General features: G+C 38.5%; 3 protein-coding genes and 4 pseudogenes across 9 annotated transcripts; 1 reads left to right on the plus strand and 6 right to left on the minus strand.

Moving 5' to 3' along the window:
• The first annotated feature begins 37450 nt into the window (after positions 1-37450).
• On the plus strand, positions 37451-144061 carry DCBLD2 (discoidin, CUB and LCCL domain containing 2). Its single transcript, XM_090276100.1, has 16 exons — positions 37451-38008; positions 60986-61213; positions 93783-93920; positions 108956-109007; positions 112032-112104; positions 112378-112511; positions 114170-114210; positions 115248-115463; positions 116237-116361; positions 120538-120688; positions 121466-121552; positions 121699-121824; positions 132380-132473; positions 136160-136209; positions 141554-141691; positions 142359-144061. The coding sequence occupies exons 1-16, from the start codon at positions 37801-37803 to the stop codon at positions 142826-142828; spliced, it is 2331 nt and encodes a 776-aa protein (XP_090132226.1). The 5' UTR covers positions 37451-37800; the 3' UTR covers positions 142829-144061.
• Positions 105606-106655, minus strand: LOC150021409 (E3 ubiquitin-protein ligase KCMF1 pseudogene; annotated as a pseudogene).
• A 451-nt stretch (positions 144062-144512) lies between the features above and the next one.
• On the minus strand, positions 144513-220372 carry ST3GAL6 (ST3 beta-galactoside alpha-2,3-sialyltransferase 6). 7 transcript variants are annotated; one of them, XM_090276126.1, is made up of 13 exons: positions 220055-220372; positions 200036-200179; positions 199771-199926; positions 194052-194263; positions 181594-181693; positions 174558-174635; positions 171410-171513; positions 170358-170421; positions 155600-155695; positions 152536-152722; positions 152294-152431; positions 149322-149474; positions 144513-148014 (listed from the first exon to the last, which is right to left on the minus strand). In XM_090276126.1, exons 4-13 carry the CDS (start codon positions 194110-194112, stop codon positions 147928-147930), a joined length of 1068 nt encoding a protein of 355 aa, XP_090132252.1. In that variant the 5' UTR covers positions 194113-194263; positions 199771-199926; positions 200036-200179; positions 220055-220372; the 3' UTR covers positions 144513-147927. The 7 variants fall into 7 exon arrangements, with proteins under 7 accessions (XP_090132252.1, XP_090132243.1, XP_090132235.1 ...); XM_090276117.1 differs by having other exon boundaries at positions 200036-200222; XM_090276109.1 differs by lacking the exon at positions 200036-200179 and adding an exon at positions 201439-201506.
• Positions 179353-180440, minus strand: LOC150021411 (PRELI domain containing protein 3B pseudogene; annotated as a pseudogene).
• Positions 220373-248811: 28439 nt separating the features above from the next.
• Positions 248812-250055, minus strand: LOC150021412 (rRNA-processing protein FCF1 homolog; annotated as a pseudogene).
• Positions 250056-277131: 27076 nt separating this feature from the next.
• LOC150021413 (ferritin, heavy subunit-like) lies at positions 277132-280564 on the minus strand. The gene is made up of 4 exons (XM_090286715.1): positions 280463-280564; positions 279696-279839; positions 278626-278751; positions 277132-277272 (listed from the first exon to the last, which is right to left on the minus strand). The coding sequence occupies exons 1-4, from the start codon at positions 280562-280564 to the stop codon at positions 277132-277134; spliced, it is 513 nt and encodes a 170-aa protein (XP_090142841.1).
• A 5722-nt stretch (positions 280565-286286) lies between these two features.
• On the minus strand, positions 286287-286839 carry LOC150021414 (large ribosomal subunit protein eL19 pseudogene; annotated as a pseudogene).
• Between the last annotated feature and the right edge of the window lie 1519 nt (positions 286840-288358).

Here is a 288358-nt window from a genome sequence, read left to right on the forward strand (position 1 = left end):
ATGGGCAAAGAACCTGAATAGACACTTCTCCAGGAAGGACACAAAAAGAGCACATGGACACCTGAAAGGTTGTTCAACATCACTAGCCATCAGAAAGATTCAAATTAAAAGCACAATTGTGGGGTACTGCTCCTTGTGGTTTCGGGATTTGTAGCCCAGGCCGTGAGCCCCTCAGCCCCTTAACCTCGGGAAGCCTTTAAATCTCAGCAAAAAACTGAAAGGCTTTGTGGCAGACAGGACCTAAGGCCACTCAGAGGGTTTCCATAGGAATTGGATTGAAAGAATGCTTATTATGTTTTGGAGCTTGCTCTGCTTTTCTTATCTCTTAGTTAACTATAAACAATCTCTACAAGTCATGTATGAAACCTTGCACCTAATGCCAGTGTGGCATCAAGATGTTTGATAGACCCTGTAACAGACTAGTCGCTGTGCCCTCTATATTGATATCTGTAATCTGTAACTGTCAACTGTAACCCAGGCGCCTAAAAGCTAACTGAAGATTTATGAATTCTGACCTTGTATCTCCCATGCATACCCTTCGCAATAAAAAGTATGAGAAATGGAGGTCTTGCACTTTCTCCACTAGAGGGAATAGCCACCTTCCATGCCCCCCAGACAAAGTACAGTGTCTGGATAACTTTGTTCTGCCGTGGTCCTGAAACCTCTGCTGGACAGAGAAGTTTCCAACTGAGCCAGGGCATTGGAAGCGGCTCAGCCTCATCTGGTGCTCAACGTGGGACACTCAAGAGAAGTGATGCCTGGAATGGCTGCGGGGCCAAGAGTCTGACCATGGAAAACCACACTGCACAGATGGGAATTTTGGCAGCTTTGTCCATGGTAAGAGACTGTAGCCCCCAGGCTCTTTCTGGAAAAGGCTGCCTATGTGGTTAAGATAGGGGAGGGAAGGTTTTACTTCTTTCTGCCACACTCTCTAGCAAGGGGTTTGGTTTCGCCTTTGCCTCCTCTCACTCATGAAAGGACCATTTTGGCTTTTCTCATTCAATAAATCATGGGACAAGCACTTAATAAGCTGATAGGGCGTTTGCCGTTTGTAAGACTCCCATGAAAGGAAAAGCTTGTTCATGGACCAGGTTAGAGCACTAGGCTTCTGTCAGCTGCAAGTCAAAGTCCATGCAACGTTAGGAACATAGTTACAAGCACTCACTGCCCAACCCCTGTGGTGTCTCCCTCCTGATAAGATTTTGTGAGAGCAAGAAAAGCTTTAAGCCAGGAATAGGATTTATATGAGGGCTCTGGCAATGACCGAGCTCTGAAGATAAAGGGCACTTCCTCCCTCTGGCCCGAATTCTTGTGTGTCCCTACATTAGTTGGGACCTAGCAGAGGTGTCTGGGGTCAATCCCTGAGATGTGCAGGGGCCTCATAGGAAACTACACTCATGGTAATATAATTCTTGGCTCATCTGGGGACTTGCAAAATTAAGAATTGGTCATTCAGCACTCCAAGCCCTTCCGGTTGTTTTAGATGACTAAGAGAGAAATGGAGGCATGTAAGAGAGGTAGGGATGACCAAGGGGTGACACCCTTTGGAGCCCTCCTCACAAGCACCACACTTCGACCCACTGCACCAATTAATCCTTAGTTTAGAATAAGGAAAATTTTAACTTTAAACGAGAGGTGGGGAAAAAGGGTGAAACCAAACTAATAAAAAGGGACCCACAACCCATAAAAGAACGGGATCAGGGTTGTCCAAAGAACAAAAGCTTTACTTTAGATTACTCCAGCAACTAATAAAAGGAACTGGATGCCAAATTAAGGAAAGGCATCTAATTAATTTACTGCATACTGCTGTGGCTCAAAGCCCTGTGGTCTCAGAAAAACAAAGAGAAAGTAAAGAAAATAACTCAGGCTTAAAAGGTGCCACAGCTGCAATAGAAATAGGAAAGGGTGAGGGAGAGGAAAATATGCAGAATGCTGCCAAATGATTGGCTCTACAAACCCCTCCTCCCCAACCCTCCAGCCCCCCACCCCCCAATCAGAATGGCTCTCACTAACAAATCAACAAACAAGTGCTGGCAAGGATGTGGAGAAAAGGGAACCCTAGTGCACTGTTGGTGGGAATGCAGGCTGGTGCAGCCACTGTGCAAAACATTATGGAATTTCCTCAAAAAACTAAAAATGGAACTGCCTTTTGATCCAGTGATCCCATTGCTGGGACTATGCCCTAAGAATCCTGAAACACCAATTCAAGAGAACATATGTACCCCTATGTTCATAGCAACATTATTTGTAATAGCTAAGTGCTGGAAACAACCTAAGTGCCCATCAGTAAATCAGTGGATCAAAAAACTTTGGTACATTTACACAATGGAGAACTACCCAACAAAAGAAAAAGGAACCCCTATCTTTTGCAACAGCATGAATGAAACTGGAGAGTGTTATGCTAAATAAAATAAGCCAGGCAGTGAAAGACAAATATAAACTCACCTATAAGAGGAACCTAATGAACAAAACAAATGAGCAAAACAGAACCAGAGGCATGGAAACAAGGAACAGAGTGACAGCAACTAGAGGGGTGGAGAGAGGGGGATAAGAGTGGAAGGAAGGGAAGAGACTAATTGAGGAACATGTATGAATGACCCATGGACATGGACAACAGTGTGGCGATTGACTGTGGGAACAGAGGTTGGCCTGGGAGGAGGTGAGCAAAGGGGAAAAATTGGGACAACTGTAATAGAACAACAATAAAATATTTAATTAAAGTTTTTAAATAAATAAATAATTCTACAAAAGATATGTTTGCTCTCAATAAAAAAGAGGTTATATTGCTCCAATTTCTATAACACTGCATGTATGTACATGTTTTGAAGCTAGGCAAATACAGATACAAGTCATTGCTATGTAACTTTAGGCAAGTTGTTTAGACATTTATGCACCTACTTCAGAGTGTCATTGTAAGCATTAAATGAGAAACATTTAGAACAGAGCCTGCTACATAGCACTTAAAACACTTAGCACAGTGTCTGGCACATAGATAACATTTTATAAATGATGTGTAATATTAACTTTTTAAGTTAATATATTAACTTTTTAAGTTAATATATGAAAACTACATGCTATGTCTTTTTCCAGAAGATCATTGCTTTCTAATCTTTCATTTGGGAATTCTAATAATGAAACCATGACTTCATGTGGGACTATTTTACTAAACTATTTCCACTGCAGAATAAATTATTTATATAATACTCTGTAGATTCATTTAAGGGATCGCTCATTCTTCTAGGTTTGCTCCTGGTCACTGCTTAGTTTTCAAAGTATTTGTTAACCCTTTCATTTAAAAAAAAACACAATTATATTTTCTTCTGAGCAATCTCCATCTAGCATTAAATCAAAAATAGAATTTCCACAAACTCCAAACTTCTTCCAGATAGACATTAAAGATAGTCAATACAGTGTAAGATTTGTAGAACATTTATAGATTATTATTAGAAAAATAATCATTAAAGTGCCATTCATTCAGATTGTACAGAACTGTTCCAAATTTTTCTTTCCTCTTCTTCTGTGCATTTAACTTGGAGGTGTTTGTGTTTCAGGCACCATTTTTTCTCATCTCAGTCATTACAATCAGACGGATGCACCCAAGTTAAGGATTCACTAATGGGAGAGTGTGAACACTGTCGATGTCAATTAATTCAGTCCACTTTGTTGGAGATTAGGAAATAATTTAGTTCCAGGTTTACTATATTTTCCTCATAGAGGTTTGACTTATGTTGGACATAACAAGTGACTCCCCTTTCACTAATCTTAATAATTTGCAGAGGTGAGAAGAATAAATATTTCAGTGTGCCCCTCATTCATCAGAAGATACCTCCATTGCATATCTCTTTTTCACCACTAGTTTTTAGCCTCAGTCATTTTTTCTCATTCTTACAAAACCAAATGATCCATAGACATTTTCTATTAGAATTCATCTTGACTAATTATTGCATGTAACTGAGTCTTCAGTAGTCGAACACAAGCCTGGGTATGTGGCTGAATTATTTAATAAATGAGAATTTCTAGTGAGAAAACCTTTCAATAGCCACATGCACACACACACACACACACACACACACACACACACACACACACTGCAATCTGCATCTCTCACTCTAACCAGCAAGGCTCAAATGTTGCCATTCATCCCATGTAAATCAGCCTTGAATATTTGCAAGACAAGAGGGACAGGCTGCATTGCACTCTTGTAGAAATGATTCATATACTTTGGTCATCTTGAGTAAGCATGTTACTCATCTGTTCCTCTTGGAGCCATTTCCCTAAATTATCTAATTCATCAAGACAGACATGTCTAGATAAAGATTTTTAATTTTTTTAAGAAAATTTCTTACATTAGCTTTACACCTTACTAACTAGTTGGTCAGTAATGTCAGCACAATTTAAATGTGTCATTCTGTTTGCACACTGAGCAGATGATACATAAACTTACTTCCACATTTTTATTACAAACAAACAATCCTACTATAAATCTACAATATATGAGGGGTTATATTAAAAAGTAATGCACATTTGAAATGACCCAACAGTACCTAAAAAAGGAAACAAAGAATGACTTAATAGCATTGCAGTTGTAGTTGGCTACCTCCAAAGGAACCACAAGAATCACATTTTAAAATAAGGAATGACATTTACTGCCATGTGCTCCAAAGCTGTTTAGTATGACGACAGGGTACACTGGCATGTAACATTCTTTTCACAGTTCATTATTTGACTTAAAGTATAATAAGAACAAGATGGGATGTACAGTTATTTTGTGAGCAGAAAATTTATTCTTCAAGGAAAACAAATTAGTGAGAATATGTTGATACTGTTTTAGTCTTTTTCATGTAGGAAAAAAATATTTTATTTCAGATTATGTCTCTGCGATTGATTCTGTAATATGGTTTTAAGGATATTCCTCATGCTCAAGCCGATGAGAAAAAACAGGGAGGCAAATGAGTCAGGAGATACTCAACTGGCTGAATAAAAGTCTGTTATAAATTAATCAAAGTTATACCTCTCTCAATTAAAATAATACTAGGAGAATGAGATTATAATTTTATTAATTTATAAACAAATGTTACATATATGCAAACTAAAAATAATATTCAATAAGTTTATTTGGTCTTGGTGTTAGTGTCAATTCCTCTTTAGTGAGCTGATAAAAAGCTTAGCCAGGTGTAGCTGAATAAAACATATCTTGATCCTTCATGAATCTCTCTCCTGTCACTTACTTTTTAAAGTATATTTTATTGATTATGCCGTTACAGTTGTCCCAATTTTTTTCTCTTTGCTCCCCTCCTCCTGGTACCCAGCTTCCCTCCAGCAATCCCTCACCCCTTAATTCATATCCATGGATATTGCACTTTAAGTTCTTTGGCTTCACTCTTTTCTGTACTGTTCTTAACATCCCCCTGTCTATTTTATACCTACCAATTATTCTTCATGATCCCTGCACCATTTACCTCTTTCTCTCTTTCCCCTTCCTATCTGTTAACCCTCCAAATGATCTCCATACCTATGATTCTGTTACTGTTTGCTAAGTTTGTTTTGTTTTTACTTTTAGATTCAGTTGTTGATAGTTGTGAGTTTGTTGTCATTTTAATGTTCATAGTTTTGATCTTCTTTTTCTCAAATAAGTCTCTTTAACATTTCATATAATAATGACTTGGTGATGATAAATTCCTTTAGCTTTACCTTGTCTGGGAAGCTCTACCAGCCCTTCCATTCTAAATGATAGCCCTGCTAGATAGAATAATCTTGGTTGTAGGTCCTTATTTTTCATCCCTTTGAATACTTCTTGCCAGTTCCTTCTTGCCTACAAAGTTTCTTTTGAGAAATCAGCTGACAGTCTTATGGGAACCCCTTTGTAGGTAACTCTCTGCTTTTCTTTTGTTGCTTTCAAGATTCTCTCTTTATCTTTAACCATTGGCATTTTAATTATGATATATCTTGGTGTAGACCTCTTTGCATTCAACATTTTTGGGACTCTCTGTGCTTCCTGAACTTGTATTTCTATTTCCTTTGCCAAATTAGGAAAGTTTTGTTTCATTATTTTTTCAAATAAGTTTCAATTTCTTGCTGTTCCTCTTCTTCTAGCACCCCTGTGATTCAGATGTTGGTATGTTTACAATTGTCCCAGAGGTTCCTAAGCCTCTCCTCATTTTTTCCATTCTTGTTTCTTCTTTCTGTTCCAGGTGAATGTTTTTTTGTTTTTTTTTTCTTTTGTTCCAAATTGTTGATTTGAATCCTGGCTTCCTTCCCACCACTGTTTGTTCCCTGTATATTTTTCTTTATTTCACTTTGTATAGCCTTCACTTCTTCCTTTATTTTGTGGCTGTACTCAATCATTTCTCTGAGCACCTTGATCACTAGTGTTTTGAACTCTGCATCTTAATAGATTGTCTCTGTTTCACTGAGTTCTAATTTTTAAGATTTTAAGGGGTTTTGTTCTGTTCTTTCATTTGGGCCTTCCTTTTTTTTTTTTTTTTTTTTTTTGCCTCCTCAATTTGGCCGCCTCCCCGTGTTTGCTTCTATGTATTAGGTAGAGGTGCTTCGACTCTGTGTCTTGGTAGTATGGCCTAATGTAGTAGGTGTCTTATAGCATCCAGTGGCACAGCCTCCCCTATCACCCAAGTGGAGTACTCAAGGTGAGGCCTTCATGTGGACTGAGTACAGCCTCCTCTTGTAGTTGGGCCTTGGTTGCTCTTGGCAGATCAATGGGAGAGATTTACCCAGGCCATTCAGCTGTGAGGATTGTCTGTGACCACCGACCACCAACCTCTGCCTTCTGTGGAGGATCAGCTATGTATGGGCAGGGTGTTGGTGCTCCAATATGGTCTATAGCTGTCCACTGTAGCTGTGCACTGGCCCTAAGGTTTTCTGGGTCATGTAGGCCAAGGTCATCCCCCACCTGTGTTTTTCCCTAGGCCTAAGCTATAAAGCAGTCTTAGATGGCTGCTACATGTTCTGGGATTGAAGATTCCTAAGCAAGGCCGAGCTGTGAACCTAAGCTATCCGCTGGTGGTGCTGGGCCTGGAGTTCACTGAGACTAGCTCTTGCTTGTTTGATAGGATTTAGAAAGTTGTGAAGCATGAGCCAAACCCAGCCATTCATATGGAAAAGCAACCTGGTGGGCCCATAAATTGGGTGGGGCATCTCTGGGGATCTCCAAGGTGGACCAGACAGAGTTAACCAGGTTGATGGAGTCTCAGAAATGGCACCAGCTTGCTGACAATATTGGGGGAAGGTTTAGAAGGAACAATGGCCTCTGCTTGCCTTGATGCCAGATACTTCAGTATCTCCCTGTATGCCACTGGTACCACTCAAACTGCTACCCCCGTGCTAGAGCTCAGAGGAAGTGAATCTGTGTAGGTGAGTCTGCGTGTGGGATCTTTAAGAGGAACTGCTTGGAGTTCTAGCAGTTTTTCCACTGACTCAATCCCTGCTGGTTTTTGCAGCCAGAAGTGGGGACTTATCTTCCTTGCACTGGAACCCTGCCCTGGGGGGCCTGGTGTGGGAGTGGGACTCCTCCCTCCTGAGATATCCCTCCTGAATTTTGTCCACCACATGTGGGTGACAGACCAGCCCATTCTGCATCTGCACCCTGCTACCGATCTTGATGAATATGGTTTCTTTAATTCTGTTGTTGTCAGACTTCCATTCACCTTGATTTTTGATGGTTCTGGCTGATGGTTGTTCTATATTTTAGTTGTAATTTTTATGTTTTTGTGTGAAGAGGAGCATCACATCTGCCTACACTGACATCTTGACAGGATCTCTCGCCTTAATTTTTATGTTTTTTTTTCCTCATGCTAAACTGAAAACCTAGTAGCAGAATATTCTTGTTCTTCTCTGCACATAGTCAATGTTCAGATAAGAAGTAAAAAAATATATTTTTCTATGCCTTCTGAAAATGTCTCCCAGCTGGTGCAGACATCACTGGCTTTATGTGACTTCCTGTAACATTGTCAGCTATTTTCCCTAGCCACCACAGATGAGATTTTACTCTTTACATTTCTCACGCCTACTTACATGTGGAGTACAACTGTAGAAAGTATCATTGCTAGGCTATAAATTTCCTATTGGAGTTCTCAAGGACATCATTTAAAACAACATTTCATGTTTTTTGGCAAGAGCTCTAGATACTTTTTAAAATACTTTCATCCAAATCTAAAGGGCCCAATTAATTGTGTTCCTTAATAAATGTGATCACAGCATAAGTTTTATAATAAAGCGCATGATAAGTTATTCTTATAAACTTCAATGTTTTTCTGAAAGTCCAGTCTATTGTTTAAAAAAAAATAGGGAAGGATTTAAATATAATAGAATATATAGAAATTTTCTTGAAGATATAAAAACACTTTTAAGATAATAGGTAAGCCCTGACTGTCATGGCTCGTAGTTTGGGTGTCTTGCCACAAAGTGAAAGGTCACCAATTCAATTCCTGGCCAGGCCATGTGCTTGGATTGCAGGTTTGGTCCCCAGTCAAGGCACGTACATGAGGCAGCCGATCAACATTTCTCTCCCTCTCTATCTTTGTCCCTTCTCCTCCCTCCAAAAATAGATAAATAAATATTTTCAAAAGATAATAATGAATTTTGATTTTTGAGAATTCAGCTTAGCCCTTAGAGGGGGAACTACAAAGAATTTCTAAAGTCCTTTTTTGATCTAAAATTATATGATTCTAATTTTAGGTTTTATTTCATTTTTTTTTAAAATATTCATTCAGCTTTGCAAGTTTCTTTAATTCTTTCTCATCTTGCAATCTTCTTCAAGTTTCAAAGTTTGGGTCATGAAAAAAATTGTTCATTCACATTTTGTCACTTCAGAGAAAAGTAAATTCCCAAGAAAACCCCTAAAACTGATTAATCTAGGTTTACTAAGGTCCTCAAAACTGTGGCTTGTTAGGGCCCAACAAGACTACCACCAACTGCGATGATCATCTGCCCATCCTCTGCTTAAAATGACTAACTAATAGACATGGAATGGGCACCCCTTTAAAGGAGCTTTAGAGAATCTAGTCATTTCTATAAAAAGACTATAGCCCTCATCACAGTCTTCTCACTTTGCCTTTGTACTATCTCCTCACCTTCTGGTTAGGTCTGGTCTTTACCCAGCTCTTTAAAACGTTATCTGTAGTTCTCAGTCTCATACTTCCCTATATACTCTGAAAATAGATTTAGTTTCTTGAATTTTGAGTTCTGAAACTCATCTCTTCTGATACTGTTTGTTTTTGCTCTATCTTATTTTACTATCCTAGGGAATAGCACTGACATCAGTTAGCTTGACTGACATCCTGTTTTACATCTACTCCATATTAGGAATTGTGCTTCAGCCTCTTAACCATTCTCCTACATTTAGGATGTCTCTTTTCAATCCATTCTTTATATCTTTGCTATTATTATCCCAAAACACGTCAACACATTTTCAAAGTCTGTCATAATTCTGTGTTGCCATAAGAGACAGTCTAAACTCCTAAGTCTAAAGGTACCTCACTACCCACCTAACTGTTCTCTACACTCCTTTTTCCCAGGCACAGCTGTCTCCTCACTGTCTCCAAAACATACCAAACTGCTTCCATTTGTGTGTCTGCTCCATCCCACATTTAGGTCCTAGCTCAAGCTTACCTCATTTATGAAACTTCTCATAAATGGTCCACATTTTTCTACCCCTGCTTTAATACATCTGGCAGAGAGATTAAAAGGGTATGTGACTGTAGTATTCACTGTGATACTTAACTAAATAGAATTTTCCTGTGTTGTTAAATCTGGTTATCTAATGTGTAATGTGAATGACCAGTTTACCTAAGAGAGGTTCCATTAAGGTAAGAACTACATCTTAAAATTATTTAAACCATTCATTATACTAACAAGTATATACTGGTTATTAAAAAATAAAAGAAAAAAAAACAGAAACTCAAGTGACTCTCAAGATATTATTCTCGTTATCCTTGGTTTAAGACAAAGAATGGATCAGATTATTTTATAAACTGTTTCCTCTTCCTGTATTTCTCAGATACTAGACTCTCAGGTTTCTGTTTATGGAAGCTACAATTACAATTCTTAATTGCAAGCAACCAGATGGACTAATATCTCAATGTATCTGCTAAATTTGTCTACCACCTATAAGTTGCATATCTTAACCAAGTACCTTGAACTTGCTCTGCTTTTATCTTCATCTGTAAAATAAAAATAATAATAAGTTGAACTACCTTACTAAGTGGTGTTAAGGATTAAGTGACATATACCTTAAGCAGCAATTAAATATAGTAAACACAAAATACATGTTTGATCTTATTGTTATTAATCATTTCACTATAAGATAAGAATTAAACATGGAGGCAACACACCTTGATGTAATTCTTTTTCTGGAACAGACGGCTGCTATCCACATTTTTCATAGTCTGATATAATTGAAAATTTTGGAGAAGACTAAAGATAGCCTGATTTTTCCCTCAGTCACTGAAAAGGAAAGAAGTGAATTCCTCTTATCCACATGGTTCCAAAGTACAGAGACAAGGGACAAAGCCAACAGACAGGGTGAGAGCAGAGAGTATGGTTTTCTGGCATTTGGCAGGGGGAGTTAAGGGGGGTGGGGTGGAGTGCTCTTCCCAGAGATGTGTTGAAGCCTACATGGTAAAGCATTGAGTAACTAAACCATCAATAGTTTGTACTTCAGCCATCATCTGATTTCACTAGGCTTTATTTAACTAAACTGGCATGTTGGTTAGCTAAATTTAATGAACTTAGCACAACTGATTGGTTACTTTTGCCTTGAGTTCAATCAACCATATATCAGTATAGCCACAGAACTTTTCAAGATGAAAACTGGTCATGTAAAGCCAAATTTCATCAAAATTTCTTTTGTTTTAGCAACCTGATTATTCTCTATAACTCATCTCAGAAATAAGAATCAATATTTGAATGTCTTTGAAATTGCATTAATTATACTCAGTTAAAATAATATTAATTTGCCATGAAAATATATTGTCATCGGTGCTAGTATTTCTCCATCTGTGTCTTAAACTGCAGTAGAAACAATGTAGATGAAGAAAATACAATTCTCCACAATAAATGTTGATGTTGAGATACTGAAATTGTTAAATGTTGAGAAAATTATTAAAGAAAAAGTTTATTCTGAGCACATTCCAACTGGGCATTTACTTCCCTTATGGCTTCTTTTTAGCATCTTCATACCTTCTCCATGGTTCTCCTGGTACCACTTACTTATAGATCCTCATAAGTCAGTAGGAATACATCATTAATAATGAGTTTTATTTGGTTTAAATCAAACATTTTAATAAACTCTTGAAATGGCATAAGAATCTAAATATTTCAATACCCTAAAATCTATCTGAATTGTAAGGATTTTAAAAGCCTCATCAAATAGATATAAAAGAATTACAATAATTTAAACATCCTTTGAAATGCTAGGATTCAGTTCACTTCATATAATGTTAAATTTATGAAACACAAGAGGCTCATTTCTAGAACTGGCTCAGTCATTAGCCTGGTTGTGTGAACTTGCACAAATAAGACTTAATTTCTGTGGATCTCAGATGTGTTTTATTTTTTAATCTGTAAAACAAAATGGCTAACTCAAATAGTTTTTAAACTGCCTTCTAAGTTTATTTCCCTATCTTTTAATAGGATATATAAGATTTCCAATTTATATAATAAAATACATCACATCTGTAAATTGCAATTGTGTCTTATCTATACTTTTGGTGTTTCCCTTACTGTAGAATTTGAGGTGGGAGGTTAAAGACTTTCCACTCAGATACCTTTTTATTTGATAAAAATTTACTTACTTGAAATGACAATCAGTATAACAACTTGATAATTTCAAATAAAATGCTCAGAATGGATAAGCATAAAGTTAGATATTAACAATATGCCGTGCCTTCTTTAAAGGCAACTGAATTGTAATGAAACCTCATCTATAAATGTATCCTTAACTGAACATGTATTTTCAACTATGTACATTCTAATTAAGAGTTAATGTTGAATACAGTAAAGGGGAAAAGATTGATGGAGTCAGGAATAGAAGTTAGAGCAATTCTTATGTAGCTGAAATATAGCAAAGAAAAATACCTATAATAATGGTTACGTGTTCTCCAGGAACACTGACATCAATTCAGTTACATCATTTAATCTGAAAAGGGATTAGAGGAGGGCACGTGGCTTTGCTCTCTAATGCTGAAAGAATTCTCTGGATACATAGAAGTAGAAACTGGATCTTACACGATGCTTCTACCATGTGAATAAGTAAAAGTTTAAATTTGACAGAAATCAGTCTGTTTGGTGAAAATCACTCCAAGGGCCTAAAGAAAACTAAGCAGTGAGCTTGAAGAAGTGCAATGAACTGCTTTTTGCCATTCCATCCAAAATGCTGACTCGATACCTGAAACAACGAGACTGTTGTACAGCAGAATTGTTCATTCTGCCATTCTGTCTGTCCACAGAGAGTGTGCTCAGTCAAACTTGGAGGAATGGAGCCCAGAAATCTGTGTGTGTGTGTGTGTGTGTGTGTGTGTATTTTTTGTAAAAATGTTCATGTGATTGTGATGTATGCTCAGGTTTGAAAACCCCAACATAAAGGTTTTAGTTTCTTCTTGCTTCACCCGACCTCCACCCCAGAAGAGTAATAAGGCTAAAGTGATTAGAGATATTAGATCTAATTTCTCATTTCAGTTGCTTCTATTTTATTAAAAGAATCACACACAGAAAAGATATGACACTTGGTTTTTAAATCATTATTAAAACTCTAAAATATCACTATTAAAATCTAAGCATTCTTTCCAATCAATTGAATATTTCGATAACTGTTGATTTTAGCAACTTTATCTTCCAGACAACTTTTCAATGAAAGGTAGAGTTAATGATAATGAATTTATTCTTTCCTGTTGAGAAGAACCCTAGCAATATGCCATCCCAGATGTGAAATGAGTAATTTAAAAAAAAAACCTCCATGTATTCTCTCCTTTGCTTATTGCTCATAGCAATAATTCTCCAGACATTTTAGCTTCTAGACAGTAGACAAAAGAGCTATGTATACAGAAATAATACATTTTCTCCTCTATAGTAAGGACTAAAAGGAATGATGAATCAGTAAAAATAAATTCCCCTGCAGGTAGATTAAATAAATTAGAAATGTATTTGCCTCCCATGTAACAGTGTGGATGCAGGCAGTCTAGATTTCATAGTGCACTGCCCTTTCTATCTTGTTGCTTCCCTACATGTGGCTTTCAGACTGTGGAAATAATGGTTCAAAATAGCCACTGATCATCTGTCATATCTACATTCTGAGCAGCAGGTAGGAAGACATTCCAGAAATTGCACATACCATTACTTTTAGAGCCAATTGTTTTTATATGTACCATTATTTTTAGATCCAATTTTTAGAACTTATTTATATTGCCACACCTAGCTGTGTCCAGCTAAAAATGAGATGCAGAGGAACTGTCTATTGAGACTGAACTACAAATAATAACTAGTACTGGTCAAGGTGTCAGGAAATAGGTTTTTTTTTTCTTGCATTGCTGGTAGGAGTGTAAATTGGTACACTGTTTCTATGAACAATTTGGCAATATGAGTCAGACACTTTAAACATGATCCCAACACTTTAAGGAAGTTGTTATAAAATATATATATTTATTACTATGATATTTACTATAGTGGTTTTTTTCAGTTGTAAAATGCACAAATACTTACCACCTTACCCATTTTATGTGGGCCGTTTAGTACTGTTAATAATTTCCAGTTGTTCTGCAACCAATCTCCAAAATGCTTTTCATTTTGCAAAACTAAAACTCTATAGCTATCAAAAAACTACTCATTCCCTGCCTCCACCTCCCCTCCATCTCCAGTCCCTGGCAACCATCATTCTACTTTCTGTGTCTATGAATTTAATTACTCTAGGTACCTCATTTGGGTTGAATCATAGAATATTTGTCCTTTTGTGTTTGGCTTATTTTACCTAGCATAATGTTCTTAAGGTTCATAAAATAGAATATTATTCCATTGTATGTGATATACCACATTTTGTTTATCTGTCCATCTGTTGATGATGACTTGGGTTGTGTCTACCTTTGGGCTCCATTTTTAATTGGATTTTTTGTCTTATTGCTTAGGTTTGAGAATTCTTATATATTTTCAGTGCTGGATATGTCATTTGCAAATATTTTTGCCAAGACTAGCTTGTTTTTTCATTCTCTTAACAGTGACTTTCACAAGTCAAAAAGGTTTTAATTTTTTGAAGTTTAATTTATCAATATTTTCTTTTAGGGATCATGCTTTTTTGTGTCATATCTAAACATTCTTGACCTAACCCAAGGTCATGAAGATTTTTCTCTAGTGTTTTCTTTGGAAGGTTTTAGGAGTATTTTTTAATTGTATATTTAAATATATGATCACTTTTGAGTTAATTCTTGCATTAAGTAATAAGACTTAGGTCAAAGTTCAATTCTTTGCCTATAGCTATCCAATTACTGCAACACCAATTCTTGAAAAGATTATGTTTACTCCATTGAATTACTTCTGTACCTTTATTAAAAATCAACCAGCCATATATGTGTGGGTCAATTTCTGGACTCTCTATGTCAATGTGTCTATCCCTTTGCTAATATCGCACTATCTTTATTACTATAATATAAATTTATTATGTCTTAAAATTAGATAGTGTGTCTTCCACTTTATTTTTTGAAAATGTTTGAGATACTATACCTTCTTTGCCTTTTTATATAAATCTTAAAATCAGCTTTTTGAGCTGATTTTTTAGCACAAAAATTGTGCTAAATTTGAAGGTTAATTTGGGGAGTATGAATGTCTTAAATATATTGAGTGGTCCAATCTACAAACACAATGTATTTCTATTTACTTAGTTTTTTTAAAATCATCATTTTATAGTTTTCAGTATATAGATACTGCATATCTTTTTAGGTTTATACACAAGCAGTTCTTTTTTAAATAGGGCTCTCATATATGATGTTGCATTTTAATGTTATTCCAATTATTCATAGCTAGTATATAAAAATACGGTTGATATCTGTATGTCTTTTTAACCTTAACTTGCTAAAGTTTCTTATTATATTCCAAGACCTTTTTATATTTGGTAATTTTCTTGGAATTTTCTACATAGATAATTATGTCATCTATAAACAGGGTGATTTTTACATCTTTATTTCCAATTTGTATGCTTTTTATTTCTTTACTTGTCTTATGGCACTCCAACAACTTTTAGTACACTGTTGAATAGAAGAGTTGAGAGTAAACATTCTTACCTTATTTTTGAAACATTTAGTCTTTCACCATTAATTATTAAGTTAGCTGTGGCATTTGTATAGATGCCTTTTATCTGGTGGGTAAGGAAGTTACTTTCTATTCTGAGTTTGATGAGTTTTATAATAAATTAATGTTCAATTTTCAAATGCTTTTTTTGTGTCAATTGATATGATCATGTGATTTTCCTATTTTAGTCTGTGAATATAATGGAATTCATTGATTGATTTTCAAGAATTGAACCAACATTGCATACATATTATTAGACACTTGATTGTTGTTTATTACTCTCTTTTGAATATTGCTGGATTTGCTAATGTTTTATTAAGTATTTTTGTGTATATGTTCATGAAAGCTATTACTCATTTGTTTTTTTTTTGTTTTTTTTTAAACTTGTAATGTCTTCACTGGGTTTTGGTTTCAAGTTAGTACTGATCACATAAAATGATTGAAAGTACTTGCTCTTCTCTTTTTTTCTGGAAAAGATTGTGTAGAATTGACAATCACTCTTCTTCAACTTTTTGGAAAAATTTAGCAATGAAGTTATATGGACCTGGAAATTTGGGAGGCTGGGGAAAGAGAGGAATTTAAATTATGAATTCAATTTCTTTGACAGTTATAAGATTATTATAGGATTGTTCAAGTATCTACTTCATACTTGGCTGTTTCTGCTTTTTGAAGAATTGGTCACTTTTAACTAAGCTGTTAAATTTATGCATGTAGATTTGTTTGTAGTATTTACTTATTATCCTTTGATGTCTGTTGGGTCTGTAGTGACATCTCCTGTTTCATTCCCAATATGTATGTTATTTGCCTTTTCTTTCCCATTTTAATTCTGCTAGTTGTATTGGAGGTTTATCAATTTTATTGATCTTTTCAGGGAACAAGTTCTTTGTTTCACTGACTTTATTGTTTTTCTGTTTTCAAATTTATAATGTCTGTTCTCATCTTATTATTTACTTCCTCTGCTTTTTTGGATCATCTTGCTATTTTTTTTTCTACTTTAAGATAGGAAGTTAGATTTTGATTTGAAACTTTTCTTCTCTACTAAGTATTTAGTGCTACAAATTTACTCTCAGCTCTGCTTTAGCTGCATATTACAAATTTACATCTGCTGTAATTTTATTTTCATGGAGCTCAATGAAATTTTTAGTTTCTTTTGAGATTTAGCAGCTTCCAGGGCTGCTTGGTTTATAGTGATTAATGCAAGAAATAAAGTTATATAAAGCATACTGACAATTATTTCTTGGTAATAAGATTATGTTTTCTTTAAAATGTAATGTTCTTCTGTAATTACTTCCATATAAATTATGAAAATAAAAATGGGGATTATATAACATATGGTGCTGGTCCATATTAAATTCCAGTATCTGGCTTATTTAAATTACAGAAACATTAGTTTAATATGGTTCAACCTAATAATTCTTATAATGGGATGCATATACTTCTTCTTTAATAATTGACTGTCAATATCACACTTCAGGATTTAAGATAACAAAAAAGAAAAAAATATGTGGTGCAGATAAGAGCCAGCAATATGACTCAGGACCAGATGAGGTCATAGGTCCCCTAAGTCTCTCAAAGAAGAGAATAAACTTTTGAGAGTGAGCGAAAAGAAAAAAATGAAACCTTGACTGGCTAATTCTAGTTTTCTAAAGTGTTCAGAGGGTCATGGTGTCAGCAGTAACTAGAAGACAATGTCAAACATGACGCCTCAGGTAAAGGCTACTTACTCCATTTCCAGTTACAGATAAATCCATTTCTGTGGTTTACAGTATAACATTATGCAAGTTTTAAAAAATCTGTCTGTAAAGTAAGGACAATAATGCCTAACCTGTAATGTTGTTGCAGAGATCTAAGTAGACAACATATGTTGAGTTTCTGGCATAATTAGAGAACCAGTATATTTTAGCTCCTTCCTCTGTCTCTAAAGAAGTCACTGCTTTGGAAAACCCTAGAGTTAGAGGAGAAGTATATGTCTCTGGTTCAAGCATGAACTTTGGAATCACAGTGCCTGTGTTCAAACCCCATTAACTACTGGGAGTGTTGGCAAATTACATAACCCCTCCATGAGACAGTTTTCTTTCTATTAAAGGCTATAACAGTACTGTGTACATTCTAGAGTTGTTGAGAAAATTAAATGAGCTAATATATGTAATGCGCTTAGAACACTGTCTGGTACTACCTGAGTGGTATTTTATTACTACTTGGAGAAAATGAATTGGGATTGAAGAAAATTTTATTTTGAAGGAAAATACAAGTTGCAGGGGTGCAGGAGAAAGGGAAAAGAGAAAGAAGGGGAAGCAGGAGGGGAGGGGGAAGAGGAAGGACGAGGAGAGAAAGCAAGAAGAGGGGAGGGAGAAAAACGGAAGGGAAGGGAGGGGAGGGGAGAAAAGAGGAATGTGAAAGAGAAAAATATTTTAAGACATTCTTTTCTTTTTCTAAAAAGTTGGGAGAGTAGTACTAACACTGTACCAGACAGGATGCTTGCTACATGACATGTCTCTGGTAATGAAATCTTAGAGTATTTTTATTGTTTGTTTTTGAAGGAAAAAAAGCAGGTAATGAGGAAAGCCCAGAGAAAAAGGCTTTCACAATGAATGAGTGAGAATGTAGGAAAGTTGAGAGCAAAGGGAGAGGGGAAAGCTGCTGCGCAGCAATGTCACAGCTATTGGGGATTCTGTTTCAGAGAAGTGAAATCATGAGTGACAGATAATCACTTCATTTACCTCTTAGGTCTCTGGGGATAGCGCTTGATGCAAGAGTATCTTTGAGGAGCTCCTTCGTGATTTTTCCCCTTAATGGATTGATGTATTCATAGCACACATTGTGAAGACTGGTTTTGCTTTGCCTCCCAAATGTACAACCTTTTGCTTTTCTTTTTAATAAGTGTTGGCAACTAGCTCCGCATGAGAGCAGTGAACACAAATACCACTGATGATGATGAATGGATGGAGGAATGTGGGATGCATTGCACTGAAAGGGTAACACATTATGTCTATGTAATTGCTTCATCTCCCTTAGGACAGACACAGTTCAAAGAAATGTGAACATAGATGACTCACAGACATGTTCTTTGGAGCTTCCCAGAATTCATTTCTCTAATTATATTAACCTTTTCTCCCTTCCTCACTCATCACATGTGCACTCGCTATACAGGGCATCTTGACCGAGTGTTCAGTAATTTAACTTTCACACTTTTATTTATTGCGACATCTTCCTGAAGACAAACCACTTAAAAATACTAAAGTGGCTAGAAACTATTCATTGTAAATTGGATTTCCACAGTTCTGCAAACACATGATAGGCAGTTTAGAAATCTTATTTTAAGTAGTTTCTTTCAAATTTCATGTTAATATTGCATGTTAATATGAGTTTTGAGAAGCCTATACTAACTTGACATTTTCTGCTTAACAATTGTGTGGGAAACTGTTTTGGCTAAAAATTACATTTGAAAAGCCAGATTCCTAAAACAGCTTTTTTGGAATGGTATTTCAATGATTATTTCCAAACAAATGAGACATTCAACAAATGGTCATTCAGAAACTTCCTGAAATTTCTATTGCCTGGAGCTCAATGCTTAATAAAGCAGCCCTGACCATTACAGAGGATTTAAACTTTTAGATGGTTCTTCTTGGTCTTGAGCTGATATATTAACCCGATAATCTCATAGGTCATACCTCTTCTTTAGAATATCTGTAAACTGCCATTACATTACCCTTTTTGACAAGCTTCTGTTTCATTTCACAAGAAGTGGTCACTGAACTGAACATCATTTTGGCTAATATCCTAGACATCTTAAGTCTGATAATGTTGCTCATGAACTCTGACACCAGACTTAGATGAAATACTCCAGCATAATCTAGTGGTCAGAGTAGTTAAGAGTTCAGTGGAACATTTACCTCCTCTCCACTGAATCATATTTTTCTTTGTCAGAAGTCTGAGGTTGTGTTAACCTTCTTAGAACAGCTTGTTCCTGTTCAAATCCAGATTATGACCAACTAAAAACTTTTGTTGTACAGACTACTATAAAGCCAGAGGTGCATTTAACGGCAGGTGCTTCGGGCGTGTGCCCTGGGTCCCAGCTTTTGAAGGACCCTGCAAAACACCAACTTTACACTTTTTTTCTAATGACACCAAGTTTGGTTTCATATGTGCAATTTTAATTACGTACAAGTTTACAGTCGGCCGTAAAACCTGATAGTATGTTTATATTCGCTTATTTTCATTACTTCATTACTACGCTGCATACTATACACATACTACACTGCATAGGCCCCACACAGCTGCACTACTGTCCATTGGAGCAATAGAATCATATTTGCTTTGTACTTAGAAAGGTTCTCCTGCAGTGCAGACTTACGAATACGATATAGGAAAATACACAGAAATGTAAATTGGTTTGTGGATATGTACTGGTTTCATTTATGGTTTTAAAAATAGTTTTCCGTGCATATAAACAAGTATTCAGCTAAGTTGAAATTATATTAAAATAAAATTAATTCCTATTGTTGAAATTATATTAAGATAAAATTAATACCTGTTGTGACATCAGCAAGAAAAAGAAATTATTTAAATATTTTCACATTTGTAATTTTAATTTCAAGTGAAATTCTATGATTTTTTTGTTCAAATTTCTGATTGTTACTCCTATTATATGTATACTATCATTAATTATAATTATACTTTTACATATGTTCAACTATTAGTTCAAAACTTTGTGATTATTATTATGCTATCATTAATTCTATTATACATATATTCAAATTTTATCGGAAATAAAACATTAATAGTACATAATATTTTTTATTTATTTAAAAATATGGTTAACATGTATTTTTATTTTCCCTGTTTTTCTTTTTTTAATATGCTTTATTGATTATGCTGTTAGAGTTGTCCCAATTTCTTTTCCTTCTGATCCCCTCCACCGAGTGACCCCCCCTCAAAATACCTCCCTTAGTCCATGCCCATTGGTTGTGCACATAGTTCTTCTCAACATCTCCTATCTACTCCACTTCCTCCTACTATGCTTCTTAATTCCTATACCATCTCTTTCCTTTTCCCCCCTCCTCCCTCCCAGCTTACCTCCCCCCAATATGTTCCCCATACCTATAATTCTTTTCCCACTCTTGTTGCCTACTTAATTTGTTTTGGTTGCCTTTGTTTTGGTTCCCTAGCTTCTGTTGTTGGTTGTTGTGATACAGTTTTCATTTTAATGTTCTAGTTTTAATCCTCTTTTTCCTAAAGACATTCCTTTAACATTTCATATAACAATGGTTTGGATCTGATGAACTCCTTCAGTTTTACTTTGTCCTGGAAGCACTTTCTCTGCCCTTCCATTCTGAATGACAGCTTCACTGGATAGAGTAATCATGGTTGTAGGTTTTTGCTTTTCATTCCTTTGAATATTTCTTGCCAGTCCCTTCTTGCCTGCAGAGTTTCTTTGGAGAAATCTGCTGAGAGTTTTATTGGGACCCCTTTGTATGTAATTCTCTTCTTCTCTCTTGCTGCTTTTAAGATTCTCTCTTTATCCTTAATTTTTGACATTTTGATTATAATGTGTGTTGGTGTGGTTATCCCTGGGTCCAGTTTTTTTGGAACTCTCTGTGCTTCCTGGACCTGTAATTCCATTTCCTTCCCCAAGTTAAGGAAGTTCTGCTTCATTATTTTTTCACATAATTTTTCAATTTCTAGTTCTTCTTCTTTACCTTCTGGCAACTCTATGATTTGGATGTTGGCCTGCTTATAGCTGTCCCATAGGTTTCTGAGCCTCTCCTCATTTTCCTCACTTCTTGTTTCCTCTTTATGCACTGGTTGACTGTTTGTTCCTTCCCTATGTTCCGATTATTGATTTGATCCCTGATTTTCTTTCCCTCACCACTTGTTTCGTATCTGTTTTTGTTCATTTCAGCAGGACTAGCCTTAATTCCTTCTCCGTATTGTTTAAGATCTGATGTCAGGTCTGTAAGCATTCTTACAACCAAAGCTCTGAACTGTGCCTCAGAAAGCTTTCCTATCTGCTGATCGGTTAGATCAGATATTTGCTGTCTGGTCAGCTGCATGACTGGGATCTCTATCATGATCTGTGCCATCCTGACAGTTTTGTGTTTACCTTTGCTTCCTGGGTGGGGGTGTCACACCTCCTATGCAATAGGGGGTGGAGCCCTGTGTACTCATCACTACCACCATGCTGTGGCATTTTGTGTGTAGGGGCTGGAGTCCAAGAAAGCTTCTTGCTGTTTACTCTCTGCTGAGAGACCGGAAGCTTCTTCCTATGTCCCCACCCCCTCCGGTCCTCACAGTGCAAGGCAATGGGGGTCTGCCTTCCCTGGTATTGGAATTGTGAGCTGATGGGTCTGGTCTGCAGCCAGGGGTGCTCCCCAGGTGTTTCTTGCCTCTATTTAAATATGGGTGTCTATGCTTACTGCTGTCCCATCGCCATTGCCGCAGCTGCCTCCATCAGCACAAGCACAGCTTGACCTCTCCACCCCAGCTTCACCCCTCCTACCTGTCCGGATGAGCACCAGTTGTTTATCACTTCATATGTTGGACTTCCATGTAGCTTTATTTTCTGGAACTTCTAGTTATTTCTGGTTTTGCGATAGATGTATTTTTTCTTAGTTGTGGAGGGAGACAGAGTGTGTCAGTTTAGGCTTCCATCTTGGCCAGAAGTCTCTCTATTTTTTAAGGGCCCAATATTTTCTTCTGCACCTGTGTCCTCAGCTGACCTTAATCTGCCTCTGTATAAAGCCAGTCTTTTCTCTAGCTGCTGCTTTCTGCCCCTTATTTTAGCAAATCTAAAGAATCTCTTCTAGCCCTGGCTGGTGTGGTTCAGTTGGTTGCAGCATCAATCCATAAACCAAAGGGTCATAGGTTTGATCCCTGGTCAGGCACAGGCCTGGGTACGGGTTCAGTTCCCAATCAGGGTGCTTACAAGGGGCAACCCATCCTATTTCTCTCTCATATCAATGTTTCTCTCCCTCTCTCTCTCCTTTCTTTCCCCTCTCTCTGAAATCAAAAAGCATGTCCTTAAGTGAGGATTAAAAAAAAAGAATCCATTCTGTTGGCTTAACTATTATACCATGCTGAAGGCATCAAAACATGTACTTAAGATCCAGTCTACTTGAGTTTAAACCTTAACTTGCTTAACTTGCTGTGGGTCTGAGAAAGTGACTTGATGTCCCTATGCTCCAGGTTCCCCATCTATGAACTAAGGATTAAATTAGCCAATATATGTAAAGTACATAGAAAATGCATATAGTAATAACTAGGTAAATGTTTGTAGCTATTATGTTCAGCCATTTCTCTCAGCATTGGGTCATCTGCAGACTAGAATGCCATGATTTCTATCCATTACCCAATTCATTGATAAAAATGTAAAAAGAAATTCTGGCTGGGTAGCTCATTTGGTTAGAGAATCATCCCAATACACAAAGGTTGTGGTTTCAATCCCCAGTCAGGGCACATACAAGAATCAACCAACGAATGTATAACTAAGTGGAAGAACAAATCAATGTTTCTCTCTCCCTTTGTCTCTCCCTTTCTCTCTAAAATCAATAAATAAAAGTTTTTTTTAAGAAAGGCAAAGAGGATACTAATAAAGACAAAACCAAAAAATTTTCCTCAGATTTCACTTTTAGTTTCATCTCCAAGGGTAGAGTAGATATTTGCCTAGCTTTCTGTCTGGAATTTTGGGAGAAGCAGTTTCACAAATTAATGTCCAGGACTATAGAGATAGCACCATAGCAGATCTTGCCACGAGAGGGCCATAGATTTCCCTCCTCACCCTCCCAAATCTTCCATGACTTAAAGTGATATAGAGAGCCTTTGAAAATTCCTCTGTGCTCTGAGCAAAATGTGGGGTTTGTATGATAGTACTCTGGAGAGAAAATAAGATGGTGTGCTTATCCAGAATTCTGAAGTCTAGGTAAGGGGGTTGCATAACAGAATTATGCAGGGTGGATAGTCCACCACTAAAGTCAGGAGTAGAATGTAGCTGTGTCTGAAGATTGCAAAGGCAGGGGCAGAGCTCAAGCTGATTTGATGCCTGCAGACCATCCAATTGTCAGTGAAGTGAGAGTACTATAATCACCCATGCCAAGCACCAAACCAGAAGAGTTACCTCTGGAGCAAAAGGCTACCAAGGACACCTTAGATCAAAACCTAAAAGCAGTCAGCTCCCTCCCAATTCTCAATTACATTTCTTGTACACCTGAATTTTTTCTGAACTATTGTGATTCCATAAAATTAATACACTGCAAATAAAGTATTGGAGAAGGAAAGATGGTGGCGGAGTAGGGGCAGTGTTCTCTGATCACTCCTGTTATGGAGGGACTTCAGGAGCAAATGCAGAGAGAAGTGACTGAAATACAACAAGGACACGAGCCTGTTAAACCAAGTACGCCGTGGTCTGGGGACAGCCAGCTGACCTGGAGTCTGCACCCTCCTTCCCCATGTGGGAAGGCCACCCTCCCCTCCACACCTCCACTCTTATTAGGGATTTCTGGACCCAAGGATAGGTAGGACGATGACCATGCCCAGCTTGAAGCAGCTAGAAGAGCAGGAGACCATCGCCCACTCTCCTCTATAAGATTACAAAGGGTCTAAAGTCTGAGGGGGGGTGGGGATATTACTTTTTTTATTGTTATAAAAAAAATCAATCAATGAAGTAATTCTAAAATAATGGTAACATAGGAAAGGGAGAAACTGGAGAGATTGCATGCAGGAACCATGGACATGGACTGGGGAAGGGAGGGATTGCTGGGGGAGGGGGGTGCTGGGCGGGGGGAACAAAGGGGAAAAAAATGGAACTATTGCGACAATATAATCTATAAAATGTAATAAAAAAATAAAATGAAAAAAATTAATACACTGCATGATTAAAGACCTCACACACACACACACACACACACACACATGCTCCTTACCCATCACCTCTTTATATGACAGTGTTCAAGGGCACTCCTACAATTGTATCAGAGTGAAAACACAAATTATTTGACCTCTGTTGATAAGAAAAGGTACAAAAATATATTGTTACCCAGTTATACTGAAATAACCTTAAAGCATTAAACAGTTCATTTAAGTATTGCCTATGATTCATCTCCTTTTAATGAGTCAGTATAAGACACTGGCTCTCAAATTTTGGAGGATCACTATATGTGTTCAGAGATGACTGGTTAAAAATAACAGAAAAATCTATTGAAGCTGCTTTAAATGAAAACATTTATTAGTTATAAGAGAGGAAGTCCAAATGTAGGCCAAGCTTCAGGATGTTTTTGAACTAGTGGGTCAACAATGTCATGAGGACTCTAGTTCTTTCCATCTCTCTACTCTTCCTTCAGTAGTGTCAAATTCATCCCCTTGTGGTTATAGGCTGTTTTCCAGGCTGGGTCACATGCTTCCTCGGAGGTTCATTTAGAGAAAGAGCAACCTTTTTTTCTCTCAGGAGTCAGAAAAAAGCTGAGTGATGAGTCCATCAGGTATATTTTTCTATTCTTTCTAATTTTAAACCAATTATTACAAAAGGGTATGGAGTTTTCTTAAATCAGGCAGACTTCTCTAGAACTGATATTAATTCCCAAAACTGTATTGCTGCTACACAAGGAGGGAGCCATAGAATGAATATTTGATAGTTAACTACCAGGGCACTCTGTTCAATCTGAAAAAAACAATGAAGCCTATGCTCAGAAAATACAAATATACCAGATTTTTCACCCAATTTCAGGGGGTTCACAGGGCCTCCTGAAGCCATACTTAGAGCTTCCCTAGGAATTCATGAACCTCAAAGCTATAAACTTCTCTTCTAAACACCGGCCCATGGGATGCAGTTGATCTAACAGTCTGCCTTTCATCTTCTCACTCTAGAGCCAGAAATTGCTACAAGCCTCTTTTTGATCTCCAGAGAAACAAGGGCTTCATGTATACGCCAGGAAGCTCTTTGGTCTTAACCTACTATATGAAATTAACTCCTCTCAGAGTGACCAGCTTTATTCTGTCTCCTTCCTTCTTCCTCCCAGCTCTCCACACACTTCATAGAACCCCACACCTGGAGACACAGCCATTTGTTATGTCACATTGACCCTTCCCTTCTTTCTTAAAAATTAATTACTAGTTCCTATACTCTGCATAAAAATATCCCAGATTCTACAATACAAATTTGTTAAGCATTTACTGTGAAGTAGGCATACTGGTAGGCATTTTGTATACATAAAATTTTTTAATCTTCACAACAACTTCAGAGGGAAAGTATTATTTGCCTTGTTCTAACATGGCAAAGTCACTGTACAGAGAGGTTAGTTATCAATGGGGCAGAGTTGGGATTTGAACCCAGGTTTTCATTTGACTCTAGATCATATGCTCTTTCCACAGCCCCACCACATCCCTAGACTTGCTTCCTTTATGCTTTTCTGGGCATGACAAGTCAAAACACAATCACCTTGGCCAGGTAGAGCATAATCTCAGCACTCCAAAGTTGCAGGTTTGATCCTTGGTCAGGGCACATATAAGAATTAACCAATGAACTTACTAATAGTCAAGTAACAAATCCTTCTCCCTCTCTCTCTCACTTTCTCTCCCAGCTCTTCCCCTGTCTCTCCCTTCCTCTCTCTCTCAATCAAAAATTTAAAAATTTAAATAAAAAAAAGACACAAGCTTCCCAGAGAAGTCCTTGTTAAATACTTCTTGGCATTTTAACTATTTCAGATCCCACATTTATATAAAGTCATGAAAATATCAGCTCTTGATCCAGAGCTCACAGTAGAAGACAGATGAATTTCATCCTAGTTTAGTATTTGATGGTATTTTTAAAAAGAGATATTTTTTGCCCCCATCAAACACAAAATTTTAATTCTTTTTTTTTTTTCTTCTTCTTTTACAGCTTCTGGAAAGGTCTTAATTTGGCACAGTAACCTGAACTATTTGGCATGTGATTTTTAAAGCAAAAGATACAATAGTTTTCTTATCCCCTTTTTAGTGATAACTCTCTTTGAAATTCTCCTTTAGTTTTCCTTTTCTTATTCATGTGGACCAGTCATCTCCCCCACATTCCTGTCAGGGGAGTGGATTCACAGACAGAAACAATCTTTCTACAATGCTGTGATTATGAAGAGAGACAGAGCTCTTCTTTCCAAGCTGTCGCTTGAAGTAATCATAATTACACCGTAGTTCTCTGATGATGATAACAAAACCAAATACCTTCCTCTCCTTGAAGCAGGAAAATATTTTGCTATTTATGATGTATATCAATAACATCTACAAAATTGAATATGACACACATTACATGGGGATGAAATAGAATACTGGAACTTGAGTATCTTCACAGTCCTGGACTAGACTCATAGAATGACAAAGGAAGGGAAAGGGGACTTTGTGTTGAATAGGAAAAGTATTTAGCAACTGGTATGGCACAAGCCTCTATCAGAGCAGAGCCCTAGAGGGCTCTAGAGTTTCCACTTTAGATGGTGGAGAATAGGGAGGTTTGTAGAGTCCTGGGGGCAGTGCCATGATGGTGAAGACACATTCAGGAGCATTAGGACAATGGCTACTTATTTACTAAATTAAAATGTAAATGAAGGATCTCAATGACCTAAATGGCTCCTATCCTTAAAAGCCTGAACCTGCTGAATATCACCTTGGAGAAAGTAAAGAGTAGGTGACCAGACACCCCAGGGTGCCCAGGACAGTCCAAGTTTATACCTGTAACTCCAGTGTCATTATCAATAGCTTCTTCTTAGTTAGTCATGTTAGGTCTTTGTGCCCTTCTATTAGGATGACTATATAATACATCTTAAAGTGCCCCTGATTGAACAATATATGATACAATCACCCTTATAAGAGGACACAAAGACAAAATATAATTCCATTTGCAGCAAAGTCATAGGCAGGGGAAGACGTTAGCATCAGGAAGGAAAAAAAAATGGTAACACAGAGAAAACATCTCCATTAGTTGCCCAGTGAAGACTGTGAGTATGTCAATGCCAGTCTCTAGGGTGATCTAGGGAGTCAAGGTCATAGCCAAAGTCAGCCCAGGATAACAGAGCTGCCAAGAGATCCCACTGCCAAGGCTCCAGGAAACATTGAAGCTGGAGGAAAGGTAGAATACAAAGGGACATTTGGCAAGGGAGACCCCTTCAGCCACAGTTAGCAAGACAAAGGACAATCCAAAGAATAGCCAACGCTGCCTTGTATGGCCTTGGAGGTTGTGCACCTCCCAGCTACATGGCTGCCATTCCCTGGACTATAAATGTGAATGCCACTCTCTAGGCTGGAACAATGCACAGTCTACTTGTGGCTGTCTCAAAAGTAGCATTATTCCAGCTTCTCTGTGCCCACACACTGGCCTAATTTTTGATATACACACATTTTTATTAATTAAATTTCTTTTCTGAAACCCTTAGACTCTGCTCAGTCATTTGAATGATAACTGCAGGTTATGTGCAAACAATTCCATGGTAATAAGTACATGGCAGCCTTGAGGAAGGGTCATTTCTCCATCCCACCATTAAGGAATAATTTCATAGACTGCATTTAAAAAATATGGAGAGAAAGTAGCAAACAAAGATTCATTAGGGATTCTCCCACACTGTGGAACAATTCACAAAGTGCACACTCTTATCAATTCACAGGCTCTATCATTTCCTTTTCATAATATTCTTTTCTTGACAAGGAGTGCAGTTAAAGAGCATCACATATGATATAGTGGGCAAGGATAGTCAAGGAGGTTGTGCTTATTATAATCCTGATATTATTAAAATAGGCATCTTTCAAATATCATCATGGAGAATAAAGATGTACTTATATATTCCAAACTTGTCCATAGATTGTGGGTACAGGTAAGGAATTCATTTATATTAACACCATCAACTTGCAATGTCTTCAAGTCCTTACTTTCATTGCTAGAACTAAGTGGAGAAATAAAATGTTTCTATGACAAAAGGGTCAGAGGTAGCTGAATTAAAATGGAAATGAAAAACCTCAAGGATCTAAATGACATTTTAATGGTTGTCGGCAGCTGAAAAAATAGAATAGTTTATATGGTAGTTAGTAACTCTGAAGATCACTTCTTGCATGTCCCCACCTTCATGCCTTTGTCTGTACCATTCTCTTCTTTGATAGTGTCCTAACCTTTCAACCTACTGACATCCTGTCTATTCTTTAAAGCCTCTCTATGAAGATTTCCAGATTCCTCCAACAAAATGCAATATATCTGTTTGTTACATCTATACCTATTTCATGGTATGTATGCATGGTATGCACTGGACTTCACTCTGTATCATATATATGTGTGTGCTTATCCAGTCATCCTAACAAGCTTCTTGAGTTTATTAGAAAGCTATTCTTAATTCATATTTATATCTAAGGTATAGAGGACAATGTGTTCAATGTATTAGAAATTAATATTTATTTAATCAGATTAGGGAAAAGGGAATAGCAGTCTCACTATATAACTGTATATTCAGCATTCATGAAAAAGACTGTTATACCAATTTATAAGAAAGTCTTTTTAACACAAAGTCCCCTTAGAATTTGTTGAATGTGAATATGCCTTATATTTTATTTCAGCAGGATTGTGGTACCTCCCTCCTTCATAAGTACATGTTAGGATTTCATTTGGCTTCAAATAACAGAAACCTAAGTATATAGGCATAACTAAACAGAGGTTTATTTCTTATTTTTGGCCTTAAACATAAGCCAGTGGTAATACCTGGACTCTAAACAATAAGATAGTCTAAACAATAAGATAATTTTTCTGCATCCCAAAGACTCACAATTCTTTTATCCATATATTATTCACTCACCAAACCTTTATTGTAAACCTACTATGTTGCTACCTACTGTCAAGAGACACTAAAATTACTTAAAATAGTCCGTGGCATCTAACCAGTAAATAATTTAGTTACTTAGGATGTGAGCATGTATGTGAATAACATCCACAGTTAAGATGAGCTTGGATTTTAAGATCCCCCTGATCTTAAAGAAATGGTCTATGAATCACTTCACAATATTTTTAAAAAATCATCAAGCTCTTTGAAGTGATTCTCTAAAGCCTTACACATATGCTAAGACAATCCAACAGTTTAAAGGGATAGTTATGACTTCTAGTAACTCTTCATAGTTTCTACCATGCCAGTCACTCATGCTATGAAGTATAAGTAGTCGTCATGAAGTTGGGTGTAGCAAACTATGTTGAAAGCATGGAGGAGGAGCTACGGCAAAATAGAGACACAACTATGACTTTTGACAGAGAAACTGTCCCTTTGGGGGTTTTGGTAGTAAAGGGTTATTCCAAGATCCACTAATGATTGAGAAAATATGCCATCAGAACTCCATTAATTTTGTCACAAAATTCTTATATGCTTCATTAGAAAATTTCATGTTTTTATGTTACCAAACCAGCTCAGTAGAAATCTCAGGTTAGCTTGTTACCAAGTTAACACATGCTCTTGCCCACCTAGTAAGTAACTGTTAAAATGCAAATAGGACACAGGAGACTTCCAGCCAAGATGGAGGCCTAGACTGACATGTTTCATCTCCCTCCACAACTGAGAAGGAGTACAACTACCACAAAACCAGAGATGACCAGAAGTTCCGGGGAATAAATGGAGATCCAATGTATGAAGTTGTAGGGAAGTGGTGCTTGTCAGGACGGGTGGGAGGGGCGAGGCTGGGGCGGAGAGGTAGGGCTGTGTTGGTGGTGGCATCCTCCCTACCCTGGCTCCGCCCCTCCTACCTATCTGGATGAGTATTTCTTCTTTGTATCTTTGTTTGCTGGACTTCCATGCAGTTTGATTTTCTGAAACTTTTGGTTGTTTCTAGTTTTGAGGTAGTTGTATTTTTTCTTAGTTGTGGAGGGAGGCACAGCATGTCTGTCTACACCTCCATCTTGGCTGGAAGTCACCCATTTATTTTTTTTAGATACACATTTTAACCTGGTCTTTGGAATTTTGAATGCTGAATGGTAAAAAAGTTCAGTATATAGGCATTCAGTTATTTGCACCTCTGAAATCCATTTTCAGCTCTGATTCTTAAATTCCAGCCCTTCTGCCTTAATTTGTAAAACTCTAGCCCTTGTCCTTATTGGTACATACGTTCTTAATTCTAATGTCATTTTAATATCATTTTCAGAATGGCAGGAGGGAATAAACATTTGTGGTCAATCCACATATTTTTAAGTGGAAATTAATGTCTCAGATTCTTCAAGCCTTTGTGAGACTACATTAGGCAAAGATTAGGAATGTCAATACATTCTCTGTATGCTGTATTCAATCCTGTATAACTCCAAGACCTGGGCCTGTGCACCTGTCAAAATATTCAAGGCTTGAATTTTTTGATGATATTTCAAAAAATGCAAGAGATAAAATGGATATTTACTAGCACAGTTTTCAAAATAGCCATTTGTACCAAATAAAACTTTTATGACCAAAAAATGCACTTTTATTAGGCACTAGTTACCTGCTGGTTGCAGGCTTTGGAAAGAATCCAGATCACTGAGTAACATAAACAAAATTCCTAAAATCACATTGAGGCAGTGTGGTCAAGTGGAAAAAGCATGCTCTCATGTTAGACAGGCCTGGAGTCTTCACCCAGCTGGGTCCTGACCTAATCAGTGAACCAGTGTGCGCATGTGTGAATAACTATACTAACCTCACTGAGATGTCATAAGACATTAATATGACATGTGTAAAATGCCCAGCAGAGGTAGATGCTCACTAAACATGAATTCTCTGCCCTTTTTCTTCTGTCCAGGGTCCTTGAACAAGGGAGTTGACCCAGTACTAGAGCCCATGATTCTTTAGTTGTTCTAGGAGAGTACCCCATGCTGGTCACAAACAGCCTTCTGAGGAATCTTGGTGACAGGAAATTATGTGCAACTAATTCCTACAATGAGAAAGCTGTACCCTCTGTGACAGGCGATCTGCTTGCAGAAGACAGAGGGGCCCATTAAGCAAGCACCATATCTGACCTGTTGCTGGGATTTAGACACTATCTGTAGTCTGGCTTGCTGCCCACTGCTCCTTGTGGCTGTGAATCAACATTGTGAGAGAGGGGGCACTGGGTCAACTGCATTCCATTAATATATCAAAGTGTTTCATTTAGACTCTTGCAGCAAAAGAGAAGGAATACAGAAGATATACAGCTTAGAATGGGCCTAAGCTTGGCAGAAAAAGACACATAAGGATTTTAAAATATAAATCTGAAAAAGCCAAAGACACTAATGAACTCACACAATCTGGTCATGAGAATTAAATCTTCTCACTCAGTGGTTCTCTATATTTCTTCCCCCGCTCCTGAAAGGAGGTCACAGATTTCCATAAGGGACTCTCGGAACTTGTAAGTCCCCATCAGGAGATTTGCTCATTTTATTCCATAGTCCATAAAATTATGTGTCATAATTTTTATGGCGCTTGTTTTTAAATCAATTTGGAAAGCTGAAAGAGAAAAATTAGCATGCGTGTAGATTTCTAAGCTTCCTTGCATTTTCTTTCCAAGGACATTTTACATTCTTAAGCTATTTGCAGTAACAATTCATAATGCCTTTTCCTAAATATAGTTTTCTTATCATTTATTAGCTACATTAAGTCCATGGAGACAATTTTTAAAGAAAGTTCTTTAGATGCTATCTCCCTTTCATACATGTTAGGTACCTCATATTCATTTGGGTTGAGAAAATTAAAATCAATATGAGAATAATAGCAAATGACAAAAAGACTAAAATTAATCCTGAATTACCTTATATCTGGCAATTGATTTTGGGGAAATAAAATCACTTTTACTGTTTCAAATGAAACAGCTAAACAAATAGTTATGTTTTGTCACTAGAAGGGGCTATTAATAGCTGGGTGTCTTCAAAATGACTCCTGAATAAATAGAAAATCCATGAATTTTTTCACTTAATAATTTATGTCTTCTATCAAGATCTGTTCTCATCCTCCATTTTAGTCAAGCCAACAGCATCAAATATATTCACCAAATATGAATGGACATATCTTCAGATCTACAAATGAGAACTAAGCATTGATTTATAGAGATCACCAGTAAATAATGCCAGATATGTGGTGAGAAAATCATCTTATTTATTCAAAATTCTATGAGCACTAGGCATTATTATGTACAGTCAGTCCTTCAAGACTGAAAAGAAATAGATAGGTCAGAGAAATTATATTCTCCTTTGTTTTTCTTTTTTCTCCTAGGAGTTATCTTGGTCTGCAATCAATCCTTCAGAAAAATCTCTCAGTATGTTAATATGAACAAAATGATAAGAGTATGTCAGTCAAATGTAAAGTATTATTTATATTGACATCAAAACCTGATTATTAATGCAGAAGCTCGTGGAAGGTCAAATTAATCTGAACAACATATTATTTCCTTTTGGTCTACAATCTGTCATTTTGCAAACTATGGTAAATATAATGCCAAAAATAAAAAGATCTATTTAAATGAAAATGTATAATATATTTTGCATCTCATTTATATCTTATTGTGTTAAAAGGCAGGCTAGCATTAGCTGTTCTGTGAAAGTAATACAAAGGAGAGGATGTTCTTTTTTGTTTTAAAAAATGTAGGTATTCCTTTCAAACACTTAATTTTCAAAGGCTTGCTATTATTTAAAATATTAATTATTATATTGACTTATTAAATTTAAAGGCTCTAAATAAACATTTTATTAAAGGACTGAAAAGAAATCATTGAAAGACGTAATCTGAACATTTAAAAAATCCCAATTTCTATTCTCTTGTTTCTTAGAAAATTAAAAGTAGATCTATTGTTTGCTTGTCTTAGTGTAATAAATGGCAGCTGCCCATATGATTCTAAATCTGGGGATGGAAACCTAGTTTCTTGTCAGGAGGATGGGGAATGACAAAGCAGTTTACACTTGTCAAAACCTCTGGTTCAGGTATCTGCTGCTTTCTCTAAATTTTTTAATCTCCACTGCTTTCATTTCACTTCTTGAGGAGGATGCCCTTTCCATGTAGAATCAAGAAGCTGAATACCAACCTGATTGTCCCTCCCCCACTGCATACACCTTCTTTCCCGAAGTTTCACTGGATCAATGCTGTGACTAAGGTAAACTTAATGGAGAGTTTGGAAGGAAGATGGGGGGAGGTTACAATATAGCATATACAGCAAACAGCTAGAATTTATTTATTAGCTATGTTTATCTATCAAAGCATCTTTGCATTCCAGCCATTGGGAAATTTTCACTGTTTCTCACTTCTCCTCTCCTCAGCTTCCAGCCACAGTGCTGGCCAGCTTTATCTCCTCTGACCTCCCCATGTCCTTCCGGATAAGGTTACCCTTCTGCTCTAAGGCACTGTTTGCTTCTTTCACAGATCATACTGGGCCTCTTCATCTAGCTTCCGTTCATCAAGGCAATGCTGGGTGGGGTTAGGGATGTGAAGCACACTCTTTAAGGCGCACTCCTGTTCAGTACAGACAATGCACTCCCAGAGAAGAGTTCTGTGGTCATCAGTTTTTGTGTCCTCTCCCTCCATGAGGTAGCAATTTAGGAATTAAGGACTTAGAATTTATCTGTGAGATGAAAGAGAGCAGTGAATATTGAGAATTTGGAAGAATTGTCAAACTCAAAGCCTATAACAAGATCTGACCATCCTCTGTTGTAGACAAAGAAACTGAGGCCTCGAGAGATTAGGAGGATTACTCAGAGGTGGATTTAACGGTGAGCACCCCTGGCCCCGACTTCTGAAGGGCCCTACAAAACCCCAACTTTACACTTTTTTCTAATGACATCAAGTTTGGTTTCATTACTATGCTGCAGAAAATATGGTTAACATGTACTTTTATTTTCCCTGTCTCTTTCTTTTTTTTTAAGGGACCCAATATTTTCTTCTGTGCCTGGGGCCTCTACCAACCTCAATCTGCCTCTGGGCTTACTGTAGGATATACAGCACTTTCAAGTGGATGTTGCATACAAGAGCCTGGTCCAGGGATGTTTCCATGATCTCATGAAACAACTCAATTTCTTAGAAGTCAAAAAGTATTTCTACATATTTAATTCTTGACTACATTGCCAGCATAAGTCCCACAGGAGAGAATACAGGTGCATAGCAGGAGAGGCACCAGCCACTGTACACCTAAATCATATTATCTTAGATGCTCTGGTATGTTCGCTTTTCATGTATAATTAATTTTCTAATTTCTAGACATGATATTGGTGTTATGGAGGGCAGTTTTCATGTTTTCACTACAATCTTTTGCAGCCACCATCAGAGATAAAAATATCAAGCTGAAGCTTTCTTGTTCTGACCCACAAGAGAATGAATTAGTTAAATTTATTTTATATTTCTAGAAAAACCAAGGGGAGGGAGGAGCAGTAGAAAAAGAAAAGGAAAGATGGTTGTATAAGGCAAATGGAAAATTATCAAAGTCAGTCATGTTGCTGAAATATGCCAAGAAAATATATGTAATGTCATTAACCACTAGTAGAAATGAAATATCTTCTAAAATATATTAGGTTCGTAATATTTGTCTTGAATATGCTAGAACTGACACCTAAAGAAATAGTTTATATACCTGAGAGCTAGATTTGACTGAAATGACTAACTGAAAGAAGTTCACAAGATAAAGAGAAAAATGTATCCAAAACAGTTCTGTTCACAGAAGGAAAGAAAGTCTTCTAAGCAGAATTAAGACATTTAGCAACAAACTTGGCTGTAAACATTTGTCCAAACATCAACAGGACAAAGAAAATGCTCCTAGGAGAACAGTAACCAGATCTTAGGGTCTTAGACTTTGAACTTTGAAATATTTCCCCAGAAATGCCACATTCTTCTTTTCTACCTCCCCACTGGAATATCACCAAAAAAAAAAAAAAAAAAAAAAAAAAAAAAAAAACTCATTTGTTCTCTCTTTTTGTTATCCTGCCAAAAATATACACTCACTGATAAAGCCCACCATGATTCATTACATACCGTCATCCCAAGGTTTCCAGTATAAATGCCATATTAAATGAGCTTCTTCTGTTTTATTAATGCTTAACAGACATTTAACAGTGATGATGGTGCCAAAGATTTGTACCATATCATACGAGTAAAACTCAGACATTTCCGTATGAAGTGAAGGCACCAGCCCCCAGGTTTTTCTCCTTTATTCTCATTTCCTTAGCAATGACTAAGCTGAGATACATTTGGAAGCAGAAATAGTGGGATGTAACAACTCTTGATATTTCTCCTTTTCTCTACAGATCAATACCATTTTCTCTATTGTTACACTCTTTATTGATGAAGAAGGAAGAAAGAAAATGAGAAAAAAGGAAGAGCAAGAACAGTGAAAGGGGAGAAAGTTCTGGTGAATTTAAATTTAGATTGAGAATCTATATTTATGTTTAACATGGAGTAAACAAACAAATACATTAAAATAATATACAGTGTATATATTTCATATATAACTATCCCATGTGTTCCTTTCCTGAAGCCCTAGTCTTTCCCAGAGCCTTCATCCAAAACATTAATTAATTTACCAGTCAAAGAATGGACTCAACTATGGCTGCTACAAGTCCTAGCACATGCAGCTCATTCAACACCATTCACCTGTAACCTGGCCTCCTTGGCCTCTAGCCTGAGATCACTTTCCTTACTTTATTGTCTTATTCAAGACAGCTGGAGTTTCATTCTTGCCATATGGGTTCCTTAAAATCCTTCCAATGTGGTATTGTGGCATCAGTCCATACTTACAACATGCCAATAGATTTATTTACATGGTTGCCTCCTCTGATTAAACTTTGCATGCCCACTGACTACATCAGGCCTAAAGCATAGTAGGGTTTAATAGGCATTCAATAAATGCTTATTAAATACATTTGGTAGAAGGGTTTAATGCATGAAGGGGTCTGCAGGGGAGTTGAAAACATGACCCCCAAAGTCCTTTACAATTTTCACATTGTCATTTGAGGATACCAGTCTCCTCCATAGTTTTGAATATTACATCTATTCATGACCCCCCCCCCAACTTCAAGGCACCCCTCATCCCAAGCTCTAGAGCAAAATGTCCACCTGTCTGTTATATAGCTTCACATATTAGCAGAGTGGACTTTTGAAATGCCATGTCCCAAATTCACTCACTTCCCTACACATCCTGCTCCACCTTTCCAGCTTCCTGAATTTATTAATGAAACCATCCTCCTTAGGAGCCCATGTGGAAGACATCCAGGATGGCACCTATCTCCCCTCTAAAACCTGTCCTCTAGTCCTGTGGATTCTGCTTTCCCAAAGACCAGTTCTGTTTGTCACTCTCCCTCCTGACAATCTCCATCAAATTGTTTATAACTCTAATTAGCATATTTTAGTCTGACTTTTATGATTTATTTCCCTCTCTGTCCTAACATTAGATTCTAGATCTGTGTATTATAGCTGCAACTCCTACACCTCCTAACACAGGGTTTGCAGGTGCTCAACAACTCTAGAATGGCTAAATGGATTTAAATTACTTTGGGGGCATAGATCTTGTTATATTAATTTTTTTGTCCCCACTCTCTGTTTAATAAATGTAGTAAAAGGCATTGGAAATAGGAAATGCATATATACTTTTAATTGAACACCGATCTGTTGCCACTCGGAGTGGCTGAAATAATTGTCAGTAGCTTTTATTTAAGGGGAAAAAAAATCACTGCTATTTTTTTAAAAAGAAAGGAAGAAATAAACAAAAAAAAGTCCTTTAGACTCAGCTCCCAGCTAAAACCATCCAGGATCCAGGTTTCCCACCCCTTCCAGTAGCCTGATGTGCGGCGGAGGAGGAGCAATAAGCAAGGACAGCCTGAGGAGCAGGGAGAGCGGGATGCGGGGAGTCCCGGAAGTCATTGACCAAAGCAAGAGGCCTGCCTCAGCGGGATCAGTTGCGGCTGAGGTCCCAACAATAACAAATCTCGGGGCTGGTGGGGGCCGCCAGGGGCCCGAGCTTGGGGGAGGAACCCAGATTGGGGGAGGCGGGTGGGATGCTTCCCAAAGCCTCAGGGGATTGGAGGAGAGAGATGAGAGGCGGTGGAGCTCGAGGAGGGGGCAGCGGAGCTAACTGGTCAACCGAGGAGAGAGCGTGTTGATTGGATGGCGCGGGAGGGAGACGGACCGGAGCCGACCGAAGATTGGTGGAGGCGACCGAGGAGGTGTGGCCAGAGCGCGTTAGAGGGAGCGCGAGAGAGCGGGCGGCCGGCCTGCCTGCCTGCCAGCTAGTCTGAGCAGCGGGAGAGCGAAGCGAGGAGGAGTCGGGTTGAGGGACGTGGTGCGGGAGGCTAGTTCTTCATCTTCGCAGCAGCCATCCTTACTGCCTCGGGCACCACGGTTCCTCCACCCTACAGTCCGGCCTGGGGTGTCGGGCCGGGAGCCCAGGGAAGGGACCAAGGAGGAGGAGAAAGTGGAGTGAGGGGCAGAGGGGGTCCCGGCGCGGGGCGAGGCGCGCGCTGCCTCTCGCTCTCTCGACTCAGCCGCCGCCTCTTTTCCCGGAGCTGCGGCCCCGGGGCGTGCGGGACCCCCGGGGTGCCCGCACTATGCAGGCGGACTGCCGGCCGCCGCGATGGAGAGCCGAATAGTGGTGAGAGCAGGGCGCAGCCTGCACAGTCCCCGAGTCCGGGCCGTGGCTGCCGCCCCCGCCGGGGCCGCGCTCCCCCATTCTCACTCGTGCCTCCTCCCACCCCGCTCCAACTGCTCCTCCTCCCCTATGCCTCTGTTCCTTCTACTCTTACTTATTCTTCTGCTGCTTGAGGACGCTGGAGCCCAGCAAGGTGAGTAGTCCCCGGGGAATGCGCCGGCGCGTGGAGCCCCCACAGATGGCGGGGGCGCGGGGAGAGCCTGCGGGGAACCGGGTTTGCGGGTCTTTAGCCGAATCTGCAGACTCGCCGGGAAGGCGCGGTGCACTTCCGTGCGTGAGCAGACCTGGCCAGGCACTCGAAAGGTTGAGTTGCAAAGGTGGGATCCGCCTGTTGCCCCCACATTGGCGCGGCTTTACTTTTTGGCAAGGCCATTCATTTTCCTGAAAAGAAGGAAGTGAGAACCTGCCATCAAGGCCTCCTTTTGGGTATTGGATTGTTTTTTGGGAGGAGGGAATGTTTGGGAGGAAAAAGTTTTAGACATGACGCCTAAAGGAAAGCTAAATGGATGGATGGACAGTTAGGAAGGCAAGGTAATTAAATAGCTTCTTAAATCTATTAAAGGCAAGTGGCGATAATTACTATCTTTTGTGAAAGTGCTCAGGTTCAAAAACGAACGGAATTGATTCTGGTTATCTGAGTCTTGGATTCAGCAAGTGTGCTTTACAACCCCTACCTGGTAGTCAGAATAGTGGTCTAGACTGCCTGGGTCAGACAGACGCTTGCTCTGACCCCTGGCTCTGACCCGTTGAAGCCTCCTATGTTGCCTAAATGGAACGTCCCACGTTAAAAGGGTAAGTCCGTCCAGAAAGGGACAAAGGGCTTTTGGTGTTTGGTTTTTGTTTCCATCAACAATCCTTGGAAAACGTATTCTAGAAACAAGCAAAACTGTTTATTGAATAATCACTGTGATGGCAAGAGAATGCAGAGCTGATTCACGCTCCGCCCCTCCCCCTTTTTAGTTCAGGAAATGACCCGCAATTTTTGAGTCAGTTTGGCGTCTGTTATTGAACACATTTCCCATTGCATTTTTCATTTGATTGCAGTGAGACGGATTGTCACTTTTTCTGGAAAGGTGCTTTTTTTTTTTTTTTTTTTTTTATATATATCTCCACCTTTAAGTCCAGCCTAATGCTGCTCTCAGTAAAGTATGGAATCATGGCCACAAGCCTGTCATGATGCTGCTGGAACTTTGACAGGCATATGAAAATATAATATCTCTCACTATAAGGCAGGAAAACGTATTCGGTAAACTGACCTTTTAGAGCTAGGCACAACTATGTGCAGTGTAGATGTTTAGCATTCAGGTTTTAGATAATCACTGAATTTTTGAACATCAGCTTTTTATAAATTAGAATGTGAAATCCTTCCCTCCATTAAACTTCTAGAGCCTGTGCTTATTATTTTTTTCCATAGGATAGCTGGAGTTAGTGCTTAGTTGTCTTTTACTTCATTTGAAACAATTTTGTTAGATTGTATTGTGACAGCTATCATATCAGCGGTGCATTAAAAAAAAACCTATTAAAATTGGTGAATTTTTGTGTAGCCATTTTAATATTGAAGATGGAAGAAAATACACATTTTCAGCGTATTATGCTGTATTATTTCAAGAAAGGTAAAAATGTAACTGAAACAAGAAATTTGTGCACTGTATGGAGAAGGTGCTATGACTGATTGAACATGTCAAAAGTGGTTTGCTAAGTTTCTTGGTACTATTGACACTTTGGCCAAATCATTCTTTGCTGTGGGGCTGTCTTATGCATTGGAAGATGTTTAGCAGCACCCCTGGCCTCTACACACTAGAAGCCAATAGCAGGACATAGCCGACATACTCAAAATATCCACATCAATAAAGTTATTGGTGAAAATGAAAAGTGTCTTATTTTACAGAAAAAAACTAAACGGACTTTTTGACCAACCCAATATTTTCCTCCTAGTAGGAAAGGAAAAGAAGAAAAAACAGGCTTATAAATGGCTCACACAGTACCAAGTGCTTTACATGTATTAGCTCAATACTCACCGCAACCATTTGAGATAGATATTGTTGTCCCATTTCAAATACAGAGAACTGAGACAAGAAATGTAAGTTGATGCAGAAAGGAATATAACTACCTAAGCAGAACACTCTGTTTTGCTTATTTCCACTCCTGGAGGTGTTTATATCATGTTTAAAAAAAACAAACAAACTTTTAACAATATAGAATCAGTTTTCTGTCTCCCCCCAAATGAGACAATTGTCTTTTTTCTAGAATTTCTCAAGCCTGATCTAATTAAGCATGCAACATTATATTTTTTGAAATATTAAATTTTAGTTTTTACCAGAGTATTTTAACAAATATATGTTTGTCTTTCACAGTGTTATCTTAATATAAACACCAATGTTGATTAAATACAAATAGAAATGAGGCTGGTAATTGAAAAGGCCTGCTTTCTAGTTCTTCTAAGTTGATTGGGTAAATATTCAAATTCTTCATCCCTCAGTTTTCTATATCTGTGATACTAGAATACATACCTTTCTTATTTTATTTTATTTTTTAATTACAGTTGACATTCAATATTATTTTGTATTACTTTCAGATGTATAGCATAGTGATTAGAGAGTCATGTCCTTTACAAAGTGATCCCTGCTCCAGTATTTCAAGTACCCTCCTGGTACCATACATAGTTATTACAATATTATTGACTATATATTCTATATGCTGTACTTGATATCCCCATGACTATTTTATAACTACCAATTTGTACTTATTAATTACTTCATACCTATTGTATAACTTAATGAAAATGAAATGATAGTACACAGGAATTTTGCAAAGGGGAAAGTGTAATATAGCTGTAATTGATTATCATTGTTAATCTTGAGCTTACTCAATTATCTGATAAAGTAAGGACCAGTAAGGTATATATCACCTGAAAACTCAGGAATTGTATGAGATTTGAATTTCATGATTTTTATTAAAACTTTTTCTTTTCTTCATTGATTTCAGAGAGAGAGAGAGAGAGGGGAAGGGAGGGAGAAAGCAAAGGGAAAAAACATCTGAGAGAGAAACATCAATTGGTTGGTTGTCTTTCATAGGCATCCCGACTATGGATCGAACCCATGAACCCAGGCATGTGTCCTGACTGGGAATCAAACCTTTTGGTTTGTGGAAAGATGCTCAACCAACTGAGCCACACAGGCCAGGGCAAACTCCCTGGTTTTTAAAAATTATATTTTCTTACCCAAAGAACCTGATGCATTCCGTTGTGGAACTGCTTTTAAACCAGTCTTCCTAGTCTTAACAGATGTGCTTCAAGGGTCCACCAGTGTGTTTCCTTGCATAACCTGAGAAGTATAATTTCAGAGTGAGAAGCAGTGCTTAAAAACACCTATAAATTTTTTAATAATGGGAATGTCCACCTGTTGTAATGTTAAGTTACAAGCTGGGGTTTTTACTTTACAGTATTAGGAAAAAGACTGGAAGGAAATAAAATGATAACAGTTGTCTTTTGCTAGTATGGTTGTGGGTAATTTCTTCTTTATGCTTTTTCAAATTGCCTACAGTATGCATATAGTCACAATAAAAAATAAGCCGTGTAAAATGTTTTGTGATAGATTTTTCTTCTCAGCCAGCCTAGGTAGGTAGAATGCATGTAATATACAGAGTGGAGCAAAAGTAGGTTTACAGCTGTGAGTATGTGAAACAGTTTATTCTTGTATTATTATTTATTAATTATTATATTATTTTCCACATGAACAGCTGTAAACCTACTTTTGCCCCAGCCTATGTATGTTGAGGTAGAATGGTGTTTCAGTTTTTTTTTTTTTTTTTTTTTTTTTTAACCTTTCAGATATCATTTTGAAATAGTAGGAGATATTACCCTCATTTCAATTAATGCCATCCATACTATTACTCAGCGGGTTTTCTGCTGACAGAGTGATTTTTCTTTTTATTTGGCTCAGAATAAAATTTATTGTTGGTCTGAAAACTTAACCTTTCACAGCGGAGGTGTATATTGACCAATCTCATATCATTAATCTACTTATAAATTCATTCTATTTATTCACATCTATTTTACTGTTGTAGTTTTTTTAGGCATGGCTTATATTTGTGTATTTTTGATTTGTAAATTTAATATTAAGTTTATCTTCAAACTTCTATTGAAAACATTTCTTCTGTAAAATGTACATCTTTCAAAAAACAAATTGGTGAAACTTATGCTGATTGCATACTAGCTACTGTAATAAATTTACCTAATAGGAAGTTGAGGTTCTCCTATGAATGAATTTATGTCTTTGGTTTACATTGTAACTGTAGTAATTTGTATCACCTCATCTCAGGAACTCAGCTTCCTCTTTTGTATCATGGACACCTTGCCTACTTTTGGGTTAAAATATTATTTGAATGTGTAATGAGTTTTAAAGTCCATTAAGACTGACTTGTTTATGACTGTTAATGTGAAATGTTTGTGAAGATAGTGATTTTTGTTTGCTAGTTTAATAAATCTATGAAACAAATCAGGTTCTTCTGTAAAAAGATTTCAGTTCCACACTGGTATTTGGAACTAATGGGTGGGGAAAAAATTATATTCTATCAAGTAATGCTTTTATTTTCTACTGATGCAGAGAAGTATTTTTGAACAACATTTGTGAATAGTTAGAATTGGAGAGCACGTCTCTCTGCAAAGAATATTTGTAATTATTTCTAGTATTAACATTAAGTTAATTTAGAATTTTCCATTGTCTTTCTTGATGTGATAAAACATTAAGATTCTTTATGTAGTTTTGTTCAGAGACAAAAGTCAGAGCATCTTATTTCTGCTGTATTTCTGATTAATTTTGCACAATTGAAATTAGAAATATTGCACATATTTCACATATGCTAATCAACAGATTCAAAAACTTATAAATGAAAAGTTAATTGTAAAATGACAGGTTAATGCTTTTTAGGTAGTTTCCTAATGTTATAAACAAAGAGGAAACGTTTTTCTTTGGTGATAGTTAACAATTCTATTTGAACATCTGAGCTTCATTCTAGAAGATAAACATAAAATCTTAGAATAGTGAAATTGGTATAAATGAAAGTATTAGTACTAGAATTAAAATGACGAATTAATTTCCAGAAAGCATAATGGGATTTCAGAATGATTTTGAAAAGCTAGATTTACATTCAGGTAGATTTTAAATTTAGGACTATACTTAGTAAAATGAACCGAGGATGTGAAAGCTCAGGTGGTAGTATTGAATGCATGCAAATAGATAGTTCCTATTTCCACTTCTTGATTAGTTGAGAAGGGTGTGGAATGATGACATAAAATTAAGAGGATTAGGAAAAACTTTATAGAGATAATGATATTACCTAAATGTGATTGTTGAAGTATGAAGTAGTCAACTTTGTAGTTTTTCTCATGTGGCCCATCACTTTATTTTAGAACACTGTTATGGCCTGAGCACTTTATTATTTAAAATACTGTACAGAGATAAAATGATTGTTACTCAAAACCAGAAACTTAAGTGATAATTATTCACAGTTCTACCCCCTAATCTATCAACCTGTAATTTTTATATCCCTTTCTATTGCATATCGACACACCTACATAACCTTACATGGTTGTAATTTTAATACTCTTGTGTTAAGTTCTGTAGACTTAATGTATAAAAATAAATTTATAAGTTAACACAAGTATACAGTATGAAAACTTCAAAATGTAAAAATTCCTCAGGAGACATTATTTATGAAGTAATTACTATATTCAGAACTGCTATTACATTATTTTCTTTATTCCATTGGATTAAATTCTTCAGGATAGGATATTTGAGAAAGTACAATAAGTCCTCAATGATGTCAGTAGATTCTGCAACTTTAAGCAAAACGATGTATTAACAAAACCAATTTTACCATAGTCTAATTGATATAAACAGTGTTAAGTTCCTGTGGAATCTCATGAATGTGAAAATGGTGTTGAATGAAAAGGATCTGCTTATTCAGTTCAAAATATTAGTTTAGAAACATATATCATGCTTATTATCCCAATTTGTGGGTTAAATCAGAGTAATCCATGAGGACAGAAAATGCATATAGGTATTCAGATAAAGTAGTATTTAATTGATGCCAGGGTCCATGAAGCAGATGAGATAATAAGGTGGTATTAAAGGCTGCTCAGAGAAGGAAAACTCTGATTCCAAAAAACCTCCGCTGCCTTGCGGCATACCTCTTCAGGGGAAAGGCTAGGGGAGTAAACCCCAACAGAAAATCCGGAGCCGGAATCCCTAAGGCGGTTTGACGTTGTAGTCAACACCGGCAACTCCTGCGGCGCACCTGAAGCCAAGCTGTATTGACTCCGTCTTTCCCTTGGATCCTTCAGCTGCGAAGAGAGGGGGGGTCTGCTGCATGGGCAACAGCAGACCCTCCATATCACCCTGCCCAGGCTCTGTAGCTTCAGCTTCACTGGAGAGGACACTCCAGCGACATCGCAAGATGTCGATTCAACACGGGAGGAGACAGATACCGTGTCACTCCCGAGTCGGACTGCACAGCCATTCTCGGCGGTGCAGATAGACTCTTAAGAAGCTACACCATCGTCTCTCGAGACGGACGGCTGCCGACGACGACGACGATTAAAGGCTGCTAAAACATCACCTATTAGGTCAGCTTGCACTCGGAAGGGTATGTTGTTGGAAGAAAAAGTTTAATTAGTTACTTGAATTGTGCGGAAGACCCCAAAGGTACAAGCTCCCGCCACTGCTTTCTAGAGTGAGTCTATAGTTATCTGGAAGGCTTTGGCTGAATTGGGTACACACAAGTCTGCAGTCAAAATGGAATTGCTCTGGGTCAAAGAGAAGATGCTGGTATTCTATCATTCTCTCATGAAGAACTATCATCTTGAAGGAGTATCATCAACTATGAGCTCCCAAAACAGTGTTCACATAATGCCAGTACAGACCAGGGACATTTAGAGATGAATAAAACAGTGTCATTGTTTTCAGAGAACCTATAGTTTAGGAAATAATCTCCAAGTTGGAATACATATAAAAATAACCAAGGAAAATTGCGCAGTGCTGTGGATTTCTAAGGGAAGAAGTGCTCACAACACTTGGGAAAGTAGATGAAGCTTTGCTGATCAAGGGATTTTTAATGGATGAGCTTTAAAGAATTGCTAGATTACTAGTCCACAGTGATGGTGACATTTGAAGAGTAAAGATCACAGCTTCAGAACAGCAAGGAGCCAGGAAACCATGGGAGTTTAAATCCTGCTCTGTTGGAATGAATAGCAAGCCTCTGGTCTTGGCCCACTGATTTTCCCTTGAGCCCCACTGGGCAAGTATTGGATACTTGTGGGCTATGGTTCTATGCACTGGGGTACTGCCCTCTTCGAGCCAAGTTAATACTACCATAGTGTGGCCAGGAGCCTCTTTATTACCTATAAGATAAAATCTGAACTCCTTTGCATGTTATATATATGGGGAGCGCAAAAGGAGGTTTACAGTTGTTTGTATGGGCAATAATAAATCAGAAGAATAAACTCTTTAGCATACTCAGAACTTTAAACCTACTTTTACCCATACCTCTATAATTTTTTTCACAGTCTGGTCCCTCTTTTCCTCTGACTTATTATATAAATATCATGCCAGCACTGCTCATGCTTTATAGCTCAGGTGTGTAAGACTGAGCTACTTTTTATTCTAATATACAATTTTATGCTTTTTTTCCTTGTGCTCTATACTGACCTCTTTACATATGCTTTTTTCTCTACTTGGAATGCCCTTTATCTCCTTGTCTACTTGGTAAACACTTCTTTTGTTTTTTTATTTAATTTTTATTGTATATTTTTCTATTATCATTCATCCCCCTTATACTACACCCCCGGCAATCACTGCACTGTTGTCCATGTCCAGAGTCCTTTTTACTTTCTTGCTTGTTCCCCCACCCCTAATCCCGCCCCCAAGCTGTCAGCCATTTCTCTTTACGTCTGTCTCTGTCTGTTTGCTTGTTAGTTCAGTTTGTTCATTAGATTCCACATATGAGTGAAATCATATGGTATTTGTCTTTCTCTGACTGGCTTATTTCACCCAGCGTAGTGTTCTCCAGGTCTATCCATGCTGTCGCAAAGGGTAAAAAAATTTTTTTGCACCTGAGTAGTAGTATCCCATTGTGTAAACGTCCCATAGTTTTATCCACTCATCTCCTGAGGGACACTAGGGCTGCTTCCATATCTTGGCGACTGTAAGTAACACTGCAATTAATGCAGGGGTGCTTATGTTTTTTCGAATTAGTGTTTTGAGTTTCTTTGGATAAATTCCCAGAAATGGAATTGCCCTGTCAAAAGGCATACTGCTTTCCACAGTGGCTGTACCAATCTGCATTCTCACTAGTAGTGCAGAAGGGTTCCTCTTTCTCCACATCCTCGCCAGCACTTGTTGTTTGTAGATTTATTGATGATGGCCATTCTGACCAGTGTGAGGTGGTATCTCATTGTGGTTTTGATTTGCATCTCTCTGATGATTAGTGACATTGAGCATCTTTTCATATATCTGTTGGCCATCTGTATGTTTTCTTTGGAGAAATATCTATTCAGGTTGTTTGCCCATTTTTTAATTGGATTTTTTTGTTGTTGTTGTTGCTGTTTTTTTGTTCTTGGTGTTGAGTTTTATAAGTTCTTTTATCAGTTTTGGATATTAACCCCTTATCAGATGCATTGGTAAATATGTTCTCCCATTCTGTGGGTTGTCTTTTTATTTTGTTGATGGTTTCCTTTGCTGTTCAAAACCTTTTTAGTTTGATGTAGTTCCATTTGCTTATTTTTCTTTTGTTTCTCTTGTCTGAAGAGATATATCATGAAAAATATTGCTACGAACAGTGTCCAAGATTTTACTACTTATGTTTACTTTTAGGATTTTTATGGTTTCAGATTAACATTTAAGTTTAATCCATTTTGAATTTATTCTTGTGTGTGGTATATATATGTCCAATTTTCCAACACCGTTTATTGAATAGACTGTCTTTAGCCAATTGTATGGGCTTCTTTCCTCTGTTGAATATTAATTGACTCTAAAGATTTGGGTTTATTTATGGGCTCTATTCTGTTCATTGAGCCATGTGTCTGTTTTTATGCCAATACCATGCTGTTTTGATTACGATGGCCTTATAGTATAGTTTGATGTTAGGTAGGGTGATTCCTCCAACTTTTTTCTTCTTTCTCAAGATTGCTGGGTATTCGGGGCCCTTGTGGTTTCATATATACTTGGTAAACTCTTAATCATCCTTGAAGGACCCTTTTTGGGTCTCATCCCCTCTGTGAAGAGTTTTCTAATCATCACCGGACACTCATTTCCAGATAGTACTTTCCAGTTATTTCTGTTCATTCATTAATCACACTGTTTTAAATATTTGTTTCTTGCAGAGAGTTTTGTTCATTTTCTTATTCTTAATGATTAGTATGATGTCTGTCATTCAAAAAAATGTGTATTAAGGGCCCATTTCTGGAGTGAATCTGCCCCAAACACAGTTTTTGCTGTTAGTCGCTGGGCACCTGCATGCTCTTCACACCATTGTCCTTTGTCTAATCCCCACAGTTAGCATACAGTCCAAGAACCTGAGTTTCTTAGTCCCATTGGAATAGAGCCGTTTCTTGAGCCTACTTGCTCAGAATGTGACATCTACCCAGTGTTTCCCAGCCACCCTCTTTGCTGCAACACCTTGATGAAGAGTCCTCCTCTAACTGGAATCCTGAACACAGCCATGACTGCTTCTTAGAAAACACTACTGGGCCCACCAGTTAGATCGTCCGTAAGAACAGTGACAGCCTAAATTAATGTCAACAAGTTGGGTGCATCCCTTTGTCCTGTCTTTCAAGTTCTCATTTGAAGAGGCACCTCCACCATTATGAGTCCCCTAGTTTTGGTTCCAATAGTTGCCTACCTTCATTTTAGTCACCAACTGAAGTGCCAGGAGGACACTCAGGAAAATAATCTGGTGCCAGGAAAAAAAATGAGAAACAATGGCAGCAAAGGTCAGTGGGAACATTATTTTGAAGGGCAGACTGTGAGCTTGTATCTGAGTTATTAGGCATGCTTCAGCCTTAGTTTCCTCCATCTTCATCCAGTCCATTTGTCCATCTGCAGGTTCAGTTGTCTCTTTCCAACCCCTGGCACCCTGGCCTGTCACCTAAATTGCTTTCCCCCGGGTCCTTGACAGATTCCACACAGACTCATGTACCAGTCCCCAGTGTCTTATTTCCTCAGGTTCTGGATATCTCAAGAGTACAGAGCAAGTCGTATGTCCATTGTGATTAGTTCTGCCACAATAAGGACTACTAATCAAATCCCAAGTGGGAATTACCCCTCAGCAGCAGCATGATGACTGGCCCACTTTGTAGAGCCGAACTCCTGCCCTTGTCCTCACCCATGCGCAATATAAATTTGCCTCCTGCCTCACCTTTCCTTCTTCTTGAAACTCTCTTCCACCTTGTCCAGAGCACAGCTTCATCAGGGAATATAAACTGTGTTTTACTATAATTTAGCCCTTTGAGTGCCATGTGTAATTAGAAATTTGGATCAACATGAGAAAAAATTATATCAATATATAACCTGAGGTACAAAAAAAGAGAACAAAACCTAAAATACAAATTATTCCATTGTTATTTACATTTATAACTATCGAAAAAAGAGTCTCTGGGAGCAACTCTGGCACTAATGGGAAAAATTTTCAGCGTCGCTCACAGAGACTTTGGCACTCAAGGGGTTAAACTTCTATGGTGCTTCTTAGTCTATTCCTGAAAACATGCTCAAAACACCACTGGCTTTTATACATCTTTCTTTTGAACTGTTTGCTTTTCAAGTACCTTTTATATCAGCTTTTTTTAGTGGCAAACTTTCTAAAAAGTAGGCTACACTTGTGCTGTACATTTCTTAGTGTCTGGCACACAGCAGGTATTTCTTACTGGTGATTTCCTTTTTAACTCTTGCAGTCTAGCTTCTGCCGTACTGAAACTGTCATTTAAACTGTTAGTTTAGTTTTTTTGTTTGTTTCACTTTCCAAAACCTGAGAGCTTTGTTTCTCTTCATCATTTTTCACCCTGGTGGACTATGAAGGTATGGAGACTGGAATCAGACATGCCTGGATTTAAATACTACCCATGTCTACTTTGGGATTCACTTACCACTCTTGGTGTTATTAAATATATAATGCACCTCTCTTTCTAGAATATATGAGGGCTGGGATCAAATCTGTTTGGCTAGCTGGTAAATTTTTGTTCAATGAGCAAATAAATGTGTGAATGAAAATTTTGTTTCTCTTTTTCCTACTCTCCAGTTAAAATATCCATCTTCAATGTTTGCTTTCTACTGAGATCCAGTGCTTTTCCATCATTTTGCCCCTTATCCCCATCCCAGTTATTGTTTAGGGAAGTTCCACCTCTAGTTCAGAGAAAGGGACTGGACCGTGCAGAAGAGGAATATGACAGCAAGGCGTGATTGTTAATGTGAGATATTTTTACCTAACCTCCAACCCACCTAGACCTTAATGCTGGTGTTGACCCTGCCTTTTGATCTCCATGTTCTCTCTCCAACTTCTGTTGATGTGTTTCAATTGTCTTTGATCTCCATCCACTCAGATAATTTTCATGTTCATGGTTTATCTCTTTCTATTGTACCCTTGTTTCTAGTTATGCTTTGGATCCTAGAAGCTAACTTTATACATCTTAAGACAATCTGTTGCATGGGTGGAGGAAAAGTGTTTTAGTTGGGACCCTAGAGGTCATAGGAAACAAAAGTCTAAATCTGCTTACAGTAAAAGTAAAAGTATTAGGATTCTAAGATTAGTTGTGGAGTCTTGGGGAGAGCTGAACCAACCTAAGCCAAGGGGAAAGCAGGAATGCAGCTGGACCTCAGGCACCAAGAATTCAGCTTAATTTTTGTCTCTTGATTCAGTCTGGCTTTCAATGGATGCACAGAGTCATGGCTCTTGGCAATCTACAAACCTGATACCTTCAACACTGGAGAGATTCTGGGGTTTTCCCTAATGTGTGAGGTCCAGATGGAGGAAAGGGTGAGTTGGCCTCACATTGGCCCAACATAAGTCAGTATCCACTCTTGAGCCTGTCAGCTAGCCAGCGGGAATGCTGTATAGAAAAGCTATTGTAAATGCAGGGCAGTTCTCAGAATGATAAGGATGGTGCTTGACAGACAGAAGCATCATCTTTACGGAGAAAGGTTCATATTTATAGAGTCCACTATACTGTACAGAAGTTGTTACCACACCTCACAGGTACCTTGGGAGATGGGTGGTGGTTTCCCAATGCACAGGTGTGGACATGGAGGCTTTCAATGGTTGAATGCCAAGGATCTCAACAGTTGGCATGGCTACAATTTCAGTCCAAGTCTGTCTGACTCCAAAGCCTATGTTTTGTATTCTTTCTACGAAATCACTTGCCTATCAAGTGCCTACCACTGGCTAATTTGGGTTTATTATATGTGTTAAGAGCCTAGTGTGCCCTATTTTCTATGTGTATGCCTGCCTAACAATTTTACAGCTTGGTATGGTAAACTGACATAAATGTGCATACGTAATTAAGCATATTAAGTACAGTAAAGAGATTTTGATAATAGAAATGGAGACAAAGACCAGGACTTCCAGCATGTTTCACAAAGATGGGAACACTAGGTGCTTGAGAGGAGGAAGTGAGTGCAATAGCATGTGCAGTGGCCCAGAGGAGAGAACATGGAGCACGCATGGAGGCACCTATAGCTCCACGGCTGGGGCAAAGAGGCTGTGGGAAAAGTCAGAAAATGAGACTGGAAGGGGAATTGGGGAAAGATTATAATAGACTTTGTATTCTTGCTGAAGAATTTAGCTTTTATTGTATCATCAGTGGAAATAATGGAAGGATTTTTAAATAAGGGACAGGACCGTATTGGTGTTTAAGAAACACTGGCAGGAGTATGGACAATGGATTAGAGGGAGGAAAGATTAGGAAGTGTGGAAACAAGGGCCTGCACTTGTTCAGAGGGACTTGTTTAGAGATATTGAGGAGATAGAAAGTATGACCAGTTAAATTTGAGAGAGCAAAGGTTAAAATGTTTTAAAAAATTTTTTTTCTGAAATGTGGTTCTCCCTGCTTTCTATCCACTTCACCAAACCAAGGTATCTCTCTAGTTAATTGCTATTTATTCTACACACACACACACCCATAAAGTTCCCATTACTTCCCTGTAGTACTCATCATCCATGAAATGACTTACTGTATTGTAAACTATGAGGACAGGGGCCTTGTCTGTCATTTTTGTTCTTGTAGCACCTAGTAAAGTGCCTGGCATGTGGAAGATGTTCCTTGAATACTTGGGACACATTGAGTTTGAATGCAGTGGAGCTTCTTAGCAGAGGTGCTTAATATATAAGTAGGTGAAAAGTTTGAGGATTGAGATAAAGGTTGGAGGCTTTGGAGCTTTCTCTATTTCAGTGGTAACTGAACTCATAGGAGTAGCTGAAATTGCTCAGGGAGAATACAGAATGGGGAAACAGCAGCATCAGCAGAAAGAAGCCAAGTCAGCCAAGGTGCCAGAGAAGTTGCAATTAGAGAGTTGAAGAGCTAAAACAAGGAAGGAGAGTTTTAAGAATGAGGGAGGGGAAGATATGAAGGAAGGAGGAAAAATGGGAGGGCAGGAAGGGCTAGCAATGGCAGTTGCTGTAGAAGGGTCCCAAATGATAAGAATAGAAAAAGTATCTGTTGTCTCTTGGCAGCTCAGGCACTGACAGCTTTAGTGAATAGACTAAAATTTGAGAATCACTGAATAAGAGACTACTAAGTGACTTTGAGTACTCATCTGAGATTGGAACCCATTACACTAATGACACATATCCCCTGGATTCTTTGTGGATTTTTTTTCTTTTTCTTTTTCCAGTAGTGCTCAGCTTCTTGGCAAAGAGAGATCGTTTGATCTAGGTGGGTGATGGGGCAGGGGGCGGGGGTGAGTGGGGTTGCCAGGATACTCAAAAAGAACATAGTAGCTAGAAAGTGACTGCACCAGAAGAGTGTAGTTAATCCAGTAGATATGAGGTCTGGGCTGGGTAGAGAAAGAAATGAGGGAAGGACACAATTAATAGATGGGGAGAAAAGAGAAATGCCAAGTTCACAGAAAGTATGCAGTGTGTGTAAGAGCTGAAAGGTCAGGAGACTGACCAGTAGAGTAGGACATCAAAGTTTGAGATGTCAGAGTTGGGAGCAGTTCATAATAGTAAAAAAAAAGTCCAGGTTGTAGTCCTGAGAGTAACTGAAGTGAAGTAGAGGTCATAGGATAAATTAGTGAGAATTATTTTCTAATGGATTCATACTTTTCACAAGACACACTTGAGGCTTTAAAGCTGCTATAAATTTTCTAAACCACTGCGCCATTGTTCTTTTACTTCAGTCAGGTTGTGACCAAGTGCGCTGGATCTACATATGATGGGCAGAGCCTTTCTGGCCTTTTATGATGGTAATAGTACCCTCTAATATTTATTGAGCACTTTCTTATGGGTTAAGCTTTCCATACTAGGTCTTTTCATACAGTATTTCATTTGATTCTTACCCTATCTGGTTCGAATTGTTAGTGTCCCCATTTTAGAAAACTGAGGTTTAGCAACAATAAATTGCCTTTTCAAGGTTGTAGTGAGTGGTAGATAGGACATTTAACTTCATTTTATGAAACCAGAGCCCATTCATTTCACATTATGTTCTAAGCAGAATATGTGGTTGGTTGGTGGGGGTTTAAGAGGATTTATAAATCTCACATTCCTTTACATTACTCAGTTTTGTAAATTATCACACATTGGGCTTAAATTAGAATGAAGCTGGGAGCTACCTTTTTTTTTCCTAAAAAATATCCACAGTGACCCTCTTTAGGCTCCCAATGCTTATCTATCCTATGCAGTATTGGACCTAAACAATATGGATAAATTCCTAGAAGTATACAATCTTCCAAACCTAATTCAGGAAGAATCAGAGACTCTGAATTGACAGACTACACCTAGTGAAATTGAAGCTTAATAATAAAAAAAAAAAACTTCCAACAAATAAAAGCCCTGGACCAGATAGCCTCACAGGTCAACATTACCAAACATTCCAAGAACTAACGCATAACCTTCTCAAACTATTTCATAAAATTCAAGAGGAGGGAAGGCTCCCAAAACTCATTTTATGAGGCCAGCATTATCCAAATTCCAAAACCAGATAAAGACAGTACAAAGACAGATAATTATGGGCCAATATCCTTGATCACCATAATGCTAAAATCCTCTACAAAATATTAGCACACCAAATATAGTAATGCATCAAAAAGATCATACACCATGATCAAGTGGGATTTATTCCGGGAATGTAAGGTTAATACAACTTTCACAAATCAATAAATGTGATATACTGCATAAAGAAAATGAGGGATGAAAGTCACATGAGCATGTCAATAGATGCAGAAGAAGTATTTGATAAAATCCAGCACCCATTTATGATCAAAACTCTCAGCAAAGTGGGATTACCGGGAATATACCTACACATAATAAAGGCCATATATGACCCACTGCCAGCATCATACTCAATGGGTAAAAACTACAAGCGTTCCCCTTAAGTTTGGGAATAAGACAGGGATGTCCGGTTTCACCTCTCTTATTCAACATAGCACTGGAAGTCCTAGCCATAGCAGTCAGACAAGAAGAAGAAATAAAAGGCATCCAAATTGGAAAGAAAAAAGTAAAACTGTCATAATTTGCAGATGACATGATACTGTACATAGGAACCCCAAAGATTCCACCAGGAAACTACTAGAACTGACAAATGAATTCAGCAAAGTAGCAGAATACAAAATTAACATCCAGAAATCAGTTGCATTTTCATATGCCAATAAAGAACTAACAGAAAGGGAAATTAAGAAAACAGTCCCATTCACAATTGCTACAAAAAGAATAAAATAGCCAGGAATAAACCTTACCAAGGATGTAAAAGACCCGTACTCAGAAAATTATAAGACACTGAAGAAAGAAATAAAAGAAGGTACAGATAAATGGAAGCACATGCTGTGTTCATGGATACGAAGAATTAACATCATTAAAATGTTCATTCTATCCAAAGCAATCTATAGATTCAATGCAATTCCTATCAAGATTCCAATGATGTATTTCACAAAACTAGAACAAATATTTCAAAAATTTATATGCAACCACAAAATGTCCCTCTTAAGCAACAGCAATCCTGAGAAGCAGGAAGAGAACAAAGTTGAAGGAATCCTGTTGCCTAATATCAGACGAAACTATAAAGCCATAGTCATCAAAACAGCACGGTACTGGCATAAAAACAGATAGATCAATAGAAGAGAATAGAGAGCCCAGAAATAAACCTACACCTTTAAAGTCAATTAATATTTGACAGAGAAAGCAAGCACATACAATGAGCTAAAGATAGTCTATTCAGTAAATGGTGTTGGGAAAATTGAACAGATACGTTCAAAAAAATGAAACTAGATCATCTTCTTATACCACACACAAAAATAAATTCAAAATGGATCAAAGACTTAAATGTTGGACCTGAAACCATAGAAACCCTAGGAGAAAACATAGGCAGCAGAAGCTTGGACATTGCATGTAGCAGTATTTTATCAGATATATCTCCCAGACAGGGAAACAAAAGAAAAATAAACAAATGGAACTACATCAAACAAAAAAGGTTTTGAACAAAAAGGAAACCATCAACAAAATAAAAAGACAACTCACAGAATGGGAGAACACATTCACTGATACATCTTGTAACGGAGTTAATATCCAAAATTTATAAAAAAACTTATAAAACTCAACACCAAAAAAAAAAAAAAAAAAATCCAGTTTAAAAATGGGCAAACAACCTGAATATATACTTCTTCAAAGAGGACATACAGATGACCAATAGACATATGAAAAGATGCTCAATGTCACTAATCATCAGAGAAATGGAAATTAAAATCACAACGAGATACCATTTCACACCTGTCAGAATGGCCATCCTCAATAAATCAACAAACAAGTGCTGGTGAGGATGTGGAGAAAAGGGAACCCTTTTGCCCTGTTGGTGGGAATGCAGATTAGTACAGCCACTGTGGAAAGCAGTATGGAGATACCTCAAAGAATTAAAAATTATCTACCTTTTGATTCAATAATCTCACTTCTGGAAATATATGCGAAGGTCCCCCAAATGCTAATTTGAAAGAACATAAGCACCCCTATGTTCAATGCAGAGTTATTTACAATCACCAAGTATGGAAGCAGCCCAAGAGTCCTTCAGTAGATGAGTGGATAAACCAACTATGGGACATTTACACAATGGACTACTAGGCCATACAAAAAAGATGATGATGATGAAGAAAGTTTTACCCTTTGAGACAGTATTGATGGACCTGGAGAAAATTATGCTAAGTGAAATTAGCCAGTTGGAGAAAGACAAAACACCATATTATTTTAATTTCACTCATGTGGAATCTGTTGAACAAATTGAACTAACAAGCAAAATAGAGACAGACTCATAGATACATGGATTACAGCTAAGTGGGAGTGGGAGGGTAGGCAGTTGAGGAAGTGAGCAAAAAGGAAAAAGGACTCATGGACATGGACAACAGTGTGCTGATTGTTGGGGGAGGAGGGTATAACGGGACTAAATGGTAATGGAAATAAATACAATGAACGATACATTAAAAAAATAAAAATATTGAATGAAATTAAAGAAGTGCTTTGAATTATCTAAGATTTATAGTGATATAATGCTTTTGGTATAAAAATTTATAGTGCTAAATAATACATTAAAAATATTTATTATTGCACGGGCCAGTGTGGCTCAGTTGGTTGAGCATTGTTCCACAAACCGAAAGGTGGCAGGTTTGATTCCTGTTCAGGGCACATTCGTGCTATGGTTGCAGATTCGGTCTGCGGTCAGGGTGCATGGGAGAGGCAACTGATGTTTCTCACGTCTATGTTTCCCTCTCTAAACTCAACGAGCATGTCCTTGGGTGGGGATTAAAAAAAAAAAAAAGTCTTTATTGTAGCCAAGTAAAAGTGGATGTATTAGTTAAGACTTGGAAGTTATTCTTTTGAATACTTTTCTACACTCTAATTGTCTATTTTCCAGTTGATTATAAGATTTCATAGATGTATTATAAGATGTGATAGAAGTGGCACTTAGAGGAAGTAGTCAGATGCACCTTCACAGTGATCAAGAAATCATTGGAAGCTCATGGAAAAAGCATAAATCTTTCATAGCTTATGACGACTGCCATGAAAATTATGCTGCTGTACAGTTTTGACATATTTGTGCAAGCTTTCTGCATTTGTGTTCCTGTTGTTAAAATATTTTAAGACTGTGCACTGTGTTCATATTAATATATTATAATTCAACAAGCAGGAATTTATATTATTTATTAGTAGTAATGTGACTGGAGGGTCATATGAAATCAACATCATAAGCATATATTTATCCAAAAATAACCCCAAACCCATTGTTTTGAAGTTTAGAGAAGTCTAAAATAAGCCTTGTGTTCTTTGTTGTATTAATTCATTGTCATCTAAATGTTTTATGTTCCTTCTGTTTTCTCTGGGGATAAGGAGTGAAAAAAAATTATTCAGTTATTTTCTTGGAACGATATCAAGATTTATAGCTGGCATAACACATCTGACCTTACACTCCTCAGAGGAAGTGAACACATGTTCTGTGAGTAATCCCTAGATAAACTTGCAGCCTAGCAAAGGAGCGGTAAGATCAAATTCCAGTGTGTTTTCTCCACTGAAATAAAATTTAGAAATTACATTGTCATGCTTCTACCCTTTATGGTCAGTTATAGTCTGATGGAGACCATCTAGGGGGAAGTTGACAGTGGAGGTGGTGATGGAGTTGGAGAAAGAGTTGGTGATGTTGGAATTGTTGACGAGAGTGTATGGATTGCTTGTATGATATCCATTTTGAAAGTTTCCAGTAGTAGTTGTGCTCTTTTTGTCAATTCTGCCTTGTGAAAATGAGTAAAATAGTAGGTAACGCAGACTGGCCATGGATCGGTATTCTTTCCAGTGTACAAAGCTAAGCAGAAAACTTAGGGATTGTTACTCATGACCCTAATAGCAACACTTTCCCCTTAATGTTAAGAGTGCCTGAGCCAGAAGAAAATCATTTGAGGGCTATAGACTAATAAAAATGTATATTTTTTCTTTAACTTAAACAAAAGTAAAGCATTGCATTTACTTGTTTTAAAAATTTGGAAGTGGGGACATAAAACTATAGTATAACTGCTGGCCTTTGAGGGGAAACTATATTCTGGGTTGTACCCATAGTAAATAGAGTATATTACCTTTGGGCCAAATGAAACCTAGCCAAGAGTGAACCTGGATCTTTTGTGTGAGATCGCCCAGCCTTTGCTCTTAAGTTGCTGCTTCTGGACCTTGGCACTGTTGACTTTAGGATGGATCAGTCTACTCTAGAGGCGGGAGGGGGGAGTTGTCCTCTGCATTGTGAAATGTCTTAGCAGCATCCCTGGCCTCTACCCACTAGATGCCAGTAGCACCCCATCCCTTCTAGTTGTGACAAACAAAAATGTTTTCAGCATTGCCAAATGAGAGGTAAAATCAGGCCTCTGGGGTACACCCCAACCCCCGCACTGACTCCAGTTAAGAACCATTGCTCTAAATACGGAAGGGGGGTGTGAAAGTAGGTTTACAGTTGTGAGTACACAAAATATAGTTATTCTTGTATTATTACTTATTAAATATTGTATTATTTCTCATATGAACAACTGTAAGCCTAGTTTTGCCCCACCCTGTATATTAGATGATTTGTTGATAAAAATATTTTCCAAATACTGGTTTTACTTTAAAATATTTTGTCATATTTAAGTATTTTGGTGTAGAATAATAGGCTTTACTGTTAAAAACTGTAAAAATGAATTAGGAGCACATTTTCTAATTTGGGGGTAAAAGTAGAGATAAGGTCTTTCTTTGATTTGAGAATCCAACATTATGATTTTTGTTTGCCTAGTACAGTGTTTTTCAGACTGTACTCGGTGGGGACCCTTTAGTGCATCAGAAATATAGAGTCAGGAATGATAGTGTGTATAGGGCCACAATGTAAAACAACAGAGAAAAGCATTTTAAAACCGGCCTAGTGAATATGTGTAAGCCTAGTGTCCCCTTTTGAACTGGAATATTCTAAACATATACTTCATAGCAGTGGGTGTTAGGCCAGGCCAGCTAAACTATTTAGCTGGTCAGGTTAAACTTATCAAATAGTCTTTGAAATATGAAACATTCAAACTTGTTCAGTGAACTAGATTTGAGACTTTAACTTTGGTTTTTGGTGCATATTGTATCGTTTGTGAGAGGAGGAAGCTCTGAACTCCATATATTTTAACATTCTTAGCACATTACTTGTGGATTTTTCACACCCTTCCTCTACACAAAATACTATTAAAAAGACAGCTCCATTTTAATTGTTTTCTTCTTCATCATGCACATTCAAGTCCTATTTTTCATCAGTTAGTATTTATTATGTTAACTTGTGTAGAAATTATGCTTTATGGAGGAAAGGGCAAGAAATGTTTGTGTATTTATTGAGACTCAAACATAATATGAATTTAAAGACATCTAAAAAATTACTACTAACACTCTGCTTATACTTTTTATAATAATCATTTTAAAATCACAACCCTAAGTTAAATAACAGCCGATGGGGAATATATTAAATGCGACAATCTGCCATTACTAAGTCAATAATTCAGTTGTTAATAGGAATATCTTGGCTTTCTGAAATCCATCAACACTTCCAATCACTTAAAAAACTGCTTTAATTTCTGTTTACTAAAGAAAATACATTTATATTTTGAGTTATTTCGTTTATTCAGTGGCTACTTTTTAAAGATTGAAACACTTCCAGAATGCATGTTTTTATCCTCTCAATAGTAAGAGAACATTTTAGACTAGTTTAATAATGTTAGAAACTCTATCTCAGGATAGTTGTTTTTCCCTCTGAGAAAAAAAGTGTTAGATTGTTTAAAAGTTATTTATATTGCAGTTCATTTATTTTCACAATAAGGGGTGTATATCTTTATGTTTTCAATTTAGATGATATCCAACAGATATTCAAAATATTTTCATGGTAGTTTCAGAGGAAATTTGTGGTTATTTTTCCCCCTCTGAGTTGTATCACATTCTAAAGTTTCATATTTGCAAAATATCAAATGATATATCACAAAAACTCATGTGTTTATTTTATGGCATCCTTATATATTATTATATTATTGAGCTGTTGTGCTTAGTTTTTGTGTGTGGGATGAAAGCAGGTATAGAAGATAGGTAAAGTTTCACATTGATTAAAAAGCTAAGCTTTATATGAGAGAGATTTATTTAGGAAACCAGATTGCTAGTACTGACTGACCTTTAAAAGTAGATTAAGTAACAATACTCACATGTATTTGAGAATTAAAATTTTTTGTCAACAAAGGATTTGAAGCATTGTTATTAGACTCTAAGTATAGTTGTTTCTTCATTAAAGTTACATTTCAGACCAGTTTGAATTTTTTTTTCATAGGTTAATAAACATTTATTTTGCAAGTACTGCTTGCTAGATACTAGATTAGGGTCTTATTCATAGTCCTTTAAAGCTTTCATCTGTTTTAGTAAATGGCACCAGCACTACACTGTTCTTAAAAATAATTCAAGATAATAGAAAATTCTATTCGTCGTCGTCGGCAGCCATCCGTCTCGAGAGACGATGGTGTAGCTTCTGAAGAGTCTATCTGCACCGCCGAGAATGGCTGTGCAGTCCGACTCGAGAGTGACATAGTATCTGTCTCCTCCCGTGTTGAATCGACATCTTGCGATGACGCTGAAGCTACAGAGCCTGGGCAGGGTAATATGGAGGGTCTGCTGTTGCCCATGCAGCAGACCCCCCCTCTCTTCGCAGCTGAAGGATCCAAGGGAAAGACGGAGTCGATACAGCTTGGGTTCAGGTGCGCCGCAGGAGTTGCCGGTGTTGACTACAACATCAAACCGCCTTAGGGACTCCGGCTCCGAATTTTCTGTCGGGGTTTACTCCCTTAGCCTTTCCTCTGAAGAGGTATTATAGCCATCTATATCCATATTAAGGTTAAAACCCAGCAGCATCACTTTCAGTATTGTTTTTTGTTTAAGTACTGAATTATTCCAGATGATGATTATCAATAGTTCTCTTGAAGGAGAAAACACTATCATTTTAAAAGGATGTATTAATCTTCCTAGTAGAAAGAATTTATTTAAATCCTGTCATCAAAGAATGCTAAACTGTACAATTGAAGCAGGAGTTGAAACCTCTTCATCAACGTTACGTGCCTCCGGCTCAGTAAAATAACTAATTTTATGATAAAGGAAAGGATGCATGTTTTTAATTTTTACAAACAATATGTCATCTGAGTTTCCATATGTAGTTGCTGAAAAGATCTCTAGAGCAAATAATGCTGGATACAAACATGTGAAAGTCATTTTTTTGTAATCTTTAATAGGTATTTAAGTTAATCTTTGCATGTCATTTTGTAGGGAAACAGTGAGGCTTTGGAGAAGAATTACTAAAAAGTCATATTTCAGTAGAATATAAAATTAAACTTCAATAACTATTGCTTTATTGCCTCCAGGGAGTGCTTTGCAGTGTGTAATATGGTCAGTGATTGCATAATCTTTAGTATATATTAAGTGTTTTTAGAAACACAGATTTTAGAAGGGGTTTGTGATATTTGTAAATAAATAGATGAAGCACATCACATACTTTCATTTTTATAGTTTACATTTACTTTAAAAAATTACTATGAACTGATACTCTTAAAGATTGGATTTATCACTTGTATATATTTCTTTTTTGCCAAGTTATGTTTACTTCTTTCCCAATTCATATTGAAAAGTTCTTTGAACTCATAAATTGATTATTTTGACCTAACCTGGCTTCTCTTGGCTCCTGTGCATAGATTTACTAAGAACTATGTCATCTATTTTTATCTTGTATAAGGAGGGTATTGGTGGTATATAATATCTAATATCATACATATTTTTAAATCCTTACAAAAATCCTAATTATTTACAGTATAAGTTAAAGATGTAAAAATAATTTATTGTTCTTTTAACTTTTTTAAAGGTGATGGATGTGGACATACTGTACTAGGCCCCGAAAGTGGAACTCTTTCATCCATAAACTACCCACAGACCTATCCCAACAGCACCGTTTGTGAATGGGAAATTCGTGTAAAGATGGGAGATAGAGTGCGCATCAAATTTGGCGACTTTGACATTGAAGATTCTGATTCTTGTCACCTTAATTACTTGAGAATTTATAATGGAATTGGAGTTAGCAGGACTGAAATAGGTAGGAAATTCTCTTGTGTATATATATGTAATATACTATTGCTCCAAGTTTTAAAACTAAAGCAATTTTTGATACTTAACATTGAAAAACACTATGCTGTATGAATGATACATGGGAAATTATAGAAAGCATGTGTGAAAATCTCAAATTTGAATCTTTTGGGAAGAGAAGATTCTTGTCTCTATTTACTTTTCTAATAACCTGTGTTTGTACCTTTGTAACAAAATTCCACCGTAATATATTTCTTAAGAAGGAGAAAGCTAATTATCTCATGTTTTTTTGTTTTTCTTTGATCATTGTTTTTACAGTTAAAGAATATAATTCACACTTAGGAGGCAGTATATAATGGTTATTAAGGGGATTGACTTTTGGTCCAAACTTCTTGGTATTTAATCCTAACTCTGCTCTGTGACCTTGGGCAAGTAACCTGATGTCTCTGTTTCCTCACTTATAAAATAGTAAGTGAACTCATAAGTATCAAGCGGTTAGAACAGTACATAACATACAATACATACACTTAGTAAATATTAGCTGTTATTGTTGTTATCCTTACCTAGGAGCGGTGGTTCTCAATTATGGCTACTTATTAGACTCATCTGGAAAGACTTTTAAATAATGCTATATACTTGACCCTCACCTTAGACGTCGTCGGCAGCCGTCCGTCTCAAGAGACGATGGTGTAGCTTCTCAAGAGTCTATCTGCACCGCCGAGAATGGCTGTGCAGTCCGACTCGGGAGTGACATCGTATCTGTCTCCTCCCGTGTTGAATCGACATCTTGCGATGACGCTGAAGCTACAGAGCCTGGGCAGGGTAATATGGAGGGTCTGCTGTTGCCCATGCAGCAGACCCCCCCTCTCTTCGCAGCTGAAGGATCCAAGGGAAAGACGGAGTCAATACAGCTTGGCTTCAGGTGCGCCGCAGGAGTTGCCGGTGTTGACTACAACGTCAAACCGCCTTAGGGACTCCGGCTCCGGATTTTCTGTCGGGGTTTACTCCCTTAGCCTTTCCCCTGAAGAGGTATGCCGCAAGGCAGCGGAGGTTTTTTGGAGTCAGAGTTTTCCTTCTCTGATGTACCCTGACTGGAAGATCGAACCAGCGACACTTAGCTCGCAGGCCGACGCTCAATCCACTGAGCTAAACCAGCCAGGGCCAACCTTAGACGTACTGAATCAGAATTGATTGGGTGGGACCCATGCCTCAGCATTTTAGAAGTTCCCAGGATCATCTACTTTGTAGTCCACTAAGGAACCTTTGACTTGAGAGCAGCACTTTTCTCTTAAGCAAGAAAGATGAAAAATTTTGTAAGGCTCTTTTGGTGAACTCGTGAACTTTCTGAGTTTATTTGGAAACATTTATTGGTAGAAATGTGTTAAATACTTTTTAGAACTAGAATTGGAACCCAGTATTTTCTTCTTTTAAGCATCTTGTTCATCCTCTGGCTTCTTCTACATCTAGAGTCAAATCCCTTATCTCTTTACTTTTTGGCCTCTTATCTACCAGAGGTACAATTCCTGCTCTGCTTCCCTGACTATTAATCAGTAACCTCTGTTGTCCCTCAATCAACTCTTGATTAACCTGGTAGCTTGATCACCCACGTTGCCATAACTATGTGGTATTGAATAAGTGTTTAGGAGCTCAAGTACCTGAGGATCTAAAATACCACTATTACTGTAACACTAATAGAAGACAAGTGGATGTCAAATGCTTCTTGAGTTGATTCAGTGGAGAGTAAACAGTACACAAGCAATCATGCAACAACAATGAAAAAAATGAACCACAATGTGATCAAGCACATAGGCAGTTTACAGGAAGTAAAAGAGCTAGAGAAACACATCGTACCAACCCTAAAAACTATATAGGCATACCTCATTTTGTTGCACTTCACAAATATTGCAGGTTTTTGTTTTTTCTTTTTACCAATTGAAGGCAAGAATCTCTACTAGTAAAAAACCCCTATGACTCACTTTAGTGCGATACCTTTTTATTGCAGTGGTCTGGAATCAAACCCACAATAACTCTGAGGTATGCCTGTATATAAATGGCATTTTAAAAAAAGAAAAGGGAGTAAGAGGAGGAAATTGTCAGACATTGAGATACATCTTCCGAAAGTAATGGGTGGACCATGTTTGTATCTTAATTTAAGCTCACCAAATGAAAAAATACAGTTTTAAGTATTTAGAGAAATTTTAAAAGGAATTGTGCGTTCAGTGATGGACAAGAATGATTGTTTCTGGTGTGGTAAATGTTACTGTTTTAAGATCTAATTTCTTAGAAACATTCTGAAGTCGAATGTCTTGGATTTGTTTTTAAATATTTCAGGGAGGAAAAAGGAAGAGGGGTAGGGAAAACAAGAATGATACATACATGAAGCTGATCCATGGGCACACAGTTGTTACACTTCCCTTACTACTTTCATATATTTTTTAAGTTTCTTTAATGAAAAGTTTTTTTAAATAAAAAAAGATAAGAGAGGACTTCCGGCCAAGATGGAGGCCTAGACACACATGCTGCATCTCCTCCCACAACTAAAAAGGATTACAACTACCTCAAACTAGAAACAACCAGAAGTTCCAGAAAATCGAGCTGCATGGAAGTCCAACATATAAAAAGATATAAAAAAGAAGTACTCATTCAGACAGGTAGGGGCGGAGCCCAGGCGGAAAGGACGCGGTGTGGTGGTGGCGGCAGAGGCAGGCTGGCGGACAGCACAAACGTCTTAAAAATTAGGGAAGGACACATGGGGAGCCCTCCCAGAACCAGACCAGACCACACAGTTCATGGTTCCAGCACTGGGGACAGTAAAGTCTCATTGCTTCTGACTGTGCAAACCAGTGGGGGTTGGAGCAGAGGAAAAACCTGCCGGTCTCTCAGCAGGGTCCACTTGTTTAAAGGGCCCCCACAGTTCTCGTACGTCCGCAGACCCACCCACTCTGGGGAAAACGGCCAGGGGAAGAGCTAGAGATGCACCAGTCCCTTACGGAAGTGGGAGAAGTGCCTGGAAAAAAGGGAGAGTGCTGAGCAAGTGGCATTGTTCCATCTCAGACTGTTCCCCTATAAACAGTGCCACAACATGGTGAAATGGGTCACAGGTACTGACAAATACCTAAGGCTCTGCCCTTTACAATGTAATAGGTGCGACAGCTCTACCTAAGACACAGAGGCACACAAATACAGGAACCTGTCAAGATGAGGAGACAGAGAATTATAGCCCAAAAGGGGGACTGGATCAAGGTTTCAGTGGGAGAACTAAGTGAAAAGGAGATAGCCAACCTAACAAACGAGGAGATAGCCAACCTAACAGACACAGAGTGCAAAACACTGGTGCTAAAGATGCTCACAAACTTGGCAGATATGCTTAAGTATGGCAAATGCCTAAGGGAAGAGGTGAAGGCTATACTAAGTGAAATGAAGGAAAATCCACACAAAACCAATGGTGAAGGGAAAGACACGGGGTTCAAATCAATGATTTGGAATATAAAGAAGGAAAAAACAGCCAGTACAAAATGAGGAAGCAATAATTGAAAAAAATGAGGAGCGGCTTAGGAGAGAGCCTCTGGGACAGCATTAAACGTGCCAACATTTGAATCATAGGGATGCCAGGAGAAGAGGAAGAACAAGAAATTGAAAGCTTATGTGAAAAAATACTGAAGGAAAACTTCCCAAATTTGGTGAAGGGAATAGACATTCAAGTCCAGGAATCACGGAGAGTCCCAAACAAGCTAGACCCAAAGAGGACCACACCAAGACACATCATAATTAAAATGCCAAAGGTTAAAATTAAGGGAGAATCTTAAAAGCAGCAAGAGAAAAGTAGAGAGTTCTCTACAAAGGTGTGCCTATAAGACTATCAGCTGATTTCTCAAAAGAAACTTTGCGGGCAAGAAGGGACTGGCAAGAAGTATCCAATGTCATGAAAAGCTAGGAACTACAACCAGGATTACTCTCTCCAGCAAAGCTATCATTTAGAACGGCAGGGCAGATAAGTGTTTCCCAGACAAGGTTGAACTAGAGGAGTTCATCATCAGCAAGCCATTATTATATGAAATGTTAAAGGGACTTACTTAAGAACTAGAAGATCGTAACTATGAACATTAAAATGACAACAATCTCACAACTATCAACAACTGAACCTAAAAAAAAAAAAAAATACAGTGAAGCAAACAAGAATAGGAACAGAATCATAGGTATGGGGATCATTTGGAGGGTTATCAGCTGGGAGGGGGAAGGGAGAGAAATAGGGAAATGGTGCCGGGATTAAGAAGCATAAATGGTTGCTACAAAATAGATAGGGGAAAGTTAAGAATAACATTGGAAAGGGTGAAGCCAAAGAACTTATATGAACAACTCATGGACATGAAATAAGGGGGGTGTGATAGCTGGAGGGTAAGCGGTTACTGGGCTGAGGGGAGCAAAGGGAAAAGAAATTGGGACTACTGTTTAACAACATTATAAAATATACTTAAAAAGAGATAAGAGAATTAAACACATGTATTTGGACAATAATTAGTGTTACTGGAAAGTCTGACATGAGAAAAATTTTGAACACACGTTTTCAGTCCCTCACTAGGTTCTCATCACAGCTATGGGACTTACTTGCTAAAAGTCCTTTCTGCAAGTCATTGGCCCTGCCCATACTTCAAAGTCATCATTTGTATTGTAGGAAGATTAAATGCAATAATACTCTTTACTGCAATATAAAATGGAGTGAAAAGAGCCTCTTCAACAAATGGTGTTGGGGGAGCTGGACACGGACATACAAAAAAATTAAACTAGACCACCAACTTACACCATACACCAGAATTAAATTCAAGATGGATAAAAGAGTTAGATGTAAGCTGTGACACCGTAAAAGTCCTAGAGGAAAACATAGGAAAATTTCTGATATTCCACATAGCAATATTTTTGCCAATATATCTTATAAGGCAAAGGATGTAAAGGAAAGAATAAACAAATTGGACTACATCAAACTAAAGAGTTCCTGCTCAGCAAAAGAAAATATCAGCAAGATGAAAAGGGAACCAACCTTTTGGGAAAACATATTTGCCAATGATACCTTAGACAAGGGATTGATCTCCAAAAAATATAAAGAACTTACACAACTAAACACCGAGAAGAAAGACAACCCAGTTAAAAAATGGGCAAAAGACCTGAACAAACAGTTCTTCAAAGAGGACATTGAGAGGGTCCATAGGCATATGAAAGAATGCTCAACATCACTAGCCATCAGAGAGCTGCAAATAAAAACCACAATGAGATGCCACTTCACACTGGTCAGAATGGCCAACATCGAAAAATCAACAAGTGCTAGCTAGGATATGGAGAAACGGGAACCCTACTGCACTGTTGGTGGGAATGCAGACTGATGCAGCCACTATGGAAAACAGCATGGAATTTCCTCAAAAAACTAAAAATGGAACTGTCTTTTGATCCAGCAATTCCATTGCTAGGTTTATACTCGAAGAATCCTGAAACATCAATTCAGAAGAACCTATGCACCCCTATGTTCATAGCAGCACTATTTACAATAGGCAAGTGCTGGAAACAGTCTAAGTGCCCATCTGTAGATGAGTGGATCAAAAAACTGTGGTATATTTACACAATGGAATACTATGCAGCAGAAAGAAAGAAGGAACTCCTATAATTTGCAACAGCATGGATGGAACTAGAATTATGCTTAGCGAAATAAGCCAGACAACGAAAGACAAATAACATATGATATTACCTAATACAGGAAACTAATGAACAGCACAAATAAATGAGCAAAATTGAACGAGAGACATGTAAACAAGGAGCAGACTAACAGTGACAAGTGGGAAGGGAAAGAAGGGGGTAAGTAAGGGAAGGGTCTAGTCAAGGAACATGTATAAATGACCCATGGACATGGACAACAAGGTGGGGATTGACTATGGGAGAAGGGGTGGGCAGGGTGGCGGTAAGCAATGGGGGGAAAGTGGGGCAACTGTAATAGAAAAACAATTAAAAAAACAAAAATCAAAAAATTACTTTGTAGTCCTTGGGATGTAGTACATGTACAGTAAATCTTCAGCTTTCTCTTCCTTTTCTTTTTTTCCCCTTATTCTCTCTTCACCTGAGTTAATAAAAAGCTGTAGAAAAGTGAAAGACACTGAGTAATGATGGTTCCTGTTGCGTTTAATTTGCACGCTTCCCATCACTTTCTACTTTATCCCCCTGTTCCTCCATTTAGGTTGCAATCTATAGTTAGTGGGAGAAAGGTAACTATCTTGACTTTGCAGAGAAATAAAGATCATTTAAGAACAGTTATTTAATGTTCTGGTTAATACATATATGTAGAGAATTGCAGAATATAAACAAGTACATTGTGGACATCAAGATTCCAATAATAATGATAATGAATCTTCTTTTTTCTCTGTATTTTCTCACTGCCCCTTTCAAAAAAAGGCAGGCCCAAGTATATTGTATTTCCCTATAAAAATGGTTCCCATTTGGTATAAAGTGTATATTTGGGGGTTTTGTTTATAATTGTTACTTTCAGGGATTTTTTCCCTGAGAGATGGTATTATGGAATAATGAAAATGAAGGGGAGAATCGTTTCTCAAGGAATTATTTCTTTATTCCTAAAATTATTAGAATGTGTTTTAATTGATAAGGCACTTTTGGTTACTTGGCAGTTGGACAGTTATTTTCTGTTATCTTAGAAATGTGTAATTTTTTTAAAATAAATGAATTTATTATGGTTTTATATTACTACATTCTAAATTACTAAACTTTCCAGAAATTTTCGTGAAATTAACTCATTGTAGTGTTACTCATTTTCACTGACAAATACGATTGGCTCTATAGATCTGAATTCTGTCCCTTTCTTAAAGCAGATTGCATTAAAATGAGAACATTCCATTGTGCTTTGAATATTATTTTTTCTTTTTGATTATTGTTTAATTCCTGGTATCTGAGACATAGTAGTTACTCTGTAAAGATAGAAAATGAAGTAAAAAATCCATTTGCCATTAATATTAACCTTTTTTATAGGTATACATATAAATCTCTGAACTATTTTACAACATATTTTTTCTTTCAATATTTAGGCATCTTTTCATATGGATCCATAGACATCTGCTAGTATCATTTCCCCATGAATATTATTGACAATTAGTCCAAAGATGAAATTTAAAAACAAATATCAAAAAGAAAAGTCTGCTTATTTGTAACCTTTTCCTACTCTATCTATTTTCTTCCTGTATTGTGCTTAAAATTTTCACTTTAAATGAACTTTTGGGGGGAGGATCTCTTAAAAAAAGCTAAATATTTAAAAACCTAAGAGGTATTAAAGAAAAATACATTTTATAGGAGAAGAAGTGTAAAGGTACATGTGTCTTATGTATTCAAAGTTATATTTTAAAGATATACATTCTGTCTTATACCTTCATCGAAGGTAACTTCAAATTACATTTCTTAAATCCTCAGATGATATTTATAAAGAGGAAAACTGAGATCCTTTGAGTTTATTTCATAAATGAGTCTGTATCTCTTGTGTTTTCAGTTTCTTTTTCTGTATTGTTTGTCCCTTGTCTTTATAGTGTGTTTAGGTCTTCCTATTTTAATAGGAAAAAAATAAATTTTCTTTCTCTCTACCACCAAATCTCTTGAAAAAGCTGTATTGATGATAATATTACATACTTAACAATGATAATGATTGCTAACATTTTCTGAATTTTTATTTTGTAGAGCCTAGGCTGGTAATGAAAATAACTACCGTGCATGCAATACTTGCTATGTGTCAGGTACTTTTCAAATAACTTTTATTGGTTACCTTATTTAGTCTTCACAGGAACGCTTGAGAAAGATATTGTTATCACCCCCATTTACTGATGGGAAAATTAAGGCACAGAGCGATTAAATAACTTGTTCGAGGTCATGTAGCTAGCCAATTGCGAAGTGGGAATCAAACCTTCAGAGTCACCTCCAAAATTGGTGCAAGTTTTTGGCATGCTTGATTTTACAGAATCCTATAAGAATTCTATACATTATTGCCATAAAACAAAGAAATAGAAGATCAGAGAAGATAAGCAACTTGTCTTAAGTCACATAGGCAAGGTTGGGACTTGAAGTGAGATCTGGGTGATAAGCAAAGCCCATAACCTCAACTATTAGGTCTTTTAGAGTAATAGATACGAGCTGTTATTTCTCAGTCTTTTAGTATATGACTGTTGAAACTAGTAACTTTTTTCTTTACCTGTTTATTTTGACATAATTTCAGACTTACAGAAAAGTTGTGAATATTGAATAATTTGTTTTTTTAACCCAGATTTTCTAAATGTTACCATTTTACCACATTTTCATTACCTGCCCCCCCACCCCCGTTTTTTTCCTACAGTTTAAAGGAACTTTCAAACCTAATGCCCCTGACACACACACACACACACACACACACACACACACACACACACACACACACACACACACACACACACACACACACACACACACACACACACACACGTTTATTCCCTAGAAATTTAGGACATTCTTTTTACATGATTACAGAACAGTTATCAAAATAGAAGAATATAACATTGATGTTATACTAACCTATACCTTATTCAGATTTCTTCAGTTGTCTAAATAGTGCCCTTTATAGTGAAATTAATTCTCAGATAATTCATTACATTCAGTTGTCATGTCTTCTTAGTTGCCGTTGTTTTTGGAGATTAAAGGCAAGGGCAGTTTCTCTCTTTTGCCTTGATTTCATGATGTTTACATTTTTCAAGTTTATGGGCCAGTTATTTTGTAAATTCCTAATTTGGTTTGTCTGATGTTTCCTCACGATTTGATTCATGTTAATCGACTTTTGGCAGGGAAGCCCCAGAAGTGATGTTCTCAGTACATTGTATCAGGAGGCACACAATGTCCATTTGTGCCATTACTGGTGATGTTAACTTTGATCTCTCGGCTAAGATGGCATCTCCCAGATTTCTACACTGTAGCTATGTTTCCCTTCATCAGTACATACCTTGTGAGAAAGACTCCTTGAAATTATATCAATAACCTGTTACTCATCAAATTTGTACCCATTAGTTTTGATGTCCATTAATGATTCTCATCTGAATCAGTTTTTCTTATTATAATAATTTTCATCAAGTGGTGATTTTCTAATTTCATCATTCCTTCTATGTTTATTAGTATTTTTCTACAGAAAGGGTGAGCTTTTTCTTTTATGTCAGTGTGGACTCATGGATTCTTATGTTAGCCCATGGTTTGTAATCCTTGACTTATTATTTATTTTGATCCTCAGATTGTCCTAATTTTCTAGTGGGACCCTCTTCAAAGATTTTATGATGTCCTCATCATTTTTTGAGTACTCTCTTCTGGCCTGGCATAGGATATTCTAGATTTATCTTGTACTTGCCCTGCCCCAGCCCTGAAATCAGCTTCTACTTCAAGGAATCCTTGTTTTTTTCATGGAAAATTGTATTAGAAATCTGATCTCTAAGTTTATACCAGTGAGTTGTCATACCCTGTCAGCAGATAGATTTAGTAAATAGATGTGTATTTACAAACTTACATATATATATATATGCATTACACATAGTATACCTATTTTTATAATTATCTACTAATATTTATTAAAAAGTATGCATTCATACTGATAATCTTTAATTCTAATCCAACATCAGAGGGTTAGAATTAAAGGTATTGGTATCTTTGTGTATTGATAACCACTCTGACAATGAGATATGTAGCTCCTGTTCATCTACAGTATAGATACTTATTTTACTTGCTAGTGCTATAATACACAGAAAATAGTTTCAGGATTGCTAACTTATGCCTCTAAATCAAAGAAGCCCGCTACGTATACCTGAGGACTTATAGTCTAAATACAGTGATACCTTAGCTAACAAGTGACCCTGCTAATGAATTTTTCAGCTAACAAAGATTTTTTTTGCTGTTTTCGGACTCGGCTAATGAATGTTTTAGTGGATGCGCATGCTAACATAAAGCAGCAAACGTGAATGGTCGGGCCATTCCAGGAGCTTATCTTTCCCGTCTGTATGTGTGTGACAAAGAAATGAGCTGACCACATCACATGGGGGAGACCCACCAACCCGACTGGGTTGTTTACGTTGGAGGCAGTGAGAAGTGAGAGACTTGATAACATGAGCTGCTTTGGATTTGATGTCGATGTACTTTAATAGTGTAAAGATCATCAGTTTTCATTCTACTTTCCATTCTCCTTCATCAATTTGGGTAGTTGTTCATCTCAACCTTTGGTGAGTTTTTGCCCTTTTATAGAATGCTTTTTACTGTTTTATAAAACTTATCTTTAAATAGTGGGCAGCATCCAGAATGAAATTAAGTGATTTTCAATAGAAACCTACAGGAAATCATGTTTCAGCTAACGAAGATTTCGGCTAACAAATGTGATTCCAGAACAGATTATCTTTGTTAGCCGAGATATCACTGTACTGTGTTCTAAATTGCCGCTACCACCTTCTACCCTCCAATGTGGTTATATTACCATTTCTAATAAGGCTTGGTTCATTTACTTATTGTTTCAGGTTTATCATTCCTTTCTAGGGATTACAAGGTACACAATCACATCTGCAAATAGAGATCGTTTTACTTTTCCAATTCTTACACTTGTGATTGATTTCTCTAATTATATTGACTAATACTTCCTTTGAGTACTATGTTATATAGTAATGTGGATAGTGGGACCCTTTCTTTGTTCTTGCTTAATCTTGGTAGAAATGTTAATAAAGTGTCTTAGTTATTAGCTCAGGCTGCCATAACAAAACATCATAGACTGGATAGCTTAAATAACATTTATTTTTTCACAGTTGTAGAGGCTAGAAGTCCCAGGTCAAGGAGCCAAATTCAGTTCCTGGTGAGGGCTCTCTGCCTGGCTTGTAGGCAGACACCTTTCTTTTTCTTTACATGATTGAGAAAGGGAGGGAGAAGGGTAAGGGAAGAGAGACATAGAGGGAGGGAGGGAGAAGGAAAGAAAGAGAGTAGTGAGTTTTTTCATATTTCTTCTTTTAAGAAGACTTAATTCTTTCAGATTAGGGTTCTACCCTTGTGACCTCATTTAACCTTAATTGCCTCCATAATGGCCCTATCTCTAAATACAGTCACATTGGGAGCTGAGGCTTCAACATAATGAAGTTTTGGGAGGATACATTTAGTCCATAACAGGAAGTATCTCTTGATTTCAATTTTATTGAATTTTTTAATTAGAAAAGAGTGTTTAATTTTGTTGAAAAGATTGTCTTTTCACCTATGGAGATGATTTTATTATTTTCTCCTTAAATCTGTTAGTATAATGTATTATGTTAATATATTCCCTGATATTGAACCAATTTTACATTCCTGGAATAAATAGTATTTGATCATGTTGTGTCATTCTTTTAATGTGGCATTAGATTCTGTTTCCTGATATTATTTAGTATTGTTGCATAAATATTTATAAGTGATAACTAGTTTACAATCAGTTTTGCATTGTCTTTATTAGGTTTATGTATAGATGTTACCTATATAAATAAAAAAATTATAAAGTTTTTCTTCCTTTTTACTTTTCTGGAAAACTACAGAACATTTGAACAAACTAGACTTTGAAGATTTCAGTCTGTGAAACCATCTGGTCCAGGTGCTTTTTTGGTAGTCACTGCATGACTTTATTTCTTCTGAGGAAAATGGTCTGTTTCAGCTTTATCACTAAGGAGCTCGATTTTAGTAAACTACATTTGGTAAATTACCCATTTTACCTAGGTTTTTAAATTTATTTGCAGGGATGTCTGCAAAATAGAATCTTATGATTTTTTCCTTTAGTGGTTATTTTCCCCTTATCGTTTCTTGTTTTGTATATTTGTACTTTTTCTTTTTTTCCCCCTTGGTTAACCTAGTGGTTTGCCTGTTTTGTTAATTTATTTCAAAAAGTAGATTTTTATTTATTAATTATAATTAGATCTACTTTTTCCTGTTCTCTAATCTCTGTTTCTATTTTCTTTTTCTCTGTTGTTGTTGTTATTTGTTTCCTAGCTAAATGCTTTTAGCTAGGAATTTAATTCATTTATATTTATTCTTTTATTTTTATTGATAAAATTTATTCTTTTATTGATATTCATCTCTTTGGTTAAATTTATTCCTAGGTATGTTATGCTTTTTGATGTAATTGTAAATGGGATTGTTTCCTTAATTTCTCCATAATTATAAAAATGAAACAGATTTATGCATATTTATACTATAGCCTACAACGTCACTGAATACATTTATTCTTACTAGTCTTTTGGTGAAGTCTTCAGAGTTTTCTATATGTAGTATTATGTTATCTGTAAATAATGAGGGTTTTACTTCTTCATTTTTTTATTTGAATGCCTTTTATTTCTTTCTCTTTTCTGATTGCTATGATTAGGACTTTCAATACAATGATGATTAGAAGTTATAGTGGGAATCCTTGTCTTGTTCCCGATCACAGAGGAAACCTTCCAGGTTGTCACTGTTGACTATGTTACAAGCTGTGGGTGTTTCATATATACCCTTTATTACGTAGAAATATGTTTCTTCCGTACCCACTTTGTTGAGAATTTTTAATCATAAATGGATGTTGAATTTTGTCAAATTCTTTTTCTGCATCTATTGAGATGACCATATGGTTTTTATCTTTTATTTTGTTAATGTGATGTATGGCACTGATCACAGATGTTGAAACATCCTTCCTTGCATCTCTGGGATGAATCCCATTTGGTCATAGTGTATAATCCTTTTAATGTATTGTTGAATCTGATTTGCTAATATTTTTTGCATAAATTTAAAAAATTCTGATCTGTATATTGCATTGTGAGCCCACCAGTCAAAGTTAAATCATCTTCCGTCACCATATATTTGGCCACCTGGGTTTGCTAAAATTTTGTTGAGAATATTTTCATTCATATTCATGAAGAGTATTGGCCTGTAATTTTATTTTTTTATTTTTATATCTTGTGATGTCTTTTTCTGGTTTTTGTATCTGGGTAATGCTGCCCTCATAGAATGCATTTGGAAGGGTTCCTATCTCTTCAAGTTTTTGAAACAATTTGAGAATAGGTGCTAATTCTTTGAATGGTAGACTTCACCTATGAAGCTGTCTCATCCTAGATTTTGGTGTGTTGGGAAAATTTTTTACTTAATGGAATCTGCTGCTATTCTCTTTTTAACCTAATAAACAGTCATTTCTGTAATATCCCATGTATGCTTGAGAAGGTTTATTCTCTCAAATTAAGATGTAAAGTTTGATAGGCATCCAGAAGATCTGTCTTATTTATTATGCTGTTTAGGTTACCTATATCCATATTTTTATCCACTAGATCTCTTATTAGTGTTTTTCTTTTTGCTTTACTGCATCTCTTTGGGTTTTTGCTTTTATAAGGAGGGTTGCCATATTATTACATGGATATTTATTATTTTAATATCTGCAAATCAAATTGTGACTTGTAGCATTAGAAAGTTTCTCCTTTGTCAAATGTGTTACTTTTCAGTTTGAATTCTCATTTGACTGGCATCAAGATCAAACACACACACTCCTTACTTTGCATTATATACCTGTTTATACTAATCCCTTCATTTTTAGTTTTTCTGAATCATTTTGTTTTGGTGTATTTTTTATATATATATCATATTATTGAGTCTTATTTTATAAACCAAGTTGTTTTTTTTTATAACAGCTACGTTATTTCCATTTGCATTTATTTATAAAACAAATGTTTTGCGGCAAGTCTATTGTTATATGTATTATATTTGCTCTATATCTTTACATTGCTTGTATCTATTTTTAAAATTTCTTTGAGATTTTAATAAGCATTATAGCTTTATTCTAAATGTTACCTTTCAATTTATACATTTTAAAATGCCCATTATCATCCTGGCTGGTGTGGCTCAGTTGTGGGTATTGTCCCACAAATTGAAAGGTTGCCTGTTGGATTTCTGGTCAGGGCACATGCCTAGGTTGCAGACCAGGCATCTGATTGGGGATGTGTGAGAGGCAGCTGATCTGTTTTCTCTTGGACATCTCTCTTTCACACCCATGTTTCTTTCCCTCTCTTTTTCCCTCTTGTCCCTTATCCCTAAAAAATACATAAATAAAATCTTTTAAAAAAATGCCTGTTGTCCCTCTTGTCTCAATCTTTTACTGTCTGATTTGTCTATTTTTAATGGTATCTTTGAACTCCAACCTATAGCCTATGACCCCTAGCTATTGTTCACCTAACATTCAGTAAACTATTATACATTTCTCTTTTTCACTCCCCTTTCCCCCATTTTTACTTGTCAGAATATAAATTAATAACATTATATGACATTTATTGATTTCACAGGTGTTGAACCATTTTTGCATCTTATTTTTCAACCCATCTCTTTAACTTTTCTTTTTTATTACTTTTTTATTGTATTTTTCCATTACCGTTTAGTCCCCTTATATACCTCTTCCCCACACCCCCACCACCACAATCACCACACTGTTTCCAGGTCCATGAGTCCTTTTCCCTTTTTGCTCAGTCCCTCCAACCTCTACCCAACACCACCCTTTAGTTGTCATCCTTCTCTGTATCTGAGTCTGTCTCTATTGTGCTTGTTAGTTCAGTTTGCTCATTAGATTCCACATATGAGTGAAGTTCTGTGGTATTTGTCTTTCTCTGACTGGCTTATTTCACTTAGTATAATGTTCTCCATGTACATCCATACTGTCACAAAGGGTAAAATTTTCTTTGTTTTTACGGCCAGATTGTATTCCATTGTGTAATTGTCTCATAGTTGTTTTATCTACTCATCTACTAATGGACACTTGGGCTGCTTCATATCTTGGTGACTGTAAATACCACTGCAATGAACATAGGGGTGCTTATATTCTATCAAATTAATGTATTGAGTTTCTTTGGATAAATTCCCAGAAGTGAAATTGTTATGTCAAAAAGCAGTTCCATTTTTAATTTTTTGAAGTATCTCCATACTGCTTTCCACAGTGGCTGCACCAGTCTTCATTTCTCCACATCCTCACCAGCACTTGTTGTTTGTTGATTTATTGATAATAGCCAATTCCAGCAGTTTGAGATGATAGTTCATTGTGGTTTTAATTTGCATTTTTCTGACGATTAGTGATGTTGAACATTTTTTCATATCTGTTTGCCATCTCTATGTTCTCTTTGGAAACGTGTCTATTCAGGTCGTTTGCCCGTTTTTTAATTGGATTGTTGTTGGTTTTGTTTTGTTTTTTGGTATTGAGTTTCATAAGTTCTTTATCAATTTTGGATATTAACCCCTTATCAGATGTATTGACGAATAAGTTCTCCCATCTGTGGGTTTTCTTTTTTATTTTCTTGATATTTTCCTTTGGGTGCAAAAACTTTTTACTTTGATGTAGTCCTATTTGTTAATTTTTTGTTATCAGATGTACCTGGGGAGGTACATTTGATAAAATATGGCTACAAGTTATGTCTGAAATTTTACAACCTATGTTTCTTCTAGTATTTTTATGGTTTCAGGTCTAAGATCTAAGTCTTTAATCCATTTTGAATTTGTTCTTGTGTGTGGTATAAGAAGGTGGTCTAGTTTTATTCTTCTACATGTATCTGTCTAATTTTCCCAACTGTTTATTGAATAGACTGTCATTAGCCCATTCTATGGGCTTGCTTCCTGTGTCAAATATTAATTGACTATAAAGCTGTGGGTTTATTTCTGGCACTCTGTTCTGTTCCGTTGATCTATGTGTCTGTTTTTATGCCAGTGCCATGCTGTTTTGATTACTATGGCTTTAAAGGATAGTTTGGTATTATGTAGCATAATTCCTCCGACTTAGTTCTTCTTTCTCAGAATCACTGTTGCTATTTGGGGCTTTTTTTGTTTTCATGTAAATTTTTGAAATATTGTTTCTTGTTCTTTGAAATACATCATTGGAATCTTGATAGGAATTGCATTGAATCTATGGATTGCTTTGGGTAGTACGGACATTTTAATGATGTCGATTCTTTCTATCCATGAACATGGTATGTGCTTTCTCTTATTTGTATCTACTTCGGTTTCTCTCTTCAGTGTCTTATAATTTTCTGAGTAAAAGTCTTTTACATCCTTGGTTAGGTTTATTCCTAGCTATTTTATTCTTTTTGTTGCAATTGTGAATGGGATTGTTTTCTTAGTTTCCCTTTCTGTTCATAATGCAACTGATTTCTGGATATTAATTTTGTATCCTGATACTTTGCTGAATTCATTTGTCAGTTCTAGTAGTTTCTTGGTGGAATCTTTGGGATTCCTATATACAGTACCATGTAATCTGCAAATAATAACAGTTTTTCTCTTCTTTTCCAATTTGAATGCCTCTTATTACTTTTTCTTGTCTGATTGCTGTGCCTAGGACTTCCAATACTATGTTGAATAAGAGAGGTGAAAGTTGACATCCCTTCCTTGTTCTCAATCTTAAGGGGAACATTTGTAGTTTTTGCCCGTTGAGTGTGATGCTGGCAATGATTTGTCATATATGGCCTTTATTATGTGTAGGTATGTTCCCTGTAATCCCACTTTCCTGCGAATTTTGATCATAAATGGATTCTGGGTTTTATCAAATGCTTTTTCTGCATCTATTGATATGATCATGTGATTTTTATCCTTCATTATGTTTGCTAAAATTTACTCCTAATTTTGTTAGGAGTGTTTTTATTACTGTTTCAATTTCACTAGTTGAAATCTGACTATTCAGATTCTCTGATTCTTCCTGGTTTAGTTTTGCAAGATTTTATGTTTCTATAACTGATCCATTTCTTCCAGGTTTTTCAGTTTGTTTGCACATAGTTGTTCATAATATTTTCTTACATTCCTTTGTGTTTCTTTGGTGTCAGTTATTATTTTCTCTTTCATTTTGGTTTTATTTATTTGGGTTCCCTCTTTTCTTGATGAATCTGGTTAAAGGTTTGTCAGTCTTGTTGTTTCAAAGAGCCAACTCTTAGATTCATTGATCATTCATATAATTTTTTAAGACTATTTTGTTTCTTTCTGCTTTGATCTTTATTATTTCCTTCCTTTTACTCTGGGCTTTGTTTGTTATTCTTTTTCAAGTTCTTTCAAGTGTAAAGTTAGATGGTTTATTTGAGCTTTCTCTTGTTTTTTGAGATAGGCTTCTGATGCTGTGAATTTCCCTTATAGGATTGCTTTCCCAGTGACCCACAGATTTTGGATTGTTGTATTCTGATTTCCATTTGTTTCAAGATACCTTTTAATTTCTTCCTTGATCTCATTGTTGACCCATTCATTGTTTAATAACATATTATTTAGCTTCCATGTCTTTGTATTATTTTCAGTGTATTTCTTGTGATTGATTTCTAGTTTCATAGCATTAGGGTCAGAGAAGATGTCTGATATAATTTACAATCTTCTTAAATTTATTGAGGCTTGTTTTGTGTCCTAGCAGTGGTCTATCCTAGAAAATATCCATGTACACTTGAAAAGTATGTATATTCTGCAGCTTTGAAGTGAAGTACTCTAAAAATATCAATTAAATCCATTTGATCTAGTATGTCATTTAAGGCCACTATCTCCTTGTTTTTCTTTCTGGAAGATCTATTCATTGAAGTCATTGGAGTGTTAAAATCCCCTACTATGGCTGTATTTCTGTTGATCTGTGCCTTTATGTCCGTCAAGATTTGCTTTACATATTTAGGAGCTCTAATTGTTTACTTTTGTTGGATTGTTCATTATTATGTGGTGTTGTTGCTCTCTTACTATGGCCTTAGTTTTAAAGTCTGTTTTGTTGGATATAAGTATTACTACCCCAGCTTTTCTTTTCCTTTTTATTTGCATGAATTTTTTTTTCCATCCCTTTTTAGTCTGTGTGTATCTTTCAATCTGAGGTGGGTCTCTTAGAGGCAACATTATATATGAGTCTTATTTTCTTACCCATTTAGCTACCCTGTGCTTTTGGTTAGAGCATTCAAGCCATTTACATTTAAGATGATTATTGATAGATATGTATTTAGTGCCAGTTTATTGTTAGACTATTTCCCTCTGAATTTTTTTTCTTTCTTTCTCTTTTTCTTCTTCTTAAAGCAGGCCCTTTAACATTTGTTGCAGTACTGGTTTGGTGTTAATAAACTCCTTTAGCTTTTCCTTGTATGTAAAATGCCTTATTTCTCCTTCAATTTTAAATGACAGCTTTTCTGAGCAAGGTAGACTTGGTTGTAGGTCCTTGCTTTTCATCACCTTGAGTATTTGATGCCACTCACTTCGGTCTTGAAATGTGGCTTTTGAGAAATCAGATGACAGTCCTAATTGGAGCTCTTGTATGTAACTACTTGCACTTCTCTTGGGGCTTTTGGGATTCTCTCCTTGTCTTTAGGCCTTGCCATTTTAATTATGTGTCTTGGTGTAGGCCTCTTTGGGTCCAAATTGTTTGGAACTCTGAGCTTCCTGGACTTGTGTGTCTTTTGCATTCACCAGATTTGGGAAGGTTTTGGTCATTATTTCTAAATAAGTTCTCACTCCCTTGCCTGCACTCTTCTCCTTCTGGTATTCCCATGATGCAGATGTTGTTACATTTCATGTTGTCCTAAAAGTTTCTTAAGCTCTCCTAATTTTTTAAAATTCTTTTTCCTTTTTGCTGCTCTGCTTGGGTGTTTTTTTCTATTTGTCTTCCAAATCACTGATTCGATCCTCTGCTTCATCTGACCTACTGTTTATTCCTTCCAGTGTAATATTTATTTCAGATATTGCATTCATTATTTCTGACTGGTCCTTTTTTATGGTTTCTGGGTCATTTTTCATGTTGATGACTATCCTTGTAATCATTTCTCTAAACTCTATTTGATAAATTGCTTCCATTTCATCTAGTTCTTCTGGAGAATTCTCTTGTTCTTTCATCTGGGGCTTGTTTCTTAGTCTTTCCATTTTGCTGCCTCTTTGTGTTTGTTTCTACTTATTAGGTAGATCTTCAAGACTCTGGTGAATGCCTAATTCAGTCCCTTCCTGTGACTGGCCGTGGGCAACCTGTTTAGAGCTATCAGTGATCCAAAGCATGTGGCACCCTCTACTGGGCCTGTTTGTGTGTAGAAAGAACCAAGCTGTGCACCAATGCTGGCTTTTATCAGCACCAGGCCCAGGGAAAGGTCAGCTAAAGTCACAGAGATCCCAGAAATCAAACTCTGCCTGCAGGCTTTCTGTAGGGTTAATTAATCAGTGAATGTCTTCCAGCTGCACTCCTCAACAGCAGAGCTTAAGCACGATAGCATGGGGCAGAGTAATTCTTGCGGGTGGGGCTGTTACTCTACGGCAGGCTGATGGCACTTGGAGGGGAGTTCTCTGCCTGAGAAAGATAGCTTCTGCAGTATGGGGAATGACTCAGTACAGGGATCCTGGTGTCTGTTCCTTCAGCTCTCTCCCCAGAGCCATCAGCCTCAGATTCTCCTCAAGCGTCTCTAGTCCACTCTGCGCTTCCTCTGCTGGAGCCAAGGGTAAGTGGGCACAAATGAAATTCTTGTGTGTTGTCCCTTTAAGAGGCTCTCTGAGTCTCCAGCTTTCTCTTTCTGGGGGACAGAAACCCTGCTGCTTTTCACAACCAGATGTTATTTGTGTTCCTTTCCCAGTTCTAGTGCTGTAGGCTGGGGAGCCCAGCTTGGGGTTTAGAGCCCACACTTCTCAGGGGGAACCCCCTGGCCACTGAAATATCCCTCTGGAACTTCAGCTGCTGCCCGTGGAAGCCCAGCCAGCCCTCTTCACCTCCTCTGCACTCTGTCCCAGTCATGTTGTGGTAAAGTGGTTTCTTCTGTCTGTCCATGGTTATAAGGCCTCTCTCCAGCTAGTGGTCAGTTGGTTTTTCAGGATGATTTTTCTATAATTTAGTTGTAATTCCAGTTTCATACTGGGAGAAGGTTAGTGTAGCTTCTGTTTATTCTTCTGCCATCTTTAATCCATCTCTAACTCTACAATGAAACATGTTAAATGCTCACTGTCGGTCTTGCTGCTTAAGTTCCCCCGTCAAACCTTGAGTGGATGAAGTTCATTTTTGAATAGATCGATTCCATAAGAATGTCTTATGAGTGCAAAATCTCTTGTGTGTTTTAAATAGTTTATTTTAAATTTTTTTATGATTTTGAGAGACAGCTTCATTATATATGTCCTTGATTCACACCTTCCTATTTGTAAGCTCTTATAGGAATTATGAGATGCCTTTGACATCTCCGAAGTGGTGAAAAGTTTATTTTTCCAGAAAAGCTTTGAAGAAATTTCCTGGTGTATTATATATGTATCACCTGTGATGCTTGGCAACACATCTGGTTTGGCTGAAGACTACACATTATTGTGACTCATTGTTTTTACAGTACTAGTTGGTATGAGAAGCTCTACCAGCTATCCTAAAAGAAGTTATCACCTTAATAAGAGCCAGGGAGGGCCTTGAGTCACTATCTTTGCAAAAAATTTTATTAAGAAATAGAAACAATATGAAACCCTCTTCTATCCGGAAGTTTACTGGTTTTCCAGAAGATGCATCTTTAAGCTCTCAAAATAGAATTTCACAAGAAAGAAGGAAAACCCACTCAGAAAAAATTAATATGGATGATTGGTATTACCTTGAATATTTTGGTTCACATGAGTGCTGTAAAATTTTCTGTCAGGGCCCTTTGTTCAGTAAAAATCTGTGTGTTCTTTTGTCCACACTGCCATTTTGAAAGAGGAATTGGAGGACGCAACTATGCTTATTATCAAAGAAATGCAGTGTTTATAAACTAAGTATGTTCCCTCCCTGTCTTTTGGATTAGTAACACATTTGGCATGGGTGCTGTGAAATCAGTACCTTTTTATCTTGATGATGTATTTGTTGGTATAGCTCACTTGGATAGCTGTCTCCAAGTATATGTTAAGATCCCTACTAAGGAAATACTTCAGGAAGAACAGAAGAGGTTGTGCTAGGAAGATATTTATTATACTATTATTCACTATACGAAAAACTGGAAGCAGTCTGAAGTTTCTATTAGTATGGAAATTGTTAAGAAAATTAAGGTCTGTCTACCATATACCAGTTTTTGGCTATCACTAACTGTCTGCTGTGAGCATTCTACTACCTGTCTTTTGGTGAGCCAAAGTTCACATTTGTGCATATGTTCCTTTAGTAGATATGGCCAAATGCTTTTGTATTTGTACCAGTTTATACCCACCACTAGTGTATATGAGAGTTTCAGTTATTCCTCTCCACATTTTTCCATTTTAACCATTTTGGGGTGTGTGTGTGTGTGCTGATACCACATTGTAGCTTTGCCTTGCATTTCGTATGTTAGTTATTCACTTGAATGTCTTGTTAAAAGTATTTTAAGTTTTTTATGCATCTTCTTCTCTTAGGTGATTTTTTTTCTTATTTGTAGGAGTTATTTATATATTCTGGATATGGGTTCTTTTTAGATATATTTATTTACAAATATCCTCTCCCTCTTTATGACATTCCTTTTTACTCCACTATTGGTATCTTGATAAACAGACATTATTTTTAACTTAATGTTTTTCACATTTGTTTTTTATGGTTAGTACTTTTTGTTTTCTTCTAAAATCTTTGCCCATTCCTACTCCATGAAGATGTTCTCTAAAAACTATTGTTTCCCTCTACACATATTATCCAATCCATCCAGAATTGATTTTTGTGTATGATGTGTAAAATGTCAATGTACATTCTCATGTGGACCTTGTTCATTTTAAAATGTGCAAATACCAGATCTGTCATTTATTCATGAAAAATTACTGAAGTAGCTACCTTCCCAGAAATCAAAATGGACAATGACTTTAACATGTTGTAGAAATACATACTTTTAAAGTATTCACTATCTTTTAGAAGGAAAGGCAAGTCCGGTCTTAGTGATATTGCTAAATTTCTTTTAAACATAGGAAATATGTGATTGTTACTTGTCTTTTTAAATATATAACCAAATAGTCTTAATTGTTTAAAAGGATTTTTAAACCCACTTATTGTTCTCTGCAGGTGAGTCTTTATTGAAGTACTAAAGCTAATGCTAAATCTAGTCAAAAACAACAAGTTATTGTTAGTCACAGCATAAGAGAAATCAGTATGCAAAGAAATCTTAGTCATTCAGAAAGAGAATTAAAAAGCCACTTGAGGTCAGGGGGGCTAAATGTTACAACTCCAACTCTCTCTTGCCCACCAAACACAGGCAGTGATCCTTGAAGCCCAGCTTTTTAAGAAAACTGTACTGATGGATGTTATTTAATGACAGCATCTTCTCTAAACATTTTCTTGGCATAATGATGGCCTCTTCTATACTCTAAAGGCTTCAACTGTGTGCCCTGTCCCACAACACTGAGCTTTCTGTGGGCAGTGCTGTAAACTATCCAGTTTCATCACTGAATCCCTAGCATATACTTAGTCCAGTGACTGGGTATTGAGGGGCTTGATAATATGTGATCAAAGAATGAATTCCTTTGAGAATTCCACATTCTGTTTTTGAAATTAAAGCTGCTTTAATTTCATAGGCTGCAAAAAACTGCCCCTAAATCTGTAAATTAATTGTGATGTTCTCTAAGCAAGCTACATTTCCATCTATTGGAAGTAGATAGGGTTGATGTGCTTTTACTCTAACAAATAGCTTCCCACCCGACACTTTATATTTCTAACTTGCAACTTCCTAATAGGAGCATTGTTCCATGGTACACCTGCCAGTGGTTAAATGATCTTTCATTTCATTGAGAACATAACATGTTTTGTGTTTCATGACATTATTAACTCCATGTGGTAGTATCTTTGAAATTAAATACTTTTCTTCATTTTGAATACAGAATATTTTCATTGAATACCTTTAAGAATTTATATGTTGCTTTTCATTAACCATCAAAAGTACTTTTGATGTGGACATAGGAAAGAGGCATGGTAACCTTAAGATCTCTAGGATCGCACTGGCTGGTGTGGCTCAGTGGACTGAGCACTGGCCTGTGAACCAAAGGGTTGCCAGTTCGATTCTCAGTCAGGGCACATGTCTGGGTTGCAGGCCAGGTCTCCAGTTGAGGGAGCATGAGAGACAACCACACATTGATACTTCTCTCCCTCTCTTCCTCCCTCCCTTCCCCTCTCTCCAAAAATAAATAAATAAAATATTTTTTAAAAAAATTTCTGCGCTCTATATAAGTGGATAAAACTCACTACCAACAGGGACTAGACACATAAAATAAATGGCTGGAGTGGACTAGGTGTAACAACAGCATTGCCATAATGATAAATCATAACTAAGCTTAAGGATTAAGGACATTAGGGAGTGCTGGGGGCTGTGGCAAACTGGAATGTGACTTTCTTGAGTGAGGACAGCCATTACTTAATTACAACTATTTAGAAAACTGGTCCAGGTTTTGTTTCATTTTTTTTCCCCTGTGATTTTCTAAGAGAAGTCAGAAATTCAGAATTGATATGAAGTTCCAGAGTTTTAAAAATTTGGTAATTAATTCAGACATTTTTGAAATAGTGCCTGGCCCAAAACTACTGGCCAAGAGGCCAAGTAAAATAAATCTGCCTCCTAATTTAGACCCTGAGCCATAGATTCCAGTTTGTGCACTATACTTCTTTCGGATTTGATTATGCAAAAGCAGTGTATTCTTACTATACACAAAAGTAAATTTCTGGTGGTATTACTTTTTAGTTATTGTATAACATTACTACAGACTTAGCAGCTTGAAACAATTAGTATCTCAGTTTCTGAAACTCAGAAATCTGGGCATGGCATGACTGCTCAAGGTCTTGCCTGGCTGAAATCAGGGTATCAACTGGGGATAAAGATTCTCTTCCAAGCTCACTGGTTGTTGGCAGAATTCACATTCTTGTAGTTGAAAAACTGGGGTCCTCATTTTTCTGCTACTTGTCAGCCAGGGACTGCTTTCAGTTCCTAGAGGTCACCTGGAGAGATAGGTCATGGCTCCTTCTGTTTCTAAAAGATTGTATCATTCTTCCAAATGTATTACCACCTCCCATGCCAGTTTATCCTATGAACAGCAAAATGCTGGCTAGGTTGTTTGTATGTTTTAGCTATTAAGAATAATGCTGCTGTGAAATATGATGTACAACTCTGTATGGACATATGTTTGCACTTTTGGGGGGTATATGGCTAGGAGTAGAATTGCTGGGTCATATGGTAAGTTTTTGTTTAAATTTCTGAAAAACTGCGTGACTGTTCTCAAAAGCAACCGCACCATTTTACAATCCTATGAGCAGTATATGAGTGTTCTGATTTTTCAACCTCCTTGTCAACACCTGTTATCTGTCTTTTTGATTCTAGCCATCCTAGTGGATGTGAAGTGGTAGCTCATTATGGATTTGATTTGCGTTTTGATGGATAATTTTTTTTTTTTGGTGTTGCACATTTCATGGATTTGAACAAATATGTAATTACATGTATCCATCATTATAGTATCAGGAGCATTTTCACTGCCCTAAAGTCCTCTGTGCTCTTGCCTGTTCTTCCTAGCTTCATAGTTTGCCTTTCCAGGAATCAACCAATCTGTACCCTTTCCAGATTGCCTTCTTTCACTCAGTAATATGCATTTCAAATTCCTTCTTGTCTTTTCATGGCTTGATAGCTCTTTTATTTTTAGTGCTGATAATACTTCATTGTCTGGATGTATCAGTTTATTCATTCACCTACAAAAGGACATCTTGGTTGCTTCCAAGTTTTGGCATTTATAAATAAAGCTGTTAATAAACATATGCTTGCAGGTTTTTGTGTGGACATAAGTTTTCAGCTACTTTGGGTAAATACCCAGGAGTGCGATTGCTGGATTTTTAGTAAGACTGTTTATTTTTCTTAAGAAATCCCCAAACTATCTTCCAAATGGATGTACCATTTTACTTTCTCACAAACAATGAATGAGTTTTCTGATAATGTACATGTTTGTCAGCATTTGGTGGTGTGAGTGTTCTGGATTTTGGTAGTTCAAATAGGTGTGTAGTGATACATCATTGTTTTAATTTGCATTTCTGTGATGACATGTGAGGTGGAGGTAGAGCATCTTTTCATATGCTTATTTGCCATCTTTATATCTTCTTTGATGAAGTCTATTAAGATCTTTGGCCTATTTTTATACCAGGTTGTTTTTATGTTGAATTTTAAGAGTTCTTTGTACAGTTTGGATAAGAGTCCTTTATCAGATGTTCTTTATCAGATGTGTCTTTTGAAAATATTCTTCCCCAGAAGTCCAGCTTATCAATTCTTTCTTTCATGGATCATGCCTTTAGTGTTGTATCTAAAATGCCATAATCATACCCAAGGTCATCCAGATTTTCTCCTATGTTACCTTCTAGCTTTATAGTTTTGCATTTTACCTTTAAGCCTATGATCCATTTTTGAGTTAATTTTCGTGAAGGATGTAAGGTCTGTGTCTAGATTTTTTCTTTTTCTTTTTTTTTTTTTTGCATGAGGATGTCTAATTGTTACACCATTTGTTGAAAAGACTACCTGTGCTCCATTGTATTACCTTTGCTCTCTTGTGCTTTCAGTTAACTATATTTATGTGGATCTATTTCTGAGCTGTCTATTCTGTTCTATTGATCTATTTGTCATCTCTTTCACCAATACCACACTGCCCAGATTACTGTAGCTTTATGTAGTAAGTATTGAAGATAGTGTCAGTCCTCCAACTTTATTCTTCTTCAGTATTTTGTTGGCTATTCTGGGTCTTTTGTCTCTCCATATAAACTTTAATTTAATCAGTATACATAAAATATCTTCCAGAGGTTTTGACTTGGATTTCATGAATCTACATATCAAGTTGGGAAGAACTGACATCTTGATATTTAGTCTTCCTGTACATGAACATGGAACATCTCTCCATTTATTTATTCCTTTGATTTTGTTCTTCAGAGTTTTATAAATCTCCTCATATAGATCTTATGCATATTTTGTTAGATTTATACCTAAATATATTCATTTGGGAGGATCTAATGTAAGTAGTATTGTGTTTTAAATTTTAAATTTGACTTGTTCATTTTTTTTATATAGAAAAGCAGTTGAGTTTTTCATACTTAACTTGTATTCTTCAACCTTGGTATAATTACTTATTAGTAACAGGAGCTTTTTTGTCAATTCTTTTGGATTTTCTACATAGACCATTATGTTATCTGTGAACAAAGAGAGTTGTATATCTTCCTTCCCGATCTGTGTACCCCCCATTTGTCTTATTGTGGTAGCTAATACTTCCAGTGTGATGTTAAAAGAATGATGAGAGCAGACTTCTTGCTTTGTTCCTGATCTTACTGGGAAAGCTTTAAATTTCTCACTGTTAAATATGATGTTAGCTGTAGTTCCATTGTAAATATTCTGTATCACATTGAGGAAGCTTCCCTTTATTCTTAATTTACTGAGAGTTTTTATCATGAATGAGTGTTGGTTTTGTCAAATACTTTTTATGCATCTATTGATTTGATCATTATTTTTCTATCATAGCCAGTCGATATGATGGGTTGCATTAATTGATTTTCAGATGATGAACCAACCTGCATATGTGAGATGAATCTCACCTGATTGTGGTATATGATTGTTTTTATGCATTGTTGGACTTGATTTGCTAATATTTCATTAAGGCTTTTTGCATCTATTTTCATGAGAAATATTCGTCTGTGCTTTTCTTGTAATGTCTTTGGTTTTGGTCTTAGGGTGATGCTGTTCTCATAGGAAGTATTCCCACTGCTTCTGTCCTCTGAAAGAGATGGTAGAAAATTAGTATAATTTCTTCCTTAAATGTTTGGTAGAATTCACCAGAGAATCCATTTGTGCCTGGTGTTTTTTCTTTTGAAGTATTAATTGTTGATTTAATTTCTTAGATATAGGCCTATTTAGATTGTCTTTTTGTTTGTTTGTTAGAGTTTTGGCAAATTGTGTCTTTGAAGGGATGTGTCCATGTTATCTGGGTTATTGTATTTGTGGACATAGAGTTCTTCATAGTATTTCTTTATGATCCTTTGAAATGTCCATGGAATCTGTAATGATGTGTCTCCACTTTCATATCTGATATTAGTGATTTGTGTTCTCTCTTTTTCTTATTTAGCCTTACTAAAAGGCTTATCAATTTTCTTTTCAAATAACCTGCTTTTGGTTTTATTAAATTTTTTCTACTGATTTTATATTCTCAATTTTATTGATTTCTGTTCTAATTTGTTTTCTTCTACTTTGTATTTAATTTTGCTTTTCTTTTTCTAGTTTCCTAAGGACTAATAATTTTTAAACATTTTTATTTTCCTGGACACATGGATTACTTTAGACTATAATCTTGTGTTTCAAGGGTATTATAGTGATTAAGATAATGTTTGTAATTTTCTACAGGTATTCACAAACTATTTTTGAAATACCTCTCATTTATTCGTGAGAAACTCAATAGATAGATAGTTTGAGTGACTTTGAGAGCCATCAGCAGAACCTATAATTGTTGGCAATTAAATGCTTTATTTTGATTTAGGAGTACTTCTGAATGACCAAACTGTGGTAATAGTATTAAAGAATTAACAACTATGTGAGGTGGGAGACCCTCAAAAAATCAGAATAGTCTTCTGGTAGGTGGGCCCCTTGTAGTACAGGCTTTCCCCGCTAGGAGAGTGTTCTAGGAACCCATCTGTATCAGTGTACCAGCTCGCGTTGTTGTGAGAGGCTGCATTCAGCTTCAGTGAATTTATTTTTGAAGACTTTGAGTGCATTTGCCCATTTCATGATGAGTGATTTATGAGTGGAACTGCCCATACTGCACTGAGTGTTCAGCAATTTTTGACCAAGAAATGGCATGACACCTGTGTCCCACTTGCCCTGAGCGACACTTTTTTGCTTCCCTAAAAGAGAAAAGTGAAGAGGTGAAGCAAAGAACAGCAGAAGCACCTAACATCAAAATCGACGAGTTCAAAAAGTGTTTTGAGCAGTAGAGAGAACTTCTCAATGGGTATATTGCATCAATTGGAGACTACTTTGAAAGTGACTGAAGTTTAAACATGTAAAGAATAAATATACAACTTCCAGGCAAGATGGAGGCCTAGACTGAAATGCTCTGTCTCCCTCCACAACTAAGAAGGACTACAACTACTGCAAAACCAGAAATAACCAGAAGTTCCAGAAAATACAACTACATGGAAGTCCAACATATGAAGTTATAAACAAGTGGTGCTCATCTGGATGGGTAGGAGGGGTGAAGCTGGAGTGGAGAGGTCAAGTTGTGCTGGTGGCGGCAGCAGCAGCAAAGGCAGTGTATCAGCGGTAAGCACAGGCACCCGTATTAAAGGGGAGGCGAAAAGCACCTGGCAAGCACCTCTGGCTGCAGACCAAACTCGTCAGCTCTCGATTCCGAGGCCGGGGAAGGCAGACCCCCATTGCCTCAGACTGTGAGGCCCAGAAGGCATGGGGACCGAGGAGGAGGCTCCTGGTCTCTCAACAGCGAATGAATGGCAGGAGTCCATCTTAGACCCCCGCCCCCACACAAAGCACCACAGTGTGGTGAGAAGGGTTGCCCAGTACTGACGAGTGCACAGGCCTTTGCCCACTATAGCGTAGGAGGTGTGACAGCCCCGCCCAGGAAGGAAAGGTAAAACAAAAACTGTCAGGATGGCAGGGGTAATGATAGAGATCCCAATCATGCAGCTGACCAGAAAGCAAATACATGAATTAACAGACAAACAGATAATCTTCCTGAGGTTCAGTTCAGAGCTATAGTTATAAGACAGCTTACAGAAATAACAGCAGGACTTAATCAAGACGGGGAAGGAATGAAGGCTAGTCCTGCTGAAATGAACAAAAACACATATGAAACTAGTGGTGAGGGAAGGAAAACCAGGGATCAAATCAACAAATTGGAACACAGGGAAGGAACAAACAGTCAACCAGTGCAGAAAGAGGAAACAAAAAGTGAGGAAAATGAGGACAAGTTCACAACCTCTGGGACAACTATAAGAAAGTGAACATTCGAATTATAGGGTTGCCAGAAGGTGAAGAAGAACTAGAAATTGAAAAATTATGTGAAAAAATAATGAAGCAGAACTTCCCTCACTTGCAGAAGGAAATAGCTTACAGGTCCAGGAAGCACAGAGAGTTCCAAAAAGACTGGACCCAGGGAGAACCACCCAAGACACATTATAATCAAAATGTCAAAAATTAAAGATAAAGAGAGAGTCTTGGGAGCAGCGGGAGGGACGAGGAGAATTATGTACAAAGGGGTCCCAGTTAGTCTATCAGCTGATTTCTCAAAGGAGACTCTGCAGGCAAAGAAGGGACTGGCAAGAAATATTCAAAGTAATGAAAATCAAAAACCTACAACCACGATTACTCTATCCAGCGAATAGAAGGGCAGAGAAAGTGTTTCCAGGACAAAGTAAAACTGAAGGAGTTCATTAGATCCATACCACTGTTATGTGAGGTGTTAAAGGGACTGGTTTAGAAGAAGGAGGATCAAAACTATGAACATTAAAATGAAAACCGTATCACGACAACCAACAACAGAAGCTAGAGAATTGAAACAAAAGCAAAGTAAGTAGGCAATGAGATTGGGAAAAAAGTTATAGGTATGGAGAACATTTTGTGGGGAGGTCAGCAGGGAGGGGGAAGGGGAGAAAGGGAGGGAGATGATGCAGGAATTAAGAAGCATAGTAGGAGGGAGTGGAGTAGACAGGAAGATGTTGAGAAGAACTATATGCACAAGCAATGGGCATGGACTAAGGGGAGCGGGACAACTGGAAGGAGGGGAGCAGAGGGAAAAGAAATTGGGACAACTGTAACAGCATAATCAATAAAACATTTAAAAAAAGAATATACATTTTTTAAATAAGTAAGTTCTGGGTTTTTGGAATCCCCCTCTCGTATTGCCCAGATTAGGAAAGCTTTTTCTTTTTCCTTTCCCAGCGTATTTTGCCAAGTGCATACATTATTTGTATAATGAGTAAAACCTGTGATCAAAGGAGTGACAAATGAGGAGAGGGAGAGTCATCTTGACTATGAATAGCAGGTGAAGGCAGGTGTTTATCTTGCTTATTTTTAACTCATTTAAGCACCTTCAAGGTCCTCTGTGGTACTTTTCTTTTTTTCTTCTTCTGTTTTTGAAATTATGATTATCCATTCGTTAGCACTGCCTTTTTAAAAAATGTTTTGTTTCTACCACAGATTGAATTTACTTACATTTTGGAGGACAAGATAACCCCAAATAAACAAAAGGTGAAACTTACATTCTAATAAGAAATACTTTTATGGTTCTGTCCATATTAAAAGGGTTAGAAAATTTCTTTTAAAACATTGTTTCATTTTAATAATACATTTTATAGACATCTTTATATGGCATGATAGGTATCCTTTAAATATGATCTTTTCCCTTTTTATGTAAAAAGAACAGAAAAGTCAGTATTTGTACTGAGCACCTTAGTCAGCCTTGCACACACACACACATACATGCATACATCTTTACATGGCAAAGGACAGCTTGTATTGGTGAGCCCAGGTGAAACTATTGTTCAGTTTACAAAAGTTAATCTTGCATAAAGATGCTAAACGTAATTTGCCTTGCCATTACCTATTCCCATCTGTCTCCAGAGAATCTGCAACAGCATGTTGCTTGTTGTGAATCATTGCTTTCACGACACCTTCAGGCACCATTTTTAGGTAGGCTTGTTACAGGTGCTGAGAAGTGGATCCTTTACCATAATGTTAAACGCCACCTATCATGGATCAGTCGCGGAGGAAGAAGAGTTCAACAACCAAGAGTAGGACTTCAAGAAGATCATGTTGAGCTTATGGTGGGATATGGAAAGAATTGTCCATTACAAACTCTTAGACAACAATCAAACAATTACTGCTAATCTTTACTGTGAACAACTTTGTAATTTGAAAGCAGCTTTGAACCAAAAGCGACCCTCCTTAGTCAACAGAAAGGGTGTCATCTTCCATTATAATAATGCTTGTCCTCACACAGCTCAACTCAACAAAAAATTTTTGAAATAGCTTGGTTGGGAAATATTGCTTCATCCTCCATATTCTCCTGACTTTGCTCCTTTTGATTATCACTTGTTTCAGGGACTACAGAACCATATTGATGGTCTTAGGTTGACATCAAGAGAAGAGGTTGAAAATGAGTGGGATTTATATTTTGCTTCAAAACCTAAAGAACTTTACAAGCATGGCATTTATAAGCTAGTTGACAGATGGAATGAGGTTCTAGAAAGCAAAGGAGGTTATGTTAATAAATAAATATTTTCATAATCATGGGCTTTTTCATTTTTAAAATAGACCTCAAAATCGGACGTTATTTTTGCACCAACTTATATTTTAAAATACATTCCCTATTTAGAAATAGAAGGTGGGATTTTCATTGGTTGGTTTGTGCAGTTGCTGTTTCTAAAGAAAGAACAGATGAGCAAGACATATTTTATATTGAAAACCATAGCACATAAGACAAGTGTATGTGTTTACCTTAATGTTTGGTATTTATTTATTCATTAAATGCTAAATAAATTGAGTATTTTTTTAATTTCAATATAAATGATTACCTAAAGGAATTGACCACAAGTTCAACAATGCCTGGAAGAAAAATTGGGAAGGTTCATAAAAGGTTTGAGAGGTGCCCTAAGAATAGGAACCTAGGTGCACCCTATGGGGAGCATGTTAAGAATGTTACTGATTGTCAGTTTATTTGTGGGCCCCCCACCTGCTTGAAATGCATTAATTAAAAAAAAATTTTCTTGTTAGTACTTTAAAGAGTATACAACATCAGAGAAGGAAAACTCTGACTCCAAAAAACCTCCGCTGCCTTGCGGCATACCTCTTCAGGGGAAGGCTAGGGGAGTAAACCCCGACAGAAAATCCGGAGCCGGAGTCCCTAAGGCGGTTTGACGTTGTAGTCAACACCGGCAACTCCTGCGGCGCACCTGAAGCCAAGCTGTATTGACTCCGTCTTTCCCTTGGACCCTTCAGCTGTGAAGAGAGGGGGGGTCTGCTGCATGGGCAACAGCAGACCCTCCATATCACCCTGCCCAGGCTCTGTAGCTTCAGCTTCACTGGAGAGGACACTCCAGCATCATCGCAAGATGTCGATTCAACACGGGAGGAGACAGATACCGTGTCACTCCCGAGTCGGACTGCACAGCCATTCTCGGCGGTGCAGATAGACTCTTAAGAAGCTACACCATCGTCTCTCGAGGCTCTGTAGCTTCAGCTTCACTGGAGAGGACACTCCAGCGTCATCGCAAGATGTCGATTCAACACGGGAGGAGACAGATACCGTGTCACTCCCGAGTCGGACTGCACAACCATTCTCGGCGGTGCAGATAGACTCTTAAGAAGCTACACCATCGTCTCTCGAGATGGACGGCTGCCGACAACGACGATACAACTGTATTTCACAAGAAATTGAATCTTCAAAAGATCAGTGATGCTTGTGCTGGCTTTTTTTTTTTAATCATTTGAATAGTTATTACTTGGCTTTTTTTTTTTTTTTCCTCCAGAGCAATGTGATTTTTGATCACTAAACATTCTAGTTATCATTTTATACTGTTTAATACGCTATATGGTACATTATTCTTATCCTGTTATCTACATTGACTTCATGGGAATCACAACAAACATCTGCTTTTCTTTTATTTTTAGGCAAATACTGTGGTCTGGGGTTGCAGATGAACCAGTCAGTTGAATCGAAAAGCAATGAAATTACAGTGCTGTTCATGAGTGGAATCCATGTTTCTGGACGAGGATTTTTGGCTTCATACTCAGTTATAGATAAACAAGGTAATTTTCACTTTATACTATGGCTCCTGTATTTTATAGTTTCTAAAAACGAAAATGAAATGTTTCCTTGAGTACCTGTTACCTAAGTTTGGGATAGAGGAGAAAGACTGAACAGTTAATAACATGTCCGTAAATCTGACAAATAAAATTAGATCAGTTTTAGGTTCTAAAAATTAAAATATATTAACTTTTATATATGTAAGTCCATATACTTCCTTTTCCTTAGTAGAGGAAATACTCAGTTTTTTACTCCTTATAATATTAGAACACAAACAATAATAACTTTTAAATGTAGTATATAAATTTAAAGCTGTATTATCTACATTTTACCATTTCATAGTACTGTTTTAAAGACAATATACCATTTTTCTCAAAGAATAGAGTTTCATACCACTAGGAGTACACTAATTGGTACCTGAGACACTGTAAAATAAACATAAGATATTTTCCAAATTTTTAATGTTTAGAATCTGAAGGATTTATCTGATTCTCTGAGATAAAAGGCAAGACTTGAATGAAATCTCTCGTGTGTTTTGTCTGCCTGACATATATTCATACCCCTCAGCTATTAAGGGTACTGTGGTGAGAAAACTTAAGAAATGTTGCTAGTCCAAGGATTTATCAAAACAGTTGTTTAAATTATTTCAGTATTCAATAATTTATCTAAGTTTACCATTTAAAATTTTATAAATGAGGGCATTGTCAAGAACCTCCCAGGTGGGAAAATGTTAGGCACTGGTAATGACTGAGGAAAATGCAAACTGTTTCTTCTGAGCTGTGATAGGTTTGAAATAAATACTCTGTATTTCATTAAAAGTTTTGTTTAGAATGTGATAGAGAAGAGAGCTGTTCTTTTGTGAAGAGGAGTCTGCTTCCCTTAGTTTTTAAGCTATGGAACAGGTATGAAGGCTAATCTCAGAGACTGAGAAAGAGAACTCATTGGATGGAATAATAGAAAAGAGTTAGAAAATTTTGCTAATGAACAATTAATATTTTTTGCAGAACCAGGAAAACTAAGTTAATGTAGTATTGTAGAAGGGCGACTAGACAGCCCTGGAATTAAAACCAATTGACCTCAAGCTAGTTATTTTGTGAACCTCATCTGCAAATGGATTATTTGTGAGGAATAAATCTAATAAAACATGTATAGTGTCTGTAGGCACAAAACAAATGTCAGTTTCCCCCTTTCACCACTACACACAAACAACATACTCATTTTCCCCATCCCTCTATCATCAAAACAGTAAGGTAAAAAAGAATGATATGATGATAGATTTTCATCCTTTCAGTTTTATTTCCTGAAAGTCTTCGATTGATAGGTGAGAGGATAGAAAATAAACATTTAGTTTATTCCTTATTCTTAAGTTCATTGGTTTTAACATCAAGTTAAATTATTCATTTTGCTTTATATTTTCCCTCTTATTTTTTGAGTTGAAGATTTTTGGAAAATAAGTATTTTCTCTTTAAAAAAAGAAAAGTTCTTACATTGGATATTTAAATTATGGAGCTTTTTGATCCATTGGTGTTCTGCATTAAAGTTTTTTAAGAATTGACAGTAATTTCAGATAACAGAATCAGTATGGTGTGAACTTATACACATTAATGCCAAATCCAAATAGCTATGACATTATTTTATATGAATCTTGTCTTCTATAGTTTTTTGAAAAATTTCCACCATAATCTGTAAGTTTTTTAGAGTAACACTTTCAAAACTTAAAATCATCTTGGGAAATCCTCATTTCACAGATTTCTCTTGAGGTTTTTGTTTGTTTGTTTGTTTGTTTGTTTTTTGCATATTCTTGTTCCATCCAATGAGCATTTATTTTATTTGAAGTTAAATAAATTGGCTAAATTCAAGAGAATATGGGTTGAATTTCTTACTACTTCTTTGATGGCCTTTTAATCACAATTTATTATAATGACTCATTCATTTGAAGGCTGGTTGGCTTTGGTTGAGAGCTTCAGTTTATTTCCATCCAGGAAATTTAGCTGCCACACTGAATTCCATGAATATTTTCAAGGAACATCGCTATAGGTCCCCAGCTTAGCAACCTACTTGAAGGCTTAGAGTATTTGAGAATGACGATTGTAAAAAATGTTGCTTCAACAGCTTCTTCATTTTTTAAACCATCACAAAGACTTGTTAATGTAATAAGTTGTGTGATAGGGTTTTGATTTTGTGTGAAATAGGCTAATTTTTATTTTTTATGCAAGAGCCCGTTGCAAAATTCTATTCCCTTTAATGCCTTGTTTCCTGCTATATGATTGGCACCGAGAAAATCTCAGTAAATAATACAGACACAATAATAACGTCATGGGCTTTACAATACAGAGTTGGAGAAAAGATATCAAACACATGGTTACTTAATTATAATTATGCTAAAATGAACAACTAAGTCCAGTAAGTACAATGAAGGATGCATTCAACAGATAGGACACCAGAGGGGAGTGTGGAGTGGAAAGATTATAGAGAGCAAAACTCTCCCGAGGAAGTGAGTGCATGGTGAGTGGGTCACATTATTCATGACTTGGTAGAAAATGTAGGGATTGAAACTTGACTGGATTTATGTCTTTTATAACTTTCATGGTTCTATTTTTCTCTGTTATTTTTAATGATCTTTGAGCAGTAGTTTCTAGTATTTTCTGTTACCAGTTATTTTTAAAATTTTCACCTATGAACCTCATTTTGAAAGATTGTCTCTACCAGTGAAAGGAAAAGCATTCCCTTTTCCCGATTGGGTAGCAGGCAGGGACATACAAATATTAATCAATACTTTTCAGTAATTATGAGAGGACTGGGATTACTCCTTGGAGTTAATATAATTCCATCATATTCCAACTCTCCAAAATTGAACTTTTTACCTGGAAACTGAAGATAGTGTGTACCTTAAAGATAGTGTGGGCATTATATTAATAACCACTATTTAGCAGTCCTATAGGGTGAAAAATTCCTAAGTTACTGCTGTTCTTACTGAGAGGCAGAATAACCAACCTGTTACTCAGAGGTCCTGACTCAGTAACTCAGATAATTTAATCTAGTGTACTAATAAATGCTACTGACATTCCATTCTAAAACATAAACTAAGAACACAGCATTTACCAATGACCTTGAAAACTAAAATAGATTTTATAGGTGACTGACTTAAATTTTTAGTTTCCACTCTGTTTGACACTGGCCATTTTCTAGGAAAAGCTCAACATTTCTAGAATCATTTAGGGCAAAGATTATTTAAGTTATTTTGTTTTGAGAATGTAGTTCAGAGGACATATCTGCATTTGCATTGGAAGTTTCAAGTCCTTCAAGGCAGGCAGTTTCCGTTACGTGCCATAAATTGGGTGGAGTGTCTGTGCACAATTGAAAAGTAATGTTCTGGCATTTCTTTTGTGGAACATAAAGTCATAACGTAGCATTGCTTTAGATTTCACCAATCCAGAATTTTGTAATGGTCATTCTGAAGTTTGCCTTTTTTTGTGTGAGGAAAACCATAAATAATTTTAAATTTCATGTGAAATAACATGATCCAGTGTAGATGTTAATGTACTTCCTAATGGGAAATCATAAATACTTGTTCATTCATTGCCTGATGACACCTTAGAATCTGAGGAGAGTGCTTAAAACTTGTGAACAACAAGCCTTAACAAATTCAAGAAAACTGAAATCATATTAAGCATCTTCTTGGATCACAATGGCTTGAAACTAGAAACCAACCTCAAGGAAAAAAATCAAAAATATTCAAATTCATGGAGACTGAATAACATGCTATTAATATTGAGTGAGTTGAAAAAGAGATCAAGGAAGAAGTCAAAAGGTATGTGGAAACAAATGAGAATTAACACAAAACAGCCCAAAACCTATGGGACACAGCAAAGTCAGTGCTGAGAGGTAAGTTCCTAGCAATACAGGCCTACCAGAAAAGGATAGAAGAATCTAAAATAAAAATCTAACTCTACAGCTACAAGAACTAGAGGAACAACAACAAACAGAGTCCAGAGCGAGTAGAAGGAAGGAAGTAAATCATCAAGATCAGAGCAGAATTAAATGACATACAGACTAAAAGAACAATAGAGAGGGTCAATTGAAAAGATAAACAGAATCGACAAGCCTTTAACCAGACTCATAAAGAAGAAGAGAGAGAGAACCCAGATAAAATTAGAAATAAGAGAGGAAAAATTACAACCAATACCACAGAAATACAAAGGACTATAGGAAATTACTATGAATAACTATGAGACAAGAAATGGGACAACCTAGGTCAAATGGACAAATTTCTAGAAATATATAATCTTCCAAAACTGAATCAAAAAGAAGCAGAAAGCCTGAATAGACTGATAACAACTAGGAAATTGAAGCAGTAATAAAATTTAAAAAAAACTACTGGCACACAAAAGCCCTGGACCGGATGGCTTCACAAGTGAAAATTACCAAACATTTAGGGAAGAACTAACTCCTATCCTTCTCGTGCTATTCCATAAAATCCAAGAAGAGGGAAGACTCTCAAACTCTTGTTATGAGGCCAATATTATCCTAATTTCAAAACCAGGTAAAGACACAAGAGAGAAAGAACACTACAGGCCAATATCTCTTATGAATATGGATGCTAAAATCCTCAACAAAATATTGGCAAACCATATCCAGCAATACATTAAAAATATCATACACCATTATCAAGTGTGATTTCATTCCAGGGATGCAAGGATGGTATAATATTTGCAAATCAATAAACATAATTCACCACATAAACAAAATGAAAGACAAAAACCACATGATCATATCAATAGATGCCGAAAAAGCATTTGATAAAGTACACCACCCATTTATGATAAAAAACACTTAGCAAAGTGGGAATAGTGGGAGCATACCTCATCATAAATAAGGCTATATACGAGAAACCTACAGCCAACATCATACTCTAACAGGAAAAAAATGAAAGCTTCCCCACTAAGATCAGGAGCAAGACAAGGGTGTCTGCTTTCACCACTTTTATTCAACATAGTATTGGCAGTCCTAGCCACAGCAATCAGACAAGAAAAAGACATAAAAGGCATCTAAATTGGAAAGGAGGAAGTAAAACTGTCATTATTTGCAGATGTCATGATAGTGTACATAGAATAGAAGACTCTACAGTCTCCACCGAAAAAAAAACTATTTGATCTAATAAGTGAATTTAGCAAAATAGCAGGATACAAAGTCAATATTTAGAAATCAATGGCATTCTTGCACACCAACAATGAAATATCAGAAATGAAGGGGAAAATCCCATTTACTTTAGCAACAAGAAAAATAAAGTACCTTGGAATAAACTCAACCAAGGAGGTAAAAGACCTGTACTGAGAAAACTATAGAACACTGAAGAAAGAATTTAAGGGAGATAGAAGTAAGTGGAAGCACATACCATGTTCATGGATTGGAAAACTTAACATCATTGAAATGTCCATACTACTCAAAGCAATCTATAGATTCAACACAATTCCTATTAAAATGCCAATGATATATTTCACAGATAGAACAAATATTTCAAGGTTTTATATGGAACCCAAATCAACCCCAAATAGCCTCAGCAATCTGGAGAATGAAAAACAAAGTAGGAGGGATCACAGTACCTAATATCAAACTATATTACAAGGCCACTGTAATCAAGACAGTCTGGTACTGGCATAAGAACAGACATATAGATCAATGGAACAGAATAGAGAGCCCAGAAATAAACCCAGGTCTATATCTGACAGAGGGGGAAGGAGCATAAAATGGAATAAAAATAGCCTCTTCAATAAATGGCATTGGGATAACTGAATTTTGGTACATGCAAATAAATGAAACTAGACCACCAATTTGCACTGTACAGCAGAATAAACTCAAAATGGATAAAAGACAAACATAAGCTGTGACACCATAAAAGTCCTAGAGGAAAACGTAGGCAGGAAAATTTCATATATCCCACGCAATAGTAGTTTTGCCGATATATCTTCTAGGGCAAGAGAAATAAAGGAAAGAATAAACAAATAAGGACTACATCAAATTAAAAAGCTTCTGCATGGCTAAACAAACTGTCATCGAGATGAAAAGAGAACCAGCCATATGGGAAAATGTATTTGCCAATGTTACCTTGCACAAGGGTTTGATCTCCAAAATATATAAAGAACTCATACAACTCAGCACCAGGAAGACAAACAGTCCAATTAAAAAATGGACAAAGGACCTGAAGACACTTCTCCAAGGAGGATGTACAGATGACAGACATATGAAAAGATGCTCAACAACAATAGCATCAGAAAGGTGCAAATTAAAACCACAATAAGATTCTGTCTCATACCAGTTAGAATGGCCATCATTAATAAATCCACAAACAAGTGCTGGTGAGGATGCAGAGAAAAGGGATCCCTAGTGCACTGCTGGTGGGAATGCAGACTGGTATAGCCACTGTGGAAAACAGTATGGAATTTCCTCAAAAAGCTAAAAATGGAGCTGCCTTTTGACACAGCCTTTCCACTGCTGGGGTTACACCCAAAGAATCCTGAAACATCAATGCAGAAGAACCTATGCACCCCTATGTTCATAGCAGCGTTATTTACAATAGCCAGGTGCTTGAAGCAGCCTTAGTGCCCATCAGTAAATGAGTGGATAAAAAAACTGTGGTATATTTACATAATGGAATATTATGCAGCAGAAACAAAGAAGGAACTCCTACCTTTCACCACAGCTTGGATGGAACTGGAAAGTATTATGCTAAGTGAAATAAGCCAGGCAGTGAAAGACAGATACCATATGATCTTAACTATAAGTGGAACCTAATGAACAAAACAGAACAAAACATGAGAAGAATAGAACCAGAGATATGGAAACAAAGAACAGACTGACAGTGACCAGAGGGGAGGCAGAGGTGGATAAGGGCGAAAAGAAGGGGAAGGCTTTAGTCAAGAAACAAGTATAAAGGAGACATGGACAACAGGGTGGGGACTGACTATGGGAGTAGGGGATGGGTGGGACAGGGGAGAGCAATGGGGGAAAATTGGGAAAACTCTAATGGAACAACAATAAAAAAATAAAAAGACAAGTAAAGACTTGTGAACTGCTGGGCCTGGGGAATAGTTCCATTTGACAGTGTTATTGTTGCTATATGTTAGGTTATTTTTAAAGTAACACCAATAGTGTAACAATTTTCTTATTGCTACATTCTGTAACCACATTTTTTTTGCAAATATTTTCCATCTTATATCAGATTATATCAACTTACAAATGAAACATACGGCAAAATAGAAAATTTCTTTCTAATAGAGACCAGATTTCTGTAACTGGTTTATTTTTTTCCTTCATGGAATGTTTTTGGTTTTAAAAATAGAGCATGAATTCCTTACATTGTTTGCCGTCTTAATTGTACAATAATTTTATAGAATCCTTTCTGTTATGAGTACTACACTTTGCTAATTTTCCAGTTTTAGTTTTCTGTTGTCCTCCTAATTTTTATGTTGAATCTGGCAAACAGTGTAAAGCTTTTAAGCTAATAAGATTTTATTAATGTATTCTCAGTTTTCATACACATCTTTAAATTTATCTTTATTTATACAAAAATGAGTATTATGGTTTTGTATGCATATTATAGTACATATGTAGAAAAATATCTGTATTTTGGTGTCAGTTTGTACAACAAAGGTGGTGATGAGCACAGTGTTAACAATTTTGCAGAGGAAGCATTTATAAACAGAATCTGTTAAGACGCTGTTAAAGCAAAGAAGCAATTCAACTTAAGGGATAGTTTATTCCAAGCTGACAGATAACCTGAAGAGCACCTTAATGATTTTATTGTTTTCTATGTGTTTCACTTTTTTAGTACATTAGGAATGCTGTGATAGGATTGGCTGTTTGTTTGTTTGTGCTATCCAGTAGATATATTTGTTCACTGATTCTCTTACCAATGTACTTATTAGTGTCCTAGACACCATGTAGATCATAAAAGAATTGTGCAATCTTTGAATATCTTCTATTCACTTTTTAATATATGGGTTTTAGGTGTTGAAAGGGTTTGATTTATCCATCTGACCACTGGGTTGAGAATAGACTGAGGGGGAGAAAGGACAGAAACAAATATCAGCAAAAAATCTATTTCTGTAATTGAAGTAAGAGTTTATGGTAACCTGAACTAATGTGCTGGTAATGGAGGTGTCAAAAACAGTCAGAGTAAGATGTATGTAGATAAATATTCTGAGAAGAGGCTAATGGATGTGAACTTTAAGAGAAAGATAGTTAAAGACAACTCTAATGTTTCTAACCTGAGCAACTTTAAAAAAAAAAACCAACATGAAATTATTATGTGTAAAGTGCTTAGGCCACAGATTATAACAATAAATACCAATAAAGCTCTTATTTGTCAACTCAGTCATCATGCTGGATCCACTTTAACATGTCCTGCAATACTAGAAAACTGGTAAACTGGTTATATGTTTAAAGTGCAGGATGGTGTATAATTTACTCCATTCTTCTTTTAAATTATATTTTATTAAATATACTATTACAGTTATCCTGATTTTTCTTCCTTTGTCCCCCTCCCACCCATCACCCACCACTTGTTCAGGCAATCCACCCACCATTGTTCATGTCCATGAGTCATGCGTAAAAGTTCTTTGGCTCCTCCATTTCCTCTACTGTACTTTACATCCCCATGGTATTCTGTAACTACCCATTTGTACTTCTTAATGCCCTCACCTCTTCACCCATTCTCCTATACTCCCTTCCTTCTGGCAACCATCAAAACGGTTTCTCTACGATTTTGGTTGCTTAGTTTGTTTTTTAGATTCAGTTGTTGGTAGATTTCTATTTTTTGCCATTTTATTGTTCATAGTTTTGATCTTTTTCTTAAATAAGTCCATTTAACATTTCATATAATAATGGTTTGATGATGATAAACTCCTTTAGTTTTTTCTTGTCTGGGAAGTTCTTTATCTGCCCTTCGATTCTTATTGATATCTTTGGTAGGTAGAACAATCTTGGCTGTAGGTCCCACTTTTCATGAGTTTGAATATTTATTGCCAATCCCTTCTAGGCTACAAGTTTCTTTTGAGAAATCAGCTGACAATCTTATGGGAACTCTCCTCTAGGTAACTAACTTCTTTTATCTTGATGCTTTTAAGATTCTCTCTTTATCTTTAAACTTTGGCATTTTAATTATGGTGTGTCTTGGAGTGAGCCTCTTTACATTCATCTTGTTTGGGACTTTCTGTGCTTCCCAGACTTATATGTCTATTTCCTTCACTAAATTAGGAAAGTTTTATTTCATTATTTTTTACACTAGATTTCCAATTTCTTGCTCTTTTTCTTCTCCTTCTGGCACCCCTCTGATGTGACTGTTAGATCTCTTGAAGTTGTCCTAGAGGCCGCTTATACTATCCTCATTTTTTTAGATTCCTTCTTCTTCTTGTTCTGATTGGCTCTTTTTTGCTTCCTTCTGTTCCAAATCGTTGATTTGATTGTTGGCCTCATCTACTCTACTCTTGTTTCCTTGTAAATTGTTCTTTGTTTAAATTGGTGTATCCTTGGTTTCTGACTGGATTTTTTTTTTATGCTACTGAGTTCCTTGAGCATCTTGAGTTCCTTGCTTATCTCCATCTTGTTTATAAAGCTCCTTTTCCTGGAGTTTTGATCTTTCTTTCATTTGGGCCATGTTTTTCTTTGTCTCCTTGTTTTGGCAGTCTCTCTGTGTTTTTTCTATTTGTTAGGTAGAGCTGCTTTGACTCCTTGTCTTGGTAATGTGGCCCAATGTAGTAAGTGTCCTGAAGGGTCCAGTGGTACAGCCTCCCGTAACACCCAAGCTGGGTACTCGAGGTGAGCCCTTTGTGTGGGCTAAATGCAGCCTCTTGTCATAGTAAGACTTGGTTGCTGTTGGTAGATCAATGGGAGGGATTTACCCAGGCCAGTCAGCTGCAAGGATTGGCTGTAACCACTAGTCTCCAATCTCTGCCCTCTGTGGAGGATCATCTGCACAGGGGCAGGGTGGTGGTGCTCTGATGTGTTCTGTAACTGTCCACTGGGTGCACTGGCCCTGGGGTTTCCTGGGTGGTGCAGGCCAGCATCAGCCCCCCGCCCCTGTTTTGCCCAGGGACACCCTGCCTGAGCTATAAAGCAATCTGAGATGGCTGCTACCTGTGCTGGGCTTGGAGATTTCCATGTGAAGCCAGCCTGTGAATCTAGGTTGGCTGCTGCTGGTGCCAGGCCGTGGGTTCACTGAGGCCAGGTGTTGTTGTTTGTTTAATAGGACTTAGGAAGCTGTAAAGCATGAACCAAGGCCAGCCATTCATATGGAAAAGAATTTTGGGTGGGCCTGTAAGTTAGGTGGGGAATAGTTTCTGGGGATCTCCAAGGTGTCTCAAACAGTGTTAGCCAGGTTGATGGAGTCTCAAATATGGCACCAGCTTGCCTGCATTATTAGGGGAGGGTATAAAAAAGAGACAATGGCCTCTGCTCACCTTGATGCCAGACACTTGTTTCTCCTTGTATACCACTGGTGCCTTTCAAGCTGTTACCCAGTGCTAGAGCTCAGAGGGAGTGAGCCTGAGTAAGTGAGTGTGTGTGTGGGTTCTTTAAGAGGAACTCCTTGGGGCTCCGGTAGTTTCTTCCACGGATTAAATCCCCACTGGCTTTTGCAGCCAGCAGTTGTGGGGACTTATCTTCCTGGCACTGGAACGCTGGGCTTGGGGGGCCTGGTGTGGGGCTCACATTCTTCACTCCTGAAATATCCCTCTTGAGTTTTTATCCACCACACATGGGTGAGGGACCAGCCTATTGCGCATCTGCGCCCCTCCTATCAGTCTGGATGGATGTAGCTTCTTTAATTCTGTTGTCTTCATATTTACATTCAGCCCAATTTCTGATGTTTCTAAGTGATCGTTGCTCTATATTTTAGTTGTAATTTCGATGTGGTTGTGTGAAGAGTCGAGCCATGTCTGCCTATGCCGCCATCTTGACTAGACGCCCTGCCTTGACTTCTGATGTTTTCCTATTCCATTCTTAACTAAGGATTTTTAAAATAATTTAAATCAGACATTTAACACATACAAAAACTATTTTTCTTTCCAGGACTGTGTTATTAGCTGGGAGCCTTATAGTAATAGTGGTTTCTGGAAGGCTGTTTACTTGGGGAAAGATTTGAAGAGAGACACATTTTAAGGCTTCTAAAATTCCTGGCTTAATTGATGTTTTCTTTTCCTTTATGGAGTTGTAAAGGGTCAAAGTGTATAATCATGATGTAGTTTCACTGTCTTTAGTCATCTTGGCTATCCTTTTAGCTGTCCATTTTGAATTCCTATTTTCCTCCTAGGGAGCTCTTTTGAGTCCCCATGGAATTTTTTTAAGGTAAATCATTCAAACTGTTTATATTTGTTAATATTCATAAATATACACTGTAGCTTCATTAGAGATCTCAACTTTTCCACTTCAATTTGAATGTGGAGTATTGGGAGAGCCTTTTGCATGGCAAGGTACAAAAAGCAGAGATCACCCCTGCACTAGTACCTACATTTACCTGCTAGAAGTAAAAATTAAGTGGAGATGATTATCATATTTTTTTCTCTTCCTTTTGAATGTACACAATTTAACAAGAGTGACAGACCTGAAATTACAATCACCAAACCCAAGATAGTTGTTGTCCACTTTCATTGGCAAATAGAGCACAGAGGACATTGAGAACTGGGATGTCATCAAAGAGGAGGTGGTGGAGATTCATTTCCTTTATTACTCTCTTTTAAATATAGATTTTGTAAAGCAACATCTAAAGGCATTATATCTACACAGCCCCCAGCACCAAAATCTGTCATCTTCCCCATTCATCCCTGTCTGAGGAGGAGCTCTCTTTATGCATTAAAGTGAATGGAAGGAGGTCGTGGACAAACACGTTGTGGTCTGCGCACTCATTTTCCATGGTCTGGCGCTTGGTTTCAGACACTTGAGGATCTCTCAACTTCATTAAAAGAAATTGGGAGATCTGGATAGTTTGCTGACTGCTCTCTGTGTTAGCTGTATTGGTTGTTGCTGTGGATTGTGTGAGTGTGATTGTACTGATGACACTGTTAGTGTGCCAGCTTGTGTTGTGTGCAGTCTCCAGTTCCTGCCATTGTAGCTCCAGCTACACGTGCAGTTTTTGTTACTGAGAAGTGGTAAGGCCAGAAGAATTAAGCTGTACTGCTATAGAATGTCTCACTCCTGATAACTGAGATAAAGGCTCAGCTATAGGAGCCATGGTTTCCCTATTGCTTGGACAATATGAACTCAGAGAAGAAAGTCTTCCAGTAGAATTGCTAGTAAAGTGCATGTTTGATCTGTGATCAGCAGGAGCTCCTAATCCCCGGCCATGGTGAAGCGTTCCGTGTATATTGTCAGACACCACTCAATTCATCTAAATCTCTAGGGGCTCTGTGTTTAAGTGTAGACAAGTTGCACAGTTGTCCGTGACATCATTAGGACCACCTTTAGGTAATTCTACACATACAGGACACATCACTTCTGTTGATGTTTCTGCATTTTCAGACATAACATGTTCTTGCAAAGATGTCTTTGTATAGCCCATTTTTCCACAATAGGCACAAGTAAAAGACTGTGGCTGCTCCACCCTTGTTAATATGCATTGTTGCTGTTGCACCACTTTCGTTAGAAGATGCACAAAGATCATGTTGTAGCAAATTAAACACTTAAATCTGCGACTTCAAAAATTCCCTTTTAAACATGTAGCTGACACCTTCATGTTCGGACATCCTAGTTTAGACAGTGGGGGCACAGCCGCTCCCAGTTGAACCCCCATGGAATTTGAGAGCAAGGTCAAGTGAGTTGCACACGTTTGCCTGGAGTAATCTGAAGTTTCAGCACTGCATGGACTTTATAATAAAGCCGTGTTCTGATCAAGTATATCCGTAGTCAACCAGCATTCTGGCATATAGCCTGAAGGTAATAGGGCCAGCTGGCAGTCTTCTTGTCACTTAAATACCATGTGGGACCACACAGGAACCTTTTTATCCCAGTCTATTAATCTTAGAAGCTGGAAACTCTTTTGGTAAAGGAGGGAAGTGGAAAATTAATTCTTATTAATGTAATGTAAAGATTGCCAGGAATAACTAGAGTATATATAATTCAGTTTGTCTGGTTTTCCCAGTCAGTGAACCCAGTAGTAGTGAACCCTTATTCAGGTATGTATCCTCTTAAACTCCTAAAATACAGATTTAATCCAATCATTATCCAAATGCTGGTGGTATGTAGATATTAATTCATATAATCGCTCTCAAAATACCACTTTCCTATTGGTATAATAGGTGTTATGGCATAGTTCTTGCAAGACACATTTTAGTTGAATGAGAAACACATGATTTCTGCAGAATTGTAGAATAGAAGCATCAGTTATACTATCGTTGCTGTGATGGCCATTAATTTATTAAATATTTGTTTACCATCAGTATACTAGGGTGCATGTGAGGTGCTATCTCCATCAGTGTATTGGTCACCCTCCACAAAGTTGTTTGGCCAAGCATTTATATGTGAAGTCACTTATCTTTGTGATTGCTTTAGGGCATTCTTCCAGGTTTTCCACCCTACAGAATTGGACTTAGCCAAACATTCTAACAATCACATACTTACTCATCCATGTATTTAATAAATGGTGATTAAAATCCTCCTGTTATGCCATGTGCTGGGATTGCTGCTGGCGACACAAAGGTGAGGACAAATGGCCTCAGTCTCTGTGTGTAGACCAGGCATTATCTAATGATGTTGCTTATAACTCTAATGCATCAACAAATTATTTTGGCCTGTCTGGGACCTTAATTGTTGGAATCTTGTTAGTGTCCTACCTGGCTTTTAAGAAACGGAGATGAGTTACTCAGACTAAATGTATTAATAAAACTAGATTTCACTAGCAAAAAGAAAAAAATGTGTTCATATGTAACACATGCTACTATGAGAACATGTGATAGTCATCCATTCGTTAAAACAAACACAACAAATTTAAGTGCCTACCATGTGCAAAAGGTGTTTCACTTGCCAAGGTTAGGGGCAGCTTCCGTGAGGAAGTGACAGTTGAGCTGAGACTTTAAAGAGAAGTCAGCTTATCTAAAGAGTAGTTGAAAAGCATCCAAGACTAAGAGAACAGCATGTTCCAGAGAAGACTAGTGTGACAAGGAGCCAAGATGGATACAAGATGAGGCTGAGGCAGGACCAGGCACGTCAGGACCTTGTGGGTCATGTTGAAGACTTGTCCTGTGTCCTAAGAACAGAAGGAAGCCACTGAAATATTTAAACCAAAAACCACCTTTTACATAGCCTGTGAACTAGGTCTTAATTAGACAGCTTAGCTCTTACTCAGATTTGTTGATTTCTAGATAGAAAATGTTAAAATTTTAAAGTTTTATTGTATTTAGAGCTGTGCTTCTCCAACTTCAGTGTGTTTAAGAATTACCTGGAGGACTTGTGAAAACGGATTTTTGGGCCCCATTCCCAGAGATTCTATAAGTCTGGATGATGTTCAAGAATTTGAACTTCTAGTAAGTTCCCAGAAGATGCAGATGCTCCTGGTCCCGCTGTAGACCAGATTCTGAGTTGCTGATACTTAGAATTAACTCACCTTTCTTTATGGGGAGGGAGCTGTATTTCATAGAAGTCATTTAAAGGCTATAAATTATACTTACTTATGTCCCTTCTGTACACAGGGTGGGACAAAGGTAGGTTTATGGTTATTTTGTATGGAAACTAATAAAATAATAATATAAGAATAAACTGTTTTGTGTACTCATAACTGTAAATCTACTTTTGGCCCACCCTGTATATATGTGAGACTGTGTGAGGTAATATGGTAGGAAACAGCACTGGGGAGACATAGCCTAGAAATCAAGATACTTAAAATCAGAAAGAAATCTTGATTAACACATTTGTAAAAAGTTATTAGTGCTACTTAGAAAACTGTTGAGATTCTGAAATTTAGAGCAATATGATTTGGGACTTAGAAACTATTTCATCAAGAGTAAAACCTATGTGTTATTGAATCAGTTTTTTATTTTTGTTTTTCTAGATCTAATTACTTGTTTAGACACTGCATCCAGTTTTTTGGAACCTGAGTTCAGGTATGACCATATTTGTATCTTTTTGCTCTTTAAATTTACTCTTCATTTACTTCATCCTCATTCTTTATACCCATAAGATTAATGTACATTGTGACACATATGAAGGGAGATTCTCCCCCAAAACAGAATTATCTTCTGGAGGGCAGGTCCCTTGTAGTACAGGATTCCCTGCTAGGTGAGTGTTCTAAGAACCCATCTGTATCAATGTAACAGCTGATGTTCTTGTGAGAGGCTGTGTTCAGCTTCAGTGAATTTTAAAAAGATTTTATTTATTATTTTTAAAGAGGGGGGAAGGGAGGGAGAAAGAGAGGGAGAGAAACATCAATGTGTGGTTGCCTCTGGCCCACAACCCAGGCATGTGCCCTGACTGGGAATACAACTGGCGATCCTTTAGTTCACAGGCAGGCACTCAACCCACTGAGCCACACCAGCCAGGGCTGAGTTTTTATTTGAAGAGTTTTTCAGTGCGTTTGCCTATTTCATGATGGGTGGTTTACGAGTGCACCTGCCCACACCGTGCTGAGTGTCCAGCAGTTTTTGACCAAAAATGGCATGACACCCAGTCTCACTCTGAGCAACTTTTTGTTGTTTTCCTGAATGAGAAAAGTCCTCAAAGGGAAATGCTTTGCTGATGTGGAAGAGGTGAAACTAAAACCAGCAGAAGCACCTAGCAAACAAAAAACAGTGAAACACTTAGCATCAAAATCAACAAGTTTGATCAATGGAAAAAACATCTTGATAGGTATATTGCATCAAATGGAGAGTACTTTGAAGGAGACTAATGTTTAAACATTTTAGAATAAATACACAATTTTTATAAATAAATTCCTATGTTTTTTCAGTTCCTCACTCGTAGTCACTATTCTAAGACCTCACTCAAGAAACCAGAGTTTATTTAAAGCCATTGAGTTGCCATGTTTAAATTTTGCATTAATTGTACCATTTGGATCTTCTTCACAAAAGTGAAGCTAGTTGCTCTTCAAAATCTGGCAAAATTGCTAATAAAAGTATAAGAGTTATATATCTTTTCTTTAAAAGTGGTTTAGGCTATTATGGAATTTCAGTGTTCTAACCCAAGTAATCTTTCTATGATGATTTCCCTGTTTTATGCCCTTGTCTGTTGCCTAGAGTAGAATGAACTTCTAATTGATTTCCCTTCCATTGCTTTTTTTTTTTTTCCCACTTTTTTCCCTGCACCCTGCCCGCCCCCCTTCTCCCACATTCAGTTCCCACCCAGTTGTCCATGTTCGTGGGTCATTTATACATGTTCTAACCTTTGCTGGCTTTATTCTGCAATTCACATTGCTGCCAAGTTATTTTCTAAAATACATGTCTCATCATTCCCCTGCTTACAAATCTTCAGGTGCTCCTAATTAGGACAAAAAGTCATCCAGATTCCTTAGCTTGATTTTTAGGATCCTGTTCCTGGTTCCTGGGCCATTTTTCTAGTTTCATCTCATACACATGTGTTAAAATGGCTCTGGATTACTTACACTGCTCTGAGCTCTCAGATCTTTTGCGTAGAATCACTTTACTCCTCTCCGCTTGGCAAAATCATTCTTATCTTCTAAGACCATCTCACTAACCTCCCTGCAACTTGCTGCATGTTCACAACGACCTTCATTTTGTCTTCAGAAATGGTTCTGTCTATATAGGTTGGGTGAACTTTTCAGCACTTGTGGGAGATCCTGGCCTGCAGAGGTAACCCTGGCATCAGTGTGTGGCACATGGATGTCTTGTGCCCTCCACTCTCTAGCTACACTGTTACCATCTAAATACAAGCTGCCGTCATTCTCGCCTGGACTGCTACACTGTCTGCCTAATTCTGTCCCAGCTTTCACTCATGGTTCCTTACAGTCTCTTTTCTTCCCAGGAGTCACAATACTCTTCTTTAAAAATATGAGTCAAGATTATGTATATACACTGTCAAAATCCTTTATTGACTTTCTGTTTTTACTCAGAAATATATTCCAGACTCCTCACCATAGCCCACAAGGCCTCTACATGATCTGGCCTCTGCCCACCACTTTAGTCTTCTCTCAAATTAACCTTACCTTTGCTGACTACAGTCTACCTGCACTGGCTCTTCTCAGTTCCAGACACACACAGGCCATCCTGCCTCATGGACATGGTGTTATTTCAATTGGGGTGCATTTTCCTCCACTTGCTCCAGTGACAGCTGTTAGTTCTCTGCTGAAGTTTCACTTCCTCGGAGTCCCATCTCGGAGTCCATCTGCCACTTAACAACCATGTTACCTAGGCACTCACTTCCTTAGTTTCCTCGTCTATAAAATGAGGATGATAATAGGACCTACCACATAGGGTGGTTATGCGGATTAAAGCAGTTATGATGCTTCCTGGCACATAGTGAGTTTACTGAACATTTGTATTACTTGTATTTGTATTTTATGAAGTTAGAGTCCTCCTAGTTATTCCATAGAATCCCTTTTCTTCATAGCAGTATCATCATCTAATTATTTATCAATTTAATGTGTTCCCCCACCACTGGTATGTAAACTCAGTGAGGACAGGGGCCATGTTTTTTAGTTGACATTTGTAACTCTGGTACCTAGCACAGCCCAGTACTCAGACCATAGTAGATATTTAAGTAAATATGTTGAGTGGGTAGGTGAGTAAATGAATGAATACCAGACATTTTTTTTTTTTTAGATCAACATAAATTTGACCAATAGAGGGTTGGTAAAATAAACTATGGTTAGTCCACAAAGCAGAATATCATGTAGCTATTAAATATAGTGAATAGATCTTACAATAGAAATATGTCTGTGTTCATTATGAAGTAAAATAAAGTTGTAAAGTATGAGAATTTTTGTGAATTTGTGGGTAAAGACGTGTATGGATGGATTGGAGGACGTGAAAGAGCTTTTTAGGAGTGGTAGTTCTCAGAGTGGTAAGACTATGGTATTTATATTGAACTGAAAAATGGATGTGTGATTTTTTTTTTGGTCTTTTTTCCCAAAAAGTACAGTGGTATGTGCCCTTTAACTTGTTTTTATTTCACAGTAAGTATTGCCCAGCTGGTTGTCTGCTTCCTTTTGCTGAGATATCTGGAACAATCCCTCATGGATATAGAGATGTAAGTTGGATGTAGACTTATGTTAAAGTTATGACAGAACTTTATTCCTATTGTATATCTTTGTTTTGATATTTTTCTAGGAATTACTTCTTTTTAGTAATATGTAAGTTTTATTCTTCTAAAAATTTGTTCTGTGTTACAGCATCAATAATCTGCCTCATGTTCATTGAAAAAACTGCCCAGATAAACTAACTTCTTGAGGAAGTATAAGTCATATGTGTGTTTTATCAAAAGATAATTAAAAAATTGATCTTCTTTTCTTCCTTCCTCAAGTCCTCACCATTGTGCATGGCTGGTGTGCATGCAGGAGTAGTGTCCAACACCGTGGGCGGTCAAATCAGTGTCATAATTAGTAAAGGTATCCCGTACTATGAAAGTTCTTTGGCTAACAACGTCACATCTGTTGTGTAAGTATATGTGCTGTTTATAATAAGCAAGCTGAGCAGAGGTGGGATAGGGACTCATGAGACCTCAGCAATATGAGTTAGTAATATTCCAGAAATACCATTTGTACAGTTAGCACTTACATTTGTGTGTACTCAGTGCCTCAGTATATTGAAGAGTACAGGCAAGGTCAGACTACCTTGGCTTGTTCTCTGTCAGAAAGGTGGTCATTTGGAAGCATGATTGGCTTGTTTCTTCTTTTCTAAGTATTGAAAAAGCGTGAAATAAGAGTCTAGAAGTATGTTGTCAAATCCTCACTTCATATTAAAAATCAGAAGGTGTAACTATTCTGTTCGATATAGCCTCTGTGACCCAAGATGAACTGAGGATAATTGAAACACTTTGAATGTAAATTAAATGTTGAAGTATATCAGAGGTGGTAGTATTATGAATCCTCCTTCTCATTCCCAGAAAATATTTTCAGAATGTATTTTCATGGTCTCTACAATGTTCTACTATTTAACAAAATTTAGGCTAGGCATAAAAAGCAGTAGTTCAGACATTAAGTAGAAATGCAATACCCCTGATCTGTAAGTCTTGCCTCTTAGATTATGTTCAGTCCTGCACACAATACTAAACCTATTTGAAACGAGCTTCTCTTCAGGGATGGTCCTGGGCCAGTTTTCATTCAGAGGATAGGAGTATGATCCACACTCACAGCAGTAGAAAGCAGGAGTCAGCAAACTTTTCTGTGAAGGACCAGCTAGCAAATATTTTAGGCCTTTATGGGCCACATAGCTCTGTCACTTACTCTTTTTTGTGTTATTTACAATTCTTTAACCATGTAAAAACTATTCTTAGCTCACTGGCCATAAAAAACAAGCCATACATGGGCTTTCTGCCCATGGCTAGTATACAGTCAGCTTCCTTTCCTTCTTTTGATTTATTCTAGATGTTTTTATGCTAATCCTTTCATTCTTTTCCCCTGTTCTCCCTTTAGACAGATTTTCTTTTTCATGATTTCTCTTTTCATACTTCAGGAAAAAAAAAGGACAGGTTGCATCCACTTTTAATAATTGGAATGTTGTCTTAAAGACTGGTGATTTTTATCCCTCCAAGCTCCTTAGAATCCTTTGACCTACCACATGGTGACCACATCCTCCCCATGAATGCCTTCTGCCCCATTCTTTGAAATCCAGATGCTGCACTCTTAACACGGAAACTTGCTCTTAGACATGCTGATTCCCTGTAACAAATGCAGTCTTACTTAGTCAGCTCTTCTGCTGTCTGCCCCAGGAAATTGGAGCCTTTGTCTGAGATTTACACCTTTCAGTGTACCTTCACCAGAAGCAGTGCCACAGAAAAGGTCTAGGAGTCACTTTATTTCATGAAACAGATAAAATAAGTGTATGTTCAAGGTTACCTGGACACATTTGCATAGTCATGTATGAAGCAAGGAACTAGATGCTTGTAGAGTAAGTTATTTATGCTTACTGCAGAAGTTCTTAGAAATGAGACTTTTTTTGTTAACTAGGAACATTATCAGTTGTCTAATATATAGCCAGAGACTAATAGTCTTAGTTGTTTATACCGTAAAATGAAAACGAAGTTTTACTAACACAAATATGGGAAAATTATGTGTTATGTGATATGTCACCAAAAAAACCTTTCTCTATTTCAGGGGACACTTATCTACAAGTCTTTTTACATTTAAGACAAGTGGTAAGATTCTATAGACTTTACAACTTACTATAATTTGTACAGTAGCTAATATTTTTTGAACACTGGATGTCTGGCCTTGTGTTTCTTGTACTTCCGTATTTAGTTGTCACAACAACACTATGAAGTAAGATGGGCATTTAATAATATAATGGATGAAATAAGCTGGAAGTTTTATATTAATAGGAAAATGATCATGTAAGCTAGGAAAGATTTTTGAACTTGTCTGAAAAGTAATTTATTCATTTGACTGAAAATATTTATTGAGTGTCTTATTTGTCAGATACTGTTCTGGCCTAGGAATAAAACAGCAGAATAAGCCAAATTCTGCTTTCCTGGAGCTTACATTCTGGTAGTGAGAGAGTGACAATAAACTGAATAAGTCAATTATTGTTTATAATGTGTTGTTTATAATATAAAAGATGTAGAAGATAAAACAAGAAAGGATAGGTGATGAAGGAGGGACTGGTGGGCAATGCAGCAGGTCTCATGAAGAATGTGACATTTGAGCAAACACCTGAAGGAGTTAAGGGATTTAAGTCAGTTCAGTCACCCAATGACCTGGGAGCTTGTCCCAGGGAGAGGGCATGTATTTCCATTAAACTGCTGGTTATGGCCCTGGCTGGTGTGGCTCAAGTGAATTGAGTGTTGGCCTACAAATCAAAAGTGACCACTTGGATTCCTGGTCAGGGCACTGCCTGGGTTGTGGGCCAGGTCCTCAGTTGGGGGCAAGAGACAACAGATTGAAAGGTTTCTATCACTCTCTTCCTTCCCCTCTCTCTAAAAATAAATAAAAATAAAATCTTTTTTAAAAACCTAACAGTTATGGCTCATGAATAAATATATACAGTGTCTGACAAGACACAATACATAGACCCAAGAAATACTTGACTAATTTTGAAATTTTGCTATTGTATTATTTGCATAGCATATATTGATTAAAGGTACAAGAGAAAGTTTGTAATAAACAAGTTTATATAGATCTTAAATTTATAGCTGGAAACCCAATTACTTTTTTTTTTTTGGTCGGTTGGTTTCAGGTTGTTATGGAACACTGGGGATGGAATCTGGTGTGATTGCTGACCCTCAGATAACTGCATCATCTGTGCTTGAGTGGACCGACCACACAGGGCAAGAGCACAGTTGGAAACCCGAAAAGGCCAGACTGAAGAAACCCGGACCTCCTTGGGCTGCTTTTGCCACTGATGAGTATCAGTGGTTACAGATAGATCTGAACAAGGAAAAGAAGATAACAGGTTAAGAGGCATAATTTTTTAGGACAATTTATAATATTGATTTTATTTGAAAACCTAGTGACATCTAAGATTTTTATAGAAAATTAAGTCACTGCAAATTTAATTATGTGGTTTTAAGTTTTCTTTACTGGTGTTGATATTACTGAAGATGGTTTTATAAAAAACATAACAGAGAAGAGGAGTTGGTATTTGAGTCTTACTAGCTTTCCTTATTGTAATAAGATTTCTTTAAGGGAGTGTTTCAGGAAAATGATCTTGAGGCATCTGAAATACCATCTATTATAGTCACTAAGAGAAATTTATGTTCAAGGAATCTACTTTAAGTACTATAAATAATATTCCAAATGTGTTGAGTATAAATTTAATTATTTAAAGCACTTTAGCAAATGGTCATAATAACTTATTGGGATTGGTTTTGTTAAAGAATTATTTAGCTTTGGTACTGAAAATAATACCAGTAATTTTCTTTAATCTATTCATTTCCAGGAAGTCATTCTTACTCATAGGTGCAATACATTACAATGATATGAACACAAGTTGCTAAAATAGAATGGTCCTTTCCTTAGATGTGCACATAATTCTTCCTGTCTCCACAAGGGAACAAAGCCAAGGATTTTGTTAAAATTATAATGAAAACTTGCCCTTAGATATAGTAATGTATAATAGGCAAAAATGCTTGAACAGTTTATCTTAGGTGTTTATGTTTTACTAGTGAACAAACTTTGAAGATCAGAGCACGTGCACTATGAAAGCAACTCTCCATTCCCCACCAGGCATTGTGACCACTGGCTCCACCATGCTGGAGCATAATTACTATGTGTCGGCCTACAGAATTCTATATGGTGATGATGGGCAGAGGTGGACTGTGTACAGAGAGCCTGGTGTGGAGCAGGATAAGGTAAAATGATTAACAAGGTATATTTTAAAACATTTTTTAAATGAGCCTTTGCCAAAAGTCAAAGGAACTCCTGGTGATGTAAAAAGTTAAATGTCATTTGGTCTTACTCTGCCCTCTTCTGGTTATTTTAGGTACTGTTATTGACCTTACCCTTCTAACCAATGTATACGAAATTCTCAGTGGCGGTTCTAGGTCCCTTTTGATAATTGTAAAGATTAAGTATGTTACTGATTTTTTTTTCCACCACATTTAACTCAGTTTTTTTACAATATATACTTTATTAGAAAATTCTAAAAGGGAACTTACCATTTTTATCTTTAAAAAGCTTTTCTTTTCAGTACACAGAATGATGGAGAAGCCCAATTTGTTACCAGATTTCTACTTTGTAGCAAGAGGGACAAAAGAGCTAAAGGCAAAAGTGTGTTAATTTATAGGATATTTTAAACTTGAAAAGTCATTTCAAGATCACCTCAGTGATTTTATCTCTGAAAAGTTCACTATTTTTATACCTGAAGAATTTCCTTAACTTCTGTATTTTCCTACCTGAAGAATTTTCTTAACTTGTGTGGTCATTATGAAATTGTTGTTTTAGTTAACAAAACATGACAGTGCTAAAATGTGCCACCAGATCAGGCGTCGAGAGGAGGCCTAGGTGGCTCTCATCTAGGTGTTTGTCACTTTCACCTGGGTTTCCAAACCTTTGATCCACCATAAGATCTTGAAACTGGGAGAGTCCGTGTTCCCAAGGAAGGTAGATTCCTCTCATCTAGAATTGAAATTGTGAGCATATATTTTTAATGAAATTCCATTATGAGTTTTATTTTAGCTATATGAGACTATCAGTTCTCTATGATATATAAGATTTTTTAAAATATGCTTTATTGTTTATGCTATTACAGTTGTCCCAATTTCTTTTTCCTCTGCTCCCCTCCACCCACTGATGCCCCTCCCTCCAGTTACCCCACCTTAGTCCATGCCCATTGGTGGTGCATATAGTTCTTCTCAACATCTTCCTATCTACTCCACTCCCTCCTACTATGCTTCTTAATTCCTGTACCATCTCCCTCCCTTTCCCCCCTTCCTCCTCCCCACTGACCTCCCCCCAGAATGTTCCCCATACCTATAATTCTTGATTTATGCATATATCTTCAATTACCACTTTTCTCATCTCTGTTCAATAACTGTAGGAGCTTCCTATTATCTTTCATATGGAACTAAACTCTTCTGCTGTTATTCAAGGCCTTCTTCTTTCCTCTCTTCTTCTTGATATCACATGAACTTCATCTTTGGTGAGCCTACACCCATTGAAGCAAATAGCAATATTGTCTCCATGTCTGTCTTCTGCTTAATGCCCCCAAACTTGACAACTTTTTACTCTTAGCAGATCCATATTTATTTTTAAACTACTCATTATATTTGTGGGATATAGTTAATTTTTTGAAATTTTAAGAGTTATCCATGTTTATATTATAAAAACATGTAAGAATATTGAATTATATTTCTGAAAAATATTTCGAAAGATAATTTCACTGAGTTGAGAATTCTAGATTGACAATTTTTTGTTTCAGTATTTTAAATACGCTGGTACATTCTTTTCAGGTTTGCATTTTTTCAGCAAAAATTCCGCTGTCATTCTTAATTGTTTCTCAATATGTAATGTATCTTTTTTTTATATTTTATTTTTACCATTTAAGTAATTTGATTATGATGTGCTCTATGTAGTTGTCTTCATGTTTCTTCTGCTTGGGCTTTTTTGAGCTTCTTGGATCTGTGGGTTATAATTGGCATTGAATTTGGAAAATTGTAGGCCATTGTTTTCTTCAATTATATTTTCACCTCAGCTCTAATTACATGAAGGTTATGACTCTTGAAGATGTCTTAACAGTTCTCTGATGCTGTTCATTTTAAAAATCTTTCTCTGTGTTCTAGTTGCGAAAATCTCTATTGTTTTGTCTTCAGGTTCTGTAATCTGTTCTGTAATGACTAATCTGCTATTAATACTATCTTTTAAAATTTCTTCCATGACTCTACTTAACATGCTCATGCTTTTCATTACCTCTGAAACATATGGAGTATATAATAACTCTTAATGTCCTTTCCTACTAATTTTTCTGTCTACTAATATGTCATATCTTAATCTTTTTATATTGATTGATATTATGGGTCATATTTTATATGTCTGGTAATTTTTGATGGTTGTCAGACATTGTAAACTTTATACTGTTTAGTGCTAGATTTCATTTTTGGTTATTCCTTTAATTTTGTTTGAGCTTTATTCTGGGATACAGATTACTTGAAAATTATTATCTTTTCAAGGCTTGCATTTTAGCTTTATGAGGCAGGACTTGAGCTGCCTTTGCCTTCTGTTGTAATTTTTCCCAACTGCTGAGAAAATAGTGTTCTAAGTACTCAACCCAACATCCCAGATATTATGAGGTTTCTTCACTCTGGCTGTTGGCAATGTGGGCTGTTCCTAGCCTTGTGTACCTCTCAGAATTGTTCTACTGGCTCCTTTCTAGTGGTTTTTTACCCATCCACAGATAGTTTCTTCATATATATGCATCTGAAGATTTAAGGGCAGACTTCCTACAGATCTAAAAGTCTCTCTGCAGTTTTCTTCTCTTCTGTCTATACCCTGCAAATTATAGCTGCCTTGGCCTCTTTATCTCTGAGCTGTCTCCTCAATTCACTGAGACACCACGCTGTCTCTAGGCAATATTGGGTCAACTGAAAGGCTCGCTTCATTTGTTTTCCACTTCACAGGGGTAATTGCTGTCTGCTACCTAGTGTCCAGTGTCTGAAAAATCATGGTTTCATATATTTTATTTGATTTCTCAGTAATTTAAGGCAGTTTAAATTCGGTAACTGTTACTCCATCATGGGTAGAAATGGAAGTCCTGGCATTGAATTACGTGAAATACCAAGTATTTTGCTTCACTTATAGTTAGCCCATCTGCTCCCTCTTTTGGTAGAAACAAACCACTTTCATTTTAGGCAGGCGTTCATTTATTAATAACAGTCTTTGGAAAGTACCTAGATGATTGGGCCTGAAGGAACAAGGAGGGCTCTTTTCTGCTTAGTAGAGCCCTACGTGTAAGTCAGAAGACACGGGTTCAAATCACTGCTCTATCACTGACTGGCCGTGCAGTCCCATTCTGTAAACTGCAGTTTTATGGATTCTGCCTGTTTTGTAGGGTTATCATTGAAGAGCAACTGAGTTAGTTATATGAAATGTTTTGTAATTAAGAGCTTTCCTATTGTAAGGCATTATCACTATTTGCTTGAAATAGTTGAGTGAATGAGATAGCAATTGAGATCGTATTTTTACATAAGATTATTCATATAATGCATTTGTTGCAATTGAGTTACAAACATTAAATTAGGCAGGCAACAGTGTCATTATTCTGGCTTAAAGAGTAACAAGAAAACTGAATATGGGAGCTATGTTTATGTAGCTTATCCAGTAGGTGGAGGTTTATATCTGTTGTGTTTGTTAGTGTATGTTCACTTTCAGTCTCTTTATTGAGAAAAAAATTATGACTAGTACACAGTAAAGCATTTTATCTAAGATCTCATATGTTTAGTTAAGCTTTACTTTGAAAGTAAAATCAACATATTTAAATGGTTGGTAATTCCACAGAACTGGAGTTACTAATTTATTAGTAACAACATACCATTTCATTGCTATTGAAGCTCTCATCCCAATTTACCAAGTTAGCATTCTTGTTGTTTTGTATCATCTTAAAATCATTTTTATATTCTGTATTTTTCTTTATAAGTTTTTGTTAAAGAATGTGTGGCTTCTTAGTGGTTTCCAAATTGTAATTAAATTATTTTCTTAAAAATTCCTTTTTTTTTTTTTTGGTTTATTTATTTTAGTTTATTCTTAGAGGGGAAGGGAGGAAGAAAGAGAGGAAGAGAAACATCTATATGTGAAAATTGCCTCTCGAATGCATGTGCCCTGACTGGGAATTAAACCGGCGACCTTTCGGTTTGCAGACCAGCGCTCAGTCCACTGAGCTACACCAGCCAGGGCTTAAAAATTAATACTTATTGTCATAATTTGCAGACCTCATTTAAGACCCACAACAAAACAAAACAAAAACATGTTTCAGTGGAGCAGTTTAGCCCTGGCCTCTGTTGATTTAAAGTGCCAATTTTTTTTTTTTTTTAAAGATATTTCAAGGAAACAAAGATTATCACCAGGATGTGCGTAATAACTTTTTGCCACCAATTACTGCACGTTTTATTAGAGTGAATCCTATCCAATGGCAGCATAAAATTGCCATGAAAGTGGAACTACTTGGATGTCAGTTTATTCCTAAAGGTAAAGCAACAGTATGTTTCAGACGCGTTATTTTCAATGGATTAATTAAAAATACTAAGTGTTGTTCTCAGAGAAAGTAATAATGTGAAGGTTTAACCTCTAATTACATTATTTTAAAGGGATTTTTAAAAAGAAACAGTTACCCTCTTAAAAAGGTAGACATCAAAGTGATTTCCAGAATTACAAGTGGGAGAGAGGGCATCATTAATGAGATGATGTAATGAGATTCCTTTCCAAATCTAGTCTCAATCTTAATTTTTAATCAGGTCTCAGGTAATAAAATATTTGTATCACATAAGCACTGATGATTGATTATAATAGTAACCTCAGTCTAAGTGATTTTTACTTTGAATAAATTAAAAGTGGGAGTAGCTTCCTTCAATATTATATACTATTTTAATACTTTGTTTACTATTGTACCTCTAAGAACTGCCACAGTGCCTAACACATAGCAGGCCCTCCATAAATATTAAGTGAATTGATAGGTAGTATATCAAATTGCAATGAAAGTTTTATAGCTTTAGAGTTCAACATCATTCACCTCTCCATTCTTTTCCTTAAGATTACTCTGTTTCATTATTTAAAAACTGAGATATCCCACTATGTTCTTGCATTTAATACAGAATATATTTATCCTTATTACATACTTCTCTCTGACATTTAAAATTACTGTGCAGAATTAAATATTCTAGGAGATAGTAGAGACATTTAAATTACTATTTTTAAATATGGTTTTTATAAGCAAAATGTTTAAGCTTTTCTAAACCATTTTTTAAGGTCGTCCTCCAAAACTTACTCAACCTCCACCTCCTCGGAACAGCAATGACCTCAAAAACACTACAGCTCCTCCAAAAATAGCCAAAGGTATGCCTCCTTTAAATGTGAGAATTCCATATTCCCTGTATTTGTGGTATAATTTTCCATAAACATGTTAAAAGCATTCTCAAATAACTTTATTTTAATCCAGTTGATGTAGATAAAAGAATAATTTTTAAACCTTTTTTTCTGAGGTCGTGCCCCAAAGTTTACACAACCACTACAACCTCGCAGTAGCAATGAATTTCCTGCACAGACAGAGCAAACAACTGCCACTCCAGATATCAAAAACACTACCATAACTCCAAATGTAACCAAAGGTAGGTAAACCCAAACATTCACACCTATGTAGTAGTGTTTTATTTTGTTTTCAACTTAACTTTTCAAGAACATTGCTAGCTTTTAAACTTTTGAGTTTCTTTTCCTTGAACTTGGATATTTTAAGGATAGCAAAAAGATTAATTCCCTTTCTTGGGAAGAAAACTGATTGCTTTGTTCTAGGTTCTATTCTCTGGAGCCATGTAGAATTGTTCTTTTAAGTATTTAGAGATGGTTGCTGTATTCTAGGCCTCCTCTTGCAGTTTCTATCCCTATGTAGTTAGACATGTGGAGTCTCATGCCCAGAAGTATTTCTAGAAATAACTAAAAGCATAACAAATACATACCTTTTTTTTTCTTTATTGTATATTAATTTGCTGGGTAGGGAACTTGGCAAAAAAAAAAGTTCTGGTGAAAATTAATATTTCTTAAAAAATACTCTTGAGTTAACATACAAAAAAACCCTCTGGTCTCTGTTTTTAAAATGTTTGCAGTTACAGTTTTTCAGATTGTAAGTATAAAAGTATAATATACTTTGAAATTTTATTAATGATAAGGTATTAACATAATACAAAATATAAGTTGTTGAGAAACAATTTCAGGTGAATACAGGAAAAAAAAGCATCTGTGTTCTAGAGGAATTAGTTTCAGTGTTGGCAGGTAAATAAAGCACTTATTTTCAAGATAGTGCAGAGAAAGCAATTCATTCAGAGTAATTTGTACCACATAGAACTTGAATCATTCTCATTTTCTGAAAAGTTGTCTGGATTCAGATAGCTTTCTCCAACTTTCCACATGTCAGTTTCTTTCCTATCTTCCAAACAGACCAATTTTTTTCTTGTGCTGCAGGAAAATCTAGAGAGAAGCAAGAGTTCTCAGACCCAAGAGCTCTTAGCATCCACAAAGAACTTCTTACCAGTTTGCAGTAGGCATGAATCCCAGACATGCCTGGACAGTCATTTTAAAAGTATTGCTCATCTTAAAATCTGATTATAAAATCTTAAAATCTCAAAATTAAAAGTGTCCTAAAAGCATTTTTTTCAAGAACTAGGATCCCTGTAAGGTTTAAAAGAATAACAGAGAACCTGAAGATGGTGGCTGAGTTGGTGGACCTTGTACTCACCTCCTCCCAGAACCAAACTGGAATTTCAACTAAATTGAGGAAAGAGCACTCTGAAAGACCAACTGCAAACTGACTGAAGAAATTTACAACCAAGGAACTGTAAGAGAAGCCATGTTGAGACTGGAAGGAAGGGCAGAAAAGCAAAGGGACTGGTGCTTGCACAGGCAGAGGCTAAGGCACCAGAGGGATAGCTCAGTGGTGGGAGGTCCCACCTGAGAGAAGCAGGTCCTAAATGCCAGGCCAGGCTCCCCAGCCCGGAGCACTAGAGCTTGGAAGAGACACCTACACAGCATCAGTGTTGAAAAGCTGGAGGATTTCTGTCTGCCAAGGAGAGGTGGAGTCCACTTAAGGCACAGTTATTCTCTTAAGGGAGCAACATGCAAAACTGTGTTTGCTGCCTTTAATACTGGGTTCTGGTGGAAGGAGGGTGGTAAAGACTGGAGTTACCTGAGGAGAGTCTGGGGCTTGTGGCTCTGGGGAGAGACATAGGGGGACAGCTGCAAGGATCCTGGTGCCAAGTCAATCTTGGATACTGACAGCAAACATCTTTTCTGGGGGAGCCATCCCCTCCCAACAATCCCCTCCTCAGCCTGGATGAGGGCAATTATGCCACCCTTAGGAATTTTCTCACTCCATGGGAAGAGCCAGCAGCATAGACCTGGGTAGAGCAGCCTGGGCAGAATAGGGAGGAATTGGTGCCTAGCTGTGTGGAGGGGCCCCCCCCTGACTTCCCTGTGAACCTCATGGGCGCCTCCTCCTCATAGGAGAGCCCATAGGGACACCGTCCCAGCTTTCAGCATACCCAGCCTCTGTAGGCTCCATGTGCCCTAATACTAGGGGCTCCGCCCAGCCTCAGTCAGGGCAAAATACAGGACAGACTCAGTAGCTCTGGGGCTGGGGCCACACCTACCACCTTTCCTGAGGCCTAAATTACACCTCCCCATCACTGGAAACCCATTAATTCCATCATTTTTATTCTGCCAGAGGCTCTTTCATTGACTAAACCTAGCAGGCAGCTGGTGGGCTGATTGAGGCAGATGGGGGAAGATCCCTGGGTGACTTGGGATGTTAGCTTGCTCACTTTTGGGCTTGGTACTGGTAAAAGCCAACCTTGGAGAGAGAAGCTTGGTCTTTCCCAGGCACAGCCAGGTCCAGCAGAGGCAGCCACAAACTGGATTGCTTATAGCTTCAAGAAGATTATCAGTGGTAAGGCACAACAGTACATCTGACATTGGCCTGAGCCAGAGCCCCTCCATAGGGGCCCAGGACTGTCATACCAAATGGAGCTAGATCCAACAGACTTCATAAAAAGCGTATCTAAAGGAGGATTGCAGAAGGCACCCAACTCTGCAGAGGAGAATTCTGTGTGTGTTTGTTTGTTTTGTCCTCTTTGCTTTTTCTTTTTTAATTTTTTGCTTTTTAAAATTTTTTGCTTTTGCTTTTCTACTTTAAAAAATTTTCTTCTTTCTGTTCCTCTTTTTTCCTTTTTCTAACTTAAGTTTTGTGTTTCCTTTCAGCTTTTCTTGTTCCTTTTTCCCCTTTTTTATTTCTTTATGCATATTTTATTATTTTTTTCTGTATAGGTTTTTACATAACTAGTGTTTTTATCAAATATTTTTGTTTATTTTTTCCTTTTTATCTTTTATCAGTTTTTGTTTTTGTGTTTTTATCAGCACCCACATAGCTGCACATGCACGGTGATCTCAGTTAGCCAACCTGAGGGTTGATCCCACATACGAACAGGCCAACAGCAATCAAGACTCAGTTACTATAGTAGGGCCCACAAAATTCAAACAAGAAATATTCCTAGAGTACCCCACTCGGGAGATCAAGAAGACTGGACTACTAGGTCCCACAGGTCACCTACTACATAAAGCCACCATATGAAGACTGGGAGCCATAGTTGTTTAATACATGGAAACAAACACAAAGAGACAACTAAAATGGGGAGACAAAAATATAGGCCCCAAATGAAACAATAGGAGGAATCTCCAGGAAAAGCAAAATGAAATGGAGGCAAGCAATTTATCAGATATAGAGTTAAAAGTAAAGGTTATAAGGATTCTCAAAGAACTTAGAACTATAACAGCGTGAAAAAACCAATTGCAAATGAAGAAGAGCATATCTGACATCAATAATACACTGGAAGGAATAAAAAGTAGATTGGATGAAGCAGAGGATTGTTTCAGCAATTTGGAAGTCAAGGTAGAAAACATATTCAATGAGAGCAGCAAAGAGAAAAAGGACTTTAAGACAATGAGGATAGTTTCAGGGAACTCTGCAACAACATGAAATGTAACAACACCCACATCATAGAGGTACCAGAAGGAGAAGAAATTGAGCAAGGGATAAAGAACCTGTTTCAAGAAATAATGGCAGAAAACTTCCCTAACCTGGTGAAGGAAAAAGTCACAAATGTTGAGGAAGCATAGAACATCCCAATCAAGAACCCAAAGGGACCTATGCCAAGACACATCATAATTAAAATGTCAAAGTTTAACAACAAAGAGAGAATATAAAGTCAGAAAGGGGAAGACAGTCAGTTACCTACACGAGAGTACCCACTGTCAGTTAATTTCTCAACAGAAACACTTTTGGCCAGAGGGAATTGGCATGAAGTATTCAAAGTACAGTTGTACCTCAGTACTTGTTGTTAATTTATTCCAGAACTTGTGATGAGTGACAAAATCGACAAGTACCAAGAAAACGATGAGTGATGAAGCATTTTTTTCTTGCGGTGTGCCATCATGACACAAGTTCTAGCAAGTGTAACGAATCCCAGACAAGTGCCAAGTACTGAAACACTTTTTTCTCATCAATGGGAAGAGTACAGGGTTTGACGAGTTCTGAAGCCAATGAGTACCTAGGTATGACTATAGTGAAAAGCAATGACCTGCAACCAGGCCTAATCTATCCAGCAAGGCCATCATTTAAAATTGAAGGTGAAATAAAGAACTTCCCAGGCCAAAAAAAAAAGCTAAAGGTGTTCATTACCACCAAACCACTATTGCAAGAAATGTTAACAGAAATGCTTTTAGAAGAGGAAACAGAGAGAGATAGGAACATTGGTACAAAGAAAAAATGACAATAAATAAATAACAACCTTAAATGTAAGTAAATTAATATCCTCGATCAAAAGACATACAGTAACTGAATTGATAGAAAACATGACCCATGTATATGCTGTCTACAAGAGACCCATCTCAGATCAACATTCACACAGGTTTAAAGTGAAGGGATGAAAAAAAATATTCCATGCAAATAGAAGGAAAAAAGAGCTGGATTAGAAATACTTATTCTGACAAAATACACTTCAAAATAAAAGCCATAATCAGAGACAAAGAATGTCACTACATAATACTAACGGGATCGATTCTTACAACCCTTATAAACATATATGCACCCAGTATAGAATCACCCGGGTATACTCGTTTAAGAAAATATTGGTGGGCTTCAGGGAGAGATGGACAGCAATGCAGTCATAGTAGGGGATTTTAACACCCCACTATTATCAATGGGTAGATCATGCACACACACAAAAAACAAGGAAACAGTGACCTTAAACGGCATGCTGGATGAGATGGGTTTAATTGATATTTACAGAACATTCCATCTCAAAGCAGCAGGTTATACATTCTTTTCAAGTCCACATGGAATATTCTCAAAGATAGACTACATTGTTAGGATACAAAATCAGTTTAACAAATTCAGAGTTTGAAATCATATCAAGCATCATCTCAGATCGCAATGGCATGAAACAAGAAGTCAACTACAATTTTAAAAAAACTCAAAAACATTCCAACACAGGTAAGCTAAATAGCATGCTACTAAACAATGAATGGTTTATCAATCAGATCAAGGATGGGATCAAAAATTACCTGAAAACAAATAAAAATGAACACACAACAACCCAGAATCTATGGGACATATGAAAACAGTTCTGAGAAGGAAGTTCATAGCATTACAGGCCTACCTCAAGAAGCAAGAATAATCTCAAGTAAACAATTTAACCCTAGACCTAAAAGAACTGGTAAAAGAACAACAAAGCACAAAGCAGAGGGAAGGAAATAAGATCAGAGCAGAAGTAAATGACATAGAGACTGTGTGTGTGTGTGTGTGTGTGTGTGTGTGTGTGTGTGTACACACACATAATCAATGAAACCAGGAGCTGATTCTTTGAAAAGATAAACAAGACTGATGAACCTTTAACCAGACTCTCAAGGAAAAAAGAGGGCCAAAAAAAAAAAAAAAAGAAAAATGAAAGAGGAGTAACAATTGACATTGCAGCACATACAAAAGAAAATTGTAAGAAAATACTATGAACAATTATGTGCCATCAAATTGGAAAACCTGTACATAATGGAAAAATTCCTAGAAATATACAATCCTCCAAAACTCAATCAAGAAGAATCAGAAAACCTGAATAGACTAATAACAAGTAATGAAATTGAAGCAGTGACCAAAAAAACTCCCAGCAAACAAAAATCCTGGACCAAATGGCTTCACAGGCGAATTTTACTGAACATTCAAAGAACTAACACCTATCCTCTTCAAACTATTCCAAAAAACTCAGAGGAGTGAAGAGTCCCAAACTCTTTCTATGAGGCCAGCACTATCCTAATTCCAAAACCAGGTAAGGACACTACTAAGAAAGAAAATTATAGTACAATGTCACTGATGAACATACATGCTAAAATCCTCAGATACATATTAGCAGACAAGATCCAACAATCCATTACAAAGATTATACACCATGATCAAGTGGAATTTATTCTTGTGATGCAAGTTTGGTGCAATATTCACAAATCAATAAGTGTGATACATTACATAAACAAAATGAAAAATATAAATCACATGACCATATCAATAGATGCAGAAAAAGCATTTAATAAAATCCAGCATCCATTTATGATAAAAACTCTCAGCAAAGTGGAAACAGAAGGATCATACCTCAACATAATGAAGTCCATGTACAAAAAAACCTACATCCAACAACATACTCCATGGGCAAAAACTAAAAGTTATTTCCCTTAAGATCATGTACAAGACAGTGATGTCCACTTTCACCACTCGTACTAGAAATCCTAGCCACAGTGATCAGAAAAGAAGAAATAAAAGGCATCCAAATGGGAAAGGAGGGAGTAAAACTCATTATTCACAGACAACATAATATTGTACAGAGAAAACCCTAAAGACTCCACCAAAAAACTGTAAGACCTAATAAATGAATTTGGCAAAGTAGAAGGATACAAAATCAGTACTCAGAAATCATTGAAGCTTTTGGTCAAGATGGCAGCAGTGTAGGTAAACAAGGCTCACTTCCTTGTACACCCACACCAAAATTACAGCTGAACTATAGAACAATCAGCATTCAGAACAGTCAGAAATTTAGCTGAATGAAATCCTATAACTATGGATTTATAAAGAGACCACATCACTTCCGGCCAAGATGGAGGCCTAGACACACACACTGCGTCTCCCTCCACAACTAAGAAGGAATACATTTATCTCAAAACCAGAGACAATCAGACGTTCCAGAAAATCGAGCTACGTGGAAGTCCAACAAAGGAAGATATAAAGAATAAATACTTATCCAGACAGGTAGGAGGGATGGAGCTGGGATGGAAAGGACGCAGTGTGGTGGTGGCTGCAGTGGTAGGCCAGCAGAAAGTGCAGTCACGCATTTTAAAAAGTAGGGAGGGACACCTGGGGAGCGTTCCCAGCACCAAACCAGACCACACAGCTCATGTCCCAGAACTCATTGCTTCTGACTGTGCAAACCAGTGGGGGTTGGGGAAGAAGAAACTGCTGGTCTCTCAGCAGAGTCCACTTGTTTAAAGGGCCCCCATAGTCCTAGAATGTCCTCAGACCCACCCACTCTTCGAACGATGGCCAGGGCAATAGGTAGAGAGGCACCAGTCCAGTATGGAAGTGGGAAAAGTGCCTGGAAAAGGGGCGAGTGGAGCAAGCAGCATTGTTGCCTTCAGACCCCTCCCCCACATAGAGCTCCACAACGTGGTGAAATGGATCACCCTGTACTGATGGATACCTAAGGCTCCGCCCCTTACAATGTAACAGGTGCAGCAGCTCTACCTAAGACACAGAGGCACACAAACACAGGAGCCTGTCAAGATGAGGAGACCGAGTATGGCCCAAAAGAGGGAACGGATCAAGGTTCCAGTGGGAGAGCTAAGCGATGAGGAGACAGCCAACCTAATAAATGGAGAGTTCAAAACACTGGTGATAAAGATGGTCACAGGCTTGATAGATATGCTTAAGCATGGCAAACACATCAGGGAAGAAGTGAGGGCTATTCTAAATGAAACAAAAGAAAATCCACACAAACCCAATGGTGAAGGGAAGGAAACGGGTTTAAATCAATGATTTGGAACATAAAAAAACAGTCAACCAGTACAAAATGAGGAAACAAGAATTGAAAAAAATGAGGAGAGGCTTAGGAACCTCTGGGACAACTTTAAACGTGCCAACATCCGAACCATAGGGGTGCCAGAAGGAGAAGAGGAAGAGCAAGAATTTGAAAGCCTATGTGAAAAAATAATGAAGGAAAACTTCCCAAATTTGGTGAAGGAAATAGACATACAAGACCTGGAAGCACAGAGAGTCCCTAACAAGCTAGACCCAAAGAGAACCACACCAAGACATATCATAATTGAAATGCCAAAGGTTAAAGGATCTTAAAAGCAGCAAGAGAAAAGCAGAGAGTTACCTATAAAGGGGTGCCTATATGCTATCAGCTGACTTCTCAAAAGAAACTTTGCAGGCAAGAGGGGACTGGCAAGAAGTATCATTGTGATGAAAAGCAAGGACGTACAACAAAGATTATTCTATCCAGCAAAGCTATCATTTAGAATGGAAGGGCAGATAAAGTGCTTCCCAGGCAAGGTCAAGCTAAAGGAGTTCATCATCACCAAGCCATTATTATATGAAATGTTAAAGAGACTTATTTAAGAAAAAGAAGATCAAAACTATGAACATTAAAATGACAACAGTCACAACTATCAACAACTGAACCAAAAAAATAAAAACAAAATCCAACTAAGCAAACCAGAATAGGAACAGAATCATAGGTATGGGAATCATTTGGAGGGTTATCAGCTGGCAGGGAGAAGGGGAAGAAAGGGGGAAATGGTGCAGGGATTAAGAAACATAATGGGTTGGTACAGAATAGACAGGGAGAAGTTAAGAATAATATAGGAAAGGGTGAAGCCAAAGAACTTACATGTATGACCCATGGACATGAACTAAGAGGGGTGGGATTGCTGGAGGGAAGGTAGTACTGGGCAGAGGGGAGCAAAGGGTGAAAAAAATTGGGACTGCTGTAACAACATGATCAATAAAATATACTTTAAAAAAAGAGAAAGAGGGACTACATTAAGACTTGTAGGAGGGGCGAAGACACCCTCATGTGACAGATAAAATTCAGGAGGGATATCTCATGAGTGAGGAGTCCCAGCTCCACACTAGGCTCCCCAGCCAGTGTTCCAGTGCCAAGAAGATAAGTCCCCATAACTTCTGGCTGTAAAAACCAGGGGGAATTGAGGCTGTGGAAAACAGAAACTGCTGGAGTTTTAGTCAATTCCTCTTAAAGGCCCCCCACACAGACTTACACAGACTCATTCCTTGTGAGCTCCAACACCACGGCAGCAGGTTGAAAGTCATCAGAGACATACAGGGAGGAACTGAATTGTCTGGCATCAGGCGTGAGCTGGTGTGCATCTTTCTCCCAGACCAAGTGCTGGCGGAGGCCATTGTTCTTTTCTGAGCCCTCTACCCATGTAACCACAGAGCCAGCGTACTACACCATATCTAAGACTCCATCAACGTGGCTCACACTGTTTGCTCCACCCTGGTGATTTCCTTAGGCCCTGCCCAGCCCAGCTTTTGGGCACCCAAGCTATTTCCGGTGGCTTTTAAATATGAAAGGCTTATCTTGGCCCATGCTTCAGATTTACCTATATTGTCTCAAACAAGCAGCATCTGGCTTTAGCAACCCTGTATTCTCACTGAGTTACTCCAGTCCTGGCACTAGTCTTGGTTCACACTTGGCTTTGCCTGGGCACCTTTAACCCCAGAACAAGAAGCAGCCATCTTACAGATTGCTTTGTAGCTTATGCTGTCTGACTCTGAGGGAACACAGTGGCTGACGTTGGACATGCCAACAGCAATCAAGACTTAACTACAACAGGAGGGTATACAGTCCATACAGTGGGCGTACCTTGAGTACCCAGCTTGAGTATAGTGGAGGCAGTGCCACTGGACTCTACCAGAAACCTACTATATTAGGCCACTCTACCAAGCCTGGGAGACGTAGCAGCTCTACCTAACACATAGAAACAAACACAGGGAGGCTGCCAAAAGGAGGCGACAAACATCACCCAAATGAAAGAACAAAACTCCAGAAAAAGAACTGGACAAAATGGAAACAAGCAGTCTACTAGATGCAGAGTTCAAAACACTGATTATAAAGATGCTTAAGGAACTTAGCAAAGACCTCAACAGCATGAAAAAAAATCCAGTCAGAATTGAAGAATACACTATTTGAAATAATAAATAATTTACAGGGAGTCAACAGTAGAGTGGGTTAAGCTGAAAATTAAATCAGCAATTTGTAATATAAGAAAGCAAAACAACCAATCAGAACAAGAAGAAAAAAGAATCCAAAATATGAGGAGAGTGTAAGGAGCCTCTATGACAATTTCAAGAGTACCAACATTCACATCATGGGGGTGTTGGAAGGAGAGAGAGCAAAATACAGAAGCAGACCTCTTTAAAGATATATCTTTGAATGTTCTCTTAATTTTTTCCCTAAGAATAAATTCTAGATAATTGCCAGGTAATCATTGTTTATACATATTGCCCCAAAATGATACAGAAACTATCTTTATATTTCTGTAAAAATACCTTTTTCCTATGGCCTCTTCAGCAGTTAGTTATTTTAAATATTTGCCAATTTGATAAACAGAAATAGAATCTTACTCTGCTTTTAACTTCCATTTCTCTGATTACTAGTGAGGCTAACATGTTGAATGGTCATGTGTTTTTTGTTTTATTTTTAATGTTCACTCATCTCAGTCGACTTTTATTGCTTGTTTTGACTTGTGTATGCTGTAATATATTAATTACAGTAACCCTTTATCACATGCAGAACATATTATCTCCATTTATCATTTGTCCTTCAATCATTGTCTTGATGATTTAAGAAGTTATTATGAAAAATTTTAAATGTAATACAAAGGTGGATCACATGGTGCGACAAACTTCCAGGTATCCAGGAATGCTCCCGAGGTTAATAGCTCATGCCTAGTCTCATTTCATAAATAATGTTTATGGTATTTTTTGAGGTGGAAACCTTTGAATGCTGATATGGTTAATTCACTTTTCCCCTTCAACTTTCTGCCTTTGGTATATTTCAGATGTAGCCTTGGCTGCAGTCCTTGTGCCCGTGCTCGTCATGGTCCTCACCACTCTCATTCTCATCCTGGTGTGTGCTTGGCATTGGAGAAACAGGTTAGTACTATGTAAGTAGTTCACCTAATTGGTCCTAGAGGGGGTGTTTCCAAGTGTAAAATAGAAACTAAGTACAGAAGATGAACTGTAATTCTTCTTGTGAGAGAAAATTAAGATAGCCATTAAAATAAAAATATATATTTCTCCTTTATTCCCATAAAAATGAGTATATTCAGTTACTGAGTACCCTCATTGTTTCAAATTTTGCAGTACACACTGGAATATACACATTCATAAGAAAAACATCAACATATAGTAAATAGGTGCTTAGTAATACTAAAAGAATGAAACACACTTGCTGTCTTTAAGGTGTTCAGCAGGATTAACTGACACAAAATGAAGAACTCTAATATAGTTTGATGAGTTATATATGAAGTGCTGGAGAACACATATGCAAGAACCTTGAGAGTTTTTTGAAATCTTTTCTTCAAAAAAAAGTATGTTTTACTAAAAAGAAGGAATTGGATTTGGCTAGACAGTGGAAGGTAGAAAATGCCCCAGACTGACAGAACTGCTTGAGCAGAGGCACAGAGATGTGGGATGTAGGCAGAATAGCCAGTCAGCTCATAGGGTCTGGGAGGAAAGCCCTGAGAAAGGACCATACAAATAGAGCCTGGGCCAGGATCAGCCAGGAGAGCTTTCTGGGAAAGGGAAATTTGGATTTTATTCTGTAGATGGGAAATCAATGTAGTTCATTAAGCACACAGGTGGTATTATCAGATGATTGTAGAAAAATAGTGGCAGGAGTTTTGCAGAGTAGATTGAAGAGGAGAGACTAAAAGAGAGAGAAAGATGAGCTAGGAAACTATTAAGGGTGGGCAAGAACATATTACAACAATTCTGGAAAAAGATGGAAAGGGAGAGATGTCCCAGTGTCATCAGTGGGATGTGTGACTGGCTGTCATGTCCAGGAAGTAGGAGGGATCCAGGATGATCTGAAGCTTCTGCAGTTGGACCACTAGGCATGTCATGAGTTGAGGTAACAGCAGGAAGGACAGGTTTGGTAGAGCAAGAGAATGACTTGTTTTGTTCAGCCATTCCAGAAGTATTTGAGCTCCTACCCTGTGCCAAGTGTTGAGCGATGAACCCTAGAATTTACAGAACTGAAGAGGATACAGCGCAGAAAACTTCAGCCATGGTACCAACATGGATCCCAGTGGATCCCAGATTCATGATGTTGGGAGGTTGTCTCAGCAGAAATCCAACAAGTTAGTACAAGGGCATTAGGGGACGAAGGAGAGGGAAAGGGCTTTAGGGAAGTCCAGAAAAGAAATTCATGATGCTTCCAGGGAACTGAATAGTAATAACAGTAATGAGAAAAAGAGCTACAGTTAATTTTCATAGAAAATTAAATATGATTTTAGGCATTACTCTAAATGCTTTACATGTTTTAACTAATTTAATCCTCAAAACAACCTATGATCAAGGTACTGTTATAAATTCTTTAGAGAAGAAGAAAGTGAAATAGGGAGCATAAATAACTTGCCCAAGGTCACCTGGCCAGTACATGGCAGAGTGGAGTTTCAGGCCTGAATACAGAGCCGACACTTTCAACCACTGATGCCTATGAACATATAACTAGTCAATAAAGTCAAATTCACTTATGGTTAAAGCACAGGGCTGTGGGAGTGAGGCTTGAGGAGTAGAATTGGTGAGAGGGAGGTAGGAAGCAAGTCATCTTTTTCTTTTTTTAAGTAATTTTAATTTTTTTATATTTTATTTACTTTTAGAAAGAGGGGAAGAGAGAGAGAAACATCGATGTGCAAGAGAAACGTTGATTGGTTGCCCCTTGCAGGCCCCCAACTGGGGACCTGGCCCGTAACCCAGGCATGTGCCCTGACTGGGAATTGAACCGGCAATCTTTCGGTTCTCAGGCTGGCACTCAGTCCACTGAACAGCACCAGCCAGGGCTTGAGATCAGTTTTGGATAGTGTTTCAAAAACCCTGTGGACATTCAGACTCCCAAGAGACAAATGGAATACATGTCTGTTCTGGACAAAAGCTCAGCTGCAGAATTGAAGTTACTTCTGAGCAGGATGGGTTGAAATTGCTGACAACTGGCTTTACAACAAGGAGTAAAAGAGGAGATACTATTAAAGGGCTGTGGAAAATAGTGAAGAGGAGAATAATTAAAACCCTGTAATTATTGAAACCTTAACTCATGCCAAGCACTATTCTAAGTACTTGACATGTAATGAAACAAAAACCTGAAGCTTTGAGAATATATAAAATCTTTTATAGTATAACCCTTGGCTAATAATCATACCATTCAATTAATTGTCCTAGCCATATAAGGTATCTAACTTTCATTTAGAAGAGATTCTTGATTTCCTTTTATTTAGAAGTCTTACGATAATGTTAGGATTTTCAAAGAGAAAAGTTACTATTAAACCAGCATTTTATTATTACATTGCAGTTTTTGATTAACAGCTTCAGCACTTACCATCTCTTCCACAAATTTTACATCGTACTTTACTTTGGGATAATGAAATGTTTCATTTTAAATACAGCTAGACTTGCCCTGGCTGGTCTGGCTCAGTGGACTGAGCCACCAGCCTGTGAAGCAAAGAGTCGCCGGTTCAATTCCTAGTCAGGGTATATGCCTGGATTGCAGACGAGGCCCCCAGCTGGGGGCATGTGAGAGGCAACCACACATTGATGTTTCTCTTCGTCTCTTTCTCCCTCCCTTCCCGTCTCTAAAAATAAATAAGTGAAATCTTTTAAAAATAATAAATAAATAAATACAGCCAGAGTCTAAAATAAGGAAGTCTTTAATATCAGTAATAAAAGTATCGTCTAATGCTGGAGAAGAATGTTTCCAAGTAGGAAAAGACATAGTTTGGGCTCTTTGAGAAAGCCACATTTGTGATCTTGAGCAGATCACATAACCATCTTGTCCTCATTTAAGCACTAGTATATGACTGCTTTCTCTCTAGTTTGAAAAGCATTAATTTTAATTAGATTTACATTCTTGACTCAGAAACTGTCCTTTGTAAAACGCTTTTAGTAGATAGTAATTCCTAACAGAGGGATAGGAGCTTTCTCCTGGGGATGGGGAGGGGTGGACTAGGGAGAGTCTTCTTTGTTGTACATATGGCTCTCATCTTTCAGACCTAGAGAATCTTGTTTCCTTCCCTCAGCTTTTGTCACTGTTAGTGACAAAGTTGACTTATCCTGGGATGGTTGGGGGAATTTGGTCTATACAATTAAGGGTAGGTGACACTTGAAACTTCTCTGGGACAAAGGACCATAGAAGAAAAGCAAGAAATTGGAAAAATAACACAGAAGGAAATTTGGGGATTTTTGTTGTTCTTTTGTGAAATTTGAATTTGAAACCAAATGAGACCTAATATGATTTCGCCATAAAAACCCATATATCAGGGCTGGATCTTTGATTTGATTCAGTCTTTTTACCTAAAGACTGAGCCTTTTTAAATTTCTTTATTCCTTTTGAAATAGTTGGGTAATGCGATAACTCTCTCAAGAGACAGTTAATATTTCCTGAGAATCCAGAATTTATGAACCTCGACAAAGTCAAATGGAACAGAGGACTCTGTGGGGTAGATCAGCAAGTGGAAATGTGTACTCCTGACTAATTATTAACTTTGGTGTTTATCCTACAGTTTCAGGGCTACCTTACTAGTGAATTCACTGTATTTGCTAACTTTTTTTCTGTATTTTTCCAGAAAGAAAAAAACTGAAGGCACCTATGATTTACCATACTGGGAGCGGGCAGGTAACTCATGACTTTGCATCTTTCTGTCAGTGAGAAGCCCCTCCTCTCCAGGTGGCAGTAGTGAAAGGACAGTTTTCAGGGCCACTTAAACTCCTCAGCACTGTGAGAAAAACACTTTCCTCCTCTGTACTGTTCATTTTTACCCTTCTGTTAAATCTCTTCTAGAGTCACAAAGTAATGAAATGGAAAGGAATTCTGTTTCTTCTGGAAAACTTGTCTGATTTTTATCATCTATCTATTTCTCTTGAGGAGACCAGCTTTCTTTGAAGTCCATATAAACACTGTGTAAGCAGCAAAGGGTTTGGGTCCTAGTCACAGTGTGTGTTTGTCACTCTGGTGGGTGTTTACCAGGTGGAGTCCAGAAGTGTAGGAATCCATGCAGTCTGCCACCTCTGCTATGTTGAGTTGTCATCTTCTAAATTCAGCTCTGTGCAGCAAGTGATAGATTGCTGCAAGTTATACCAGAAGCTCCTCTACCGGTTTCCCACTTCCCAGACTCACTAGTGGAACAACTCTTAGGAGCCAAAGAGTTCACCACTGTGACCAGGATAGAAAAGAGTAGTGGTAGGTGATCACATGCTGCTAGCCCTCCAAGGCGGATCTTGGAAAGTATTTTTTTGGAAAAAAAAATTAAAAACCTCCCTTACCACAGACAAACTATCTGGCTGGTGATCTGCTTCTTCTGTATATGCTTTTGAAAGAGATTTCTACTAGATTTTACTTTGCACTGAATATTCTATTAAAGAAAAAAAAAAATCTTGAACAACTTAAGGAACTGGAAAGAAAAAGAAAAACTAAACCGAAAGCTACCATAAAGAGGGAAATAATAAAGATTAGAGCAGAGATAAAAAAAATAGAGAGTAAGAAAACAATAGAGAAAATCAATGAAACTAAAAGTTGGTTCTTCAAAAAGATCAACAAAAGTGGCAGACCTTTAGCTAAATGGACTAAGAAAAAAGAGGGGAGAAGATCCAAATTACTAAAATCAGAAATGAAAGTTGGGACATTACTACCAATTCTATGGAAATGCAAAGAGGATTATAAGACAGTACTATGAAAAATTGTACACCAAAAAATTGAATAACCTAAATGAATTGGATCAGTTCTGAGAAACAAACCTACCAAGACTAAATCATGAAGAAATGGAAAATTTGAATAGACCTAAAACTAGTAAAGAAATTGAGTTAATAAAAAATCTCCCAACAGAGAAAAGTACTGGACCTGATGGCTTCACTGGTAAATTCTACCAAACATTGGAAGAAGAACTAAACGTTAAACATTCCACCACAAAAAGCTATTAAAACTAATAAGTGCATTTAGCAAAAGGGCAGTATACAAAGTCAACACACAAAAATTAGTTACATTTCTATACACAATCAACAATGTGAAAAGGAAATTAAAAAAATAATTGTATTGATAATAGCATTAAAAAGAGTAAAATAGAAATTATCCAAGGAAGTAAAAGGCTTAATACAATGAAAACATTCCTAAAAGAAATTTTAAAAAACAAATAGAAACACATTCTCTGTTCAGGGATTGCAAGGTTTATTATTAACATCACTACTACACAGAGCAGTCTCCAAATTCAGCATGAATCCCTATCACAATCTGAGTGATATTTTTGCAGAATTAGAAAAACCCATCATAAAATTCAGGAGCTCCAAAAAGTCAAAACAATCTTTTAAAAGAAAAAATTGAAAGACTCATACTTCCTGATTTCAAAACTTACTACAAAGCAATCATAATCAAAACTGTGTGGGGACTTCCAGCCAAGATGGAGGCCTAGACTGACAAACTCCATCTCCCTCCACAACTAAGAAGGAATAAAACTACCACAAAACCAGAAATAACCAGAAGTTCCAGAAAATAAAGCTACATAGAAGTCCAATGTATGAAGTTATAAACAAGTGGTGCTCGTCCAGATGGGTAGGAGGGGCGAAGCCAGGGCAGAGAGGTCAACCTATGCTGGCGATGGTGGCAGGATGGTGGTAAGCACAGACACCCATATTTAAGGGGAGGTGAGAAGTGCCTCGGGAGCACCCCTGGCTGCAGACCAAACCCGTCAGCTCACAATTCCAATGCCAGGAAGACAGACCCCCATAGCCTCAGACTGTGAGGGCCGTAGGACATGGGGGTGGAGGAGGAGGCTCCTGGTCTCTCAGTGGAGAGTGAACGGCAGGAATCCATCCTGGACCCTCGCCCCCACACAAAGTGCCACAGTGTGGTGAGAAGAGTCACCCGGTAGTGACAAGTGCATGGGGCTTTGCTCCATATAGTGTAGGAGGTAAGACAGCCCCGCCTAGGATAAAGGTAAACACAAAACTGTCAGGATGGCACAGATCATGATAGAGATCCAGGTGATGCAGCTGACCAGCCAGCAAATATCTAATCTTAACGGCTCAGCAGATAGGAAATCTTTCTGAGGCACAGTTCAGAACTTTGGTTATATGAATGCTTACAGACCTAATAGCAGATCTTAAACAAGATGGGGAAGGAATGAAGGCTAGTCCTGCTGAAATGAATGAAAACATATGAAACTAGTGGTGAGGGAAAGAAAACCAGGGATCAAATCAACAAATCAGAACATAGGGATAGGACAAACAGTCAACGAGTGCAGAAAGAGGAAATGAAAAGTGAGGAAAATGAGGAGAGGCTCAGAAACCTATGGTACAGCTATCAGTGGGCCAACATCTGAATCAGAGGGTTGCCAGAAGGTGAAGAAGAAGAACAGAAGTTGAAAAATTACCTGAAAAAATAATGAAGCAGAACTTCCCTAACTTGGGGAAGGAAATAGACTTACAGGTCCAGGAAGCACAGGGAGTTCCAAAAAAACTGAACCCAGGAAGAACCACACCAAGACACATTATAATCAAAATGTCAAAAATTAAGGATAAAGAGAGAATCTTAAAAGCAGCAAGAGAAAAGAATTACGTACAAAGGGGTCCCAATAACGCTTTCAGCTGATTTCTCGAAAGAAACTCTGCAGGCAAGAAGAGACTGGCAAGAAATATTTCAAGTAATGAAAAGCAAAAACCTACAACCATGATTACTCTATCCAGCGAAGCTGTCATTCAGAATAGAAGGGCAGAGAAAGTGCTTCCAGGACAAAGTAAAACTGAAGAAGTTCATCAGATCCAAACCACTGTTATATGAAATGTTAAAGGGACTTGTTTAGGAGAAAGAGGATCAAAACTATGAACATTAAAATGAAAACTGTATCACAACAACCAACAACAGAAACTAGGGAACCAAAACAAAGGCAAACTAAGTAGGCAATGAGAGTGGGAAAAGAATTACAAGTATGGGGTACATACTGGGGGGAGGTCAGCAGGGAGGAGGAAGGGGGGGGAAAGGAGGGAGATGGTACAGGAATTAAGAAGCATAGTAGGAGGGAGTGGAGTAGATAGGAAGATGTTGAGAAACACTATATGCACAACCAATGGGCAGGTACTGGGGGGGACAACTGGAGGGAGGGGCTCACCGGGTGGAGGGGAAAAAAGGGAAAAGAAATTGGGACAAATGTAACAGCATAATCAATAAAGCACATTTTAAAAAATACTTTTTTTTAAACTGTGTGTGTGGCAGGGGAACAGTGTGGTAGTGTCATAAAGAGAGACATATAGACCAATGGAACAGAATAGAAAACCCAGAAATAAGCCCTCATAAATACCATCGATTTTTGACAAGGGTGCCCAGACCATTCATTGAGGAAAGGACAGTCTTTTCAACAAATGGTTCTGGGAAAACTGGGTATCCATATGCAAAAGAATGAAGTTGGACCCTAGCCTAACACAATATACAAAAGTACACTCAAAATGGATCAAGAAGCAAAATATAAGGCGTGAAAACAATAAAACTCTTAGAAAAAAACGTAGGACAAAAGCTTCACGACACTGGATTTGGCATTGATTTCTTTGATCTGACACCAAATGCCCAGATAAGAAAAGAAAAAATAGACAAGTTGGACTTCATGAAAATTTTAAAATTTTGTTTATCAAAAGCCACTATCCACAGAGTAAAAGGGCAACCCATAGAATGGAAGAAAATATTTGCAAGTCATATATTTGATGAGGCATTAATACTTAGAGTATGTATGGAATTTCTAAAACTCAACAAAAAACAACTCTATTCAAAAATAGGCAAAGAACTTGAATAGACATTTTTCGAAAGGATATCTACAAATGACAATAAGCACATGAAAAGATGCTCAACATCACCAATCTTTAGGGAAATACAAATCAAAACTATAGTGAGCTACCACCTCACTGACACCCATTAGGATGGCACCTATCAAAAAAACAAATGTTGGTGAAGCTGTGGAAAAGTTGAAAATTGTAGAGTTGGTGGGAATGTAAAAAGTTATAGCTACTGTGTAAAACACTATGGTAGTTCCTCAAAAAGTTAAAAATAGAACTACCATATGATTCAACAGTTCCACTTTGGGTATATACCCAAAATAATTAAAAGCTTGGTCTCAAAGAGGTGTTTCTATACCCATTTTCACAACAGTTAAAATGTAGAAACATCAATTGATGAATGTATATGTAACATATATACATGCAGTAGAATATTATTCCTTTTTTTTAAATTTTTTTATTGTTGACACTATTACAGTTGTCCCCATTTATATTACTCATTCTTAAAAGGAAATTCTGCACTATGCTACAAAATGGATGAACCTTAAAGGCATTGTGCTAAGTGAAATTAGCCAGTCACAAAAAGACAAATACTGTATGATTCCACTGATATGGGGTACTTAGAGTAGTTAAAATCATCAAGACAGGAAGTAGAATTGTGGTTACTAGGAGCTGGGTAGAGAGAAAACTAGGTATAGATTTCAGTTGTACAAGACAAAAAGAGTTACAGAGATGGATGGTGGTAATGGCTGCACAACAGTGTGAATGTATTTAATATTACTGACCTGTGCACTTTAAAGTGGTTAAGATGATAAATTTTATGTATCTTTTACTACAATGAAGAAAGAAGCTTGGCCTTGGTTGGTTGGAGCATCATCCCATGCACCATAAGGGTGTGGGTTTGATCCCTGGTCAGGGCATATACCTAGGTTTCAGGGTTGATTCCTGGTCAGGGTGCATCCGGGAGAGAACTGATTGGTGTTTCCCTCTCACATTGATGTTTCTCTCTGTCTCTCTCTCTCCTTTCCTTTCTAAAATCAGTTTTAAAAAACCCTCAGGTGAGGATTTAAAAAAAGAAGCTTGAACATAAAGGCTAGTTTGTTACAGAAATGGCTTAAATGCAACAGGATTTCTCTTAACATACTATTATGACTTCAGACACAGGTTTGTATTTAATGGTCTCTTTTGCTTTTACCATCACAATGAAGGTTGGTGGAAAGGAATGAAGCAGTTTCTCCCTGCCAAGTCCGTGGAACATGAGGAAACGCCAGTTCGCTACAGCAGTAGTGAGGTTAATCACTTGAGTCCGAGAGAGGTCACCACAATGCTGCAAACTGACTCTGCAGGTAAACTACATGGCAGCCGTGGGTAGAGGGAGAAACTGCTGTGCTTGCTGTAAAACTTTGGGATTTACAATATCTTATCTTTTTCATGTGTGGGAGATCAGCTATTTTCCCAACATAGACCACTTTTAAAAAAGATTACCTTGAGGGAATCATGTCTGTGCGTCAGATGTTCTATCCATAAAATTAGTGTATTAACTTCTAAAAACTATGGGCATTTTTGGTCTGTTTACCTGGAAATTTGTTTGGTTTTACTGGGGCTATAGAGATGTTAAAAGGTGAACAGGAAAGACACAGCAAGCCTTACAGTTTCATCATAGTAACCTGGTATGTACTTATTGTAAGTATTTCCTCTGAAATTATATTTCATATTCAAATAATGGAAAAATTTTTTTCCAGTGAAATATTGTCCATATATCTGAAGAACGTATACAAACGCTATGCAAAATTACATGAATGAGGCTTTCTGGCATGTTAACTTATTACTGTGCTGTACAAGGTTAACATCTATAATTTTAATTTTTGAAGTTGGTTCTTACAGTGTCCATGTTGATAACAAGTTCCATGAAGAACTGTTTGCTTTTAGTATAAGCCTGAGGCTTCCACCCTAGATTGTATGAGCCCTAAATGAGTGAGATAACTTTTCTGTTGTCTTTTGCAATGTCCACAGAGTATGCACAGCCACTTGTGGGAGGAATTGTTGGCACACTCCATCAGAGGTCTACCTTTAAACCAGAAGAAGGAAAAGAAACTGGCTATGCTGACCTCGATCCTTACAACTCCCCAGTGCAGGAAGTCTATCATGCCTACGCTGAACCACTCCCAATCACTGGGCCAGAGTACGCAACCCCGATCATCATGGATATATCAGGGCACACCACAGCTTCAGTTGGTCTGCCCTCAACATCCACTTTCAAAGCTACAGGGAACCAACCTTCTCCTTCAGTGGGAACATACAACACTCTCCTCTCCAGGACTGACAGCTGCTGCTCGGCCCGGGCCCAGTATGATACCCCGAAAGGTGGGAAGCCAGGTCCCAGTGCCCCAGATGAATTGGTGTACCAGGTGCCACAGAGCACGCAGGAGGTATCAGGAACAGGGAGGGATGGTGACAGTGGTGTTTCTAAAGGAATCCTTTGAAGGTGATGCTGCTTTTTACAAAGCATCGTTTTAAAGCACATGGCCTTTTTTTCCCTATTAGTGGTAGTATTATATAGAATGTACTACATATCTGTCACGAATGTGGTTGGGGAAAATGTGATGACCGAGGTACAGGAAACTACTAATCTTGTCATCTTGCTCTAAAAGTGTTACTGTGGCACACTTACTGCTTGCCTGTTAAGTTTTGAACATCCTGTTTGTTACTACTGTAAAACACTTTAACACAGAAAAAGCTCCCTACTATGCACTTCAAAGAAATTAAAAATCACTGAGAGTATTTATTACCAATGCTGCAGGTACATGTGATGAACTCAAGAGGTGGCTTTGTAAGCCTGACTGGCAATAATGCATGGTACTGTTCTTGAAATGTCTAATGGCTTGAAATTCTGCTCTTTGTGAAAGGTGGGTACTGCCATGATTTCCTCCTCTCCTAGTCCTATATTGCTTCCTGGATTTTGAAAAAATAATAATGAATGATATAATCATTGTTTTGATTGCAGTCATATGCACTTGACCATTTTTCCTTAGGAGAGCTCTAGGTGTGAAACTGACTTATAATGAGCAGGGTGATTGATTTTCACTTTTTGACACTCATGGTACGTGACCTGGTCTCATCCCTGCTTGTTCCGCCTGGGACCCATGGTGGCCAGCCCTGTTCCTGTGTTTATAAAACGTTTTGAGTTTTTTCAGGGGGTGATTCTTCAAATGTTTAAGTTTACCTCTCTGTGTAGAAACAGGAACTTTGCAATTTAGAAAAGCTATAAGAGATCCTCTCTCTCCCCTCCAACTTTATTTGCAGTGGAGTTTTTCCTAGGAGAGTTGTGAAAAGTTGAGGGCTTCCCAGTAGACACTGTAAACATGACTCACTTATTTTATCAGAGTGAAAGGCAAAATCACTCTTCAGAAGTCATATAAATCACCTTTAAAAAAAAGTAACCGGAATTTGCCTTCGTTTTATGTGTAGGTAGATTATTCTTTGAATCTTAAGGTATTTTTTTAGTTTTGATCAAATTAAAAAAAGAAAAAGAAACTTTAATTTCAGTTTTCCAAAGTAAACTATAAACCCAACATGTATTCTTCAGCTCTGTGATTGTGCCCTGTCTGTGTGTTAAGAGGCATGAGTAGTTCTCTAAATTGTATCCTACTAAGGAAGAGAGGGTATAATATCCTAGCATGTGACCTTTCATGTGCAGTTCTAGATATCTTTGGGCAACTTGTCACCACTTGCCCAGCACTAGTTTTAGGTGGGTGAAATAGAAATCATCTGCAGTTTGCCAGCCTGTAATGTAAAAACCATGTTTAAATGTCTAGATTGGCAACATGACATAAGCTGGAAGTTCTATAAACCTTAATTTGTAGACTTAATTAAAATGTACTTTTCCCTCAGGTCCAAGTCATTCCTGTTGGCCTGGGCCACCAAGATTATGTTGTTGCCAAAATTTGCTAAATTTGACTAAAGGTGAACAGTCTTTATTTGTTGCTTCCATGAGTATATCAGTAATCTAAATCATTGCTTCAGAATAGGACTGTTTATTTCTACAGCATCCCTGCCCTCTACTTGAATGACTTTGTTGGTTTTATTTTCATTTGCTTTTGTTTTTCCAAACACACTATGAGGCATAATTTTATTCATAGAAAAACCAATACATATTTTGTTTCAAAATATTTGAAACAAAAAGCACAGGTGTTGAACTTTATTAAAACATATGAGTGTGTAAAGCACATGTATTAATGCAGTCATCCCCTTTCAGGTGGGAAGAGAGTAAACCAATTGCTTTATTTTTTTAATTCATCCTTAGTACAGAGAGAATATACTTTTCCTAAAGTCATATTCCTGAAGCTTTAAGAGAAATGTTTTCAGTGACTTCATTTTCCCAAAGATACTTGCTCTTTTTGTGTAATTGTGTACACCTACTTTTCCCATGAACCTTTTTTTTTTTGAGAAGTCAATGTTTTCTTAAATGATGTATGCTTTAAGACTTGATTAATGTTACCACTGTGCTGTCCTTGAACTGCCAATGATTTTTACAAATATCTAGTTTTTACTACTTTTATATATTTTACTTTCCAAATGAAGAGCTGAGCCTGATACAAAGGGTTGTTCTGGTTTTGTACTTTTAGTTTGTTTTCATAGTAGAGTTTTGGAGTTTGGTGTTTTTTTAAACTACATTTATATATCTGATATATATACAGCTTTGGAGACAATCAAGTAACAACTGAAAATGTGAAAGCAACCATTTTTTACAAAATTTCCTTGAATTTTTATTCTTTGCTTGAAACATGTAAAAGACTTAAATCACTGTAGTTTATTGAATTAAATGTTTTTCCTGTTGATACAATTATAAAAATAGAACCAGACAATAATGCAACAAGTGTGGCCATTACATGTTTCATAAAATTACACTGACTTCACTGTTACTTGATCTTAGGAACCAGCACATTAAAGATAAGATATTGTGAATGCTGATTTATATTTTATTAAAAGCTGTAAATCCAAATAGATCCTATTATATGGAGGGTCTAGTCCAGTTATTTAAGTTCATGTCTCACTATTTGCACTTTGCATTGAACAGTGGGTTTAGTTCACTGATGAAATGGTTCTAGTAGAGATATTACAGTAATTGAAAATATGATGATGTGTATACACACCTGCCTTTTCCCCCACAGGGGGAGGGGCAGAAAATGAGCTTATCTAAATATGAATGTGGCTACAATTCTATGGGAAGTGATAAAGCTTGATCTTACTACCTTGGCTCCACATTGTCATCTGGAGGGCAAAAGGGCTATAGCAACACCATGCCAGGTGATACAATTAGAAAGAACTAATAAATAGATTATGCTTTTCAGACTTTTTTAAAAAGAGATATTAATGAAGTCAATGAAGCTCTACCTGAAAAACAAGTTACCTATTAGCTCTGCCTTTCAGTTGTGAACTTGAAGTCCGTAAACTGCAAAATCTAAATAAGAGTTGGATGGTTACTAAAATACTTCTTTAGGTCACGTGTGGCACCAATTCTCATTTAATCCAACTTGTGACTAGTTTCTTCATCTTTTCTCTCTCTCGTCCTCTCTCACTCTCTCTCTTTCTCTCTCTTTCTGGCACTAGGAAGGGTGGAAACAAAACACATTGAAATACATATTGGAAATAAAAATGGCTTGAGTGTCAGTGATATTCTCCAAGAATGTACTTTTCTTACCTCGGCATGTACTGTAGTCACTCAGTATTTGTATATGTTGCTAGAATTTAGATTGTATAAACAGTGAGATTTTAATGTATTCATGTGTTTTAATAAATTGTATATATGTGTCTTGCTCAGATGATTTTTTTCTTAACTAAAACCACCTTGAGTTTTGTACCCCTCCCTTATACTACACAAACTGCCAGTTTCCTCCATTTTAACATCAGTCAGAAAATTTTACAGCCAATATTATAGTACTCACAAGTAACATTTGGAAATGCCACCATTGGTTTTTGATGTTGACTTTTTCTGTAGCCCGCAGTCTCCTTGTTGAAGCTGAAATTATGTAACATCAAACTGAACTTCAAAAGCCAAGCCATAGGCTCTGGCTGTGTGGTAGGAGGAAAAGGTCACACTGAACAGTGGGCTCCAGTCTCATACATACCTGTCTTTTCCACCTCAAAGTCATTAGAAGAATCACATGAAACTGGTACTGTGCAAATGTATGCTATTAACAGAACATCATCCACATTTCATGTTTAGACCTGGATTAAATCAAGTACTAGTATTCTCCCCTTACCCTGCTTTTTAAGTACTTCATTTATTCCTGTTTCTGGTCTAATATTTCACCCTTTGTACACTTGCTTTAGAGAGGCAGGTTGGTTTTCAGTAACATCAATGTCCCCTAGTGATAATTAATCAAAAGATACTAATTCTTTCCACTCATACCTCTTCTAATAGCTTTTAGTTCCACTAATTCTTTCCACTCATACCTCTTCTAATAGCTTTTAGTTCCACCATTCTTACAACTTCTGCTCTCTTCCCTTCTTCTTTTCCATGTAAACCCCACCCCACCCCACCATAGCCTTCAGTCAAACTCATTAAAATGGGGAGGGAGGCCAGCTCACCACATGGGTAGGACTGGCTTGTTTGCAGCTTGTAGGATTCTTCTCTGGTGAACCCTAAATAGCCAGGGAAGCTTTTCAAAAGTGAGAGAGGAAAATACATTTAAATCCAAAAACACCTTAACTCTTACGGGGTTACTTACTTGTGCCTAATTCATCTTTCTAGATTACTTCAAATAGTAAACTTTTAAATTTAATGGATTAAACCAGATAACACAAAGTTTAAGAATTTTCTCCTTGAGCATGTCTAACTCGGCTTCTTTGTATAAACTTTTTTTCTTTGAAATAATGCAGTTACAAGACTTTAGTAACTGCATTCTTTGGTTATTTACTCATCTAGAATTTCATATTTAGCCTATTTCCTTCCACAAAAAATACCATCTTCATTCTACCTAATTACTAATCATAATTGTGGTTTACACAATTACAGAACAAAAAGCCTAATTATACCACTATGATCTTAAGATTTCCATTACTATCCACACTGCTATATTCACAGCTGGCTTAAAATTCAAATCAGGTTCCTTAAATAAAACAAAAAGAAACTAAACAGCCATCCAGATACAGACCTGAAACTCTTCCAGTTTGCCACATCAAGGTACAACCACATGCCAAGTCCCCCCAATTTATAGTAGCCAAATATGCCATCTTGTCCTCTAATTTGTTGCAGTGAATTTAAATTCCCTTACTTACTAGGAAGTCACATTCCTTCAAAAGTTTAAGATGAAGTAACTAAAAAGATGTATAAAAACACCCCAGGAAACTAGCTTATTTTAAAAAAACAAAATTACGACTTATTTCCCTGATATCTTAATATCTCTTGATTTTCATAAATTAAATATAGTCACAGAAATTAAGCTGGTGGTTATGAATCACCAGGCAGCAACAGACTTAATATACACCATGTCTTGTAAGTAACAATACATTTAAAAATAAACTAAAAATTGAAGTATAAAAATAAAACTGTACTGTTAGCATTATCTTCTCTGTAGGGTCAATCTTGAATCAAGTTAATTACAAAGTTCTTTTCTGTAATGTCCTTCAAAAAGAGCTGCTCTGCAGTCACATTGTGATATGCACTCTAAAAAATAAAAGTAAAATAAAATCACCATTTATCCCAATCTCAGGTAACAGCAGCACTAGAATATGCTGTATCTAAAGCTTCTGTCTGAATGAAAATCTCAAATGTAACAAGCGGCATGGACTTAACTTTTGTTAACCTTTCTAATTTATTGTTCTTTGCTTATTCTTGTGCCAGATCTTTCCCTAAAACCCACTTTTTCCACTTAAACCATCATCTAATTAAGAGGCTCCTTCACATCATCCCCTGGTCTACTGAATCATGATAGAAGTCTAGAAACCAAGATTGTAAATTCAAACGGGTTGATCACTCATAAAATCAACGACAACTCGGGTTTAAAAAAATTATTCTGTTGATGGGTACCCTAATTTTCCTTAAGAAGGTGTTTTAATATGTTGTTCTATAGATGACCAGAATACCAAATGTGCTGCAGCAAATATTAGGCTGAGAAGAAACGAGCCTGAAGTCTGTCCCAGGCTCCCAACTCTTAAACTACTCAAGTGTTTGTCTGACATCATGGCAGAGGGCAGAAAAAGTTGGTATTAAGATCTAACCTGAATAATACACTTCTTCAGCGCACATAGCATTTAGTGGTGATGATTTAAGGGGACTGTGATTTCATGGGATATATCCATATACTTCAGAGGAACCATATTTCAACATTAAAAATAACAGATAATATCTTAATCCTATCACTTGTGATGTACCACTAATCCAAGTTAGAATTAGGAAAATAGAAAACTCCTTCCCAATTAACATGAAAATCTAAAGGATCAAATCAATTACCATTGGTCCCTAATTCAAGAGAAGCGTGATCTGCTATTAAAAGATTATAACCTTTCTGGCCATAAAGATTCTTTCATGAAGTTAAAATGTTATCGCCCTTCTTATTTGCTTAACAACAACAACAAAAAAAAACCATGAAAATAATCACTATGGACACGGCTTTTAGGTGGATTTGTAATATCTCCAACAGTAGATTGTATGTATATTTAAACAGTGCAACTATGTTAACAGTTATCTAAGATAAGGCATGATCCCTATATGGGTTTGACTACTTGACAGTAACTGAGATTCTCCCAAGGGTCTGAGGCCCACACACTGGGAATTGCTCCTGTAGCAAAAACTGGACTTGAGCCATAATTTCTGCACTTGGTAGCTCTGTTACCCTTATCAAGCCCTCAACCTCTCAAAAGCTCTAACCTCAGTAAAATGACAAGATGAGCAGAGAGGAAATAAGCTTTCCAACTCTAAAAATCAAAGATCACATGCGCGCGTGCACACACAGACACACACACACACTCTACCTTATTCATCACGGACATGGTGGCATTCCCGTAGTAGTGCAAAGGACTCTGGAGGTCAGAAAAGTTGTATTTAAAACCAGCAAGGTGAACTTCATGACATATATGAAATGCCAATGTGATGGCAATAATTCCTGTCGTCGGGTGTTTGGGTTTCTGGGAAAGGAAATTAAAATTTTTTAAAAATCCAAATTGAGATACTTGTTTCCAAAGCGTATGTGGGTGGCCTAATCTTATAAATCTTATAATTTAGCTCAAGCGAAAGACTAACCAAGTAACTTCAGTGATAAATTGAAGTAAGTATCTGACTAGAAAAGAAGGATTCCAGATGTATGTGTAGTGACATCACAGTATCAACTGGATCCTTATTAATTTAAAAACAAAGAAATCATACATCGCTTTCACTAAATATATATTCAGAAAATATGCTATAACAGGTGTTTGACAGCAGGATCATGGCATTTGAAGTTTTAATTCTCAGTGGGATGACCTTCAAAGGCAGAAACAAAATATATCAAAGGGTTTTGTGGTTTGTTTTTTGGTTTTGTTTCGGTTTTGGGTTTTGTTTTTTTGTTGTTTTTTTTTTTTCAGAGAAAGAAGAAAGAGAGGGCGAGAAACATGATGTGGGTTCAAGACCTAGGACTCATCCATGCAACTTCACTGACCTCATCACTGTTTCCCTCTCCTGTGCCTCTTCCTGGCCTGTACTTCTTTCATCACTTCATCATTATACTTATTCCCTTCAATCCTCCGGCACCTATCAACCACAGAACCTGTATTATGCCTGACAGAACCTTAATCCTGGTTAAGCCCACACCCACGCAACAGAACAGGGCAAGAGAAAACAACATACTTGCCTAGTCACATGTAACATTTATGACCAGCATTTCAAGCCGGCATTTGGTTGGTCCAGCAATCCAATTATATCCCCTAGTAAATTTCCATTCCTACACTCCAAGATGACAATTTTATTCCTCTCTGTCCTCCAACAGCCCTAGCCTCCTTCCTACTTTAACAATTCAGTCCTATTTTTCTAAGAAAACAATCTATCACTTAAAAACTACATCATCTTCCCAACTCTAAATCTGCCTTCGTCTTGACCTACATTTTCAGCACACACTCCTCTTACAGGGATGAAATGTCTCTGTTTCTGCCTACAGCCAACTTCTCCGTGAGTGCACCATACTTATAATCTCTTCTCTGCTTCTACAGTTATCCACTTTCCCTCCTCAGCAGCAATATTTCCTTTATTGAATCATTTTCTCCAGGACACAAACATCCCTTTTAAAAAAACTGTCCTTGATCCTATGTTCTCTCCCAACCATTTCTTTGCTCTCTTTTCTAGCAAAACCCCATTCAAGATTTGCTTCTGCTGCTTGTGTCCCACATTCTCTTTAATCCATTTCAAACAGGTTTTCTTCCTTTCTTTATTCTAGTTCATATCACCAGTGTGACCTCCCTGTTTCCAGAACCACGGTTTATTATGTGTACTCAAGCTCTGGATGGCATCTGACCTGAATGATCTCTAAAATACAGCTGTGTCCTCATTTGGCTCCCAGGATACCATGTCCTACTGGAACTTTAATTTAGTTACAATTAGTTATAGTACCATCTCTAAGTAACATCAGGGTCTTCTTGTGCTATTGGAGTTAAGATGCTACCTAAAACAAAACACAAGTGCTAAATCTGATCTTACCTCTCAGGAAAATAAGAGCTGAAAAGTTACAGAACAATCTCACAGGTTCAGAAGCTGTCCTTTTCACCTCAGAATTACTAAGAAATTACTAAGAATCTGTCCTTTCCTCAATTCTAAGAGACGGGGTTTAAACTTAAAACACTTATTTTTTTTGACTTGGGAATTGCATTTTGAGGAGTCTATCCTGCAGAAATCATAGAAGTGTGTAGAAAATCCCTGTAAGCACAAGCATTTCTGTTACTTATAGAGGAAAAAGCTGGGCACAAACCTAAATGTCTCTAAATAGGGGAATCATTAAATGGAGAGGGGAAACAGTGGAACAATATCTATGATACAGTTGCAATTATATTGAACAAACAAAAAGTATGCATTTGTAAATACATAGAAAAGTCTAGAAGGATACAAAAGGCAAAATATCTCTGAAGATAATGTGAGTTACTTAGGGGAAAGAAAGAGGTCCTTTTAAAAATATTCCTTTGTAAGTTATTTGATTTTAAGCATGTAATACTTTAGATTTTTAAAAAATCATTCTAAAGATGTGTGTTTCTTGGGATTTCCCCTAATTACAAAAAGAGAAAGAAAAGCCCTCATTTCAACTGTGATAGTATGTTACACAGTAACTCAAGCTTCAAATGAAAACCACATCTCTGCCACTGTACAGATCTAGGCATTGTTATCTAGAGATTGTAGACAAACAAGGCTACAAAAGTCATAGTCAATAAGATTTAACTAAAGAATTGGGAGTTTCAAGAACTGTCAATATTGCTGTAACTACCATTTTCTGAGAATTCAGTGCCAGTCTCTCCTTTGTGGCTGCATAAATACTTCTGGACTACCTTATTGTCCTTCCTCACCTTTCCCCTGGTTTTCCTGTGTTATTTCTATTACAGATTGCTTCAGACCACGCTTTTTAGCCAAAAAGCCATGCCACTATCCTGAAACTAGTCCTGCGCGCTGCACACAGTCTGCCCGCTAGCGCCCCCTTGCTGCAGAACACTGAAGACGAGGTTATCAGATGGGCCATCTGGGTGTACAACTGGAGACCCCAGAAGGGCCCCGACAAGGACAGAGAAAAATATCTTCACTAAAGGTTATTTTGCTTGCAACCTGAAAAAACATCAAGATAACATTCACAGATATCTCATTTAAGTAACTCAGATGAGGCCCTCAGAAGCCACCTCATGAGTCTTGGTTCTTATAGTTCCCAAGACTCCTAGGGGTCCCCTGTTCTACACTAGCCAGAGATTTTGTTTGAAAAAGTGCGAAGAAAAATACGTACCTGATTTTTGGGGAACGCTTTTGGAAAATGAAGCAGTTCATAAGCTGCCATTCTGATAATGAAAGGGTCTAATATTCTGATTTGATATGGTTTATATATCAGGTTCAAGGCTGGTTTCTTCCAAAAGCCATTAGTGTTCTGAAATAAAATAAGAATAGAAAAAGATAAAATTTTGTAATTGTCTTTTTTTATGGAAAAAAAAATGAAGGCAATTAGAAGGCAGATGAATTTTGCCAACTTACTATTTTGCCACCTGTCAACAATTCCCACAGCCACTTTAAATCGTGTGGCTTAAAAGCAGTGAGAATCACTGTAGAATTAGGATCATTGTGTTTGGGATCTGAAAAAACAGATTCTGGATAAAAAAGTCGGAAGGTTGTCCTTCTCCCAACTTCCTCTTCATGTCCTAAAACAGGACCATTATTCATTCTGTGGATTGTAAAACACAAGATATGTAAACCAGTATGCAGTAGGAGCCATTTCTACCTCATTTCCAGGAGGTTTCAGAGTGAGACAAACCGTCAGCCACATATCCAGTGCTCTGAAGGCACAAGGCAAGTCAGTCTTTCACATGTAACTGCCAGGGAAATAATTCCCTTTTATGAAACAGCTAACTGATCAAAGCAGAAACTTGTGTTTGTATTTGACAATTAATTGTGGTGGTCACTGGTGATTGAGTCTTATCTCTAGGAAAACTGAAAGCTAAACAAAGCAAATGTGAACATAAGAACTACAATGCTAGAGTTAAAAGAGAAATTGGAAAACATTCCAACAAAACCCCTTGAATTTACAGATAAGAGGCCTGAGGTTCAGAGAGAGAAAGTTACTTGCCCAACGTTACACAGTCATGTAGCAGGTGGACATGTGTCTTAAGTGACTGACAGGCAAGAATCACATTGAAGGTGAAGACCCATCAAAACCGTTATGCTCTGAAATAAAGTAACAATATAAAATTGCTGTATTACATACACCCAACCACAACCAAATGAATATCTATTGCTAGAGTGAACTAAGTAAAGAGCCACAAAGGATCTGTTGGGATTGTGTATGCTCCAAGCCAAGGTTAATGTACACTATTTTGCACACACTATGAGGCATGGTATTAAAAGGAGTGCTTTGTTTCCAAAACATTGTTCCCTAGGAGAATAAATACTATTTTACCCTTTGCTATTGACTCTGTAATAAGACCACGGTCTTAACACTTGAAATGACTTTCTAATATGCCCGTGGCATTTTCCCACCAGGGCTTGCTATAGTTCTAGTGATCAGATTTTTGACAATTATAGATAAAGAAATTTGTGTTTCAAAATTGTTTTATGGATAAGTTTTCACAGCTTCCTCAAAATGGATAAGAAACAGAAAATAAGATGATGTCAGTTTGTAACCCAGCAAAATCCCCAGGCACTGCCAGGTCATCCTAATGCAGTGCCACCACCCTCTTCCCCTAATGAAGCATTCCTGCTCTTCAAAGACTCTTCCAATGCTACCTCAGATGATGACCTTAGATTGACCTTTCAATGAGAAAACAGAAATGTCCTCATTTTCCCACCACTCCATCTATGGGACTCTTGGTACCTGTCTAACCACAATCCTGGTTGATCTTTTCATTATGAACTATCAACAACACCTGTGCTTTGGACCCCATTCCCCTCTTTCTTTTATCACACCAATCTCTTTATTCATTTCTCTCCGTGTACCAATATGTTCTAGAAGCTCCTAGCTTTATAAAAGAAAACAACACAGGAAATCCCCCTTCAATGCCATAACCATCTCCAGCTAATAGCCCATTTCTCAACATCACAGCAGAATTTCTCAAGAGTTGTCTATACTGGTTTCTCCACTTTCTCTCCTGCCATTCTCTCCTCAGCCCACTCCCGTGGGGCTTCTCCCCACATCATGCCTGCAAGCCTGCTTTGTCAAGAGTGCCTAGGAACTTGAGGCTGCCAATCCAAGAGTGAACTCTGTTTCTATCTTGCATGGCCTCTCACCAGCACTGGACATGGCGGGTCCTCCCTCTGTCTTAAAACACTGTGTTCTGGCTTCTGTGATCCCCTTCCTGACTCTTCCCACTTCACTGGTGGATCTTCTCCTTCCGCTTTACTCACTTTTTTTCTCAGTACAGCCTCTTAAGTGTTGAGGACTCTAAGGCTCAGTTCTGGGCCCTCTTTTCTCTCTGTCTCTCCCTGGGAAATCTCACCCACTCTATGGTTTAAATACAGCTTATAGGCTCATCAAGACTAACCTGTTTATCCAACTGCCTACTGGACTTATCCACTGCAAATCTAATAAGCGTCTCAAATCTAACAAGCTCATTCAGAAGTCTTGATTCTCCTCTAGTTCTGCTCCTATTTTAGTCTTCTGCAACTCAATACATGGTGCCACTATCCAGCCAATTTCTTATGTTGAAAACCTGAGGAGAGGTATCCCTGGTTCCTTTATTCCCATCTCTGCTCACATCTAATACATGAACAAATCCTGATAACACTACCTCCAAAACGTCTCAATCAATCCACTTACCTCCTCTGCTAAAACAACCCTGTTCCAAGTCACCATCATCTACCTGTATACAGCAACCTAACTGGCCTCTTCATTTCCACCCCTGCCTTTCATATTGCAGCTGTTCATACCACATAAGCAGATCAAGTTGCTTTCCTACTTAAAAATCTTCAAACACTTCCTGCTGTACATAAAGTAAAATCCAGGCTCTAATGCTAGCTTACACAGCCTGCTCCTTGCCCACCTCTCTCCCCAAGCCTGTTGCCCTTCTACCTCACCAGTTTTCTCACTCCTTCTCTCAAACACAGGATCATATGCTTCTGAGGAGCTACAGTAACATTCTCTCTGTCTGCATTGCTTTTCCCTAATTTTCACATGGCTCACATTGATAGGTCACTCAGTCCAGCTTAGCTGTCTCCTTCTCAAAGTGGTCATCCATCCTAAAGTAGCCACTCAATCATTATCATGTATTTTTAATTATATGTACAGCATTTATTATTATATTTCCCTATTTAATTACTGTTCTCTTCCCTCATTAGAATGTAAGCTCCACAAAGAACAAGAACATTTTTTATTTACTGCTATATCCCCTGTGGCTAGATCTGCCTAGCATATTAAGTGAACTTAAAAAATATTTGCTAAGTGAATGATCTGAAATCTAGGCTTACTCTAGCCAACAACTGAGAGACAAGGTTGTATAATGGACTTAAAAAGATCAAAGCAGCTCCTTCTTTTAAAACACAGCTGCACTAAAGTAGGAAAGCACATTCTTTTGAAACAATTCCAGTTTAGCAAATGAGAAATATTTACCTTATTATTACATCATAGGAGTCAATTTTTTCTCCTAATGTCTTATTCTTCAAAACTCCTCCATTACCAACCACCACGCACTTTTTACATGGCACACTGTTGGGCAGATAAGACAAATGAGAGGTTGAGCCATCTATGAAAAAACTGGGTGATTACAAGAATCCATTCATTCTTTCAGGAACCCAAAGAACCAATTGTGACTTACAGCTCTAAGCAGGGATTAGAAAGATACAAACTTTGAGAATAACAACCCAAAGGAAGTATATCATCATTAGCAGCTATGAACTTTTAACAGCCCATATGATTCTCATAACCACCCACTGAGATAAGTAATCCTGATTAATGCCACTTTACAAATGAAGGAAGAGGATCAGAAAACTGTTAGGTAACATTTCAAAGTCATACTCCAAAGAGATGAGAACTTTGAATAGAATGTGGGTCTAGATCTTTGAACTACCATAACTCCCTTCAACACATGTTAATATCAATGCAAGTGTGTTTTTACGTTACTGTGTGTGTGTGTGTGTGTGTATATATATATATTTTTTTTTTTCTTTTTTTTTTAAACCTGTGTAATCCATTTCCCTGAGATTCTAGCTCTGGGTTGCTGCTGTATCTGGTAAGTGTGCAGATAGACAAGCTGGAATCAGGTAGGGACAGTGCAGCTTCTTTGTACCTGCCCATGCTCACTTAACTTGCCCAAATATGTGCTGGTCCTTGCAGCTTAACCAATGCAAACTAAAGTCACTCTGCATTCTTGGCAAAGGGCTTTAAAGTAGGACACGAAGTGGGACTTCCTGTTGCTGGCTGGGATCAGCCGAGTATCCAAATTGTGTACTGTCAGCTCTCAGCAAACAGCACAGTCTGTCTGTCTTTGGGTTTCCACCACCACCCAGCCGGACCTGGAGAAATGACAAAACAGGTCATGTCCTTCTCCTCTAGGGACAAAACTACAGAGGGGAAGGCTTCTGAGACTGCCCTCATGATATGGAAGTATAAAAAAAAACCTTTTCCTAAGAACCAGAAAATCAACACACCAGATGAACTTCAGACTGAAAGGCTTTTAGGAAATTCCCTAATAGCGAAATTGCACAAAAGCAGTATAATATTTAAACATAGAATGCGTTAGCAGAGGAACCATTAAAAAAGGCCAAGCATTGGACCTGTCAGGTTAAGAGACAATGTACACATTCCTATATGCGAAAGTTTACCTTTTTTATTTAGAATTTGTTTAGCTCCTCTGGTACTTTTAACACTAAATATTTTAAGATTACTTTGTTACATGTTATGAGACTTTTAGCTCTCAAAATTAAAAAGTCATGTCCAAATGAGTGTCTACTTTGTTACACAAACAAGAAGATCCAGAGCTTCACAGGTGGCAGGGTCTAAAGGGGATGGTTGGTGGGGGGTGGGGGGTGGGGGGGAGAGGGTGGGTCTGTTGAACAGGAGCTCCTTGAGGACATGCCGCAAACCTCTTTCATGGACATGTCACATTGTGTTCTAGAGATGTTAATTTTTAAATCTGTTTGTCTTTAAGTATGGAGGTAACATCTCTAGATGCTTTTCGATACAAGTTTGACATTCCTCCTAATTCCAGGAAGGCAACTTGATCAAAGGTGCCCTGCTCTGCCGCGAGGTGGAGAGGCTGGGAGCCCTGGTCAGCATTCAAAACCCTTCCTCACCCTGGTGAGTGTGGCTTTGTGGGTTGGGTGTCATCCCACAAACCAAAAAGGTCACCAGTTTCAGTTCCCGGTAGGGGCACATGCCTGGGTTACGGGCCAGGTCCCTGGTTTGGAGCACGTGAGAGGCAACCAAATAATGTTTCTCTTCCCTCTCTTTGTCCCTCCCTTCTTCCCCTCTTTCTAAAAATAAATAAAATCTTTGAAAAAAAGAAAACAGGAATAGCACCATCTTCCTCACCAGATCCGCTTCATGAATGCTTTGTAGCAATACCCCACCACACACACACAGCTTATCTGACCTTTCCTTCCACAACTTTGGGGTCAGCTTAATACAGATAAGAGGCTGAAGTTAAAGCTGGCTCCATGACGCCAATAGAATGCTAAGCATACAGGGCAATGAGCAGGCAGTGGCTAGGAATGGGCAGGTTTGAGATAACAGGTATGTTCCTGCCAGGTAATCTTCACAGGTGTGGAGGAGGAGTATCTATAATTATGGTGGCTAGACTAACCCTGTCCTTTAAATGGAGGCTAAGGCCACGTCCCTGTCAAGGCAAAGGGCAGCCTTGCCCTCAGGTAAGGTGGCACTGGGGCTACAGTTTCCATCCTGGCTTGGGGCCCCCCAAGCTGACCCAAGCTGCCACCAGCAACATGCCATGGTAGGGCCAGGAGCACAGGCCACCACCATGTCTCAGGGCTGTTATCCTGGAGTCTCAACAAAGGACTTCCAACACCAGTAAGAGGTTAGTTCAGTTCCAGACACAGCAGTTACATAATCCCTGCTCAGCTGCGGGCCGACAGGCTGAACCTCAGTGGTGTATCTGTATCAGATTAGATGGCAGTTGGTCATCAAGCCCTAGATCACATGTGGCCAGAGGAGCCACACACAATGAAAGCTACCACCTGTCATATTAATATGTCCCATCCCTGGTCCCCACTCAGACTCAAGGCCCTCGGCCTCCTCTCACAGACCCAACACCAAGCCTTCCATCCAAGACAAAAGGGGGAGTCGAGGGCTGTAGGCAGATCTCTTCCAGAGGAGCCCCAAGGATTAGCTATAGAGAGGGGTGTTCCTTGCACCCGCCTCTCCAGCATCCTCCTTGTTATGGTCCCAGCAGGTTCAAGGACTTAGGGAAAATGGAAAGATATCTTATAAACAGTGCCTCACTCAAGGGAACCCCAATTCTTTTTTGTTTTTGATAGGCTGGTGTGGTCAGACTAGTTTTCTCATGAAAAGTGACATTTGAACTGACCTTTTTCAGAATATAGTAAGATGTGTGCACAAGGATATAAGACTTTCTTTTTACCAGAAAAGTCCTTCATTGAACATGAGGGTATCTCAGCTTAAGAGTTCAGAGGAGGAAAAACAAAGCAAAAGTTTCCCCGGGCTGTGGGCTGAGACAGGAAAGCACCCAGAACCCCACCCCCACCGCCAGGAATTGCAGTGCCCCAAGACCAAGTGCACATTTTCACAGGAAGCACCTCTAGCTGCATCCACATCTGTCCTCCTGCTCCCCTCATTGAAACGGAGGCTCCGGGAGCTCACAGGTTGTTGACTGTTCTGTTTGCAAATGAGTCCCAAGCAACTGTGCCTGGCCCAGGCCTGGCCCCTGCATGTATTTGTTGAATGCATGAATAAATCCAGCCACATCCTCCCACAGCAGATGGCGGCTGCTGGACAGGCAGGCCACAACTCTGCCTTCTCTGCATGGCACTTGTGTCTCCAAATTGTCACAGTGCCCTGCACTATAGGTGACCTGGGAAAACCCCCGCCGAAACCCCAGTGGGTAGGAAACAGCTTTACGGCATCAAGCGAGTGATGTGCCCAACACCTGGGCTGCTCAGGTGTGAATCATCTCTGCTCTCTTCCAGGATTACAGTGTTGTTGCCAGGATCTGGAGGGTCCTAGTGAGTGTCTCAGCTGCCTGGATTAGGGATCCCTTTCCTCCAAACGTGGTCCCAGCTGGAAGGATGAGTCCCAGGGTAGTGGGAGCAGAGGCTGGGAGCATCGTCACCGGAACCTCCACCTTCGGGCTCACAGTGTGTGGGGAAGGGCATCTCCTCCCAGGCCCGACAGAGGATAGTCCCTGATCGGCAAAGGAAAAAACAGCCATTTCTACATAATCTCTGTTACCTCAAACAATGTTATAGGCTAAATTGTGCCCCCCAAACCATTCATCTGTTGATGCTCTGACCTCCAGCATCTCAGAATGCAGCTATATTTGGAGATAGAGTCTTTACTAGAGTGATTAAATTGAGGTCATCAGGGTGGGCCTTAGAGACCTCCAATTCTCAAGGTGCTTTACAGTTCAATACTCATCACATTTTTAGAAATTTCACTTTCTATTTTCTTCTCTGTCAGCTTTATTAGGGGGCAGATGGAAGGTGAGAAGGCCCTTTGCCATAGGAAAAAATTTGCCAATGCCTCTGAAAGAAAACCTTGCTGGTGAAATTTCACTTGTCCTCCTGGTAAGGGATATTGTAAAGACCCACACATTTTCCCAGGGATCATATACACAAGAAATGGTTTTAGGCCCTGGCTGGTATGGCTCAGTGGGTTGAGCATCGTCCCATGAACCAAAAGGTCACTAGTTCAATTCCCAGTCAGGGCACAAGCCTGGGCTGTAGGCCAGGTCCCTGATTGGAGGCATGTGAGAGGCAACAGATCGATTTTTGTCTTGCACGTTGATGTTCCTTTCCCTCGCTTTCTCCCTCCCCCCACCCCCATAAAAAAATTTTTTTTAAGGAAAAAATGGTTTGGGGGTTATCCCTAGAACTACTCTTTAGCAATAATATCTTATCTACAACTAGTCTTCACCATGCTTCCATGACTCTGAGAAATATGTAACATAGCAATACATGGTCTGAAATACACACCTCATAACTCACTGCTTCACTCTCTCCCCAGCAGGTACCCACCTACCACCAAAGGTGTGATACATTCTCTCTTTGGTTCTAGGCTCCTGGCTTTCCCTGATTCCTTAGGTGTGAAACAATAACTTCCAGTGTCCTTTGGGTGAGTATATAACTTCACCATCCATGTTTAATTAACACAACTTTCATGCATAAATGGCCGCAGTGAATTGTGAGTCGCTACAGGACAAGAATGGTATTATTTATATTTCTGTAGTCTCCAGTCTAAAACATCCCGATTCACAGGTTGTGCATTTTAGAAATCGGCTTAATTGTCACATTAAGTGTGGTGGTCATTTTCCTACTTTGAGTCTGGAGAAGCAGGTATCTGTTCTTCCTTCCCCCACCCTGGAAACAGGTAGTGAAATACACATGCCCCAAACTGCTCATCTGGAAAACTAAATCATTCCAGAGTACCTGAACCTGTTAGTGGAAAAGTCTGGAAAGCTGCTGAAGCCCTAACAGTTAAAGAGATTATACTCTCCCCAGGTGAAAGGCACATCCTTCATCAAGTCAGGCAAATGCAGAAGAGTTACTACTACTGTATGTGGAGGGAAACATCAACAACATTAATGAGGAGAAAGTAAACCTGAATTGTCCATTTCAAGTGATCTGTGATGTCCTCTCTTCTAAGTGCTTTCTGACACTCATTCTTCTTCAGAAGCATCATTTGCATCAACATATATCACTCCCTCTTCAACAATCCATGGCAGATACCACTGGTCATATTAGCAACAGCCATTAGCCCTCAAGCCTTGTTGGCAGAGCCCTGCTCTCACAAGTCTCACAATGGTGACTACATTCCCCTGCCAATGGTGGGTCTAAAGGTAGCCATGTGACTCACTCCTGGGCAATAAAATATCAGGAAAATCTATCACTGGACAGTTGGCCGGTGACTCAGTTGGTTGGAGCACGGTCCCATACACCAAAAGCTTGTGAGTTTGAGTCCCAGTCAGGGCACATACCTTGGTTGTGGGTTTGATTCCTGGTCAGGCAACTGATCGATGTTTTCTTTTTCTCTCTCTCTAATCAAAAACATATCCTCAGGTGAGGATTTAAAAAGAGAGAGAGAGAAAGGGAGAGATCGGAAAAGTCTATTAGATGCTCAGGAAAAGATTTTACTCCGAACAAGAGAATGGTTTGAGCAGAACACTTTTTACTCAACCCTTCCTTCCTGCTTAGATGTCGACATGTGATTACATCAAGTTAGAGCAGCTGCTGTCAATAGGGAACAGCAGCGAGAGCCAGAGAAGTCGCCCTGACATCACTGCCACTAGTTCAAGTCTCCCAACCAGGGCTACTCCATGCAGATGTATGGGCTGTCCACAGTCCAACCAGAGTCCACCATTCAGTAACTACATGTATGAACTGGTATTTCCTGGACTTGTGCAATCTAGTCTGTGTGGCCATCGACAGCCACCCCCGCCAGGGTACCCGCACACCTGCAGACCAAGAGACCACTATCTATGTGATGTGGGAGATGAAGTTCTGCCTTGTTTAAACTACTTCTTAGCTAGCAAGACTGCTACTTGCTGCCAAAGATCCCAAAACACTGTCCAAAGGACTGTGGGAGGAGATCCGCCTGCTGGTTCTGGCCACCCTATTCAGCACCTCTGGGACCTCGGCTAGTGACATAGCCTTTTTGCCTTTTTGTGAAGTAAGCACATCACCGAGGTCTTGAATGTTGTTATTCTGTGTTGCATGTGGCCATTTCCTCCCACACATGTACCATGGTGTCTGTAGCTCTACCCAACAGCTGACTATAGTGGTTACTACAGAACTGGTAGTGGCTGCTCCTGCCCCTTCACCACACATGACTCACTCTGTTGACACAGAATCAGAAATTCCCCTCACCCTCCAGTTCTCCTCATGGCTGAAAATGCTGCCAAGTAAAGAAACCCTGCAAACAAGCAAGACATCCAGGGTGGAGCTGCAGGCGTTGGTGTCTCTAATAGAGTCCAGGCTCTATTTGATAAATACACTGCTAGTGCCTAAATCTTTTTTTTCTTTTTAAGTTGTCCAAGGCCATGTGCCCGCCCTGGCTGGCTGCCCTTCTAACCAGGTTGTGCTGATGCTGACATAATGGATTCTGCCTGGGTGAACAACTTGGCAGCTTTCCCTAATCTCCACCATTTAGAGGCAGCTAATCTTAACACAGGTGCTTCCGTTAAGATGTTTGTGTCTAACCACCTATGCAGGCCTCAAGCATTCTTGAAATAATCCGGTATGCCTTCAGAATGTGATGTTGGTAGTTGGGAGTGGGGAGCTAGTACACGTCTTTTATTTATTTACTTTAGTTTTTTTTTTTTTTTTTTTTTTTAATCCTCACCCAAGGGCATACTTACTGATTTTAGAGAGAGGGGAAGGGAGTGAGAGAGAGAGGGAGAGAAACATCAATGAGAGAAACATAAATGGGAGAGAGAAACATCAATCAGCTGCCTCTCACACACGCCCCGACTGCGGACTGCACCTGCAACCTAGGCATGTGCCCTGACAGGGAATGGAACACCGCAACCTTTTGGTTTATGCGACAACACTGTAACCAACTGAGCCACACCAGCCAGAATAGTTCATGCCTTTTAAGTGGGAACTGAGAGTGTGTGACTCAGGGTTTCTGCTGCTCTGGTTGTGAGAGAATGTGCTCCCACTGAGGAGACAGAAAGTAACAATCCCCATGACCAGGGTGCAGGCAGGTGCTAAGGAGCTACGGGGACAGCTGGGAAGTGTCAGGGCCTTACAAGATGGGCACATTTTGAGAATTACTTTTCTGTGATGCAATCCCCTTAAAGCATCCTCTGTCTTGAGTGAAGTTTGTAAAACATGGCCACCTCATGGGAGCTGTGCTTTGGGGAATAAAGAGAGGAACCCAGGGCCTGAGAAATCATCCACAGCAGCAGGACATAGATGAAATGACGAGAGAATGACAGTTGTGTCAATCCAAATGGTTTCCAGGCATGGCCTCAACATGGCCTCCAAAGTACTGTAGAGGCTAGAAAGGAAACTAGAGGTCACCTCAACCACCCCCTTTTTAAAAAAATCTTTCACTGAACCATAATTCACATGCCATAACATTCACCATTATACATAATAAAATTCAGTGAGTTTTAGCATATTCACAAAGTTGAGCAACAATCACCACTATTGAATTCAGAACATTTCATAACCCTGCAAAGAAACCTACAACCAATAGCAAGTGCTTCCCATGTTCTCCTCACTAGTCTCTGGCAACCACTAATCTGCTTTCTGTCTCCATAGATTTGTCTATTCTGGCAACTTAGCATAAATGGAATTGTATATGTGGTCTTTTGTAACTGGCTTCTTTCATTAAGCATAATGTTTTCAAGGTTTACCCAGGTTGTAGCATGAATCAGTATTTCATTCCTTTTTACTGACTGAATAATAGACCATTATATGGATATACATTTATCTGTTCAGCAGTTGTTGGACATTTGGGGCTATTTTGAATAATGCGGCTATGAATATTGATGTATAAATTTTGTGTTGTCATAGGTCTTCAACTTGAGCTTTCGAGTTTGGAATAATTGTAGACTCACAAAATAGTACTGCGAAACCCTGCACACCCTTCACCCAGTTCCCCTGGCTACACTGACTTGACTGTTGCACAATGGTTTCACCAACTTAACTCCTCCCAATTAAAATTGGCATTGGTATAATGTGCATAGATAGTTCCACCCCCCTCTTTTACATGAAACCAAGATTCAGAAACTCAAAAACATGCCCAAGGTCACAGAGCAGTTTAGTGCTTTTCTTCACATGTGCTGACCCCCTCTGTTTAGACGGCCCATGTACACCCACCTCCTCACCCCCACCCTTTTGCAAAAAACACAGCCACCTGGTTTTCAAGCTACCCTTTTCTAGCAGATTTCTTAGCAGTCCTCTGCTGCCAAAGTCTTGCTCTGGGAACTAGTCTGAATATTTTCATAAAAGGAGGAACATAAAGAGAAAAATAAAAAAGATAAAAAAGATTGGTCTAATAATTGTTTTTTAATGGTTTGTATTTTGGAACTAGCCAGAAGTGGTGGTAGCACAACCTTGTGAATGTACTAAATACCACGGAAGTGCTCACTCTAAACAGTTCCTTTTATGTTATGCAAATTTTACCTCAATGAAAAAAACGTTTGTCAGTATTTCTTTTTTTTTCTTTCCCATACTTAGGATCACCTGGCTCAGAGGAAGGTTCAGAGAGAAGGCCAATTAGGCACATTTACTACACGTGATCTTATCTTCAGGGTGAGAGCTGAGGAAAGAAAACATGTTCTTCTGTAGTACCTGTTCAGGGAAGTTTCTATCAAGAACAGGTAATTTTAAGGGAGGAAAAAAAAGAACCTATTTAACACACATGTGTTTTCAATGACCTTACAGATGCACCCTGGACATGTTTTAGTTTAATCCTGTAAAAGTACTAACTAAAAAGTACTAACTATCATCTAGTTAAAGCTGGCTTGAGGTTAAGGATGAAAGCATAAGCTTTATTAAATCACGGGGGCGACTTTAAGCCCTGGAAATCCTAAAGAGTATAATAAAAAGAATTCACAATTCCAGAATCATCCTCCCCTTACTTCTTCAGATGTTTAAGACAATCAGTTGTGGAGTCTTCCCTGTCCTTTCTCTGCTCATTGAAATGTGAAGGAGGCGACTAGAGAACGGTGGAAGTCTGGAAGCCTCCTAACTCTGGCGTCATATAACCTTTCTGAACGTCAGTTTTCTCATCTTTAAAATGAGGGGGCTGGACTAGGTGGTCTCCATCCTCCCAGCCTCTGACCACTTCGATGACTTCACTTTGCTTCCGAGTCTGGCTCAGTCCACAGAACACATCAAGGAGAGGTTAGCTTAGGGAATTAGGATTCTTTAGAAAACAACTTAGCTATTGCAATATTTACCCTACCCCAACCTGCTCAGGAGAGAAACACAGAAAAACTATAAAGGAAAAAGCCCAAGATTACACCCTCTGTTAAAAACATATCAAAAATAAATAAATTAAATTAAATTGGTAATGCACACGTCCTATTGTATGATTATCTTTTCACAGAGAACAGAGAACTGTCATAAAATTAGGGGGAAAGGCAATTTTCTATAAATGTGAACTTTTTTTAAGACAGCTGTCCCCAACCTTTTTGGCACCAGGGACCGGTTTTGTGGAAGACTGGGAGGGGGCGGAGCTCAGGAAGGCTTCCCTGGGGCTGGGTTCCTGGCAGGCCACAGACTGGCACCAGTCCTCAACCCAGGGGTTATAGGAAGGGAGATAAATTATTATAATTATTACTATGATCAAAAAAAAAAAAAAAAAACTGTGAGGAAAAAAACACGTGGTTTTGGTTGCTGATGTTTGGGCGGGAGCAGGCAGTGATTACGGAAGGGAGGAGGTAGAGCAAGAACAAGCACAGAATTGTTACAACTCCAGGGCCCTCTCACACACATTTATGGCCAAACACACACACTCCTGTTCCCTTCCCTCTTTATTTCTGGCCCTAGTTCTTCATGGCATTAACTTTACAAGAAGGTTCTCTCTGCCTCAGAGTTACTAACACTACCTTACAAATATGGCATAAATAAAACCTCCATAAGAGATGGCATCTCAAAGTGATTGACAACACCAGTATGTTGCCACAGTTCGCACAATGTAGCGATTCTCCAGGAGAAACCAGGGCCACTTCAAGCACTGAGCTAGGCTGCTCCAGTTAACTGACTTCGGAACCTGGAAAGTCCCAGGCACAAACAGGTGGGGACTAGGAAAATGGTGGAGAATGCTGATAAGCCTGCCAGCTGCCCCTCAATAACCATGTTTCTTTTGTTCATTAAAAGAGGATTCGTTTTTTGTTGTTTTTTTTTAAGGTGAGCACATAGCCACATGGAATAAGGACTACAATTTCCAGTCCAATTTACAGCTAGGTGTGTGGCCTTGTGACTTTATTCCTAGGCAACTGGTTATAATCTGTATTTGCTAGCAAATGTTTTAACAACCAGTTCTCTTTGGGAGGGAAGTGGAGGATGGGAGAAGCCTCAATATGTTATGTTTGCCAATTTCCATGATATAAATCATCCCGCCGTGGGTCATTTCAAGTTTCCACCCTGATGGCACTGAAACATGCTGTTGGGAAGAGCTGCAGGCCCCACAACTTGGTACCGATGGGCTCCGGCACATCCCAGAATATAAGGGAGTGCTATATGTGACTTCTGGGAAACGTCCTGAAAGGAGGCGGCAAGTCTTACTGGTTGGGGCATGCCCTCCCTCCTTTCCTCTCCGTGGTGGCCAGAACACAGACCATAAGGAGGAAGCTGTGTATATAGAAATGGTGGAGTCATGATGGAGAGCCTTGGCCCCTGATGCTCACAGCTGCTGATCTGGCCATGGAATGCTTACCTGCCAACTTCATATATGCAACAACTGTGAGAAAGCAGAAAACTTCTATCCTGTAAATGCAACTGGTACAGTATTTGGAGTGTTCCCATTCACAGTGGCATCTATTATAACTGAGGGTATCATGCATGCTGAATAAGATAACTAAACAAAACTAGGATTATAGCTGGTAGGATCATCAAGGATTCAGATTTGAAACAACAACAAAAATGTCTGGTGTCGGCCTGCGAACCAAGTGTTGCTGGTTCGATTCCCAGTCAGGGCACATGACTAGGTTGCACGTCAGGCCCCCAGTTGGGGGTGTGAGTAAAAGGCAACCACACAGTGATGTTCTCTCCCTCTCTTTCTCCTTTCCCCTCTCTTTAAAAGTAAGTAAATAATAAACAAAAACAAATAAATAAATAAAATTATTTTTTTAAAAACTGTTTGAACCTTTCTGAAAAGGACAAAGAGGAGAGAGGGAGAATCACAGAGTGGTAAAGAGAGGCACCAAAGAGGAAATGGATGTGAAAAAAAATGGATCTCACCTCTCCCCACCTCAGCCCCTCCTCTCTGACCTACAGACCCACAACCAAGAGTGAACAAGCCTATGTTATGTTCACACACGTGGGGCCAGCTTCCCACTCCACAGCGGGGGCTCAGGGAGGACTCTCCCACTAAAGGGCCGTCCACATCCAGTGCCTGAGAAAGAAAGACTGTTCTCAGACCTCTTCTTTCTCGAGTGTTTTTCCCAGGTCTAGAGGAGAAATGGTAGATGTGGGTCATTCAGGGAACAATCTGAACTGACTCGGGCAGCACTAAGGCAGGTTAGTAGACCTTCCTTTCAGGGATATATTTAAAATCTATTGCTCAGGCATAAGCTGGCCTGTTGTCTTCATGTTGTACAGTGGGTTCCAGACAAACAGAATGACTTACTTAAAATATAGGTTTAATTTATTACATGTGAACTGGCAAAAGTTAATATGCAAAGAGAAGATAATAATGTCACAGGTATATTCTTATTGTAGACAAAAAAGGAGATGTGCAATAAACCTGACAAGCTCAGTGGGGCACGAGGCAGGCCTAACAAGGCCAGTGACCAATAGTAACTACACAGGATGGTCTGATCACAAATCCCCAGCTGGGCAGGTCATAGCAGGGAGTCATGTACCGTCCGATAGCTTTCTTAGCAAAGGTCAATCCTTACCTCAAGTAAGCCCTGTCCATTGTTCTTATACATGGAAGGTAACATACCTTTGAAATGTCAGGATAATTTTCTTTTCCTGCTCCCGACGGCACAGCTGCTGGCCCCAGAGCACAGACCACAGAGCCCCTCATTGTTACCTGGTTCCTCGCATACCATCTCTACGTGCCGGGAATGTCAGTTGTTAGCTGTCCTATACCCACCAATATAAAAGTATGTGTTTCTCCGTTTTGTCTTTTATCCAGTCCTAGAGATTTCCCTGCTTTGCTTTCTCCCACCTCCTTAATTTACCACCAATGGGTTTCACTCACCTTCCTTAGACCCCCTTCTTTTCTAATACATAAAATAAGCTGCAAAAGTGCCATTGTCCAGACCATTTGAGATCTTGTTCCCAAGCATGTTGTCAGTTTGGCTCAAATAAACAATTCTCTACAGGTTGGGATGTTTCTTAACTCAGTCAACATTATCTAATTTCAAAATGCTCTTTCTGAAGTGTCTAGGGAGCAGGTATGCACATGTCAACAAGCACTTCAACAATGCTGCATATCTGAGTGCCTCGATGCGCTCACTCTGGGGATCCTGCAAGGACGTTTCCATTCACTCTCCACCTGAAGAGTCTCTGACCGCATTTATGCGACCTCTGTCTCTCAGCTTCAGACCAAAGGGCTCCAGTGCAATCAGCATGACTTGTGGTCTCTCCTCATCACCCATAACCACCTCCCTCCCAACACGGGAGACGCTGAGAAGCTGACATGGGGTGATGGTCCAAGGATGGGGGCACTCTCAGTGACAAAGGAGGGGAGGGTTCGGATCGGAAAGACCAAGTCAGCAAGAAGAGAGCAAACAGCCTGGCCCAGGCACAGATGACGAACACCTGCACCAGAAGAGGTTCTGAAAGCAACTAAATAAAACACAGCCTAGTTCTAAGATAAAACAAAGCAAAAACAAAACTCTGCCTCCTATACCTTTAAGTATCCTGACAGAAGCTCATATTTACAGGGCTAAGAATCTTTTCAATTATTTTCAGATACTTGCTACAAATATTTAAGGTATAACCCTTATCATGCTTAAGTCAGAAATCCTGGCACTGGATAAGCCTCTCTAGGTTACATCCTGTCTCCAGCATTTACCAGCTGTAGCAAACAATGTCAGTTAGCCTGGCCTCACTTTCTCCAGCTGAAAAATGAAGATCATCAAGTATACTTTGCAGGGTGGCTGTAAAAATTAGAACTGACATAAAGCACAGATGCCAACAGTCTGCAAAAAACAGTATTCTACAAATGAGAGCTATATAAACTTTTTAGCTTAGAAAAGAATATATGTTGTTGATATGCAATCAAAAATTGATATGGAGATAGGTTGATGGCATTGTTTTAAATTATAACAAGTACAGGGGTTAGGGATCTGGGTGAAAAAAGTGGAGGGATTAAGCAGAAATCTCAGACACATGTGACAATATGGTAATTACCAGAGGGAGAAGAGGTTGGGAGAGGCAGAAGAGGGTAAAGAGGGATAAATGGTGATGGAAGGAGACTTGACTTGGGGTGGTGAACACATAATAAAATATACAGATGATATATTATGGAATTGTACACCTGAAACCTATATTGTAATAGCCAATATCACACCAATAAATTCAATAAAAATAAAAATTGAATCACAAAGCAAAAAAAAAATGAAATAAGTTGTAATAAGTAGAAACTGAAATGAACCAACATATATAACATAATCCACATGGCAATAACCTGGGCCCCCAAAAGAGAAAAATGGCATAAACTCAAACAAAATGTAGCACTGTTCCTCCCACTGTTCTAGAAATTCTCTCCATTTTCACACCTCTGCCCACTAGCTCATTTCTGCACCTCCCCACCCAAATTGCACCTCTGTTCTCTTGAGCAAAAAGGAGATTCTGCATTTTACTTTTTAATGGAGGTCTGACATCTACAGACTACCCATAACATCCCCTTGGACCACTGGCCAAATTATGAATGGTAGCTTAAAACTTTGGAAATAAGTCTACCTCTGTAAAATAAGTTTACCTGCTAATTCAATTGGCAATTCAATTCCTCTGGGGTTAACGTGACATCAGAATTTTCTAAAAGCTAAATTACTATGTGTAGGCAGAAAATTTATATCTAAGTAAGCTGTTTGCTTTCCTCAAACATAATTCTGAATAAAAGGAAGAGAGCTGGCTTCTAAAATCCAATATTCAAATAGAACAGAAAAGATCCTTATGAACAGTTTAAAAGATATACGGGAAGGTATGGGCAACAGCCCACAGAGCAGGCTGTGAGCTAATTAACAGGGGGTGTGAACTAATGTTTCAGTAACAACAACTTGGAAATGAACATGGGTTAAGAATGTCCTCACTTTGCACTAGCGTCCCTCATAAGACTTTCTGCAAACTTTTGAGCCAACAAATCATGCAGCTCCTAACTTAATTTTGTTGTTTATTTCAACTATCCTAGAAATAACTACTAGATGTTTTAGTTATGCACAAATGCTACGAAGTTTTCCTTAGTGACCACATTTTACATCGGGAGCATACTTTGAACCACTTCAACTGAAACTAAAAGTCAAATAGAAGCAAGAAAATGAACTCACTTGTCGAACTCATCAAAGAGGTCGCAGCTCTGTAGTTTTGAAAGAGCAAGTCGAAAATATTCCGCTAGAAAACAAATTGAATACCGTGAATGAAATAAATTGTGGCTTTTTAGGTACATAGCAAGCCACCTTACCCCCTCGACTCCCCCAAAGCAACTTTCAACTGGTATGGCTACATTCGATTTCTTCTGTGATGAAGATTCATGATACAACTGCATTTAGCTAGCACTACTTAATAGATACAATCAAATGGTAATTGCCAAAAACCCCAGAAAAACAAGAGGCTTAATGGAAAACAATCATAAAAAATACCCCAAAATTAGAAGTATCAGACAATTCTGAAATTGACATCAGTATAGAAATCAATATGCAGAAAGTTTAACCTTATTGAATTATCAAACTCTCTGCAATATATTTTAAAAATACATACAGATACAGACAGAATCGATTAAATAAGCAAAATCTAACTCAGAAAACTGTGGGCTTGTCATTTTCTGGGCTTTTAGTGTCTCTCAAAAATTGAGAAGGTAAAGCTCTGTAAGGCCAATCAGTTGTCAAGTAGAGGGAAAAGTGTTTCCCATTAGTAGATGGAATATTTCTCTCTAAATTTAGCAAAAATAACACACCCACTGATTAAATTTTTAAAATTGGTCAAGGAGCTAGAACTTGCTGATGAAATAAAATAAAACTCCCAGGTGAAAAGGTGAAATAGGAGGTGGGAAGGAACTTAACATACGGAGTGACCCTGCTAATTCTAAACTGGAATAAGGTAAGGCATCAGAACTCACTGACAACGTGGTGACAAAAGAGAAGTAAAAAGCAGTGTCTTAATCCCAACACACACACACAAATCTACCTTTTTAATTCTTTATTCTGCACTGCCTCAACGGCAGTTATGTGTTGAAATTGATTCCCCTCTTCCCATTCCCAATCATATTCTTTAGGAATCATTACAAAGCAGAAAGATTAAATGGTCTTAAAATTATATGAACATGTGGTTCACATCAAACACTACTCATTTCGTAGGGCAGAGCAAGAATAATATCACTGACCTGATGTTTTTATCCCATAGGGCAAATCAAACTTATCACTACCATACACGGAAGCTAGCCTTTTAAAATCAGCAGCACAAAGAAAAGGATGAAACTGATGAAACCTGGAAGATAAAGATAAGGAATGACTTTTCCCAAATGCCGCTAACACCTCTAGGCTTTTAAAGTCACATATGAAAATAACTGTAGCATATTACTCATATTGTTATACTGACTATATGAATGTATAATTATATTTTTAATTCTTTAATATCATTTTAATCATGATTTAAATATTACATAAAATGAGATATGCCATGAAACCACAAACCAGAATGGAAACACGTTCCAGGTAGTGGAACGAAAATTATATAAGAGCTAAAGGGGGAACAAAATTTTAAAACAAACCAACACCAAGTGATAAAATGTTAGCTATATACAAAAAGAAACAAAGGAACTAATAAGGAAAAACAAAAAGTGATGCTAAGCCACTTCCAAATGTAAAGGCACCATATGTATGAAAGGATCAGCTGTGAAAATAAAAAATACGTTAAAATTAGATGTATCGAGAACTAAACCCCTGCTGTCATTAAATTAAGATTTCCTCAAGAACAAGAACCAAGGGCATTTGTCTTCGTATTGCCTGCTCTGGCCTGAAGACCCTCCCTGCTCAGTGACTCTCCCAGTCAAGAGAGAAAGTTTGATGAGGGTAGGGGGTGCCTCTGGTTTTTCTCACTTTTAGTGCCTGGCAGAGTAGGCAGACAACGTATATTTAATGAATGATTGAATGAATTCCAACTCCAAATAAATTCTTGATGCACCATTATCTAATAGAAAAATGAAATATTTTTTAATTAAAGAGAAGGAATAGGTAACACTCATATTAAAATGCCATTTTTACCTACCTGAAGGACAGCACTCCACAGAGCTAATCCTTACCCCAAGCCCCACACAGGGCCCCATCTTTCCAGACTTATGACTTTTTGCTTTTCCTTAGTCTAAGAACTACAGGTGGATATGAGAGTGCTCCTGAGTTTTCACAGGCTCCATGGCAGAACAAAAGTCAACAGCAGTAGAGGAAGAGAACTAGCTGCCGTTTTATCCTGGCTTTGCCACTCAGGAGTCACTAACCTAAGGTAAGTCCCAGAGCTTAAGATCTTCAGAGCGGAGCTAAACACTGCCACGTATTCAGACTAAGAAAACAGGAGAGAGACTAGCCCCTCCTGCTTTAGATATGATGTGTTTCCCAGATTCAGCTGTTACAGGGATAGCAGCCTTAGAGGTCCAGCCAATCTTGAAAGGTCATATGTGTACCAGGGATTGATGCTCAAGTTCAGGATCTGCTCTGAGAAGATCAAGTGTTAAGTCACCTGAGTTAAGATTGCGAGGAGACTCAAGATCTTCCCAGCTTGAAAAAGTGAACCACAGATGACTTTGCACACTGCGAGCAATACAATCAAGGATTCTGCTCTTTGGAGTTGGTGGGGGTGATGAGGATGCTGACCAACGATCTATGCCTACTGCCAATCAAACCCTGTGCTAGATGACTTACATTTTATTTCTAAATGAAATAATAGTTTAGCACCATGTCTCACACACAGTAGGGGCTCAATAAGTATTAGCCTTATCTATAATCATTGTACCTTACATTGTATATTCCATTGTATTATATTATCATGTATCATATTACATTACATTTCTGCTACTGTTATACCTACAAAAGCCTGGGAAGGTAGGTAAAGACTATTAATCAATTTAGACAAAGAAACTGAAGCTAAGAGAAGTGAAAGAACTATGCAGTATTATCTGGAGTCACTGACCCATCTCTGACAAAGCTGAAATCCATACCTGTTTAACTCTGAGGAAAGATGTCCTCTTTACAGTCCTGCAGGTAACACCTCCAGGTTTCCCAGTAGAGCCTCTCCTGCTTTCTACCACCCCCAGCCAATACAATTCACATGACTAATATAGATCTACTTGTCAATTAAACTGTAGACATCTACTCCTGCTGAGCAATGCTACATAAATACTTAAATCCTTTAAGGTTTTCTCAGAAAGGAAATAAGGTTTTTCACTAAAGTTAAAGGATACCTTGAGTCTAGAGTAGCCTTTCAAACCTGCAGTCTGCAATCCATAGGTGGTTCATGAAATCAATTTTGTGAGTCACGATTAACAGATTTTTTAATAGTAAATAGAACAGAATACAGGGCATCTGGAGTAAGAGTAAAAATTCTTTCTCATTATAAACATGCATGAAGGCTAAGTTACAAAGAAAAATGTATTTCTTAGTTTGGGTCATGATCAAAAAAGTATAAGATCCCTCTTCGAATTTTTCGGTGGCCCTGACTGGGCACAACTCATGGCTAGACTACAAGCAGCTGAGGCTCACCTGTAACCATATGCAGAAATAGCTCATGCATCTGCAGTTTCCCAGAGAGGTGGTTGATTTTTTTCAGGGGATCCGTAGCCCCCAAAAAGTAAAGAATCAGTAATGGAAAGGTATAATAATATAATAAAACAAAATAAAGACAGAAAGTGTGATTTTTTTTTTCTTAGTAAATAACATGGTAAAAAACATATACCTGTTTTACACAATGGAGCAGGCCCAAACTAGACCATCATTTATTCCTCTTTATCTGGAATTATTTTGACTAGCCTCTTAAAGTTGAGGGGACAGAGGAAAGAATATTTGTGGATGGAAGAATAAATTCCCTACAAGTCCTGACAACCATAATGAACAATCATTATTTACAATCTATATAGATGAATATGTAGGTCATTAAAAGTCGGTGAAAGTCAGGAAAAATTTCTAAATGTCAAGTTTAACACAGAGGCAAGGGAGAAGAAGCCACAAAATAAGGATGAAAAAATAACATGGGAAAGCAAGGAGGGGGGAATAAAACTTTTTAAAACAGTTCACTTTTTAATGATCAAACAGAAATAGACCACACTCTAGTCTGATTGAGTTCTTCAACGCCTTTTCTTTAAATATATTCAGGGCTCTGACTGAAAACACAAAAAGAGACTATATATTCCAGCACTTCCTTAAAGGTAGGGTGTCCACTTTACACTGCTAAGATTTGTATGAAAAAAAAGAAAACAAGTGTGGAAAATGTTTGCAGACACATACTGAACATTTTGCATGCCACAGTTTCTTTTATATGTTTACCTGAGGAGAGAGGCAAAAGCTGGCTTTGATGAGCAAGACTGGATCTTATTTCTTCGTTTCATTTCCACAGGCGGCACCCTGTAAGGCAGAGACAGGGTCAGTCAGAAAGCAGAACCAGGCAGCCAGCCCAGAGGGAAGCAAATGCCCTGGGAACCCACTCCCTGCCACTACTGAGAGGCTTCTCAGGCAGGAAACCGAAGTCCTCACAGCCACCCCTGAGGTATGACAGTACCTTCTCCAAGTCCTGTACGCATTTGAGGATTCTTGTATGTAAGAAAGAGAGAAAAAAGGCTGAGGTGATGAAGGACCCACAAGTGGGCCAAAGAGCAGTGAAACAAAGGACCCTCCGAGAAGGGCATGGGTGACCGCACTGTGGAAGTCACAACCCGGCTCACTTTTTAGAAGTCCCCCGAAGCCTGAGAAACCCAGTTCACCCAAGTGCTCATAGCTATCTAGGGTCCTCTATGCCACATCTGGGTCACCTGCCAGCTGCAAAGACCGCAGACATACTGAACTGAGCAGCTTGCACACACCCTGCCTTGTGATCTGGTGACTCCACAAATCACACTATTTAGTGTCCTATCTAGCTCTCCTCGGTTCTTGGCGCAGGTTAGGCCTTGTGTGTCTCCTGAATGGAGCACTTGTCTCCACAGTTTCAAAGGGTATTGTGAAAGACAGAGAAAACAAAAATACATGAAGGGGATAGGGTGGCAGGATCCAGACTCAGCCAGGAGAGGAAAACGGCTTAATATAACAACATGTTAATGGCAATCAATTATGTGAAAAATTAATCTAAAAAGAAAACTAATCCATTTTCTTCTATAGCTCACAGGATTTAAATAGAAATAAGTAGTGGAAACTCTTCATGGGTGGACCCAATTTTTAATTTTGAGGCAATACCAAATCCTTATAGTCAGAACTGCTAGGTTCCTGAACTATGAGGGTGGGCCCCCTCAAAAAAAACAGAATTATCATCTGGAAGGCATGGCCCTTGTAGCACAGGCTTATCCCACTAGGTGAGTGTTTAGGAACCCATCAGTATCAGTATACCAGCTGGCATTGTTGTGAGAGGCTGCACTGGGCATCAGTGAATTTTTTTTGAAGACTCTTTCAACATGTTTGCCATTTTCGTGATGGGTGATTTACAAGCACACCTGCCCATACCATGCGGATGTTCAGTAATTTTTGACCAAAAAAAGGGCATGACCCCTGTGCCCCACCCTTCCGGTTGACCCGATCTCACCCCAGCAACTTTTTGTTCCCCTGGATGAAAACAGTCCTCAATGGGAAACATTTTGCTGATGTGGAAGAAGTGAAACAAAAAAATGGCAGAAGTACTAAAATGCATCAAAATTAATGAGTTAAAAAACTGTTTTGAGCAGTGGAAAATGTATCAATAGGTGTATTGCATCAAATGCAGAGTATTGGGTTGGCCAAAAAGTCCATTTAGTTTTTCTGTAAAATAAAAGACAACATTTTTCATTTTCACCAATAACTTTATAGATTTGGATATTTTGAGTATGTCAGCTGTCTCCTGCATGGAAGAAATTTGGTTGTTCTCAATTAATGCCTCAATTTGATCGTTATCAACTTCAACTGGTCTACCCAACCATGAGCATCGTCCAGCAAGAAATCTCCAGCACGAAACTTCTTCGCAAACCACTTTTGACACATTTGATCAGTCACAGCACCTTCTCCATATACTACACAAATCTTTTTGTGTTTCAGTTGCATTTTTATCTTTCTTGAAACAAAGCATAATATGCTAAAAATGTTGCGTGTTTTCTTCCATCTTCAAATTAAAATGGCTACACAGAAATTCACCAATTTTGATACATTTTTTAAATGCACACTGATATGACAGCTGCCACAATACAATCTAACAAGATTGTTTTGAATGAAGTTAAAGACAACTAAGTGCTATTAGAACCATCTTACAGGAAAAACAAACAAACTTTTTGGCCAACCCAATACTTTAAAGGTGACATAAGTTTAAACATGTAAGAATACACAATTTTTTATAAATAAATTCTATGTTTTTTGGGTCTTCCCACATATGCAGCTAGTAACACCCTTATGCAAAGAAACATCTTTTGTGAATACAGGTATCCCCCATATAACACGGTACTACTATAACACGGTTTCACTCAAACATAATATGACTTAGAAGATATCCAAGAATTGCTGGTAGAAGAAGAAACTAATGAAGCAATTTTGGTGGAAATGGCATCTGGAATGTGCCAAGATAACTTAGGGGATGATACCACTGATGAAAACGAAGAAGTTAAACAGTTTACTCTAAAAAGCATAAAGAAAGGCCTAGACTTAGCCAAACAGTCATATTTCTTAAATGAAGATCCTTGCACTGAAAGGAGGACAAAGTTTAAGAGAGAACTTAAAAAGTGCTTAGCAACATATAACAAAATTTATAAAGATCTCTCAGCTAAAAGCAAGCAATCTAAAATAACAGATTTTTTGCAAAAAGTAGAGCATAGAAATCAAGATACTGCTGAAGAAAGTTCAGAGAATGAGGATATCTTGTCAAAAAGAAAATGCATCTGGTTAATGGAGCTTAGTAGTGATAATGAAGAAAACATTACTTAATTCATACTAATATGTAATACTTTTGATGAAAATTGCTTTAATAAAGTTATTTCTCTTAATTACAAAAATATAATAGTATGTTCTTTTTTTAATTTTTGGAACCTAACCCTCCTTTTTGTACTAGTTATTTGTTTCATGTAACACGGATTCGCATAACATGGCATTTGTTAGGAACATAACAACCGTGTCATAAGGGGGTTACCTGTACCACAAATGGAAAGAATTTCTTGATTTATACATAAGGAAGATAAATATAGTGGAGCAGCACATCAGGTCATAAAAACTATATTCAGAGGACAAAATGAAGTATATTACTTGATTTCTAAAGTTATTAAGAAATAGAAAGCAAACTGTTTTAGATTGTGAAGACGAAGTTTGGTTGGCTTTACAAAAAGACAATCATCTGTTTTAACAGTTGTGTGTGTGTGTGTGTGTGTGTGTATGTGTGTGTTAAGAAATTTTTTTTATAATCAGGGCATTCATAATACCTTTTTCAGAATAAGTATAATTTACAAAAATGATACAAGGCAACTTTTTATTAAATATCAGTATTTAGCATTGTTTTGTTTAGCTAAAATGTTATTTCAATTGTAAAAACCATCTCTGGTTACAAAAAATAATCAAAAACCTTATTGAAGTTCACTTGCTTTTACAAATGCCCTAAGAAGTCTTAAGCTAAACAACATAGTATTTCAAGTAGAAAAACATTAATTTTTAAATAGTTTGGTATACTATTTCTGTAGTTTATATACATATATTACCTGATTTCTTTTATAGAAAACCTAGAAATTTATCACATTACACATGATAAAATAAAGGCAAGAACTAGTCATCTTTTAACAAAAATACTCTATAAGTAACAATTACAGGTATCAAAGATATTTTTTACTGATTAAAAATTAACTGCTACAAAGTATGAAACCAAATACATTTCCTGGGTTGTTTCTCAGAGTGCAGCTATGTTTGGCACCCACAAAGAGGATTTCCATAAATAAAAGCTGCAAAGCAATTCATGTAGCAGTTACTTCAGGTCAATGTTTTCTATCCTCCTCTTCTTTTCTCCTACTGCCCCACCCCGCAGTGGTCCAGTATGATTAAAAACAGTAAGTAACTGGAATGTATGCCTCAGATCAAGGCATCATTTGAGTAATTTCAAATGATGTACAGCTCCTTATGTAAAAAAAGACTGTGGGCACGATTACTTCAAAAAGTAATTATATTCAAATACCTTAACATATCATGCTTTAGCAATTACAGAACTATGATTTTGACACATGGCAATTTGGAGGTTAGGCAAATGTGAAATGATAAAAGATGTGAACAGCAGCTCTTCTGTTAAGTTCAGAGTGCTGCAAAATTCTGGTAATGACTTATTTTCTCAGTTAACACAACCAGCCCACAATACAGCATACTAAGTCATAAAGTACAAATCCAAGGAAGGTAATACCTTCACTAAGTTACAAAACTTTGGCAAATCACTACAGTACTCTTTTAATATAAGACAATATTTTTTTGTTTGAGCTATATATTACTTTAGTGATAATTTTCACTCCAAAAATGTCACTCAAGTACCAAAATAAAACACTTTTTTTTTAATGGTGGTTCATTGCAGAGCAAGTTATTTTATATAAATTAATATATCTTTTAAAACTATATAATTTCTCCTTTGAAAGTGACTTCCCTCTTGAAATTTACTGCAGCAGGGCAATTGTGTATAATTAGAGGTAGCTCTGCTTCGTTCTGAGAGCGGTTCAAAGCCAGGCAGAGTTCCAATGCAAGGAAGGCTTTAAAAGTTGTACCTTGGCCCTGGCTGCTGTGGCTCAGTGGATTGAGCATCAGCCTGCGAACCAAGTTCGATTCCCAGTCAGGGCACGTGACTAGGTTGCACGTCAGGTCCCCAGTTGGGGGCATGTGAGAGGCAACCACACAGTGATGTTTCTCTCCCTCTCTTTCTCCTTACCCCTCTAAATAAATAAATAAATAAATAATAAAATTGTTAAAACAAACAAAAACGTTTTCTATTAAAAAAAAAAAACTATTAAAAAAAAAAAAGTTCTACCTTAAGGAAATTTAATATCCTAACACCAATTTCCAAGTACTTCTCAAAAAGTGTTAAATTTTTACATAAATACTGAAATTCTCAAAATCAGACAGTCATTTCAAACAACACTAATAATTTCAGATGTTCCCTTTTATTTAGAAACCTTGTACCTCTTTGTTAAGTCACATAGCCTTTCTTCAGCTTTTAAAAAAATTTTAATTCTACCTAAAATATAGTTGTATTTCTTAAATAACAAATAAGTGTAATGCCAGCTAGTAGAGATCAGGGGCTGGGTGTTCTATAGCAACTTTCACCATTTCTCTACAAATGCTGCTGCTGCCACCATCAGTGTTCTTATGCTCTCTCTTGCTGAAGCTGTCAATCTTCAGTCTCAGTATTTAATTTATGTACCTGTTACCCATTCCATTGCTTCTTGGCCTCTATTAGCATTGGAAGATATTGGACTTGCCATCAGCTCTTCGAGATAACTACTGACTTCTTTCACAGTGATTATGGCCTCTTGAGTCAAATATTTTTTTCTGGTTCCTAAGAATGTGGTTTGTATATAAGTCTCTCATCTACTGAAATCACTTTTGTAAATAAAATATTAGTGGGTTTGAGTTGCACTGTTTCCTCTACAACATCAACTACAGAATGTTCTTGCACATGTTTTGGTTCTTGCTGCAACAATAAAGATTTCACAACAGAAGGCAGTCCCCACTCTGTGCTGAGAAGTCCGTGTCTATGCAACTTTCCAGAAGAGTCTATATCCAATACATCAACTCCAACCAAACCTGGATTCATAGGGTTTCCATATTTCCGTACTGCAGCTGCTGTAACAGTTTCCCATGGTTGTCAAAGACAAGTTCCGAAGTTAAGATGCTCATGGTGCCAGAAGCCTGCACAGTGTGCAACAGTGCAAAGAGGCAAAGAGGCCACACTGGCCCCTGTCCTGTGCCCTGGCCACTGTCAACAGCTTTTAAGGAAGCAAGTTCACAGCAACACACATTTGAGGTAATATCTGTGACTGGAGTAATGCATTAGCTTAGGAATAACATGAACATTCCTCAAATCCTGACGACAAAAGACTGTGTTGGCCCTGGCCAGGCGGCTCAGTTGGTTAGAGCATCGTCCCAATACGCCAAGGTTGCAGGTTTAATCTCCAGTCAGGGCACTTACAAGAAGCAACCAATGAATGCATATATAAGTGACACAACAAATCAATGTGAATGTCTCTGTCTCTGTCTCTCTTCCCCCCTCCCTCCCTCCCTCTCTAAAATCAGTAAATAAATTAAAAAAAAAAAAAACTATTGCTGAGCTCAGAGCTTTTTCATCATTTCTCCTATGACCAACAACAGGATTAACAGGGAAGTAGCAATCTAGTAAGCTTCTTTCTCTTTTGTTCTTGTCTTCCATTACTAAGTTTGGGACAAAAACAGGATGTGACAGAGATGGAGGGCGATTCCTATGATATAATTTTTATGTAGTGTATAATCAGACTAAATTCTCTAGTTCAATATTTAAGTCCAAAGCCCAAAAGTTATGGCTAACCGCCCCCCCCCCCAATCTGGCATTGGGTGTTTTCCAGTGACCATTTGCCTAACTTCGTTCCACGAAGAGCATTTCAGTTATTTTTCAATCAACCAATGATAATCTTAAATGCAGAAATACTGATTTATATTTTTATCTAGTAAGCACAAGCTAGAAACATGATCTAGGATCTACTATTGAAACATTGGCAAAAAGAGCTAAACTTCATCAAAGACAAGAATTTTTCATGTGATTTATTTTGATGTAATCATATACTACCACCCATTCAGGATTTAAAGGTCATCAAAACTTTATTCCTAGACAAAGGACTGAGAATGGGAAAAAAAGAAAAATTATTATGAGAGAAGTTTTCTCTGCAATAAAACTATCTTCTCCTCTTCAAAATTTTATATGTGACATTTCAAGTCAAAGTTGTTCCAAAATATACATATATCATCATTTACCATATATTTTTAAACAAAGAAAACCATATGTAGTATCTCCATTTTATCAAACAATCTCTTATCCAAGCATTTTAGGCTCTTAAAGTCAAGTACCACTGAGTCCAATAATTATTCCATCAATTCAAGGAAATGAAATATTATAAAAAGAATGTCATATTTCAAAGACAGCCAACACCACTGCTTCACTGGAAAGTAAATAAAAAGGTGTTGCTCATCAGTTTTTAAACTGTTAGAGATAAATTGTGCAGGGTACTAGAATGGAAAAACCCAGTTTATAATGGAAAGCTAGAGAAGTTTCAAAATATTACAGGGCTTTTTAATAGATCTAACATCATTTGTGTGTCTTTGTGAAAGACTAGTTTGGAAGTTATTTTTAAATAGTAAAAATGAAACTTACCAATAGTCATTTGTTCCCCATAATATACAATGCAGCACATAATAGAGGAAGACAGCACTCAGGAATATGGCCACGAGGTATCCTCTCATGGCTGGCCCACCTGAAACACAAGGAACAAAGTCCAAAGGCAAGACTGTCATACAGATGGATTTACCCAATGGCTCAAACATGAGTTTGTTTGAATAAACATATAGAAAGGGAAAAGTAGAAGAAAATGATATAGGCCTATTATTTTCAAAATACCCACTAAATGTGCAGAAGGAGAGTATTTTTTTTTCTGTCTCTCCTAATCCTCTTAGCTTTCATCAACACAACATGATGCATGGGTAGGCCAATAAATAGTTCCACTGTTTCAGAGCTAGTGGCTTCCCTGCTACTTTCTCATGTTAGATAAGAAAAAAAATCATTCAGAACAAAATTTTAAACATCTACTCCATACTAAAAACTTTTTTTCAGAAACATTAAAAAATATCTGCTTTTTATCTCTCAATAGAAAATGAATATATGCTGTAAGATATAAATAATCATTTCAATTCTTTAGAGTTTGAAATGACTTTTAAGTGCCGTATGTCATAATTTTTACAAGTCCTTTCCTACTTTTATATTTAAAAAAACTGAGGAAAAAGCTATTAAAACTATTTCCCACGTTCTCAACTTTAATACACCTATTTTTCAATATCATAGCACAATTAAATTCGGCTAATTACTTGCTTGCTTCTGGATTAAATGACAACATAGTTCATTGCATATTTGTAGACACAAAAGCCTTGGCATAATTCTTTCTCAAATATAAAGGTAAAAAAACAAAACAAAAATATAAACCTTTAGAGAATGTCTATTTCTTAAAATCTAAAACACATTTATTTGGTTCCCACCCTTACTTCAAAGACAAAAATGAGTAAGTTGTTATTTCCACATGCAATTAAATGCAAAAAAAAGAAAACCCAAAAAACCCCAAATGTATTACATATGGTTCCATAGTAGATCTATTTTAATGCATGTGACTTTAAACAGATATACTATTTCCCTGCACCTTTCATCAAGTCTCTGGTTCATCTAGACAACTGCATGTACCTGTCCTCTCGCTGCTATCTACTAACCTCGATCAAGCAAATGCAGTGTAGAATGTTAAGACTGGCTGCAGACATGTCCAAACATGTAACACTGCTTCCCTTTTAATAGTAAGTAAGATAAGTGTAAGTGGAAATCTTAAAATAAAGCACTCCTTTGCCTTCATAAGTAGAATACACCGAACATAATTTAAACTTTCCTTGATAATAAAGGTCATCTTAACAAATGTCATAATTGAACTGTGCTGGGCTCTATTAGAGTTAAAACTACTGGGGATGTGGGGCTGTTTGCTAACCTGTACTAATTACCCAGTCAAGGTTGCTAATCTTGCCTCCCTCGCTGCAGCTGTTGCTTACCACTGTTATTAAGACAGCCATCACCCATATGCCACTATCATAAATTAGTCAAAAATGTAGGCTAAGTCAGGGGGAAGCAAATAAACTAAATGAGCAAATTTTAGTTTACACATGCTTCTAATTAAATATACATAATCCCTATGAAGACTCAACACGGGTTGGAAATCAGAGGGCAGAGTTCACGGCCCAACTCCACATATAATTCCTGGCTTGAGAGACCTGAGGTAACATGTCTACCAGTGATAGCGCCCAAGCTACATCTCTGGGCTATTAGATGTATTAACCAAAGTGACAGGCATGTAGCACAACACATGACACAAAAATATGTGCTGAGTATGTTTGTGTATTTTATAGTTGTTTTCTAAACCTCAAGTGTGGAGGAGGGACTGTCCTATAACATGACTGCTATTGGACCCACAAACTGGATCCAGGACAGAAGGGGGAGATTGCTTAGAGCAAACCCCACTTAGAGACTAATTGGAATCGATGTTCATTCTGACATAAATCAGTACCCCTTTGCTTGCCTCCCACTACATGCTGGGTCCTGGAATAGGCTGTTGTCCTGATGTGGTCAAGCATGTTATTTCCCGTACTTGGTAGCACTCACCCCATCCCTTTTATCCTATATAATTCTTTGGCAACTGCCAAGTAAGCGCAGGAGTCTATTTTGTCTTGCAGCTGCCCAGGACATATCTCCTATGTAAATTTCCCTTAATAAACTCTATTAATTGCCAAACTGGAGTGGCCAGCCTGTTTCTTAGGTCTTTTCCTGCCCTCTGCTGTAGAGGTAGATTTTTATTCTCATAGCTTTTCCCTGGGTCTGTGCGTACTAACAATTAGTGAGCCAGTCAGGAGACCGAAGAAATGGGCATTGGGAAAAAACATCTACAGGGGAAACCCCAGGGTGGCCATCTACATCCTTGTGGAGAAGGGGGGGACTCTATGATAGATACATGTAGACTGCCATGAGTACTGGATGCCCCCCAAACGTTGGCTGATCTCATACACTTATTTGAGGAATGATACTGTGTCAAGGCAGGAAAATGTATGGCTGTAGCTATAGGCTGACAACTGACACCCAGCTAGAGGCAGAAACTAGGGTTAGAAAACCAAATGGAAGAACTGAAATCAGAAAAGATATTAGAATGTCTACACTGTGTTAGCATCAGGACTGGCTGATAGAAGCAAGGGAGGAGAGGTCCTTTGAACAGAGCACACTTCTTTTATGGAAGCCATGAGGTCTCTGTTTACATCTGTTTGTATGTTCATGTGTGTCTATATAGGTGTTGTATTTGTGTGGTATTTTCTACCCACAGATGGTATTGCTGACTGGTAAAAAAGTTGCATTTAATTGGCACTTACATAAGTTAAGGATTGGGTATTCTAAAATTTTCATAAATATAGAAACCAATCCAAATGCTTTACAGGATCGAGAGATTTGGGAAAATATCTGCTGCTAAAACTATTTTAAGTTTGCTGGTTTAATTAAAACAGATATGACTTTACCTTTATTTTACCTAAGTTTATAAATTGATCAGCAAAAATAACTTAGAATGAAGGCTGATTTTGTCTAAAGTCTATTTCAGTTTTGTGGGTAACCTAAACATAAATGTTAAGAACTGATAAATAGATTCAAGCAGAATAAAAGGATTTTAGCTGAAAGTTTTAGCAATAATTATAGATTTATAAAGAGAAATCTTTGGAGAAAAAATTATTTATGCATGGTCAAGCTAGCTAAGATTAAAATGGATTTAATTAAGTGGATTTAAATAGTAAAAGTCAGGTCATTAACTACTAAAGAAAACTGAATCTTCTCAATAGTAAAAGTTAACCTTCTGCATTGGCAATTGCCGAGCTGACTTTCATCAAAAGGCAGCAGCACAACAAAATCTATCAAGATTGTGGCATATATGGATGAAGTCCATCCTGTTTCTGCAAAAATGACTGCATCATTACCCATTTTGCCATTCTGATGTCCTTATAAAATGGCAACACTCTGCTCCTGAATCAGGAAAATTAAAACGGGTAAACAATGGTTGTCAATTAAATGAATAGTCAGGGTTATGGGAAACCCAAGGCAGCCACTTGGTTTTTACAGGCTCACTGGAAAACCCATTTCTCAGTATTTGCATTCCTTCATTCACTCTGGTGCATTTAAGCTGGACTTTATTCAACTGCCACTCAGGAAGGGTTATCTATTATGTATATGTCAGGATGTGTTGAAGCCTTCCTTTGCTGCAAGGCTAATGGCCTCACAATGACAAAGAAACTATTAGAAAAATCTTTCCCACTTGGGACATACCTTCTAAGTGCTCCCTCAAAGTTATTTACTTAGTCCCACCATATGCCATGGGATGGTGGCTTTGAACCTGTCATTTTCCTTCCTGATCTCTGTGAAATGGGCTCATTATATTGATGGCATAATGTTAACCTGTGAAGACTTACTTCTGTGACAGAGAACCTTGCAGCTTTACTAAACCACCTACAACAGAGAGGATGGGCAGTGAATACACAGAAAATACCAGGGCCGGGCACCACAGTCAAGTCCTTTGAAGTTGCTTGATCAAGTAAGACCCATGTTGTCCCCGAGGTTGTCACACACAAAGTTAGCCTAACCTATCCAAAAAAAATGTGAAAGAGGTACAGGATTTTGTGGGAAATCTAGGGAACTGGTAAACATTTATATTCCACTTAGCACAATGCCTTCACCCACTGTATCACATAGTTAAGGACATATATGGGACTGGGAGCTGAATAATAGGCTGCCTTTGAGAAGGTGAAAGTACTGGTGAAACAGATCAAAGTTCTTGGAGTCTGCCAGGCAAGGTTTCCATATGAGTTAGATAGACGTCTCAGTAACTGAAAGGCACAGGCTGGGCATTCTGGCAAAAACAGCAAAAGGAAAGAATGCCCTTTGGGTTTTGGTCCCAATTTACAGAAGGGGGCAGATATCAGATACACCCCAATAGAACAGAAGTTATTGACAATGAATACAGTGCTTCTACAGGTGAAATCTCTAACCAAAGAGCAGCCAGTTAAAGTAAGAACTTCCCTTCCCATCAAGGAGTAAACAGACAACCTGTCCGCTGACCTGCCTCTCCCACAGCTCAGACTCCTACACTCACTAATGGCATGCTTGCTTACAACAGAGGAGCACTCTGTCCAAGGGTTCTCCTTCTATAGAGATGCAGTAATTATTAGGCCCTGCTGAATGTACAGACCCTCCAAATGCTCCTACTCCTATCCCTGAGTTGACTCTTGCAATCTGCAAAGAAGGAACATGGGAGGTTCCAGCTAGAGCTTGGTATGCCATGGCTCTAGCCAGGATAATCCACCTACCTGGCAACTGCCATCCAACCATCCCCCAATGCCATCTGTGTGGAAACAGGAACAACAGGCTGAAATAGGAGCTGTCTGGGTGGTAATTACCCATGACCTTGACCGCTGATCCTGTATACTGACAGGTGGGCCCTTTTAAAGGTAGTAACTTTATGGCTTGGACAATGGATATGGGGGGGTAGACAATTAAGAACAAATCTTTACGGGGACAAGGATCTGGGCTAACCAGAGCATGAGGCAGAGCTTGTTTTCCAATACTCCTGCCCATAAGGCATCTATACCTCAGGAAACAGGAAACAGGAACCAGATGCCTTGGCAAAAATATACACTTTTAACAACTAGTCCATCAGTTGACACTGCAGTCTGGGTACAGCAGAAGAGTGGGCACAGCTAAGGAGGCAGGGCTGTCTCTAAAAATACAGTGACTTGGTCAATACAGTCATTGAATGGAGGTTCCATCTCCTATATCATCAATTTTCAACCTTTTTCATCTCATGGCACACGTAGACTGATTACTAAAATTCTGCAGCACACCAAAAAATATATTTCCTGACTATTTGATAAAAAATATTGGTATAATTTTGATTCATTCACACTGGACAGCGATTGTTGTGTTGGCTGTTGTCATTTTTTAATTTGACAATCTAAGAGAAAAGAGGTCAGTGCCCCTGACTAAATAGGTATTGCATGTTCTAAAAATCCTTGTGGCACACTGGTTGAAAATTGCTGTCCTATGTAACCCAGAGGCAGCTGGGTTGGTGGCATGGAAAAATGGTGACTTTAAACAACAGATAAAGTTATTAACTAGAAAGCCTACTGTGGTTGGTGGATGCAGGTGCTTTTCCAAGCATTAATACATTTAAATGACTAACCCGGGGGCCACGCTCCTCCATATGCCAGACTGGCAGCTGAGACTGAGGTAAGAAATAAGGTAAAGGTGCAGAAAACAAAGGAGACGGTGGTAGTCCCAACACTTGCACTGAACCAGTAACCTATGATAAAGAGCACCAAGCCCAGGGGTCCCTGGGATATCCCACCAGGATGAGTCCATTACTTTCCACCCATGGGTGGGGAGAAACTGCTCGGTCTCTGGTGGGTTCCTGTTATCCTAATGCAATCAGGACTGTGGAAACACATTTACATGGCTGGGACACACACTGTTGAAAGAAGGGAGAAGGTAGGGGTCCTGATCTGGCATAGCCTTCCCCGTATTCACCTCCTCACACCCGGAAACACCACTTCCCTCAGTCAACATATACGGTTTAAACATCCTGGCCAGGTTCCAAAGACTATGGCCACATTGACATCTAAAAATCAGGCTTAAAGTGTAATTCTCGCAGAAGGAGAAGATCTCCCAATTTGAGTCCCTACTAAATACTTTTCTTTCTTGATCTTACACTCCTGCTGTTCCGGTGGCACCCAGTTTGCCTTGCATCATATGTAAGTTTCCCTTAATAAACTCTATTAATTGCCAGACGGGAGTAGCCAACCAGTTTCTTTGGTCTTCCCCTGCCCTCCAGTTGCAAAGGTAAATTTTTAGTCTTGGGATTTTTAGCTGGGTCTGCATGTACAAACATAAAGTTAGCTGTTTTCTTTTGCAACACAGTTAAATGCATGGGTTTCTAGAAAGTCAAACTGAGATTTGCTTATTCTTAATGCAGCCTGTGCTGTATTCTTATTGGCCTAACAGAAAGATGCAATTGGATGTTGCTCTGACAGAAAGCCCAGCATCTGCTGATGCCACTGGGAGCAAAGCATGTAAGATACACAGGTCTGCTGCTTCCATCCCCTCAGGCCTGGGCCTCCCTTCCCACTTTGTTTTGTCTTCATCACCCATTGTAATGGATGCTACCTTGATGCAGTGTGGAGTATTTTATCATAAAAATCACCTTAAATTTATCTTGGTAAAAAGAAATACATTACATAATATTTAGTGGATTAAAAAAATAGTGTTGTTCTGTGTTTCTTGAAAAATCATTGGTAAAGTCTAAGTGATGGAGAGAATTAAGGTTTGGGTTTATCAGAGTAAAAGTTCAAGACAATGAATGTTTGGGATATAAACCGCATCACTGAAGTGATTAACTGATGACTCAGAGACAGACAAGATGGCTAGCTAGCCCAGAGACTGGGCCTTACAATGTGTTCAACAAATATTAGCTTTCCTTCCTCCTCGTCCTGGATGAACTGAAAACAGTGAAGGAACTGGACTCCAGCTTGGCACTAAAAGGCAATTCACTGTGTATGTGAGAGGTGACACTATTAAACACTGTGGCAAGAGGCTGTGAGCCATGCTTCATGATGACAAGCTAGGGCTATCAGTGCTGACAGGGAGCTGATGTGGACTTGGCTTATCTCATCCCTTTGATTAACCTCAGTGAAATGTTTTCTTTTTTCCATGTAGGTATCACCCAAACATGAATATAGGATATATTCAAGACTGTCCTGGAAGGCATTTTACCATGGGCCAAAACAGTCACCAAACAACCTACTTAAATACTCAAATTAAATATTCAAGGCTCCACCCAGAATAACATTATTTATGCAAAGACCCAACAAGGATGACACCAGTATCAGCAATTTTTTAAGACCTAATTTGCATCTAATATAAGACATCATGTGACCTAGAGAAAAAACTCAGTATTTACAATTTAATTTGCTTATCAGTCACCTAAAACACATTCTTTGGAAAATTTATGTATTATTGAACAGAGCTCAGAAGATTGGGTAACATTTTCATTGTTTTTCCTTCACAAATGTGGTTCAGCTAAAAACAAAGAAGTGTAAGAGAATGTTCTTTTTTCCTTCAAAAAGCAAAACGAACTTGCATTTGAAGAGCCACTGCATACCCCACCTGAGAAAAACTTAGGAAGCTTAGCCACTCCCTTGTATTTCATGAAAAATTTGAAGTGTCCATATATTCAAGTTGCAAAATAGAGTTAGACCAGCCAGGATATCCTGTGATAAATGTATAGTTCCTCTGCTTGCTCACAGGAAAAAGCTTCCAGAAATAACAAACCCTCTAATCATATTTTATAAATGGAATGACCACTTTGCTTTGAGCAAAACTCTTCAAAGGAAAACCAGGTAGAATGCCTGCTTTAAAAAAATATTATAAGGCTCTTCAATACAGCTAGATTTACTCAAACAAGTTTTCCAAGTCCTGACATTAAACGTGATCGACGCCAGCTTCTTAGCTACAGCTGCTTGGGTTCCCTAAGACATGCTTTACAGTTATATCAGGAAAGCAATTATTCATCTAAAGTGTGAGTAGAGGGCCTCAAGGGAGAGTGGGATTCATTGGCAGAGATCAAACACTTATTTCTTCTTAAATTATATGTAACACAATATGTAAATAACCTACATATGTGAAAATGAGCTCAATCTTGGCCACAGTCTTTTCTCTTCCCTTTAAAAATAAAAGTACATTGTATTTGTTCATAAAACACCGTATATGCATTTGACTTAAGGATCAAAACAAGCTTTATAAGTGGGTGAGCAGGCATGAGACTGATAAGGGAGGGAACTGAAAGTTTCTGAAGTGAGTTGTCCCTGGTCACAGGGTTTGAGAGGCAGAAATAGACTTAAGGTCTGACCACTTTTTTCTCGGGGTTCTATTCCTGGTGTCATCCTGTCTCTCAAAATAAAAAGCATTATGGGAACTCGAAAGAGAATTCTAACCTATAACTTCCTGACAGTACTCCATTGGCAGCTAGCGTTCCAAAGGGGTAAATTCAGCTACTGGTGAAAGAGAAGTGGCTACTGGTGAAAGAGAAGTGGCTCGAAGGCCATGTTCTCCAAACTGACATGGCAGGACCGTGGGTCAGCACCAGCTGGGGCTTGTCAACATTCCCTACTTGATCTGAATCTCTGGGGCTCAGAAAGTGCATTGAAACGAGCACCTTTCAATTAGATTCTTATGCACATTAAACAGTGAGAATCGTTGCTCTAGGATACTAGAGCGTGGAGGAAAAGAACCATGGGGTAGCGGAAGATTTACTGAAATACGGAGACCATGACAGATATTATAATGGTTACCCTCCTGGACTGAAAGGTCTGTGAGAGCAGGACTGTCTATCTCTCATTTTATATCCAGCACTTCTAACAATACCTGTCAGATAGAAGATGATAGATAGATAATTGTTGAATATAGTTACAGATCGCATAACTAGATACTTCACATTATTTTGTGATCCAAAGTTCCTAGCACATGGAAAATGCCCAATAAATAATGGCTGATTAGAATCATTAAGATATATACAGGGAAGAGCAACAGGGCGGGGGTGGGGGTGGGAATGGGACAACTGTAATAGAACAATAATTTAAAAATAAAATAAAGATATATCAATACTAAGTTGAAAAACAAAAAACAAAAAGCCCTGACTGGTGTGGTTCAATTGGTTGGGTGTTGTCTCTCAGAAAGTTTGCCAGTTTGATTCCTGGTCAGGGAACATGCCTAGGTTGTGGGTTTAACCCCCAGATGCGGTGCGTGTGGGAGGTAACTGAGCAATGTTTCTCTCTCACGTCAATGTTTCTCTCCCTCTCTTTCCCTGACCCTTCTTCTATCTAATTAAGTACCTAAATAAATAAGTAAGTAATATGAATGCTGAGCATGTGCCAACACCTGTAATAAATGCTTTGGGTCTTATAAATTTCACAACTGTGAGGGTTGTGGTAAGCTTACAATTCTCACTCTGCAGGTGATAAAAACAAAGTTCTGAGCACAGTAGGAACTGTCCTGATCTGATAAGGAGCATAAACAGGACTCAAACCTTCATCTACCGCCCCAGAGCCCATGGCTCTCTGCCCTGTGAGCTTTTACAAATGCACACAGCCCAGCCTTCTAACACCAGAATAAACATTCCAGAATGTTTCTCTAATCTGTCTATCTCACCAGCTCCTTAAGCAGTATCATTCTAGGGGTTGGCAAAATGGAAGGAAAGCTTATAGTCACAAACTGTGCTGAAATAAAACTGTATTACTCCCAACCTTTTTCTCCCCAATCCCATTCTTCTGGATTTTAGTAAATTCATTATTTTTCCCCATGCTTCTGTTGAGTGTCTTACAGCAGTAATTCTCAAACTTTATTCTGCACAAGAACCAAATTAGAGGGTGCCTGGTTCACTCAATGCACACTCCTGAGTTCCAGACCAACCGTGACAGCATGGCTTATACACACACACACATACATACACATACACACACACACACACACACACACACACTAACCTTTGGAATATCACTTGCAAATGGTCATATTTTTATTTTTAGGCTCTCCTAATACTTTTTTTCTGGTAGGTTGTTGGAAAAAAAAAAAACATGTTAAGCAATAATTCTGGAAGCATTGTTCTATCCACCAAGTATAAAACCCCGTGGGTACCTCAGTATCAGACACCAAGGAAGAAAATCTTCGAAGTTCACTTGTCCAGCAGCTGAGCACATATGCACAGACCCAGCCTGCCTGGCCCCTCTGCACCCAGTTTCCTTTAGACCCGGCTGCAGGTGCTTCCTGTGATGCCTATATGTAGTCTCAGTCCCACACTGAGCTCTGGGACTGATCCTGGCCCAATGAAGGGAGCCTGAGGAGCCCTCCAATAACAACTCAACGGCTTCTCCAGGTTTCTGCTAATTCTGTTAGGCTGAATAGATAGTGAACCAAGGCAAGGAGGGGTAGGAAGACATGTCTCACTCATTGATTCAGCAGTCCTGAGCCTGGTCCAATAAGATTGTCAGGTGCTCCAAAAATCACAGGAAAAAATATGATAGTACAGGAGGGGAGCCCTTGAAATTTTGTATGTATTGTTGCCACTATCTAGGAAAGGAAGCCTTTGACACTGTATGTTAATCCCCAGGTCTAGAGAGGGGAGCAGGAGGGGGAATCTAGAAGCTGGCTACAAGCATTAAAGTCCTAAAATCCCAATAGTCAGGGCATGCAGACTGGCTGGGTGCCCGCTTACAGCTTCATGCTCAAGTGTATTTCATAAAACTTGCTGTCTCATTTCCACTACCCGTGTTGTCTCTCGGCTGAATTCATCTCTCACAAGAGACAGGAACTGAGGAGGGGTGTCCCCTAACCCGGGTCTCCCTGGTAACAATTCTATGCTGACTCTAGACATATCTACTAGGCCTGGATTCCTGTTGCCAGGTCCCTGGACTCAATCCTAGGTCTTCAATGTCTGCATTTTTCTCTTTCAGCCACCCCAGCAGCTCTGCAGCCAAACTTCAAATTCTTTAGTAACTAGGATGCTAACCCATGTCCTCATTCATTCCATCCCCTTATGCTGTCTTCTTCCTCAGTGACAGATGTCCTGCCCTTCTGCTGCTCTGTCTCCTCTCACTCCCAATGCACTGCTGCTCAACAGTAACATCCAATCACTTGCACCTTTGCGAAAATTAGAAAAGGACACCCTCTCTAGCTCTACATAGCTCCATGGCCACATATCTTGGCATAGGCAGGATTTCAGCCACAATTTTCTGCCCCTTTGCCAGGTGACCCTGATGACACTCATCCCCACAACCTTACCAGGCAGCCCTGCTGGCAACCTATGTCCATTCAGCCCTGGAAGAGGCCCTTCTCCATTCATGGCTCCACCACTCCTCAGCTGACAGTGAGCCTCACTGTCAGAACTTGGCCAACAGATCTTACATCCTGCCTGCCTTCCTCTTGGTATTTATTACTCAGTTTATGACTATTCTCTGCAATCATATGCCCCTGTATTAGCTCCAGCTCTCTCTATGCACTAATGTCTAGATTCTAGTCCAGTCTCATGGGCCCCCTACACCTCTTAGACCTAGCCATCTTCATATAGCCAAAGCTTTAACAGAGACACAAAGGACCCTACCATGACAGATTCAGAGACCTCGGTCCTCTTCCACTCATTTGCTACCCCTCTTTTAAGTGTGGTCCTTATTACTAATTGGATGATCAAAACGTGTCCATAACCTTATTTCCATATCAAGGACCTCTGCCCTCTGGTACTGATGAGCCTGTAAATAATAGTACAGATCATTAAGTACTTACTAAATGCCTAACACCAAACTAAGCCCTTTGTACACATGATGGCATTATTATCCCCATGCTGAGATGCTTAATTTCCAGAGCAGTGGCAGAATTCAAATTCATACCTGCCTGGGTTTTTTACTTGTACATTATAGGAAACTTTAGTTACTGTGTTTTTAAACTATAAAATTGCGAATGTAATGTTTTCACTTAATAGTTTTTTAAAGTGAAGAGAATGATATACATTAAATGTATGCACCTATTAAAATATACTTACTTAGAAACATTATAATATGAAAAACTGTTCCTTTCACAATTAAAGAGATAAATCTTAATGAATCAGTAATCTGGCTGATGCAATTTTGCTAGAAAGACCTGAAAATGCTCAATAGGCCATACTTAAAGAATAAAACAGCATAATATAAAATTAAGTAATATGCAATATTATACATGAGAAAGCTAAATTTAAATCTGAAGTGGTGGGCTACTGTTATTTGATACAAATTAAAGGAGTAAAAGTCTGACATTGCTGAGTTAATTAACAGAAAATTATAAATTGATTTATGTGCCCCCAAAAACACCTATTTGTATAATTGCAACAAATTGGACCAACCGTATGCATTTTGACTGATTTCTAAATACAGCAATATTTTTTTTCTTTCTGCAAAGCAGAAGAACATGTATAATTAACTTACTTTCTCTCCTTGTCCCCCAGTTCTGCGAATACAATGAAATGCAGCAAGTTTCTACACACATACACTCTTGTCTTTCAGTCTTTCAAGAAAGCAAGGGCTCTTGCTACACTTCATTCTTAGCATATGTAGACAGATATTTTCACCTAATTAAAGCTAAGCCTTCACTGCCAAAGCAGATGGCTGGATCCTTACTTGAAAATTGGATGTGCTCACTGCAGAGAATAGAAAAAGGAGAAAAATGACATTTCAGAAGAATTTGTTTTTTTTAGTAGCACAGTGGGACACACTCAAATCATTCAACTAATAGCATACTACATTGGATGATAAAAGTTTTAAATGAACTGAACTTCCTGTTTTTGAGATTTCTCCCTTTAGATGCAGCTGCATTGAAAATACGCAAAGAAGTTTTTAAGGGAACTTATGTTCCTACTGTTTATTCATATTTTCTGCCAGAGACCCATTTCTTCTTCCAGAGTGGACATATTCTTTATTTCCTTATATAATATCCCATTAATAAGATAACCTCCAAGAAGTATTAGATATTGTTAACTGGTTAATGATTACAGTCAATTTTTTCAATTAACTTTATTGTGATAAAAATTTTACATAATAAATTTAGCCACTTTAACATGTACAATTTGATGAGTTTTGGCAAATGCATATGGTCATGTAACCACCAAAATCATATTAAACATTTCTATCAACCCCATTTAGTCAACTCCCTCCCCGCAGTTCTGTCTCCTAATCTGTTTACCACTGTCATTTTGTTTTTTCTAAAAGTTAGTATAAATGGCATTATACAGTATGTTATCTTATTTCTGGCTTATTTCAATTAATATAATGCTTTTGAAAAAATGTCCATGCTGTTGGTTCTACCAGGAAAATTCCTTTTTATTGCTAAGTAATATTTCATTGTGTGGCTATACCATAATTTGTTTATCAGTTCACCAGCTAATAGACATTTGGTTTCCCTGCAGTTTTTTGGTTACTGTAAATAAAGCTACATTGACCATTTAACTACAAGTCTTCGTGTGAGCATATGTTTTCATGGGTCGTATAGTAACTGTATGTTTAAATTTATATGGAAATTTCTGATGCCTATTTCCGAAAAACAGATTTGCTTCAACCTCTCAGTTAAAAGGAAAAAGTCCCTACCTATAACAATTCAAATTATTGACACCATTGAATAACACAAACTACTGACAGATAAAAAATGATTCATCTGTTAATATCTAGCATTCATTTACTTCAGAATATGAGGTACAAAGTTCATAGTCTGGTGAAGGAACCAAGTTACACTGTTTCAAAATGAGTATGATTCTCTGTTGTGAGAAAAATAAAAGCCAAATATTTTAGACCCCTGCTACTCAAAGTGCGGTCCACTGGCCAGCAACATCAGCATCACCTGGGAACTCGATAGAAATGCAACATCTCAGCCCCACCGCTTCAACCACTGAGTCAAATCTGCATTTCAACAGCATCCCAGGAGATCTGTGAGCACCCCAGGAGGGCTGAGGAGAAAGGGGATTACGTGCCACTGAGAGCATCAGGGCTTCACCAAACCCGTTTTTGAGAGGAACTGGAAGCTCTTTCTAAATTCCATGCCATCCCTTTTAAAAGTCCTTTGGGCTTGATCTTTTAAATTTTTCAATCAACAGAATTTTCTCTTAAGAAGCTAGTGAGACTGAAAAGTAGAGAAAACTTTCCCTCACCCTTGTCGGGGCCATTTGTAGTTTCTTTATAAATTGCCTAGACATTTTCATATCAGCGTCACTATGACTGCTGGCATGTCTGAGAGGAAATCTGTAGCAGTGGCAAAATTAGGTTTACAGTTGCTTGCGTGGAAAAATACAAATTAATAAATAATACAAGAATGAACTCTGTGTTTTGTGTACTCACAACGGGAGCCTACTTTGCCCCATCCTGTATACAGGATTCCTCTCGGATTACACCTACAGGACACACACTCCATTCTGCATTGCCCTCTGATTCACCTGCAAGTGCCAGCCAAATCACCAGCCAAACCTTTCCACCAACATTTCCAATTAATACTCTTCACAATTTGCACCCAATCATTGCAGATCTTAGGACTGGAAAGCCTCCAAAGGTTCAGGGCATTTCAACAGAGGACGGTCTTAAGTCACCATATTCCAGAAGAGGCAGCCAAGATTTAGAAGAATTTAAAAACTTGTCAAAGGTTGCCTCACTTACAAGCAGCAGTGCCTGAAGCACAAGAACACTTTTGCGTGGCTTCTCCTCCAGAACTATTCCAGTCTCACAGTGGGTGCGCGATAACCACTTGTCTTTGTTTTGTTCCGGTCCTCTCTGATCTCTGTGGTTCTCAATTCCTGAACCACCGCCCTTGGATGGCACTATACTGGCTGGAGTCTCAGCCCTCTAACTTCCAGGCCTGTGCTTCTAGGTCTCCTCTTCCTCCTAGCACACCTAAGTACAGGTGTTCTCAAGCTCTATCTTAATCCTATTTTCAAAACCCACGTTCTCGTTACTTCTCAGTTACTAGCAATAATCTCTAATCTTTCTTCCCTTTAAACCAGCCCACATGCTGCACCTGGCATAAAATCCTGTAAGCCCAGCTCTTACGTTGTCACCCACCCCGCGGGAAAGCCTGCAATGGCTTTCATTGTCTGCCAAATATAAAATCACTTAGCCTTGGCACTGAAGACTTCTGTAAAATGGTACTTCATCTTCTCATCTTCTTCGTTCAGTTTATTCTTTGTAGGTAGCAGCATAATTAGGTTTTAAGGTTGCCTGCCTGGCTATCAGCCCTCCTGGGTTGGAGTCTGAGCTCTACCTCTGACTAGCTGTATGACCCTGGGAGGCTACTTAACCTCTTTATACCTCAGTGTCCTCTCTTGTAAAATGGGTACAATGGTGCTACCTAATAGAGCTATTTTAAGTAGCATATACAGTACAGTAGTCCCTCACTTATCGTGTGTATTACGTTTTAGAACCCCCGGCAAAGTAGGAACCTTACATTTATTCTACACGTTTAAACCTACATAACTTTAACAACATACATATACAGTACCACAAAATCCCGCAATATAGCAAAAAACCCGCTATAAATAATTAAATATAATAAAGTATAGAGCACTTAGATATATACCTCATACATGTAAGGATTCTCCTAATCTTGTTTTAATTCTTTTTTTAAAACGAATAAAGTATTGGGTTGGCCAAAAAGTTTGTTTAGTTTTTTCTATAGGATGGCTTTAGTAGCACTTAGTTGTCTTTAATTTCATTCAAAACAATTTTGTTAGATTGCATTATGACAGCTGTCATATCAGGGTGCATTAAAAAAAATTATCAAAATTGGTAAATTTTGGTGTAGCCATTTTAATACTGAAAATGGAAAAAAGTATGTAACACTTTCAGCATAGTATGCTTTATTATTTCAAGAGGGTAAATATGCAACTGAAATGCAAAAAAAAAAAAAAAAAAAATGGTTTGTGCAGTGAATGGAAAAGGTGCCGTGACTGATCAAATATGTCTGAAGTGATTTGAGAAGTTTTGTGCTAGAGATTTCTCATTGGATGATGCTTCATGGTTGGGTAGACCAGTTGAAGTTGATAGTGGTCAAATTGAGACCTTAATTGAGAACAATCAACATTATACCACGAAGGAGAGAGCCGACATACTCAAAATATCCGAGTCAATAAAGTTATTGGTGAAAATTTAAAAAATGTGTTTTTTATGGAAAAAAAACCACATGGACTTTTTGGCCAACCCAATATTAGTTGCCCATTCATCAAGCCCTCACTAAAAAACTAATGTCATAACATCCTGGGAAAGATCCTAAAGAACTTGTGGCATTGTGTGAATAATAGCCTCAAAAAACCTAAGCTAGCCCTGGCTGCTGTGGCTCAGTGGATTGAGCATCGGCCTGTGAGCCAAGTGTCGCTCATTCGATTCCCAGTCAGGGCACATGACTAGGTTGCACGTCAGGTCCCCAGTTGGGGGCACAAGTGAGAGGCAACCACACAGAAAAAAAAAACCTAAGCTTCCATTACTGTGCTAGCTATTATTTTGGAACATGCAACATTTCAAATTATCTATGATAGGAAGCCTTACTCAACTTCTTCTGAATATAAAATGAAAGTCATTCAAGACAGTAATAATTCACTAGCAAAATTCATCTTAGAATTAGACCCTAGTTCTGGCTATAGAACCCACACATTTTTATGTTTTTCATAATAAACTGCTCTGAATTAATAAAAACAAACAACCCAGATTTGTAATCAGCATATCAAACTGGAGCAAAGAATAAAATCAAGAACTCTAAATAATCTGAGTTGGAGAATAGGTTTCATCTTTCACTCTGATTGGAATCAAATACTGTGTTCTAAGCTCAGAAGCAAAAGCAGGGGTCAATCAACAATGCCTAACAAGGTAAGAAGAGTTGATTGGCCCCTAGAGTAGAGAATGCGGGCAGAAGAAGAATCACTGCAACAGATGGAGATAAACAGACTATTTTAAATGCTTTAGATGTATAATGCTTTTAATCCTCAAAACTACCCTTTAGGAAAGGTACTAATTGTCATCCCTATCATACAGATGAAGACACTAAAGCCCAGAAAAGTGATAAGGTACCCAAGAACACCCAAGTAGTAAGTGACTGGGATTTGAACTGAGGCACACGCTAGAATCCATGCTCTTCACCATTATGTTATAAAGATTCAAAATATTTCTCTGTTCTAGATGCCAGGAGATGTAAAGATTGACAAGAAAGGCAGTTCCACAAGTCACCAAGATAATTACAGCCAGATTCCACTAAATTCAGATGTTTCTGGCATTGAGAAATCTGAAGATCCAGCACTACCTCCAGCCTAGGTTCACCGTCTCAGGAGTTCAGCAAGCCCAGTGGCTTGGGACACTGGGGAAGAGCTTTGAAACCACTCATGAATAATTCTGGTTTGAATAAGAAGAGACCAAGAGATTCTCAAGGACTAAATCCCAAAATCATTATAAAGGTCCACATTCGCCAGTACCACTTAATCATGAAGTTCTTAGTCAATAAGTGCCCTTCACAAAACAACATTCAAATAAAACTGTAATGAAACAAATCCACTAGTAGAATAATTTTTCTCTGACAAAGTTTAACAAACCACAAAGACTGCATGGACTCATGGGTAAAAAACATCAAGCTAATTCTGGGTGGACATTTGAGCTCCAGCGCATCCTCAGAATAAAGTTATAAATTGAGATTCTAGGAATACTAAGGAGAATATACCTGAAACTTATATTAAGGTACTTTAATAAAAAAAGTGTTATTAATAGTCGCATTTAAAGACAGAGAGGGAATTAAAGTTCATCCTACTGAGAAAACAAGGCACAAACAGGGCAAGCATCTTGCCCAAAGTTACACAGTTTACTGATTACAGTTTCTATAATAGTGATTCATGTAACGGTCTAGTTCGACTTTAGAGTTTTCTTACTCTTTCACTTCCAGGTTGGTTTAAAATAGTCCCAAAGATGGCCCATTCAGATTGAGAATAAAAATAATATTTAAAACTTCCATAGTTCAACTTTGGGGTATACTGAAGAGTCATTAGTTATATTAATAGTCTCATAGGCCATCTGGCCTCATCTTAAACTCCAAACAGATAAAGAGGCAGCCATATACACTGTATAAGAACATTTCAAGTGTTCAAGCTGACATCTAAAAAATCGAGACAATGGCAATGTTGCCTTTGCTTACCTGCACTTTCAAGGAATCTGTTTCCCAAAGGCCCTCTGTTTCTGAAGGTGAAGATTGTGGTAAGGGGGCCGGAATTTCTGGAGGCTGTCTGCTAAATTGTTGTACCACTAGAAATTATCCAAGACAAAAATTGTGCTTCTTCTTCTCTTGCAAATACTGAAATAAAACACAAAGACAACACGTTTGTAAGAATGGCTCAGATACCCAAGAAAAATTTTAATTTATTAGAAACGTTTTAATGAAAACACTATTTTAGTGAACTCACTCCTGATCCCTCCAAAAATGCTCTACAGGATGATGAAATTACCAAAAACAAAACAAAAAAATCCAACAGCAAAACCAGCAGCATACGAGTAGATTACATTACAGTAGATCATGACTGGTTATCCACAGGATCCAGCTCCGTCTCCTTGCGAAAAATAACATATCCAGCTCAATTAATCCAAAGCAACCTGGTAATGAAAGAACCATCTGTCTTATTATTCAGCTTCTCTCCACACATACACACAGCTTTATTGTTAAATTCGTACGTGAGAGGTGGAGCTGTTGCTCTGAAAACCTTCTGAAGGGGAAGGGAAGGGAGGGAGAGTGAGAAGGAGGAGGAGGTCAAGGAGGATGAAAACATCAAGTAGAAAGGGAGGGGGAGAGAAAGTGTGAGGAAATTAGTAAAAATAGCAACTAGTTTAAGAATGTGCTGTGGCCACTTTCTCAACAAAATTTTGAAAAAAATCTTTCAATGCTCCTGCCACAGCTTGTCTTACATAAGACTGGCTAAACTTGCTACATTACCACCACCACCAACAGCCACAAAACCCGCGGCTGTGCGTTTCCTGTGTTAGTAGAAAATGTTGTTTTTTTAAAAATTCTTGAGAAACAAATATGAAAACCAACAAAAATATGGCAAAGATTTTATTTCAGAAGCCACCTATGAACTCTAATGTCATGCAGTAAGGAAATAGTTTTGCTTTATTATGAAAATCATACAGTAAGTAAAAGAAAGAAAATTTTCAAAAGCTGAGTACACTTAGGTAACTTAGGTTACTTCTACGTGTTTGATGTGTGTGCAACACATTACTGAAAGTCACTAAAGGAAAACTAAATCGGTTCATGTGCTGAGTTGTAGACTATTGAGAACTTTTTTCTTAAAAGTTTAAAATTTTAATCTCAATCTAAAATCCAAATCTTAAGACTAAAATATTAAATCTTAAAATTTATAGAGAAACAGAAAAATGATTATTTTCATATATTTCCACATTCATTTCAGTTCTGAAGTGCTAAGTAGTTGACATTTAGAAATTAGAAGGCAGGCAGCAGGACTCTTTAGTGGCTGTTATTACATTAGAAGCCTCCACCATGACATAGACTTTTGAACCTTCCCTAAGGGAATTATGGATAATGATAACTGTATGCCTCAGCAGCACTTTCCCTAAATGTATAAAAATACAGCGCCTCAGTTTCTATTGTCTTTTACCTATTGTTATTTATTACCAGCTGATGTAAAGGTGTAATCACAATATCAAAGTTGCAAGGGCCCTTTTAAAGTTTTCTAGTCTATATAAGTAGGAAAAGAAACCTCAGTATTATACCAGGAACAACTTGGGGAACTGGGATTTAATTACACCTGGAGAAGCTTAGCTCAAGGGAGGAAATAAAATAGCGCATTCTCACGTTTAGACGGTCTTCAGGAAGAAGAGGCATTAGCCAGGTTCTGAAGGCTGCTGGTGGCTAAGCGATGGCTGGGGAATACAACATTCAAGAAGTTAGATTTGAGTTCACTAAGGAAGAACCTGCTAATATTTAGGCTGCTTAAAGATAACTATACATGCTGTACTGCTGGATAATGAATCACTTGCTACTAAAGATACTCTGTCCTAAAAACCACTGGGGTGGGATTTGGACAGCAGTGCTTAATAAACCTGAATGTTCACTGGCATCACCTGAGCATCTTGTGGAACTGATTCAGTAGGTCTGGGGGCCTGAGGATATGCATTTCTATAAGCTCCCACATGATGCCAGTGCTGTGGGTTAAAGCTGTGGGTCTTGTCAAGAATGTAGCTTGGTTACAAGCATTAGAATGTTATTTAAACCAGTGTTTCCCAAAGTGCACAGAGTCTTCTAACCAGATGACTTTAAAAGTCCTCTTTACCCGATTTGGGGGCCAATGATCAATAAATAGGTTAATTGGTTATAAGCAGCATTTTATGAATCCAAACATTCAAGTCTCCAAAAAAAAATTGTACCTTAGTATCTTACAGTACCAGCCAGGCCATACTTCTGAGCAATAACTAATTTTGCACAATTATAAGGAAGAGAAAGATGTTTCACTTCTATTTAAAAAGAAAAAAAATGACGCTCAGACTGCAACTTGGCAGATAAATAAGCATGTTTTGATGAATGAATGAATGAATGAATATATGCATTCAAAATGCAATTATTTATGATGTCAGTATACCACAGTTAACAGAGAGGTAGGATGAGAGAAAATATGGCTACAAAGTAATATTTCCCAGTGATTTGTGTTATTAAATCTTCAAAGGTGGAGAGGGGGAAAGTCTTCTAAGGCTATGATTTGTAGGGTTATCAATGTAGACCTTTACATTATTTTTCTAACCCTGGAATTTCACCTCCCTACCACTCATCTGAGTCATAAAAATTCTTTCAATGCTTAGAAAGCCCCTGTTTCTTGCTTGCTCATATTTTTGTTCTGCTTCCCTACTTAGTTAATAAATTTGGGCTTGCTATCAGTTCAAAATCTCATGTGATATCTTTCCTAGATAAAATGCTAATATCTGAACACAAAGACCCACAAATTTTAAAGCATTCTTAGGTTTCTTTCCCAGAGAAAATAAACCCACAACGAAGGGGGAAGCATTTTCCTGCCTTTTCTTCAACTCTAAAAGTCCCCCTTCTAATGGGTTCACTGTTTTAGTTTGCTTAAGAGTTGTAAGTAACAATTCCATCTGACTTACAAAAGCCCCCGCCCCTTTTTTTCCAACTACTTATTATATCAGTTTATTCTGATTGACCTTAGCTTATTCTGCTCCCTGGGAAGTATCATCTCCTGTCTGTTAATTCATCTTTTGCTATTTTTAAAAGAAAAAAGTGAGTTAATTTGAGGATAAACAATCTCATAAATCAAACCTTAAGATTAAAGTGTTGGATATGTTCCTACTTTCCACAGGAACACCAGACGATCCTCTAAAACCTCTAAAATTATAAATATGATGTAAATCTTTATTTGGGTTGCCTTATAATTTATTATAGCAAATAAACCAATACATGTGATATATTTTTTTTATAAAATTATATAATCCTGGGGCTGATTTCTTTTAGTCAAAATACATTGAGTCAAATTCATTTCCCGGAAATATTAACTAAAAGTTTTCACCTTCTGTGACTTTGTTCATTTAGTCAATAAATAATTTCTCAATGCCTGCTCTAAGTGAAAGATTGTTGCAGATACTTATGATACAGTAATGGAGAAGAAAAAGTTTACAATCCAGGAGAGAGAGTAGTTCGTAAGTAACTTTTAAAGGACAGTTGTGGTTTGAGTAGGAACTGACCCAAGGTGGGGAATAACAGGAAGCTTCTCTGAAGAAGTTGAGAGAATAAGAAAACTCCTCTGTGAAAGAGTTCACCAGATGTAATTAGGGTGGAAATAAAAAACATTCCGGGCAGAAGAAACATCGTTCTCCAAGACACAGAGGTGAAAATGAATATAGCACGCTGAAAGAATTGCAGCTGCTGACAGGAGCAGTGATGAAAATAATGACAGCTACTCTGTGTTGCATAGCTGCTACTTGCACGGACTCATGTAAACCTGACAGCAGTGCTGAGACCGGCCCTGCTATTCTCGTTCTACAGATAAGGAAAGAGAGGCTCAGAGATGTTGACTTATCCAAGCTCTCAGAGCTAGAAGAGGTCAAGCCAGAGCTTGGCCTACCAGTCTACTGCTGGGGTCTTTATTCTTAACCTGTGAGATATTTGAGTTTCCCAAGAGCCAGGTCAAGTTGCAGATCTCCTCATGTTCCAGACTCATTCTGTCAACTTTCATTTTTCACACAATGAAATTGTAAAATATAGATGTATAAGAATAGCTTCAGGGACTTCTGGCCAAGATGGAGACCTAGACAGACATGCTGCGTCTCCCTCCACAACTAAGAAGAAATGTAACTACCTCAAAACTAGAGGCAACCAGAAGTTCCAGAAAATCGAGCTGCATGGAAGTCCAACAAACAAAGATATAAAGAAGAAATACTCATACAGACAGGCAGGAGGGGTGGAGGCAGGGCGGAGAGGATGTGGTGTGGTGGCGGCAGTGGCAGCAACAACAGGCCAGGGAAAAGCATGATCAAACATTTTAAACAGTAGTGAGGGACACCTGGGGAACGCTCCCAGCACCAGACCAGACCAGACGGCGCAGCTCATGGTCCCAGCCCCAGGGAAAATAAAGTCACATTGCTTCTGACTGTGCAAACCGGTGGGGGTTTGGGCAGAGGCAGAAACTGCCTGTCTCTCAGCAGAGTCTGCTTGTTTAAAGAGCCCCCACGGTCCTAGAACATCCGCAGACCCAACCACTCTGGGAACGACAGCCAGGGCAACAGCTAGAGAGGCACCAGTCCCATATGGAAGTGGGGAAAGTGCCAGGAAAAGGGGCAAGTGCTGAGCAAGCAGCATTGTTCCCTCTCAGACCCCTCCCCCACATACAGCGCCATAACGTGGTGAAACATATCGCCCTGTACTAACAAATACCTAAGGCTCCTCCCCTTACAACATAACAGAAATGACAGCCCTACCTAAGACACAGAGGCAAACAAACACAGGAACTTGTCAAGATGAGGAGACTGAGAAGTATGGCCCAAAAGAAGGAATGAGTCAAGGTTCTTGTGGGAGGACTAAGCGAAAAGAAAATAGCCAAATTAACAAACAAGGAGAAAGCCAACCTAACAGATGCAGAGTTCAAAACACTGGTGATAAAGATGCTTACAGGCTTGACAGATATGCTTAAGTATGGCAGATGCATAAGGGAAGAAGTGAAGGCTATGCTAAATGAAACAAAGGAAAATCCACACAAAACCAATGGTGAAGGGAAGGAAACTGGGGTTCATATCAATGATTTGGAACATAAGGAAGAAAAAACTGTCAACCAGTACAGAATGAGAAAACAAGAACTGGAAAAAATGAGGAGAGGCTTGGGAACCTCTGCACAACTTTAAATGTGCCAACATCTGAATCATGGGGGTGTCAGAAGGAGAAGAGAAAGAGAAAGAAATTGAAAGCTTATGTGAGAAAATAATACAGCAAACTTCCCTAATTCGGCAAAGGAAATAGACCTACAAGTCCAGGAAGCATAGAGAGCCCCAAACAAGCTAGACCCAAAGAGGACCACACCACGACACATCATAATTAAAGATTCAAGATAAAGAGAGAATATTAAAAGCAATAAGAGAAAGGCAGAGAGTTACGTACAAAGGGGTGCCTATAAGACTTGCAGTTGATTTTTCAAAAGAACCTTTGCAGGCAAGAAGGGACTGGCAAGAAGTATTCAATGTAATGAAAAGCAAGGACCCATAACCAAGATTATTCTGTCCAGCAAAGCTATCACTTGGAATGGAAGGGCAGATGACGTGCTTCCCAGACAAGATAAAGCTAAAGGAGTTCATCATCACCAAACCATTATTATATGAAATGTCAAAGGGACTTACTTAAGAAAAAGAAGATCAAAATTAGGGACACTAAAATGATTACAAACTCACAGCTATCAACAACTAAATCTAAAAAAGAAAAAAAAAAAAAAATCCAACCAAGCAAACCAGAATAGGAACAGAATCATAGGTATAGGGATCATTAAGAGGGTTATCAGCTGGGAGGGAGAAGGGGGAGAAATGCGGAAATGATGCAGGGATTAAAAGAATAATTGGTTTGTACAAAATAGACAGGGGGAAGTTAGAATAATATAGGAAAGGGTGAAGCCAAGGAACTTATATGCATGACCCATGGACATGAACTAAGGTGGATGGGATTGCTAGAGGGAAGGGGGATACTGGGTGGAAGGGAACAAAGGGGGAAAAAAGTGGGACTACTGTAACAACATAATCAATGAAATATACTTAAAAAAAAAAAAAAGAATAGCTTCAGTCTCATTCCCAGTCATGACAAATGTATGACTCCTAGTTGAAACTTCTTTCCTTAGGTAATATTACATGGGAGTTTTTTTTATCACAAAAATGTTAATAGAAGCATAAATGTCAATATAACAAATGCCCATGAACCCCCAAACCAAAATAAACATATCTTTTCTGGGATTTTTTTCAAATGCAGATTTAAATTCCCCTCGTTACTCCAGTTACTCTTCTCCCAGAAGCAACACCTATCATGAATTCGATAGCGAGTCGGTCCACTTATTATTCATACACAGGTCCAAGCACGCACATTTATAAGCATTACCTGGTATACAAGATCATTTTCTGTGATGTTTAACATTTGCATAACAAATGCATAATATTCTGAAATTTGTATTTTTCCCTTCCACACTTTTGGTTTTGGGGTCCATTTATATTGATGAATAATGGTCTAATTCATACTTTCTGAGTTCTGTATTCTATTAACCAAATATATTATCATTAACCATTCCCTGCTAGTAATCATTTAAATTGTTTTCAGAAAATTACTAATCTGAATGTCATTTTGGAGTCAAATTTTTTTCCAATCTACAAAAGCCAGTTTACAAAGTCAGTGAATCTTACAAATTTCTAAAAATAGTCTCAAAGAGAAATTTCATTTTAAATAGAGGAGTTTTTTGCCTAAAATATAAACCTTTAATAATTCAAGTAGTATAAAATAACCTAGATAATATTTGAAATACTATGAATCTCTGAAAAAGAAAAATAAAGTGTTATAAATGAGACGATAAATCTCTAGTTAAGGTAAATCTATAATAATCCTGTTGAAACGAAACATACTGAAGAGAAAATAGATGCAGGAAATAATCTTCTTACAACTGCTTTCTCTTCCTAATAATCACACTGACTGGGCAAAAGAATCAGAGTGTTCGAGGAAGTAGATAAACCAGAAGTTCCTCTGAATGCTTAGTTTTGTGCTCTGGCCAAAAAATAATCCCAGGTACAATCCCACAGAAAGATAACCAAACATATTTTAGAATCAAGGGATTGGGAAATGCCTATGATATGCCAGAGTCAATATTTAATAAAGCAGACAATTAAGAAATATTATGCTAGTCTTTGATCTTTAAATAGTTACACCTATAAACCGTGTGATTATAAACAATGTTCTATTTTCATTAACGAAAAAATTAAACTCAAGGACATCGTAACAAGGTTTATTACCAAGTTTAAAGTCAAGTCTACAAATATGTGAAGACCCATCTATAGAACTCCTATATGTTTAACATTATTTTCTATTTAAAAAAAAAAAAAAGATTAAGAAGAATCTGAGCTCTGACCGATGTGGTTCAGATGGTTGGGTGTTGTTCCACAAAGCAAAAGGTCAGCTGTTTCATTCTGGGCAGGGTACATGCCTGGGTTAAAGGTTCAATCCCCAGTTGGGGTGCATATGAGAGGCAACCGATTATGTTTCTCTCTCACATTGATGTTTCTCTCTCACATTGATGTTTCTCTCCCTTTCTTTATCCCTTCCCTCCTCTCCAGGAAGTAATAAATGAATTTTTTTTTTTAAAGAATCTGAGAAAATTTCAAGGCCGATGTTTTAAAATATAACTGTTTACTAATGGCTGCATTCTTCACACTATAAAATAACTGAGCCTAGGCAATGCCAAAGGAAATTTAAACAGCGGTATTTCTCTTTGGAGGAAAGGAAACATCTCTTCTTCTCCTAGTAGATTTCCAAAGGAGAACACAGCATCCTCAAGCAGGTAAATTTCAAATATAGATCTGGGTTTCCAATGAAAGATGTAACTCCAGAATACTAGGAATCACAAAGAAGTCATACTGTTAGGCCCCATTTTCAAAAACAACTAGCTAAATATTTTAGCACATTCCATAGACAAGCCAAAGAGATATCACTTCTAGATTCCTGGCCTCCAGCCCATGAAATCTTCCTGGGCTTAGGAAAACCACCCCCAGGCTTCAGGGTGGCAGCCATGAACTCTACTGAAATTTATCCTTCCTGTAATTCAGTGAAATTACTGGCCAAGAAGGTGGGCAATGCCATCATCCATTTGTCCATCTGTCCATCTATCCAGCATAGATATTTATTATGCATTTGTCACATGGCACAAGATCTCAGGGTGCAATGATTGTCTGAGCTAAGAGAGAACAGGTATACAAAAGGCAAATCCATATAGCCATACATTTAAACACAGACAATTAAATATACCAACCATAATCTTTTGTCCCAATCTAACCTCTTAACTACAGCTTCAAAGCTCACTGTTTTATTACTTTTCAACTACGTAAGTATATTTTACAGAATACATGATTAACATAAAACATGCAGCTTTTTTGCATTTTCCCCTCAAAGGACAAAATATAAATATTAATATAGTGTAAAACCAGCAGAAACTAGAAAGTTAAAGAGGCTTGGCAAGAGAACAAGCAAGCACAAATAGAACCGAAAGAAGAACAAAATTTTGAAACTTCCCATGTCTGTGATTTTTAAAAATGTTCAGGAGACTTCCCCACAGTTACTACCAGTAAGAAAGGCTTCTGAAGTGAAAGGAAAAGGCAATTCAGGAGTGACAGCCATTCTGCAACCAAGTGAGGCTACGGGCATCGGAGGTTACAGGGCAGAAACTGTGTGAAGAGCATTTAGGACAGAAGCCACCAGCGAATCCCTAGATCCCAAAGGAAGGACACAGAAGAAGAGCACAGGAAGCGGCCTGAGTCTGCGGAGTAACCCTGGGGGTTTCAAACAGGATGATCCTTGTGGTTCCCCTAACACCAGAAACTCAGCCCAGAAAAAAAAAAAACAAACATAAATTGTAAGGCAGTCTAAAACCAGTCCTTTGCTGCAGAAAGTGTCCCACCATCTACCATGCTCTACATAATTTTTTATTACTAAAGTCAAATTGTTGGGCTACTCTTTGATCTGAGGGAGTTCTTATTTTCTCAGTTGAGAACTGGTCTTTGATATGCCTAAGTACAGCAAAATGAAACCTTTACTTATAAAATGCCAAACTATTTGAAAGTAGGTATTTCATTTAAAAAATAAAGTTGTATTTTTTTTTCCTACCAAAGATGATTCAGGACCAGAGGAACCAGGGAAAACTGGATGGAGGATGCGGCCCCAGCCTGAGTCTGGAGAATGGACACAGGCCCGGACAACAGGAAATCATGGGAACGAAATGAAGGCTGATTTTCAGGGTTTGCTCTGGGGCCTGTCAGAAAAAGAAGTTGGCTGGGTCTGAAAATGCTAATGAAAGGCAGAGTAAAGAAATAAAGAAAAAGCCATAGAATGGTAATGAAACCTGTCTTCCTATAGGGCACCTCACGAACATGGAGCAGCCAGGGGCAAGGGAGGGCCCTCTGTGAGCCAGTCCACACTGGAGCAGCTCAGGCAGGGTATAGCCAGGGCAACCCCAGCACCAAGGGCCGGGTGTACTCTGAGGGAAGCAGAACAGAGGGATCAGGGCGCCAGGCCCACTGTAGACCCTCCGTATTCATTTCCTGGGGCTGCAAGAACAAAGTGCCACAATTGTTGCGACTTACAACAGAAGTGCATTGTCTCACTCTACACCTGTCACACAATACACTGTCTCTGGAGGCTAAAAATCCAAAATCAGAGTGTTGACAGGCATGCTCTGTCTGAAACCCAAATGGGAGAATCCTTCCTTGCCTCTTTGTAGCTGCTGCTGGTTCACTGGCACTCCTCAGTGCTGCTTGGCTTGTAGATGCATCACTCCAATCCACCGTCAGCCTTCACCTAGTGTTCTCCCTGTGCATGTCTCCACATGCACGCTTCCTAGAGGGACACCAGTTATGTTGGACTAGGGGCCCACCCTACTCCAGCGTGACCTCATCTTAACTAATTACATCATCAATGACCCTATTTCCAAATGAGGTCACATTCTGAAGCACTGAGAGTTAGTACTTCAACATGCCTTTTGAGGGGACACAATTCAACCTATAACACCCTTCCTGGGCTGCCTAGTCCTCACCCTCAACCAGAAGGACTCATGCTCGGAAGCCATTCAGAGCCACCTGGGTGCTGATTCAAGTTAAACACACCCAGGGAAAAATTCCCGCTTGGTGGTCAAAGTCCGAGTAGTAGTTGCACCTGGTGGAGCTTGTGGTGCACTTCCAAAGGGCAATAAGTGCTCTAATTCTTCACCTGGAGGCAGCTTACTTGAGTGTGTTCACGGGGAGAAAATGTATGAACTATACTTCCATGGTTTGTGTATTCCTCTGTATGTCTGATATTTCCATAAAAACTTTTACTTTAAAAAACATTAGAGCATATGAGCTCCTAAGAAATTGGTGTCTTGGCAACCTAGGTAGACCCTCAAAGAGGGGCATTATCTAGGAGGGACCACAACAAAAGTTAACTGCTCAGCCCTGCTGGTTAAAGAAATGCCAAAGTAATTCATTTATAATAAAAATACAAATGCCAAGGGTCTAACGTTTGAACTGGTAGACTGGCAACTTCCGTAGGCAAATCCGGTTGCTTGGAGCCTCAACCTGTACACTCCTCAAAGGTTACAAGTCTGATCCCCCCCATTGGGGTGCGTACCGGAGGTGACCAATCCTGACCAATCCATGTCTCTCTCTCTCTGTCTCTGTCTCTCTCTCTGTCTCTCTCTCTCTCTCTCTCTCTCTCCCTCCCTTCCTGTCTCTACTGTCTCTAAAATCTATACGGACTGATAGATATTTCTCTCCCATTTCTCTCTCAAATCAATAAACACATCATTGGGTAAGGAATTTGATTTTTAAGTTGTTTGATAAGCACAGACCCATATTCAAGGCACTCTCTCCCTCAGCAGTGCTGGCATGGTGCTCAGACACTTCTTCCTTTGCCCTCTGTTTTCCTGGCCTCCTTGCAGACCTCTCCCTCACATTCCATTTCAAGCTAATTACAGTTCAAGTAAGTTCCAGTGTTTTCAGTTTCACATCTGATTCTTCTCTGGGAATTTTAAGCTTTTGTGGTTAGGGTGTTTTGTATCCTATTCCTTAATTTGCTAGCAAGAGAAATCAACATTAAAAAAAAAAAAGTTAAAATATACTGGACACCACTCAGACTTAGTAGAAAACCTATTTTTGGAAGTAAAAATATATAAGATTTTCTAGAATTAAATATAACTCAGACCTTTAACATCAGCTCTTGCATAACTCTGAATAATATACTGATATATTAAAAATTGAGTGATGCCTTAAAAATGAGAAAGGAGAAAGCCAAAATTTAATGGCAATGCAAAGAAAAATCAAATATTAATCAAATTTTACCTATAAGTTATCGAGCATGTAATTATAGAAAATAAAGCTGCCCTGGCTGGTGTGGCTCAGTGGATTGAGTGCTAGCCTGTGAACCACAGGGTCACTGGCTCAATTCCCGGTCAGGGCACATGCCTGGGTTTCGGGCCAGGTCCCTGGCTGGGGACATGAAAGAGTTAACCAACTAATGTTTCTTTCATACATTGATGTTTCTCTCCCTCTCATTCTCCCTCCCTTCCCCTCTCTCTGAAAAGAAAAATAAAGCTGTGACTGGAAGCACTTGGGTTTCTGTTATGTAAAATATGTTTTGGGGGCATTAAAAGAAGGTCATAAATTTGCAGATCCTCTTGACTGTTATCCTTGGATAAATCTGTCTTGCTGAAGAGCATCCCTACTCTCAGATGTCATAGAGATTCCATCCATGCTTCAGAAGTCCTAAATGATATTTAATAGTTCTGTGTTTTAAATACTTGGGTTATTAAAAATGAGAGCTGTAACATCAATTTTACATTACCATAACTAATGTTTTCATCATTTTCTTATGAAAATAGCAAATGGAAGAGATGTATTCCATGCCACATGTAAATCGAAGTCCTATTTCAGAAGTAATGTGCAGAATTGGCCTGTTACAAATTGTCTATATAGACCTACATCCTGTAAGACACATAGCCCTATATGGCGATATATACACATACGCCATACGTGTCTGAGTCTGATCGAGCAGACTCCTACGTTCTTTCCTGCATCATCTCCTAAAATGCTTGATTTTGAGTGTTATGCTCTAAGAGCACCAAACTTGGAGCAGTTCTCAGTCATACTGTTTCATGCCTCAGTGCCTTTGATGATACTGTTCCAGCTACCTGGAATGCTCTCCCTCCCACCCCTCTTGCCTCCAAGCCTTCCTCATAACCCCTCACCCTGTCCCAGTCATAAATTAGAATCACCTGTTGGGATTCTGCTCTTCAAGGAGGACCTCCCTGTCTATCTTCACCTTGCATGTGGATGAGGACACAGAAGCATCTTTAAAAAAAAAGTGTGTGTGTGTGTATATATATATATATATATATAAAGCTGTTTCAAGAATAGAGATAATCCTAAATCATATTTTTTATTATTAAAAACTCACACTAAAAGATATTAAACTTTTAATTGACATCTGAGTAGTTTTGGCTTCTTAACCATATATATATTCTGAAAAACTCACAGTGCTATTCAACCAACAGATTTCATCCCCAACTTCACTAAAAGCCCATGTGCACATGTACATATGTATGTACACACACACACACACACACACACAAACTGTATCTCTCCACTGTGTGCCCACAGATCCCTGTATGAACTATGTTTATAGATCCCTGTGCCTGGCACAGAATAGGTGCCCACATGCTTGTTGCTGTTCACTGAAGAATAAAGAGATACAACAACATGAGTAAATTAATAGAGTCCAAAGTGAAATCAGGTGCTAAAAGGAAACAGACTTCAAAAAAATTAGATCTAGATAAGATAAACAGAAAGACATTCTGAAGAATGTTAATTTTTAGCATTTGAGGAAGAATAGTTATAATACTAGCTGTAATAAGTTATAATGGCAAATTAACAGCAACATTAATTAAATGTTTGATATTTGGCAGAAAATATGCTTAACTATTTATATGTAGTTACTTTTTAATTGCTGTAATAACTGTGATGTGGACATTATCACAAATTTATAGGTAAGGAAAGCGATGCTCACAAGTTAGGCAATTTGTTCAGGGTCACGTTATAAACCATGAAACTGGAACATGAACAGAGATTATAATCTGGCTTGGATGAGGGAGTCTGGAATGGATGAAGAAGGTACTGAGAGTCAAAAGAACATCCCAAGCTAAGACACAGAAAGGCTTGAAGTGACTATAGGTCCAAATGGGAGAGGAAAATGAAAATCAGCAGCATGAAATGAACACCAGTGGGAGAAATTCTCTGGGTTTTCAACAGAAAAAAAAATTCTCTAATGAAAACCACACTTAAGAAATGTTATTATAAAAGGAACATAAGACAGAAATATTGGTGTTCATAGGTGAAGAGCTTAGGTAGAGCACTTTTATAAGAATATGATTATATTATTTTATGGTTAAAGCAGAAGAGCCCTGCCTACCAAATCTGTAAAAACAGTTTTTTGAGTATTTTTGTTTGGGTTCTTTTGTTATTTTTTTTGTTTTTGTTTTATTATAGAGGGGCCAGATTTGTCCCCCTGAAAATTCAGTGCCTAGAAAACATTTATAGATACTTCATGATCAGGAAGTACACATATCTCCTAACATCCTGCTTATGAAAAATCCAACTATTTCTAACTTATTTGTGGTATAACTGGGGTCTAACAAGTGATTTGCTAACTTACTTTGATATTTCCCTAAAATATTCTATTGGAAATATTTAGGCCAACACCATAGAAGGCATTGCTTTTTAAAAATATTTATATGAGTTTATTTCAGTTCAACTGACAACATATGCCAGGCAGCAGGATTGCAAATGCTCCAGAAAGTGATGCTTTTATTATAATAATAAAATATCATAATCAAATAATATGTAAAATAAAAATAATATAATGACATAAATTAAATTAAATGCTTTTATTCAAATCTATGCACAACTTTAATAAGAGTCCCTTGTACAGTAAGGGATGCAGGAGGCAGAGATAAGGGACTATGTACATTTTCTATTTTTAGTATAGAGCCAAAGAATAAAAAGAGATTAGATGTGTGTGTATATATATATATATATATATATATATATATATTTTAAATACTTTATTTATTTATTTTTAGAGAAAGGGGGATGGAAGAAGAGAGGGAGAGAAACATCAATGTGTGGTTGCCTCTCATGCTCCCCCAACTGGGGACCTGGCCTGCAATCCAGGTATGTTCCCTGACTGGGAATTGAACGGGCAACCCTTTGGTTCACAGGCTGGTGCTCAATCCACTGAGCCACACCAGCCAGAGCTAGAGATTTCTTTTTAAATTCCCTGGCTCATTTTTATGGTTAACATAAAGTTTATATAAAATATAGGTAATATAACATAATAGTCACAGTATTTTGACAGTTGTGAGTACGTTAAACAGCTTATTCTCAATTATAATTTATTATTGTATTACTTTTTATATAAATATCTGTAAACCTACTTTTGCCCCACCTTATATATTAGTAATGTTAAGTATTTAAGTTAAAAATGAGCAGGGCACCTGGCTAAAGAATCTCAAAAACAACTTGCTCTCTAAAGAGTGTACCAAGCTTCCCCAGAGAGTAATATACTGATGATGAACTATCCTGGAATCAAAGGATAATGGATAAAATGCTGGGCCTTCTCTTCATTTCAGATAAACCAGTGCTACTAGGATTTATTAACTTGGACATAAACTTTCATGATTTAAAAACTACTCTAAGACTGCCACAACTGTCTACAGAGACCAACAGAAATGAAATTTCACAGGCATAGCATATTCCCATGAGAAGTATTGCAAGTTGAGCACATCACCACAGAAACTGTACTCTAAAAAGCATGAACTCGCATAACAGACTGCACAGAGGGCAGCCTGGGAGAGAGGGAGTGGGAGTTCAGAAAAAGGCAAGACTTCTGGATTATTCAGATTTTCGCCTCTTGCAACAATCATTGTGTTGCAAAAGGTATTAATTGTGATATATTTGACTAAACAATTAACTTCATTTTAAATATATAGTTTCAGATGTCACAAGCCAACTCAGAGACCTCTTAGAGACAACTCGATATTCAGTATGGAGACAGGATAAGATATAAGAGCTAGTGATGAAGAGTTTTATGCATGAAAATGAAACTGAATGTATGGATTTCAAAGGCTAAAAGCACTGTGCAGGGTCCTCTGAGCCCTGTCTGCTTCTCTGTATGGGTATGTCTGTGCCCTGGCCTAGAGCAAGGAAGGGGCAATCAGTGATGGCCAATTAAGGGGGAGAAGAAAAACCAACTGAGAGTGAAAATGTGTGTGGGGCAGGGAGGGAGAGAGAGGCAGGAAAGCCCATTGCCCACTGGGTAAAGACTAAGTCTCTAATTAAAAATCCCCAGTGTCATCCCATTCTAATTAAAACACAATTCAAACTCCTTTCTAAGACTGGAAGGCTTCACATAAGCTGTCTCCTACCTACTTCGCTGACTTCATCTCCTCTTATCACCCCTTTTGTACTCTTCTTCATCTAGTTCTTCAAACACCCCAAATTCATGCATGCCTCTGGCACTCTGCAGTTGCTGTTCCCTCCCCTAGTGTGCTCTCCCTTCTGCTCTTCACTTCACTGGCTCTTTCTCACCATTCACATCTCAGATCAGATATCACCTCCTCAGAGAAGCTTTCTGATTGTCCTCAAGTAGCCATCCCCTCTCTAGCACACTCGGGGCTGTATTGTCTTTGTAACACTCATTTTATCTGAAAGATGTTTCTCATTTATTTGCATCTTGTTTAATGATTCCATTTCTTACAAAAACATAAGCTCAGTAGGAGCAGGGGCTGTGTTTTGTTCAACACTGCATACCCTATCCCCACCAGCAGCACCTAGAACATCTCCTATTACATGACAGATATTCAGTAAATTTTGGTTGGATCTTAAGTCCTACCTTATGGATGACCATGCAGAACATCACCCATGATCCACTGAAAAACCACTCTCTACTCCCTTGTCACCCCCATTTTCCAGCAGTGACTGTGACCCACAGCCATACTGCCTCTGCTCCTGTTTCTACAAGCCGCGGAAGACAAGAGTGGCCCTGCTTCCCTTGGAGGAATCTCTAGCTTCCTTGCCATCTCCTTATCTGGAGCCCTTATTTTCCTCATCTTCTACAGATCTTTCCATCATAGGAAATTATTGTTTAAAGAACCCTTCAAAGACCATCATTACATGCTACTGAACAAAATGATACCATTTGCAGACTGAGTCTGAGTTAAAAGGGGGAGCTTTCCAGTGTTTATGACAAGATCTCCTAAAGGCTGGCTGCTCTCCTTCCCTTCTTTCCCAGTGGTCCAGGAAGAGGAAAGCCCCTGGCCAGATACAGAAGGTCGTGGCAGTAAACAGTAATCTGGCCACTCCTGTCTGAATAACCAAACACTCTCCAAGAAAAAGAATTATGAATGTGGGGAAGAGACTCAGATCCTACTTCTTCTCACCCTCTTTTACCCCCATAACTTCACTCCCAGAATCTCACCCCTTCCTGTCCCACCAGCATGGCAGGGAGTCTTCAGACCAAGTCTGAGACACGACTGATTTCCATGGTGAAGGACTGTGCTTCTGACATCCTGAAATGGAACCACAAAGCCAATTTCCTACTGAAACCCTGTAATGCCTAATGTATTCATCCTATTCCACACATCAGGCTTCCTCCAAATTGAACACATTTTTATTTTTAACCCATAAGGGTTCACTTGGAAATTGTGATGGGTGCTGTTATCCATTGTAGTTGGGATAAACAGGAGAGGTTAATTTTATCTGTGAAGGTAAGGATGTGGCCTTGGGAAGACTTCTTCCAAAAAAGAAGAATAAGTAGGAACTTCAGTGAAACTATATGCAGAATGAAGAAAAAAAAAAAAAACTTGGAACACACCCACTGTAGATGACATAACCTCCTGAATTTGTCCACCCACAGCACACCTAAGTGGTATGTCAAAAATGTGGAGAAGACATCTCTGGCTGGTGTGGCTCAGTGGATTGAGCACCAGCCTATAAATTGAAAGGTCATCAGTTTGATTCCCAGTCAGGGCACATGCCTGGCCAGGTCCCTAGTTGGGGGCATGTGAGCAGCAAGTGATCAATGTTTCTATCCTTCCCTTCACCTCTCTCTAAAAATAAATAAATAAAATCTGTTTTTAAAAATGTGGAGAAGACAGAAAATACCTAATTGGTGAAGGTGGAAAGGCAAAGTGTGCAAACCACCTGTTCAAGCCCAGCTTAAAGTATAATTGAGAAAGTATATTCAGATCAGGGGATACAGAAGGTGAGTGTGCAAGGCAAAGAAAGACAGGCACACGGGACGAAAGAAGCCATGGAGGCTTCCTGGAATTATATAGGGCAGAGGTGAAGCAGATCTTTGTGTGATCCATTCTGAGTCACTTAACCTAAAGCAGTCTTAGTTTTAGTTTTAGTTTTTTAAACTCTAAAACATGATTTAACATCCCTGCCTCATAGTTTTGTTGAGGAGATTTAATAAAATAGCATATGTGAACACACTGAGGATCGCAGTGGGTGCCACATGAGTTTCATGCTTTCTTCACCTCCTTGATAAGCATAGACTAGAACGCATGTTAAACGTATCTCTGGTCTCCAACCTTGGATGGAATCAACTTCCATGGAAGTCAAATGGTAATGTGTACGGTTAGCAAATGATGCTAATCAGAAAAATATGGGAAAAAGCATTATTTTATTTCTCTCCCTAATGTTCCACACGATGTGGAACACAAATATCTCCAACAGAAGAAAACAGCTGCCACTAAGTTCTGGAATGAGAAAACCTGAGAATTCCAATTTTCACAAAAGACAGATTGATGTTCCTTAGTGGTATGTATCTTAATGGCATTATTGTCAATACTATCTGTTCCCCTCTGAGCCTCAAAGATTTTTATTCATCTGGGGTATGTCAATGTAAGAAACACCCAAACCTGTAAGAATTTTTTGAGTTTATTTGAGCCAATCTGATGACAATAGCCAGGAAGCAAAATCTCAACAGACTGAGAAAATGCTCCAGAAAATGGCACCTTATTTTATACATTACAATTAAAAGAGGGATAAAGAGGTGTAAGGGGGTTACATGAAATCCACTAGTGATAGATTAGGGAACAGAGAGAAGAAAGTAAAGCAGGGAAATCTCTGGAATTGGATAGAAAGTAAAATGAAAAAACATTTCTTTTACATAGGTGGGCATAGGATAATTAACAGTCAACAATGAACATGACAGCAATAACAATAAAAGGATTTGTAATCTCTGATTTGGTACACAGTAGTGCTATCGGGGTCCAGAAGAAGAAAAAAAAAAAGGAAATTACTTTGATATTCCAAAGGTATGTTATCAGGTATGTTAAAGAGACAGGCTCAGTTGAGAAGACTGGCCTTTGGTAGGGAAAAACCCCGCCCTAGGACATGACACCCACCATGAACTGCTTGCTTTTAGTTAATAAGTTTTAATTTCAGACCATTCTGTGATTACTTTGGTCTCTGAGTTTGTAAGGCGGCCATGCAGGCCTCCACTTATCTTGTCAGATTTAACATGGGGCCCTCTTTTCGTCCACAAGTATAAGAACAAATTGACTATTTCCAAAAAAAAATCTACAGAAACACAGTCAAAATATCAGCCTTATTTCATTGCACCATTGTAAGGAAACGTGCGGCAATCTGGGACATTCAGCTACTGCCGAAAATATATTGCTCGAGGGTAACCCCACCGGGTAACAAATGAAGAGCTCCTCTCTGGCTCCACTTGAAAGATCAAAGACAGGTTATAAAGCCAGACCGGGTAATACAAAGAGTGTCTAGAAAAGTTCTTTACTTATAAACCAAAACGTGTCTCCTTATTCAGAGACAGCAAACAAGATAACAATCTAAGAGTGTCTCTTCTGCAGATGAGTATGAAAAGCAGTCTTTGGTGATAGGAAAAGGCAGTATCACCAACCAATTTACAAATGTCAAGTCAGCAGTCTTTCAAACAGAAAATAACCTGGCAACCTGACCAGATCATCCCAAATATTTAACATCTCCACGTAAATAAAAAGACAGTTTCATGGTCTGCAGCCGGGTGAGGAGATGTGAAAACCAGTAAGTCAAATATCCAGGCCTGTGACGTAGAGAGACCATGGGAGACCTGGAGATCTGTGTGGACATGAGGTCTTAGGGCCACAGAGGGCGAAGGGTTTCTGGCCGATCTCCGGTTTCCTTAACTGTTGTATTGTAACTCAGGGACGTTCCTCTTAAAGTACATGTGACCTTGGGTTTAGAATCTGTGGCTTGTATGGTTTCCGATTCTCTGCTATTCAAGAGAGTCTTCTCATCCCCACTCCCACACAGTTTTTAAAACATTGCCTTTGAACAGCAAACACCAAGTCCCCGCCCCCAACTTCTCTGCCTGCCCTTTGTACTGAAGACCATGAAAGATGGAGTTTTGGGTTTGTTTGTAGTTTCTGGAAGTCAATTTTTATAAATTTTCTTTAAAGCCAAAATAACAGCATACAAGGAACGGGGCTGAGATATCGGCCTCAAAATGAGAAGTATTTTCTTCCTTCCTTACCTTGAAAACTAACTCCCGAAACACTACAATTTTTCTTATTGCCTCACTTTCCCCCAAACTGCCTCGGGGCTCGCTTTGTTAGGTCTAGTTTTGCTGTGGCGGGAACTGGGGTTTCTCGAAAATGTTTGTCTAAGGTCAAAGACGAGAAACTTGCTCTCGCCGCTGCTCGTGTACAGATCCCTACATAAGAAAGCAGTAGTGAGCGAGGAGCCCATTACTCCTCGATCCCGCCCAGCTCCCCAGCAATTAGAGAGAACAGGGACCCACAGCAGGGTCCTCCCGGCTCCCAGCGCCCTTCGGCCCGCCCGCGCGCGCTTCTCGTCTCTCCCGCCCTTCCTGGGCTGGCATAGGGTTCCGAGCGCCCCGCTAGTGCTCCGCAGCCCCTGAACCCAGGCTGCTGGGGGAATGATGAACGCACGCCAACATCCAGGGCCGGGAGGGTGCGCGGAGGGGCAGTCAGAGCATCTGCAGAGGCTGCAAAACCCGAGGATCCGGGCAGCACAGACCCAGGCCACCCCGGTCCTCGTCGGGAGCTCGGTGTGCCAGCAGCACCCCTACCCTTCCTCCCTCCGCAATGCAAACCCGCCGCGAACCAGCCAGGGAGAGTTACCCGCCGAGGCGCAGGAGCGAAGACCGCAGAGGCTTGCGGGGGTTCGCTGTCGGTCGGGGCCCCAGTTGCGCTACGCCTGCCGCCGCGGCTCTCTCCAAGCAGGGTGCTGCCTCTCCCGCGGCTCCTGCAGCATCGGGCCGCAGAAGCCCGCGGCCGGGGGAAACCGGAGGAAGGTGGCGTGGGTCAGGGGCGGCAAGCGAAAGATTCAGTGCCCCCCGGACCTGGCCGGGAAGCAAGGGAGGGCGCAGTGCCGCCCGCAGTCCTAGGCGCCGCCAGCCCGAGCGCAGCCAGCCGCGCCGGTGTCTAGATTGCCGGCGACTGCGCGGAGCGCCTGGGGAGCCGCGGGGAAGCTCCTCCTGCTCGTTGGCTGGCGCCATATGGGCGGTGGCCACGGCCGCCCAGAAGTTCGCAGTGGAAGGTGTACAATGCGGAGAGAGAGGCTCTGGGGCTCCGGATCCCCGGAGCAGCTTCGAGGCAGGAGTGTAGCCGCGCCCCTACCTTTCGGGCTTGGCAGACACCAGCTGCGCGTCCTCACAGGGCGTCCTGGACAGGAAAATCACCGGGAATGGAAGGCTGGGGAAAGCGGCGGGTGGCTTCAGGATAGGGTATGAGGATCAAGTTCCACAGCCAAGAAGACACTCCCATACCGCCCTGGTGTGTTTGGAAAACTGCCCGGGCTAAGGTGAGGGGCGGCCCCGGTACTCCCCTTCCCCTCTGGCTGGCGGTGGCAGAAGTAAACACATTTGCATGGCGCACCTTCTGTGACACAGGGTGGAGCAGGCAGTTTGGTCCCTAGCAAGAAGGGAAAGGTGTTCAGAGAGCTCTTTCCTTCAAGGGCAAACCTGTTCATGCTTTTAATCTTTTGGAGATGTTATTTTAAGAAGAATGAAGGTGGAATGCGCATTTTAACAATTCGCTCTCCCTTGAGAAAAGCATATAATGTCCTCATACTTGGATGGCTCTGAATGCTTTCTAAATTTCAGCGTTTGTGAAATAACTCATTGTCTAACAACATTCAGTTAGTAACTCCAGCCTTTGGATACTGTGCATCATAATCACATGCCATCAACTGACCCCAGAGAGAAGAGCCACAGACTTGGGAGTAATCCAAAGCAGAGAATGTGTCATGTGCTGAAACAAAGTCCTTCTATGACAGACCTTATGGTATTTGTCTTAATTTTTACAACAGTCCTAGGAGGCAGCACTTGTTATTTTCGCAGTTTTACTAATCAAAAACAAACAAACAAACAAAAACCCTGAGATGGTTCAGAAAATTCCTTTCCCTTTCTTGACATTGCCTTTGGAATAACACACACAGATTTTCTCATTTTAAAGATGGCTCTGGAGACATCAGGGTAGTGAGAAAAGTTTAGGGAATTTGTCCATGTGGACCAATTTTTCTTGAGGTTACTTTGCTCTTTTAGTTTCCACTGGGTTCCTTATTATCCTTTTCTTGTTGGTCATCTTCAGGATTAAATCAGTGTTATATCTCATCCCTCTAACCTTCCTAGGATTTTGTGATCTGCAAAGTTTGGGGCAGATGGAAGACAAAGAGATGTCTTCTGACTATCCTTACTTGACATCTGTGCTTCTTTAGAGTCCTTAGTGACCAAGAAGGCGCTGTTCACCCTTGTCGAGTTCAAATTCCACCCCCCCTCCACTAGCCTGCTGTGCAAACTTGTGCAGGTTTCCTAACCCCAATGTACTTCCTTTTTGTCTGATAAAGTGAGATAATCACAACTTATTTTCAGGGTTGTTAGGATTAAGAATAGAGGATGAAATACAGAATTCTTGGCCAGTGCTTGTCATAAAAACCATCAATTCAGGAGGTAAGAATATTAACAACCAATCATTGTCCACTGTGAGTCAGCCAACTATGAGCCAGCTATGCTGTATGTATCATACCATCCCACAAGTCAGGAAAATCCTTTCATAATGAAGAAATAGAGTCAGGAGGCTAAGTAATGTGCCCAAGGTTATATCATCTATATTGGAGCTACTATTCAAATGAAAATGCCTGGGATCAAAATCAGTTTTCTTTTCCAGGCTATCTCGCCATTATGTGACCATCTAGGGCAGGAGCTTTTGACCAGTGTGACATTACTTTTCTAAAATTCGGCATACATTGTATGGCACATGATCACAACTATGTAAAAATGTTGAATTCCTTTGCAAGGTGTTGAAGAATTAAGCTTGGTGATGGGAATCACAGATTTCTATCTGTCTCTGGCTGTTTTGGGGAAAATATTTTTACAATGTAACTATATTTAACTCAGCCTTTGTATAGAAGATTTATTCTAATAAGGTGTGAGGAGAAGGGCCAGGGAGTAGGAGAGAGCTCTTGGAACATGAAGGGTCTTTTAAAGACCCCTGAAATCATGATGTTTAGGCAGTGAACATATAGGGCTGACTCTGTTTGCTATGTATGTTTTACGATTATGGATGCTTCAATCTCTTTGAATTAAAATGACATTGTTTAATGGGATGTGGCCTCTGCGTATGCAGGGACAGGTAAAAGCCAGGTTCCCCACACTACCCCGGGTTGCCATTCAGCACCCGTAGACTCAATATCTAGCTTAAGGTTTAAAAAAAGTATTTTTTCCTCACTCCCAGTATAGGGCCTCTCCTTTAAATCCTCATGTCCTGTTCCAAATACAGGCTTTCTTTGCATGATTGTTATAGGACTGTCTATACCATGCAGAGGAGACCAACTCATAGGGATGTGCCCTAAGCAGGACAGTCACATCAGATCATAGTAGGTAAACCCCAGGACTGGAGATACCCGTGACATGACAAAAGGCCACTTTCTTACAATATCTAAGTTAATAAAAAGTTTGTTTATTTTTTTTAACATTTCTTAAGGCTTGGGTTTTTCAATTTTAACAATATCTGGCTCAAGGCTGAGTCTCGCCAAGCTAATCCTTTTTACATATAATTTTCCCCACAATCCTGCCACTTCATCTTCTAGCTGGCTTGGGGTTTTAGCTCCTGTAAGCAATTGTTTCAAGAATAGGTGCATCTCAGAAAGAATAAGCCACAGTTCCTAAGCAGTCTAAACTCTTACTTAGAGCTGTAACTCTGCCTACAGTGTGGGAACACTATTACTTTAGCAGAAGGCAGTTTAGTTCTTTCAAGCACAGCAGTGACATCTCCAAGATCTCGATTTCAGAATAGAGTCTCTGCTATATATTTGCATATGTAAATAAACATCCTGTTCATTTCCCAGTCCCAAATGATGAGTGTGTGAAAAAGGAATCCAGGTTTCCCAGAAAACTTATTTGCAATTTCATAAATGATAGTGTCTCCATATTCTCCTTGTCCTGTCAGGGTTTCAGAGATCTCAGCAGTGCAGTGTAAGGAACTGCATTTACTCTCCTACAGGCTGGAAAGTGAGGGATGGTGGGTGGGTGGGACTAGGGGTCAGCACGTTCTAAGCACATGAAAGTGTGAAACATCTGAATGGTGGAAGCCGTAATTAAGACAAATGACAGAAAACAATTGCAGCATGTTATTTAAAAGGGATAATATCCAGAATACATAAAGGATTCCTATAGACGAGTTAAAAGAAACAGACAATGTGCCCTGGCTGCATGGATCAGTTGGTTGGAGCATCGTCCTGTACACCAAAAGATCAGGAGTTCAATTCCCAGTCAGGGCACATGCCTTGGTTACAGTTCAATCCCTGGTCAGGGCTCATATGGGGGGAATTCAATCTCTCTCTCTCTCTCTCTCTCTCTCTCTCTCTCTCTTTCTTTCTCCGTCTCTGTCTCTCTGCCTCTCTGTCTCTCTGCCCCCCTCCCTCCCTCTCTCTCTCTCTTTCAGACACACACACATCCCCTTCCTCCTTCCCTCCATTCCTCTGTCTCTAAAAAATAAAAATAAAAAATATCAATAAACCTATCCTGGGGTGAGGATTGAAAAATAATAATTTTTAAAAAGACAATCCAGTTTAAAATAGGACACAGGCCACAAAGCAAGCAGTTCACAGAAGAAACTCAAATTGTCCACAAACATGTACAAAGATGTTAGTGTCTTTTTATAACACTGTTTAAGAAAATGTAAACAATAATAAGAAATCAGATTGCCAAAATCTAAGAGAATTAGTAAGTTTTGTCAAAGGTGTCAAGGAAACTATTCAAGAAAGTGCAAAGTGGTACTTCTGTTTTAGAGAACAATTTGGTTATTGCTGTCAAACTTACAAGGTTGTTTTGGGTTTAAATTTCAAAATCCTAATTAAGTTTCCTTAACTCTCCTCCTTTGAAGACAGTTTGGCCTCAAGTAAGGTAGGAAAGAGTACAGGGAAGGAAAAGAGAGAAACTCTTACCAACTTCCTGCACAGATCATACACATATACATGCACACATACACAGTCGTAGGGCTTCTAGGGTTGCATGGGGGCTGTCTACAAAAATGCCATGCCCGTAGTAGCTTGCTCATTCCCTTATTCAGTCTTGAGAGGGGTTAGAAGCCTGGACCTCTGTCCAAACTGATGGGCCCTACTCTGAGGAAAAAAGGGAGATGTCCCGCCCTCCTCTTCTGTCTGTGAGGATGCTCTCCTAATTTCTACTCTGGTACTGTGATGATTCTGTCAAAGCATTAGAGGTAACTTTATTCAGCCCATTATTACACCTAGCATTTTTAGCTGACATCTTTGTCTCTCTTCTTCAATGGTTTATAGATAGACCTATACTATTTCACTTCATGGGAGTGTTGTTATAAAATAGATCTACAAGTGGAATTACTGGGCAAAGCATACATGAACCTATACTCTATAATTTCCTACTTTATATTTTCATGTTCAGAAATTCACATAAAGAAAACTATTTTCCACAGCATTCCTGAAGCAGAGTGCAAGGTTGAGTCTCTACAATGAGCTGTGAGTGATCCAGAGGCTTCTGTACATTTTCCAAATTCCTATCTGCTGTGAATGCATATATCCTTAAAACCAGCAACTGGATTTTCTAGGATTCCATCCTGTAGAAATAATTACATATAAACACAAATATATATATATAGGATTGTCAGAGCAGCATTGCTTGTGTGTGTGAGGAATAAGCTTTTTTCTATCCTCAAGGTTCTTCTGACTGGTCTAATAATCAAATAGACATGACATAGATTAGCAAGAGAAAAATAACCAAATTTAACACATATGTATGTATGGGAATCCCACATTCATGAGAGAGTCAGAGACTCAACATGTGGGAGAGGTTTAGAAATACAAAGGGAACATGTGTATATAAGACGTCTTGAGCCAGGGATGAGGTAAGATGCCTCCAGAGATTTAAAAAAGCCATTGCAGGATGATAAGAAAAGCAGAACTTTAATAAACAGAAGTTTGTACTGCTCTATCGACAGGTCAAAAAGATTATATGTGATAATTTGTTATGGCCTGTAATTCAAATTCTTCCAGGTAGTTGGGAGTGGGGAAGGGGGAGAAGTCTCTTGAGCCTTCTGCTAAAGTTGCCTTTACCTGAATACAATCTGCATACCACATCTTGGGGTGACTTCTTCTGTACCCCCACACTTGTAATATTTAAAATCAGGAAAATAGTGCCAAGAATAGAGTGACTAATTAGATTATGGTGTATCCTACTATTGAATGCAGCTATTGCAAAGCTATTATAAATATGACAACAGCTACCATATATTGGCTTTAGAAATTCTATATTCAGAAAATATTTACTATGCAATTCATTTAGATTAAGCAGAAAAATGAAGGAACACTGATACAGAGACCTGAACAAAACCATTTTAATTTTATTTCATTTGTGTTTTTAACCCTCACTTAAGGATATGTTTATTAATTTGAGAGGGATAGAGGAGAGAGAGAGAGAGCAGAGAGATAGAGAGAGACATTATGTGAGAAACACGGATCTGTTATCTCCCATATGCTGGGCCCCAACAGGGAATGGAACCTGGACGTAGGCATGTGCCCTGACCAGGAATTGAACCCGCAGCCTTTTGGTGTATGGGATGATGCTTGAACCAACTGAGCCATCTGCCCAGGGCTGAACAAAAGCATTTTAGCATGCTGCCTTATTGTACATAGAAAACTGGCGAACATCTTCAAACACTTGACTAGGAAATAAAATGTGGTAATGCCATTTCTTGGTGTCTTTATGAACCACTCAGCAGTGTTTTTCTAGGGTATCTTTACCTGAAAGGAGAATTACAGTTACTCTGACAGCCTCTGGGCAATTTCTAAATGCAGGTCTAGTGGAGGGTACAAAAAGCAAGAGAAGCAAGAGACAGACAACTATGTCCCATTCTGAAGGGAGGCTGATTTGGCACCTGGCTTGGCACAGTTTTCAAGTTGATATAACCATCTTAATAGCTTCAGATTGAGTTTCACTACCACATAGGTTGGCAATCAGCATAACTGGGAATTTCTCAAACACTAGGTGAATAAGCCTAGGATTAAAAAAAAAAAAAAGTGTCTGTATAACAGAATTTCTACTTCACAACTTTTGTCTAGTTTTCACTGGTTGTCTTGCAAAAACCCTTCATCTAATAAATTTTAGTGAAAGCCTGTAGCAACTGTTACCTTTCTTAAGCCAGCTCTAGATACTGAGTATCAGAAATGAGGGCCTGGGAAGTGGATGCCTCCATGGGAAAAGGCCATGTTTTTACTGTAGGTAGGTGTCAAGTTTCCTCTTGATGTTGTCCAAGGAGTATGCTCCACCTGTAATCAGCCTGGCCCTGTTCCCACAGCTCCTTGTGTCCGGAGGGTACAAAAGGCAGTGTCATCCCTGGGAAACTCCCCTTGGGATGGATATGAAGTGGTTCTGGAAACATCTTCCACATTTAGGTATGAGTGTCATTGCCAAAGCCAAACTGATGAAGTCTTAATTCTCAGTCTTGTACCTCCCACTGCTTGATGAGCATCAGTGCAGTATATATTCATCAGCACCCACTGTATGCAAAGTACATTACAAAAAGCAGAGTCAATAAATCCAAAACCCAATTTTTAGTCTTCTACCCTAATCAGCCTTTTCTCTTAACTTGCACATTTTTATTACGGATAATGCTTCTCTCCCATTTGGAAACCTCAGAATCATCCTTGACCTCTCCCCTTTCCCCATCTTACCAGAACTTCCATCCTTTGTGTGATTAATACTCTACATTCACTAAATACATATGTATTAAGTGCTCGCTACAATTGATACATTGTTCTAGGTGCTAGGAATACTTTAACAATGAGAAAACAGACACAGATCCTTGTTCTCCAGGAGCTTGCCTTCTAATAATTAACAGTGTCCTGAAAGAGTCCTCCAACGTCATTTTATTGAGTCCTTCATCTCCATTTCACCTGTGCCTCACTCTCACACGGCATTCATTCCACAGCCCCACCCCCAGGCCTAGATTCCCTGAGCAGCCCCATCAGGTGTGCCATACCTGGAACTGCTTTCTGTGTACTGTAGTCCCTCTCTATATCTCTGTTCAGTTATCACAGCCTCACTGTATCTTGGGATTTTTAAAAATATTATATTTAAATATTTATCGTGGATTTTTCACTATATCGCAGGATTTTGCGGTACTATATACTTATGTTGTTAAAGTTATGTAGGCTTAAGAGTGTAGAATATGTTTAAGAACATAAGTAATGTTTATAAAAGTGTGGAAAAGGTTAATAAGGGAGTGGGAAAGGTTAATAAGGGACTGGGGATGATTTATAAGTGTGTGGGAAGGGTTTATAAAGCCTTAAAATATATATAAATACTAAAATAAATGTAAGGTTCCTACTTCGTGGATTTTCACCTATTGCGGGGGGTCTAGAACGTAATACCCATGATAAGTGAAAGATCACTGTAATAATGTCGTAGAGATGCATGACCCACTTTCACTTCACGTTCTTGGACAAATCTCCCAAACTCTACTTAGGTTTCTTTTTCCTTTCTCTCTAGAGCGCCCTGCTTCCCTGCACCCTACTCACAGACTCAAAGACAATGGTGGGCTCCACCTTCTCAGCCTCCATCAGTCTAGGCTTTTACAAACAAAAGCAACACAAGTTGAGTTGTCTTCTAGAAATCTAGATTTGTGCTTTACCCCGTAAAAGAAAAGTCATGAAGCCACAGAACACCAAAGCTTGGGTACTTTCTTGAGATGGAGGAGGGATAACTATTTCCAGCAGGGCTACAGGGGGAACATAAAGAAATTTAAGGCACATTCTTATTAATAGTCACCTAACAACATAAGGCAGAGTATGGCATCCCCAAATGAATAAAAAAGACTTGGACAGACATAGGAGGTCAGGTGAAGCAGAAAATAAAGTTTGTTGAGCATAGAGGAAGGGATTTGCATTTATTATCACATTTAATAGTAACAAACCTGAGAATTAAATATTATCAAGATAACATGGAGATTTAAAAAGAGAACAAAATCACAGTCACACTTAGGCCTGGGTAGGTCAAAAGCCCTGACACATACATTGATGCAGTAGAGGGAGAGGGATCTACTGCTTTTGTTGGAAAATCCCTCAGTTGACTCTGACATACACATAACTGAAGAGAACAGATAATTAATTGAAAAGTGTCTGAATTTTGATAAAATAATGATTCATTTATGTCTTTAATCTTTTAAAAAATATTTTACTTATTTTTAGAGAGAGGGAAGGGAGGGAGAAAGAGAGGGAAGGAAACATTGATGTGCCAAGGAAACATTAATCAGTTTTCTCTTGTGCACCCCCAACCAGGGACCTGGCATGTGACCCAGCCATGTGCTCTGATCTGGAATCGAACCTGGCAGCCTTTTGGTTTTCAGAAGGATGCCTCACCTACTAAGCCACTCCAGTCAGGGCTGTCTTTAATCTTTTAAAAAATTTCAAACTAAATTCAAATTTTTTATTACATTGACATTTTTTTCTAGTACAAATAGTGCTCTTCTTATGGTCTTTTAAAAATCCATTTAGCAGTAGTCTAACTAGTAAAACCAGAGTCTGTTGCAGTGTCCTGTGGGCCTCCCTAGTTCTTCTCTATAAATGTATTTCACAATGGACTAAATACCTGCTTTTGGAATTGAGCAGCTTTTCCCAAACTATTCCCTGGGAGATGCTAATCTGAGTTCAAAGAACAAAAGATTCCTAGGCAAATAAGTTTGAAACCTACTCACCCCACCCCCAAGCCATAACATATATTAGTATATTAAAATATCTGATAAAAACAGCAATAAAGAAAGGTGTTTAGTGTTACTTAACAGTTAAACAAATTTAAACAAGCTTGGTTTGGTGTGGAACTACTCTTTTCAGTATTCCATTATAATCTACTCTTCTCTAGCTCCCAAAACAAGTTAAATTTAATTCTCTATATATCCAGTTTCCAAGGGCAGGGATCATTTCATGAAATCAACCATGAATATGAAAGGTTGGAGATAGATGTCACGGATGTCATGAGAAATATACTTAGAAAAATTTCATGGCAAATTTGCAATGACAGATTATAATATAAAATCATCAACATATTGTTCTGGGAATCATGCAGTTATCTGCATTTCTTAATATTTTATTATGGTCAGTTATTATTTTAAACATAGTAAATTAGAATGTGAGTTGGTTCTGTGGATGAAAAAGGGGCGCTGTAATAAGTCATAAATTCCTAACTGGGCAGGTCATGGTGGGTAATCATGTCCCAGGCAAATAACTTTAGTGAAAAGTTTTTAAGCAAACCCTGCCCACTGCCCTTGTGCATCTAGGTTAATACCCCTTTGAAATGCCAGAACTAATACCCCTCAAAGGTATAACCACTCTTAAGAAAGCACATAATCTTGTAATCCAAGCCCTGCCTTGCTTTTTTCCATCTCATGTAATCTTCCTTATATTCCCTGCTTAATTTCAAATGCATAAAAGAAGCTGCAAACTGTTATTCTTGAAGCATTTGAATTCTTGCTTTCCAGTATATGTCATCAGTTAGGCTCAAATAAACTGATAAAAATTCACTACAAATTTGGATGTTTCTTACGTCAACAATTCAGACATAATAGAATGGATTCTGGTCAACATTCAGATTCAATTTCTGAAATAGCTTTTTATCTTTTTCCTACCTGGCTTTTCTTTATCTCTGTAGAATAAGATTGTGCAATCTAAATGCTCTGATGTCAAGTACTTGGTGCAACAGAAATTCCTTTGGCATCGATACAACTCTACTTATTTCCAGCAAAACTTTGAAGTACATTAGAATGTGAATTTGTTGAGTAAACAATGGGGACTGAATTTGATGTTTATATTATTTATTTATTTATTTATGTTTATTGAGAACCTACTGTCTAAGAACATCCAAACCTATAGAAAATTTTATGTAAGAGTTTATTAGAGTTTATATGGGCCAAACAGAGGCCAAACCTGGAAGCAAGATCTTAATAGTCCGAGAAAAAACACTTGTTGGTTTTACAGGTTCTTTTATACAGTTGGAATTAAGGAGGAAACATAAGGAAGATTATGTAAAGAAGGGAGAAAGCAAGGCCAGGATTGGATTACAGGATAGTTAACAAGATTATGTTTTCTCTAGAGGGTGGTTATGCTTCCAGTTCCTAGGGTTCTGAAAAGAAGCATTTTAAAGGTGTATTAACCTAGATGAACAATAAAAGAATGGACAGGCTTGCTTAAGGCAAAGTTAAACCTTTTACTAAAGAAGTTATATGCCTGGGATATGGCTACCCACCATGACCTGCCCAGTTAAAAAGTTATGATCAGATCACCCTGTGAGGTTACTTTTGGTCACTGGGCTTCTCAGATTTATTGTAAAGCCCTTTTTTCACCCAAAATGTAGCAGAGTGGTCAGGCCAGATCGCTGGGGAGCAGGGAAGGGATCCCTGAATTAACAGAAGAACCTGCATTTCCCCGGAGGGACCCGTGAAGTGAGGGAGCCAGAAAGTGCCAAGGGTTGAGGATTAAAGCTACAGCCTGCCAGAGCCTGTGCCTTACGGGAGGGGGAAGGGCTGCGGGAGGAGGCTGCTGCCCAAGGCAACAGTAAACAGTCAGTGAGCATGGCCCCAGCAGCCTGAGAAGCTCGTGACCAAGCCGGAGCAAGCTTGTACTGAGCCTGGGCAGGCCGAAAAGGTCAAAACGCATGTGTATGGTGTAGGTCAACAAACTGCAACAGGGCTTGCAACAGCCCGCCGCCCCCGGCTGAGACCCGGTGTCCTATGCGTGACTGGTGACCTTTCCTTCTGGCAAAACAGGACTGCGGGAGGAGGGGTTGAGAACACTGGGGAGCTGACAGACAAGGCTGACGAGCCCGCACTGATTGAAAAGCCAGACGCACATGGTGGACATTGGCTAGAATTGGCAGACACAGGGACTCGCCCATAGTGCATGGGGTTCAGGGCGAAAGATTTAAAACAGAAGGCACAGAGAAGGGTCCTCTCTTTCTTTGCCTGGCACAGGCCAGAGCACTCACAGGACTAGCAGGCGCCAGGCCTGCGTGGGATTTAGGCTTGCACAGGTGGGAGCCAGCTCACCGAGGAGGAGTCCTGCACTGGGATGTGTCTCGCCAGGCGCCAGCCCTTGGGGCGCTGTGATCCTGTGCAGCACAGCTTGCGGGTCCTGGACTGCTTCCATTCCCGCACCCTGAGAGCAGCGCACTAAGGCACAGGCCCTGAGGAAGACCGCAGCCTGGTGCCCCTGGGCCCAGAAGACGGAGCCCGAGCCGTTTGCAGGAATGTGGCAGTGCATCCCTAACTCCGAGAGAGGAGAAAGCGACTGCGGTGCGAAGGCGACTCTGGAACCCACAAGTGTGTACCACAGAGAGAAAGCGTGAGGGATGGAGACCTGTTTGTGTAGCTGTCTTGAGCTCCAAAAGGACAGATAAGGAATGATGGAGAACTTTTGGGCATGGGTTTGGATTTGGATTTCAGTCTTTTTGAGAACAAGGGAATTTCTGTGCTTTGAGGAAGAGAGAGGTTGGCTCGGAGCAAGAATGCTCCCAACCCCCTCAAATTGGGCCCGTGTTTATAAAAACCTTTTTCCTTCCCCACAAATCTTCATATTATGTTTATGCATGGTGGCAGGTGGCAGGACCCCAGGCTGTTGGGTTACAACACTACTGTATACTTAACACAATGGCATTGGAGGCACGGAACACACAGAATTCTAGACACTGGAGTTCCTGCCTTGAGAAGCAATATGGCCGAAATAGGCTTTCAGACTACAAATACTGTGAATCTATATGTGTCATGGATTGGGTTAGGTTCAGAGAATACAGTGGGGAACAGGCACCCAACATAGTTTCTAATAGAGATTATTGGGTCCTACCCCAGAGTTTCTCATTTGTAGGACTAAGGTGTGGCCCGAGAATTTTAATTTCTAACAGGATTCCAGAAGTTTCTGATGCTGTTAGTCCAGGGGCCACACTTTAAGAAGCATGGTTTAGGGGATTAAATATACTAGCTTCTAAAATTAAAATTACTATGAAAGGACTATAGACAGATAATATCTCTTGTTTCACAGGAGAAATAAGGCATATGTTATTTGTAAAATGTCAAGTTTTAAGTAAGTAATCATATCCTAAATACAATGATCTGTTAACTTTAAATCAGGAAACTTCTTCTAACACTGATTGTCAGGATTCAAAACACATGGAAGTTGAGCTGCTTTATGATTTGACTTAACATAACTCTTCTTTTTCTCTCCCATAGGCATATGTTTTAGAAATTTAGATTAAAAAATTCTTACCACATTCAAGCACGTAGTATGATGTTAGATTTTGTGATAAGAAGGCAGTCCCAAGAATCTAGGGAAATTTGTTATTTCTTTTGTTAGTGGGTCTCTTGGGAAACAAACTTTTTCTAAGGTAGCATCAATGACAGCAAACAGGCAATCTGATGGTGGTAATAATCCAAAGGACTGGGCAACATGAGGTTTACTAAGATGTCAACTAAGAGGTTTAAAAAAGAAAAACAAAGGGAAAACTCGATATTCTTAGATTAATCTACCTGCAATCTGAAAGCTCAATGTGCCTAATATCAAGAGAACTACATTGATAGGTTGAGTTATTAATAGAAACATAATAACCACACCAAGAAAGGTATGTCTGCTGTATTATTCTCCTCCTGCTGCTGTATTTTGTTATAGTAAATTATAATTTATTGGTTTAAAACAAGACAAATTTATTTTCTTTATGTTCTGGAGTTCAGGAGTCTAAAATCAAGCCATTAGGAGGTCCATACTCCTTCTGGAGGTCCAAGGGCAGAATTAGTTCTCTTGCCTTTTCTGGCTTCTAGGGGTTGCTTGCATCCCTTGGCTTATGGCCCTTCCTCCATCTTCAAGGCCAGCATCATACCATCTTCAAATCTCTCTCTGACTGTGACACCTGCTTCCCTCAATACTTATCCTTTTCTGAGTCTGACCCTCTGGCCTCCTTCTACTAAAGACCTTGTGACTACATTGCTTGGACCAACTCAGATAATCCAGGATTTTCCCATCTTAAAATCCTTAACTTCATTCTATCTGCAAAGCTTCTTTTGCCATGTAAAGTAATATAGTCACAGTTTCTAGGGATTAGCATTTGGACATCTTTGGGGTACAGGAGGCATTATTTGGCTTGCCATATATGCCATTTATTTTGTTTTGGTCAGAAAACACTTGGAGTAGTGTTTTCAATACTGAACATCACATTTTTAGGAGGAGACTGATAAACAATGTTATAGAGAAGAGAATGACCACCAATTATTCATTCACTTAAACATTTGTGGAGTGTTCCCTATGTACTAGGCACTAAGCAAGGAGAACTCTGTGTGGGTACAGATAAGAACTCTATAGAATGTAGTGCTTATGAGCCAGGACTCTGGAGTCTAATCATTTGGTTTGGAATCCTGGTCTTGCCATTTATACACTGTGTGGCCTTAGCAAATTGCTTAATCTCTCTGTGCTTCAATTGTGTCACTTATAAAATTGATATAAAATTATAACTGCTCCATAGCGTTCTTGTGAAGATGAAATGAGACTCTTGGTAAAGCCTTTGGCACACTGACTGGCACATAGAGTTCAGTAAATGTTGGCACTGAAGAGGAGAGTACGGGGACCGCAAACAGGGCATGCAGTACATAATGGCCTTAGGGAATCTGGAAAGGCTTTCCAGAGTAGGTCTTGAAAATTGAGTTCCTTGTAGTTAGTTGAGGAAAAATGAGGATGTGCAGTGAGAAGACTCAGTGAAGGATTTGGAAACATGACAAATGGCTGAGGAGACTGGGGGAGTTTAGTAAAAAAGTAAAAGGCTTTGGAGCCACATGTGAGCTATCTTTAAATGCTGTTCTTGGGCATTTGACACAAAAAAGAAATTAGACTTATTTACTGCTACACAGAAAAATATCCAAGCTCAAGTGGAAATGACAAAAACGACATTCATTTCAATATTTGACTGAACTGGTGAATACTCAGGATTGACTTTTTTTTTTTTTTTGAGGATGATATAGCTTTTCTCTGTGCAACACTGCCTGTCAGAACACACTGCCTTCTTTATGGGATGGTCTGTTTTACATCCATTGTCCCTGTTACCCTTCAGTAGAAACATAAGTATTTTCAGGAATCAGTGGGCCATAAGCTTTAAGGGGGCTGGGCTTTTCCCCAGCCCCAGAGGTGTAACTCAGGATTGCTTTGAGCCAGCCATGGTAACCACTGCCTTTGCCGTTGGCTTGGTTAGGATTAGACAGCCATATAGTTCTTGCCAATGAGATAGGAGAGGAGGACCTTTGGAAACGTTTTCCTGACCTCTTCAAAAGATAAATGAGGATATTGGTAAAAGACAATACATTTAAAAGAATCCTTTCTTTTGAAACTGGAAAGAACAGGAAAATTTGATCTGTCATCCCCAAGTGTGGGAAAGGATGTCAAGTCAGACTCTAATTACAAACTCTGAGACAACAGAAAAGACTAGGTGTTCCTGTTTCTCTCAGGCCACCTTCCAGAGAGGAGGTAATGGTTTCCAGAAGTCTGCAGTTATGTTTCAGTTGTGTTCATGGAGCTTATAGAACTAAACTGTATTTTCTTATTTTTTAAATTCTTTTTTGTAATTTTACTTTTCAATTATAGTTTATATTCAATATTGTTTTGTATTAGATTCAGGTGTACAGCACAGAGGTTAGACAATCATACACTTTACAAAGTGGTCTTCCTGATATTTCAAATACCCACCTGGCACTGTACATAGTTATTACAATTTTATTGACTGTGTGAGGAAGCCTTCATGAAAACCCAAAAGAATGGTGTCTGCAGAGCTTTTAGGCAGGTGAACATGCGGACATTTGGGGAGAAGGTATGGTAGCTGAGGGCCCTTTTCCCCTTCCTCACCCTGTGCATCTCTTCCTTCTGGCTGTTCCTGAACTGTATCCTTTTATAATAAGCCAATAATCATAAGTAAGTGTTCCTCTGAGTTCTGTGAGCTGCCCTAGCAAATTAATCAAACCAAAGCAAGGATGGTTGGAACCTACAATCTGTAGTTGGTAAGTCAGAAGTACAGGTGACAACCTAGCCTTCTGATTGGCCATGGGAGTGAGATGAGTGAGTGAGTCTTGTTAGACTGAGCTCTTAACCTCTAGGATCTGATACTATCTCCCCTTTCTGTGTGTGTGTGTGTTTTTTAAATCTCTTCAAGATGGGACTTGGGAATAATACCTATCCAATTTATTTCAAAATGTTTTAGAAAACGAAGATGTTAATAAATACATACTAGTGCCAGATTAGTATTTGGAGAATCAAAGCCCCAAAATGTTTTGGAGACCATTCTCAATATGTAATTCTAGTATATAAAATAATACTAGGCCATAATATAACTGGAAGAGAGATGAGCAAGATCCTGTTTTATTTTCCCACATGACTCCTGTAGTTTAAAAATATAATTATATTATATACAAATATATATGTAGATATATGTATAAATGTTTGTTGTCTCTGTTTTCCTGGCACCCTAAGAATGTACTTAATCTGCCCCTGGATATTTCAGTTCTAACTGAGCATCTACTGTGCGAAGCTCTGCACTTCAGGGTGGATGATGCAATAAGGTGGGTTGGTAGTGGATGAGTGCTGGGCTTCTTGGTTAGGTCATCAGAAAAGGTTTCTCTGAGGAGGGACCTTTCAAATTGAGACCCAAATAATAAGAACCAAGCTTTGCAAAGATGAGTGAAAGGAGCAATGCAGTGCAACTGTAGAACTAGCTCAAAATGGTCTTATTCTGTTTCTAACAAGATACTGAGTTGCTTTTCAGATATAACAGACCAAACTGCAAGACATGCAGCAGAAACACGAGCAGTGGAGAGAATTTTGACTTCCAGCTACACCCGAAACCAAACACTCGCCCCCACCAGGACCTAGGGACCAGAATGTGACCAGAATTTGAACAGCGGAACCCTTTTAGAGGCAAAGGATCATTGTTTAAGAAGATCCAGTGCTTAAGTCCTTTGCCATATCTCATCATAAATGTCCAAATTCCAAAGCTCTCTAATCAAACCTGCCTGCCAGCCTTTCCACATACCAGCCTGTTACGTCTAACCCCTTAAACTCACCCCAAAAAAATATGGATAGGGGAAACAGATTTGAAGGTGTCTCCTATCTCCTCAATGGGTGACCCACAAATAATAAAAGCTATTTCTTTATCTCAAAAGCCAGTGTCTATGAATATTTGGAAGTGGGAAGAGGAAGTCAAAAAGAAACAGGATCCTGGACATCAAGTGGCTCCCCAGCTACTCAGTGAGACAGACATAAAACCAGGAAATTGTAATATAGTGGGGTTTCTGCTGGACTAGCCATGAGAACAGTGTTCTGAGAACCCAGAGGAAGGGGTAATTAATCAGAACTGAGAACTGTGAAAGGGCTGTGTCAAGCATATATATATATAAATGTAGAGTAGTACTGTGAAGATTTAAATTTTGCCTTCATCAGAGATGTCTGTTAGATACAGATTGCTGGGCTCACTCCACACTTAATCAGGATCTCTGAGTGGGCTGCCTGGGAATCTTTGTGTTTAACAAGCACTCTACTGAGGGGAAGACACTTTGAAATCCTCTGATTTAGAGAAGAGGCCTTTGGAGTCAGAAAAATACTTGGACATATGGTTTACATCTCTTTTGTCCTCTGTCAAATGAGGGTAATAATACAGTCTTCCTCCTTGGGTAAATATAAGGATTAAATGAGATAGTATTTGTAAAGTGTCATCTATTGTGGCTATTGTAAGAATAGAGCTTTGACCATAACAGTAAAGAATTGACCTAGTGTCCCAGAGCTCACTCAGCATATCTCAGAATCTTACCTTATGGAAGAAATGACAGTGGCCAGGTTACAGCTATTGGGAGAGAGGAGACTGGAAAAGCGGTAGTCAAGGCTGGGAAGATGCCAGTTTCCACTGGGAAGGAACAGGGAACAGCTGTGAAGTTGTCAAAGGTTTGTAGGAAGCAGCTGGTTTTGCTTTAAAAAAAAAAAAAAAAAGTATTGTTTATGCTATTACAGTGCCCACTTTTTCTCCCTTTCCCCACCTCCACCCAGCACCACCCTCTGACCTCCCCAAGTCAGTACCCATGATGTCCATGTCCATGGTTTGCTTCTTTATTTTTTTTATTTCTTCTGCTTTGGCACTTCCTCCTTTTATATGCAAATTGTTTAATGTCTTTCCCTTCCTAAGACCCAAAACTCATCCTTGGCTAAATAGAAAGTCATCTTGTTTAAAAAAAGAGGACCCGTGTAATATTGAATGTCAAGTATAATAGAAAAATACAAAGACATTTTTTAAATAATTAAAAAAAGAGAGAGTATCCAGGTGTAAACAATAATAGAAACAGAGCCACTTTAGGATGGAGCCAGAGCTGCCATACCAGAGGAACAGCCTTGCACATATTATACCTCAAACATTGGAATGTTCAAAACAAGGTAAAATAACCTTTGCACTGGGCCCAAGCAGCCCTGTTTCTCAAGAACTGTTTGCAAAGATGAGACAGCAGTTACTATGGTTACTGGACTGAAAGTTTCAGACATGGTTCAGAATTAACATCATCATGTTATGTTATTTGCAGCAATAGGAATAAATGTCTTCCTTCTAATGATGTGATTTTTTTCTCATTCCCATTAATTCCAATTTTTTTGTCTACTAATCAGAATGTTATTTCGGCTTCTCCCTAAATTACTGATTTCTGAATAGCTATTAATTGATATGAAATAAATGCTTGTTTGCCTGTCACTTTGAAAGGCCCTTTTATTTTTAGGTTAACACAGAAAAGTGAATTAGACTGACAGAGGTCAGGACTGGGAAATAATGAATTCACTCAACTCCCTTCAACAGTATGTGCAGCCTGAAAATTGCTGTCAGCAATTGACAAGCTCATCCCTTATAACCGAGTAAAATGGGGCTTGTCCATGTGTCACCTTGATATACAACCCAACAATTAATGTTGAAGAAAACAGGTTTTTATTTACAGACTTGGGGCAGTTGGGAGCACTCCTGCTCAGAGCCTGTTCTCCCACTAAACCCAGCACTTCCCTTTCTCCTCACCAGGCTATAAGCCAAAAAGAGCCCAGAAGTTCCCCATATCCTTATCTGTTCTTAAGCCAGCTGCACAAACAGTTCTTTATCTCCTCTGGAAGCTACACTCATGGGTTTCAGAGTCACCTCTTCTCCCAGCAGCTCTCTCCTTCAGGATCTGGGGTATGTTGTCCTCAGCCTCCATGTAGTGGTCCAGGAAAACATGCACCATGTTGCACTGGATCTTCGTGGGATCCCAGAAGGCACAGGTGCCAAGAGAGTGGCTTCTCTGTGAGTCCTTCAGAGAAGCAAAAGTCTACATTTCTGGTCACAGTTCAGCATTCCAGGCATCTCTCATGCATCCGTGTTTGGTTCAGTGGGTTTCTACATAGCTCCATCAGCTTTGCACAACTTCATCAGCTCTGTCCTTATACCATTCTTTGTCCTTTTCTCAGTAAATGCCATCATACTTTTGACAGGGAATCTCAAGAGTTAAATATTTTAGACCTAGTTGATAGGCTTACGTGACTAATGCATGTGGAGAGCTATTATTCCAGGAACTGGAATAACATGACCACGTGACTCCAGGAGGCCGACAAGCAAATCAACCTTTGTGCTTTAGGGGATCTGGAAGCCATAGAGAAGATACCTGAGCCATTGTATAATCAGGAGAGAATCCTGGTGAAGCAGATAAAGAATTGTTGGTCAACAGATAAACTACCAGAAAAATTGCTGCAACTCTTATTCAATTAACCTTTCTTTCCAAACCCCTTACCCACCCTTTCTTCTCTTTATATAAAGATTATCTGTGAAATGAGATGTTAAGGTGGTGTTTGAGGGTACATAACCTGCCATCTCCTCAGATTGCCAGCATCTGAAGAACGTGCCCATAAAGATTCAATTCTTGTCTCTACTTACTGATTCTGGTAGTAACAGGCAGCATGAGCACTGACCTTTGTGGTTTCACTTTCCTCTTAATCCTCAGCCACCATTCTCGGTAAATTGAGAGTACTATTCTGTCAGAAAAGTGTAACACATGAAGCCATTATTATAACAGTTACTAATGACCTAGGGTAACCAGCTGTCCCATTTTAACAAAGAGTGAAGAAATTCCCAGGATCTAAAAACTTCAGTGCTAAATTTGGGGGAACCCTGGCCAAACCAGGATGAATTAGCTGGTCACTGCAACTTAGTGGGTAACCCTTTTAACCTCTGACCCATATGGTCCAGTCTGTGTATAAAGTCTTATTCATGGAAGCCCAGACCAAATATCTATTAGTAATAAAAATGGAAATGCATTCTAATTTTTGTGCTTTAAAAATGTGTTAAAGTTGATTCTTTACCCCAACAACAACTCTTTTATCTTTTTCCCCTTTCCCCCAATTATCTCATGCCCACACTACTGCAGCTCCTTTCATTTTCCCTTAACTTCCAAAATTCTCTTATCCCTATATTTTGAAAATAACCTCTTTCCTTTCTCCTCCCACCTCTTAGATTCTACCTTTATTGCCACCTTTCAGGATAAACTCTGAGAACTGATTTGGCAGCGACAGAGAAAACACTCCCTGGGTGGGTGGATGCGTGTTGCAGGAGAGAAACTAAGAGTCTTTGTCACCATTCACTTCCATGAGGGGAGATAAATCCCAGAATCATTTACATGTAGTGTCACATATATATTATTTATGAACTTTTTCCTAATAAGAATAGCTAGAAAGGAAAGCAGAGGAATGATAATATAATTGTTGAGTTTTGATTGGATGTGAGAATGAAAAGAAGCTATATCCAGATAAGGTTCTGCTCAGAGAAGCTACAGGGACGATGTAAGGCTGCCAGTGCTTAGTATTAATCCTTAAGTCTTTAGTAAGGGACAGAGGTCAAAGGTAAGGTCATGAAAGGGGAATACAATTTGCTGTTTCATAGTACTGGATAAAGCCAATGTTACCTTCTCTTGGTTACACCTTTATCTTTCGCTCCTTTCTCCCCAGCATTGAGTCCTTTTAAGCCTAGTTACCACTTGGACAACTCTACGCTACCCACGACACAATATTTCATTTAGCAAAAGTGTTCTAAAACGTAGGACATAAGCTCTGAAGGGAAAACATTAGACTATGAAGTGACTGCTATAATAGTAAATGCCAATGGAATTAATGAAGATAAAAACACTTCTCATGTATTCCCTCTCATGTAGAAAAAGGGACAGTAGTTCTGGACTCTTAATCTGTGAACTGACTGGTTTGTTGAATTTCCTACACATAAACTATTCCCCCAAATAACTCTCGTGATTCATATTTTGAATGCCATAAATTTGGAATCATTTGCTTCACTTACAAAAATCACTTCTTTCGCTTGGGGAAAAAAGATCAAAGCATCTGAAAGACAAGGAAGGAACTGACTGCAAACAAGGACATCTCTATCTATTTATGGGATTCCGAATACTGCAGAGTGGCTGAAGTCATTTTCATACTTTAGGCTCATGGTGACTCAGCCCTTTCTATTTCTTAAATGTCACTCTTAAAAAACCTTGGTCTGTTTTTTCCAGAGGCAGATGGTGCTTTTCATTTTATTAAATCCAATTCAATAAGAGACTGTTGAACTCCTGAGTAGGTTGAGTATGTGTTTCATCTTAGCATTTATTATATAAATTATTCTATCATTTCCATAGCCGTAATTTCCCTTTACAATCCTGTTTTGAAATGTTCTGGAAATGTCCATTTGAAAAAGACTGCCTAATTTTGGTTACAGAAGATGAAGTTTAGGGTTTAGTAGGTTGGGAGCCTAGTAGCATCATGCCCTGCATAGTCATGAAAACAGAAACTCAAAGCCACTAGGGGTCTGGAGATACCTTCAGACAAATACTGGCTTTGCTTCTTGCTTAACTCAGGTTTCCCACTTTACTTTGATGTTGGAGTTTATAAATACCTTAGTTTCCTTGCCATCTCAGAGAAACATTAAATGCATTTTATACTTTCTTTTCTTAAAGATTAAATTGTTTATATTGATTGGAACATTTAAGATAGCAAGTGTTCTGTTGTGTCAGAGACCCTACAGTTGCTCTTAGAAAAAATAGTTTAGTCTAGCCTAATAATAATTTACTTCTATTTTCTGCATGTGTAATATCTAAACTACAAACTCTTATCCAAGTAGCTACTCCTTTCCCCTCAAGCTGTTTCTGACTTGCAAACTTATAAGAGAAGGGGGCATTTTTGGCTTTTTTCTCTGTTTCTTCTAGTATTTGCAGCTGTTGCTTTAGATCCATCCATTGTCAAGCATAAGGGGAAGAGAGAAAGCTATTTTCATTAGAGTAGTATCAAATAGGTAAATTCAAATATGCACAGACTATTATTTAATTTGTACTTTGATACAGTTGTTTGTACTTTCATATAGTCAATGGGAAAATTAAGTTTTAATTTATATTAATATAAAGATATAAAATACTTGAGTCATCTATAATTTGATAGTTGGAAATATTAGAAATTTTAATTTATATTAACAATAAAAATATAAAGTAGTCATAAATAAATCTAAATAAGATATACAAAATGTTTTTGTAGGAAATTATAAAGAAATTATTAGAAGCTACCAAAGAACACTTTAATAATGGAGAGATGTTTATAGATAAGAAGAGTTAATGTTAAAAATATGTCAATTCTTCCAAACTTAGCTATAGATTTAATAAAAATTCAATAAAACTTTTCAACAAAGTGTGTTTTTGTTTCCTATTGTACTTGATAAAGTCTTTCAAAATTTACAAAGTTGAATGCAAGGTCAAGAGTAACCAAGACTCGCCTAAAGAAGAAAAAGGTATGTCGGGGACACATGCTTCATCAGTTATCAAGCTACATTGAATGACAGAGTGTTGAACTGGTACAAACACAGACAAACAGACTACTCAGACTATAGTGCCAAAGCAGGTGGACTGCTACATGGATTTATGGCAGAGAGAGAATCAAAACCCAGAGGAGAAAGAATGGAATATCACTAAATAGTTCTGTGATGTTTGGGTGTCTGTATCACTTACCTACTGCTATGTGACAATGTTTCTGGCTCCTATTTTGTGCTTAAAATAATAGCCATTTGTTGATTTCAACAATTTGGGCTGGGATCAGTTGGGTGCTTTTTTCAATCAGCTTAGTTAGCTCACTCACATGTAACTGAGCAGCTAAAAAATCAGTGCGGCTGATCTTCTGTGTTGTTTGGCTGTTGCTGGAGTGAGAAGGCTGGCTGGGCCCCATGTATGTTCACAGTTCATGTGGTGCTGGTTGACATGATCACGGAGAGCAAAACTGGTCTAGGTCTGAATGGTGCTAATGGTGAAATAAGTCATAAGGCCTGTCTAAATTCAGGGGTGGGGAAATAAACATCTCTTTATGGAAGAAGCTACAAAGTATTATAGCCATTTTTGCAATCTAGTACAAGCCTGTCCTTTGGACAAAATAATTATCATTCCTTCCACATGTAAGACCCCCTAAAGCTCATCTAATTATGACATCAGACTAGTGTGGGATCTTGTGATCTACATTAGATCAGTTGAGTCTCCTCATATGGGCTTACATTGTTCTAGAGACCTAGGAACTAAAAAATACTATTATCTTCCCCCAACATACCCATACTATACAATTATGAGGCAGGGACAGGATCATTACCTTAGACACTGCCATCGGAAAGGGGAAGAGTGTAGAACACATAGCAGCCACTGGTCCATAACAATTCTGACATCATTTGGATATCTGTTGCCAGATCTCCCCATCTGGGGGCAGGAACTATTTCTTAATTAGGTCTAGTTTCATCTCCCTGCTCCAAGGCTCTTGGCTCTACCTTCTGAACTCTTGACTCTAACTTCTGAGGCTGTTTCTTTTCCATAAGGAAAGACTCATGTTTAGAGCTAAATAGCTTTTTCTGATTGCTTCCTACCAGTAAAGAGTTAGAGTTCCAGAGGCTATTATGTAATTTGAGCAATCTCAGTTTCTTCAGTCCGAGTGTGTGGTAATTACACAGCTCTCGTAAAACTTTATGATTTCCTTAAGAGTCTGACTTGAGTCTACTTGGTTCAAAAAAAGCCACACCCACAATTCTTTTAAGAGAGAATTTTGTGGGCCTGTCAAGCTGTGGTGGAATAACATCCTTAAATGACTTAGACCCTCTCTCCTTTTTTCAGTTGAGAGGGTCTACTAAATATCATCTTAATTCTTTGAAATGCCTTAATAAAATTTGAATCGCCACACTTTGATACAATCTTTGGCCTCAGGCTTCTTTCACTTGGAGGATTTTTACTGGCTACAGGATTAGGGGTGAGAAGCAGTTTTGTTTTCTGTATATTCCCTCTATATTCATCCTTCAGCTTTTTTCTTTCTCCCTGGACAGCTAAATGAAACCAATCAATACTTTCAACTTTTTGCCAGGAAAACATCTTGCAAGGCTCATGCATTCATTAGAAATATATACCGTATTTTTTGCTTCATAGAACGCGCTCCCCTCCCCCCAAAAGTGTGTGGAGGGGAATGTCTGTGCATCTTATAGTGAATATTGCGTCACAGACCGTGATGTGTATTACCTGATCTGTCAGCGGTGACAACAGCTGTTAGAAGAGGAAGTGGTGGGCCCACGCGAAATCCCTGGGAACACTTAAATGTCCAACTTTACTGCTGACTCTCAGGGCGTCTGGTCAGTATGAAGATAGCGAAGAAAGCGGTATCAGTTATTGTGAGCAACTGAGCTTCATAAATTCTGACACTAGCGATGATAAGTTCTTGGGGTTCCCAGAAAACTAGAAGAATAGTTGAACCTTAAAGTCTCTCCTCATTTGTTAATGACAGTGATGATGGTTCTTAATACCACTGTTGACTGCTGTTCACTTTACATGGTTGAAATATTATTCTGTTCTATTTTATTAAATATTTTATTACACCATTTGGTTCAGAATATTTTTTTTCTTGTTTTCTTCCTCTAAACCTAGGTGTGTCTTATGGTCAGGTGCATCTCATAGTGCGAAAAGTATGATATATATTTAATCTTCCAAGTTACTGAAAGGACCATTTTGCCAGCTGTTTTAACTACATGATACATATTTTCATTTTTCTGGCCTGCTATACAAATTTTCTCACTTTTTTCCAGCTACCACTAGAGTTTGCTAAACCTTTCTCTAATTTTTGCTACTAGGTTCTTAATATTTCTACAGTCTTTGCTCAATTCAGAGACCCAAGACCCCATGTTTTAGGTTTTTGTTACAACAGCACCCCACTTCTAGGTACTAATTTCTACATCAGTTAGTTTCTGCTGTGTAACCAAGCACTGCAAAACTTACTTGCTTAAAACAACAATCATTTAACAGCTCTTGATCCTGAAGGTTGGCATTGTGACTGGACTTAGCCGCAAAGTTTTTCTGTTGGTCTCAGGTGGTCTTACCTATGCTTCCCAGTAAACTGGCTGTCAATGACCTTACTCGCATTTCTGGCAGGTAGATGGCTTCCATGTGAGTTCTGGCCCCAGGCCATCCTCCAGCAGGCTAATTCAGGCTCATTTACATGGCAGTGGCTGCAGGTTTCCCAAGAGCAACAAGGGATTAGTCCCAATGTGCAACCACTTCTCAATCTCTGTTTGTGTAATTATTTCTACTATTCCTTTTCCTACATGGTCAAGTCCCGATTCAAGGGTAGAAGAATAGGCTACCTCTTCTTGGAAGTAACAGCAAAGTCACGTTGTAAAGGACATGCATACAGGCATGGACAGACACTTTTGCAATCTATCAATAAAGTGAAATAAAAATAAAATATATAAAATAGTAGCTTCATTTTATTTTGTATATTAACCATATATTGTAGTGATAATGCACATAAATTGATGATTCAGTAATATTCTTGATCATTTGTAGTGTGTCTGACAAGAGCTTGTACTAGGAATAGGAGTGTCAACAGCACTTTTCTTACTAGTTATTTGCACGTGCATCATTAGCATTTCCAATTAGTTCTTTCTTCATTAGTCAAACTAAAAGGGACTTTACTAATTCCCTTCTCCTTCCCAAAGGCCTGTATCAGTGAACCAGCACAAAGTCTAATCTAACCAATTATTGTAGCTTGGTCTGGCCAAACAGACTAGGAAGAACTTTCCGGTACATGGCCCCTAGAACAGCTCTGCTAACTAGGGAATAGGGTAAAGCAGGGTGGCTGGGAGGCTCTGTGGGTGTCCCTTGCTCTCTAAGGGACCAATTTCCTATCAGCCAGACTGTCAGCACTTTTCATTCAGTATCTGGCCTCACCAGGATCACTGCCAACATCATTTCCTATTTGGGTTTCCTGTGAAAAATCCAGAGGAAACGTGTTTGTGTCATATTTTTCCTGTAGCCGGCCACGCCATAGGCAGGAATGGCATGGGGGCAGGGAAAGCAGGAGCTGAGGACTAAGCATTGAAGGGAGGTGGTATTTGGGAAAGCTATTTGAAGCAGGTCCTCAAAGAGGGGTAAGAAAGTAAGTTATACTAGGCCCAAAGTGCCCGAAAGTGGACAGGGAGTTTGTTGTAATCAAGAGCCCAAGTGCCCTGGAGGAGAACAGGAGGTGGATGTGTCCTCAAGAAGGTAAACTAGGGTGACGCAACCAGTGTTAGCAGTTAGATTTGGCTTAGTCTGTGCTAGTCCGACTGGCTGGCCAGAAACACTTGCTCTGTGTTCTTCTCTGGTATCTCTAGAATGTATTCTGTCACAGCAGAATTGACGATCATTACAGCTCTGTTCGCTTTTCGCTTCCCTTGTCCCATGTATACATTTCTTTCTGTCTTCTTTCCCTGTTTTCCTCATGTTACAAAAAAGTCTATCCACCCAGTGCTAGCAGAGTCAGACACTAGACACCAAGAACTGCAGTGCAGAAAGATCAGTTATTTATTATGAATGGTGTCATTCAGAAGAAGGAGAATCTAAGGCTCAAAAGCCCAAACTCCCTGATCCAGGGTTTGGGGTACGTCATTAAGGGTATATGGGGAACAGGTATGCAGAAGTGCTGGTGGGGATAGTTTTAATTGGAAGATCTTGGAACTTGGTCATTTATGGTAAAGAGTGTTAGCACAGGATCTTCCTGAACAGCAGAACCTTTGCTTCTAAAAGGTTTTGGTGTTCAAGTTCTGGTTATGTCCCCATCCTTTAGTTATGTTCTTTGAAACTTTGGTTCTGGTTACAGTTGGACATCAAAGTTCTCTTCTCTGAGCATGCTTTGGCTGCATAAACTTTGGTTTTGGTCTTTTGTCTCTGAAAAGTGATTCAGTATGTCATTGAACAGGATAGGACCATGTTGAGCTGCTTCTGTGGTTACACTTCTCCCTCTTATTTTTCATTTTTTACCTATGTATTACATTTAACTGCTGACACCCATACATAGCATATGGCCTTCCTCTTATCTTCAGGGCAAAAAGATTGATTAAGGATATGGACCAAGTTTCTATTGGCTAATGGAATTTATTTTGTGATATGAGAGTTAAATCAGAAGCATTTTATTGTGAGTGCTTTATTACCATTGATATTTAGCTAATGGATTCTAGGAAAGAAGAGCAAAGGGACTTTGATATTGAGCTTAATAAACTGGGGAGCATAGGTCTGTTTGCTTCACCAGGAAGCTACAGCTTTTCGCACTCCAGGAGACCACAAGCATTGTGCTCTGCAAAGGTGATTAACTCTCCTCCCTTCTCCCACTCTGGTACCAGACTTTTGGGGTCATAGGAGGAGGTGCTGGACCACAAAGGCCTGTCAGTCTAACTAGGGGGTGTGGACCCAACCAAGGCTCTCAAAAGCCTGGGGAAATAGATTGGTCTTTTTGAAAAAGCATTTTGTCCATTCCAAGCCCAAACTAGTATAATCCCAGGGGGAAAAAGAAGCTCTGGTTCTCTCTCTCTTTTCCAATGAACCACGCTTACATGGTGCCCAAGCCTGTCTTCTCCATGGCTATGTGGCCCTAGCAGCCACGTGGCCTGTGGCTGTACCAACTCCACATTCAGGATCCAGGAGGGAGCCTAAATATCGCAGTACAGCAATGTATTGCAGCTGGAAACACGTGCTAAGCTAGCCAGATGCTGGACTGGACTGTATTTTAGTATGGAGCAGAAACTCTAGGCAGTGGCCTTTATACTGGCCCTATGAAGACAAACTTGGAACATTTCCATGGCTAGATGAATGGAGATGGGACACTGGGAAGTCAGGAGGGGAACCCCCTTAATTTTACTTTATTAATAAAGTTTACCACAGAGCCCCATCCTCTTGTGCAGGTTTCAGGAAGTTCTTTTCCTTCTGACAATGCAAGAACTCATTTTCTACTGATAACGCTATGAGAAACTGAACTTAATCTAACCTTATTGAAAAATAATGAAGACTGTGACTAATTGTACATGGTTGGAGCAGCCGTAGGAAGTACTGCTAAAGAATTATGAAGAACAAAGTGTCAGAGTAATGGAACCACCCACACCAGAATTATGATGAAGAATTACAAAACACAGGATGCCAGAGTAAGCTCAATGTAACTTCTGATACAAATTGAATAATGCTGAAGGTTTACTAAAAAGGAAGATGATGAATCGTAGCTTCAATTCCATATAAATAAAGCTGAAAGTCCATTATAACTTTGCAGTCATTTGCTGGCTACCAACAAGAATTCAGGTTTTTGTTTCATTTTGTTTGGTTGGTTTCACTCAATAATAAAATTAGCTTATTTACATTTATAAATTGGCCCATTCAATTGGGTGTAAATTTCTTTTTCCCCTCAACAATGTAGAATAAATATCATTATGTTTGTTGGTTTGGGAATCAGATAAGTCTGAGTTCAAACATTGTGTTCTGCAATTTACCAGCAGGAATCTAGGGTAAGTTTTAACCTCTCTGAGTTTCAGTTTCCTCATTCGTAAAATTAGAATGATAATAGCTACCTTGCAGCATTGTTCTAAAGTTTAGAGGTACCTTTGTGAAGGCCTCTGGCCTGTGGTGCTTACTACTTAGTAGGTATTTTATAAGTCAAAGGAGTGCTACTTATTACAAGTTAAGTAAATTAGGATGTGGTTTCTTTTTTTGCATGGAATATTATGTCACCATTTAAAGTAAAATTTCCAAAAACTATTACTATGGAAAAATGCTTACGGTAAAATGTTTTTTGTGTGAACAGTCATCTGATTTCTAAAAAGATATAACAAATATTAAAATAATACAAAATATCATTTTCAAAACAACATCCAATAGTGAGTGTATTTAACCATACTCAGCTGAGTGGAACAATAATAACTCATTCTGCAGCATGTTTAATAAACTGGCAACAAAGAAAGATAGTTGAAGGAAAGCAGAGGAACTTTGTCTTTGAAATATTAGAACCAAGGGGCTCCATCATCACCTGGCGCGTGCTCAATGTTGTCCCTATGGTTAGAAATGTACATGATGGGAACTCCAGGGATCTTCATGATTCTTTTTAACATCCTGGTCACCCGTGGTCACAATGTAACACTTGTACTGAGTTACTCTCTGTACTAAGCAGTCATTCTCATAGGTTCCTTTGTGTATGGGATCCTTGGCAATCCTTAGAGCCACTCGATACTTCTGCCCCAATTTCTCGGTTTTAGCCATTGTGTTACAGAGCAAAAGAGGATTCTTTCACGTGGTGCTTTGGTGTAAAACCCAACAACTAGTGTTGAGGAAAACAGGTCTTAATTTACAGTATTCCAACCTGGGGAGGACAGTAAGCACTTCAGCTCAGAGCCCTGTTCTCCCAGGGGACCAGCACTTCCCTTGCTCCCCAAAAGGCTAGAAGCCAAAAACAGGCCCAGAAGTTCCCCATCCCTTATCTGTCAGCTGTCTCCTTCAGGATCTGAGGTACGATGTCATCAGCCTCCATATAACAGTCCAGGAAAACATGTGCCATGTTGCACTGGATCATGCATGGTTCTCCGTTTGCCCTTTCAAAGTCACATGGGTGCTCTCTTCCTCTCAAAGCTGCATGGTGTTCCCCTTCCTAAAATGTCTGCCACCTATTTTTAAACCCCTGACTGCATCCTGTGACACAGTGGGCATGGTAACCAGTTCTGACCATTCACAGAACCTTGCGCAGGCTCAGTGTGCTCTTTCTGCACCATTCCATGGTCAAAACCCCTCCCATCTTCTTGGGGCCTTGGAAGCACTAAAGCCATTTGCATAACTGAGAAACTAAGCTACTAGTGACAGTCATGCAAAGGCATCTTAAAAGCTCTTCCCTTTTCCCCATTCCCCATTATGCAGGCTCTGGGGATTTTTGGAGACCCCTTCTCTGTAACAATTGCACAGTCAGTTATACGGGGGATACACTTGGTGTAGAGACAGCCCATTGCTGACTGCACAGAGTCCAGTTTAGCCTTAATGGAAAAGTTGATAAAGTTGGTATCAACCAGAATTTGATAAGGTGGGCCCCAGTTGTGTGTTATATTGGAAGAATAAGCAGGAAAGGTATTGGGGGACTTTTCTTTCCTTGAGTACACTTGGGCCAGTGGTTTTAACCTATTTTTTTCTTTAAGCTTGTGATCTCTCAGACTAAGCATTCACTTGTGGTCACATACTTCCTCGTTTTCTTTCGCTTCCCCATGTTCGTGCTGTACTCTTGTTTCTCCCAGAGACTGGGGAAATTTTAAGTATAAAGACAGGTTACAAAAGTGGCACCCTGGCTGGTGTGGCTCAGTGGACTGAGCGCCAGCCTGCAAACCAAAGGGCTACTAGTTCAATTCACAGTCAGGGCATGAGCCTGGGTTGTGGGCCAGGTCCTCAGTTTGGGGTATGCAAGAGGCAACCACACATTGGTGTGTCTCTCCCTCTCTTTCTCCCTCCCTTCCCTTCTCTCTAAAAATACATAAATAAAACTTTTTTTTTTAAGTGGCTATGCAGTATGATTTAAACAATGCAGATAAAACTTTTGTAAGAAAGAAATGGTGCTGGTACTGATCAGTATTTAAATGGAACCCTGGAGTCGACCCTTGTTTTTGCTACAAATCCGGAAAGGTGAACCTTCTCCCTATTCTGAGTGGGTTATACTTTGATGATATGCCAGACTATGGTAACTTGGTGATCATTTTTTGAAAATAATTAACAATAAAATGTTATCTATAAAATTTTGTAAAAAGACAACTGATTTGCCAGTTAGTTTAAGTAAGCAGTAAGAGAGAAGAGTTTGCTTGGGATCCCAGCCATAATTTGGAGTTAGGTACACAAGGCAAGGACAGGTGAGTTAGGTAAATAAGGCAGAAAAAAATTGATGTGGTATTTCTTAGGAGTAGTCAGTTGCTTTGGGAAAGAAGAAAGCGAGGAAAGAAAGAAGAAAGAAAGGAAAGAGAGAAAGAAAGAAAGAAAGAGAGAGAGAGAGAGAGAGAGAGAGAGAGAGAGAGAGAGAGAAGGAAGGAAGGAAGGAAGGAAGGAAGGAAGGAAGGAAGGAAGGAAGGAAGGAAGGAAAGAAAGAAAGAAAGAAAGAAAGAAAGAAAGAAAGAAAGAAAGAAAGAAAGAAAGAAAGAAAGAAAGAAAGAAAGAAAGAAAGAAAGAAAGAAAGAAAGAAAAAGAAAAGAAAGAAAATAAGAGAAGTGTTTGGAAGGACACAGAACAACATGCAAAACGGAGCGTGTTGGCTGCTTGCCCCCTCTTCCTTGTTGTCTGGGTTTGGCTTCTATGACAGGGTGAAAGGGTTTTCTCTATAACAGAAGTGGCATAGAGGAAAAAAACATCCATTTGGGGGGTCCACCTAAAGTCATATTTACATGGGGTGCCTAGAATAGAAGGAGCCATCTGCAAGCCTGAGGAGATGTAGGCAATGTACCAAGGAGGGTGGATGGGGAGTCCCTGCACCTGTGAAAATTGTTGACTTGCTCTAACAAACCTGGAAACATTTCCTCCAGACTTCTTAGATGTAAAGTAACAACCCCCTATTTTTTAAGCTCCTTTTATTAGTGTATTCTGTTACTTGAAGCTGAGTGCACACTAGCCGATTTGAAAAACAAAACTATTTTAAATTTAATTACGTTTTTCTTAACTTTTCCACTTTTTAAGATTTTCAAAACTTTAAATTGGGAAAAAGTATTTTAAATAGTAAGCTACTGAATCTTAACATAAAAGTTATTGGTGTGATTTGACCTTAATTGAAGAATGGTTTTCAAGAGCTACTGAGTAATTGTTTCCTGTCTTCCCTCCACACCCCTCTGACCCTCCGTAGAATACGTACTTTGTGTCACCACACTGCCTGCTCCCATGGGAATAGGTAAAATACATACAACTATTTTTTGTTTAAATTAACCATTTACTTTTTAAATTTTATTTTTAAAGGGGAGGGGGAGGGAGGGAGAGAGAGAAAGACAGAGAGAGAGAAGAGAGCATGGAGCTGGGGTTCTGCTTTATTACGGTCAAAGGTAAGGTACCTAAGTTTTTCTAGGTTCACTCTTTTTATTGGCAAATTTAAACATGAGGTGAAATTAAAGTGTGGGGAAGGAAAAAGCCAGGTCACTCAAAAGGTCAGTGATTGAGTTGACCAGGGCTTTCTAAAAGGGAAACTTTATGGGTGGGGTAGCTTGGCTCTTTATCCGGTTGTGTAGCTAGCAACGAGTTTATTCCAAATGGATGTATTTGAAGTGGATGCCTTAGCAATCAAAATCTTAATGTCAGGCACTCAAATTACAATTAAAAAAAGGCTAATTGTTGGGCACTAAAACTACAATGATTCTCAAAATAGCCACAATAGGACTCATGCTGGATATCTCAACAAAGCAAGTAAGCCACAAACATCAAAGTGCCATTCAATGGCAGAGCTAGAAAAAGATAACTGTACTAGAATTCTACAACCACTGAAAATATCTTTCTTAAGTGAAAGTGAAATAAAGTAAATTAAAAGAAGCCAGTTGTGGTTATGATAGGGGATAAAACAAGTATGTATTGAAGACCTTACCTATAAGTATGTATTCATTTTCTTCTTCACCATAACCTGATAGAAAATATATTCAATATCTCTATTTTACAAATAAAAATATCAAGCCTGAGAGTAAGCAACTTGTCCAAGCTCTCACAGCTTGTTTTTCTATCTCCAAAGCTTTTGTTTTCTGCACTATATTTTGTCAATGTAAGAAACATCTAAATCTGTAAGAATTTTTGAGTTTATTTGAGCCATGTGGAGAGCAGGACCTGAAGCCTTATTTAGAGCATGCGCAGTGCAGCATGGCAGACAACATGTGCTTATGGGAAGGGTGACACCACCGTCTCAGAGAGTGACACGGAACAACATATGCTATTAGAGCTGATGTAAACGTGTGTCTATCAGAACTGACATGTACAATATGTGCCTAATGGGACTGGGGAAAACAACATGTGCTTATCCAAATTATGGAAAACATGTATGTGAGAAATTGTGTAAAATCAACATGACTTTTCAACCAAAGGAAGCATAAAAGCAGAGGACTTCAGACCATGAGTGGCGCGAATCACTTTGAGACATCCTGCACATTCAACCTTGGAAGAGAAAGACCTGTGTGGTTCTTCTGTCCCTCTGACTCTGCCGTGCAGGACACCGGCTGCCTGGCCCTGTTGCCTCCTGAAGCAAGACCTGATCTGGACTCTTGAAACTTGGGTTTGTTATCCCCCAATTCTCTTCTGTGATATTATTACTGATAGTTTCTGAGTGATTATTGTTGTTATTAGGTTAGTATGAATATGGATTGAATCTGAATTAATAAAATCTGAGTGAATAGCACAGTCACCTGTGTTGGCCCCCTGTTATTCCTCGATGCTGATGTCACCTGTAGGGCTGGTGGCGGTACAGGCAGCCTGATGCTTTTGGTTTTTAAGGCCTGGGTCAGACAGCACAAGTGGGGAGCGAAAGCTGACTTATAGGAAGGACTTTATCACAAAACATAGGGTCTCAATATGTTACCAGGAAGCAAAATCTCAACAGATTAAGAAATGCCCCAGAGAATGGCAGTTTTGCCCCTTATTTTATACATTAGAATCAAGGGGGAAGACCTAAGAGGGTTACAATAAGTCCAGTGGTGACAGATTAGGGATGTGGGGGTGGGAGGGGGGAAGAAGCAAAATGGGGAAATCTCTGGGATTGGTTAAAAAAGTCAAACAAATAGACACATGCTTCTTTTACATAGGTGGGTTAGTACAATAACAATAACGCAATAACAATGAGGGGTTCTGTGGTCTCCTACCCTGGTGCAGTGATTGTACTCTGAAGGGTCTGGAAACAGGAAACCTCAATATTCCAGAAATACGTTATCATAGATGCAAAAAGATAACAGACAGGTTCAGTTAAGGTAAAGATTGGCCTTCCTTGAGGAAGATACTGGCCTAGGACACAACTACCCAGCACAACTCATTTTTAGTTAGGAAGTTTTAATTTCAGACCATCCGCTGTGGTTACTTTAGGTCTCTGAGTTTGTAAGGCCTGCCATGCAGGCATCCCTGAGCTTTCAAGTTTAATATGTGACCCGTTTTTCATCCACAATTATATCATCTCTTGTAGTTTGCTTCAGAGTTCACAAATTTCCTTGTCAGGCAATATCTCACTTGAATAAACTAGATGTTGAATTTAATCATGTAAACACACAAAAAGGATAATTTGTTTTATATAAATCTGTCTCTGATTTTCAGATAATCCCTTGAGAATGCAACTTCTCAAGCTAACAGAGAAGTTAATAAACTTCTCAATACTCAGCCTGGGAATACGTGCTAGAGCCCGAAGAGTTGAGTGTAGCTGGAATAGGAAAGTAATCAACCCAATTCACTCAAATCAAAATGTAGCTTTTAAAAGTTTTTATTTTTCTACATCAAATCATCTGTCCTCCCCATACACATCAATCAAGGTTGGAAGAAAATCCAATTTTTATCTGGCAGAAAATTTAAACTACATTCATGGAATAGGTAGGTGGGATCCCTTCTCTATATCAGGATTCTGTAAAAAAAATCCTGGAGCTTACTGGAATTCTGAGATGAACCCCTGAGCTTGACTTTCATTGTCACTGTCAAAATATTCATTATCCAAACCGAGCAGTATATGCTACACCAAACTTCACAGCCAGGAACCTCACCGCCACTCCACCATGCAGGCATCACCTGTAAGACCTGGGCAGCCCCACCACTGGTGGGCTCATTCCCACCACTCCCCTCCCTCCAGTCCAGGCTAAGCCACTTTTTCAACCTTGACCTTTTCTGACAGCTCAGCTCCTATACTCACTCCATGCTAGGGTTTTTGAAAACAAAGCTTTTAACGTTTTTTTATTTAGCTTTTACATACTTTAAAAATTTTTGTTTTTCAATTAAAGTTTACATTTACTATTATTTTGTATTAGTTTCAGATGTACAGCATAGTGATTAGACAATCATATACTTTCCAGTGTTCCCCCCAATATTTCCAGGACCCATCTGGCACCACACTACTTATTATAATAGTATTGACTATATTCCCTATGGTGCTCTATACCCCCCTTGACTATTTCTAACTACCAATTTGTACTTTTTAATCCCTTCACCTTTTTCATCCTGCGTACTACATCATCTGCCAACCCCTGCCCTGCTCTGACAACCATCAGTCTGTTCTCTGTATTTGAGTTTGTTTCTACTTTGTTTGTTTGTTTGTTTTATTATTTAGATTCCACATAACTGAAAATACATAGTAGTTTTCTTTTCTGACTGACTTATTTCACTTAACATAATAAGTCCATCTATGCTGCTGCAAATGATAAGACTTTATTCTTTTCTATGACTGAGTAGTATTTCATTGTGTACTACAGCTTTTTTTTTTTTAATCCACTCATCTATTGATGGGCACTTGGGTTGCTTCCATATCTTGGCAATTGTAAATAAACCTGCAATGACCATAAAGATGCATATATTCTTTCAAATTAGTGTTTTGGGATTCTTTGGATATATACACAGAAGTAGAATTGCTGGGTCATAAGACAGTTCCATTTTCAACTTTTTGAGGAAACTCCACACTACTTTCCACAGTGGCTACACCAGTCTGCAGTCACACCAACAGTGCACAAAGGTTCCCTTTCCTCCACATCCTCACCAACAGTTGTTGTTTCTTGATTTATTGATGATGGCCATTCTGACAAAAGCCTTTAACTTTTTTACTGGAAAAAGTGAAGGTTGGGCTCTCAATATCCAAAACCTTGCCAACGCTCTTAAGGACAGGAAAAAATGTTTCACAGCCCATACCTAAGAAACATGCACACACGGAGATACACACACACAGTTACAGGAATGCTGTTAGAAGACCCTGAGGGATTTATAACCACATTCTTTGGGCAGCACCCTGGAACATCTCAAAACTGTTTGGGACACAGTTTAAGCAGATATGTATGGGTATGAGTATGGAAGTTTCTAGCAAATAGGTTGGTGGCACTCCTGCTAACGCAGAAGTTTAACTATCCTACAGTCACAGGCTGGTGTGGCTGGGTATTTCCCCAAGGGACAAAATTATCCTTTTAAAAGCTGTGGTTGGGGAAATGCAGAGCCATGTGCTTGGGATGGGGATGGGGATGGTACTTTGGTGGGGCAGGTCATCGGCACTAGAGGCACGTTAGTGGTGGAGGGGCTGTAGCTGTGGTGGAGGGGCTGTAGCTGTTGGGAGATGCTGTAGATGCAAAACAGCTCCGTGGGTGTGCTTGCATGCACACAGAGAAGGAGAAGGTGGTGGACTCCCCTCTGTTCTGGAATGGCACATGGCCTGAGTGGTGGTGCAAGAGTGGTCCAAGAAAAGGAGGGCGGGGGGCACTGAAATAATTCCTTAGGAGTCAGTCATGCTCTTAATTGGTTTTCTCGGAGTTGGTGTGGTCTGAGAAATAAGGCTGGGGTGTATTTGGGTTAATACTAGCATGACAGGATTAATCATTATAGTAATAATACCAGTGGGTGAACCTCACCAACATTTCACCTGTTGTGCTAAGTGCTTTATATTCATCAAGTCAGTTACCATCCTGAAAGGAAGTGGTATTAGCCCAATTTAGATGTGAGATAACTGAGGCAAGTAAGCCTCAGAGTAGTTAGTAAATAGCAGAAGGGGGATTCAAATCCAAGTCTAAACCCAAAGGCTTTGTGTTTACTATTATTCCTCACTTATTCTTTATATATCTATATCTATATATGTATTATTAATCTATTGTTCTATTACAGTTGTCCTATTTTCCCTCCATTGCTCCCCACAACCCTGCCCACCTTATCCTCTATCCCATAGTCAATCCCCACCCAGTCGTCCATGTCCATGGGTCATTCATACTAGTTCCTTAACTAATCCCTTATTCTTTTTTTTTTTTTATACCTGTGTTTTATTGATTACCCAATCATATTTTTTATGACAAAATAAGTACATTAATTGAATTTTTAAACTTTTCCCACATTCTTTGAACTTAAAATTCTATGCATTGTTTTTCTTCTGGACTGAGTTATCATTACAATTATTTGTGATACATGCTTTATCAATCCACCATAAATATATTACAAATTTTGATGATTATCAAACATGAAAGTGTCTTTTTCTTTTTTTTTTTTCAGATTTAATGTGTTTTATTGATTAAAATATTACATTTGTGCCAATTTCCCTTCCCTCTGCTCCCCTCCACCCGGTGGCCCCCCTCCCTCCAGTTGTCCCCCCCTTTTAGATTATGTCCATTAGTTGTGCATACAGTTCCTCCCAACCTCTCTCCGTCTATTCCATTCCCTCCTACCTTGATCCCCAATTCCTATATCATCTTCCTCCCTTTCCCCATTCCCCCTCCCTGTTGACCTCCCCCCAATATGCTTCCCGTACCCACAGTTCCTTTTCCACTCTCGTTGTCTATTTAGTTTGCCTTTGTTTCATCTCCCTAGCTTCTGTTTTTTTAAACCAGTCCCTTTAACATCTCATATAACAGTGGTTTGGATCTAATGAACTCTTTCAGTTTTATTTTGTCCTGGAAACACTTTCTCTGTCCTTCTATTCTGAATGACAATTTCGCTGGATAGAGTATTCGCGGTTGTAGGTTTTGGATTTTCATTACTTTGAATATTTCTTGCCAGTCTCTTCTTGCCTGTAGGGTTTCCCTTGAGAAGTCAGCTGATAGTCTAATTGGGACCCCTTTGTACATAATTCTTTTCTTCTCTCTTGCTGCTTTTAAGATTCTCTCTTTATCTTTAATTTTTGACATTTTGATTATAATGTGTCTTGGAGTGGTTCTCCCTGGGTCCAGTCTCTTGGGAACTCTCCTTGCTTCCTGGACCTGCAAGTCTATTCCCTTCCCCAAGTCTGGGAAGTTCTCCTTTATTATATTTTCACTCAGTTTTTCAAGTTCTAGTTCATCTTACTCATTCTCTGGCAAACCAATGATTCTTATGTTGGGCCTTTTATAGCTGTCCCAGAGGTTTCTGATCCTCTCATTGTTGCTTCCCATTTCCTCTCTCTGCATTGGTTGACTGCTTGTTCCTTCTCCATATTCCAGTTTGTTGAAATGAACTCTGGATTTTTTTTTCTCACCATCTATCTCGTATGCGGTTTTGTTCCTTTCGTTATGAAAGTTTTTCGCTTCTTTCTTATCTTTTTCCTGCTCTTTTGTGAATTCTGTAAGCCACCTGATAACAATGGCCCAGAACTGAGCCTCTGACAGGTTTCTTATCTGTTCATCTGTCAGGTTCTCCATCTGTTGCCTGGTGAGTTGTGCCACCGGGATTTCTATAGTTGTCTGCCTCATTTTGACAGATGCGTTTTGTTTTCTTGGGCCGGCTGTAGGGGGCAGTGCCTGTGTATGCGTCACAAATCAGCGACCGGCGCCTGCCTGTCCGCGACCTATTTCGCAGCTCTGTGGCGCTTTCTTTGGGGGCGGGGGTCCAAGATGGATTCACACAGTTATTCAGCTAGGAGACCGGGATCCGTCCTCCCGCCCCCCTGGGCCTCACTGTTCAAGGCGATGCGGCGGCCGCTCTCCCCAGCGCCGGAGTCGCGCACCACCTGGGGCTTGACCGCAACCTGGATTCCTCGCCGCCCCGCCCGCTGTCCAGGTGCGACCGCAAACAGCACTGCCCTCTTTAACTCTTACCTGCCCAAATGGCACCGCTGGTTTATAACTTCATATGTTGGACTTCCGTGTAGTTTTATTTTCTGGAATTTCTAGTTATCCTTTGTTTTGAAGTAGTTGTATTCCTCTCTAGTTGTAGAGGGAGACCTAGCGTGTCCGTCTAAGCCTCCATCTTGGCCGGAAGTCCTAATCCCTTATTCTTAAGAACAAAGAAAATGCATAAGTCGCTAGAGACTGTGGTTCCTGGAATTGGCATTAGAAATGATGGATTTAAACTTTCAAGGACCAGTTGGTAGAGAATGCAAATTTTATATGAGTTGGGAAATAAAGAAGTAATTTACTGCCAGCAATGGATTTGGACTTTTAAAAAATTTTGTTAAACTGCCTGCATATCTATATGGATAGTAGGCAGAAATTATGTTCATTGCATGTGTGTAGTAGCCCTGGCTGGTTTGGCTCAGTGGATTGAGCGTCGGCCTGCGAGCTAAGTGTCGCTGGTTCGATCTTCCAGTCAGGGCACATCAGAGAAGGAAAACTCTGACTCCAAAAAACCTCCGCTGCCTTGCGGCATACCTCCTCAGGGGAAAGGCTAAGGGAGTAAACCCCGACAGAAAATCCGGAGCCGGAGTCCCTAAGGCGGTTTGACGTTGTAGTCAACACCGGCAACTCCTGCGGCGCACCTGAAGCCAAGCTGTATTGACTCCGTCTTTCCCTTGGACCCTTCAGCTGCGAAGAGAAGGGGGGTCTGCTGCACGGGCAACAGCAGACCCTCCATATCACCCTGCCCAGGCTCTGTAGCTTCAGCTTCACTGGAGAGGACACTCCAGCGTCATCGCAAGATGTCGACTCAACACGGGAGGAGACAGATACCGTGTCACTCCCGAGTCGGACTGCACAGCCATTCTCGGCGGTGCAGATAGACTCTTAAGAAGCTACACCATCGTCTCTCGAGACGGACGGCTGCCGCCGCCACCGCCGCCACCGACGACAAGTAGCAACAATTTTTCAGTAATTCTTAAACAAATCAAAATGTGACTCCTCTTTCTTTGTTTCAGGCAATTAGATCTGCTGATCTCTTGCCTCATCTTTAAAAACAAAAGAAAAGTTTTTGTAATTATAAAATATAATCACTCTATGAATGTATTTAAAACCATTGAATTGTACCCTTTAAACGAATGTCTTATGTAAATTACATCACTAAACTGTTAAAAGTAATAGTATACTTTCATATTGAGGTTATTTATATCTCTACACACCTTCTTCAGTCATATGCATGCACTGACTTATGTTTGTTTGTTTGTACTTAGGGTACTTCTGAATTTACTCCAGTTGCATATCTGTGTTGTTAACATTTGTACATATTCTTTTAAATCACTTGTCGTTGCTCAATCAGCCATTGTGCAGCTGTTGCACAATTAGATAGTTTCCAGGGCTTTGCTCTTACAAATGCCATTGTTTTACAAAGGTATGTACATAGAGCCTGTATTCATGAAGATAAGTTTCCAATAGTGAAAAAAAAAAAAGCCAAGACTCTTTTTAGGTCCTTGTTATATGTTGCTAGAAACAGTGCATCAATTTTAATGCCACTGACACCTCGGAGTTCACAAATATCTTGCTGGTTTTTACAGCCTCTTTGTTGATTGATGTTGCTAATACTCTACAATTTTGGAAAAGTTCAGCTAGTATTGCTTATTTTTCCCTATATACAAAGATGTCTTCTGCAAGTAAATATTTTAAAGATAAAGTATTGCTAATTCTTGGTTAAGCTAAAATGAAACACATTTTAATAACCTTTCTAGTATTTAAAAAATAATAAAAATAATTAAATACTTCCCCTTTCTTTCTTACTTTTCCTCCTTATGTGTAGTAGTTTCCTTCTTTGTTCTGATAAAAATGTTTATAGCATCTCCAAGCAACTAAGACAATAGTGAAGACTTTAAAAATATAAGCATCCCATTTTCCAAATTGTACTGAATGTTGGTACAAATGTCCATCAGTGTTTGTTATTCAGCTGTTACCTTTACTCTGTGTATTTAAATGAGAGTTAGTTTATTTTAAAAGTAGAAGAATAAAGAAAAAGTGAGCAGGAAATTTATGTGACTTTCATATTAAGCACTGTGGAGTTTAAGACTCCAGAGTAAATTGTGGCAATGAAGGCTTAAACAATGTTATTATTATCTTGAAATTTTCAAAGTACACAACAGATGCTTAATAGGTTCTCATTTTTATCTTGTATTGTTCTGTGTCATTTACCTTTGTCATTTATTGTCAATTAATCTTTCCAACAGACCACAAAGCACCATAAGATTTTATGGAGTGTGAAGAGAATAGATACTTCAGCTTATCTACATTTCATGAAGATATAAACATACTGAAGAAACAGAATTGAACCCTGGGGATAATAAATATCAGTTCTAAGTAAATGGTAGCTCCAAATCTTACCTAAACACTTCCATGCTTACTCCACTAAGAAGAAAATAAAATTCACTTGATAGATTCTTATTTGGTTCTTATTTGGCTCTCAGCTTACTGTGTTATAGATCTTCATGGTGTTTTAAAACACAACAAAAACTAAATATTAAAAAACATGCAGTCCATAACCTGGCTTGTATGGCTCAGATGATTGGAGCATCATCACATAACCAAAAATTGCAGGTTAAATTTTCGGTCAGGGCATGTACTTAAGTTGTAGGCTCCATCCTCTGTCCATGTACATGTGATCCTTGGTTTGGGTGCGTATGGCTTCCAGTCGATGTTTCTCTCTGTCATCAATGCCTCTCTCTCTACTTTCCTCTCTCTCTACCTTCCTCTCTCTCTAGAAGTAATGAAAAAAATATTGTTGGGTGAGGATTAATGCAGTTCCACCTACCACCTCAATTAGGAGTTATCTATCTCTCTGGGTCTCAGTAGAGAAGAAAAGAAGTTGGCAATCTAAAAAAAATTGGTAGGGCACATGGTTTGGATATCACCTCCCAGTCTGTGAAACTCAGGGGACATTCCCGAACTAGCCCAACCAGTTTTGCTTTCTGCCGTGGCTACTTACTTGTCTTTATTACTGTCCCTTACATTCTTTCCTTAGGGAGCTTTCCTGCTGTTCATTTTTTGAGAACACACTTGCACAAGAAATCTTCAATCTTATCAGTCAGTTTCCTGAATCTCTTACTTAGCTCTTTCCAGGAGATGACATTTTACTTTTTAAATGAGAGACTATGCGGACTATTAGTGTCAGTCAGTGGCAGCTGGGTCTCAGGCCACTCTTTATCAAGGTTACTGTGCACAGAGCACTGTGGACAGAAAAGGGTGCTCTGTAATAACTCTAACTAAAATAACCTCAGAGGGGATCTGATCATAAATTTCTAACTGGGCAGATCATGGTGGGTAGTCATGCCCAAGTCTCTAAACAGATAGATCTTTGCCTTAAGCAAGCCTGTCCATTGCCCTTGTGCTTCTAGGTTAACACACCTTTGAAATGCCAAAGTAAACCTCCTTTTATGGACCCCTCAAGGTGTAACCATGCTTAAGGGAGCACACGATCTTATTAATTATCCTGTTATCCCCCACTTTCATGTAACCTTCCTTATATTCTTCTTAATTTCAAATGTATAACAGAAACTGCAAATTCTCTGGAGCATTTGAAATCTTGCTTCCCAGTATGTTATCAGTTTGGTTCAAATAAACTCATAAAAATCTCTATAGGTTTGGTTGTTTCTTACGTAGAGAGCACAGAGCAGTGAACCAGCTGCTGAGGGAAGGGCTGTCAGCCTGCATGCATCAGAGAGACAATCCAGATGGAAAACATACTAATTCATAACAAATACCAAATGAATTATTAGCTGTGAAATTGATACTGATAGCCTGGCAAGCCTGCTGGGAGCAGGCAGAGGGCAGGAACAGGAGGGGCCCCCAGAGGAAATTGTGAACCACTCAGGGCCATGGTGAGGCAGTGGGCAGAGCTGTGTTGTTCATGTAACCGAGCTTATGCCTTGGGAATGGCTCCGCCCCCGTGGGGAGCACTCACTCTGCTTCTGGGAGCAGGTCCCCCACCCCTGGGCAAGATGGAGGCAGCAGGAAATGTTGCACTGAACATGAGCAAGGCTAGCAATATAATTGGATAGGGGGGAAAAATCTCTCTTTCCCCCTTCCAGTACTTGATTGGGGGAAGGCAGGTACATGTGCCATAGAGGTCAGAATGGTAGCAGGAGGAGGTGGTAGACCCAAGAAGCCTGTCAGTCTAGCCTGGGAAAGAAGGGATCAATGGAGGAGTGTGTGTGTGTGTAGGGGTCGGGGGGAGGTGGACCTTCCCAGAATGCAGAAGTTTGGGAAGTTAATTAGCTTCCCATTCTGAGAAAGCACATAGTCCATCCCAAACCCCAAACTTATATAAATCCAGGGAAACAAAGAAAGCTCTCTCTTGCTCTTGGCTGCTGCTTGAGTCCTGCACTCAGACAGTGTACTGGCTTGCCATCTCCAGGGGCCTCTTGACTGCAGTCACATGAACCATAGCCTCCATAAAGGAGTATCTCTCTTGCAGACTTAGTAGAGCATTTGCCAGAGCCTTCGCCAGCTCCACTGCCCAGGAGCACAGGACCTTGCTGCTAGAAGCCGCATGACCAGTGGTGGTGCCAGCCCCACATGCAGCTTCCAGGAGGAAGTCTGAAGCCAGAGAGCAACTGGGAACAAGATAAGCTACCTGGATGACTTCTTAGCTGCCTCAGGCTCCAAAGAACTGTACTCTAAAACGGAGCAGGAATTCTGGGCACTGCCTTTGGTTTTGGTCTTGTGGGGGACAGTTGGGTTTTGTCTGTGTTTTATGGAAGAGATGAGCCTAATGAGCCTGGAGATTAGGAACCCCTCATCCTGCCAGATCGTTGAGCATTTGAATAAAAACCCCTTTCCTTTCTCACCAGCCTCTGCCTCTAGAGTTTGCCTTTTGATGGTGGTGGGCAGCCAAATCCCACTTTGATTCAATAACAAAATGATTAGAATAGTGCCTGCCAACATAGTAAGTGTTCAATGAAAGGAAAACATATCAATTTAGAGAAGACAAGTGGGGCTGCTAGGGTCTTAGTTGCAAAGAGGCTTTATAGATGCTCTACTAGGTTAAATAGTGTCCCCCACAAAATTCACGTCCACCCAGAATCTCAACATGTGACCTTATACAAAATAAGGGTCTTTGCAGATATAATTAAAGTAAGGATTGAAGTGAAATCATACCAGATTAGGGGAGGCCCTGAATCCAGTGAAAACTTTAAGAGATAGAAGAGGAGAAAAACAGGGAGACCAGAGTGTAAAAGTGGAGGCAGACTGGAGTGATGCTTCAACAAGCCAAGGAATGCCAAGAATTGCTGACAGCCACCAGAAGCTAAGTGGTTGAGCTAAAAGCATGAAATGGTATTTCCCTCAGAGCCTCCAGGATGAAGTAACCCTGCTCATTCCTTGATTTTGGACCTTTGGCCTACATAACTGTGAGAAAATAAATTTCTATTTTAAGCCACCCAATTTGTAGTACTTGGTTTTGATGGCCCTAGAGAACTAATATAGATTTCCAGTGTAAGTCTAGACAAATTCACAGAAGAATACAAACAAGTTTTGTTCTGGAAGTGTGGGTTGAAAGAGTTTATTTGTCTACAAATATTCTTGTGACTTTAATCTAAAGACACTTGTATTGCAAAGGATATCAATACAATGAACACATATACCAGTCTAACAACAGATGCATTTTGGGTTTTCTGCCAACCAATACACTTCTCTGAAATCTGCCTTCTTCTTCATCTTCTTTTTTTAATCCCTCACCCAAGAACATGTTCATTGATTGATTGAGAGAGAAAGAGAGAGAGAGAGAGAAAAACATCAGTTGTTGCCTCTTGTACTTGTCTCGACCAGGATCAAACCCACAACCTAGGTATGCGCCTTTTGGTGTATAGAACAATGTTCAACCAACAGGGCCACCTGACCAGCGCAACTGAAAACTGCAATACCTTCCTGAACCCTGACAGCCATATCTATAATGTGTTAGTTTCCCTTCCTCCCATAGCCATAGCTGTTTTTCCCCAGGGGCAAGGGATCCCTGAGTTTTTAGGCTAATTAAATTTTTCTCAGAGTACCTTGGAATTGGGATCCAAAGCCAGTAGCCAGTTTTTGCTGGTTATTTAAATGAAGAACATAGCAAGTTGAGAGAATTCAGCTGACCATGAGCTGACAAAGTAGAGAAACTGAAAAGAGAAAAAGAAAGAAAGAAATACACAGAATCAGATAAAAGACTATATAGCACTAGAGAACAAGAGACCATGAGACTATCTTTGTTTGTAATTCAAATCACTGAGGGTCCTCATTAACAGATCCATTACCACTGAGAGGCAATTGGGGTGGTTGTTAAGAGTGGGGGCTCTGGAGCCAGACTGCCTTGTGTATGTTACTTGACCTCTCAATTTCTTCACTGTATTTGAGGCTGATAACAGTATATTGATCCAAGAATTGTCCCTTGGATTAAACAAGTGTTCAGGATGAGTAAAGTAAATCGAGTGCCTTAATGTGAAGTACTTAGAAGTGCGTTGTGTTTTACTAAAGGAAAACAAGAAGCAAGATATCCTTGGGCCCAGTGATGACTGCAGCAACTTGCAGAGAATTAAAGATTAGTTCTTCAAACTCTGACATCTCTGTAAGCATAATGGGATGGATATTACTGTGCTGACAGTTACAAAGAGCTCTAGAAGGAAAGATAGAGACCCTGTCAAAAAATGTAGTGTCAATATCAGCATCTGAAGGTTAGAGGAAATTGGCCTTTCCCTGTCCTGAGCCAGATGTTAGGAAAATAAAATTGCTCTGTAAAAGCAATTATGTTCTTAAAGTTATTGTTGGGAAGTTTACAGAATAGTGTAATAAACTCCCAAGGATCCCATTACCAGTTTCAACAATAACCAATCTTGTTTCATTTTTACTCCATTATATCCTTCACCCCTTTTTTTCTTAAGAATTTATATATTTTTAAGAGAGAAGGGAAGGGAGTGAGAAAGAGAGTGAGAGAAACATTGATTGATTGCCTCTCCCACTCTCCCAACTGGGGACCTGGCCCTCAACCCAAGCATGTGCCCTGACCAGGATCAAACCAGCAGCCCTTCAGGTCACAGGCTGGTGCTCAATTCACTGAGCCACACCAGTCAGGGTGCTTCCCTTCTTTTTAATTTTATCATTTCACTTATAAATATTTTAGCTTATATCTCTTAATGGTAATAATTATTATTTTTTACACAACCATAGTATAATGATCACACCTAAAAATAATTGATAGTAATTCCTTTATATAATCAAATATTCAAATTTCACTGGTTGGCTCATAATGTTTATTCTTTACATTTTTTTAAAAATGTGTTTTAATCAGGGTCAAATGAAGGCCACACTGCTCTTTCCTCCTATGTTGTTCAATATTCTTTTCTCTTATATTTTCTACAGGTGGCAGTTTAATTTTGAAGCTTGATAAGATATAGTGTTACTTTTTTTTCTTTTCAAAATTACTTCATATATATGTAGTGTATGTAATTTCATCAGAAGGCACAAATGCCTGATTGGTTTTGTTTTCCTGTTAGTAGTAACCACTATTGACCATTGCCCAATTTTTTTTAAAGATTGGTAAAATGGTAAATTTCACACTATTATTTTGTAGCAATTAATTTATAAACTATTTGATTATTTTAAGGTAGTTAATATAGAAAAGACAGGCTAAATCTTTGATTCTTTCCTTCACCAGTTTTCAGAGTTATGAGTTAACTCCCTACTACTGGTGAGCCTCCAAAGGGAACCACTGTTTTTATAAAGTATTATTTATTATAATTATCATATTATAAGTACTTAATAATGTTTATTATTAATGACTATTTGTTGCTATTGTTTAATATATTTAATATTTTACTCATAAATTTAAGCATATTTGGTATGTTTCAATCAGTTGCATTTATTTTCTCCTTACAGTGTCTACCCTTACCCAAAAGAAGCCTCTTCAAGTTGGTTCTGAGTTATTTTGGATAGCCTTGCTTTCTAATATGATAACATGTTTCAGGATTATTTAATATAGTTCCTGACTCAGATCTAGAAGCAGCCATTTCTCAAAGGAGTCCTTGTTTCATTTAGTGACCAATGGTGATTAGAGACCAAAATGAGTGTATAGGGGTGCTGGTTACTATTTGTTTCGAGGTCTTTCAGTAAACAGGTAGGACTTTTTCATAAAGATAAATACATCATGAGCTTATTCTGATATTCACAATTAAATATCTATAAGATTTTTTTCCTCTAAAATACTTAGCTTTATTAGAGAAATGGTACTACAAATAACAAAGATTAAAACATTTGCTCTATTCTACTTACATATCATAAATAAGGCAACTGTTAATGCAAGACATATGTACTCCTTCAAGATCTTCCCATATTCACCAAGCATTCTTGTATCAGAATAAGCTGTTTACCAGCCAAGCACATGTGGTCGAATGATTAAAATGACCACTTATACTTTACATAATAAAGTATTTTCAAAAATGTTAATGTACACAGTGACAAAAAGGAAAAAAAAATACCACAGTAATCCTGGACACATGAAGAGTAATTAAGCAGCTTCATAATCAAATCAGGCTTCATTATTTGCATTAAGGCAATTCTTTCCATTCTCCACCAAATACTTAAGTTTCAATAGTATTAACATTAAAAAAAAAAAAAACAAAAAACTCAGGTTGAAACCAAGTAACTGATGTGCTACCCAGCTTTTTAAATTAATAAATAACTCTTCCATGAGGTAAGGCAACTGAGTAATTTGATTGTATTAGATTGTATTAAAATAATTATACTTGATTTTTCAACAACATGTTAATTAAAAGGTGTAACTTTTTTTGAAATATAACAATAACAGGAGTTTTGAAACAATCAGCTATGGTTTGGGGGGAAAATATCAACGATGTTGTCATGTTCTTTAACTTCATTGATCCTACATCTACATCTTTTGTATCCCACGCAGAAGAATCCCAGTTCTCAAAAACACCAGCATAATTACTTATTTGTTTTATCACATGATGTGCACAAATAGCAGTATCAGAATACAAATACCACCATCACCTACTGTGCTTCTAGGGCCATTGTTCTGAACTGCAAATCTGATCAAGTCATATCTCTACCTAAACTCCTGTTGCTTTCCCAACCCCCTGAAGAACAAAATGCAAACATGTTAACATGCAATAAAAAGCACTTTATGAGCCCTGGCTGCTGTGGCTCAGTGGATTGAGCATCGGCCTCTGAGCCAAGTGTTGCTGGTTCGATTCCCAGTCAGGGCACATGACTAGGTTGCACGTCAGGTCCCCAGTTGAGGTCGTGAGTGAGAGGGAACCATACAGTGATGTTTCTCTCCCTCTCTTTTTCCTTTCCCCTCTCTATAAAAATAAACAAGCAAGTAAACAAACAAACAAATAAATAAAAAAATTTTTTTTAAAAGCGCTTTATGATCTGACACTATCGTTGTCGTCGGCAGCCGTCCATCTCGAGAGACGATGGTGTAGCTTCTTAAGAGTCTATCTGCACCGCCGAGAATGGCTGTGCAGTCCGACTCGGGAGTGACACGGTATCTGTCTCCTCCCGTGTTGAATCGACATCTTGCGATGACGCTGGAGTGTCCTCTCCAGTGAAGCTGAAGCTACAGAGCCTGGGCAGGGTGATATGGAGGGTCTGCTGTTGCCCATGCAGCAGACCCCCCCTCTCTTCGCAGCTGAAGGGTCCAAGGGAAAGACGGAGTCAATACAGCTTGGCTTCAGGTGCGCCGCAGGAGTTGCCGGTGTTGACTACAGCGTCAAACCGCCCTAGGGACTCCGGCTCCAGATTTTCTGTCGGGGTTTACTCCCTTAGCCTTTCCCCTGAAGAGGTATGCCGCAAGGCAGCGGAGGTTTTTTGGAGTCAGAGTTTTCCTTCTCTGATGTGCCCTGACTGGAAGATCGAACCAGCGACACTTAGCTCGCAGGCCGACGCTCAATCCACTGAGCCAAACCAGCCAGGGTTTCTGACACTATACCACTGGCTAAGCCAAAAATGCTCTATTCCTCCTTCCCATTTTATTGAGTCATCCATCCAAGTCCAGAGCTGAAGCTTTTTTATGCAGAGTGCCCCCTACCCTGGCACAAATAGTCACTCTTTGTCATTCTGTACCTCCTACAGGCTCTTATTGGTCCATTTACCAAACTGAATTTTAATTATTTACATATATGAGTATGTGTGTTCTGTACTAGATTGTGTATGTCTTGATGGCAAGGCCCATTCAATTTTGTATTTCTAGTGTCTAAGTTAAGTCCATGATAAATAGGAGGTACTCATTAAATACTATTAAATAGAGCTGATTTAGTACTGATGGGGGGGACTCAAATGTTGAAAAAATTTTAGTTTCAGGTAATAGCTAATAAGCTTAGTAATCAATGTATGCAAAAAGCTATTGTTTCAGGAACTGAAGGTGTGACCCACCTTGACTCCAGGAGACCATAAGCAGTTCCACCTTCATGCCTCAGTAGGACTGCGAGCAATCAAGATGGCATCTGAGCCATTGTATTCCAGGGTGAGACAGCCACCACCCAGGGCACAGATAAAGACCACCACCCAGAACACAGATGAAAGAATGCTGTAGCTTTTATCTGATTAACTTCTTCCCTGAATTCTAAACCCCTTACCTACACTTTTCTTCTCCTTATAAAAAGGGTCCATTTATAATGGAATTTAAGACAGTCTGTTAGAGTACAAACCCGCTGTCTTCTCAGATCACCAACCATCTGAATAAAGCACCCACAAAGATTCAATCCCTGTCTCTGCTTATTGGGTCTGTTAGGTGACAGGCAGCACAGACACTGGCTTTTCCGGTTTCACTATGACTGAGGAAGTACAAAATCTAGCAATTTTGTTTTCTGATGTTTAAGAAACTATTTCTCTGCAGTGTTTTTAAGAAATTTATTTTCTGCTGCTAACACCACATTGATAGGAATTAAACAGAGACACAGAGAAATTATCTGCAAAGACATAATTGCTCCTGTCTTTCACAATTAAGGTAAATAGAATGATAATGGTAACAATAATATCTGTGAACTCTAGCCCACCTTCATGCAGTGACTCAGTAGTCATCTTTAATGCTAACAGGTAGGACACTGAAGGGTCTTCAATGTCTGTATGTTGCCCTTTATTAATAGATTGCACTTGTGATATTCCTCTTAATCAAACTCAGTTCTGCCTCTAGAGGACCAAGGCAAAGAATAAAATAAAGTTATTCTCTGATATTCTTTTCTAACAATTTTAAACATTTGCTTTTGATAGCCATCTGGGAAATGTTAATTAAAACTATACTAAGATGCACTATATGCCCACTAGAGTAACTAAAATTAAAGTGTTTGTTTATAGTTTGTGACTGTTTCATGTTAAAGTATTTTTCATGTGTTAATAATTGTGCTTCATTTCCCCTACTTCTTCTCTAGGGACATCTAGAGATGTCCCTTCAACCTCCCTTCAACCTCCTTCTTTGTATTTCACATTGTTGTCTGAGTTGGGGATTTCTGGATCATTTATTTGTAACAGTTTCCTGTAGTGAGAAGGGGCTAGAATGGCAATCCAGGTTAAGTGATCTTTTTCTAATGCAGTATCTCTTTTCTGTAGTCATGAAATCAACTGACTTCCTCCAACTTAGTTTGTATTTATGATCCTTTACGAAGAAGGCTTGTCTTTTTGCATTTGTGTACCTCATGGTTCCAGGAGGGCCTTCTGCCAGTCCAGTCCTATTCCTGAACCCTCTTTAGCGACAAAGGATATGGTTTTTGTCCTAAAGAGATATTGCTTCATTTAGGAAGTAAACCTTTTAGTGTGTGTGCTTTATGATATCTATTAGTACTGGGTTCTCTTTCCTTTCCTCTCTTTCTTTGTGTGCATTGGATGATAACTGTTTTTGGCATCTAAAGACAGCAGTTTTACTTCAGGAAGCCACGACAGTGCTGCAGGTGGTTCTGAGAAAAACCGATGTGCAGAAGAGTCCTAGAAGTGACTGGATATCAGAAATCAGTCATCAATAATCACTTGTAAAATGATGGGGCCTCCTTATTAGTGAGAAGTGCTGTGATCAAAGAGGGCAGATGCAGCCCTGACTGGTGTGGCTCAGTTTGCATCTTCCCACAAACCAAAAGGTCACAGGTTGGATTCCCTGTTTGGGCACATGCCCGGGTTGTGTGTTCCAACCCTGGTCGAGGGGAAAGGGGAGTGTATGGGAGGCAACCTGTTAATCTTTCTCTCTTGTACCAATGTTTGTATCCCTCCCGTTCTCTCTCCTCCACTCTCTCTTTAAAAATAAATAAATAAAATCTTAAAATAAAAAAAGAAGGCAGGGGCAAACAGAAAGTTGGGAGACAGATTTAGAATGTGTTTGGGCGAGAAGATACATGGAGGCGACAGATTCAAGAAAAAAGCACATGTAAAGGAGAGTAGCATTAGAAAGTGGAAATTAGGAGCAGGATTCCTTGGTGAAGGTGGCTTCTTCACAAGAGGTGATGAAATATTATAGAAGTTTGAATTTGATGATAGAAGCCTTTTTGAACCAAGCTAAGATCTGGAACTTAGGTGAGGTTTGGTACCAGAAGTGGCATTTATTACAGCAATAGAAGAGAAAGCTCTTGAGGTGAGAAACTGGGAAACCTACCCCTTCCTTCCCTTCAAAAAAATCCTCCTTCTGGAGAATTTGAGATATTGCTCCCTGGCATATGTGGTCAATTTTCTTCAAATAAACACATAAAAAATAATTTAAAAAACTCCTCCTTCTAATTGAGAAAACTCCAACTCATTGAAATATGGTTAGTAGAGTAATCGTGCAACTACAACGGTCAAAAAATGCTACTCTAGGAATACAAAAGAGAAAAAAAGAGTTAAAAATAGATATAAAACTTCCCTGTAGACTAAGAACACTCACTAGAAAAATATTGCTTCAAAGCAGAGGAAAACTGCAACACAACATTCCAACATGAATGAAAGCAATAAAATGATGATGTAATTGCAGACAGGAAGGAAGAGGATAAAAAAAAAAAAAAATCAGCACAAGAGCTCAGGGGAGACATGGCCAAAAAAGGAAAGGTAAGGGTCAGTCAATAGGAGGATGTGAAATGGTGAGTAGTAAAATTTAGGAAAGAAATAGATGGAACAGACAATAATTTTGTAATAAAAACTCAGTTATATATAAATTCATCTTGTAAATAAAGACTAAGTTACAAGGAGCGAAAAGGGAAGAATAATAGATAATATAGAAGGCAGAGCAGGAGGTAGAGTATATACCCAGGAAAAGTGAAGAAAGTTAAAGAGGAAGGAACAAAAAGATTATTTTAAAAAGCATGAAAGATAACAAAGATAGACAACAGAGATTCAAAATATGAATAATTAGAATTTTTCCAATTGGAAGAAAACTAGAAGAATGGAGTAAAGCAAAATTTAAAAATGTTCTAAATAAGACTTTAATTTTATATTAAAAGGCATTCGAGATATGAGAAAACTGTCCCAGAATGATCAGTACCAAGATGTAGCCTATTAATACATATTCTAGAACTACCAGAGGTATATAACTAACATTAATAGCAAGTTTTGGGCATGTGGGCAAAGGCAGTGCATCAGTCTTAAGGAAAAGAAAGCCATATTGGCACAACTACAGTTAATGCTAGCAATGTTTGTCAGATATACAAGTTTGAGTCAAATATTTCAAATTTGTTTGAGCTGTCCTTCAAGTGCGAAAGCTACAGGTAAGATTTCTGGAAATCCAAGGACTCAGAGTGCTATCTACATCAGGCCTCACTGCAGCATATCCTAGAGCATAAAACTCACTCAACCAAAAGATGATAAGGGCATCTTCAGCAAAAATACTGAGTGAGCACTGAATATGCTCAACAACAGAAATAGGACTAAAACAAGGCCTAACATAAGGGCTACAAAATAAAATGTAAATATGAACATTACATTTATATAAACTTTGACTCTGGAGGCTTTTATTTAAAAAATTATCATCATAATTTTACGCTGATTGCCTTTATAATTACTTTTATACAATACTCTTAGAACACTCTTTTTCAGACAGTATTGATTCTTACTATAAGCATCAAGTGAATTAGCTTGAAACTTCTTCCTCCTGTTTGCTCTACCCAGTTTTAGTCAACAATAACATCATTTGTCATGGGCTGAATTGTGTCCTCCCAAAATTCATGAGGTAGGTGTATGCATAGTTTTATGGAAAAATTCTATACTTTTTTCTGAAGTGGTTATATTACTTTGCATTCCAACCAACAATATGTGAGAGCTTTTGCTGTTTCACCACTTTGTGAGCAAGTGGTATTGACATTTTATTTTTTTAAAGATTTTATTTATTTTATTTTTGGAGAGAGGAGAATAGAGGGAGAAAGAGAAGGAGAGAAATATTAATGTGTGGTTGTCCCTTATGCATCCAACTGGAGACCTGGCCCACAACCCAGGCATGTGCCCTGACTGGGAATCAAACTAGCAACATTTTGGTTTATAAGCTGGTGCTCAACCACTGAGCCATACCAGCCAGGGCAACATTTATTTCCACTGCAGTCATTCTCCTGAATTGGTAGTGAGTGGTATCTCTTTATGGTTTGGGTTTGGGTTTCCCAATGACTAATGGTGTTAAGTGACTTTCATGTATGTTCCCATATTTACCAATGATTAAAACTGTTCTTTAGTAATAGTTTGTCTGAGTCCTCAAAATCCTGTTGGCATTATAACAAAAATTGCTTTAATCCTACACATTCATCTGAGGGGTGTCACAATTTTCATATTTAGTCTTTCTTTCCTTTTTCCATTATTCAAAGCTTTTATCTCTTTTAGGAGGCATTTTTATTTCATACAGCTTCCAAGTTTTGTCAGAATTATTCCTTGATATCTTATGTGTTTGTGAATATAATCAAGTTGTATTTTCTAAGATGTTGTTTTTGTTTATGAGAAAGTTTTATTGTAGATATCTATCCTAAGCCCTGGCTGGTTTGGCTCAGTGGATTGAGCGTCGGCCTGCGAGCTAAGTGTCGCTGGTTCGATCTTCCAGTCAGGGCACATCAGAGAAGGAAAACTCTGACTCCAAAAAACCTCCGCTGCCTTGCGGCATACCTCTTCAGGGGAAAGGCTAAGGGAGTAAACCCCGACAGAAAATCCGGAGCCGGAGTCCCTAAGGCGGTTTGACGTTGTAGTCATCACCGGCAACTCCTGCGGCGCACCTGAAGCCAAGCTGTATTGACTCCGTCTTTCCCTTGGACCCTTCAGCTGCGAAGAGAGGGGGGGTCTGCTGCATGGGCAACAGCAGACCCTCCATATCACCCTGCCCAGGCTCTGTAGCTTCAGCTTCACTGGAGAGGACACTCCAGCGTCATCGCAAGATGTCAATTCAACACGGGAGGAGACAGATACCGTGTCACTCCCGAGTCGGACTGCACAACCATTCTCGGCGGTGCAGATAGACTCTTAAGAAGCTACACCATCGTCTCTCGAGACGGACGGCTGCCGACAACGACGACGGAGATATCTATCCTGCATCCAGCAATGTATTAAACTTCTTTCTAAGTCATAATAGTTTTTCAGTTCTAGTTATAATCATATCACATTAATAAGTCTTTTTCAAATAGGTACATCTTCTTTCCCTTAACTTTTCTACTACATTTGAAGCAGAACGCATGGGCTGTTCACTTATGAGGTGCTTGATTGCCTGTTGCCAAAAAGCATAACTCTCAATACCAGCGTTTGGTGAAAAGGGGAGAAATTGTTTATTTAAAGGTTATACAGATTTAGATTAATGGCATATTTCTTCCATTAAGTCCCACTTCCTTTAAAACACCCCAAGCCACATAGTCCTGCCTCCCCCTGCCATACTAGACTAGTTTCAGAACAGAAAAGTCAGATGTAACATTTCCCTCTAGGAAAATAAAAGTCCGTGGCTTCATATTTCCCAGACACAGTTCAGTTTTTGCCAGCAGCTCCCAATCATTTGTGCCCAGTTGGGGAGGTTTTGCCTGTATTGCAGTGTTTTTCAGCTCTTAATCCAGAACTGCGTGGCACTTTCTTACACACCTGACCTCATGGGTGACTGTGGGGAGCCTTTGCTCTTTTTCAAACCACATAGCTCTTTCTCGCTTAATGAATGCCTCCTTATTTTTTAATTCCTGACTGCAGCCCATGTCTTAGTGGGCATGGTGACCAGTCACAGCCACTTGTAGAATTTCGTGCTGGCCCCACAAGCTTTCCATTAACATTCTACAGTCAAAGCCCCTCCCATCTCCTTGGCACATGGAATGGCCATAGCTATTTACATATTAGGAAACTAGGTCTCTCTCAGGAAATGGCTATACTTCACTGAGTCCCATTCCCCAATTTTGGGGCTTCTGGCCTCTCTCTTATACGTTGTCTAGAATAGTTGTTCTTATGTATGGAGATTTTGCCTCTCAAGAGACATTTGGCAGGTGTGGAGGAAGTACTATCTAGTAGGTAGAGGCCAGGGATGCCCCTAGACATCTTACAATGCATGGGACAACTCCCCATGACACTCATCTGGTTCAGATATATCAGTAGTGCTGAGTTTGAGAAAGAGAACTTTCAGAAAAACACTGAGTAATGTTGAAGATAAAGCAATCTTGTCTTACCCTCCATTTTAATGTGAATTTCTGATATTCATTAATACATATAAAGTTAAATATAAACTAGTAATAATTATAAAAATGGGAATTTATTCAACAATGTTTTGTGAACTAGTAGTTCTATGGTGGTAACAAGCTCACTATGGCAATAATTTTCAAGAAGGTGTGGAGGTGAATAAGTTCACTTGTGACTATACTGGGGCATCCTCTAACCCCACTAGAATACTAAAGTTCTATACAAGGCTAGCTAATATCAGGTAGACTACATTGGACCTGCATGTAGAAGATCTTATATTTTACTTCTAAAACAATGATATTGTTCAGCGAAGGCCTTCATGTTAAAAGCCTCTGTGAGCTTAATATTTGTGTTTGAATTGGTTTATTCTGCCCTAACTCTTAATTTTTCCCTTTCAGCATTTTGAAGATTCTTTTTTTCCATTTTCTCTTTGCATCTAATATTGATGTAGAAGCTGTTAAGAATATGGCAGTTTTCATTCTTTGTAAGTAATATCTTTTATGGTGAGCTTTTTTCATCCTTGGTGCTTTAAATTTTTGCTACCATGGATCTTTTTCTCAATTTCTTTTTTCTCCTGTAGCTCTAAATTAGATCTGTGATTGAATTGGAACTCCATGTCTTAAAATTTAAAATACCATTTTCTATTCCTTAGCTTATTTCAATATCACTTGTTTGATTAGCTGTACCTATATGAATATTCAACCCATTTGTTAACTTGATTTTTTTAGAAGATATATTTAATTGGATTTTTCTATGACTCCTTATTCTCCTTTCAAAAAAGATACTTAAACAAATTTTTTCTTTATTATTGACACTGTTACAGATGTCTCCATCCCCCTCCCCCACTTTTTCTCAGTCCCAGCTCCCCCTTCCCTCTGGCCAACACCACATTGTTGTTTGTTTTTTGGCTAATCCCTTCACCTTCTAAGAGATACTCCTAAGATTAAATGTGTTAAGATTCTGTCTCAATGCCAATTATCTGTTGTCTCAATGCAAATTCCATGTTTTGGCTTTCCTCAAGTTTAGGAAGGGCACTATTATGTAAACTGCAATATATAATCTGAGCAGGTGCTGTTCTAAATACTTTACATATTAATTTACTTAATCCTCTTATTAACTTTATGAACTAAGTACTATTAACCCCACTTTAAAGATGACTAAACTGAGTCAATGAGTAAGGTAAAAACTTACTCGAGGCCATGAAGCTAGTAAGTTTTGGAGCCAGGACAATCCTATAGAGCCCCCTTTCTCCCCAGGTGGTATTAGCCACCCAAGCTTGGGTGCTCATTTCTTGCCTCTGAATGCTATTACCTCAGTAGCTGCTAGTGCGCCCACAGTGGAGGCGGGAGGCACATACATCCACACACTTGCTTGCTCTCTTAGTTGCCTGTGCACCCTTCTGTTTCCTGTGCATGCCTCAGGCTATGAAAGGGCACCTGGGTTGCAGTTGCCTGTCTACTGTAAATCTTTCAGATGAGTCATCAACTCTAGACCAAGGGCTCTTGTTTTTCAAGTTTAGCTTTACATTTGAAGGAAATCCTATTTTGTAAACTTAAAATATGTAGTATACAAGTTGAATGGGCAGAAAACATTAGTGAAAACTAAGCTTTTACTAGTTAATTTCTACTATATCTACCTGGACTGGTTGAAATTCCCAAATCGTGACCCTGCATGTGAGTGTTGTTGGGATCATGGGAAAAGGGGGGAAGACTTTGTGGTTTTTTTTTTTAAAGTCTACTGCACCCACTGTCTCAGGAAGCTTTCACCAAATCCACATTGATGGAATTAACCTTTGTGTGCCCCAAATAGCAATCTCTTTACACATAATTATAATGCAAAAACAGATTTATTTGTATACACAAGGAAGGAAAACAGTCTTCTCTCAAATGGAGACAATTAAGATTCTTAAGTAGCTGATTCTGGGACCTACTACAGTGGGAAGACTTGCTTTGTTGCCTTCAGGTGTTAAGACTGTTCAGCAGGCTTTTTAAATGGGTCTTCTTGCTGGGCTTGCCTTTCTAATCCCTTATGATATGTAAGCTGGTGCTCCAGATAGTTTGTGTTCCTCTTCTGTTTATCCAGGTACTTTCCCATGAAGCGTAAGAGCTACAAAAATAAGATAGAGAAGGACTCTTAAGAACCTTGTCTGCAACAGGAAGCAATCTAAAATCTTGCTACTCTTGCCCGGGCCAGTGTGGCTCAGTTGGTTGGAGCATTATCCTGTATGACAAAAGGTCATGGTTTCGATTCTGGGTCAGGGCACATTCCTTGGTTGCAGGTTTGGTCTCTGGTTGGGGTGCGTGCTAGAGGCAACCAATGGATTTTTCTCCCTCACATCAATGTTTCTCTCTCCCTTCCTTCCCCTCTAAAATCAATAAGCGTGTCCTCGGGTGAGTATTAAAAAAAGAAAATAAAATCTTGCTACCCAGATTATAGCTCATAGACCAGCAGTCCTGGGAGCTTATCAGAAAAACAGAATCCCAAGTTCCATTCCAAATCTACTAAATCAGAACCTGCATCTTAAGAAGGAACTAGGTAGTTCATAGGCATATAGAAGTTCAAAGAGCACTGATCTAAGACATTAACGACTTCCAGGTGAATACAAATATCCTTTCAATGAGTATGAGTGTTAGGGCACCTCATCAAAAGTACAGATTAATTTAAACAGGCTACTGCTGCAGTAGTTTTCCGCTGTTCTTTTGAATTACATGGAGCTTTCAGGTAGGCGCCCAGACCCAATTCCCAGAGATTTAGGTTTAAGTGGTCTGGCATAAGGCTCAGGCATTTGTATCACTTCAGAGCTCGTAATGAGTCCAGTATGAATCTAGTGTTGATAACTCTTGTACAAAGATGCTAGGGGGTTAGTGAGAAAGAAGTTATCATAAGGTAGAGTGTTGACCATTAACAAGGAAGACTTCAGAGATGTCTGTAAGATAAGTAACTGTTAACATTCACTTTTGCAGGGGCCATCTAGGACAGCAGTTCTCAAAGTGTGGCCCTTGGCCAGCAGCATCATAACCTGAAAACTTGTTAGAAATGCAAGTTCTTGGACACCATATGAAACTAATTGAATCAGAAACTGGGGGTGAGGCCTAGCAGTTTGTTTCAGTAAACCTCCAGATGATTCTGATACCCATTAAAATTTAAGCACTTCTTATCTAGGAGATTTAAAAGCCAGCAACACAACTGATTTTGTTAAGTTATTTTGTTTAATTATCCAGTGTACATTTTTCCTGGAATGTGTCCCACATCTTGTATTGAGTTGCATTCCTTCTAATCAGGGCATCTACTCCTCCCTCCTCCAACCTACTCCCAGAAGTAAGTTCATATGCCTCTTTGGGGGAAAACAAGCACATGTTGGATGATCCACTGTCCACAGCTTTGGACCCACTTCCCAGAAGCAGGTCATAATCCAGAAATGAAAGATGATATTGCGTTAAGAACCAGTTAACTACTTACATCCTTATCACTGTCTTCAGAAGCCACAGTCTTTAGGTCTTGTAGAAGCTGGGTTAACTTGTTCTCCAACTCCAGAGCAGACTCTAGAGCTTTTACGCCAGTTCCCCAGTTTTCCATATCAGGCCTCTGTTGGAGAGAAACAGGGAAGTCACCTCAGGCACAGCTTCATTACATCCTACAGCCTGGGTAGGATTATGACTAGGTTCCTGTAGCCCAATACGTAGTCTCTAAACTTTGTGGAAAAATGGAATCATCTGAGCATCTTAAATAGTGGTGTCTGGATTTCACCTGCAGACATTATCACTTAATTGATTTGGAGTGGGACCTCAGCATTAGGATTTTTTAAATTTCCCCATGTAATTTTAATGTGCTTACAAAGCACAGGTGCTACTAGCACAGTTACATGCACTATTCTATTAGGATATTCCATAAGGGTAGTTTAGTTTAGTTACTACCAGACATTTGCTCATTCTCTCTATAAAACTAGAGTTAGAAGAACTCCTCAGATAAGTAGGGACGTTTCTCGATGTAATACCCCCAACTAAGGTTTAGAGTAGTTTTTCTAAGTGTCCATCCCAGTGAATAAAAGTTTGTTTCACTACACTGAAGAGATAGCCATTTTAAATACCTGAATGTGCATCCAGATTTGACTAAAGATCTTAATAGGATGCTAATTGTTCTAGGAAGAGGCCATTACAGTTGTGCTTCTCAAGCCATACAGAACATTAGAATCATCTGGAGAGCTTGTTAAACTAGAGCTCCTTGGACCCCACCCCTACAGACTCTGATTCAGTTTGACCATGAATTTGCATTTCTAAGGAGTTCCTAGGTGATATTGATGCTGCTGTGCGTGGCTCCTTGAGAAAAGCTAAATGAGCATTTAGTGGCTACAACTTATTCAAAATGATATGAAGAGACTACAGAAAAGGCATGTGCTTGCCCTCAAAGTCTGTTAGCAAAATCCTATGTATACAATGAGTGAACTAATAAGTTATATAGCAACTAATAATTTAGTTCTCTGGACCCAGCAAAGGCCCCAGGGAAATAATCATGACAAACTACATAGTCACCTTAATCACCGGAAGGCAGATTTGACCCTCACGTCTTCTCAGATATCTTAGGAACTGCTTCCCATGCTCCCTCTTCACCTCAGCTTGGTCTTCAAAGAATGCAGCAAAGAGAGGTGCTCCCGCGTCTCCATTGTAATAACAGGACTGCGAAGGGGGTAAGAGTGGGGAGAAACTGGAGGTGAGACAAGCTGATTTTTAACACTAGAAATCATATAAATTCATTTTGTTGTCTCTGTGGTTGTCCGAGAGAGCCTTCTTTGTTCAGTCTGGGGTCCTTGGTTTGTCCTTTGACTTCCAGCTGTCTTTCAAACCCAGGATACCTCAAAGAGACGCCACCCAGATTTTAAAATGCACTTTTGAAATCCATATGCTCACACTTACATCCAGTAATTGTGTAGACACGGCAGAGGTCCAGCATAAATTGACATTTTAAAGTCAATCTATTTCACCAATCCTAACACATCTATATTAACTCTAAAATGGAATATGGGTGAAAATTATTTATTCGCTCTACCACCAGTATCTGATGCTCATATAGTTTTGGAAACCCATTGGAAACAACTGTAATTCTTCCTATCTTAGCCCATAGTTTGCAATCACAGCATTAGGCCACAAAGCAGCAAAATGCTAGCCACTAAGTTGATGTTTCATCTAACACCACATCACAAACATGGCCATAACCACTGTTACTAAGGAGACACAAGATATGTCATCGCCCCGATCAGAACTGAAAACTCCCTTACAGTGGCTCAAAAACCTATACTCACCATAGATAAATAAGCATCACTGATGTGCAGCTCATAAGCTGCCACATGATTAATAGCAATCCTACACTCTTCAGAGATGAGGTTCTTAGCCTGGGATGTCATCTCAGCTTTAGAGAAAACCAGGCATAAACAGTGCTACCCAGCAACCTATAGGACCTCTTAAATACTCGTAGGCAGATAGCCAGCCCACTTTCATACAGCTGAAAACTAGATAAAATTCCATCCAGCTGAGATTAACAGCTACTGCCCTACTAATGAGAACATTGTTTCTGCATGGAAGAACCAATTTGACCAGAGGAAAAGGTAGGGGGAAAAAAAGGTAATTCTCCTAAATATCCCAGCCAGTGTGGAGAACTCTTATGTTTTCTCTGTGATTTGAGAAGGCTGATATACTTCCTGAATAGAGAGGTAGTAAGAGAGTAGGTGCATTCGCTTTAATTTATTCTTTCTTCAAAAACTATTTATGGTACATCATGCTAGGTCCTATGGGGAATCTAAGAAGGCTAAAATACATTCTTTGTCCACAAGGGACATATCCCCCACCCCATAAGTCTGCAACACACATAATTGATCTTAACACAGGATACGATGGGAGTTATGAAGTGTCAAAGCATATTTAGCTGAAGGGATTATAGCAGATTTTACTGATAAATTGGCCTTGGAAAATGGGGAAGAATGTAGATAAACAGAAATGGAAGAAGGGAGTTGCACCTGAAGCACAAGCATACACCGGGTGCAGGGGTAAGACCTAATAATGGTTTCTCCATGTTGCAGGGAGACTGCTCCACCTGGTAAGCTTTGGGTTCCTTCCTCAAATGGTCTGACAACAGTTCTTATCCACCTGAACACACACACACACCCTCTTTATTAGCCTCCTTTGAGAGTAGAGATTGCTTTACTTATCTTGGTAGTTCCACAGCTCATAATGAAGTGTTTTGTATATTATAGGTATGGAATCAACATTTATTCAATAAAAATATAGTGTACGTGTACAGCAGTGTGGTCTCCCACAGCCTGATAGGTCCTTACACTGAGCCTCAGCCATGTCTGGCTGACTGAAAGAGAAGCAGCAGGTCACCGGAAGTCCGTCTCTCAGAGGTGAGAGGACTGAGGGGCTTCCTCAGGCACAGCTCGTCCTCAGAGAAGGAGACACGCATTCTAACTTTGGCCCAGTCATTGAAGGTAAGGTCATCAAAGGGGAGAGATTATTACAAAAAGTTCTATTATTTGTCACTTTTGTTCCTTGACCCAGCCCTGCCATCGTCCCTAATTGAATTCATGCCTTGTCCCTAATCAAATTCAAGCCTTTAGTCCCAGAGGTCCTTTAAGTAGGTATATGAATCACCTGGGGCTCTTGTTAAGATACAGATTCTGATTCACCAGCCTGAGATTCTGCATTTCTAACAATTCTGCCAAGTGTTGCTGGTCCAGGGCCCAACTTTTGCATAGTAAGGGTTTAAGTATAGTTCTAAAAAGTTACTTGAATAAAAATTTGGTAAGACCTGGGTCACAGATGACACCACTGCAGAATCCTCTCATAGGAGAAGAGAAGGGGACCTGCCATGCTGCCTCTCCACACATCACTGCACTGCTTGGCATGTCAGAGCTCCCAAGGCCTCCACCAGAAGCACTCTGGGGTGGGGGTGGGCAGCAGAGCTGGGGCACTTAGGAATGTCTAGTTTATGAAGGTTAGAACAGGGGAAGAGGAAAGAAAATCGTAGGTGACTAGATAGTTAACTGGTTTTGCTCATAATATGTGTAAAACATCACCCAAACTTCCAAAAGGATTTGTGGAAATCTTTTAAGAGATTACTGTCCTACGTGAGCAGGTGGGGACAACTACCAAACTCTGGATTACTACTGTTAATATGACCCCTTCTACACGATAGTGAATCTGAAAGATAAAGGTTTTACTGCTGGGAGATATGAGAGTTTTGATATTTCTGGAGAGATCATCTTAAGATATTATTTCTGGATAATATCTTTTCACGTAAACATTCCATGTATCTACCATTCCATCTGGGCCAAAACACAGTACAAAATACATATGAAGAAAATGTTCTTGTTCTTGTTAGTTATTAAGAAATATTGCTATCCAATCATTTATCTTTAAATTCTTTTCATAATCAAATTAAAACAAGTTAATAGAGTATTAAGCTAAAAGTTAAAATAAAATCTATTGTACTGAACTTTGGAACAAAATGGTTTGACTGAGACACATATTTTCTTGCCACTTATTAACATCTTCAATTAGCCTCAACTGTTTCTGAATTATATTCATGTCTAAGAAATTGAACAGTCTAACCCTGGCTGGTGTAGCTCAGTGGATTGTCGGCCTGTGAACCAAGGGGTCGCTGGTTCGATTCCCAGTCAAGACACATGCCTGGGTTGTGGGCCAGGTCCCCAGTTGGGAACACACGAGAGGCAGCCACACATTGATGTTTCTCTCCCTTTCTCCCTCCCTTCCCCTCTCTCTAAAAATAAATAAATATTTTTTTTTAAAAAGCTGAGCAGTCTAGATGTTTTTCTTTCATTTCCCCCCCACAGACAAATGGCTAATGATTATTTGTTAATGTTTTTAAGTTCAAAGTACTTGACATACATAGTCTTTGAAGCATTAAATATTTTAGCTGCACATTTGAGACTTGAGATTATTCTACATTTGCTGTATAATTATTTAAAAACAACCTCACCAATATACAGAGGAAAAAAAGGAGAGAAAAGAAACATATCATCAACATGAGTAACAGTTGTGTTAGTATGGTAGCTTTGCAGGTGATTTTTTTCTATTTTCCATATTTTTTCAAACTTTTATAATTATACATATATTTTTCATTTTGTAAAAGGAACCTAACAAATCCTTTCTATAGAATTAGCACAATGGAAGCTCCAAACACATACATATTTATGAATATATTGGTTTTTTCTTATTACAAATGTAATGCTTGATCATTGTTACACTATTCCAAGATTACAGAAATATATAATGTAGAAAGTGAGAGCCCATGGGTAGCACTGTAGTTCCAATATATATTTTAATCTAATTTGATTCACTATACCACTATTAAATTTTGATAACCTAATGAATTGACTTCTGAATTATAAGATATGCTCAGACTGGTTCATGCACTCTCTGTGCTGGAATGTGCTGAAAACATAAAGACGGCTTTTTTTTTTTTTTTAATTCAATTTCTTTAAAAAAAATTTAACCTACTTCAAACTTTCTGTCCTTATAGTGTTGCTACACGTTGTCATCTCCCTAATGATTAAGGAAGAAACAAGTGACTCTCTTCTGAACTTAATTCTAAACAAGAAATTTTATTTTTAAAATAAAATATCTTTAGTATTTTTTATTCCCTTTATTGTGTTCTTTGTGCACATACTTTCCTCATTAGTTTATAAGCTTCATGAGGAAAGGGCCTAAGTCTTAGTCATCTTTGTATGTCCCAGAGCATTTAGTCCAGTGCCTTCTCACACAAAGCACTCAATAAATTTTATTGACTGAATAATTTGAAAGAAAAAGAAACATAAAAGTTGAAAGTTGTTGGTTGTCAAGGAAGAAACAATGAGCAGAGCCAGATGAGTACTTTGTACTTTAGTAAAGCAGATTTTAAGTTTCCAAAAGTCATGGAGAAGGAGAAAGCAGGGAATTCCATGTCATGAATCTTTAAAAGAAAAGACAGCATTTAACATAGTCCAGGGCAATGAGTGGGTTCTTCGATGTTTATGGGTGAAAGAGTGACTGAATGAAGGAGTTTATTAAGATAGCAAAATGGTAAGCTATAAAAGCTAAGATGTCACAAGTGATTCTGGTGACAAAAAGAGAGAAGGCATCTACACAAATGTGCCTACACATATATCCGGCAGCCACTACTTCCAGATTTAGTGTAGCTACCACATCCTCTGAAGCATGTTTTCTGCTTTTACAGTCTGGGTTTGGTATTCCCACCTTTGTGCTCCTTGGTTATAGTAATTCTTTGTAAACCTCTGTAACTGCTTGCTTATCTGTGCCTTCTCCACTAGTTCTTGAGCTCCTTGAAGGCAGTTGTGTCGATGTAGAGTTGCTAACATCTATCATAGAACAGGAAATAAAAACTCATCAGTAGATATCCATTCACTATGAATGAATAAGTGGTCAAAAATTTAAGGAGAAAACACAAAAATATAGAAGACAAATACATGAGGAGAATAAAAAAATAAATAAATTATCAGGAAACAGAAGCTTTCATGGGTATTGGGGGTTCTGAATATCGTCGGCAGCCGTCCATCTCAAGAGATGATGGTGTAGCTTCTTAAGAGTCTATCTGCACCGCCGAGAATGGCTGTGCAGTCCGACTCGGGAGTGACACGGTATCTGTCTCCTCCCGTGTTGAATCGACATCTTGCGATGACGCTGGAGTGTCCTCTCCAGTGAAGCTGAAGCTACAGAGCCTGGGCAGGGTGATATGGAGGGTCTGCTGTTGCCCATGCAGCAGACCCCCCCTCTCTTCGCAGCTGAAGGGTCCAAGGGAAAGACGGAGTCAATACAGCTTGGCTTCAGGTGCGCCGCAGGAGTTGCCGGTGTTGACTACAACGTCGAACCGCCTTAGGGACTCCGGCTCCGGATTTTCTGTCGGGGTTTACTCCCTTAGCCTTTCCCCTGAAGAGGTATGCCGCAAGGCAGCGGAGGTTTTTTGGAGTCAGAGTTTTCCTTCTCTGATGTGCCCTGACTGGAAGATTGAACCAGCGACACTTAGCTCGCAGGCCGACGCTCAATCCACTGAGCCAAACCATATACATGTATATGTATATGTTAACACCAACAAAAACAGTTTTTGATGATAGAAGTAATGTTTTGACCAAAAAGAGCAAAATAGAAAGAGATGAGTCACTAATGGGACACAAAGTGCAACATTAACCAAGGACAGAGAGAAAATAGAACAGCAAAGTGGTGTATCAAAGAGAAACAAGTGTAAATAAGCAAAATCTCAAATATTAATAGGTAAACATAAGTAGAGTAGTAGGGGAGTAGGAAGTAGGAAGAAAGTCCCAGCAGAGTAGTAGGGAATTAAAGGGTACCTAGGCAGTTAAAATCAGGGTTCATGTCCACATTGAGGTGAATTTTATTCTTTGGTTGAAGTAACGACTTCTAGAAGTGACTTAAGAAGCACTATTGGTAACATTTAAAGAATATTGGAGGGAAAGACCAATATACAACTAAAGACTTTTATATTTTGATAAAAAGATTCAGAAATTTGTACTAGATGATAATATAGTTATGCCAATTTGCATCTGAAAATTAAAGGTAGTTTTTTATTAGATGGAAACTGATTAGTGCAGACTCTGGTGACAGGTTAAAAAGGGCATTTTATTCTGCCATATCTTCTTTTCCTTTTATCTTTATATCTTTTTATTTATTTTTATCCTTACCTGAGGACATGCTTATTTATTTTAGAGAGAGGGGAAGAGAAACACCGATCATTTACCTCTCATACGTGTTCCAGCTGGGGACCAACCCTGACCAGGTATCGAACCTGCAACCTCTTGGTTTATGGAGGCCAGCAGAACTTAACAGGATAAATCAAACTGTCTGAAGCTAATATGATGAAATGCAATTAAGACGAATATACAATTCTATATTTCAGTTCAGTAAATCAACAACCCATAAAAAGAGGGAGACCTTATAGGCAATAGTTCTTATGAAAAGACTTAGATTTTAATTGGTTGAGTACTCAACATGACCAAAATGTTGACAGAAAAACAAATGCAATTCAACCTCCCTCCCCCAAAATCAGGCAAATAAAAGGCTTGCTTTATTGATTGATGGATCTATACAATTGCCTAGTCACTGTGTCAAAAGAGGTGAAGCTTCAGTTCTCTGTCTCAGGCTTGATGATCTCCTTTTCTGTGGCTGGAGCTGTTCCTTACAGTGCTTACATGCTGATTCCTTGATGTTAGACTTGGGGACCTCAGCCTGGTCATCCAGAAGCTTCTTGCCAGCCTTCAGCCTGTGGATATATTGCATGAGAATTCATTTGTTTTTAAACACATTCCCCTTCACCTTCAGGTAGAGGCTGTGATACATGGTATCTTAGATTTCGTGGTATTTTCTGAGCAGCCAGCACAGAATTCTCATCCAGGTTACCTTCTTAGGCATTCGAACATTGACAGTATTCTTCTTCATAGCATGCCCATGGGCCTGCCCTTACAGCAGGCCAAGATGTTTCCAGCATTCAGTCCAGAAATGGACCATCACAGGCTTCCAGACGATCAGCTCATCTTTGATCAGCTTTCAGATCCACCGATAGTAGTTGGCGTTGGCAGTTTCATTGGTCCAACCAGATCTTCCTTGTGCCACAGTGAAGGATGCTGAAGGTGAACCTCCTCTGAAGTCTCATGGCTACAATTCAGTGTTCATTAAGCAATCTTAGTAACCAGAGAGAAGATAACTAGTCCTATTATTAACTATGAAGTGACTCATGTTCGTAGGGTCTACTGAGCCAATGTATAGTCAGTCACCTAGTACCTCCCAGAAGTGGCTGATCAGGGCTACATGGTAATAAAGGTAATCAAGAACTTGAGGAGCTTTTTGTCTAACATTTTACCATATTTGTATTTAGTTATAGTGGCACATTTTTGAGATATTGATGAACTGTAGCATAACTGGAGGAAGAAGAGGTTTATTTATTTTAATATTTATGCTATAAAGCAGTAGGATTTAAAAATGCTTAAATGTTGATAATATTGATGGATTAAAAATCCTCACAATAACCCCCAATAGCAAGTGTTTTCATTCCTTCTGATGAAGGTGAAAAACAAAATCTAAGAGAGGTCAAGACACTCACCTACAGTCACACAGTTAGTTAGTGGTTGAGTCTGAATTTGAACGCATATCCCTTTGACTCTAAAAATCTAGGCTTTTTCTAATGTGCCATTCATCCCATTGCAGTTAAATAAATGCTTTCTTTTTCTGATTTATTATGTAGAAATATAAAACACCCTCAAACCCAGAGCCAGAAATAAACTGATGCAAATATGGTCAATTAATTTATGAAAAAGGAACAAAGAATATATAATGGGGAAAATACAGTCTTTTCAATAAACAGTGTTGAAAAAATCAGACAATCACATGTAAAGGAATGAAACTGGAACTATCTTATACCATATAAGAATTAACTCAAAATGTATTAAAGATCTGAAACTATAAGACATTTAGAAGAAAACATAGGCAGTAAGCTTTTTGACATAAGTGTTTGTGATAATTTTTTTGAATCTGACACCAAAAGTAAAAGCAACAAAAGTAAAACAATCAAAATAAGTGGGACTACATTAAACTAAAAAACTTCTGCACAACAAAGAAAATCATCAACAGAATAAAAAGACAATCTACTCAATGGGAGAAAATATTTGCAAACTATATACCTAATCAGGAGATAATATCCAAAAAAATGTAAAGAACTCATACAACTCAATAGAAAAAACAAACAAACAAAAAACAAACAATCAATTAAAACAGTGGGCAGAAGATCTGAATAGACATTTTTCCAAAGAAGACAGACACATGGTTAACTGGTACATGAAAATAGGCTCAACACCATTAATCATCAGGGAAATGCAAATGAAAACCATAATGAGATATCACCCCTCACATGTTAGAATGGCTGTTATCAAAAAGATAAGAAATAACAAGTGTTGGAAAGGATGTGGAGATAAGGAAACCTTTGCATATACTGTTGGTGGAAATGTAAATCAGTGTAGCCATTATGGGAAACTAGGAAGATTCCTCAAAAAATTAAAATAGAACTACCATATAATCCAGAAATTCCACTTTTGGATATTTATCTGAAGAAAATGAAAACACTAATTCTAAAGATATATGCATCCCCATGTTCACTGAAGCATTATTTATAATAACCA

The sequence above is a fragment of the Furipterus horrens genome, unplaced genomic scaffold, assembly GCF_987537825.1.
Source record: "Furipterus horrens unplaced genomic scaffold, mFurHor1.1.pri manual_scaffold_1, whole genome shotgun sequence".
Lineage (NCBI taxonomy): Eukaryota > Metazoa > Chordata > Mammalia > Chiroptera > Furipteridae > Furipterus > Furipterus horrens.

Coding starts and splice junctions, on each gene's coding strand:
- DCBLD2 (XM_090276100.1), top strand. CDS start 37,801: ATGGAGAGCCGAATAGTGGTGAGAGCAGGGCGCAGCCTGCACAGTCCC. Junction 114,211..115,247: donor TTTTACATTTAAGACAAGTG/GTAAGATTCTAT, acceptor GGTTGGTTTCAG/GTTGTTATGGAACACTGGGG. Junction 120,689..121,465: donor ATGTCAGTTTATTCCTAAAG/GTAAAGCAACAG, acceptor CCATTTTTTAAG/GTCGTCCTCCAAAACTTACT.
- ST3GAL6 (XM_090276105.1), bottom strand. CDS start 194,112: ATGTGTGTAGAAACTTGCTGCATTTCATTGTATTCGCAGAACTGGGGG. Junction 174,636..181,593: donor TGGGGAACAAATGACTATTG/GTAAGTTTCATT, acceptor TCTGCCTTACAG/GGTGCCGCCTGTGGAAATGA. Junction 152,432..152,535: donor TGTTGACAGGTGGCAAAATA/GTAAGTTGGCAA, acceptor ATTTTATTTCAG/AACACTAATGGCTTTTGGAA.
- LOC150021413 (XM_090286715.1), bottom strand. CDS start 280,564: ATGACATCCCAGGCTAAGAACCTCATCTCTGAAGAGTGTAGGATTGCT. Junction 279,840..280,462: donor GTGATGCTTATTTATCTATG/GTGAGTATAGGT, acceptor CCCCCTTCGCAG/TCCTGTTATTACAATGGAGA. Junction 277,273..278,625: donor CTGAAGACAGTGATAAGGAT/GTAAGTAGTTAA, acceptor TTATTTTTGTAG/CTCTTACGCTTCATGGGAAA.